The sequence below is a fragment of the Caloenas nicobarica genome, chromosome Z (genome assembly GCF_036013445.1).
Source record: "Caloenas nicobarica isolate bCalNic1 chromosome Z, bCalNic1.hap1, whole genome shotgun sequence".
Taxonomy (NCBI): domain Eukaryota; kingdom Metazoa; phylum Chordata; class Aves; order Columbiformes; family Columbidae; genus Caloenas; species Caloenas nicobarica.
The window spans coordinates 80937573-81225930 of NC_088284.1; the positions used below are offsets into that span (position 1 = coordinate 80937573).

Consider the following 288358-nt stretch of genomic DNA (forward strand, 5'->3'; position numbering starts at 1 on the left):
AGTGGCGGGTGCCCCACGGACCCCTGTGCGTATTTAAGGAGCCCATAGGCGAGCCCTCATCAGGTGATCAGGTTTGTAATCCAATAACTTCTGCTCGTGTAAATAAGATTTGTCACTGAAGGTAAGATAATTGGGCAGCGGGGGGTGAGAAGGGGGTGATGAGGAGAAAAGGAAGAGGGGAGAGGAATCCTCCTCAGCTCTTCCTGCCGCCGCCCGGGGATGCTGCACCCCCCGCCTCGCATGCCGCTCGTCCTGGACATCAACTTTCCCCCCGTGTTTTCAAGAAGCCGAGACGCGGAGGACGGCTGGGGGGAAAGGGGTTGCCCCTCCTCGCCCGCCGTCCCGGACGCGCTTTTCCCGCCGCGGGGTGAGACGGAGCGATCAGGTCGTATCGACCCCCGCTCCCTTCCCTCGCCCCTGCATCCGAGGGAGCCCCGGCCCGGTACTCACCGCGTTCCCTCCCCAGCTCCGCAGCCGCCCGTCCGGCACCCTCCCGCAGAAAGCCCGGGAGAGGCTTTTCCAGCCCGGGCCGCCTCGCCTAGAGGGTGGGACGGGGGGATAGAGAGAGATGGGGGTGGAAGAAGGGAGGGAGGGAGGAAGGGAGGGGGGTGGCCACGGGTGCTGCCCCACACCGGGCTGCGACGTGGCTTCCCCCTCCCCTTCGCCCCGACGTTTCCCACCCACTACCTCCCCACACACATCAAACAGCCACGAGGTGGGGGGAACACGTTATTTCGGGGCGGCCCCTCCTTCGGCAACCCCCCGCCCGGCAGGGCAGGAGGTCGGGGCCCTGCCTGTGGGAGAGGCTCTGATTTGGAACCAAAATAGGGAGGAATAGGGTCGGGGGCTTGCCCGCCAGGACGCGGACCCAACGCCACGAGTGGGGCTGCTCCCGGGACTTAGGTGGGCTGGCGACTGGGGCGACCATCGCCCTTCCCGTGCCTGGCATCGCCTACCCACGCTTCCTGTCGTTGTTATTATTAATATTGTTATTCGTAGTGATACCAGTAATTAATTAGAAAGGCATCTGCCAAGGAAGGCCGGCAGCCGGGGCTGGAACAGGCGATATGGGGGAAGGGTCTAGGTGTGGTCGGTGTGCTCTGCCGGCTGGAATCCCCTTCCCGGGGAGGGGCGATGGACCGGGGGAAATCCTGGTTGCTGCACCGCCGGTTGCCGTGGAAGTACAATACCGCAGGCTCTCGTGGTTAATTACACAGCAGGCTTGATGAGCTTGATGAGCAGCTCCCTCTCTCCTTACAGGGGCAGCACACCTCTGTCGGGGGGCTGGGGTCGCTGGGGGAGGAGGGTGTCTCCCCTCAAAACTTTCACTGCTGCAGAGATACTAAGTGTCCCCCCTGATTCCTTGGCTGAAGATTTATTTGCCGGTTTTCTCCGAAAGGTTAATCAAAAGCATTGATGCCCGCCAGGGACGATGCGGCACCAACATCCCCGGGATCAGCCCCCTCACATTTGTAATTGCTGCATCTACCGCGATTTGTCAGAGATTTGCACGCCAGAGGTTGCATAATCCTAAGCCTTCTTCCCTCTCTAACGCGGAATATGATTTGCCATATATTAATAGCTAATTGGAGCAGAGTACAGTACATCAGCAAGGCGGTGGTTTCTGTAAGGTAATGCAAGTTTTGTGTTTATATAGGATGAAAAGCAGCAAACACTAACACTTGCCAACGCGTTTTGGGATGTTTATACCTCATATATAAATGATGTAATGAGAGATTGTATTAATGATATCGAAATCAAATTAATAAGTAAGAATCACCTTATATTTAAAAAATCAGATTGCACTAGAATAGAAGTGCAATGCTTCAGCATAAACAAACAAACAAATGTATTGCAAGCATCTTATATTATGTTCAGAAATTGTCTTTAATTTCATATCGATTGTGGTGTTATAGAAAATGATTAATAAAATAAATACAAGCACCTATTTCAGATTAAATTGAAAATTGCTGTTATTTAGATTACCGAAACAAAATTCATCAAATAATGTTGTTCATTCTAAAGAGGACGGAAATGCTTTCCTTTTAGTTTACTTATTTTCGGAACAGAAACTAAAACGCGTTGGAGCAGACTTTCAAATCAGAAGGGTTGACATTAGAACAACTGTCTGCATATTCTTGTTGCAATGTTCCACTATCTGATCCACATGAAAATAATCAACCGAGCTCCTGATTTTTTTTTTCCCTCCTACCTTGTCTATAACCACTGCTATTGATTACACATTATCTCTCATATGGACCATCCATTCTCTGGTGTCTGCATGTTACCGAGTGCACTCACACTCAGATTTATTATTCTTCTTCAGAGCAGTTACTAGATGAACTGACAAAGCCAGGTTATTATTTATTATTATTAATTTTTAATAATAATTATTATAAATAGGGATACATTAAAATTATTTTTGACTTCAAGAAACAGCTAAAGTCTTTCTGGGCAGGTCAGCTCCGGTGATGTTGGGCATCAGTTGCTGTCGATCTCTAAGAATTCAAGTGGGGAGAAAAATAAAAAAACAAAACAAAGGGGATTATTAAGCATGGAATTATCACCAAATTATTTCTAACACCATTGAAATTGGTACAATCTACTTTAAAGGGGCTGAATTCCGCCCAGTTGTTCAAGTTACAAGGGTATGTAGCTATTTTTTTTTTTCATTGTAGCTCTCAAACCCATGTCTTATTAAACATATATATATGGCAGTAAAGGCAAAGTATTCAGCGTTTTCAAAGGAATTTAAGGGAGGAGGAAATCTGCTGAAGGTAAAATTATTTATTCACGAATTTATTAGATTGTTCCAGTAGTGCAGTTATATAGAAAACAATTATCAGAAGAAAAAGTCTTGCCAAGAGTTTGACGCCATACAAACGCGGATAAAACATTTTAAATCCTGCTTAATTATTCTGGCGAAGCGAAACACTTTAATTCTATTTCCGTCTTTTCTCTAATGATTTTCTCTCCCCAGAAATCTCCTCGCGAATAGTACACCCGCATTTCTGAGAAAAGGAAAAGTAAAAGTAGGCCAGTCTGAAAACCGTCTGCCCAGGCGGTGGGAGCGCAGGAGGCGGAATCGGGATGATGGTCGGTCCTTGGCACTCCCTGAAGAGAATTCGGCTTAAAACAGAACACGCTCGTCCTCCTCGACACCAGGTGAAATCTCTTCAAGTACACCATAAGTGTATATATATATATACATACGGATATTTTTCAAATAATTTACGGCAGACGCCAGTCCTGCAACTGGTACTCAAGCAAAACTTCCATTAGGCGAGGGGGCACTTTCGGAGAAGAACTGAGTGAGGTCTGAAAAACGAGGATACAAAGTTTGCTGTGTTCTTTGGAAGTCGATTTTTTTTTTTTCTTTAAGTCTGAGTGGAGCGTTGTCGCAAAAATGCGCTGAAGTAATAAACCGAGAACTTCTGAACACGCCTCGTACCTGCAAGTTTAATTCGAATTCTGCAAAACTGAATAAGATCCCGTTCTCAGTGCAGCCCAATATAGGATGCTGGTGGGTTCCGCCTCAGCAAGAAAGGTCCTCGAATTGTCCTTGTTCTCAGAGAGAAGCAATTCGCGTCTGTTCCGAGGAGCAGCAAACGGTTCTTCCCGAGCTGCACTCCCCTATTTCAGCGGAGATGATTATTCTCACCAGAGGAAAACGAGTCGTATCACATCCCTTAATTAACTTTTATTTATTTATTGTGTGTGTGTGTGTGTGCGCATATTGCTTTCGAGACAGGTATAAAGGGGATATTTTTCCCCAAGCTGTGTAGTAACGACGACAGGAGAAATTTTCAAGAGAATCCACTATTTTCCTGCCTTTTTTTTTTTTTTTTACCTTCCTCAAATGACCAACTAGACTTGCTAAACAACGAAACAGGGTGAAAAATAAAATTAAAAATAATATATATATGTCTCTATATATCTATCGTAAGGAGTGATTAACCCCTCAGGTGTAGTGATCGTGGACCTGGGGCGGGAAACCCACCTGTAGGGTGGGAATCAACACTGTGCAAGACCGCAGTCCCCAGTCAGGTGTTACACCTCACCCCAGGGATTTCCGTGTCCCTACAGACACTGTAAATGTTCGACACAGCACAGCTCCGCGCCTGCGTAGATACTAATAAGAACCGAGCGCCTGGGTGACGAAAGGCAAAGATGCGCGGAGGAAGGACTCAGGGCGCTTCCCAGCTGAAATTCCAGCCAGGTGAGGAAATGCCCCACAGTCCTGCACGGACAGATTCCCCCAGACACCAGGAGCACGTTGCTTCCTCCCTCCTGCCCCCTCTACTCCTTCTCAAAAAAAAACAAAAAAAAAAAGGAAAAAGCCATTTTCTCCTACTCGGGTTCTCCAAAACTGGGACGGGAAGAAGTGCAGGACTCCTTCCAGAGCAGGAGGGGAAATTCTCTTTGCTTTGCTGTGTTTTGGGTTGATTTGGCGGGAGGAGGCGCCATCCAGAGCAGACACCTATGCAGGAGGATGGAGACCCCCCACCCTGCCCCACACATCCCCGAGACCCCCTAAACTGCCCTGCCCGCCCCGCCGCCTCCACCGAACTTCAGCGGAGCAAAACCGCCAGCCTTCAGGAAAAACAAAAACAAAAAAAGCAACTTTTCCCGCACCGGCCGCGTTAATACGGGTTTTTCATCCCGACATTAACAGTGTTTCTGCCCTGAGCGGGTCGGTGCCCCGCCCCAGATACTATAATAAATGCATAACAGTAATAGCGACAACAATAATGGTATATTACATCATAATTATTATTACCGTTATCAATATTATTGTTAATACTCATAACCTTTAGCATTATTATTAAAATAAAGGATAAAGAAACCAACCTGCGGAGCGGAACCCTCTCTCCGGTACGGACGGATGGACGGACAGGCGGGGAGGAAGGGGTCTAGGGCGAGGGATGGGCTGGGACCTCCCCGCTGCGCCCCCGATCCGCTCGGTAGGATCTACCTGTGGGTACGTGGGGTGACACCCGGCACAACCGGGGCGGGCGACAACCCCGAGAGGGCGACGGGATGGGGGGGAACGAAGAAGAGAGGTGGGGGGGGACATGCGGCGACTCGCGGGGCGCTGCTGCCCCCTGGCGGCAGCACGTGGAGCCGCCCTGCTCCGCACCCGCGGAGTTTATGCGGAGCCGGAGCCAGGGGGTTAAGGCCGATCATTACTTAATTTAATAATTGGTTATTGATTATTGACTATTTAATATTTATTATTTAGAGATATTACAATATTCATTTCTTTATATTTATGTTTTTACATTTTTATATTTATTAATTATTATTAATGTGATAATTAAATTAAATCATTAAAATTTAATGCTTCCGCACCCGCCCCGCCCCCCGCCTGTCGCCCCGGTTGGTGGGAAGGGAGAAAGGAGGCAGAAAGAGCAGAAAAGGCAGAGACATGCGGAAGCAACGCAGGTAAAGCAGCGGAAGAACAAACGCGCCCATGTCCGCCCTCCGCGGCAAAAAATAATAATTAAAAAATCAGAATAAGCATAAAAATAAAGGAAATCTAATACTTTTTAAGAGTTGCCCGACCCTTCAGAAAACCACCGGGAAATGCAGCGGTGCCGCTGGGGCTGTGCGCCCCTTCCCGCGGGAGTTCCGCGGCTCTCCGCTGGGCTGCGGTGGCAGTGCACTTTTTGTTGAAAACTTTTTAGCGATTTAAAAAAAAAAAAAAAAAAAGTGGTTTTGAGGAATCGAGTGGCTCTCTTAACAGCGTCTGACACCATTTAAAATTGGCTCCCCGAACCAGGCAGCTCTGAAAAGACAATTAATAAAACCCAAGACTGGCAATTTATTCCAGGCTTTATTGTAACCATGATTTATAAGCTGCCACCCCCTGAATTCTTCTTCCATTATAGGCAGGGCAGAACAAGATTTGGGAAAACTGTACCAGGGTGGCTCATGATGAAAAATTGCTACGTGGCCCACCCTCTGCCCCCGGCCAAATCCTGCCCGCAGAAAGATGTGAGACTTTGTAGATTCATGTTTTGGTGTAATCTGTGCCCATTGTCCTTTGGGAAGTGAATTCCCTCAACTGTCCCTTTTGTCACCAGTCACCCACTCCTGCTTGCATCAGAAAGCACGAGGAAAACTAATCCTTGAGGGGAAATCTGTGTTTATTAATGGAAATTAGCTGTACCGGGTGTACCAGGCCAGAGTTTTGCTGCTACCAAAATTGGAATGCGAAGTTTGAGACGTTAGCAGAAAACAGGTATTTCAGATGCTGGCTGACCCTTTCAGAGCTGTTTTCATTGTGACTGTAATGAGGCTGCTGCTTCCCACACAGCCCTTCTCCTGCTTTACTTCTGATTACTCATCCCAAAAGATGGGAAACAATTAGTTTTTTTCTTCCTAAAATACAAGGGTTTTTTTATTTGTTTGGTTTTTTTTGTTTATCCAAATTTTCATGGAAAATATTTTATCCGGTATTCAGCAACTGACATTTGAAAGTCAAGTCCAATGAAAATAAAGCTTTAAGTACTTGAAAATCAAATCATCTTTCGTTTGCCTAAGGATTGTTGTAATCAAGATTATTTTCTGGGCTAAACTTTTCTTCCTCCACAGGTACAGGTACAGTAGTCTTCTTCTGTGACTTCATGTTTAACGGTTGTTAAACACAATGTTTAGATGTTCAGCTGCTTCACCTGAACTGTATCAAAGTGCCCATCATATATATTTGTCAAATGGAAAACAGACAATTAATAAAACAGAATTCAAAGTCCATTCTCTGCTACACACTTTTGAAAGAGTAAGATCAAATGGGTGGAAGTAACTTGCAGTACTTTTTTCCCTGCTGTGTCCAGAGTAGTAATAGACATAAATGTTAGATGCTGAATACTATAAAGCTACACTAAGGCCTGGAGCTGCCGTCCCTCCCCTCCATTCTTAGATCTAGTTTTGAGGATCCCCAGGCTTTCCATGTATCTGCAATTTCCTTATAAAACAAACTGTTAGACTGCAATATAGACATTTTTTTTCTCAGCCTGAGTCACTGCAACTCATAACAACACCACTACTGTTGTTTTTGTTGTGTATTAAATTGCTAATAAAATAAATGAATACGTTACAGTGGTAAAAATATTAAATATCAAAGTTAAGTTTATAATTCTATTTTTTTCCATTGATTTCACTGGACTTTTATGTTTTGGACTATTTGCCTTGTAGAAATGTAGAGCAGTACTGAGTTTATGTATTTTTTGTTTTAGGATTAAAAGGTAGAGCCGGAATGTATTCAGCTTTGCTGCCCTATACAGATATAATGCTATGACTCTTTTTTATGGCATATTGGCATCCCAAGATCTTCACTTTTTGACTAGAGGTGGTCCTGTAAGATCACTGTTTCTCTCAATGCAGTAATGCCTCTTGACTTGGGGCATAAGCAGTTACAAGACTTCCACAAAATTACCAAGAAGCAAGAGAGGATCTTCAGTCCTTGAAGTACAACCGACAGCACTCACTGGAGATGAGAAGTACAGACCAGACCGTAGTGACTTCAAAGTTAATACACGCGCTTTGCAAAGAGTTACGAGATTTAAAAATTTATTAAGCATACATTTCAAAGTTCAGGTCATGTATTTTGTGATTTTACAAAGCAGCAGTTTATCTCTGAGCCTGAAGCTTAATGGGAAACTGAGAGTCTCTCCAACAGACTGACTCATAACACCTTATTTCAGCTGTGAAGAGGTGAATACTTTGTTGATGGAATTAGCTTCAGTGGAAAAAGGGAGTATTTTGAAGAAAATTACAATTATGTTGTCTTTTCTACTCCGTGATACATGATACAGTTCACAGTCACAAATATTTTCTAGGCCAGAAGCTAGCAATTAGTCACTCTCTGGAGTATGAGCTGAGTATTCCTGTAAATACTACTTTTATGGCTGCCCCAGGTAAAATAATATCTATCAAATTTCCAGAATAGATTAACTGTAACAAGCACCTGCCCTTAGAAAACATATCTTACATATTTTAGAATAATTTTTAACAACAAAGTGACAACCCTTTCAATTTCCTAAAAGTGACCACTTGCCTCCCTTAGTGCCTCAAAACCAACTCAGACTTTAAAACTGGAGGAAAACAATGCAATGAAGTAAACAACAGCAACTAAAACATAATACTCTACTTGTATGTTTTGTTCACAAATGGAAAGGAGCCAGATAGTCAAATAGGAATCATGTTATTATTAGCAATTTTTACCTAGGAAGAAATTAATGTGCTATGGCAATAGATGGCAGTACTGGAAGACAGTGCTGAGGTAAACGGGTTATATTTTTATTTATATAGCAAAAGAAAAAAAAAAGACCATATTTACAGATAGGCATTTTTTTTCCCCACAATCACAGACATCTCCTGCTATACACATTTTTCTTACAGATTGACCTCAATATTTTAAAATGAGTCTAACATGAAGATCAGAGCTATTCAAGCACCCCTGGAGAATCCTTAATTTCTGCATTGAATGGTTTTATTCTTGGCAGTGGGGCAGCAGTCTTCCTTCACTAATGGAATTCAGTATAGTTACTTGATACAGCTGTATGTGATTTGGAGGGGCTAAGTAGGAGGATCTGATCACTGGACCCTGTCTGTTCTTGGCATCTGCAGGGACTTCCAGCAGTGATGGCAGCTATGAGGAGGTCTGATGAAGGAGTGAACTGTGAACGTTTATTCCCTTCAATGAAAATACATAATGTGAGTATTTATCAAACACTTCCCCCTAATACCTAGCAATTACTGATTAGTTTGTGGCAAGCAACCACTTGCCATGTGAGATCTTGGTTTGTTTGCGAATCCTCTCCACCATTCTGCCAGAAGAAGGACATGGTGAGCATCAATCTTTGTTTCCTCCCAACATCCTTTTATGTTCTCCATTCTTCTCAGATGGTGCTGGTGGTTGGGTTTTCAGATTAAGACGAACTGTTGACATTCCCCTGTAAAACCTTCCTTCTCTCAGCAAACTGCTCTTGTGACAAAGGCAGCTTTTCATGACTTCCCACCATACTGTAGCCATTCAACCACAACCTGCTCTGCTGAATCGTCCAAACATTGATTCCCACATTTGCTACTGCTGGATTGTTATAACAACTTAGTCTGGCGTTCAGCATGGGATTTCTTTCCGATTGCCCACAGCTTGTCTGGAAGGCAGAGGTGGCAGAGACTGTATCCCAAATAAATCACAACCATCTGTCCTCTGATCGCCCTTCTGCCCTCTTACGTGAAGTATAGCGTTTCTTGCTGGAGAGAGTCCAGCGCAGGGCCACAAAGATGATTAAGGGAGTGGAGCATCTCCCTTATGAGGAAAGGCTGAGGGAGCTGGGTCTCTTTAGCTTGGAGAAGAGGAGACTGAGGGGTGACCTCATTAATGTTTATAAATATATAAAGGGTGGGTGTCATGAGGATGGAGCCAGGTTCTTCTCGGTGACAACCAACAGTAAGACAAGGGGTAATGGGTTCAAGCTGGAACACAAGAGATTCCACTTAAATGTGAGAAGAAACTTCTTCTCAGTGAGGGTGACAGAACACTGGAACAGGCTGCCCAGGGCGGTTGTGGATTCTCCTTCTCTGGAGACATTCAAAACCCGCCTGGACGCCTTCCTGTGTAACCTCACCTAGGGGTTCCTGCTCTGGCAGGGGGATTGGACTAGATGATCTTTCGAGGTCCCTTCCAATCCCTAACATTCTGTGATTCTGTGATTCTGTGATTCTTCAGCCTCCCTCCTCACCTTCACCCCTCCTGACTACTTAAGTCTACATTCCTCTTGTCCACTCTAGTGAATCTACCTTCGGTCCCTGACAGGTTTCTCCTAAATAAAGTCTGTGACCTCCATTATACATCCCTGATCTACCTCTGCCTAATACTATGTTCTGCCCTCTTTCTAAATGCCATATCTCAGATCACTACACTTCCTGGCTTCTTCTACCTCAGAGGGTCTTTATTTAACATTTCTTTCCAGTGACACCCAACCTGATGAGCTCTTAGTGCTAAGGCGTTAAGAGAATCTTTAGCAGTATAAAGCGTATGATATCCTTAGCTCACACTGCTAGTAAACTTATTTTTCCCCAGCAAATTCACTAGGAAAAATCCCTGCTCACTATTGGTTGTATATACAATAAAAATGGAAAATTTCTCAATGGTATATCAGCAACATGATAAAACACACCAAGTTGTGTGGATTAGAGTAATAGAAACAGCATTGAGTCAGGTTTTGTTTTCCTGCTGTCTTTTATATTTAGGTAGTAAGTTTAATTCACTGTATGAAATGAAGATGAGCGACAAGATATTGTCTTTTGCTCATGAGATTGAAGATGGAAAGAGAAAATAAAACCCAATTCATACAATCTCACTCTGTGTAATGGTGCTTCTTTGTAAAAAAGAAGAATGGGAATTATATGTGCTAAGTGTTAGCATTGCCACTATCCAGTAAAGTCACTGAAGGCTCTCTGTAGTAATTTGCTTTTTTGAAGAATGTGTCAAATTCAATATGGCTGATGGTCACTAAAAACTAACAGCTGTGCCTTGAAGTCCACCGATACCATCTTTTTCTCAAGGAAAGTATGCTTGCAGAAGGTAAGCTGGGATGATGCACTCTGCATTTTTCATCATGAGGGGAAATGCTTGGCTTTGCTAATGCATCTTTGAGCTGACGGAAGGCAGAGGCAGAACCACGATTAACTCTTTCCAAGCGTCAGACAGTGCGAAGAGCTGTTTGCTTGTCCTGTCACCACAAGCTGTCTTAACATGGTGTTCCAGTTCTTCATCTTTTCAGTGATTTATTGATTAATATTGCAGTTTCACCACTTGGGAATTGCAGTAGTCGCAGATACAAAGTCTCTCAGTTTGTTTGCTAAACAACAAATCCAGACCATAATTAGCAGAAGGGAGTCCAAATGCAGTTAAATTAAGTGGATGCTGTATCTAAAGCTTTCCTTAGAAAAGCTTTCACTCTTCACGATCATTTCTTCAAAATCCAAACTTCTGTGGCTGGCAAAATCAATTCTGGAGATTTATACTTTGGTCAGTACATCATCCATTACCTACCTTTGTTTTATCACTGATTTCTCTAGTCTGAAGACAATCTTTTTTTGATGGTAGTAATACTGTGCAAGTGCTCTTAAGGGGAAAAAAAGTAATCTGTTCCTTCTTTTCCACTGTATGTTTTTTGTTCTTCAGCCTTGCACAAAATCTGAACTGTTGACAACATTCCATTAGTTATTTATTGAACAAAGCATACTCAGGCAATTTTGAATAGTTTTGCTTTTGGGACCATATTTATTGTCTATTGTGTCAACAAAGACACACAAAAAAAATCTTACTCATGATACATTTTGAAATGAGTAATTTTCTAGAACAGCATCATGCTCCCTGTGACCAAAAATTGACGCTTTGCAGCAAAACCTATCTGATTTTATACACAGGTATTCAGGAATGACACTGACTGCAAATAGCAGAGGAGTGGCTGTCGGAAATCTCAGCGCTCTTCCTGCCATAATTTTTTTTTTTGAAAGTGTATCAGGTGTGTGATTGAAGATATTAATGACTATTTTGCAGCAAGATCTCGAGTTGTTGTGAATGACAATTAATTTTCATTTCTCAAAATGTGTACATTACTGCTAATAACAACTCTTCTTATACTAAGCAAAGTACCAAGAAAAGTCTTGAATTACTCATGATAAAGTTTCTATCTTTCTGTAGAGTCTTAATTTTTTTAGAATGTCATGTTACTTGGGACAAATTAAATAAGGAATTTGACATCAATCTCAGATGGCAGAATACAGAAAATGATGTGTGATTAATCAAAAAGAAACTGAAGGGTGGCAGTGTAACTAGTGCAGATTCACAGTTTCATGGAAAATGGTTTTAATAAAACAAAAGCGACTTCAGTTTTTGTGAGATAACTGGTTTGATTGATAAAAGTAACTGCATAGTTCTGCACAGTGTTTGGTTTAGCAATGCATGATAGTTTGAGTGGGGACTATCAATAAATCACACATTATTATGAATTAAGAACTGGTCAACCAGTAGACCTCAAAAAATTGGTGTCGGTGGAAAAACTGTCAAATAAATGTCCTCCTGACATGATCCCTACAGATCAATTGATCACTCTGTTCTTTCTAATATTTTATTAACTACCTGAAACTAAGTGAAAAATCACAACCGGTAATATTTGCAGATGATATAAGCTTTGGACAAGAGAGAAATAATGTCAGTTATTGTGGAGTCATACAACATATTCTAAGTTTGTAGCTAGTTTGGGTCAGTCCAAGAAATTTTGTAGGACATGCAAGTCAAATGCAAAGTCTTGCATCATGGGCAAAAATTGCAACGACCTGCAGAGTGGTGATTATTTTGAAAAGCAATAACCACATAGAGGTTCAGAATCTAGAGGCAACTCAACAGTAATTCTCATCTTGAGACTGCTGAAAAAAAAGACTAATCTGTTTCCAAATGGTGATAAGGAATTAGTGTGTACAGAAGGATCATTTAACCTTTTTGTACAGCTCAGGAAAGGCAAGTCATAACCTGGATGCTCTGTTGTGTTCACATGGTCTCAAGTCTACTTTTAAAACTGGAAGGTGAGAAACTGGAGAGCATGCCTAAAAATTATTTGAATGCTGGGAAAAATAAAACTCTGGCACATAAATGTATATCTGCCTATCAAAAAGAAAAAAAAAAAACAACAGAGTTGCTTACATTACATAAGTAGCTTTTTAGGGAGAAAGGTTTTCCCTCCCTTGCAGGAGGGAAAAACAACACAGATGAAAAGCTATATTTGTCAAGAGTAGGCACATATCTTTAGTGGACGGAGTACATAAGCTGTGCAAAGGGAGAGAAGAAATCTCTAAGCCTTTCTGTCCTGCCTCAAAAGGTGTATTTTAGCACATTAGTAGGCTCAGTAGAGGGTGCCATGTGAAAATCTACAGCCCGCAAGACACGAGATGTCAGCTGAGATGACTTCAGGTTCGATCTGGTTTTCTGAACTGTGGGAATGCTTAAACGACCTAATTTTAAACAATTTACTCCTTGTATGTACTCAATAGTCACTGGAGGGAGACAGAGTCCTCTGTGAGAGCATTTAGGGACTGTTTTCAGGAGAAACGTTTTTTTTTTTTTTTTTTTTTTTTTTAAATTTTATTTTTACAGCTATATGGGGTGTCCAGAAAGAGAAAATTTCCTGGTGCTGGTGGTAGGGCAGGGATGGGGTGGTGCTGCTGTGTGTACGCTGTCCCTCTGTCTTGTGCTCCTCAGCAGCTGGAGACATCTGGAAAGCAGTTCACCCTGAGGATATACACACAGCCATATGCTCTCATGTTTTGCTTACAGAGATGGTAATTCAGATTGTTAGTTGATTGTTTTATTTCACGACATAAAGTAACACAAGCAAGTGAACAGCCTCATAGATTTTCCCTGTGGTCAGGTTTTTTTGACAGGGGTTGTCTAGTATGTTGCCTTAAAACCATATGTTCACCAACACTGTAACGGGAAGAGAAGAAACACTAATCATAAACTTTTACCTGCCACTGATTTTACATAAAGTTAATGCTTTTGTATTAAGCTCATAAAGTCTTCTAAACATTTATATTTAAGTTCCATTATTGTGTATCATGATTGATAAATTTAACTATAACTTAACTATATACTGAAGTATAACTGTATACCTAATTTGTCTTACTCAGGCTTTGTAAGTTATGAAAAATATTTGCCATATGTTGCTTAATTGGAAATCCAGACATAATTACGATCTTCAAAGTCTTTTCATATACACTATGGGCTTCTGTGAAGAGAGAAGATAATGTCAACTCATAAGAAAAAATAGTGTTTCCAGCTCTACATTCAGGCATTTAAGGTCAGAAAGGACCATTTATATCACATAGCCAGATGTCTCTGTTTCCAAGCCATGGAAAATTGTGCAGGAAGATAATGTGAGTGATATTTTTTACCAAAAGCTTGCCAGCTGAGAGCAGCAAAGCAGTGGCACTACCAGTTTCTGTAGCTGCTCTGCCTGATGGGAGCTTCCGTTGTGCATCTGAGGGCAGAGCTGGGCCCACAGAGACTATTAACAACTGAGGTTTTACGTGCAGATCTATCAAAACAGAGAGTTATTAACACAGCCACACACAGAGAGAAGAGTGCATGACTGCTTCCAGCATCGCTAAACTTAGGGACTGCAGATGACAAAACCAGTGGGGTAGTGTCACAACACCTATCTTCATCTCCACTTTGACAGGTAATTGCTCCTGAAGAAGAAAAGGAGATCCTGCTGCTTGCCCACGCATTGGGAATGGGAGTGCTAAGGACTGATACAGAGTTAAGCTCCCACCAGGGGCAAGAAGCTTGAAAATCACTTTTAAACTGCTTTGCCATTTTTTCCTTTGTGAAACTCTTGCGTCAGGAGTGGGGATTAGCAGATGAAGGGGCAGATCCTGCTTTTATGGCACGGCTTAGACTGATGAGATCTGCACAGCAAAACCTGCAAATGCCCAAGGGGGATGCCTGGTGCTGGTCTGCAGAGTGCATTGTCTGTCTGCTGCCCTGGTCTGGCAACTCCTGAGGCTCCTGCTGAGTGTCAGGGAGGTGCCTGTGGACAGACGGGTCCTGCTGTTCTAGAGAACAACTGTGATGGGGAGCAGCTAAGGGACTTGGGGGGTTCAGCCTGGAGGAGGCTGAGGGGAGACCTTCTCATTCTCTGCAACTGCCTGAAAGGAGGTTGGAGCATGGAGGGTGTTGGTCTCTTCTCCCAAGTAGCAAGTGATAGGATGAGAGGAAATGGCCTCAAGTTGTGCCAGGGGAGGTTTAGGTTGGATCTTGGGAACAATTTCTTCCCCAAAGGGCTGTCAGGCATTGGAACAGGCTGCCCAGGGCAGTGGTGGAGTCGCCATCCCTGGAGGAGTTTAAAAGACATGTAGATGTTGTGGTTAGGAATATGGGTTAGTGCCAGTATTGGGTTAAAGGATGGACTCAATGATCTTGAGGATCTCTTCCAACCAACCAAAATGATTCTGATTCTATGATTCTGTGCTCCAAAACCTGTTGAAGGCAACTGGAGCCCTACCAACACCATCTATGAGCTTCATCTTGAAGCATGCACTGTGGACTTGTCCAGCCAGTTCAAGCAAACTGGTTATATAGCTGTGCCGGGGTGTCTTGACAAAACACTTCGATCAGACTTTTATTTTGTATTTCTTTGTCTATGAAGCTGGACCAATAGTCACACAAGTGGTGCCAAGCCACCAAGTCTCTCTGCCCCTTTGTGGAGATGGAAGAACTGAACTTCACCATCAGAGACATTTCTCCATCCCAGTGTGCAAGCCAAAGTGAGTCTGACATCCTCCCTTGCCAAGAATACAGCCTGTGTGTTTACATTTGTCTTTTGCTTACATGAGGATCTGCAGTTGAATAGATCCTGAATGTATCAGGAGTCTTTTTGACACGGGAGAAAACTGAGACACAGATAGAATGACTTGCCTGAGAGGAATTGTGGAATACTTATTCCTTTAAATTTAAATGGTAATTCAGGTGAAAATATTGCCTAGACAAGTTGCTGGGCATCTAACACATAGTAAAAATATAAAATCTTAGCAACAAAAATAGTTATTTGAAATATCTTAGCCAGCCAGTTACAAAAGCCTTGTTGCAGTCCTACATCACTCCAGTAAGAATCACAGAATCACAGGCTGGTTGGGGTTGGAAGGGACGTCTGGAGATCATCCAGTCAAACCCACCTGCTAAAGTAGGTTCACCAGAGCAAATCGCACAGGATCATGTCCAGGTGGCTTTGAATGTCTCCAGAGAAGGAGACTCCACAACCTTTCTGGGCAGCCTGTTCCAGGGCTCTGGCACCCTCAAAGTAAAGAAGTTTCTCCTCATATTCAGATGGAACCTCCTGTGCTTCAGTCTGTGCCCGTTGCCCCTCATCCGATTGTTGGGCGCCACTGAAAGGAGCCTGGTCCATCCTCTTGACACCCACCCTTGAGATACTTATAAACATTGGTGAGATACCCTTTCAGTCTCTCTTCTCCAGGATGAACAGACTCTCTCTGTCTCTCCTCATCAGAAAGGTGCTCCGGGCTCCTTGTCATCTTCATAGCCCGCCACTGGACTCCCTCCAGTAATTCCTTGTCCTTCTTAAACTGGGGACCCCAGAACTGGACACTCCAGATGCAGCCTCACCAGTGAAGAGCAGAGGGGGAGGAACAACCTCCCTTGACCTGCTGGTCACACTTTTCCTAATGTACCCCAGGATACCATTGTCCTTCTTGGCCACCAGGGCACACTGTTGACTCATGGTCAATCTGTTGTCCACCAGAACTCCCAAGTCCTTCTCTGCAGAGCTGCTTTCCAGTAGGTCCGTCCCTAACTTGTACTGGTGCCTGGGGTTGTTCCTCCTCAGGTGCAGTACCCTATACTCGACCTTGTTGAACTTCATCAGGTTCTTTTCTGCCCAGTCATCCAGCCTGTCCTATTGGTCTCCAAAAACCTTGCTGAACAGATGTCATTTACAGCATGCCCAGAGGAGCGACAGCCCTAAATTATGCACATTACAGAACAAAGAGGATGTTAAGATTTTCTATGAAACCTTAACTTGAACAGAACACCCATATGCCCTGGCTTTACATGCCCTGGCAAACTCCCAGTCTTCTGACAAAGACTTTTAAAAATACTTCTGTCTTGCTGTCTGTCTATTTACTAACACCGTTATTTAAATCAGAATTTTAATCTCCTAGCATTCATAAAGAACTACTCTGAATTAAAGGGAGAGAAGGTATCCTAAATAAGTGGCAAAAAAAGAATTTATTTATTTATAAAAATGCAAAGATCTTTGGAGCCTAAACTTGAGTTTGGTAGACTTTTTTTTTCTCTTGTGTACCACACAGGCAGGTAGATGTTGGAAAACTGAGACCTGAAGCACTTTGTTAACTGTTGTTTGGACACTAACACTTTGGAGATGACACATCTACTGACAGACTGGTAAGGAGACCTGGACAGTAAGTCTCCATGTAAAATCTAAGTATCACAGCCCTTACACAGGGAATCTGCATGGGATCTGGATAACTAAAAAAATCTCCTCTGCTTGACCCATTCTCAGTCTCTTCTAAAGCCTCTGGTTTAGCAGAGGTGTCTGTGGATGCTTATCACATCATTGGCTGCCTGACCCTCTGTATCACTGCACAGCTCGTATTCCTATATAGAATCATAGACTCATAGAATAGTTTGGGTTGAAAGGGACCTTCCAAGCTCATCCAGTCCCAACCCTGTCATGAGCAGGGACACCTTCACCAGCTCAGGTTGCTCAGAGCCCCGTCCAGCCTGGCCTGGGATGTCTCCAGGGATGGGGCATCCACCACCTCTCTGGGCAACCTGGGACAGGCTCTCACCACCCTTGTTGTAAAAAATTTCTTCATATACAAAGATTGAGTCATGTGCTTTAATACCATCACCTCTTTATATACAAGCTGCTCTGCAGGAATGCTATGTGGTGAACACCACATGTGCCTCCATCACCAGAGCACCTGACAGAGGAGGGCAGGTTGCTTTTTTCTGCTTTGTGTAAGGTGAGGACAGGATGAGACTTTTCTGCATATTGTAGCCTCAGAGAAGAGTTTTACACTGTGGATAAAGTCCAGTCTGGATTAGTCTGTACTCTGGGATAATGGGGCATTAGCCTCAGGGAAATAAAGTCTCCCAGGAGTGAGGCTGAGACAAGGTGCTGCTGTGGCCTTTGTATCCCTCTCTGACTATTTGCATCTACCAGACAAAGGATTGCAGAACTTGGTGAGCAAACCATGGAAGTGGGATCACCTGCTGATGGACAGCATGGTTGCACCAGTTCTCTAAAAATCAGAAGGAATTAAGGGAGGCAGTGGTGAAGTGTGAGGTTCCTTTAAAGTAACTGGATCTAGTCCAATGATCAGAACTGGATTTCTTTTTTTTTTCCGGTAAGGAACAGGGGTAACTGCCTGGGGTCACTGGCTGCCAAAGAGATCAGAGGAAATCACCAAACGCTGGGGAGATGGAAAGCAAAGGTGCTCCTGAAGCCTCTCTAAGGCTAATACTCTGCGTTTCCAAAAAATAGGGCAGAAAACCTATACAGGGGAGACTGGTACTTCTCTCTACTTGCAAAATTATTTTCCTTATAATCTGGAAGGCTGGAGAAATCTGCTGGCATTCAGGAGATGGGAAGAGCAAAGATCTGGCTAATGCTCTCTCTTCAGCAGCTATTTGGAGACTGAAGGAGACTGATGTTAGCATTAGAAAACTATCCAAGCTCAGCTACATGGCCTGACCCCAGCTGGCAGCATAACTACAGAAGTTTCTCAGAAACAGCAGTTGGTCTGTTTAGCTTTGTCAGAGGAAATCAGTGCAAGTGGGCAGCTCACACTCTCACAGTTATAAAAAACTTTTATGATAAGAGACTATGTGGGATAAAAAAGATTGAGAGGGTTATACTGTCTACTGAAAAATTAGCACTAGCTTAAGGAAGTTCTACTGTCTTTTATATAACCTTAACTTTCCGTGCTTGGGAAACGGGCAAAATAATTATGAGGCAAACTGGTTGTCCCTAGGATAAAAATATATTATCGTGTTCTTCCTTCCAGCTTCTGATTAGGGAAAAGTAATTTTTCAGTTAGTTAGGAAACAGAGGGGGATTTCGCAACTCAATACTGAACAAAGCTTTTGGTACAGCCTACTTGATGCTTGTTTACGCAGCCACAGTGTCCTAGAAGCTTAGTCCTGGTACCCTCAAATAAGTGTGTGATGATAGTCTTGGCTGAGCTAAGCCTTGAGGTGACACTGTCTGACTTTTTCTTACTGTAGGCGTCCTCACTAGTGTTCTATCTCAAGCAAGGCTGTCTTAAAATGGTAATTGCTGAGCTCAAGAAAACTTTAAATATCAGGTCTGCAGGAGGAAATATCAAATGAGAGTAGGGAAATTAACTCTCTTCTCTCCCTGTTCCTTGTAGTCTTCATTACTGGTCTTGCATTCCACTCTGGCAGCATTTGATGACTTCTTGCACTGTATAATCTGCAGACAATCAGGACCCCACTCCTACTGTGGTTATATGTCATTCCAGAAACGCCTTGCTCAGTTTCTCCCAGGGAAGGCTCCACATCCCTGATTTTTCAGAAGGTTTTACATGTCTTAAATAGCAAGAGCCATGGTAAAGCAAACTGGCTGGCTTTCAAGACACAGCTTTTCAAACAAAACACACTGCATGCACACTGTAAACTGTGAACTGATAAAACACCCCCTTCACAAGGTGTATCACCTGTAGAATATACAATGCAGCAGCAGAAGAGAGAGCCCAATCAAAGAAAACATCTTATTGAAGAAAATGACCTCATTATACACAAAACTTGCAAAGTCTCAGAATTATAAGCATTGTTCAGTTTTGGGCCCCTCACACCAAGAAAGCCCTTGAGGTGCTGGAGTGAGTTGAGAGAAGGGAGCGGAGCTGGGGAAGGGGCTGGAGCACAAGTGTGATGGGAGCAGCTGAGGGACCTGGGGGGTTCAGCCTGGAGAACAGGAGCTGAGGGGAGACCTTCTGATTTCTGAACTGCCTGAAAGGAGCTTGGAGCCAGGGGGGTCGGGCTCTGCTCCCAAGGAACAAGTGCCAGGATGACAGGAAACAGCCTCAAGTTGCTCCAGGGGAATTGAGGTTGGATCTTGGGAACAATTTCTTCCTGGAAACAACTGTCAGGCATTGGAACAGGCTGCCCAGGGCAGTGGTGGAGTCACCATGCCTGGAGGGGTTGAAGAGATGCAGAGATGAGGTTCTCAGGGACATGGGTTAGTGACAACATCAGGTTAATTGTTGGACTAGATGACCTTAAAGGTCTTTTCCAACCCAAATGATTCTGATTCTATGATTGTAGTTTCCATGTCTCTTCCTTCAAGACCCTCATTCAGCTGTTACTCAGCCTGTGATTTTCAGTTTTTACACAGAGTGTAAGTAAAATCAGACAAATCGTTAGCCCTGAGGAGATGAACATCTACCTTGTTATCCTGTCTTGTAGCTGGAGCCTTGGTCTGATCTGAGGAATGGAGATTATGCTGGACTGATTGATACTCACCACCATGAACTAGTGTATGGGAGAGGGACAGAGGGTTTAGTGATTCTAATTATTATTAATCAGTCAGGAATGGACGTGCCAAAAGTCCTGAACTCAAAGCGTGATCCAAGTGCTGCTGAGCAGCTACACAGAGAAGCAACGAAACTCTCACTTATGCAAAGATGCCCTCCAACTAGTGCATGTTTTCAAAAAACATTTCTTCATGGTGAAGTCTCCTTGCAAGTGTAGACACACATTTAAACAGCACTCGGTAGATTGACCACTAATTCCCAGCTTAAACTTTATGATTAAAACGATTTATCTCACTGGAAACATACGACTAATTCTCTCTGATATGGTAGCATTCTGCCCCAAATTCTGCTAAGTTAGATAAAAATGTCAGAAGAAAACTTAACAAGGAACAGGTCAGCACTTTGTATACCTGGCATATTAAAAAAAAAAAAGAAGAAATCATGAGAAGTCAGGAGAAATTTGGGATATCACTTTGTGTTAGGAAATCTTCCGAAAAATAAATCCATACAGATATGCTATTACATTAAATCATCTCTCTTTTCTGTTCCCCATCTTAAAATGTGTCAGAATGAGATAAGCAACCCCTGAGTTCTAGCATAAAAAAAATGTGCTTCAGAGTCTTCCTTCCAGCCAGAGCACATCTAAGGCAGTACAGCAGAAGGAGGCTGAGGGAAGAAAAGAGATTTTTCTTCTTTTCCTGTTATCCATCAGCAAGAGGACAGAGGAACAGCTGAATATTTGTCATGGCATTGTCTTCACTGGCTACACAAGTTCTTGGAACACCTGTTTTTCTGTGGCTTTCTTGTGACTACCTTTCCCTAAAACAATAGTTCTCTTGGCACTGTGTTTCAAAGCTGCTGTTCATCAGACAGTTTTCTGAAGAAGAAAGAATTTTGCTTTCTCTGAACCATATCAATGCAATGGTGGGGTTCTGTGTGTGTCCTCACAGTATCCTGAAAGCATTTTAGTACAACAAGAACTAAAAAGAGGAAATGCTAGATACATAATGCATTGACTCAGGAATTTAATTGCAATATGTAGCTAGTGTTTAACAGGTGAGAGGCTCAGAAAGGCCAGCAGTGGAAAGAAATTTCCATGAAAACCTCAGTAGGTGATTGACGGGAATCGATTGCATATTGGAAGAAGACAAGACTCCCAAATTGTACCAAACCATGCTATGCCTCATGCATATCCACATTTCATCCTGCAGAAACAGAGAGAATCAGACATAAAACACTGGGTTGGAAAAATGTCTCTCTATGTTTCTAGGAGACAGAGTGTGCACCTCCTCTACTAAATTCAAAAGTTAAGAAAATGGTAGCCTAAGACTTCAAAAATTCTTTCCTGTATCACACTCCTGTGTGTGCTGATCAGCCACATTTGTTCTGAAAATCTGGACTAGAGACATGCTGTTCTTGCTGTTTTCAAGGTCTTTTACATTTAAAAGGGGATTACAAGTCATTGCACTGGCAACTTCCATTGCTTGATCTTCAGGCTGGTTCTAGCTCTGCAAACTCCCAAACAATTGCTATTTACACTTGTGAGCGACACTGACACAGTCATATGAAAAGCTGGATCAGGATTAGCTTTACAACTATTTAAATGTAACTTACTGTTGGTTTTTTTTTTTTTTACTATTCAAATGGAGAACAGCTGAGATTTCAAACAGATTCCAAAAAGATGGCACTGAATTGATGTTTGCAGACTCTTTAAGTTGTCTTCTTCGACGTATCTTTTATTTTGGGACAAAGTCTATTTTTCTGCAAGAATCAAATGACTTAATACATTGAATTGTTCAGCTGCTACTCAAAGGGTATAAATAGAGAAGAATTCATTGAAGGAGGCTGTGTTAGACAAGGGCTCTGCCTCTGCCTCTACATGCTAAGGTAGTACAAGATAGATTTTTAAAAATGATTATTATATTTGTGCTGCATCTGTCATGAGCATTTTTCATGAGTTGCTAAATTACTCTCACAAAATGTTTTAATGGTTAGACTATTAATAAACTCGACTATTTCATAGTCTTGTGGATACAAAGACATTTTTGGAAACTCCTAAAATACCTTGGTCTAAACTAAAAGATATTAGAGGCGGTAGAAACCATCAGCCCTTGAGTTTGATCTGGGTAGCACATTGGTGGAATTTTGCTCAGGAGTTTCTGCACTTAGCCCTGTAATTTTGATTTAACTACAGCATACTGTTTGTTGAGTTAGTCTAGATACAGAAAACAAAGCATGCCCAGGGATGTCTAATCCAGCATATCCATTTGTAAACTTGTCCAATGGGCTGCAGAAAAAGCAATCGTCAGCCCCTGCGCACATAGAATACATTTCCCAATAATGCTGTTCCGTGGAATTCCCTGTGTAGTAGGGTACTCTGACACTGAACAAAGATTTCATTATTTATCCTCCACATTTATGTGTTTCAGTAATTAAAGTTTGATGCCTAACACTACCATATTTATGCATGGGAAACATTTTTCTTGTGGTCCCAGTGCCTTACCTGGCACTTTGCAGACAAGTACAGATCCATCTTCTGAGCAAAGTTCTGGTGTTTGGTTGAACAACAGCTATGTGAAATTACAGGCCCAGGTCTGTATTTGTGTCACTTCTCTGTTTTCATTTTCCACTCCTACACTTACACATTGATATTGTCTCATTTCTGCACATGCACATTGATTCTATCCATCACGCATCCTTAACTGTACTCACATGTCTGTAAGTTATTCATTTTTCCTGCCTGTTGTGGAATAAATAACCAGGTGTGCGTTTATACTCTAGTCAACTGGGTGTGTCTCACAAAACTGAAAAAGCAAAGCCACACGAAATGGAGAGGTCTGACAGTACTAGCTCTTGTCTTATTATGCATGCTGACAGCTTCATTTGCACTGTATTAATTCTAACACTGTAAAATCAATACACACAATCTGAAAAAAAATGGTTTGCAGGGAAAAGAAGGACGGTTATATTATCTGGACACAAGAACTGCCATATGGGATCAGATCAGAATTCCGCTTATCTCATTATCTTCTCCCTTTAGTGGTCTGTAGGGGATTTTTGGGAGGGAGAACATTTAAAAAAATGGCATATATGAATTCTCCCCTGGAATATTTTTCCAGAAATAAGTTGTGGAAAATATTCCTTTACTCGTTCAGCTGGGAACCGTAAGTGTATCATCATGTGTAACTGGACAAACGGAGCTACGTCCTACTAACTTATCTAAACCCTTATGAACTTACATAGGTTTTTGGCTTCCATGATGTTTTACATCTGCAAATCCCACAACTTAATTACGTGTAATGTGGTCACCATACATCCTTGTGAATCTGCTGTCTGATGGTTTATTTGGACATTCCTCTCTTCCAACATTTTTGAGAGACAGCATGTAGTTGTTTCCTGCAGATCTGCAGATACTCTCACTCATTTGTTTTCCAGGTTGAAGACTCACATTCTATATAATTTCTCCTTTCAAGCAGATTTGCCCCCAGCTCAAGTTATTGTATTTCCTTTTTGAGATGGAGCTATGTGTATTAGACCAAGATTTTGCAAAGTAAGAACACATTTGCAAAGGATGTCAGAACAATATTTTCTAGTCTAGCTCTCAGTTCCTTTCAAAGAAAACCTAAGATGATATAAAAAGTTGCAAAAAAGTGACTTGGGCCACTGCCAAGAAGAGATAAATTTACTTCGGATGACTAAGTGCCACATGTATTTTATTTTCACAAGCTTGTCTTTGACGTGTTAGAGTGTTGCTGTGAGGTGACAACCGCAGTGTAATCTCCTCCAAGTTTATGTCTTAAACTCTGCTGAGTGAAAGTTCAGTATCCATAGTCTGAGAGTACTGATGTAAACCAGGCTACTTTTCCTTGGCTACTGACTGTGAACTAAGCACAAGTAGGTCTGGAACCTCTTTTCAGGTTTTCCAAGGTAAGTAACATGTAATACAGTAATTTATAATTAGAGAAAGTGATGCTTTTCCTGGTAAGTGTCAGAGGGAAACAAAAGGGTTGCATTTCAAGCACCGTTCGAGATATACTCAGATATGTAGGCACAGAAAGGCAGAAATGTGTTTTTATTTATGTATTTAAATACGAATTTCCTTCCTTTGTGATGATTTTCTCAGTAGTTCAACCTGGTAAACGCAACCGACTGCATTTCTACTGGCCATTTTGCTGGTCTGCGTGCTGTACCTTGGCTTGTCAAGTCTCTGTAGTCAGGTTCCAGATGCTCTTTCCTTCCTTGTTTCCTCCTTTTGAGTTTTGGTGACACAACAGACTTTTGTACGAACTTGTCACAGGATGCTGTGTTTTCACTGCGAGACTGCACGACCTATCCTGAGCAACTCTCCTAAATACAGAAAATAATTAGCTCTGTAACAGACTGTCATAACAAAATTGTATTTTACACCAATTATGTTTATCATGCAAATACACTACCTTTAAGCTTTTTCCACACAGTGAAGTGTTCTGTTACATCACGTGTTGTCTTCAGACAAAGAAGCGAAACCTTCACAGCTAATGGTGATCATCAACCAGCATGCCCCAGAACGTGGCAATGTGTTTTCTAGACTAGAACAACTTGTTAGTCCTTGTCCAGGCAAGTACAAACAGACACTCGAAACTGAAAACTCTGGACAGGCTACAAAGGAATCATGAACAGAAGAACAAAGACGGAACAGACAATTAGAACAGCACGCTTTGGAGCTTTCAGAGCAGTGTACCATTTCAAATTTGTCATTTGCACAAGCACCCTCACATTAGCTTTGAGCCATCTCTAGCCATTAAGGTGACGCCGAAGGGACCCAAAGCATGCTCTGGAATCTGCTGGAAAAGGAGGAAGAGATATCTTAAGCAGTAGAAATGGTACTGATGGCCATAAAGCCTGCTAATAACAGTTACGGTTATCTTGGACGTGTTTCCATGAACTGCAGAGAATGCAGTATAGATTCACCTAGTGCAGGTGCTCTGAATACTCAATGTAAAGTGTACATGAATACAAAATAAATATAGCCTGTTTGCTATGGCTAAGCAGCCCCAGCTTCCCAATATCCAGAAAACTGGAGTTCCATTTATATGTTGGTGGGAACAATCATGGAGAAGGTAATGCCTTGCTGCATTGGTAAATTTCCACTGAATTAATGAGGATTAGGCTATGTTTTGAACTAGGGGCATGAGCAATGTCCTCCTACTGTTTACAGACTAAATGGTCTGATTGTTTTAAGGTCATTCCTCTTTGCTGGACCCTCTCACTCCCCCAGTATTTTACCTGTGAAAATGTGGGCATTACATTTGAGGAAGTGTTAGGTGTGAGTGGGTCATGCTGACAATAAGTAAAGGTGTAAACAGAATCGACAGTTTGAGCTCTCTTTTGTGACACATACACAACAACTGCCTCAGCACAGTTTTCCAGTTCTAAAAAGATGCTACTTTTGATTTTTCCTGCAGAAAAAAAAAAGGAAAAATTTTGGAGGGAAAGCAAACACTTTGGATGGAGGAGGTACGTAGCTTAGTTATCTCAGACCACACACTTTGCAACTGCTCTTTCGGATGATATATGTGAGCCTGAAGTGAGAAAGCTTATTTAAAGAACTGATGACATTTTGACTTCTATTGCAACACACGATTAAAAAAAAATGTTTAAAAATATAGCTCATAGAATATAAAGCAAAGTAATCAGTATGTGTATAGTTACATTTCTGGAGTAATAAATAAGAAAACAGAGTACAGGGTGTTTCAAAAAGATGGACCTAACATATTACAATTACACAAAGATTTACAAATGGTTTAATGAGTTATAAGGTTTTAGTAACTTTTTCATAAATGCTCTATGTTCCCTCCACCTGCTGTACAGACAATATGTGTTTCATTCATGGGCTGTTTGTGGTTGCAGAGATACAGTGATTTCAAATTTGGTCCATCTTTTTGAAACACCTTGTATAAAACAGACTCTATTTGCTAAGCAATTCCTTTCCCAGTGCAGGTCTAGCATTATCAATATTAATCATAGAAATTACTAATTGCAGGAACAAGTACTCCCAGATATGAATTCTCTAAGATTTCAGAGACTAATTCACTTTGACTGCATTTCTAGAAATAGTTATCCTTGACAATAATGACAAGAAGTGATTTACTTGAGAAAAATATATTACGAAATAAAACAAATTACATTTAATCTCAGTTTTAGCATCTAGTTGTTATGCTGTGTCCAACACCGCAATATTAGAAATGATTCTCTTAAAAAAATGTCATTAAAAGCAACAGGTAAATAACAATGCAGCTGTTTTCTTTCATAAACATATTTAGAAACTAGGCCTTGTAATGTTATTTTTGAAATTGCCACATGCACCAAGCACCTTAAGCTATTAATAGCTTGACTGCCTGTGGCATGAAAAAACATCTTGTTGAATTAAAATGATCCTTGTATTCTTAGACTCCACAACTATGAATGTTAGCAGGAAAAAAAAATTAAACAACAACAAAAGTACACAAAAGGGAACAGATTAATTCTGACACAGTCGCTATGAAGTTATTGTGTTAAAGAATACATATAAAGCATAGACCCAACAGTATCGTATTTTGACACAGAACATGAGGTTTTTTGTATGGCTTTTGCATGGTTTTCTGCACGGGGAGAAATTTCAGGACATGTAAATATGGGAATCTGGATTTTCTGTCAGGGACTAAGTACCTAAAAGCCAACGATTGTCTTATGTAGCTCCTCTGCTCGCTCACAGACAGCCTCACTCAAAATGACACTAATTTCTAGAGCAATAATGGAATTTCTCTGACTTGTTGGGATGATGTGTGGTGTGGCATCAACATTTTGTGAAGCACCGATGCACTCAGGGTGCCGTAAAAAGGTGTTTTAACTTTCTAAGCAAGCACAGGTGTCAGGCAGAGGGACCCCGAGGTGACTGCTGGTTGTTCAAGTGCTGATTCTTTCATGTGTTACAATGCGAGACAGTGGAGATGGAACATCATTTAAATTAATAAAAAAAAATGCACCACAGACACCATATCACTAAGAAAGCCAGTAACTTTACTGATTTGTCTGCAAAATACAAATTATACCTTATTTCCAGCAGGAGAATCTTTTGAAATTTTCCCATTTTTGTTCACTACAGACAGCTGAATTAAGTCCCTTGAGATACACAGATGTGGTTTAACTTAGTTATAACATCTTGTCTTCTAGTGGCGACAAAGTCCAGCTTATGCCGCTGTGAGCCTCTACTTTAATATTTGTTGCAAATGCTTGTATGCTCCCATTTACAAGCTATTTTGTTATCACCATTGTTTTATGGAAGCAAATCCCCATGAAAGAGAAGAAAAAAAGAAAAAAAAAAGGATACAACAAACCATCTGAAGCAATCCAAGTGTAATGCCTGCGGTAACCCAGGTCTGATATTAGTTACTCCACAAAAGACTCTGGTACTGCATTTTTTTTTTTTTTAATGAGTTACTTAACTGACCTCTTTTTGAATCAAACTGAGGTATGGATCAGTCTGAGGTATGAGCAGGGAAGGTAGAAATGCAACACCTGATTGTGAAAATAATCAAACAGATACCTTTGATGCAGAAGGTCTGTGGCTCAAAGCTTGGATTGCTCCACATCTTTGGTTAAAATATATTAACAAAAGCCTTTTATTACATCTACAGTCTGAAGCATTCTAACAGACACCAATGTTCCATCAGTCCTTCAAGAGACCTGTAGTGGCAGGAAATTAATGCCATATAACTGACGACATCACAGCAGATGGCACAAACAGGAACAGATGAAGTATGCCATGTTTAGGCAACAGCCTTTATTGAGGTTTCAAGTGGCTTTTAAAAAATTACAAAGCATTTATCTTCAAGGCGAAGGAAGAAGGAAAACAAAACAGCTCTGTTAGGACTATAGATAAAAGAGGGTATATAGGATAACACGTACAATACAAAAGGGTTGACATCCTTGAAAACAGTCTATGAGTTCTTTTATTCTTACGCTAGCTTTACCTGAAAAAGATCTGAGGACAACAGATATTTTTATATTATTCATTAAAAACTGCTCAATTCCTCTTCCGGGAAAAATATAAGCCATTTTGTTATAAAACACAACTTTTGAAAAACACTGAAATGACAAAAGCTTTACTGCGAATGGCTCAATGCGTACAATATACAGGTTGTGCAGATAGGGTATATCATATAATTGTCACCAGCAATTAAACACTAACTGACAACACCTTTTAATAGAGGTTAGCTTAGCTATAACAATACTTGCAGATGTCTAGAATGCCACTTCAGGTGTTTGAACTTACAATTAAGAATGTTGCCTAAAACATTATATAGCATGGGTTAAGGTAAAGTAAATGTTAATACTCTTTCAGGGCTCTGCCCCAAACTCCTTAAATACAAAGGAATCACACAATAAACCCAAATTAGCTTTGCAAATACAATAAATGGTAAGGTACAGATAAAGGAACAAGAAAGGTAGACAGCTATAGTTTACAGAAAGTGACTTCACAATCAAAGTTGTGCTTCTTATCATTAGATCAGTTTGCAAATATGCATTATCCCCCACAATTTTGCCAGTAAAAGTTAGCTGCCCTCTGCAGCAGGAACAAGAGGGATGACTGGCATTTATTTTCACGTGATTCTGTTCTACTCGTGTTTATATAAAAATCACTGTCAGAGTTAATATAAATTGCCCAGGCAATACTTTTCACGCTACTTTCTGCTTAGTTACTTGCAGTAATATATTACACTGCATCTTCGTTAAATACGATATCTTTCCTTTTTCATGCGTTGCTGAGGCAAATCGCAAGGTAAACTATTAATATGGCTATTCTTCATATATCAATAGACCAAATCCCCTTCCCCACTGACAAGTTTCTACTACAATACTGATAAAGTTGTATTTTTTCTTGAAATGACAAGGTACATTTGTGATATATTTGCATATTTTTGACACACCAAAGTTTAAAATTCTCAGAAGAGAATACGAATATAGGTTCATTTGAAGGTGAAGAAAGTGGTTTCAAAAACAGGTTTTTTTTGTGTTTTAAAATTAATTATGGGCCCCATTTTGCCTTTTTTTTTGTTTTGTTTTTTGTTTTTTGTTTTTTTTTTTTTTTTTTTTAACATGCGTATCTTTTTCTTTACCCTGCAGATTGCTGCATGAGATAAGATGGATGCATTAGTAGCACAGTATTCTCCTTAAATTGTTTCCAGATTATGCACTAGCCCCTGCACGGCTGAGAGTGCCTGTAAGGCAGGCTTCTATAAAGTCACGACGAGTGGAAAGCGTATATCTTAATGCACACTATAGCCTGTTCACCATTCTTTACTACAGAGAGGAATACCCTATTATTGAGCAGTGCACAGCAACTGCTTGTAAGGGTGGGAAACAGTGTTGATTTCCCTTACCAAAATATTCTGTATTGATTTAGCTGTCGCAGCTGTATCCTTCATCATAGTGTCAATGTATGTAGGTGAGAGTTGGAAGGACTCTTGGAAAAAAGGAGTAATATTACAGTTTTACTATGGCACTAACATTTTGCTTAAACACTTTTCCCCTTCAACAGAAAGGTTAAACTGAAACACTTGAATATACCATTTTCTTCTGAAAAACAAAAGGGACAAAGAGGGACTTAAAGAAATGAAACATTCCCTCTGGTCAAGCTATTTTAGTCAAAGGAACAACACGAGGCAGGAGAAAATGTGGATGCCATATACTGATGCTGGGGTGCAAACACACGGGGGGACGTTGTTCAACAATGTGCCCGCCGTGAGATGACGTGACCGTGGAGGTCCAAGAGGACCAGAGACCCGATGGCTAACATTGGCTGAGCGCGACCAACTGACTTTTGAATGGTCCTTTAACTGATGCTATCTCTAAGAGTTTTAAATCTGTGAGAGAGTGGGGTTAATCTTCATAATGGGCATGTTTGCTCTGATCCCTCCCTTTAACTCTCCCTACTGCCTCTGCAAATATTCACCTGCACTCACATAACTGACAGCCGTTAGAGCTGTACATCCAATTCTGACAGGCAGAATACCAGCTTCATTAATGAGAAAGGGCCAAGTTATGCCACTTTGTCATTCAACCTATAGAAAACTACAAGATACGCAGGACATTAAGTAATAGAAGGGCCCTTAACTTGTTACAATGCACAAAACAGCATGAAAGAACTAATCAGTATATACAATGGATCGCAGTTCACCCAACTGATTGTAAAATGCTGTATTAAAATGGTTTAAGTTGTTACACTGTGGGTAAATTCTAACTTTTTACAGATCAGTCTTTCAACAGCTGACTTCGATCTGTAAAATGTATACCCAGTAAAAGAAAACCGAAAGAAAATAGTTAAATGTGCAACTGCACAAATATAATTCCCCACTATTAAGATAACAAAAACTTTTGCTATTACCATAATTATTATATATATTAGAAAGCTATACACAAGCATGTTAATTTCACAGATTTTTTTAAAAGATTCTTAATATTTTATATAATTAGAAATACACATTTCAAAAACAAAACTTCTGCAAAGAGAAAACAGTTATCTTGGTTAGCAAAGCATGGAGTTCTTCATGGCTTAGGGTAGTGCTTTCTATACAAAAAGTCCTTTTTGTTTGTTTCTTCAGGACTGTTTAAAAGATTAGCGAAGCTATCAAGGAAAAAAAGAACACATTTTGGCTTAAGGAAACTACAAAAGCCACAAATGCTTTGCAAACTCTGTCTTACTTTTTAATATGAAAATAAGCAAAATGTAATGTACATATTTTTATATTTTTTTTATTTAATAAATGATGCAGACCCAGAATTTTTAAAATTAAATATGTTAGCCCTCGAACTCAACACTTTTACAAGTATGGTCCTCTTTAAATGTTTTGATCCTTTTTAACTGAGTGCCATACTCTGATGATATGCTTGCATGTTTGTGAGCATTTTCGGTATGTTAGGTGACCCAGTCTCTTTCCAGCATCAATTCACGGCCACCCAACTGCTGGGTCTGTCAAAACATCTGTACATTTTCTATATGTTGCATAACAGCTGCTTTCTCTCTCAGTAAAGATCTGCCATTTCTGGCAAATGTTTTTTACCTTTTTGTCTATTTACATGTAAATAACGTTGAACCTGCAACATGACACTATCTATTGTAACATACATTTTGCAAGGGAGCACAACAGTGAAAAGAAGTTAGCCTTAAAATCTATTTTGTACAAGTGTTCTGTTGTACAACTCAAGTGCTAAGCTTATCTCAGCATTTCTGTTTATCCTTATACTGTATCACTGAGGCAATTTAAAAGTACTTTTACAAAACAGAGTACCTGACTTTTTTTTTTTTTTTTTTTCCACACACGGCACATATAATGCATATCGACCCCCCCTCCCCCATTAAGGTATAGCACACACACTGCAAGAAAAAAAAAAAAAAACAACAGAAAAAAACCTAATAGGTAATAATGTTATCATGTCGCCCATCCTTCAGAGAGCCGCATACGCTTGACAGAGGGGCTTTCCCTTTCGTCCGGCGAAGGTCTGGTGAGTCCAATGGGGGAGTGGAATTCGTTCCGGTGATCTTCTCGGTCACTTCCATCGTAGGAACTGCTACAGCTGCTCAAACTGTCGACAGGAGATCTCCCCGCCTCATGGCGCGTGTGCTGTGGGTATCTCGAGGGTGTGGTGGTACGGTCTCTAGGAGGAGAAACAGGTTCTGACTTGATGTTGAGGCTTTGAGTAGAAGGCAGGGAGAGATTTGTACTCTGAGATAAATGAGTGCTAGTGCAAGCTCTGTAGGAGGAAAGGAAACCCAGTTACAGACGGAGGAGGCATGGAGCCCCCAGATATGCACAAACACTCACACGAAACACCAGTGTAAAGGCTCGTGCCAGGACCAGGACATGCGGAGGGCAGGAGGACACTTTTCTGGGCAGAATTCACAAATCCAAAGAGACAAAAGCACCACAAATGTGGTTGGCTTGAGCAGGACATGCCCTCTGTTTGAAAGGAGGTCTCACTTTCAGTCTCTCTCTTTTCCTTTTTTTTTTTTGACTCAAGTGTCACAACAAATTTTGGAAGGCGAGCCTTTGCACTGTTGGAACCACCTGCAGGTTTCTTTATAACTAATGCTTGTGTGTGTGTATGCACCGGCTGAGCCAGGGGAGGCATGGAATTTCTGCTGGGATTAATCCAATTAGTTTGAATGCACCCAACAATTTTTTTGGCTGTTCATTTCAACCCATGACTTCAGATGCAAAACAGAAACAAAAAAATTGGGCCAGGCGTATTTTATATCTTTCAGAATAGAGTTGAAATTACTGCTTCTAGAACTGACAGTAATAAAACACCACAGGCAGGCAAGAATTTAGATACGATTTTATGGTTTGAATCTATGAATTCCTAACTCAGTCCAGAATGCTTTTGAATAAAGAACCAAAGAAGCTGAAGAGTAGTGGAAGATGTCAGAGGATTGTACTGTTTGCCTGTAGGAAAGCCCAGCTCAAAGGATGCTCCAAGCATCAAGAGAAACCTCTACACTAAAACTTTTTCAAAGGCGAACTATATAACTGTTCTAAGCGCACTTTTGTGGGCAGGTAGTGGCAGAGCAAAGCTGAAACAGGCAGGGAGGAGAGTGAATACTGAGAATGTGCTTTATGGGAGAAAATGAGATCACTTGCATTTGCAGGATGTTTTGTACAAAAGCACCACCTCCTGGCAAAACCCGGCTCTTCTCTTCGTTATTAAAATAAAAGTTCTCAACACGCAGATCACATTATGTTCCACTTCAGGGAACATTTACTAGGCTGAAGTTAGTGTCTAAACCCAGACACAGTTTCCAGGTTTCTAGTAGTGAGTATTTATATATAATTGAAGGCAGTAGGGGCAACAGGCCACTTGGCCTCAGAATATTTCAAACCCAAAGGAATGTGCAGGGATTTTTACTACAAACAAGAATTTTCAGGATTTGGAAGTCATTTTCAAACATGTAGAAGAAACAACTAAGTTTAGATGTGGTCTTTTAATTTATTGAAATATCCTGCTTTTCCTGATATCCCATTAACTGGGAATTAAGCTTTACTGAAGCAACATTTACTGTAACTTTGACGAAAGGTAAAATGTTTTCTTTTCTTCTGCTAAATTTAAAATGGAACTATATGGCTTCAATATCGAATGATATCAGCTGCTTTGACCAGGAATTGTTGCAGTATTTAATGATGAATGTATCTTGTTAGAAAACAGAGAAAACAGGATGTTCTACCTCTAATTGCTTTTATCTACCCTTCATTCCTGTACAGATGAGTGTATCAACATTTGCAGTGATCCCTTTCGTAAGTCACAGAGTTAGTGAGTAATAGACCTCAAAGTAGCAAATAGAAGCATTTTTTGGCAAAGAGGACATTTTCTTTGCTTTCATAACTATTAAATTAACATTAACTTCATCTTTCCAGTTTAGTGAAATATTCCACTCATTTCCTGAGAACTTGTTGGAAAGAATACAAGAATAATTATATATATATACACATACATATATATATGTTGTGGTTTTTTTTTTTTTTCTGCTTTTCATTTCCAGTGACTGTATTTTTCTGTTGCTTAGGAGGTGCTAAGGCTTCACCTGGGAAAACAGGCTGCCAGTTTAGCGTGTATGGTAAGATTATATATACTTTAGATGCCAAGCTTACAGCTAAACCTGAAAGTCCTCTAGTACAGCATGGTGGAACTTAGGGATTTGATTTAGAACTGTTTGATATAAGCAGGTGACATGTCACTTTGCAAAGCTGGGGACAGCTAAAACCCATGCTAGTTAAAAACAACCATATTCAGTCAAATTTGTTCACGTGGAATATACTCGCATCCTATTGTGAACAACAGAACAAATCTAGAGGGGTAAACTGCATTTTCTATGAAACAGAGCTAGTTTTGCTACACTGCAATGTTGCTTTTTTAACATTGTTTCAGAAGTAAGTGTGAGAATGCATGTCTATTGGCTTTTCTTCAGATTTCCTGTGATTCATCGGGGGGTTAAGTGAATACCTGGCATACAAATTTGTGGCAGTTTTAAAAATGCTGCAGATGGATCTGCATTTTGAACACTTCTTTGTAAACTGAAAAATGGTTAAGAATTCATTTTGGCAGGTCAGAACTAAATTTGTGACTTTTAAAACAATATAAATAAATTCAAGCAATTATTTCGTGTCCTTTTTTTTTAATATAGTATTTTTTCTGCTACAGCTATTTTTGAATTTTAACATCTGGTGTTTTTTTGTGACTATAATTTACACTATTTCATTAGAATTCTCTGAAACATTTTTATGAGAATGTCATGTAAGCTAAAATGGTCAACTACAAGAGAAAACTACTGTTACATTTAGATCTGAATGGTGGAACAGTACATAATTATGTGCAGCCTTTAGACCTGTAATCTAAACAGAGGATTGACTTCTATTTAGAATAGAAGCTGTATTACAAAATGATTTATTTTCGCATATGCTTGTGTGTGAGTGTAGAAACAGATGTACCTATATGTATCAATGTATATTTTACACTATTGCTTCATATAATTATGTAATTTTGATCCAGGCATGCCCTGTTTTCGTCATCTGAAACCTACACTGAGTTCACTGAAAAACAAACAGGTTTTGGATATGGAAAATCCACAGAGAAAATAAAACAAGTTACTTGAAAGGATTGTGTATAATTATAAGCACTCAATAAGTGCCATGCAGTCCACTCATGTTGACATAATCACCTTCTTCCACATATTGTATGAAAACATTTGATTTCATGTGGACAACGAAGAAAATTAATGTTTTAATTTTGCACAGCAGTTCCTATTGAGACCAGTATAGTGAAAAATGTGGCATTTACGCAGAACACAACAACCACACGGGAGAAATGCTGGTTTGTATCTGGGTTCAATGCCTCTGCCGTGCAAGGGGTGGGAAGCGAGTCAGGATGCAACAAGCTGTCAAGTGGGTTCAGTCGTTGTTGGTGCCAGGGAGATCAGTTCTGTGTTTGTCTCCGTCTGTTCGAATCTCCAACGGGGATGGAAGCTCAGCGTGCACAGGTAGAAGGGCAGGTGTGAGTAGGTGATGAGCAAGGACAGGAACATGCACCAGATAAATGGGATTTTTTCAGAGGGAGAGAGTGGTTTCTTAAATGAAGAAAGAGCCTCACATACCTTTTCTTTTATGCCCACAGTTGCCTTTCTAAATTAGTTTACTTCTTCACTTTGTATAATTTTCCCCAATAAATATATATAAGGAACCATTGGGAATACACTGCAAAATTTAGTTATGTAACTTTTGTTATGTGCTAGCCTGTAACTAGGGGAAGAGAGGATATTTTTTACTTGCTAGCAATACAGCCTTACACCCTACCTTCTGCTTCTCTTTCAGGTAAAAGCAAAGTTGTGTTTTCCTATTTTTTGATAAAAGTAAAAGCAGAATAAGAATTTCTGTGCCAAGGTATTTTGATTAGCACATTAAGGTCTACACTTCAAAAATAAATTTATAAACAAAGAATAATATGAAACTGAATCATTGGAACACCTTATAGAATCATACAATGTACTGCTTATTTACAATGGTAGTACAAGTAAAAAGGCTTAATCCTAAATAGATAAGGCTTTTATTCAAAACAAAGAATTTGCGCCAGAACTGGTACAAAGTCATAAACGTGATGTCACTGCATCTAAATTTTTCAGTAAAAATGGTTCAATTGAGAATAATTACCCACACCTAGCTATGGCTATTACCTATTCAAAATTAATTGTTGCTAAATAATAAGCTTGCTATGTAAAAGTCACAGAACAAGTCCACAGTGTGCATGGATTTGGGCAATTTTTTGTTCCGGTTGGTAAAAGTTTGGGGAAAATTCTTTTACGTAAATCATTATCTATACTAAAGATTCTTCAGATGAAATACTATGACTGCATTTCTATGTTTGCACTTATAATTTAGGAAAGACAAATTTTCACCTGCGGATGATACCTGAGGAAGAAAATATTCTTTCTTAGACTGAGAAATATGGACGAAAGAACATTTTCCATATAATGGACTTGTGCCTAAAAAAGTTGAGGTCATTTATTTCAAAGTTTGGAATGGAATTCTCTTTTGGTCAGCAGCAATTAACTTTTAGTAGAGTCTTTGCTTCATGTTAAATAAGAAGTAATCTGGTCTGTAAGAGACACTGCAGCAATATTCAGAAAAAATCCCAAAGTTTCGGGGGCATTGCTTGTCAATAGAATTTGTGTGTATTTTTTCCACATGAAGACCTAGTTAAAAGAGTGGAGGGTGTTGGTCTCTTCTCCCAGGTAACAAGCGATAGGACGAGAGGAAATGGCCTCAAATTGTGCCAGGGGAGGTTTAGATGGGATATTAGGAAAATATTCTTCTCAGAAGGGGTTGTCAGGCATTGGAACAGGCTGCCCAGGGAAGGGGTGGAATCATCATCCCTGAAGGGGTTTAAAAGGCACGTAGATGAGGTTCTTAGGGACATGGGTTAGTGCCAGTGTTGGGTTAATGGTTGGACTTGATGATCTTGAGGGTCTCTTCTAACCAAAATTATTCTATGTTTCTATGATTCTATGAAAAGCTGCTCAGACATGGGAAGCGAACCGCTCCCACATCCTCAGGTATTTGCCCTAAAGCCCACGGGCACTACTATGATTTCTTGTTGCAGGGCCAACATGAAGAGTTAGAATTAGGTTGTAGAGGTCTCCAGTTATCTTAAAAATGGTTCTGACAGTGCTGCTGAAATGGTTGGGGACTTATCTGGAGCAAGCCAATGCATTTAACCATATCCTATTCTATTACTGACCGTATTCTTCTGCCACTCTTTGAGGAAGAAGAGCTGGTTTTCACCCTTGGGCTCCAGCAAAAACCAAAACCTGCTGGAGAACTAGGATGTCTTTTCCAGTAACTCTGTTTTCTTACAGGTCTTTACAGCCCAATGTTATCTCACCTCACACTTCCCAAATCTTTCCAGTCTACAACCTCACTCAGTACAGGGATTTGGATTGTCAAACCCTTTCTAGATGTATTTTCTCAAATGCTTGGGGATGATCATAGTTTTGTGTGATTGTTTTTAATATTCTTGAAAATTCTAGCTCAGGTTGACATGGACTGAATATGTTCTGCATAACTTTGAGTTTCTCAAGTAATCCAAGCATCAACACAGGTTCTTTTGCATATAGAACTCAGTAACCAAAATAAAATAAAGAAATGCTTATTATTTTCTGCACAGATAGAAGACTTCTCCAGAACTGTCAGTGAAGCAGCTTTCATAGCTGAATTCATTTAAAAATCACTGAAAAAATAATGATAAAAGTAGCAACTCAGAATGTATTCTGCCAGCCAAAGCCATTACACTTAGACATTCTGTGATATGAATTAGAAACAGATGACGATGTGTGACATATCTGAAAAGGCATGTAGTTAGTTTAGGATTTAATTTTTTTTTTTTGGTTAACCAAATAGCCTTATTACATTCCTTGGTACACCACTGAAAACAATCAGCTTATTGTAAGGTTATACATTGATATCTAACATGTGAGTTTTCAATTTATTTGAGACTTTATGTCTTTAGTTGTATGGTTAGTCTGAATGTTGCCCCAAAACAGTGCAAAATCAAAAAGAAAATAGAAGAAGCGTAAGAAAAAGCTATTAAGACTATTTTTTCTAGCACAACAAATATTTCAGTTGTATGTTTTTATGTAGTTAGTATCTACATATGCTTATATATATTGAAGTGAGGTTCAAAAAAATTATATTTCATCTGAAACACTTGTATAGCTGTCTTTTAAAAAACCAAACTCTTTGTACGTGGTAAGGAAATTACATTAAGCTACAAAATGTGGTTGAATAAATTAGAAGGAGAACTTTGAAATTTAAACCACATTTATAGTATTGAGTAGTTTCACATGATGTCAATCATCTTGCAAAAATATAGTGCATATGTGCAAAACCTCTGTCTAAAAAAAAAAGTTTACTTTTCAAATGCATGTGAATTAAATTTCTCCTCATAAGTACACTCCAGTTGTTTTCAGCTTCTATTTTTATAATTAAAATTAAAAAAATTCAAACATGTCTAGCCATACCTTAGGCTACGCATGTGTGCTGGTGAAAGCCTACAATCTTACTCAACAGAAACCGCGGATATTGGGATTTTTGAAAATCGTACTCTTAAAATTCACGTCAACAAGCCAATAGGTTGCTTTTTCAAGAATGCATTAGGTGACTTGCCTGTGTGAATTTTCACACTTTTGAAAACCCTGAAATGATTTAGCAGTGAGCTTCACCAATTTTGAACAAATGTCTTGAAACTAGCCACTAGAGGGCACGAATACTTCTGTCCTCCTCAACACAGGCAAATCACAATGGGTTTTGTGGGTTTATGGTTCTTAGGCCTAATTTTATTATTTGCTTGTAGAAAACATTTCTAGGGAAATGAAACTTGAATGTCACAGGTGAGCAGAAGGGAGTATGTGATTATTATATAAGGCTAAGGCTTAATCTCAGGTCAAATCACTAGGTCACTACACTGGGTTAAAAATATTTAGGAAGTTTTCAAGTTTACTGTAAAAGTTTGTGCTATAGTAAGTGAAATAGAAGGCATAAATAGCATGATACAGCAACAGCACAATATAAGTATTTAGTCTGGTCTTCAGTAGTGAAATAAAATGCTATTTAAAGAAATAAAGAGTAATACATGATGAGCAGTCTTTACTACACTACTGAGAAAATGTCATGGACACAGAATATTTCATTTTAGCTACGTAGCAAACTTTTAATGAAATAAGCAGTTCCAGTTTTGGGAAACGGAGCTCTTACACACAGCAAATATATGCTGACATGTTATCTTGATATATTTCAGATTTGGGATTACTAGGGAGGCTGAAGTCACTATAGAACAATAAAATAAAGAAAACACTGCTTACCCCAATTGACTGAGGGCAGATGGTGGCATGTTATGTAGGTGTTGCTGTTGCCAGCCAGTCACAGAACCAAGATGGAGAGCACTGGCTGTATTAAACCCAGAGAGAGATGATATGTCTGCACTACTCAGAGAATATTCTAGATTTGAAAACAGAAAAGACAACAATTAAAAGAGAATTAAAGAGGAAGCAATTAAACAATAACTAGCATCGTAATTTTCGCATGTCACTTTATAAGCCTTTTAATTTTAATTATACCAATCACATTAAGTTGCAGCAGAAAAAACTAGGCCTTCCTCTTCATTCAACTCATTAACTTTGGAGCAAATAATGCACTAATAATTATGCTGTAATTTAGCAGGGCTTCTCTGGATCTATGAGATCCAAAGCACTCTTAGCCTCTGTATCCACTGTAACCTCAGATGCATCCTCACAGAGTGAAAAACTTGAAAAAACATCGTAATACTTCAGTTTCAGTCTTCCTTGCAGAACCTAGCAGTCAGCCTGTGTCTGACCAACGTGTGTCTTGTCTTAAGAGTGTTGGATCTGCACGTCTGCATATTGTATACAGCAAAAATGTTCAGTGGGAACTGGAAAGGATCTCTTGAGGCTCCATTTCTAGTCTGATAGCCCACAAAGTTATTGAGCTCTGTTGTGAAGCCAATGGAGCCGCTTGCTCCCACCACCCTTATGGCATTAGGAAAGTGCACTCAACCACATGAAATTACCTGTGGTGCTAGAAAGATTAAGAAATTTCTTTTAAGTTACATTTTTTATTAAAGCTAATGAAAGAAAGCTATCAAAGTGGTTTTCCGTTTGAACAAAATAGCTAACTTTTAAATAGATATGTCTCAAGTTACTGACAGATGCAGAATAAGTAAATGAAGTGTTAAAGCATATTGGCTACGAATTTTTCAGTTTCTCCCAACGAATATTAGCTACTTCATTAGTACTGAGATAGACATTTGTCAGCATCTTGCTCCCTCCCCCACCTTTTACATCTTGCACCGATACTTACCAGTACCATATGTTGTTGAGATGGCTGATGGGTATCCTCCCATCCCTTGCCCTGGTAGAGTAGGAGTTGCTACGGAAACCACTGGAGTAGCCAATGACTGAGCAGACTGGGAGTTATTTATCCTCTGATTCTTTTAAAGTAAGTAAAATAGACATATTATTGACTAGTTTTAAGTCAGTTGAGTGTGTTAGCTTTCTGGGTGTGTTTTGTGCACGAGAAATACAGGCTGGTACGAATTTCTAGAAATTAATCATTTAACATGTGGCTTTTATGAACTCTGCCAACCCTATCATTTACAAGCCTTCAAGAGACCAGTTGTCACCATAGTAACCCATTACATCAGTATCTCCTAGGTAACTGAACTAGTAACAAGTAAGATTGCCTTTATTGGAGTAAAAGAACAGATCGTGTGAAAAACTACTGAAATACGTAAACTCTATTCCCATTGTTTTTCTTTTCATTCAATTGGAAAAAAAAAAAAAGGAAAAGAAGTGAAAGAAAAAAACCCCAAACACTGTCCTACTGGATTTTATGCTTTGAAAGTGAGGGGCACCCCGAGATTGCTGAAGGCTGAACTCTTACCAGCAGATGGTGCTCTGACTACTTAATTTTTGTGCGATAAAGCAAACTTCAGGATCCTTAGGTAGCACAGCAGTTACACATTTATACTTAACTCCAGGGCACTAGATGTTGCAGTGTAAAAACTGCACCTGAGAACACTAATCCTGCGAGTAGTAGGATAAAATGACCTGAGAGCCACCAAAAAAATGTCATAAGGGTGCACCATCTTCAACAGCAGAAGTTTGCATGGTCTCAAAGCACCAGTAACAAGAAAGCTTTATTCTAGCATGCATAATTTGAATATGTGCAAAAACTGCACTTGGCCTTCCCATACTGCTGTATTTCAAAAATTATCATGACCTTTTTGTTCACAAAATAGTTACGGTAAAGTTTTTCATTTTATTTCAATCAACACTTCACCTACACATGTACCAATCATCAAAAGAACTGATTTTTTTTCCTCATTATTAAGATGAACATCACTACCACTTACCAGAAGCAGATCAACATCCTCAGACTGAGTGCATAGGAAAGGAGCATTAAAAATTAGTGAATATAAATATTTACCAGGATGCAGATTTCTAGCCTAGGGAATACCTTCATCTGATAGGGGGAGCAAATTAAACCCTTTCTGAGAGTAGTTCAGAAAAAACAACACTTCATAGATCTCTTCTTTGTCCTTCTAACAGGATGTTTGTCTCAATTGCGAGGACAATCTACCAAGTTTTCAGCACAGGGCTTTCTCTAATAATTCATTATTTCCTCCGCAGCCCCAGTGGCTGCTGGCTGTATTGCTGTATACCTGGTTTCGAGAGACCTGACCATTCACTGAATCCCTTGGAAAGTATCAGTTTTAAGGAGATTGGTATAAATCTTTTGATGCAGACAGCTTGTCACTGCCTTGCTCGACTTTGAGCATTGCCCCGTAGGAGACTATTTGTGACTTGTCCTCTCAGAAGGCACCATCACATTTATGGGGTTTTTAGTCTGATGTTCAAAGTTAATTTATTACGCATCAAGATCAACTAACCAAATTGGAAGTTGTTTTAATAGTGTCTGTTACATAACAGGAAAAAAAGTGTTTATAGTATCACTTAAATTTACCATCCTGATCCTTTTAAAATTAGGCTCACTTTTAAGGTTAAATCACTCACGAAAGATTTAATTGGAGCCACTGACCAACTTTCAGAAGGGAACTACAAGATACTCACATGACACCTTCAAGATTCAACCTTCTAGCATAATAGCCTGCCTAAATTTTGTTAATCCTGGCAGGAGATACAGCAGTTTCATGCTCCTTTTTATCCTGCTCTGTTTACTACCTCTTATCATAAAAAAATTTGGCCTTTGGAGCTGAGAGTGATAGAGTTCAAATTAATTTATTTGTAGTTAAACTGCCATCTGCTGAGAGTCTGCGTGGCTAAATATTTGGGAAAAACACAGTAGGTTAGGAATACGCAGGGTAAAATTCAGCCTTTATAACAAATCCAGGAAAGGCTCTTCCAGCCACTAGGAGAGAAACCACAAAAGTTTAGACTGTGCAGGACACAGTTCCTATTTTGCAACTCAACAGAGTAAAGGGAGGAAGTAAATATGACTTCATAAAAGCAATTGAACAGACTCTGCCTACATCCTCAGCTTGATGTCAAGCCTTAAGGTTAAAGAGAAAGACCAAAACAGCACTAATGTGTAATGTTATTCTGCTGATTTTTGTTTTCTGAGCAGGCCCTGGAATTACTAAATATCTCTTATCTGAAGGAGATAAAAAAAAGCTTTGAAAATGCATTACCACTGATGGCATTGCATTCTTGCTGCCAGGTGGAATAAGCACACGGAGATCTGGTTTACGGTTGTTCATTCCCAAATTCATTGGAGGCGGAGATTTTGCTTGCATATTCTTGTTCAAGTTGCCAGGTGAGACCAGCAGACCTGGTGAGTTGCGGGGGTTGCCATATCCATTTCCTGTTTAGGTAAAAATAAGAAAGAGAAAGAGAAAAAAAAAAAGATAAAAGAGAGAAGCATTATAAACCCCAATGTATTTTTTAAGATTGAATGCTAAAAATGTCAAATACAAACAGATCAAGGTAAATACCTGTGTTATGTAATGTGTCTTTATAGGAAAATAAAACAAATGCCATATTTGGAACAATTGGTTTTAAAATGTTTTCTCTCAGTGCAGCTGACATCTCAGTCGTGCTGAAATTAACTTGATTATATGACTGTGTTTACAGCACTATGGTGTATAGCACAATATATTGTGCACTCGAAGCAGCCGAGATCTAGATCTAGTATTTGCCTGACAGCAGAATCAGGAAAGTTGGACAGTCTTATGGCTTAAAAAAATGTCAAAGCTATGCTGTCTTTTCTTGACAGCTACAGAGGATTCTGCCTTGCATGACTCAGCCTTTTCTAGGTCATGATTTTGTTTTGTTTTTAAACAAAGGATGAGTATAGCAAGGCTATAATTTCCAGAAAAGGCAGGGGGAGGACTAGGAAGACTCTTAAATGCTTTTGGCTCTCTTTCGCCACACTTTTTGGACCTGATTCTGTCAACACTAAAGTCAATGGGAGCAACGGCATAACCTTATTTGGAAAACACCGCTGTTATCTTTCATCTGCATCTCTCTGCTGCTTTCTGCAGGCCCCAAGAACGATTCTTCATTTGCCTTTTTCAGAAGAGAGTTTCCTTTTCTCACTATGTAGTAATGACAACAGTATATCTGTAAGGTTACTGACCTACCATTCCACCAAAAACGAGACCTTCCTATCTCATGCACCTAATTTCACCTCTTGCCCATGCAAAATCTGGGCCAAGAGATGGCTTTTTAGTGTAGCTTTGAAGTTTGGTCTGCACAGGCTCAAGAGAGATACAGAAACTGCCTGGTCATGGAGAGGGAAGAGTACAGAATGAGAAAACTTTCATGCAAAAATACCAAGAAAACCAATGCTAGAGGAGACTTTCTGTGCTGTGCTTATCTTTTCTTCACTGCTCACAGGCTGTGACACACAACCTAGAAATGGTGTGAGAAGATGACCTAGTGAGAGTGGCAGAGTCCCATGAGCTAGATGCCCTGGACCTTCAAATTTCCTTTGTAGTCCGTCCCAAAGTCAGCGAAAATCTCAGTATCTCACTTCCTCCCGCTGTCTCCTCCTCCATGTGAAGTGGGGTTTACAGCCCTAAAGGGCATAAATGGATGGTGGAACTAAATTTGAAAAAGTCTATGAAGTGGGCATAAAAATGACAATACATGAGAGTGAATCTGTCTTCTAGTTAGAATAATGAAGTGTGTCCAAGCATGACTAACATTAAATCGTGTTTCTAATCTGCAAGCACGTCAGCAGATTGTTTTTATCAGATCAGCTAATGCATGGAAAAAAAATCTGTCAAAGGCAATACAAACCCACCATTTCAGGCTCTGGAAAACCCTGAACTGTGAACACTAGGCTTAAGACACAGGAAAAGTATCACAAAGTGCTTGACTTCCATATTTGTGAGATGTCTTAAGTTACTGGCCTGGCCTGGCTTGTTTATTCTCATGCTCTTTCTTATCACGATCTCCCAAGCTTTTGCAAAAAAGCAATTGAGGTGAAAACTTAGAAGCACTCAGATCACTTTAGAGATTTTGTATTAAAATAATTTCATACTTAATCTTGTTGTTTATTTCCTTAATAACATCTTCCAATTAGTGAGATAAAATGAGTGAATGAAAAAAAAGTATGTTTTACACTTAGCAAGCTAAAACAGAAGAACGCTGTCAAGAATTTTCCATTTTGTGTCAGTAGGCTTTTTTTTTTAAATTAACAATTGCTCTCAACATGGATTTGCTACATATTATGCTGTAATTAGTGCTGTGTGTTACTAGAGGTGGTGAAATGAGAAGTGGCATTTTGAATATACAAAAATGTTTTCTTCCAGAAACTACGGTGCCTTTTAAAAGTTGATCTTTTACAAACTGAATACTGAAAAACTAATGACGTGGAGAAATGATTGACAGAAGAAACTGAAGCGAAAGTAGAGTTTCTCTGGGGCTGGTGCCATACAGGAGCTATTTTACCAACAGGAAGTAAAACTGCCTTGTGAAATCTGCTGTACGACAAGGATTAGTTCAGAGAGTCAAAACGACGCTGTTCGAAGAATCAGTGTATTTTTATTTTGTTCTGCGATATACAATCTAATATATTGACAAAACAGCATGTACTGCAATCTATATGTTTGTTTCTGTAGTTGTGATTTTTGGAGAATAGGAACTCTTAAAAGAAAGAACTCCCATTTTCTACAGAAAACTCACTTAATCTAATTTTCTATTAAAAATGAAGAGAAATAATGTACCCATATCAAACTTCACTCTTCAGAAACGTTCATGTGACCTCTATATTATTTCCCTACTGATGTAAAATATTTTGAACAGTGATAACATTTCTTACATTTATATTTTTAGAACATCAAATTGTTTTTAAGAACTGCTGCAATCTTCTCTTTACCAGGAGATTTCTGCTGTTCACGGCATATTATGCCAGCTAGCATTTTGGAGCCATATAATAACCATTTCTCTTTCCAGCCACCAAATTGTTATTCCTTGGTATAATGTGGATTCAGGAATGTAAAACTGTGGACCTTAAACCAAAGACACAGAAACCCGTCATTTGAAAATCAATGCTGAATGCATGCATGCGGTTTGAAGTTAAGAAGAGTCTGCATTTAAACCAGCTCTTTAAACTGTATCCTCTTTACTAAGAAAGCCGTGGCCTTCTCAGAGGCAGCTGTCCCACCTTCAGATAAATCCACCAAAGAAAATGGCCTCATTTAAATTCAGAGGCAAAAAAAAAAAAGTATAAGACTTCTAATATACAAATTAAACCTTCCTTCATCCTATACTTTAAAATTACACTTTGCCTGGAGAATTATCAATTTAGATGTGACTGTATGCAGAATGTCGCATTCCACTATCCACTTGAAAGAGCAAAAATTATATGTCATGTATGAATGGATTTCCTGATTATAGATTATAAGAAAATGAAAAACAGATGGATTTTTGAGCAAGTTGGCTTTACGTTTTTATTTGGTTAAAAGCCATATTTTTGCTGGAATAGAACATTTTTAAACATTACAGATATAACTTGTAATGTATAATGAAAATAAAAACAGTAGATGCACAGGTTTTAAAGGGCATATGTCAGAATTTGTAAATTTGCAGCATTCTTAATTCAAGAAGTTTTCAAAGAAAATAATTTTTCCTCGTGTTGTTTGTGATACTGACTTGAAAGAGTAAAAATATTTTACACAGAAAATAGCTTGTTTCTAGACAGAATTAGTGGAGCAGCACGTGTCATGAAATGCAGTGCCAGACTTTGTATTTGGACTAATGGCAGAAAATAAAGACACGCTTTCTGAGCATAGAATTCTCTTCTTGGGCATGTTCCCACATTCTGCAATTAGGCACAAGTGCCATTGACTTTAGAAGGAATTCTGTCAAAGTACAGACTGCATGAGTAATTCCTGCAATATAACTTTTTAAAAACATCCAGTAAAGTTATTTCGTGCACCAGTAGCTAGTCAGTAAAGAATTAGTAAAAAAAGAAAAAAAAACCAAACTTGGAAAAGTATGATTCGAACTATATTATAAATTCATGTACTACTTTCTTAAATGGTCACTTTCATGTTTTAAGAATTTAAGAGTCCAAGTAGGGCATAAGTTTATTCAGGACAGGACAGACAGCAAAGTCTACTTCTCTCCTTTCATCTCCCATTAGTAACACCAGTACCTCACATGTAGTTTTGGTCATTGGTATTACCGTGATTGCAAAGTGGCTGGGATTCTTGATATTGTCAGAGTGAGGGCAGTAATTCTGTACTAAGCATGTAAGCCAGTAAACTTTCCATGTGTTAAGGTAGTACAAATGAAGAAATAATAACTTATTTCAATATTTCTCAACATTCCTGACAGCATTGTCATGATTCAAAGTCTTTAAGTCTTGAAAAATTGGATAACTTTTGTATTTTGATTTGTTGAAGTTTTGAACCAGTCGTATCCCTACTTGTTTCTTTATAATGTGTGATTTCAAAAATACACTGAGTGAAAAATCCTCTGTGGTAGTCCTAGAAGAATGAAGACCAAGATGCACAATTGCTTGTCCTTTCTTTAATCTCTCTTTCATTTACTCTAATGCTTTTCACTGGCCATATGGGTTGAGAATTTACAAGATTTTTATGAACCTGGGAAGCCTAGTTCCCATTAATTTTAATAAGAAAAGAGCTTTCAAATTTTTGAAGAAGTTTCAATAAATATTAATGGTCATTTCAAGTTTTCAACATGTGTATGCTCTTACTTGTGGAAATTACTGTAATTCTTTCCAGAAGAATATGGACATTCCATTTCATGGAGTATTCTCATTTCTTACTGGGCTATGTTAAATGCACATCCCATATGTATGACACTATGACTGACCACCAAGACTATCAAAAAGAATGTTAAATTCAGCATGAATCTATATAAATATGAGAGCCAACTATGCTACAATTTACCTGCACTTCAAAATGTATGTACATAAAAAAGAATTAATGCAGGAATAGAAATTTCACTAAACTGTCACCCAGTTTTGCACTCTTCACTCAGTTTACTTTCCCACTTTCTGAAGGAATGGTAATTGTTCCTAACAGTAATTAAAAGGCAATGAAAGGGTTCCTTTTCTCTCTTACATCTTATGTGTATTTTTTTAAATGCATGCACACTGTTACAACAGGCTATGCTTTACCACCCAAACAAAATAGATACCAACAATAAAGCACTAATGCCAGGAAGCTGTACTGGTGTTCACCTAAATGTAATTTTTTAAAGAGATAATTGAAGATTCTTACATGTTGCATGCTAGTCATTTCACAGTACATGACCTCTACTAACTTCAAGCAGTAGAAGAAAACCAATGTGCAGATATGCTCATCCAGAAAAAAGAAAACCTTTATGTTAAAGTAGCTGCCTATTCCCACAATATTACACTAATGGACCTTCTTTACTGAATTACTGGGAGCCAGCTCAGACATGTATAAAAAACCTACTGACTTTGTGTGAAAGAATTCTCAAGCATCTTGTGAAATATCAGCTGCGTTTTGGACTGAAATAGGATGAAAGTGCTGTGGACACACAGACATTTGGAAGAATGGGAAGAGAATGGGAAGAAAACTATCTCAACAACCCTGTTACTGTTTTAGAAATCAACCATTTAGAAAGAAGGTAAATAAAAAGGTAGAGATTCCTGCAACTGTATAAAACAAAGTTGATATCCAGGTCTCTCTCTAACTCACTTATTCTTGCCATGCAGGTTGTTAATGGGAAATTCTTATTCTTTAATTCTAAAGCTATGTAAAGGGCTCTAATGGCACTACAGATGTCCTGTGCTGTGAAAAAAAGTCAGTATTTGGGAATCACTGAAATACTGCTAATACTGTTGGCAGTTCAGGTGTACATGAGGGCCACCTGCACTGGGACCTCACAAAGTTAACGTTAAACCCTGTGTTCCATTTCATGATTCTGGGTGTTAGTGAGATGTCATTTTGGAAACCAGGTAAATCTCTGCTGCTTCCACTGCAGGAGAGGTAAATGGTATCATCAAATTTCCCAAGGAAAACTATGCCTATGATTTGCCTATATTTGTAGTATACCATGAGGGAAATGACTTCTTCTGTAGCTCACATTTTTCAGTTTTTCTGTGTCTCTGTGCTGATTCAAATCCCTAGGCTCAGATCCTATATACTTAGCACGGGTTTCATTGCTAAATCTCACGTTTAGTGTAATTAACAGTCTTTTAACCAGTTCTGTGGTCCCCCTCACCAGACCTGATCCAGATCCTCACCCATGGGGTGACATCTTGGCCTGTCCCCATCCCCACAGAGATGCCTGGTGCCCGGGGCTGGGTCTGTCCCTGGCTGTCCCCTCACCATCCCTGCTCCCTGGCTGGGGCAGTGGGATGGGTCCTGGCTGCAAAGCCCTGCCCTGACACCCCCAGGAACCTCCATTGTTCCTGACCCCCAGCTGTTCCCAGCCTCCAGGGTGTCCTGGTGGCACGTTCCTCATCATGAAAGAATCAAAACCCAATTCTTCCTGTTCAAATCTTCATGTTGAGTACTGCCAGCTACCTTAATGAGCTGTTTACATGGATTAAGTACTCAAAGTTATTTCCAACCCTTGAGCTAGTGCCACGTAACATTTGGAACATCTGTACAACCCACTCTGTGTGTAGTATTTGAAGGTGCGCACAACTATTGCTGAAAAAGGGCATGTGTATCCCACACTGCAGCAACTGGGCTCAGATTTCCTTCAAGACACAGACGATGCTTCTCAGGCAGAAGCTGAAAGTAAAGAAGTGGCTCTCCAGCCACTTGACAATGTGGAATATGTTGCAAAACACATTTCTGGAAATCTAAGGACATGCGAGAAATCTGAGATGCTTTTTCTGCCAAATGGAGCAATAGATGAGTTTATTTAGATGTAGAATGAAAGACTATGAGAACAGAAACCTGACCTGTGTATCACAGACCATTACACTTCATGCAAATATTTTACTGCTGAGTAAAGTGCATAACTAAGTACACGGCAAACTAACCTGATCACTGACACTGCGGTTATGTTTTGGTGCTATAATAAGATCCCTATTTAAATGTTTCTAAAGTAGCTCTTGCACTAAGTATTCTCCCACTTTAGTCTAGGAGTTCACACCTTAATAAGTGTAAAGGTGGCACCTGACTGTCTGCAGAATTAGCCTGCAGCTGCTCACATAAGGAACTGTGAGCGATGCTTCAAAACATTTGTTATTGCAATTCGGTTTCCCAAGCTGTAGGCAGATATTGCAGCCCATCTCTGGACTGCCTCCTTGCAATGTTTGTAATAGCGGTATATCATATCGGCAGTGATGGCCTGTCGCAAATTCTTTATATTCTGAGGCAAGAGGGAGTACTCCTCCTTCTCCAAGAATGATTATACTCATTCCTCCCTTTTTTGCCCAGCAAAGAAATAGAGCAATAGATGACACACATCCAGGTCCTGTTTGTATTTTTAAAATTTCGCAGTGCAGCTACTATTGTTAGTATGCTTCTATTCTCACATTGTCTGATCATAGCATCTTACTATTTGCTTTCATAATTCTTTAATGGCACCTCATTTCAGGAATCTCAGAGCATATAGTTTTAATGCAGAAACACTATATTTCCTATATACTTACTTCTGATTGTATCAATTAATTTATTTCCACTTCCACAACACTATTTTGTTCTAATGTGGTTATTTATCAATAGCTATGATCATCTCAAACCCCATATATTTCAAGTTATCTTTTCTTGAAGCTTCACCTAATCAGCAGAGTAACTAAGTTGTAATTATCAAGAAAAAACACTTAAGAAAATTACACAATGACCTTCAGTTTTGTGCTTTATAAATATTATATGCCTATAGTTCAAATACGTGGGCACCGCACAACGAGCATCAGAAATATATTCCTGTGTGTTTTAAGTTTTTAAGGTCCAAACAAAATGTCAGGGATCAGACAGTCACCTAGAAGTGGCTCATGGTGTAAAAACAGCTGGTGCTGCAGCTGCTACCACGAGGAGCAGGCACAGTGCAATGTCCCCTACCGCGAGTAGTGCTCCCTCCTCACTCACTGCTCACGGTTGCGAAGATCAGTCCACGCTCTGCACTAGGAATCAGTGATTTTTCCACACTAAGGTTTTGTCTGTTAGGAGAGGTCAACACCAAAAATCGAGGGTGGTTTTGGATGGTGTTCAGCTGAAATTCAATTTGTACAACTGTTTTCCAGAAAATCTCATAGTTAGTGGCACAGGCCTGGTCTCTTAACGTGCAAGATACAGAAGTCATATCCAGATCTCACTGACCTGAGACAACCCCTCTACAAAATACGTTTTGTGGACTTGGCTGATCTCTTCTGATTACAAGTTAATTCGTATTACAGTAAAGCAATTAAATAATGCATTTTAGTAACATATCTTCCTTCATCCTGAATATGTGCTGAAAAGATTCTCCATTCTAGTCCTGTTTATGTGATCAGTATTTATTATTTTTTTTAATATAAGCTGTTCTAGAGTCAGAAGAAAGGAGGAAATAAACGACAAACACTTAGGTGAGAGGGAAAACTAAATTACTGAAAAATATAATATTTTCTGAAGATACACAGGAGAAAGATACAAGTCTGGGAAGAGCAGAGGACTTTTATGTCCTCTTGACTGCCTGAGTGAGAGCCTTTAACAAATCATCTACTTTTAACAAATTATTCGTTGATGAGAAATCATTTCCTTTTTTGGGTGTTTAATATCACTTATCACTTTTCGGAAAAATGCTTTGTTAATGAAAAATATTTCAAGACAAAATAATTCTAGTTATAATCTGAACATATTATTTCAAAACGTACTTTCTTGTTTCACAAAAAAATTTTAGAAAAAAACCTGTTAACATTTTTTTTTAATAAACATAGCTAAAGTTAACTTGTTGATTTCTGTTAAATGCGCAACTATTAAAAAAATGAAGAATGCATAATTTAAAATTCAATGTCAGGAAAATTTCAGGACCACATATATTAAACACAGATGATACTTATATTTTTAACTTACCAATGTTGTCAGAACAGATACACACACAAAAGGAAAGTGTTTTGCACGTAGGTAATACTAGTTAGATTTGTTTTGAAATTTAAGCAGATGCAAATAAAAGATCAGTAACTAATCCATCCCTGTCTCCTCTTGCTTTTATTTCTGGGAGATGGTTCCAACTGTTAACCAAAGGAAAAATCAGCTTGCAAGAGATTTGGAAAACAAATGGATTCTGTGGATTGAATATCTTAATTTGGGAATCATGGTAAAAGTTAAAGAGAAGGCATCACATTAACTTAATATGCCAGAAGCTTCCATGTGTGGCTGCAGTCCCAGCCTCAAGAGGTTAAAAGCATTTCTCGCCTTTTTTTTTTTTTTTCCCTCAGAGCAAAGTCATTGCCGCATTCCAGATCCAGGAGACATCAACTGTCTCTTTCAGGACTCAGGACAGGCATGATATCCAGATGTTTGATAATTTGCAATGCCTTTTTGTATTTTCCGAATTTGAACAAGGATATGGATTGCAGCGTGCAACAGAAGACAGTGTGGTGTCTTAATGAGCAAGAATGCACAGACTAAAAAAACACTGAAATCCCTGTCTCACTGAGGCAAAGCATAAAATTCCCCCAGACTTCGGCAGGAAAAGGATTTCATCTGAAGAATCCAAGTTATTCTTGAGAAACATTTGAAAATACTTGTCATAAATGAAAAGAAGTCAATCATGCCTGTCTTTAAAATCCCACTTACAAAGAACCACAGTTTGTATGAGTCACTTAATTGTTCATTACCCGTGAACTTGGGGCTTTCTCCCTTTCAATCCTTTCAAGCTGTCTTATAAATACAAATATTGAGACACTGTTGATTAGAGAAATGATGATACAGAGAATAACTAAATAAATTACTAAGTCAACACTTAACACAACTGATGGAAACCTAATAAAGGCCAAATTTCCACAGATTTTCACTGAAGTTGACTCAGAATAAGCTTGCTTGGGTCTTTTCATTGGTAAGAGGTCAAGTTAGATGAAAACACACGCATCCAATCTTTGCATAGAGGTTGCAAGAATTTTTTTTTTTTTTAATTTTTACATGGACAGCAACATCCATCCTTTCAAACTTATTCTCAAAGTTTCACTAGTGTGATTTTTACCTGTATCAAAAGAGTCTGAGTAAGCTGAATAAAACAGATCTGTTGCTTAGGGCAGAAAGAGGACTCAATTTTGGAAAGGCCTGTGTTGGCTGCCTACGCAGAAATGAAACTCAGGCACTGTTAGATAGAGTATTTCCTTCATACTATCTTCTAGATTTGTCAAAGAAGTTCTAGTGTTCCTGCTTTATCACAAATCTCCTACTGTAGCTACTTCCCTTAAAACATCAAAAAAAAAAGTGTATATCCTCCATATATGGAGGAAAGCTTGTAAAAGGAACATTTAACAACATAACAGGAGTGGAAAAGAGAAAAGAAAAGGAGAGCTGTTATGTTTTTCATTTCTTATCCCCCTCCATGGTTTTAAGCCAACCTGCCAATTTATGATTTCTCATTGTTTGGATTTGGCACTGTTGCATCACAAACTCTGTTATGAATGACTGCAATTTCTTTTTTTTTTTTTTTGGACTGCAAACTTCCTTGGACAGGAGCTATTGTTTACTCTGCTTTTGTACCGCATCTTGCCCAATCTTTGGATCAGAGGTCTGTGAGTGACTGCACTCATCGAGTAACAAGGGAAGGACACGGCAAACCCAGTCCTAACAGGTTGCCCATAAACTGTCATTTGGGAGTCATTGTTCTAAGCTCACTTGTTTATTTTACATATTCCACCCTTGTAGCCTAAGAATTAGTTTCTCTTGACTATGCCAAGCATTTCAGGGCACAGTGAAGAATATTCATGTAAGCTTTCTTTTCCCATTAGTTTGCTTGCTTATGTATTTAGAGTTTCAAAAGACAATATAACCAGGTGACTTTGAGATGCTTGCTTATTTTTTGTACTGCTTGTAGGTTTATTTGGGCAGATTGCTTTTTTTTTTTTTTGTAGTAATCCACTCTTTTTTGAGAAGATTCAATCCAGATCGTCTCTACCCTGAGGGTTTACAAATTAAAAAAAAAAAAAAGAACCTATTTTATATATATTCCCATGTGGCTTGGAATACTGGGAGAATATATAACACATTCACCCACAGTCAGAACATAACCATGAAAAGAAAAAGGAGCAGGAAAGCACTGGTAAATTATGATATGGGCTGGCAGATCCAGGACCCGAGCCCTCAGAAGATGAGAAGGCAACTGTTAGCTTGTGGTTAATTTCTAGAAGGAAATGTCTAGCTGCTGGTTTATAGGTAAATACAGGATTCAGTTATTATAAAGACATGAGATGAATTTTTCAAAACGTACTACTGATCTTTTCGGCTTTTAATGATTTTAAAGAACAGGTTTAAAAGTAATTTGAGGATGTTTGATTTAAAGAGAAAAAGTGCTTAGCCCCTCTGACAGCACTTTTAGATTCCCAAGTACTTTTTAATAACTTGCTCCTTTAGTTTAGTATTAATGTCAAGATGGAGGCAGTACAAAAATCAAACAGTGAAATAAATTACAGGAAGTGAATAAACAATTAAAGTAAGTATATTTTTTATTATACCCAGCTTGGATTTAAAACTTGAGATTGAATTTTTCTTTCAATTTTATTATTTATAATGGTTTTAAATGTAAAGAAATTATGTTGATTGAGATTGGCTTATTTCATTCAAAAGAAAACTTAATTATAAAACACAAAATGCAATACCATATAAAAACGAAAAGTATAACTCGATCTAAAAATACAACTCAGTTCGAAAATCAAAAGTTTAAATTTCAGATGCAAAGAAAGACATTCCCTGATACTGTTTTATTTTGGTTTTAAAACTATTGAAGTATTTTTTAAGTTTTAATCTTTTATAGGGCATACAACTTACATATTGAGCCACCGAATAAATCTTGAGATCAGATAATTTACAGTACTAAAACTTTATAGTCTTTTTTTATTTCTGGTCAACTTACTGTTAAGTGGTTTTGTTATAGGCTACGGTCCCTAAAAATTAAAAGAACTCCTCATAGTCTGTTATGCATACAAGTAATATGTCACTTGCTCTGGGTAACCCAGAGTAAGTGACATTTGGGTGATTTGGGTCCAAAAAGTTCTTGTACTGTCTTTCAATCAAAAACCTCTGGTTTGAGAGAATAGTGTCAAAGACATAGCTCTATTTATAATTAGCAACTGTACTAAAAGTGAAGTTCACTTCAATTTTCTATGCAGTTGTTACTATCACATGATAGAAACTCTTCGATCAGTGTTTGGCTAAGAACGAATTTATTCTAACAAACCTGTGATAATTGTGGTTTAACTTAAAACCACCACTGATGTTATTTAATTGTGCAGGATAATAAAGAAATAGTCAGCTTTTTAAAGTTCTATTTATATCTTGGGTTGACTCCCAAGGTAAATTGTGGATGATTTCAGGGTTATTGCTTGAAATAAACCAAACCAACAAAATAACAGACTTCTCAAAACACAGGCTTAACTAATCTTTTTCCGTTTCTGATATTGCAGTTATAACGTAATTTGTTGTAACACAATTTGTTAAAGTAGTGTAGAAACTGAGGCCTGGTGTTGGCAATCAAAAGTAGTTTCATTTTATAATGGCAGAAATGAAACTCTTTAGACAACTCTTCTTGGACTATGGTATTTTGAATATATGCTATTTTTGGACACTGCAGAAAAATGCAAATTCATAATGTTCTAATTTGGTCAGAAATATGAATCCTAACAGATTAAACCACATGATCATGCTACCAGCTTCTAAGATGCCAAATAGAAAAAAACACAGGGGTCTCTGTTTCTTGTGAAGAATGATGAACAAAGAGAACTTTTGAAGTTTATTCTTCTGCACCCAAAAGAAAGAAGACTCTTCAAAATAGTGCCATTGTGGAATGATGCAACTAAGACAGAGGATTCAACCTTATAGTGACCTTTCCGTCTTCCTTCAGCCCTGTATCAAATTCTTCCTACTGCTCTGCATTTAAGAGGTTTAGGAAACACTTCTTTAATGGTGTTTAAAGCTCTTATTGCCAGATAAAGAACAAAGACTATTCATATGATTAAATATTTATGATGCATTCCTAGCAATGCCCCTAATACATAAACCCCTCAAATCAATTGCCTGCTCCCAAGTTATACTGCTTGATAGCTTAATGCATAACACTGCACCCAGGAAATACAAATTCTTAATTTGCGAGTAAATAATCAAGCTGTTCCTCATCTTATATATGCTTTTAATATTTTTCCAGGAAAAAAAAAATGTATTTAGAAAGTATAAATCTTCAACTGGCATAGTGATTTACAGGTTTCATTAGGAACAAGGATTATTTATCCCAGTGCATGTGTAGAGGAACCTTTATTTTAGGATGTGCGCCTTTTAAAAGAAAACATTGCCTTCTTTGCTAATTGCTTTCCGGCGCCTTTTTAAGGGAACAGGGAAACCAGTAAGGAGGCAATGCTATTTCTTAATAAGCCAGTAGAGGGAGCCCCTTAATAGGACAATCAATTTCCTATCCGAGCCCCTCCGCCGCCGTTCGTGAAGTTTCGACTACATAAGAGGTTAAAGTGAGATAAAATGCGAATATTGCCAGAATTAATCTTTCTTTAGCTGTGTTTCACAGGCTAACGAAAGATAATTAACGAAACTGTAATTTTCTATCATGCTTGCCTTTTTTTTTTGAGAACAAAGAAGACTAATAGCTGAGTTCCGTGGTCTGCTTTCCCTACTGCTAAATTAATACAAAATGACCCCTCAAAGCTTCAGCATGCGTTTAAAGTGCCTTTCTGGTACAATACTGTGCAGTTCCAATTTTACTACAAATGCATCACACAAACATCTGTGACTCATTTATGTGTGAATACAAAAGGGGGGCGGTCAAACGCAGGCTGAGAAGAGCCAAGAAAGAAAATATCACTATATCCAGAATTTCTTTATAAGCAATTTTATGAGACAACATCAGAATCGGCAAATATATCAGCTTTGGTTTATAGCGCACAAAATGGATCTGATCTTCCAGCTATTTTTCCCTACAGTTCTGATGGCAGTTAACCCAGTGAAATTGGACGTGCTCCATGTTTTACCACTCGGCTTATTTTCTTTGAACATATGTGTTTATTTCTCAAACTGAAACAGTAATCTTGCCATTGTCTTTTGTAATCCGTATTTGTAATAATGCAACACTGCTGACATTGCTAACAAAACGCCGGGTTCGTGGAGCAAAGGGGACAACTCTGACAACATCGCTTTGATAACACAGACCTCAGCAAGTACAGTCCTCATCAGTTATGTGGGAGCAGGTCTAAAGGAGCTAATCTTTTTCTCTGCATGGGTATTTTGAAAATCCTTTCCCTGTTGTGTACCAAAGCACTTAAGTAAATATATAAAACCAAGCTTAAGTTAATTACTGATTATTTAAGCAAATGCTAACAGATTTTGCTGACTGGCAAGGGTCTTAAAGCAAGGGCTTGAAATGAAGTTCATGCTCAGTAGATTGAAGCCTAACGAAAGACTCAATATTGAAATCTTTACTCAAGCTTGAATTCAGTAAATGAAACCGCAGTTCCACTAAAGTCAAGGGAAAAACTCCATGTGACTTAAAAAGGACCACGGTTTCTGACACTGACCTCAGCAGCAGTTTTGTATGAACAGGGCTATGCAATGGACCCAAAAAGTTTTTATGGAAAGGCTAATGTGAAGGAAAACAGACATTTATGTCCGTGGAATTTGTTGAAGTGCAAGATTTTCTACATTGCTGAAAACAAACCTCTTCCTACCAATAAAAGCACAAATATCAACTCCCCGCCCCCCAGCTGGGGGAAATAAACCGATGCCGATCACTTTCTAATATCCCACCTCCAGCATGGAGCTATTTTAGGACTCAGTCTTTGAAGGAAATCCTTTGTTCACTTACAAAAATAAATATAAATACTTTTCTCTTTACCTGCACTGGTGCCTGCACCCGTTGTGAGGTCCCCACCCATCAGGCCACCTAGGGGGTTGAAATGAAATACTGAAAATGAGCACAATAAATTAGAACAGGCAAACATTCAAAACTTTTTTCTCTGACTTCAAATAGCCTGCTCCAGTACCCACCACTCTTTTCCTCCAACTTCAACAGGCATCGGATCAGGCCCAGAATCATAAAATTCTAATGTTTAATGTTACCTGCATGACATATTTGCCTTTCAAGGACAAACAAAATAGGTAGTACACAACATTTCATTATTTTGTTTTCATGCTTCCACAGCACATGAAAAATATATTGTATTTGAAAGTTATGTAGTAGTCTTTCATTTGAAAACTATCTCTAGTTCAGTTTTAGTCAGAAATCAAAGGCTTCCACATAGGATTGGGAGGAAGAGATGGAAAGTTCCTGCGTTGGAGTGTAACTCAGAATCCGTAACATATATTTACATAGCTTTTCATTTTAATTTCCTCAGCTTTTCATAGACATCCCCTCTGAGGATTTTTAAAACTTCTCTTTCCACTTGGGAACCTCAAATGCTTCTTTGAACCCGGTACACTTAAGGATCTTGATGTTGCTTCAGCCAGACAGATTGAATGAACTTAATCCCCATTTATCCTATTCAGAGGTGAGCCTTCATCGTCACCCAGCAAAGCACAGCCTCTCACTACACAAGGCACTCAAGTGCAGAGCTCAACTAACATTTGCCCATCAAGGAACCTGTGAATGCATAAATAATAATAAATTCTGCATTTAGCATCTAGACTGATGACTTTCAGTAACGAGTGTCCTATTTTAATTGCTTCAACTTGTGTTTTTTTTCTCCCCTGCCCCCGTAAGGTTTACGGTATAGTGAGCTCTTGCATGAATTAAGTAGACAAGCTGCCTTTTTATGAAACAGCAAATTGTCTGCCCTTTTATCCTTGATTGATTTCCTTAGTCAATATTCAGCTTTTTCTAGAACCTTTTTTTTTTTTTTTTTTAAATTTTCTAAATTGGGAATAGAACCCCCTTTGACTCTTCTTTTGATTTTTTTTTTTCAACACAGCAATTTTGGACAAACTGTTATGACCGGTAAAAACAGAGTTCTTGTTTCTCAGAGTAAAATTTAAAGTGACCTAAGGCACGCAAGCAGCTGATAAAAGAGCATTTAAAGGGAGGGGATGGAACAGAGCCTACCTGTGTTACCTGCACTCGGAGGCCGATGTGTCACGCCAGGAGACATGCTATTTCTTTGCAAAGAAGGATGAGCCAGCGGCAAAAGGTTGGGGTTTCCCAGCGAGCTGACTGGGTTGCTGTACACCAAACTGTTGTGGTTGGACACTGGGATAGAAACTGGCATCTCAAAGTTTGGTGGTGGAACAGCCTGTACAAGCAAAAAAGGGAAACAAAGACGAGAATAGTACAGAAGCACAACAGCCTTCAAGTACAGTTGCTCTATATTTAGTTCAAATATTTTGTAGTTGGTGGTTAAAACATTTATACTCGACCCCCTCCCCCAAGAGTCAAGAGAAGAGTTTTCAAAAGTGTTACCAAGGCTTTTTCAAATCATGATTCCATCTTCCTTTAACGCAGCTTGCACTTCTACTTTGTAAGGTCTGGAAACATTATTTCACTTTTTTTTTTTTGTTTTGTTGGTTTGTTTTGTTTAAAACAAAACCCTGTTTTATGAGGCTTAATTTTCTTTTTCTTTCATTTGGTAGTCGTAATTGTTCACTTGCAATATCTTAATCTAGTCTCATGGATGACTGCAAGATCAAAGGTACATTGCTATGGTGACTTCATTGCATGGAGAAAAATTAGAAGGTGTGGAACGCAAAAGCAAAAGCTTTAATTTCAGCTTGTGTTGCTTTAGCAACCAAAATGATCCCAAATCACCTTAAAGGCACCAACACAGTAAATTACTTTTTAAAAAGTTTCTATCTTGCCTTGGAGGGGCTTAAAAGAAATGAAGTTCTACTCAGGGCCAGGCAGCAAATACAAGAACTTTAGATGTACAGTAGTCTTTGGGTTCTTTTTTTTTTTTTTTTCTCGTGGGGTGATATTGTTTGATGGCACCTTTTCAAAATACTGTTTCCATACTTTAAGGCAGGATCCTCTCCTGAGCCACTTTCCTTTGCAAAAATCCCATTCGAAAAAGAACCAAATTATGGACCATGCTGACAGAGGGTGTGAGGAGATGCAGCACCTGATTGTCATTAAGCTCTTAGAAAGCTGAACTCGAGATTTCTTTGTTAGTTGGTGGGTTTATTGTTTGGGGTTTTCTTGGGTAGCAGTTGCCTGAATTTCTCCAAAATTTATGGCTCTGGTGGCATTCAAACACATTAGAACTCGGTATTTATCTGTTTAAAAATAATTAATTTCTTATCTTTGTGAATGAAAAGAAAACTTTTTCAAAATGGCCTGACAGCATTTTAAATATTCAAATACCTGAATGCAAACAAAGTACCCCTTAATTTGCCATTTCAAAATCTCATGAGCTCCACGAGTCCAAACCCATCAAAAAATTCTTTAAACCAGCCTTGTAACATCTTTGGAGAGAGGAAATTGTGGATTTTAATTTTGTACTTGGCAGCTGATAGTACTGCTAAGTCTTCAAGGACCTAGGGGGAGAATGTTGAGAGCTGGGCACATAATCTGCTGTGTCAGGCAACAGAGATGCCCTGACCTTGTGCCACCCACGTGTCTCTTCTCTGGCTGTCCAGAGCTGTTGGCTGTGCCCTGCATACTACAGCGTTAGCCATCAAATTAGAGATATCCCTTAGGTTTTTTTTCCTCTCTTCTGTTTCTAGAGGCAGGCAGAATTTTGCCCTCAATACAGAGGAACCATTTTTGCCTAACCACTGAAACAAAACAGCAAGATTTTAATTCAGGGGATGATGTGACAGATACATTACACAAATGCCTTGTGGACTTATTTCAAGGTGTTGATTTAGCTCTGAAACCTATGACGTAGCCCGTGGCCTGGGTTTGTGAGAAGTGGCCACAGCAGAACATCTGAGATCAAGCTGGGCACTGGAGCAGAAGGACCTGCTGGCATCGCTCCCCAGCCAGGGCTGCACGCTGGGACCCGCTTCCCTCTGTCGAGGAGATGAAGTGCACCCCAAGGGTTTAGGTAGAGGTGGGAATGGGAGGAGAGTTGTCTGTGGAATCTACATGTTCAGTGAGCAAAACTACACATGCTGCCAGGTTTGTGGAGGGATCCTGAAACACAGTAATGTTTGTGTCTCGCAAATAGAAGAAAAGAGGATAAATGATTACATGATGAAAAATGTAATTGCTGAAGTGTCTTCTTTATTTCTTTCAGAAGCAACTTTTTTTTTTTCCTGCAGATGTCTTTACAGTTGATGTCCAGCTTGCTATCTGCATCTGTGACCTGTCATTCAAAGGAAAATTTACAAAGTACGTAGCACAAGGAGTGTATGTTATGAATGAGGTCTGGGTCTCCTTGGAAATAAGTTCACATAGCGTAGCCTGAAAGATTTTATCAGCCTGAAGGTATGTTTTGAAGCAAGACATTCTGTTCACTGGCCACAGAAGGACACAAGAGGTTCCCAAATCCCAGGTATGGCTGCTCCTGGAACTCAAAGCCAGCTGCTGCTGCTGGTTTCTGCCTTTTCAAAAGGTTTTAGCCAGTGAATTCACATGTGGATGGATGTCTTAGCTCCACCGCTGAGACACAAATGAATCAACATGGAGAGTCTCACTGTAGTGTTCAGGGCTGTGGTGGAGAGCCCTCTGCTTGGTGGCTTTGAGCACACGGTCCTGTCGGCTGCACTGCCAGCCCAATGTCAGGCTGAGTGTCACTCACTGGCAAGCACTTTGCACAGTGTCTTCTCCCACTCCATCACGAGATCTGTGAAATCTGCCCTCTGAGCCCGGGTAGACAGCTGAAGACACCGCTATTGTCCCTATTTTATCAATTTGTTTTCCTAATCTCAACCTCTGTTGAGCTATCTAAACTAAAACATGGGTATAAATGCAAATCTGAAGGTTTTGCCAATCCCTAACAGGCTCATCAGCTTTCGTTATTATGCCCTGTACTCATTCCATGTATAAACTAAACCCTTCAAGGGCTGAAATCTTATTTTTCTACATTAGCACAGCACAAAAGAGCTCCAGTCTTGGTTGCTTTTGTGGCTGCCAGTCTCACTAGTCATCACTGAAACATACAAACATTGCTGAAGCAGATACTTGACTTTCCTTTTGTAATTTTAAAAATATATTTTCAGCTAGTTAAGCAAATTATTTTCTTAATTCCTGTAGTAATGGCCTCATTTTCACCATTTTGCCTACTGTCTGCCTATAGTTACATCTCTTTACAGAGTACTTCATAGGCAATTTTATTAGGGCAAAGTCAGTTTATTTGCTGCTTTGCAGCACAGTACACACTCAGATCTGGGATATAGTAGTTTTTATTTCTTCTCCTCAGTAACAGAAGGTTAAAGAGAGAAGTTTGTGTGGATAAGCACCAGTATTAAACAGTAAGTCTCCAGCTACACTTTTCCTCTGATTGCCCAATTTCTTTTACAGTCTTATGTGTCCTTCACCAACAACGTACTGCAGATTCCCTAGTCCTTCTTGGTGGTAAGTCACGGGGTGTATCTATTCCAGCTAGGCCTGATGGACTTTAAAGCTCATGATGCACTTGTGTAATATCTATATTAGTAAATTAAACTTGCCTAGGAACTGAGGCCATCCGAGGCCACAGAGTAGTCCATGTCCATACTGTTAAGCTTTCTCAACGTCAAAACCATCACGACTACATATAAACTGACACTTGGGAATTGTTTCTGGCCTGGGCTAACTACCAAACAGAGCTAAGAAATGGTCTGGGAGAGCGTTATTTGGCCGGTGCCAAAAGCATACCAGGGACTGTTCAAATGATCCAGGGCAGAGATAATCACCTCCCGCTGCCTCGATGCGTTCTTTGCCATTTGCTAATTAGCTAACATAGATGTAGCCTTACTCTAACGTGTATGCATCTTGCCACATTTTGCCTTTTTTTTTTCCTCTCTCACTCTCTCTCTATTTTATTTTATTTTATTTTATTTTAATTTATTTTAATTTATTTTAATTTTTTTTTTCTTTCCCCCCTCTTTTCTCTGTCTTTTCTCCTTCGGACACAATTGCCAAAGAGGGCAGATGGCTCACCTGGGAGGAAAACGCCAGTGCCCAGCACACACTGTGTTAGACGTGTGCTCCACAAGCTGTGGTATGTTGTGCAAAGCAAAGTGCTGGGGACTCAAAACCCTTGGAAACTAATGGACCAAACATTCTATGTTAAATATTGTTTTTACCCTTCGCATGTTCAACCAGGCCTTCATTTATTTAGAGACAGAGATACTTATAGCTCCCTACTAGCGGACTATTTCTGTCTCCTCTGCTTTCATCACTCTTATGAAAACTACAAATAAATGTCTAATTATTATCAGATGTTTTAGAACAATATAAATACTTATCCCCAGAAAATTATCTGAGGAAACATTGTTGGCCTTAGCTGTTAGGAGCAAAAGCCAATTTTGTTTTCATTTGGCAGCAGCTTTATTCTGTCAGAAAACTAGGCACAGGCATTGCATTGTTTTATATATTTTTTTAAGTAGTGACCTTATGAGTTGACTTGGTGACTTTTTGTTCAATTTTACTTTCTTCCCCTCAACTTTCTTGGCTACCTTTAGTGATCACAAGTAAATGAATATAACTTCATTAACTAGGTTTGAGCTCCATCTTGCTCATTACATCCCGGCTTATTCCAAGAGAAGTATCTCCCTTTGCATTAGGGGAGAACACCTACTGATTCTTCCTTTTGTGGTCAGCAGCTTGATGGAGCCACAGACCTCGAACTCTGTGTGTGAGGTATTCAAAGGAGGGATAGAAATGCTAATATTTTGTGTTTCTGTATCTCTGAAGCGTCTCTGAAGTAATTTCACAAAAAGAGAATACATTGTACCTTGTAACATCCCTGAAAAGTAGGAAGTTGCATTATATCCAACATACAACACAGGAAACCAAGTTAATCACTGGTTTAATAGCTGAAACTATATTTGAGACTATATTTGATGTCAAAATGTTAAAATTAATAAAAGCAACCAAGGGGAAAGTCCGTTAATTTTTGGGAGGACAAAAGTGATGTACCCTGTTTAGATTAACTTTTCTTTCTAATTCTTAGAACTTTCATATTTTTATATAAAAGATGATTTTCCCAAATGCTTATGGAGGTAAAGAAAGTGACAGAACTCAGTACCATAGGAATGAGTTTTTTTCCTATTTTTTTTCCCATGTCTTAAGATTTCAAATGGTTATAACGTGTGCTGCTTTATTGAAACAAAAACAGGTAGCATGAGAGAAACAGAGGATCAGAAGGACCATTCCAAACACAGTTTTAAGGTGGAAGAGTAGCTTGTTTAAATACTATCTGATTGAAAATTCCATCCCTTTGATTTGGACAAGCCAAAGGTCATCCTTGAAAGAGGGAAGGAATGGCAGCTAGTGAGATTTCGACATGAAAAAGGGTTAAGCATTCCAACTTATAACAGTCACCCTAAACGTTGCAGTCACTGTTTGTCAAACTGAGTTCCATCCTGGGAAACCCAATTAATGGTGATAGCTTTAGAGCTTTTTTTTTTTTTTTTCCCTGAGAGAACCAGCTGTGCAAAAGAAGCAAAATAAAAGGGAGGTAAAAAAGGATGGAATATATATGTGTTCCTCCTTGATATTTTATATACATGTTGGACTTCCTTAACCAGCCTTTCCAAATAGTAATTTATAAAATTTGGTGCCATTCTGGCCTCTGGGGGGAAAAAAAAAAAAATATATGTATATATATATATATATTTTAATATGTTTGCCATGATGTGAGAACTTCTTCAAATTTTAATTAGCTGGAGTGAAAATCTTTCTGCTGAGAATTAATGGAAAGAACACTTACACTACCTCAAGAGTTATCCTCAGCTTAGGTATCAGATTTTGTACGGATGATTGACTAGCACTAAAGAAAAGATTTTGCTCATTCTGGGTGTACAGACATCCTTTTTGGCAGCTAACCATACAATCTACATGTGGGAATGAGGAACAAAGACATTCAAATGATGTTTTCTAGATGTAAGCCATTACCTGTGCAAATTCAGGTGCTTTAGACCTGGGGAAATCTCTGGTTTGCTACTTTCTTTTCCACGCACATTTGGAAGAAGGGCTAAATATAAACTTCAAACCCCCACATTACGTTTGTCAGCTTTATAAATGTAGTATTAAATAGAATGACAAAGTATCCTCCCCTCGTACATCTTGTGCAAACAAAATAGCACATGCAGAGTTATTTCTCTTAGATATCTGGCAAGGCATATGGACTGATGGTTAGAAATTTTGACTTGGTTAAAACAAAATTTAGCTCATGTTAAAGCATTAAAGAAATGCTGATGAGGTCAAAGCAAATTCTCTTGACAAAGCTGTAAAATCACCCCAACACACAAACATGTCTGAATCCTGCCATTAGGCTCTCATGCAGGCTGTTTCTCTGCAGCGAGCAAGTAGCTGTAACCCTTCAGTGCTGCAACTGAGTTTAGCAGAGACACTTGAGAACTGAAGTGACACGCACGGAACACACTAATTACTATATATAAAGGGATTTCAGTTCTATATAATTTTTTCTATATCACCACAGAAAGTATTCTGTGGGTTTGTTAGCCTGTCCACAAAGAAAAGATTTCCATCGTTATTTTTTAGATATAATTTGGGCGAGTGGTGTGGTAAAACAGTTCTGTAAATCAAGTGAATAGAATGTATATATGTCTATTTCACTTCCTTCTGTAGGTTTCCCCTATAGTAGGCTTTGTCTGTGTGTCAGAGGTAGAGACGCAGAAGAGAAATATGTCGTGTGAAATTTTCTGACCACAGCGTTTAATTATATATTGGGCTATGAAAGCCTGTTTCCGGCTGAAATGTTTTCCTTAAGAAGCCAGAACTGAAAGGGTTATGGTTTGTTACTGCAGCAGTTATCAGCAGACAGCCATCTAACCTTTGGTACTTACAGGTATTTTATGGCTCTTGATCATATTATCAAACTCTTCATTAATTTTTTTGTATTTTTCTTCAGTGCGTGGGGTGAGAGCGTAAGAGGAGTCAGGATCGGGGCTTTCACAACCTTTGTTTTCTTTCTTGTTCAATGCCTGCCAGGTTCAGAGAAATATCAAAGAGTAAAAAAAATGAAAGGGAGATCAGAGTACTTACACATAATCTTTGCCTGCTGATCATTAGATCAATATCTTCATTAATTTTTCTGTACTTGTCCTCAGACTCAGGGCTGTGACCTACTGAATCGTCTGCATCGGGGTCTGGACTGTCACAGCCATTAAGTCCTTTCTTTCTCAACGTCTGAAATACATAATTTGGGAAAGTTCAATCCTCGACACAGGCTGCAAGAAAGACTCAGCAGTGTTACGGTAACACAAACTGCCCAGCAGTGGAAGGCTTTACATTATCCTTTAGGGAGAGAAAGTGACCACGGTCCACCACGCTGATGCTACAGGTCTCCAATTACGAGTGGCAGGAGAGGACCGTACAGACCTCTTTCTTCTGAAACTGGAATCGGCCAATAAAGAGTGAAGCTCGCAATCTGGCAAGCTGTCTGTGCAAATACGAACCCCAGCCCACCCACCCCAGAGCATTAAGATGCCCACCCAGAATGCAATTGATTTTAACATATTTATCCATTTGAAATGAATGAGTGTTAAAAGCAAAGGAAGCATACTGTTTACAGTCGTATACACTGTGTTTTTCCTTTTATCTAAAGAAAGCTACAGGAGGAAGAAATGAAAAAAACCCACAACTGCAACAAATTTTGGAATTCATGTTCTTGACAGAAGAAGAAGGAGGAGCACCTAAATTGAATTCTTCCTTCGAATTGGATGTAAGGGATGACATTAGCAATGCCCTGCCATTCCTAAGTGTGTGCCTTTATAGGACATCGGGGAGGACAGAGTTGCTAATGTGGTTGTGAAATACCGATTAAGAGCTTCTAGACATGGTGTTTACTTTTTATTGACTCCAGTTACACGCTATAAATGCACAGTGCTGTGCCTTAATGTACAGGAGAAAGCACTGCTGAAACAGATGCTTAGTACAAAGTCAAAGCAGATGAATTTTGGGTTCCGCAGCTCAAATTAACGCTCACAACCACGATCATCATCACCAAGATAAATAACGGAGATGAAAAAGCTTAAAACCAGAATTAGATCACTAGCTAACAATTCAGAATGGTTGCCTGGTCTCAAATAGGTTTAACTAATCTGCCTCAACGGATTCCCTAAAAAACAGTCATTGTCTTCATTAAGGTAAAAGAATGTGAGAAGCAAGTCTCTGTGGAGTCCCCAACTACAAGCAATAGCCCACAAAGTCAATATTTCTAAGATTTCTCAAATTTAGCTTTAGGAATTTCTCAGTAAATATCTCTTCAAAGATTCCAATTGGCAATTACTATTTTATTAGACAGCTTGCAGTCAATTCTGAGTTGAAACCTGGCAAAGCAATTTCAGTTACAAGTAGATCACAAAGCACTTGTGTTACTAAGTAGCTATGCTTGCACTGTGTATCAGTGTGGGATACTCTATCTGGTTTCTTTTTGCCTTCTCAGAATGGCTGCCTCTCATTTGAGCTTCTTGCTCCATTTGGAAAAACACCTTTCCTAATTATTTATGGCAATGCCTGGTTTACTACTGTAAAATCCCTCAAGTATTATGATGTCATACCTTGTTTCTGTGCTATTGTATTTATTTATTAAAAATTAGACTTCATTTCCTGCATTTTGCCCGAGACTTAAGAGCAGAGCCCTCTTATTCCTGCAAAAGCTATAAAGTTGTTCCCCTTGTGCAGACATTTTCAGCAACTTAGCGAAGTGATGGCGACCTACCCTAAGAGATGTGAGCCTTCCAAACTCATGTTGTAGACCTTTGAAACAGACATAGACAACTGTGAAAGGCTGGATCAATGCAGACTTCTCTTTTCAAACTTCATATCTATACAGACTTCATGTGTAATCCCACAAGCTACAACTGACACACACAGACTTACAAATCTGTTTGAATTAAACCTTAGGAAGCTAAAACAACCTGAATGATTCTCTACATTTCTTCTCCACTCTCTTTTATCTCTCCTTTAACCATCTCTCTGTTAACCATCAGAACTGACATAGTCATGTACCATTTCTACTGCTACTAGCTTGAAACAAGCCAGTTACAAAGAAGGCTTTTGCAATCAGCTGTTGTTTGATAGATTTAAAAGATACAATATGATATATTAAAAGGAAAATTTATTTTTTACATCTGAATAATTAAACTCAACAAACATTCTTCTCTTCATATAAGTACAAATCAGTTGAATACATAAAATATTCTGTTTTCAAGATCCATTGGATCAAGCACTCCAGACATGAAATACACATGAGCACTCTTGGGATCTTTTCTTGAGCTCATCTGAGTCACTGATTGAATCCTGCTGACTCACATGGAGTCTTCCGGTGCATGAAGCTGATGTGAGCTAGATTGGATGGAATCCTCAAGCCCAAACTTCGAGATGCAATTCCAGCTACTCTATTGACAAATGGCAATGGCCTTGCTCTCCACAGCGGTCAACACAACAGGAACTGAATGGACACAGGTGAGAGAACGGAGCTGCACAAATCTTTTCCTTCCTGAAGAAGAGCAATATGAAAACAAAAGAGGGAGATTGCTTTGCAGCCTTTTTGAAATCTTTTTTCTCCCATCATTCCCAAATCCTTGTCTGCTGCATTCATGAGACCGTGTCTGGGTGAGAAAATATGCACCTTGTCCTCAGCACACTCACAATGCCCTAAAGCTCTGCAACTGTCTGCTTAACACCCATGTGAAACAGTCATTTCTGTGGTTTGTAGAGGTTCAGGAACGCACTGCCATCTTTTAGATGTTGAGGAAAGGCAATGTAACCCGGTGAATGTCTTGCAGCAGTTTCCAAAAGAGACCAGATTCCCTCCCAACATAATAATGTTTTTATTTTCAGAAATACATATATTTTTAAAATATCCTTAGAAAGCAGGTTGCTGCCACACCAGATGGAGAAGCAGCAATCTCTATTTTCACCAGAAAAGCCAAAGACCCAATTTAGAAAAATCATGCTCGTATTCTATCCAAAATTAACTTCAGCCCTAAAGAGTAGAGGCAAACCTTTCACTTGCAGAACTCATCAGTCCAATGTGTTTGGCTTCTACCCTGGCCAACATGGCTAGTCAAGCTCACTAATGCAGTGCACTTCCATCTTACCCCCATTACCTCCCCAAAAAAAGAAAGAAAGAAAAAAAAAGTTTCAATGAGTTAGGGTAAGCTTAGGCAACAGAAATTTCCACAAATGCTCCAGTCAGAGGCTCAGCTGTTAAGCTTTCTGAGTGTTACAACTAGTGCCCGGCTCCCTGTAAATTGCATTTTGGGGTAAAGTGCAATATCCACAGAAGCTTTCCTGTGGCTGGGTCTCTTGGGCCTTCTCTTGCCCCCTCCCCATCCTTCTGCTGATCATTTGTTGCTTCTGTGTACAAGAACTCATGCTGCCTTGCTACTCTTTCTGCGAGTAATTTCTGGTTCTCTTATTCTGCACAATAACATGGAATTTTCATGAAACTTGTTGGAACTTAATTCTCTGGCCTTTACACCAGGTTTACTCGGCGCTGAATAAGAAAATGAAAAAGTTGTAAGGGAAAAGACAGAAGAATGGACTGACAGTATGCAAAGACACATGAACACACTGTCGTCCTCTGGAGAGGAGAGCAGGCTGAAAGTGACACACTTGTCCTCTACACTGAGTGGTATTCAGGACAAATATAATGATCCTGAGCATCTTAGCATTATGTCTGGCTTCTCAACACGCAGGCTACAGTTTTGCCTCTTCGACTGCTCTGTTTTGTTATTTTACTCTTCTCTACACATTGTACCCCTCATGAAGGTCCTTTTCTGTTATTCTTCAACACATCTGATATCTGTTGAGACAACACAACTAAACGTGGCACTGGCTGACATCCTACTGATCCATCCTTACTCACAAGCTCTCCGGACTGCGTGGCAACTTTTCCTCTTCTCCTCTGCCCTGTGTCACCTTTAAAAGCAAAGGCCAATTCTGGACATTGCAGAAGACTGGAGTCATTAAGAAGACCAACTGGATTTCGGCAGGCTGGATACTTTGACTCAGTCTTGCAGTGATTTGGAAACCATTTTTCTTACCATGTTAAGCTCTCACAGCCTCTCACAAACCCTGGAAAACAGCCAGACCTATCGCATCCTCCTGGAGATTAGCTAGTTTCCAAAGATTTAATGACTATTCAGAAAAATTTTAAGAGGATAAAATTACACAATTGTATAGCGCATTGCATTCCAGAGAACCCCAAGCCAGATTTCAGTTATTTTTAAAGAAAATAAGCCATTTTTGAACTACGGAAGCTCTACTTCTTCCAAGCAATTAAGCAAGTAATTATATTGGAGTCCAATAACCTAAAATCAGGCAAGGCATTTGAAAAACAAAATGGTTAAAGGAAAACAACCTTTGGCTGAAATCTCATATACCAGCAATTTAGTCTAAATTCTGCTCTATAAATCTCAGAGGAGAAGTGCTGACTTAGTGACATACTGGCTGCTGTAAAATGAAGTATAAACAACTATTTACTTTCATTTCATGCAAAATTTATCATCACTACAAAAGCACAAAAAAAATATGGCACTACCAGCCAGGTCTGATTTTGTCAAGGCAATGGAAATCATCATAATTTGAAGGCTTTTGAGGACAAAAAGCCTTTCATTTTCCTAATCCAGTCTCTGTTTCTGCAGTGTTATCCTCTTCTTTTAGCATTACTTTAACAGGAAGAGTGGAGAAGGTTACAAATGATTTTTTTTTTCATCCTATCATTTAGTTTGCTCATCTTTGTAGAGGGGTATCTCCTTTTTTCTTAATAGGTTCATCTGCTCCCCACAGCACTCCAGGGCTTGAGAAGTCACAGATATTTGGGCTTGGACACACTCACAGTACAGCTGCCAAATTAAAATAAAACAGGCTGGTTGATAAGATTCCCAAAAGGTCCAGCCCAGCCCACTCTGCCTGTTCCATTTTGATTTCCTCTGCAACAAAGACCTAACTATTGCAAAGTTAATCACTGTTTTCATTTGTGTAACGAAAAGTGCAATCTCACTGGGTCTTCGTCTGTAATCAAAATTTACAGTATGGAAAAATTCAGAATTACAGGTCTACTTCTACAAACTCCCGTATCTGCTATGTTGTCTAGAAGCCACCACACCGATCTCTAACTGATAACCCCACCAGGGACCATGACAATCCACAGAGTTGCAATTTGGTAAATTATATTCCACTGTCAGAAGACAAAAACCACAAGTGCCCTCCATTTTCCACTATCACTTTCTTTCCTGTATCTGGATGGGATGAATCTTTTAGCCACAAATGAAAAATGGTTTTGTCTCTCTGTTGCTCACTGGAGCCACATATCTATGTGGCAAGGCAGACAATAGCCAATTACAAAAGAACGATATGCTATTGTGTTCAACTGCGTTATTATTTATAGCTGTTCCAAAGAACACTGCCAAATTTATGGAGGTCCCCCAAAAAAGCAGAAAACATTTAAATCATGGGCCTGATTCATTTAAGCATCAGTTTGCTCTCTGTGTAACAGAAATATTAAAGTTAGGAAGTGTTGAGTGAAGACAACCTTCACTTTCTTCTCTTGCACAGTTATATAATGATGAAATTTTATGATGAAATTGCATGATACAATGTATGGTGCAATCAAGTAATGAAAGGTTCTAGTGAAATGAAAAACACAAAGAGGAAGAGATAGGTTGCCATGGGAACCGTCCATCTGAATTCCCTGACTTCCGTGTAACTAAAATCTCAAATTTTATATTCCATTAATGTGAGGTTCTTAGATTTTTACATTTAATAATGAACATAAACTAGTACGCCGGTACTAATGTACTTTAATTGCATGTTTAGGACAATCAGATAAAACATTATTATACTTACTGTTATCTAACAAGCTCCAGACGAAAAAAAGATGTATACCAGTAACACAGAAAAATGGAACATTTCTTACCTCTTTTCTATAAATCATAAAATGCTTTTGTGGTTTGTACTCTTTTTGAAATAAGCTACAGGGCTTATATAATAGCTGAACTTCTATAACCACATGTTAACCTATTTGTTACTTTTTTATTATTACCGAAGTTTCAAAGAAAAAAAAATTCCATTGTCTCATCCTGCACGGCTGTTTTCCTCAAATGAATACACACAAGTGCATTTTTCACAACAATACAACAAATCCTCTGCTTGGATTTGCCTCTCATTTTTGCATGCCAAGTGATTATTCTCTCCTCCTTCAAGTACCTTCTCTAATCACACCTCTTGTGAAACCAAACAATTCCGACACCCTTTGCCAGTAACATCTGCTTCACTTTGCTCACGAACGATCGACCAGTGTGGTAGGAATGTTTATACATCTGTACTACAAGCTCATCGGGACATGAGGTTTCCACTTGCTTACAGAGTTCTGCCTATTATTTTCTGCTCACGCTCTTGACTTGTGCCAAGCCATATCTACCTATATTCATATATATGCACATATTTTTGTATATATGTATAAAACAAAATTAAGCTGTGTTTTTTTTAAAGGGCCCTGGGACTTTTTTTTTTTTTTTTTTTTGCTTTGTTCCCCATAGCCGAACTATGTAATTTAGGCATGCCTGGGTCACCCCTCTGGAGAACTGGTGAAGCTGGAGATAAGGAGATGGCAGAGGTTTGCTCACTAAGAGACACTAAGCACAATCTCTTTCTTTAGTGTTTGCTCTTACCCACTTTCCAGTCCTTTTCTACTTAGTATTGACTTAAATTATGCAGGGCAACTTTGGCTTTGTAAGTATAAATAGAAAAAGGATGTGTTGTATTCAGAGATCTCATAGCAGCTAATCTAAAACATGTATCTTTCTGGATTTTCTCAGAAAAAACCAAAAGCAACTCACACGAAGACTCCAGCAATAAAGATCTTTATTAAAATAGCTATTAACGCCTACAACTTAGCTTACGCCCTTCTATGCTCACTATTATTTTGTGTGACAAGCAAAAGACTTCTGCCCATCACTGCACTCGTAAACTATTTTTTTAAAAAAAGAATTTAGATCTAATTAATTCCCGACGTTCTAAGTAAGCACATTTCCTCATCCTTCAGGCTTTTCCCATCTGTCATCACGGCGCAAAAGGTCTGAAAACCCCACAAATCCCCCCCCGGGGCAGCTGACGTAGGATTTCTTACGCCAACCCTTCCACGGAGGGATCGTGTTTCCCTGGCCTTGACAGAGGAGACGGGGCGGCAGCACCACCCGCCCAGCCCGGGAATCCAAATGGGGGGAGTGGGAGCATCAAATGACCGGCGACCCTGGCCGGCGTGATGCGGCTGCATCCCGTCGAGGAGTGGGTCCCCATCCTGGTGCAGCAATGTCACACATCCCTCACATCTGCACCTGTCAGAGCCGCCACCTGCTGCCCCATGGCCATAGATGGTTGTCCCTGCAGCCGTGGCGCTGATTGGGGATGCTCTGCTCCCCGCCTCAACAATTTTTTTTTCTTTTCTTTTTTTTCATCATCTATGCTGCTGTCACACTTCTCGGCTCTCATGTGGTTGCAGCCTACAGGAACGCAGCATTTGCACTTTACAGATATATATACATAAATGCATGCGTGTGTATAAATATCTCTACATATATTTATACATACACGTAGACGCCCTCTACTAGATCACTTCTCAGCACCTTTTTTGTTCAAATCTAGAGGGACTTTTCAGAAGTCTTAATGCTTAGGCATGACCAGCCTGTGTTTGCTATGATGCAGTATAATATTGGCTTAATATTGCTGGTGTGCTAGATTAGTGGAGATAAAAAGAAGAATGCACTTTTCCAGACAAGATTGGCATTTCCTAAGTAATGAATTCACGTGTGAGATTAATTGGAAGTGATGAGATTTGTGACATAAATATAATGCTGACCTAGTTGTGATTACAGCTTCTGATAAATCACCTCTGTAGATATGTAAGATTTAAAAAGAAAAAAAACCTCAGTCTTGGACAAAAAAAATTTCCTTTTAAATGTTAGTAAAAATTTCCTTTTAAATGTTAGTAAAAATTTATTCTACTGTCAAATGCACCCTTTACCTCCAAAGAGTGTGTTAAAATGAAACTTCTGTGCAGCTGTTTTTTAAACCTGTACTTTGAAAAGGCAGTTAAATTCTGCTCTGTTGTGTTAAAAAAACCTGACAGCTTTCCAGAAACTGGCTGTCAGCGCTTCACGCACAAAATTAGCAGATTATTTATTTAGACCAGGTGCATTCTCAGGGTATTTGTGGTTTAGGGGTGGAAATGTTATCACCGGTCTTTGAGCACCCTGATGATGATAACCCCTTACTGAGGGTTCTGTCACAGGCACTGTTTTTGGGTGATGGAAACATAGAAGATGTAGGTAAAGGTGGAAAACTTCAACTTGCCCTCCTGTTCTTCCCACTGCTTTTCATGCGTTGCTGCCCTGTCCATAAATGTGTGCCTCCTCCTGTAGAACAAAGCCTGGCACCTGGTGGCAAATATCTCATTTTTCATCCTCTGTCTTAGCAGCTGGATTTACAGAAAATAGACTTCAACTGTTTCTCAAGGCTCAGTGTTTGTGGAATGACCCCATGAAGACAAAACCTCTATATTCTGGCCAGAATAGATGACTTGCCTTTTGTCTCTTGGCCATAGCATTATATCAGTCCATTATATCCTTTACTGATTTTTCAAAACTGTTAATGTGTATGAAGTGTTTAAATGGCCAAGTTTTCTCTAAGCTTTATTGAGCGTATTTAAAGTAGAGGAAGATATTGGTGAGATGTGGCGCATCTGATTTGTACTAAGTTTTGCTGCCAGACATAGAAAATGTATGAATGGAAAAATAAACTTTACAGTAGTTCCACAGAATCATCTCAGCTTCTTTAAGGAATATGAGGCCAGTTAAAAATAAACACTGTAATCATCAACAGGTTGTTATTTCCCTCCTTCTTTTTATGTTCGTCTATCTGTAATCCTTCTCCACCGACTCCAGCCCTTCCAGATGGAGTGAAGCGCTGCCCTCAACATTTTCATTTGTGACTAATTTAGTCAGACACATACACAAATACAAGGCTGAAGTCAGATCTCATTTACACTAGCGTAAATCTGTAGCTGGATTTGGAACAGCTGTAAAGACACTAGTTGAGTTATTTTAGATGTACAGTGGTGTTACCAAGTCTGTTACATTAGTGTTACTATCTCTTGAAACAGACAGTATTTGAAATATGCAGGGCTTAATATAAATGAATGCAGAAACAATTAACTATTTCAAAGGCAGCTGGTGTTTTTCCATGATATACATGGGAATCTTTAATACTAAGTGCCATATTCAAAATACCTGAGAAACGTGACATACAGAGTAACACATACATTTTACAGAATCTTTTGTCACAAGAACATATTACAGAAAGAATGTCAGCTGATCGGAATTATACTTAGCTTTTATTTTGAGCATTATCTATGTTCTAAAAGATCCCAAAGAGATTCTGAAATTATGTGTTTAAAGACTGCCTCACACATCAATGAAATGCAGCCATCCTTGATTGAGGCAATTTATGTAGCTACGCCAGACAATGATGCCTTCAGCAGAGGAAATGATGTGTACCTCAGACAAATAAAATTATAACACACGGTATAGGTTTCCTGGGACGGAATTTTTCCTAGGGAACCTTTGATGACCGCAACATTTTGCTTTTCCATTTCATCTGGAGTGGAGCACCTCCAGCAGTGCTGAACTGGTGCAACACTGACTCAGCAGTGGAAATGCCACCCACTGAGATGAGAACACCACTTCCTCCAGCACCGGGGTTTTCTTTGGAGGTCTCCCATGAAAATCTTTAATGTATCCATGTTCTGAACAATATTTTTTTCTTTTTAGAATTTGAACATTTATTTTACAGAGGATCAAATTGTAGGGTATTACAAAAAACAGTACCAATATGACAATGAGCAAATGTTGCTGAACAGCAGTTCCTTTCAAAGGAAAAAGAACATTCTCTTTTATTTTTATGGCACCATAATTGTTCTATCCATTGGTAAAAATGCCTAAATCGATATTTTTTTTTAAAAATGGTGAATTATAATAGAGGTTAGATCTCTGAAACTCTAGCCTCCTGTTTCTTTGCAGCACAGAGGCCTTAAATAGCAACAAAGCAATAACCATCAACTTGCTGTTCTGCTGATAGAGTCAAGTTTTCACCAAGGAGAAAGAAAAGGAAGTGTCTCCACAGTTTAGAGTGAGCACTATCTGAGAAAAAAAAATTGGCCCATGATTTTAACTATGAAAACAGATGACTCAGATGATGCAGACTTTCACACTTGATTTAAGATGGCTTTGTTTTTTCCTGTTAGACCAACAATTTATATAAGTTCTGTTATTTACCAGAAACATTTGTGCAAATTGTATCTATCTTTAAACAGCTGCTAAAATCTCTAGACTATGATATGCATTTGTCTGCTTACCAAAGTGTCATCTGCTAGAAACAAAGAGTTGGGTTTTGTTTTCCCATGGAAAATCCTCCAGCAGTGGCAAGATTCAGCCAGAAGCTTTGCACATTGAAACTTGCAGATAACTCAACTAAACACTAGCCAAAAAAAGGAGTGAGAGAGCACAGTCAGGAGTTGTACAGAGGAGCTGCGTGAAATTCCAGAACTGCATCATTACCCTAGAAAGCTGGTCCTTCAAGAAACTCTGTTTCCCTGGAGCTTAACTTCTTCAAAAGCCACGCTGCTCCTACCACTCTGCTCCTACCACTCTGCTCCCCCCTTGAGAGGAAAGGAAAGAATCAGACATGGCAGAATTAGCAAAAAGTGATTTTGAAAAGATTTTGGAGAATTTTGGAAGCTTCCCAGATAAGGGAATTCTAAATATCCATTACTGCAAATTTTGCCATCATGAAGCCAAAAGGTTAGTTGCTTTTATATGAGGTTATCCAGGGGTTAAGCTTCTACCATATAGCCCAAAAAGCTTCAGTTTAGCTCCCACTTCTGTTACTAACTTCCTGCATGGGCCTTGTTAATGCACTTTTCTATAGTTCTCCCTCTTTAAAAAGTTGAATGATAGAAATTACCAGTGTAATTGGGGTGCCATAAGAAGGAAACACCTGAACAACCTGTAATGTACTCAGTAAGGAGTCTAAAAAACAGACAGACCCTCATATGCACCTGCAAAAAACTGGTGCTCTGTACATGCTGCTCTCTGTATTTAAGTTAAATTAACAATAATGATCAGTTTCAGTGCTCTATTTGGGAAGGAAGAAAACTTGAGAAACAGAGCAGCTTCTGGTTCTTATCACTGCTTGAGAAAGTAGAAGTGGCAGACTCTAAGTCTAATCAGAAAAGCTTGATCAGAACTGAGGACAGAGTGTACATAGACAGTAGAAAATTCATGGTTGAAATGGGAAAAGAAAAAAAGAAGTGGGAAGGGGAAGGGGAAGGGGAAAGGGAAAGGAAAAAAGAAAAAGGAGAGGAGAGGAGAGGAGAGGAGAAAAAAGAGAAGGGAAGGGAAGGGAAAGGAAGGGAAGCGAAGTGAAGCGAAGCGAAGCGAAGCGAAGCGAAGAGAAGAGAAGAGAAGAGAAGAGAAGAGAAGAGAAGTTCATTCAGAAGCTAATGCTCTTTTTGTGATAATTTCAGCTTCCTCCAAAAGCAGCTAAAGCATACTTTAAAAGTTAGGGGTTTTCACTGTAAAACCATATTTCTTTTTTTGGACAAAATTATAGTTTTATAAAGAAGAATTGGTATATTCGCCTGCCAAAGCCCTCCTTGTCTGAAATCTTCAAACCTTTAATCACATGGCATTCCCACACAGAGAATTCTGTGGGCTGCAAAAGTTGTTTCTGCTTCAGTCCCCTAATTCTGCAGGAGTGCTGGACATATCGGGCAAGATTTCAGCCTATTTCATTTTTTTCGAGACTTAGTAGAGGTGAGAATGATGGACACTGAGAACATGTGCGTGACTGGTACTGTCTCTCTTGGTGAAGATGTAGCTATGAGCTCTGAGCCGGCTCTGCCATCTGATATTATTCACCCCATACAGAGCTGCGGAGGCGGAACAGCCAAGAGGTGGACGTGCATTCCCTTCTTCTGACTCGGCTGTGAAGGTGGTGACCTCCAATGGAGGAAAGGCAATAAGTAGCTTGGGGGTACACACATCTCCAGCTATCACAGCTGTTTCACCAGACAGCCCTGTTTCACAGAGCCACGTTATGTACAAGAAAGAGAACTTTTCTAATTGGGAAAAATCCCAAACCCAGAACTGTATTTGTTTTAAAGAACTGACCTCCTTTGTGATTTCTCACTTCACAGTGTTTTGCAACATAGACACTGGTAGTGTTTTGGGATTGTGTTCCTAAGAAAAAGGTAAATCTTTTGGAAAAATGTTCAGAAGTCAATAACATTTTGACTCTTTTTCTAGCATGCCCAGCTTGGGTACAAGGAGGAACCTCATTGGATCTCTCCCTAATGACGAGCTGAAATTCAAAGGTGCACAAGTGCTACTCTCAGTCCCAATATCCAGCTGTGTTGGAGGCCTGGACCTACTACAGGCTGGACCTGAAGTTGTTATGCTGAAAGATGTAAACGTAGTGTTTCCTATCAACATTATTGTGGCAAGAAAACTGAGCTCATTTACTTATTCCATTATCTTGGCCATCTTCTAAGCTGTTTGCAGCCATCAGCTTGCTGCCACAGTAACGAGAGCAGAACAGAACTTACAATGCAATAAGACAATCTAGAGGAAAAGTGAAGAGTATTACATGAAATGATAAAGGAATACTTCAGGTTCTCTAACATTTATTTTTATGTTTGAATATGAAAATTCATTTTGAAAATCAATCAGAAGCTGACTGTGGCAAAGAAATCAGAGACTGTGACAAGAATGAAGATGAGATTACCTTGAAATACATGTGGCTTTGCCTCCTACTATAGATATCATAAATTGAAGGTCTGGCAAAGAGGTCCTGACTGATTTCAATGGGTCCAAGATTTCACACAGCACTTACAGTAGCAAAAGGGATCAGCAATACTCTAAACAGCCAAAATTTCAGTGAAAATCAGTAATGCTACAAGCTCTTTTCCATAAGAGGCCAATGGGCATATAAGCAACGGGCATGTAACAACTCCTCCAGTTCAGAAGCGCACAATTTTGCTCCTAGTATCTGCAGAGATTCACAGTCCTGAGGTTTGTTTGGAGTTTCTCAACAACGTGAAACTTTCAAATAAACTGCAGCAAAACTTACTTACATTGATTCCAAAGTTTGGCAGGATTCCTGTTTCTGCCTGGGGTACGCTGGATCACAAGACCCCAGAATAAAATAGCAGCAGCAGGAGTGGATAAGCAGTCGTCTTATTCCTGCCACTGAATTGGTCATGGAGATCAGTAGGAAGCAGACTCAACTGCAGAAAGTTTAGTCAGCTCTTTTGCTCTGTCAGTCTCCATGAAGGAGGAGGTGGAATTAAGAACATTTCTCCCATGAAAAAGACTTTACAGAAGGAGTAGGAGGCTTTCTCAGACTCTTTAATGGGAAGGGAATGAAAAACTTAGTCTGTGGGAGAGACAAGAGAGGTTTCTAAAACCCTTGGGGATTTAGTGCTTCAGCTCAAGTGCTGGCCCAGAAGCATCTTTCTTCTGTTCAGGTTACAGCATAAAAAGTCCCTGTGGCCTTAGTTGTGAATCCCTCGTGGACATTACCATCAGGTGAGTATAGCCCTACTAAACAAACTCTTTACTATTGATGCAAGTCAAGTTGGAATTGTCAAATATAGTAGTCTATGGGGGTCCTAACAGTTCAAGGGTTCTGCCAATGAACTCCCTATACCTGCCAGGGTTTGAAAGCTATGAATGAAGACATCTCAGGACAGAGAAATGAGAGCACACCTTTCTAGGCATCCTTTGGAACAGAAGCATTTCTTAAAATGTCAGGGTAGGAAAATGATCAAGGACGAGTGTTCTGTTTTAGGCACATTGCTTTTAGCTTACACTGAAAACATGAAAAGCAGTCCACACCCTTGCTGTAAGGAAGGAAAAGGCTATGGAATAGGTCCAATAAAGGATTTAGGGATGCAGAAAACTTGATTTGGCAATACTTACTATTAATATTTAGGCACCTGACCTCCTGAGTGGAATTCACACTGTATTAGGATCTGAGGCTTCATATACGGGGCACCGGAAGAGTTTGGTGCTATATAACAGGATCCAAACCTGGCAGCATGTGATGAAGTTGTGAGTGACCCAGACCAAGCAAACAGGGTTTTGGAAACCCTATCCTTCATCAGAGGTTAAGCTGCTTACCCAGGGCTGCAGAGACACCTCCATCCACAAAGTCCTGCAGGGCATTCAGGCTTTGACTCGGGCATACTGTCCCCTCCTACAGCTCATCTTTCAAAGACCTGGGAAAGGGTCACTCTTCCTTTTTAAGAAAAGGCTGCTTTTGCAGATTTTCTGTATAACAACTAGTGGTTAGAAACCTACTATAAAGCTGGGAACACAGGTTCTGTTTTTTCTTTGATCGGAATGGGCTCAAATCTACTGTCCTCCATATCCCTATAAAGCATGGGATATACCCCTCTTCCCATGATCTAGGAAGTTCCAGATTGGTTAAATTGCCTGTAATGCAATTTCCAAATTGGTTAATTTCCCTGTAATGTTTTGCTTTTGTGCATTTGTGTTTCTCTGTGTTTCTCTGTGTGTCAGAGAAACAAAACTCAATAGAGGACAGAGCTCTGTGGCTTGTTACAGCATTTTTGTTTGAGGGAAGGTCTGTTGAAATCCTATTTCTGCTTCAGAGCTGGTGTTTGCATTTTACATTGAACAGACTGCCAATAAAAGGCAGAAATTATCCTTTAAGGAAGAAATTAAACTGAAGTCTCTGTCCATTCGATAGCACACAAACACCAACAATATTTTCTGATTCTGTTTTGTGAAAAGCTTGATCCTATGCTTGCTCATTGCGTTAGGAAGTGCTTGGCAGGATATTTTGTTCATGGAGGGCTGAGAGTTCCTAGATCTGGGGCTCAAACTGGGAAAAGACTCTTCTCAATTTTGACCCAGATCGGGATAATATTTGGTAACCACAGTACAGGCCCCTAGGAATCTTCAAGATCAAAAAATAATATCTCTCACAAAGTTCATGTGCCTCCAGATTAGGCTTCTGGATAAATGACCTTAGTTGCTGTATTTTAAAGTTTATGATTAGTCATTTCTGTGAAACAATTTCAGATATAGGATGGAAAGTTCTGAGCATAATTATGAATTTTTATTCATGAGTTAAACAATATATGTGGGTTGTGCAAAAATTTACATCTGAGAAGGCAAGCTTCTTTTTACATTGGTTAAAAAACCACAGATCAAATGCTAAGACATGTGCTGGTAACTGGGAAACATAAGTCTCATTTTTAAAAAGAGAGAAAAGGAAAACCTGGGGGACTACAGACCAGTCAGTCTCACCTCTGTGCCCAGCAAGATCGTGGAGCAGATCCTCCTGGAAGCTATGCTACAGCACATGGAAAATAATGACCTGATTGGTGACAGCCAACATGGCTTTACTAAGGGCAAATCGTGGCTGACAAATATGGTGGCCGTCTATGGTGTGGCTTGCAGCATGGGTGGGTAAGGGAAGAGCAACAGATGTCATCTACTTGGACTTGTGCAAAGCATTTGACACTGTCCCACACAAGATCCTTGTCTCTAAATTGGAGAGATGTGGATGGACCACTCAGTGGATAAGGGATTGGCTGGATGGTCACACTCAAAGAGCTGTGGTCAATGGCTCAATGTCCAAGTGGAGACCACTGGTGAGTGGTGTTCCTTAGGGGTTGGTATTGGGACCAGCTCTGTTTAACATCTTTGTCGGTGACATGGACAGCGGGAATGAGTGCACTATCAGTATATTTACTGACAACACCAAGCTGTGTGGTGCGACCAACATGCTGGAGGGAACGGATGCTATCCAAAGGGACCTTGACGAGCTTGAGAACCGGGCCTGTGCGAACTTCATGAAGTTCAGCAAGGCCAAGTGCAAGGTCCTGTGCATGGGTCAGGGTAATCCCAGCACAAATACAAGCTGGGCAGAGAATGTATTGAGAGCAGCCTGAAGAGAAGGACTTGGGGTGTTGGCTGATAAGAAGCACCACATGAGCCGGGCATGTGCGCTTGCAGCCCAGAAAGCCAACAGTAACCTGGGCTGCATCCCCAGCAGCATGGCCAGCAGGTCAAGGGAGGTGATCCTGCCCCTCTGCTGCACTCTGTGAGACCCCCCTGCAGTGCTGGTCCAGCTCTGGGTCCTCAGCACAGGACACACATGGACCTGCTGGAGAGGGGCCAGAGGAGCCACAGGAATGATCCGAGGCTGGAACAGCTCTGCTGGGAGGACAGGCTGAGAGAGTTGGGGTGTTCAGCTGGAGAAGAGAAGATTCTGGGAAGATTTTACAGCAGCCTTCCAGTACCTTAAGGGGACCTATAAGAAGGCTGGAGAGAGACTTTGAAGGCTGGAGAGAGACTTTTCGCAAGGGTGTGTAGTGATAGGACAGGGGGTGGTGGCCTTGAACGGAAGGAGGGGAGATTTAGATTAGATATAAGGAAGAAATTCTTCCCCTGGAGCATGGTGAGGCCCTGGCACAGGCTGCCCAGGGAAGTTGTGGATGCCCCATCCCTGGGAGTGATGAACACCAGGCTGGACGTGGCTTTGAGCAACCTGGTCTAGTGGAAGGTGGCCCTGCCCGTGGCAGGAGGGCTGGAAATAAATGATTTTTAAGGTCCCTTCCAACCCAAACTGTTCTATGAGTCTGTGATTCTGTGATCTTAACTACTGGAAACAAAATAGTAAAGCTTCTATTTTACTCATATATGTTTGAACACACTAGAAGTATGTAATAACCAAGCCCTGGATTATAACAATGACAGGAAAAAACTATGTGTTTTTATGTTTTTTGTATCATAGCCGTGATTCTATTGTAGTAAGCTAAATATACTTTAAACATCGTATACTCCATTAGGGACTGCTGCTTTGTCAAGATTTTGATCTCTTTTGCATCAATCTATTGCAGCTGTGTATTTTTTAAAGCACTCCTATTGACTCTTCTATAATTTGCTTTCTTTGAACAGCCTGTGTGCTGTAACATTTGATCAAAGAAATAAACATATACTTTAACAACCCAAAGTAAAGTGCATGCACATTTTTATAACTCTGCACTATAAAACATAATTATAGTTGTCTATAGATCACACAGGATGATATGAATAAATGGGTTTGAGATTTTTTTAGTGCAAGTCTATCCAATATATTATGAATTTTTCCCTCTAACACCACTGTCTATCATGTAAAAGCATTAATGAACTGTTTAGAACATAGATGGTGCAACTTCTTTTAATAGAAATTTTTACTCCTCCATTAACTCGTAACCATATATAAAAACACTCATAGTAAAATTAAGTAAGGAAAACACATCAACCTAAAGATGTAGATTTATAAATTACCACATAAAGAAAATGTTGATTGAAACTCTGTCGTAAAGGCTCTTTTTTAATTCAAAGAAAAATGCCTATTTAAGATTTTATTACCTTCAACAGTTCTGGACTATGGACATTAATTCACAGCTGACCGCTAGACTTGTGATTATTAAAAATGTAAAACAATAAAGCATATGTGTTTGAGGTTTCATAGCCCTGCAAATTTGGTGACTTGCATTAATTTCAGCCGCCTTTTATGTAAACAAACACACAGAGGCCTCCCTGAATTCAGGGCAAATGGAGTCTAATCAATATGAACTACATAATACATAAAGGATGGATGCAAATTTTATAGTACACAAATAAATAATTAATTTGTACCTTCTTACTGTAATAATGAAGAAAAGTCAGCATATTTTGAAGTTTAACAGAACCTTTGCCAGAATGATGAGAACTGTGGGAAAGGCATCTCAAGAACAGAAAGTGTTATCTGTATGCGGTCCAGGGAAGGAGAGGCATGGAGATATTTTGCTTCATGGAAAATAGGGGGTAAGGTGCTCTGACCTTAGCAGAGTATTTAAAATTCCAGCTCCCCAGAAGGTGGAGGGAAGAAGGCAGAAAGCCAGGACTAGACCAACGTTTCGTATCCCCATCCTCTCTGGTGATGAAGCTCCTCTTGCACAGTGCCTTTGTTACTCTGGGAAGGGGTTTCACTTCTTGCCACCTCTCTGTGGTGTGGAAGAGAAGCGTGTGTTTTTACTTCTTAGTATACATACATAAATGCTACTCATGGTATGAACTACTTACGTCCCAATTCTGCCACCCTTACTGACACTGGAACTGCTTCAGAAAGAAAGCCACAATTCTGAAGGCACTTGCAGGAGTGTTCAACTTCATCCTCGTGAATATTTTCACTGAAACAGGACTTCCATGAATCTTCATAGAAATAAGACCTATTCCAGTGCTGCTTACTACAAAAAGTGACAGAATCCATAGAAATTGGTGTCTGTGCTAGGAACAGCAACCAGAGACTTCTGAATTTAGTTAAAGGGCTCCCATTGATCACTCTGGGCTTTGAATCAGGGGTCTAATTAAACCTGAATGGTGGACTTCACATATCAGAGTTTTTTAGCCTTTGATAGGGCTCTTTTTACCTAATACAACTATGAGGAGTGGCTAAAGGCCCACATCTGGAAACACTTGTACGCTAAAAAAACTTTGCTCGTGTGTAAGCATATGAAGAACTGTGCCATCACTTGCTGATTTTGCTAGAAACTCAGTGCTGCATAATCTTCAACACTGGTTTGACAAAGAACAGTTGGCGGCTTGTGGGGGCCCAACAAAATGAAAAGTCTTGGGGGAAAAGAGGACAAGGTCAGTACTTTGCATTAAAGATGATTGTGAGGTAAAAGCAAATATGATATTTCTACACTTGTGATTATTTCTACTTTGTGAGAATTTAGGTAAATAACCACATTTTGTATTTACCTTACAAAACAGGGATGTCTCAATGGCGAAAATGAAAAATGGGTTTGCTCACAAAAGCCTTTGTGTCTGGAACATAGCTATAAGTAGCTCACTATCTAGGTTTAAAACGGTAATGCAGGGTAGTGTGTCCTATTTTTCCATGCTTGCAGTGAAGATACAATACGAGAATTCAGCCTTGGTAATTACTAATACACCACACAGACACAATTACACCCTGTGTACTGCATAAAGGAATCACTTGTGGTCTGCCTCCATTACAAAGAGCAGTAGGGGGCCAACAGGCAAGAAGACAAAATGCTTTACAAGGAGGAAGGAGACCAGAAGAGTCGACGTACCCAAATACAAGGACCTTGATTCTTTTTGGAGTGATTTAAGTCCCTTTCCATCAATTATCATCCTTTGTCTCCAGAGTCTTATCACAAGCAGCATTACAGGAACTGAACAAAACAATACTCAGGCTCAAATAACCCTGTGAACTGTGCTGGCATTTCCACACCCTGTTGCTGTGTTTGACCAGGTTACTCAGATTTAAAAAGAAGGAAGAATAAAAAAAAAAAAAAAAAAAAAAAAGGAAAAAGCCAAAAAACTCCATACAGAACAACAACAAACATTTCTGTTTTAAATAACATGCTCAATCCTTCCTGGTGTCTTTTCTGACGTCTAATATCACTGATGCCTCACACTGCAATACCACAATGGTGATGTGATATGAAAACCTCGGTGGCACAAAACAAGACTGATTTTCTCTGACACAACAGCTTTTCAAAATAAAAAGTTCCTGCTTTGCAAGGCTCTCAACAGGTTTATTTGTAAGTTAATTAGATCTTGCCCCTTCCCATTTCCATCTCCTTTACCCTCTTGGTGAAATCCGTGTTTGAGATAAACAAAGAATTACAAATAAAAACCCTCGCTTATATATTTGCAGAAGTGCTCTGCAGCTAAAGTTTGATTTCTCAGTGAAATAAATCAGTTGTCTACTCATCCACTTTTACTGCTCAGAATCAGAGTAATACATTTTTCTTCCTTATTGATATGTGAAGTTTTGAGGGCACAATTTTAAGTATGAACTCAATGAAAATCATCTATTTTTTCATTCATTCACACTAGATATGTGACATTTCATGGTAATTCTTGACAGAACATTGCAGTCTGAAAATAAATTAAAAAACGTGTGGAAACTAAAACAAAAAGGACCTTAGGAAAGTCAGCTATTTTTGACAGTAAGTTAGCTTCTGTGAAACAAAGCCTTGTCTTTCAGAAAGTGTTTACGATCTATGAGAAAAAAAAAAAAATATCCTTGGGCTAAAATGTTTATTGGCACCTAGGAGTCTGAAGAGAGCAAGTCAGGACTGTGGTTTTTTGAGGGCACTTTATCATCGCCTGCATTCTCAAAGGGATCTGTGAATGAATAGAGCCGGATTACTCAGCCTTCTATTCCACGCCTATTTCTCTCCATTTTCCTTGGCAAGACTGAGAGCCAAGCTATTTTTAGTTAGGCAGTTTTCTATTTTTAGACAAATATCAGTTAAGAGGCGTTCGTTAGGAAAAAATTAAAAAAAGAAAAACACAAAAGGGGGAGGGGATGAAGCTTCCCAACTCATATTGTGAAGCGAGCCCTTCAACCTGTAACTCCAGGCGTTTCAGCTGCTTCCAATCTTGGAAAAATAAAGAAAATTCAGAGTTCAGGGATTTAAAAATAAACCTACCCTCTGGCAAACAGATCAAAATACAACAAGCTGTTACTATGTGAAACAGTGACTACAAAAACAAAGAACATTCTCCAATGAGTAGATTGGGATAAAACTTTGGAGCTATTAAGTTATAAGAAAGTTACACAGACATGTAAGATTTTTCCAGCTTCTCAGCCAGATATATCATGTTTTGGAGAAAGAAACAGTGATCTGTGAAATAGACCTTGCTCTAAGAAATACAGATTTAAGTTCCCAGTTTGACAAAGAAAGGAACTATGAAGAGAGTTTGAAACACACATATATTCTGCACACATTTTTCACTTTCGTCATCATAGCATTTTTACAACATCTAAACCATTTCCTAAGTTATAAAAACATTTTTGAAATGATTACTAAAAACAAAAGATTAAATGAAAAATAATGTGGGGACATGACCAATTATAAGAACTAATCCTCAATAAGTAAAAATCGGGAAGTCCAGATCTCCCTCAAAATGTACCCAGAAGTAGCTTTTGCTTTACCATGTGCTTCAGAGTGACTAACTTTACATCCATTTGTTTTCTCTGTCCCTATTCTTCCAAGTATGGAAAAACAAGCTATCAGATGAGGTATTTCACTTCCATTTGAGATACATTAAGATTACAAAGTATGCTTCATGTGAACCAAATCATAGTGGAAAATATTTTTTTCTCTTTTTTTCTTTTTTTTTCTTTTCTTTTTTTTTTTTTTTTTTTTTTAGAAAGCAACCCAAAACTTATTATGCAACTTTCCCTTAGCTGCATTTTTCATGTGCTGGATTGATCTGAAATATATTAGAAAAAAACAGTGTCTTCACTTGACTTTTCTTCTTCAAGGCTACAAAGCATCCAAAGTCTATCACTTATTAGATGCACAGCAACAGAATGCTGCAGAGTTGTCAAGGAGAGCTTGAACAATAGCCTGTTGCTGCAAAATAGAGACAAAAATCTGATGTGGATAAGTGAGAGGAAGGGAATAAATTGCTACCTATTGGATGTAGCAGAGGACCTAATTTGCGCAGTCCCACTGACCGGAATAGCAGTCCAGTAGAGGGACGATTTTCAGCAGAATAGAATTGCCTTCCACAGTTTTCCAGCTTTGAAATTTTTATTGTGGTTTTGCATTAGTTAATATTTAGACAAAACCCAAACTGATGGATTAATGAGATTAGGTGAGACTATCATTTTTTGTTTAAAAAAGATATATTTCTAAATTAATTTATTGAAAAAAATTAAAATTAATAAAGTGGAGATTTTTTTAGTAGTTTTGAAAATGGCGTATTTTCCCCTCCAGGATCGTTTTTGTGCTAATTACAATTAGGAAAAACACAGGAAATCTCACATGGGGATATTAGGTTACAAACACATTTTCCAAAGGCTCAAAATTCAGAAGGCAAACAAAGAAACACCAAAGGAATATTACAAAAATGCCGAGGATATTGAAGCCAATCCCATGATTTTGTCATACATGAGGTTAGCAATAATGGTTTGGCTCATATTTACTAAAAATGAAACAAGAAGTAAGCATTTTAAAAGCCTAAATCATCATCCAAAGGAAATTCTTTGGCCAGTTGACCCTGTTAAATCATCTCCTGGCCTGTGGAAAAAGGTAGCGGTGGCTGTTTTTTTTTAACAAGCTGGTCTTCAACCAATTTACAAAGGAAATCAATAATGCTATCCCCTTTTTACAGATAGGGAAACAGAAGCATTCGGAGGAAATGTGACTTGTCCAAGGTCACGCAACAGTATTTGGCAAAGCTATTAATAAAATCCAAGTCTCATGAGTCCTAGTCCAGGGCAGTATCCAATAGACTGTACTGTCTCTAGATCACCCTGAATAACCTTTCTTACACACAGACTTACTTTCTATACTGTCCCAGATCTTCAGCCCATGGTAGGTGAAAAAATTCCCCTGATTTCAACAGCCAAAGAGCTGACTTGATGTGTATTTCACCGCTTGTTTATCCGAAGTATTATGTTATGATGACAAGAGAAGAAAATACACTTATTACATTAAACAAGCTACAACAGTTGCCTCACTTTTCCTAAAAAGAGCACATTTAGAGAGTTATATGGGCTTATTTACTACAAATAAACAGATAAGAGTCTTAATTGATATGAAGAGGCTTTCAGAATCTAATTAACCTCCCAGCTAGTCATTAACTCTGTGACCTTTAGAAATAATTGACAGAAGGAATATTTTTTTCCTCTTCGTCTCATTCAGAACTTCCACGCCAAGTGACTAATCCTACACGTGCTATAGGACCCAGAGCAAACCTGTAAGAATCCATGGGACAATGTGCAGGAGGTCCACCAGCAGAAGAGGACCATGGCATTCCTCTCAGGCTTGATGTGCTGCCCGTGTAGCATGTCACATGCACCCTTTGCTGACTAAGTGCCATCCTCATCATCTCCAACCTTCTGATGTGCTAAAGCTGTACAAAGTTTTAAGTCTCAAGTCTCTCAAGCATATAGGGGATTTAGTAGCATTTCATGCTTATTAGCACTCCGCTGCTGGTCATACTAAAAGCAGCTGGATTTTCAGATCAAGTTAGCTCTTCTACAAACCTGTGGAAGTATCGCTACCTATCATCAGTTGCATGTTTTCATTATACACAATATTTAGAGCAAAATGCTTTTTTACAAGCAGTAACACACACACACACAAAAGTAAAATTCTGAATTCTAGCACCTTATAGGGCTTAGTATCACTTTTTTCCCTACCATCTTAACATTAAGGTCTGTAAAGATGTCTCTGTGTGTTCTAAAACACAAAGGATGTGCAATCTGCAGGGAGAATTTCACATGTCCAAAAGCTCACTTCTTCCCCTTGTGAGAAAACGCCACTGCAAATGGCATTAATATCTCTTGGTATGTTTGGTTCATTCTCCGTCACCAAATACAGGAGTCCACTAGGGAAGGGAAAATACTCTGCAAAAGGTCAATTCATCAGCAGTGACTAGAGCAAAGATGATGTATGACCCTGTGCAAAACCAGTTAAAAAGACAATGCCAGATGATGATTATCTATGAAAAAGAATCTACATCTTCTAAATTATTTTAAAATGTTACATATTATTGTAAATTATAACTGCCTTTTTTTTCCTTTCTTTTTATTTTTTTTCCCCCATGGCCAACCAGTAACCCTATCACAATGGCCGTAGGATAATGAAAATCTCTCAGAGGAGCTCAGGCTAATTCTTGATGAAGCCTTCAAGTATCACTAAAAAAAGAGTCCAGATAATGTGGGCTTCTCCAAAATTACTCATTTTCAGTGAGAAAAGAGAGGGAAAAGAGGGTGGAGGGGCATCAGGTGTAATGGAAAGGCAGACTGAGGGAGCAGCTGGTGAGACAAGAGGCAAAGGAGAACACAACTTGACACTCTCAGGGACAGGAGGACAGAAGAAGAAGTATGTGCTGGAGTGCAATTGGTGAGAGATTGAGAAGGATGAAACTGAGGATGAGTTGAAGATGAGGAGACCTTCAGAAATGGTCAAAAGATGGTCTTTGGCATGAGAGGTGTCAACATGAAGAATTGTGTTACTGTATCATCACCACCTTATTTTGCTACCTGTTCTTACTGCATAATGTCTGAAGTAAGGCTGTAAATACTTTGAGGCAGGACCTGTTGATGTGCATGAGAATACAGCAAAATTGCAAGAGCGAGTGGAGAGGAGGGTGAAAAGGCATGGTATGCTCAATAAATATTCAGGTGAAAAAAACCCACAGAGCAAGATAATGTATAGCCAAGAAGCCAAATGAAGTTAAGATTTTATTGAAGCAGAAGGATATGACGGTGTATCATAGGAGCTGATATCTTCCTATATGTAAAGGTCTATCCTGAGGACCCTTGAGGGTCCTTCTAAGTGTAAAAGAAATGAGAAAAATAGGAGTGCCAGGTGCCAGTAAAAGACAGTGCCAAAGGCAGATAGCAAGAGAGATATTTCAGACAAGGAAAAGACACTGAGGTCATGGAAGAGTTTCTTGTGAGATTAAAATTAAAGACAGCTGCAAAGATCAGACAGATGTGTATACATGCATGAAAAGTAGCAGTTTTAAGAAGCGAGCTTTACAAAATTCAGAGAAGATTCGGTGAGTGACCAGCATTGATAACACAGGACCTCAGTTAGAAGAGAGAAAATTGGAGGAAGTTTGTGTTGTTCCCCTTTTTTCTCTACCAGTGATTAGTGGTATGGCAGAGAGGAACTGAGGAGGTGGACGTATGTTGGCCAGAAAATGGAAGGTATGTTTACTGGAATGAATTTGAAAGGGCTGATGTAGTAGGAGAACTTGAGTTAAAGGCAGTGACCACTGAATAAGCAGAGGAATAGAAGCTAGTTGGAGAACAAGGGATGATAAGAGCAGCAGGGTCAAAGAAGTTGATGGATTGGAGGCTTAAGAGGAGCTGAAAGATGAAGTGGTTAGTGATTTGTGGAGGAATGATTTATGTGCGCACAGAACAAGGATCAGTGTATTAGGCTCAGCATCTAAGAAACAGAATCAAAACCAGGACTTAGCAAAAACTCACTAGAGGTCGGCTAAAGCTGAAGCAGTAGCTGGTACTTTGACATGAGAGAAGTGACGAGAAAGAAGGGACAGCAAGAGAGAAAACAGGCAAGAAGTTTCACCTTAAATCAGCAAAGGCTTGATGGGTTGGCTGAAGAACTGCAGCAGATTTCTATAATACGGTTAGGGTTGTAATTACATTTGCAGCCAAGATGCAAAACATCTCCCTGTATTCCTACTCCAAAATATGTTCGTGCAGGGTTCTTATTACTCCCAGTAGCATGGCAGTGAAATATCACTGAAATAAGCTGTGTGACATCCACTTCTATTTTATAGAAGCAAGGAGAGGATCTGGGCTCATTTTAAATAAAGGCAAAAAAATCATAGTGCATGTATTTGTTGTAAAACTCTGACATTTCCTCTTCCTCATTTCCTCATTGCCATAAGAAAATTATTGCCTAGTCCTATAAAACTGTGCCGATGCTATTAAACAACAAACTCATAAGTTGTTGTTGTGTGGTGTTTTTTTATTTTTTTTATTTTTTATTTTTTTTTTTCTGATAGAGCAGACAGGAACTGGATGTATTGACAAACGTCTATGGACAGATTGGAACTCTAGTTGTAAAAACACTACTTCTGTACCAAAGTCTGTGTACCAAATGCCACAGGATTTTTTAATGAGAAAAAAATGTAATCCCATTTTAAAGTAAAGAATTAGAGCTCTTCTAGTAACTATATCACAGGATTTTAAATGACAGCTGCTGAATATATTGTTGTTGGTATTTACACACAGCATTTGGAAGTTAGTATAAAGACGATGAAAATCTTTTTTTTCCTCAGCGCTGAAAGGATCCTGCACAGAGTCTGCTGTTCCTTAAAATAAGTTACTATATCCAGCAACCAACATGCCGTTTTTAACTGAAACAAAATTGAATGAACAACTGTGGTGTGAGTGGTTTAGCGGGTGAGGACATAAAGGCTTCAGTTTTAAGAATCCAGTTAACTCTAAACAGAAGTCTCAGAATGAACATTTGTTTTGCAGAACTAATTCATATAATAAAACTTCCACGCAGATTTTGGTCAGGCTCACAATAATTGTCACTGTTGCTTGAAATGGATAAACTTGATTGCTGGATGCAAATATTTTATCCTTCACGAGTACACATTGACTTTTAGTTACCTGTGGATGTTGTAAATATATTTGCTGGGTAATAACTGAAACACATTCAGCTGGTAGATAATTTTTGTGATCTAAAGAGCTCAGATATACCAAATTGCATGTTAATCGACTCTATTTTGAATGAGGGAACCAGAAAAGACCATCTCAGTTATATTTTTACATGTAAATAAAATTACTACAAAAAAGTATATTTGTCTAAATTATTAAATCAAAAGAGCTCATGGAATAACAGCAACTGAATTATACAATTCTCTTAATATTAGCTACTACATTTTACATCATGACAGATATAATCAGATCATATACCTATAATTTAGGTGGGACCAAATTGCTTGATTTGCAGTAACACAAGTATTAAAATGAGTGTCAAATAATTCTTCCCTTGAAAAACAGTGTAATGTTTGTTAGATGTATGATACTTGATGTCCTCTGATCCTTCAAATAACAAATTATGGCCTGAATACTCATTGCTTTAGAAATGTTGAACATAATTAATCCCAGTAATTAGACCAAAGTAATTTGCTTAATAAAATTAACAGCTTCAGCCAGACCTATATGAAAATTCATGTAATTTTTCCATTTGAATAGCAGTAGTCTAACTTAAAAGCAATTAACTACATATTAGAGAACTACTCTTTTGATTTTCTTTGAATACAGATTGTTCAAAGAAGTAATACCACATTCTAATGACTGATAACAGAGTTCTACTGCAACCAAAAAGTAACTAAATAGTTAATATTATGCTGAATGTGAACAGAAATTGGATTCTAAATTAAAGACCTTTATACGGTTGACAGTTATGTTTAAAATTTTTATAAGTCTACCTAAAAAAGTTTTCTTTCTCTAATACTGTGTAGAAATCTCTGTGCACAGATATGCTCTTTTCTTCTACTGAAATATAGTTACTGAGCAGTCATTTAGTTGAAAATTATCAGATTTAATAACACTGTCTGATTCTCAGCTGCTGTTGATTGCTCTGGAAGGAAAAGATTAAAAACTTGTAAGTGTGAAATCTAGCTGTCTGTAAGCGAAAAAAAATGGACTCCTTACAATGAAAATATGTGTAACGTAGTCAGTTTAACTGATCAATTTAAATATTTAAATGTGTGGCAGATTTATATCCTGTACCTAAAAATAGATGCAAACTACAGTAAGAGTCAGGCAATTTCTCAGATTGCATACTTTCATGGGCTCTATTCCTCTATTGTACTCGTACTGTGATGTTAATTATCTAGTAAAGGCATGATAATATGAAACCCTTGTTCAGAACCTATACCCCGCACAAGTACTCTTTTGATCCTGAAACAGTACTGGCATTGGTGTGGCTCAAGTATTTTGCACTACAGGCAGAACACTGAAAAATGTAACAGCAAAACAGTCAAATGACTGAATTCAGAGCTGACAGAACACACAGAAAAACCATAAACTTTCACTTCATTGGGCTTTTTCTGCCTATTGTTAGATTACTCAATTTAAATAATGTTTATTTCAATTACCCACTTTTGTTTTTTTGGCTTTTTTTAGAGGAGTTAAAAAGGCTGACCCCTAAATTTTGGGTAAATTTGGGTATAGCGAGAAAATTACACATCTACATGCAAAATTGCCTATCCAAACTAGCCTACTATTTTTGCAGGAAACGGACTTTGCTGGTGCAGAGAGTGTTCTTTCTGAAAATCTCAAAGTTACAACAAAATAGACATTATTTTGAATTTTACATTTTCACTCTAGTTTCAGGAAAGACCATAGTCCTAATGATCAAAAGTATTCATTCATTGTGAAGCAGGTAATAAATCCCTAATTACTGGCTTACGCACCTACTCCCACAAGAAATCCTGCAGGAAGAAGCAAAGATGTCACAGGAAACTTTTCCTGCTAAGAATATTCTGGCTTTTTGCCACTGAAAGAGGACAGGGCATTATTTTGGGGACAGAACTTGAATTCTGCTGGACAGGACATGGGCTTACCAGAGCTAGGTGACAGGAAAGACTTCATGTCTATAAAGGAGATTCGAAGTAAAAAAGGAAAAGAGATGATGGAGAGGAGGAAGAAATTATGTACTTTCCTTCTGGTCTTAACTCACATAAATTTTTGTTCTCCTGTCAGAACCTCATCCTTTCCTAAGTAGGCAGAAAATCTGCTGGGAGATCATGAAGGAAAAAAACCAGTATCATCCTATACATTGACATAAGGATAGACAGAAAGGTGATATATATCCCAGGGTTGCAGTCTTTGTCCATCTGTGGTGGTGTGACTGTGGCATCTTGTAACAAGGGTAACAATGTCTATTATACAGTATTTTTTCTCCATCAAAAACATTTTATATGTAATTCACACATTTACTTTCTTCTACTGCTAGTCTCAAATACATGATTAACCCAGGTGAAGATTCCAAAAGAACCAAAGTTTCAATTTAGAAAAATTCCAGATTATTTAAAAATCTGAAACTAACGCCTTTAAAAAGATCTGAAGTGATCTAGGTATATGGGCTAAGTTATTCAGTAGCATTTATGAAAAAATTTTCACTGATCTTTAAGACAGGACTTCATCCTTCCACTACTTTTAAAAAGTGATATCTTTAGATGCCTAATCACTTATATGCTTTCAAAGCAGGTGTTGCATAAGTCACATAATCAATTTTTTACATATCACTCTTAGTGCTTTGCTATTACAACAAAATAATTGAGAGCTTCATTTATTTTGCATGACTTGAATCCTAATGTGATTACAAAGAAAATGGACTTTTCTGCAAGTATTAGAAGCTTAAAATTGCAAATATTGAATTTTAATTAATAATTAATTAATAATTTTCAGTAACTGTAAATACAATTTTCCCTATTACTTTTTAAATAATTACAAGGTTTCTCTAGCATTCTGATAGTGTTGTTTTGATACCGTTGTTATTATTATATTATGGTAACAGCATTCTGTGTGAGGTAGCTGAACCTTTTATTATTGTCCAGCATATAAGTGAACTTTCCTTGCATCTTAATAAACCTCCTTCCTCTGTAAATAATCAAAAAGCTCAGCAAGACAGTCAAATGCCTTAAAGCAGTGATTCTGAATTTTTTTTCCTCCATGTATTTTACAAGGCAATTTTCAGTTCTCCCTGGATGGGGGACATTAAAACTTTTGGAGCGAGGCACACAATATTTTCTGGAGAATGTGTCACCAGCTCTCCTGCCACTAATGTCAGTGCCAGGGTATGCTCTACAGTCCTCGAGAAAGGTGATCGGTCCCCTTGCTTTGAGTACTTCTGTCTCAGAGCAAAGTGAAAAAAAAGAATCTTCGCAGAACACAGAATCTTACCTCAACAATATCCGAATTCGTTCGACTCTCGTGCGGCTCGTTGTACTCAGTATACTTCAGCAACACCTTGTCCATGTCAGTGCTGGCGTACTGGAACAGTTTGTTGGTGCTGTTGAAGATGATCAGAGCAATCTCGCAGTCACACAGAACACTCAGCTCATAAGCCTTCTTCATTAACCCAAATTTCCTCTTCGTAAATGTCACCTGGAAAAAAAAAAAAAAGAAAAAAAAAGATCCGTCAAAAATCCCCAAGCTGTTCAACACATAAACGTAAATATAGTTCAAAACCAGAATATAAGCATGCGTGTGTTATGTAAATGGGGAAATATACCTTATTCTCACGGCAGAAAACTCGAGAGAGTAAAAAGAATGGGACATTTTCATCAAGTAGCGCTATGAAGTGTTGATACTGCATCTTTCTCTGTAATTTTTTAATTCTTATACTCTTTATACTGGCTATATTTTTCCCGTCAATATTTTAAAACTGAACCCCAGATTTGCATGCCTGAACATGTGGAACCAACTGTTATTTTGATAGTGATTGACTTTGATTCCATGCCCCCCAACTCCTCTTAGATTTTTAATGGAAGAATTTATTTCATACAGAATTTAAGTTGTGTGAAACAGATACATTGTTCATATAAACAAACACAATATTTTTTAAGAAATACGTAGTGTTAAAAATTCAAGCACTCATGTGAGAAATGAGAAATACAAAGCACAAATTAAGAGCAAGCAATATTTGACCGACAACAAATAGCATTCTTGAAACAAGATCTTTTCTAAATACAGATGTAGCATACTTTATTTCATTTCAAATTAGATGCTTAGGAATACAAACTGGCATCTTTTACCACAAAGGACTTTGGGCTGTATTATATAGGAAAAAACCAGGGATGTGCTTATAAGTTCTTGGTAGGCCAGCTAATGCCTTGGCACCACGCAAAACATGGGCTGTGTGAAAAGTATCATTACTCTGTACGAAACCAGAATTTTCCACAGGGACTGTTTTGACAACGAAAGGCCTGTGGATCAATTTTTTTTTTTTTTTTCTTCTCTGGACTAGCTTACAAGTTCCAGTAAGACATGTGACTCAGAATAAAAAACTGCTATGAACTGTTTAAGATAATTGTATGGTTGAATTTTTCTCCTGTTTCTTCACATACGAAATTTCCATTAAGTGTATACAATGACGGTGATTTTTTTTTTGGCATCTTTTCTTTTCTCTAACAATTTTCAGTGAGAAGAATTTTTACGAAGACAATACAGTTTTGCTAAGCCTATCATTAATCAAACTGAACGTATAGTCAAGGTGTTTGATATGTCAAGGACGGGCACGCAACCAACTTTATAGGTCTGCCTAAACCTGCACTTGTTGTGACCACCCCTTAATACCCATAAGCAGTAGCACCTCTGCACTTCGACGCTGAGGCAAGAAGATTTGTCTGTACACAGTTCATCTGGCTGCTGCTTTATCTTGTCACACTCCTTACGCAAGTTAATGCTAAATGTGACCCCAGACTACCTTAAAATCCCAGCACATCAGGCCATGGAAAACATGACCTTTAAGTATTGCTAATTCCTATTTGCCAGTCCATGTCAGAACGATGAGGCTCTGTGCCAATGCTATGCACATTTATTCTCCAAATGTGTACTGAATGTTATTCCTTTTATTGTCATTTCAATCTCTTTAGCCTCTGTCAATGTACTGTGAAGAAAAGGTGGATTGCCACCAAACACAATCATTCAGGAATTTTAAAAACACACTTTCCAAAGCACTGGTCTCACATATGCATAATTGACAGTAAGTCCTTTCTAAATTTGTCTGTCTCAATGGCTTTTGATATTTGGAATGAATAATGAGATTCTCTGATTACAGAAAATTTCAATGCATTTGTTGAAACATATATATACACATATAAAAAGTATGTTTTACAAAAAGCTAAACATACAGAAAATAAAATGTACTAACTCAACATATTTTTCTGCATCTAAAATGCCTTTCAATCAACTTTTTGACCACAGTGCTGTAGGTGGAGTGTCTCTGTACAGTATGGTTTCTGTTGCACAGAAACCTCAGAATTTAGCATGTTACAGCTTCTTCCCATCAAAGTACACTCCAGTACAGAAATACCTTTAAAGCCATGGTTTGTGTTTACTGTTAGGTGCTCCTGAACATTGAGAATAACCACACAGCTGTGCTGCATAGCACATATTTATTTCATAATACTTATCACTAGAATGATACTGGTTAAATTTCCTATTTATGGAAAGTGAAAAAGAAGAACAAATCAGCTAGATATTTTTTCTTTTTTTTCCTTTTTTTAAAAATGATTTCTTTAAAATGTAATCTTGATTGCTCTGAATTTGATTTGTTTTTAACTCCTTGGTCTTTCTAACATTTTCTAAATCTATCAGATAATGCTCTCTGTTACTGCTGATAAATGCATTAAAAAATTTTGTCTACTACTGTTTCTATGGTGATCTAGAATATTACTTTTCTTTTTAAATATTGCGTTCCTTGTGGCTTATCTTTACGTATATATATTATATATATATGCAAATTTGTCATGCTTTTGCAACAGTTTATAGTAGGGGTGAACTTGCATTTTCAAATGTATAGTGAGAGGTCAGCACCTTTGGGAAGGATTAAAAATACTCTTCAAACCATTTAAAAAAAATTGCCTTTTTCATACTTTCTTCTATATGGCAACATAAAGAAGAAGAATATACCTCTCTTCCTTATACTGAAATATTTTTGTGAGCCATGTGAGTAGACAGCATCTTTATTATTTAACTTTTTTGGGGGTCTCAACTTGTTAACCATTTGTTATGATGTTAACCATACTCACCCAAACAAAAAGTATCTGATAATCATTGTCTAAGGTAACAGATAACATTCTAGTATGGCAGAAATTTTGCTGAAGGGTAAAAATTAGCATAAATTATTTAAAACATTTGGTTTCTTTTGCCTAGGTGGAAGGCAGCCACCTACACCTAACAAGATTTGACTGCCCTTGAACTGACTCCATGCTGAGTGTGAACGAGACACAAACAATCTGCATGAACATAAACTTTTGGGTAGCTAAAGCTACAGTAGCCAAAAATCCAAGTTGTCATATAGTCTTATTTTCATATACTGCATTCAAAGTTCTCAGTCACAATAGTATTATTCAACAATAGACAATGTCATTTTGTCATTTGACATAAAGAACACTAGCAAGACTGAAAAAAAACACACACATAGTGAGACAATTCATCAACATGTTCCAAAAACGACATACAAGAAACTGCATGCATTTCAATATCTGCTTAATATTTAACTTTTTTTCAGCAGCAAGAATCAAATCACTATATTTTACTTCATGATGATATTGTTCAAGATATGATTATCTCTGCTATCTAAGCCACTGCTAATTTGTAGATGTTTTTCAGCTTACAATTTTTCTCCTTTTTAGGAGAATGATAGGAAATTTAGGAAGTCTTTCACTTTTGGGGATATAATATTTTATCGTGACAGTGTGAGGAGTGGGGAGAATGAAAGTGGAGTGGAGAGAGGAAGTGGGACAGATAAGAGGCCAGCATTCAACTGCCTTTAAATCCTTTTTAAGCATGTGTACATAAAACACAAGGTTTGAAACAGTGACACAGTTTCTAAACACTGTTACAAATGTGCTTTTATGGATAGTTTTATATGTATTGCAAAAAGAACCTCTGAAACATAAAAAAAATAACCTAATTCTATCCCTTCATATTAACCGAAAATCCACTAGTCTATTACTATTTGTCTTAGCACTATGGTTATTTTACTTACTTAAATGTTATTTTTAAAAATTTAAGAGCCAAACTGCCCTCATAATAGGAATAGCAGTACTGAGAATGCAGGTTACTAAAGTCTGCAGCATTTTTGTACGTGAAGAAGCATAAATGCTGATGACTTTATGGGCTGTGAGCAAATTAGATGCTGCTTTCAAGTATTGGGATAAGTAAAAAAACCCAACCAAACAAACAGTGAAGTAGTCAGCTTGCAACTTCCTCGATACAAATCAAGGCGAGCTTTTTATGCATTTTGGATGAAATTCTGACTAAAGCTGAAAACCACTGTATGTGCTAAAGGAAAGACATTGACAAAAGAGGATTGTTAAAAGGATGATTTTCTACTTCAACTCTGGCTTTTATTCAATGCCATGGAAACACCTCTCAACCAGCTCTTCGTACATAAAGCTACGAGAGTCTTCTGAGAGATGGTTTATGAACTAGTCATTGCAACATCTATAAGTGGGTCTGCAGACAGCCGGAATTCGAGTGTGCATATCACACACTGTGATTTTCTTCATTTAGAGGGTGATTTGTCCCAGAGCAGACTTTCTTGTTTAATTGCTAGTATGTAAAACTTAAACTAAATATACTAGAAATTAATGTTGCTTGATTGCAAGTATAAATTCTTTCATGTGCTGAAATTTAAATTTAAGTATGTGTGTGTGCATAAATGCTAATACTGTCCATTGTTAAAAGCCTTTATTTAGCTAAGTTTGTAACAGCGATTATGTGCTTCTTAATACATCAGTGGAGGAAGAGAAACAACCATAAATACTCCTGTTTAATGAATACAGCCTTCTGGATACACTATTTATCTTTGTGGCAAGTAGTCATTGTTTCTTTCTGTAATTTTGGTGGGAGTTGATTTGGGATTATTTCATCTTTGTTTTTAAATTCAGGTACTTCTAGTACTTTTTCTGAATCTCACTCTCTGAGAGCACAACAGCTCTCCGTGTTTGTCACTGAGAGTCACAGCATACGTGCTGAAATTTTGCATTTTGAAAGTAACAGTCCTGTGATCTTTCAAGCAATTCAGCCCAGCCAGTGACAACATATCAGTGTTCCCCCTACTTCTTCCCATCCTGGTTATAAAGATATATAGCTGCTGACATAGGAAAATGAGAGAAGCAGGGAATCTGCACATAATCCTTCCCATATATGTTTCCTGCCATTGAGCATGTGTGAGTGACTAGTGAAAATCAGGGACCGCTAATGCATAGAAGTATCTGATATCGACTCTGCCTGGTCAAGAAGAGACATTGTTCTGTTTGCCCTCATTTAACCTGGAATGTCTAAATTTTTGACACGGAGACCAGAGCAAACACAGTAGATATGACGTATGTGACAAACAGGAGATACTACATGAGGAATTGACATAACTTCAAACATAATAAAGTCAAGTTGACTGTGTGTAAACCAAGGGGCTCTCAACTAAAACATCACTGCCAGGCACCTAATCCTACCACATGCTGAAACCCCAAATAACTACTCGAGAGGTAACAGCTCTTGTCATATTCTGCTTTTCCCTTTCTCCTATTTGATTTTTGTTTAGATCCGCTTGTCATATGAAGAGGCCCGGCTGCAACAATCTTTACGGTCACCCTCAGTGGGATGGGGAAGCAGCACCAGTGCAGGATTCGCACTGGACAAACCTTCCTTTATGCAAGAGCTGGGCATGCCACTTTAAATGAAAGACTCTTTAAAGAGCAGTGAAGGACCTTCAGCAGCCTGCTTCCATGTTCTTGTAACCCTCGAGCATCACTCACAGGGACGAGACAGCAGGGATTTGATGCTGGTAAAAGAGCCATTGTCCCCGAAAGCCTCAAGCCTATTGAGCTACTGCTTGCTGAATAGCCCAGATAAAGAGGAGTTCTAAGCAGGATGCCCTGAAATTATAGCTACAACAAATAAATATTTCATGATTAATCCATATAAAAAGGAAGGTTTTGTACTTCTGTGCTACACCCCATTTTCAGTATATTAGTATATAAATAACAGATCAAATACTTAAAATAGTGATATTATTCTGTCTGCCCAAATCTGACATGTCATGGTGGACCTCTTATGAGTTTTTTCTTTGTGAGTAAAGAAAGGAGGGATAATTTGAAGATGTGTTATTTAACAGCATGACATGGCAACTCAGAAATTAGTGGGTTAGGCAGTATCAATATGATTCCCACTTTAACTTACAAATTACGATCTAAAATCTGATAGAGATGCAAGAAATCTCTGATGCTTCATTTACTTTTGTTGAATCAGAGAGATTAGATTAAGTCCATTATATATGGATGTACAGATACATATGTATTTTAGGCAAAAAATCATCTCTATCAAAAACACAGTAGCTAATATAACATATAAGAAAGTAGACTTATTTTTTTCGGTGTGCTGTCACCAGTTCTGGCAGGTACAAATAGATGTTTAGGGTAAAAAAAACATGTTTACTAGTTCTGTGCTGCTAAAATGTTCACAAGGTAAAGGTCAAAGAATATTTCACTCCCTGCTGAGCAAATGGTCAGGAAGCACATTTGTCTGCATTTCCTGTCATAACAGGAAGAGTGTAACTTCTTCCTCTCCACAATGGCTTCAGTTCTGCTTCCCACCTCCAGCTCTTTCTCCCTCAGGGCTTTCCAAACCATTCCTTGCAAGACAGCAAGGCTGTGCCTGTGTCTGTGCTGGTTCTCTTGGCAGATGCCTCATTCACTACTGCACTTTCTTAGGTTTCTTGCTCGCACTTCAAATTAAAAGTAATTTGACCTAAATATTTCCCTTATGCTAATTCATTCTAAATTATGCTTGGAACATACCAGCACACTTAACCTTAAATACAATACGTTCTGGAAATTCATGGTTCAGCTCAACAGCTCACTTGAAACTTTACTTCTCATGTGGTCTGGCATAACGTTGAAAGTGTACAGTTCACTACAATTTAGAAGTCACGTAAACTTGGGATGTATTCTTCATTTACTGAAACCCAACTTCACATCTGAAAAAACCAGGACCTAACTGTAATGCTATATTCCAAGTATATATCTTACCGTGTGCAACTTAATGCAAGTAAGAGAAGGAATTCAAACATGTAAAAGATAAAAAGCATATGATGTTTAAGACAAAGGTTCATTGAGCAGAATGATGCTTAGCTGCATAATTAACCAGTTATGTTTTCATATGAAAACATTTCCCTGGGGGAAAAAAAAAATTATAAAATCTCAGATCTTGGATAAAACGAAGAAAACACATGAAGGAAGACTGAAAATATCAGGAAAATGGTGGAAAAAAGAAATTTTCTGTCTAACTTGTGCTCATATTAGCACTAATATGCAAAGCTCTTCATTTTCTACTGGGGAGTTTCTGATTCAGCTGATAGTCTCTTACTGTTTCCTTTTAAACAGTGCTGAAACACAGATAAAAATAGATACATGAGGCTGAAATTAGTTTTCAAACTAGCAGCATTAGGTATGGAAGTCAGTAGAACAAATCTAGGTCTTCCTGCAAATGGTCATTTCCCTCCAGGATATTCTTACCCTGCCCCATAACCTCACTTTACTTATCTGCTTTAATTTGTTCTCTATTAAGCTGATAAGTGCAGTAAGCCTTGGTTTACAGCTTTCCAGATTTGTGGGAATCAAAGAATGATAAAAAAGACTGTGCATGAAAAAGTTAAAAAGCAAGTGTTTGTTACTGCTGTACCCCATAGAACTACACAGCCATGATACTTTTAAAAAGGTATCTTACTATTTAAGCCCCTTAATATTGAAGTGTGCACTTCCTATGGTATTTAATAACACTTAAGCTCCCAGCAGCTCATTACAAATTGAGAGAGATATTTTAAACAGTATGCTGAATCATTAGCTAAGCTCAACTCAGTTTTAACTGTGAATCTGACAACAGCATGCTGTACAAACAGGGAAAAAAAAGCAGAGGTAATGAGCAAGATGATAAGAGGGATAAAAACCGGTGGATTGCCATATAAGACCTGATATTAATATTTCTTAATACTAGCTGGAAACACCAGTGGATTAAAAGCAAGAAGGTGTTCCAGACCTGATACCAGAATGGCATTGGGTCAATATGCCCTCTTTCCTAGGTCAATGTACCTCTGGATTTAGCTCACAGACCATGGATTTAATGAGATATTCTGTAAGTGACCTTGTATAACAGTAATATAATACCATTTACCTCATTACACCTGTTTATTTCAGGCCTGGGCAGCCCAGCCTGGACTGTTGCAAAGAGAGTTTCAGATGATCCCAGTTTACAGCAGACCAGAAAGCCCCTTTTCAAACCAATGAAAAATGCGTAGGAAAAATACAAGGAATTTTCTAAGGCAGATGAATACAATTTTTACTTCACGTGTTGACCATAACATAGCTAGTTGAATTATTTTTTTCAATTAAAAAAAAGGAAAATAAAGTTCACCCATTTTTGCAAATGCTCTTCCTCTTTTTTTTTTTTTTAAAAAAATAACTAAAATTCATCACAGCAGCTTTCTCTGATGTGCCCGATTGCAATTTCTGCACAAAGAACTTGTAGCAGTCAGGATCTTCCAATATCAAATGTCAGTGCTAATATTTTTGGCTATCAGTTCTATTGGTAGCACAACTAATATCATGTGTGCTGTCTACCCGAATGGGCTGTTGACAAGGTAACCACAATCTCATGAGCCTGAGCAACACTACCAGAGACTCATTCCACATTTATGAAGACTATATTATCTAGTGTTGAAATAATAAAAAGAAAGTATCTGCTCACATTGGCTGCTTACAACAGGATTGTCTCAAGAGCTTTTATTTCCATTTAATATCATGATGGTAACTAAACTACACAAATAAATACACATTTACTCTAGCCCTGGCAGTTGTTCATGCTCCTTCTCCCCGTGTCTAAAAGCAGAGTGAAAGGGAATTTTCTGAGACAGGTTTTCCTGAAACTTTCACAACCGAAGGGAATTTGTGATCACTTGCAGTAGATTCTAACATCCTTGCCACATTTGTCACTGCATGACCACTGTGAGGCTCAGGAAAATATAGCCAACTGGCAGACCACATGAAACAACATTAAATTAATGGCTCCTCCTAGTTAAAATCCTGAATTCTGCACTCGCTGACATCAATGACAGAGCTCTTATGCAGTCCAGGGTAAAAGGACTGGGCCTCTAATGTCTATCTTGCAGAAATTTTCCTTTAACTTATCCCAAAATAGCAAAGTTTCAAATAGTTTTTGGAAAAGTGCAGATAATATCCCCATATTGCACATTTCTGTGACATATGCAGCCAGACATCTGACTCCGGACAGTTTCAACTTACATTTGTTACCAGTGTGGTCACTAGAGTACACGAACCCAACCAACTGGACTTGCTCAGAAGAAACCCTCTTTAAGGTAGGTCAGCACAATTTTTGTCCTTCCCAATCCACTCATGTGGGCACTTTTGAACAGTTGGAGAGTCTCATGCCATGGCAGACAGTAGTAAGGAAGAAAACAGCTGTTCTACTGATAGAACAAGTGCCCCATTCAGTGGTCAACGTCAATAGCTAGACAGGACACTGGGCAAATGAGTGAAAAAGCAGGGACAGAAGTCACCTTCCACAGGCCTTGTAGCAACTTAAACCATTTTGCAAAAACTCTGTTATCCAAACAGATTCACCTTTGCACGAGGAGAGGGCCGAAGAATTAAAGTATTGCTATTTCCTCTCATTCAACATGCGTTCCACCTGTTTTTCCCTGCATGTGCTGTCCTGCAGAGAATTTATGTGCTTGAAAATAGCTGAGGATGCACGAACCACGTATATCATATTCCCATCTAACATGCCTTGTACTGTGAAACCGCACTGAGCTTGAATATAAGAAGTCAACAGATTTGCTGCTGTTCTTGCAAACATCTTTTGGTGAGGTAGTAAGAAAGAAAAGAAAACACTCTCCATCCATATCACAGTAAATGGAGCTACAAATAACATTCGTGGAACAGTGTTTCAGCTGGTATCTTAATTTTATTAATCAAAAACTTTCAAACTTTTTTTTCCTTTTTTTTTCCCAGTGCAATCTCTTAATCGTTTTTGTGCATCCAAATATATTTATGTCATCAAATTAAAAGAATAATACAGGAATATAAACCAGTTACTATTTTAGATTACTGGAAGTAAGTTAAGAAACAAACTGATACGGCTTCATTGAAGCAGCAATAGCTCATGGAATACATTATATTCTAAGAAACAGTAAGGCTTGCGAAAGACAACATCTCATACAAATGGAAAGGTCAATCAGCTGTTAATGAAAATCCAGTTGTATTTAATCACATGTATATCACTACAACTAAAAGGCCTGATCCCACATTCCAAACGGATCAATGGAAATCTTTTCATTGGCTTTCCTGAGCTTTATATCAGGGCACTAAATGCAAAGAGGATAAAACCAGTAGAAACATCTTCTAAACTATGTTTCAATATATTAGTAAAATAGAAAAGCAGAATCAAGCCAATTATACTAAGTGCAGGGTAAAGTAATGTAAATCTATACCTTCGACTTCACAGTGACTAATCAACATTATGGATATTATCAAATGCTAGCAAGATAAACACTTTCTGCACTTACACTACAGTTGTTAGTATTCTGCTGTTATAGTTTTATTCATAATTATTAGTTCTGAAAGCTGGTGCTAGAAGTCTTTAAACTCTGCTGTGAATGGCTTGAAAGACTAGCTGTGTTCATTATTTAAAGTCAATTTAGCCTCTTGAAAGATATCTCTTTGACAAAACTGGGAATTAATTCTCCATAAATCCTGTATTTGAGTAAGCAAGTTGACACTGAAGCAATTGTATGAACTGATGTTACTAATAGCAAAATTTTGTAGTATCACTTACAAAATAATTCAGGTTCACTTCAAAAAGAAATAATAATAATACGGGAAAGTTACAAAGAACTAGTGTCATAATGTTCAGTGATAAATTCAGTTCAATATTTCAACTTCAATTTCAATTCTGAGCTATAAACCAATTTAAAATAAATATAGTGATGGCTTTATACTGATAGAATTATTGCTTTTTGGCTTGGTCCGCAACAATAGGCAATCCTTAGGGAAAACACAAAATATATCCATAATAAACATAATTTTGCTTTTATACATGACTTCCTGCCATGGAGGATATCAGTGACCACTAAAAATACAAAATATAAAAATTCTTGGAAAGCATATTTAAAGATTATAATTTGTTGTTAAGCCTAGGCTGAGTTTTTATGGCTTTATAAAAATCTTTGAGAACTAACAACATAACTTCTTCAAAAACAACCTGAATACTTGAAGAATTTTATAGATCAAATGAATAGAACTAATATATTAATAGTAACTTAGTATCAAGTTCTTAAAAAGCAGCTACTGAAGATCACTCCTAAATTGCAGCCACATTCATGAACACTAATCATAGTGTTAAATAATTTTACAGAGAGTTTCTCATGCTTGTGAACCTCCAGTTACGATAAAACATTCATCCATTTACATCAAATGTAAACAGCAGCAACTTTTAACCGATTTTATTTTAAGATGTCAATTGTTGGATGGGAAAGCAGATTCTGTTATGATCGTATTTTAACTGGCAGAAATAGTGTTGATAATGTGTGACAGCTTCTCAGCCATTTTATCTGAAGCAGTGGTAATAATAAATTAACGAGTCCTGCTGGACCTATTTAGCTATAGCATCAGTAGCTGAGACTTTGTTTTGTAACAACAACATGCCAACGTAATTGTATGTGGGCTTTAGAATGTTTTAGGCTACTCAAATTGTTTTTGAAATTCAGACATGAAAAGATGAGGGTTTTTTTAATGGTGGTGTCATTTTTATACGAAGGAGGTAAAAATAAGACCACTGCAAACACATAGAAACATAACTAGTTTGGATCTATTAATTTAATATTTAATATTTATTTTAATTTAATTTGCACATCCTCCTGCAAATAAACTCATATTATGATAGTTCACGAGATACAGTAGTAAAAACCTGTATCGTGTAGCAACTTGCAGATGCACTTAACTGTGTATGTTACACACTGAACTAAAAGCGAGTGCAGAGGGGGCCCAAAGTAGAGTACACACATCAATCTTTGTAAAATCAAGCCCTCAAGTAATAAATTTCTAAATTATGCATGTTACTAAACTTGAAAAAACTGTGTGTGGGGTTTCTGGTTGTTTCCAAAAGTACTTTTTCTTTGATGGTCTTCCACACATTGTGCATATGTACACATATATGTAGGTATATGTATATGTATACAAAGATAGCAACTTTTTGATCACTTATGAGAATAAGTCACCTTAGAGATATAATACGATGTTCAAATACAGTATTTTTGCTACTCACCTGTCTGTTACGTTCATCCATAATCCTTGTAATCTGAATCTTTTTTCTCCCCATAGTCCCCGTTTTTTTTTCTCTCCTTCTTCCTTAAAATTATGTATGTTTCCCTTCTCTTTTCTTCCTCTTTCCTGTTTCCTCAAAACAAACCTCCTTCTTCAGCACTTCCACTACTCAGTTCACAGTCCCCTGCATCCGTTCCTGCCAAGAAAAGAAAGCAAATCAAAAGTTATTACGAAATGGATAACTAGATGAAAGTTATTATATGGAGCGGACCAAGCATCCTCATTGTAATTTAGTGTACAACTTATAATTTAGTGTACAACTAAATTATCATAAAAATTACTGCATCTACAAAATAAGTAATGCATACAGAAACAATAATTTAATTCAAAGGTTTATTTTTATGAACAAACCTGCCAATTTATCAGCAAATGAAGAAAAGGACTGAAATACATATTGCCAAAACTTTAACAGAATTAGGTGTCTCTAGTTTTAAATATCAGTCACTGCTCTAATATGAAAAATTACCAAAATCAGAGAGTTAACGAACCTTTCTGTACCTATGTATGCTAAGTAGGCCAGCTAATTCATTTCTGAAGGGAAAACAATCTTGTGTTTTGACAGCAGAGGTGATAATGTCCCTCATTATGCAAATAGGATGGACCTTTATTAGAGTGTTACTTGATATATGAGACATGCCAGCTACTGTAAATCCAAAATTTTTAACCTTAGTCTTTAAGAATATAGATTAGTGCAAGTATTACTCAAGATACTTCAAGAAAACAGTAGTGCATTTTCCCTCATTTCATTTCAATGTAAATTCTAAAATATTCTGACAAACACGTATATCTTTCCTTGTAAAAATTCTTGCACCAAAAGACAAGATATATAGCATAGAATAATAAGGGCAGATGATAATTGGGAATATTTAAAAAAAGATTTTCACTATTTTAGTAATGCACTAATACTAGATCTGAACTTTACAATACTAGTTCTATTGTATAACTTAAGACAGATGTAATATATAAAAATACATAACACAGCACACATTCTATATTTCACAAAATGTCATAAATCACTAAATTAATTTATATCATATGCAAAGTATTTTTGGCAATAACAGACTTGATAGATGTAGAAGAAAATGCAGAAATAATGTTCAGTCTAGCACTAAAGTAAAAGATGCTATTTTTTTCCCTTTTAAATTTCATTTACGTCATTTTTATATTTATATATTTTGAACAGAACAGCACAGATGTCTTTTAAATACAGAAGAGGAAAAAAAAATGAAAAAAAATAATTTAAAATTATTTTTTCAAGTTTTTGTTAGATCCATAGTATATTAAAAATATTGCCTTAGAAATAAAAAATTAGCAATTTTAAAACAAGAGACTGGTGTTTCCTTATTTATTTTAAGCTAGTCATGTCACAGCCAACTTGATCAATTCTCACAATATGTTACGTAACACTAAGTCGGTGTCCTGGCCATTTAATCCATTATTTGGCTCTGATTCAAACCTACTGAGGTAGAAAAGCTAGACCTCACTTATTCTGATCTTCGGTTCTCTCTTGATTTCCTTTGCATACATTAAACTTTAAGCTGCTCAAGTATTTTGTTGCTCTAAGAAAAAAAAAGTTAACAAATAAGCAGTCAGTCTGAATTTTCTAACTAGTTACTATAATATAATTAATCTGCTGGGCTAAACAAATTTTCAAGTATAATACTTATAACTTTTCTGTACATTAATGCCTTTTTATATTATTTGTTAGGCATATTTATATATTTATTTATATATATTATATATTATATAGTATATATATAGTATATATTTATTATATTTATTTATTTATATATTTATATATGCCTAAATCATTACCATAATACAGAACATGGAACAATTCATGTTGCCGATATACTAAACTGTAAAGGCTGCAAAATGTTTTTGTTACTTTTTACTTGATTGAAAACAGTTTAACTTCTCACTGCTTAAAAAGACACAAAGGCTCTTCATCATATGAACAAAACAAACAAAAAAAAGTCCAAAAGTTTGAAAAAAATTGTTTAAATGTAGTTATAAAACTTTTTTTTCTTTTTTTTCCAAACAGGGCTAGGAGACAGTCTTATCTGATATTCAGTGTTGACAAACAGACCCAGCCTATTTTTAGAAACAGTTTTAAATTTCCTCGGAATGGGTTTCTTTCCTGTTTTTTTCCTATAGCCTTACCTCCGACACAAAGAGCAAGTGAGAAATGGTTTTTCCCATGCACATGCAGGACCCAAAGGATTCTAACAGGCTTTCTCTCTAGCAGTAAAGCCAACACGCTAATCCACAGCAAATGCATATGGAACAATTTCCTTCCCTTTCATTCAGCCGGAGCCAGGGGCACTATCGGCTCACAGCCCTATGCCCGCCTAAGCTCTCGTTCTCTGCAAGGTGGAAGGTCAGGGTGGACAGATTAGAGTGGTGGTGACACGTTAGCGAGGGTTAGATCTGCTCTGCACATCAAGATGTTGCTGAGTGAGTTCAGGAAAAAAAAAAAATCACTGAATACTGAGAAAATCCTCCAGGAAGGGCAAATATCTTGGTGGTGGAACAATATGTTGCGTCCCTCCCACACACTTATCAGTTCCACATTTAAGACCAGTCTTCAAACAGCAAAAGCTTTTATAGGCAGTTTAAGGTCAGAACACTTAAAATTCCTGCGATCTGCACAGAAGTATCATAAAGTAATTCATGCAACACCTGATGAGCAGAATTTTTTTCTTCATTACCTATAGCAATCCACTAAGTATGCTAGCTTTATTTTAAGAGGAAAAATGGATGTGCAAGAAAATAAAGTTGAAGGGGAGCAAGGATGATTTGGTTATTAAATATTATCAGAAAATCTGAGAGAACCTGAAGGAAGACAGAATGTGTTAGGTCACAGGTATACAACATACATTTCGCAAAGAAAAATAGTTTTGCTTCAATAGACATGGGGTTAAGTTTTCTTCCATTGATGAAAACATCCCTCTCCCATTTGCATTTTGCTTACTTGTCGAATTTCAAATAAAAGCTTTTCAGTTTTTCCAGCAAGTTTATTTCCTTTTTGAAAAATAATTTCTTCTGCTATTTTTACTGCTCCTAGACACAAACTGGGAATGCTGTGGTGTTTTCTATATCCATCTTACTCTTTTACACACTTTTTAAAGTATCAACACATACTTCTTCATGTGCTGTTTTTACTATGTGTTTGCCCAGAGTTCTATTAATTTCATTAGTGTACACATTTGCACATGTACACATACAAAGCAGATCACTGGATTGATTCCAAATCGATTAGATTCAGAGGAATAAATCAAGGCATCGGATTCAAGGGCTATAACCTTCGAAAGCTGGTGACTTCCCAGTCAAACAGAACATAAAGAACTCTGGAAACCAAAGACCTTATGGTTGCTTTAGGACATCAACAGTGTTCTCAAATATTTTTGAAAGTTCTTGCAGGATTAAGGATTACAGCATTGAATATTAACAGATAAATTGTATTTTTCTAACATTAATAAAGCACACTAGCTAGAAAAGTTGAAGGTACTACAAAACTCAAATACAGTAAATGCCTGTAAATGCAGGCTTTCATTATCCAAGAAAATATAAAAAGGAACTTAAAATAATTCCAGAAGCTTTGTTGGAGTAACTCTCCACATAAAAGAAACCTTCTAACTTAATGACATGGTTACATACAAACAAATTGCACTTAAAGAAACACATAGTTACATGATATGGTGTACACCCTTCAGCATTTTTTTTGCAAACCCAAACATAAAAGAAAAAAAAAAATCAGAGTGCTTACAAAAAGAGGAACTTCATTTTTGGCGGGCTTCTGTTCACTATGTGATTTGGCAGAGGCAGTGGTAGCTGACAGAAGACTGATCTGAGCCTTGAGCAGGGAAAAGAACTAATGGACAAACGCAGCAGATGACTTGACTGCTCCTGTCTCTCTTACACAGACACATGTGTGCACATGCACACGCACACACATGCACACCCACTATCCCTCCTCTGCAACACACAAGGATCTTGATAGAATGGGAGGAAACACGCACAGAGCAGTCGGGGAAGGATATGATGTCAGCAACCACGAACAATAAAAGGTGTAAAGGTGCTTCCTTCCCTAAACTGTTCCAGAAGTGCAAAATGGGAACCAAAACTCTCCACTTCCTTCTCTCAGCAGAACTGTCTGAATCTGCTCTGCTGCAACACCCCAGACAAAGAGTTCTTTGAACAGTCACACCAGGGGCAATAAGGAGTATCAAAACAGGAGAGTCAAAATATTTAATTTATAAACAAGAAGGCAGCCAGAGAAAAGCTGAGTTAAAATGTGCTAGGGTTGAGCATTTTCATGGTTGCTTTACAAAAGAAACAAACTTGCCATAAAGATGTCCCTATTCCATTAAGCAGCTTGCATTCTGAGTGGACTAATTAGGTTAAAACTAAAGAACCAAACCATTTTTTTTTATTATTCTGATATAAGGAAGTAAAGAAAAAAATGCTGTCCCCATTCTCTTACCATTTTTATCCTAATATATAAGAGTAACTTCAAAGATCTATGAAATCTTTTTGTGCAAGTATTTCTGTTTACTCAAAAGAGTTTTGCATCAGATTCTAAATAAAAATCTAAAAGTACTGAGTAAGAATATACCAGCTACTTTTCTGACAAAAAATCAGCTGTGAAAACTGCAACATAACCATGAAAATCCACAGCGGGGAACGCATATTCAAATAAAATGGTCACTGAAATGTTTCCTTAAAAGTCCTAGCCAACTACATTCCACATACAGACAAGCTACACAGTGAAGAAACAGCTGGACACACTGTGCCAAATAACAACACCGATCATTTTGGGTCTGTCACTTTGAGCTGGATAAAGTTGAAAGAAATACAGAAAAGGGTGAAGGTGGCGACTGTCTTTCATGTTATCTGACAGAGAGCAGCTGATATTAAAGATAGAATTGCTCCTCCACATTCAGCGTGGTTTGGTTGCATGGCCATTACAGAAGACACAGTTTGGGCCACTAGCAGAAAGGTTATGATAAAATTATACATGTCATCACCAGGGCGATACGTCAGTAAAGCAGAAATGGCACTATCGCCAGTATGGTTTTCCAGGCAGAAAACCATGCAACGAATGGAACTGAGTCATCTTAAGGTTTCAAACATCTGTCCACAACACCCTGATTTAGAAATTAAGCAAAACCTACATTTATGTGTTTTGATCTTATGGCCAGGCTGCCACATGAAAAGATTGGAAGGGAGCTCATTTCAGTTTGCTAAATTTAACTCTCAAGAGATCATGGATTTTGCTGCAGGAAGTACAAAACAAACATCCAAGCCATAATGAATGCAATGTAACAGATGAAATACTACGGACTACTAGACAGAGAGAATGTCAAACTGAAACAGTCTGTACATAAGTATAATATTTGTAATCTTTCACTACCAAAGCTTATTCATCTTTTCATTTATCTAACCAGATTCCTGATTTATGGCACAAGTTTAATTTATAAAGGAGAACTATTCAAGGACAGTAAAGCTTTGCATCAAGGCAGGAGTAAAAAGTTAATAAACTTGCAAACTGCAAAATATTTCCCTATATTTAAATTGTTAATTAAAAGAAAAAAATGAATAATTTGATCTGAATTCATATTTCACTAATTTTACTACTGATTTTGAAAGCATCCGCTGAATTGTAAGACTGTCTCTTCCAATTAATACTCCATCCTTTTGTCTCTCTGCCTCTCCATTTTTAAAGGATAGCAGAATCTGTTTATTTTTAAGTCTGAGCTTTGAAAGATATACCTTGTTAGCTTTTCACATTTATATTTGAACATATTCCTATTACACTGACAAAGTAGCAATGAATTGCAGAAAATCCCTCTCTTCCAGTCAAGTTACTGTCTTATGATCAGCACCATCATTCATATGCCTAGGAGGAAGAGGCATGAGAATATCTAGCATTGTGTATTTTTTGGAATTTGGAGTTAAAGACTTCAGAAAACCAGATGCAGGAATGTTTCATCTCCCTTGAATCAGACAACTGCAGTCACTGTGTCTTACAGCTCAAATACAGTACAACAAATCTTTTCCCAGAGCACGAAGTAATGCAAAGTGGATGGAAGAGGTTTTTTTCACCATTGTTCTGCAAAGTTTCCCTGAAGAGTTTTTTTGGGCAAACTAAACATCATGGTCGAAACAGTGGAGAAGATGGTACTTCTCAATAGTAGCCCTACTTTATTATGCCACAGACACTGCTTTTCAAAAGACTGAATTATCCAGATGCTCAACATCCAGTCCACAGCCACCTGTCAGTTTAATTGATCCATGCCTACATGAGGAGGAAAGGAATGACTTTGTCTTACCTTCCAGAGGACGTGCTGAGCCTCATCCATCAGGCACAGTGAAGGAGGGTTTTATGAACAGTATGTACACGTTACACCCAACCTGGACGTGCTGACAAAGATCCATGACAGGAGGCCAAAGGCCTTCCAAGTGATGGTGGAATTGGCCACAGATGGTGAGTCATTCCTTGCAACAGTGCACCAGAAGAGGAAGCAGCCACCGGCAATCTAGATGAAAACTGATTGTCTGCACCCCAGTAGGAAGAGATATGTGCCTGCTACGCTTGATGAAGAAAGGAAGACTTGGCTAATTTACAATATTTTTGAAGAATATTTGATTTGTAAAGCAAAGAATGCAGACACAAATGTATATTCTAAGGAAAGAAATTCAGTGAAATGCTAGTACGCTAAAAAACATACCTGTGAAAAGCTGATTTTAAATCTACAATGACTAGCAGGTGCTAGTTGTCTACCCAATTAAAAAAAAAAGGGGGTGGGGGGAAGTAAATAGTTTAAATAGTTTGAAGAAAAAGTTTACAGGTTTATGATCAGGCTCATGGTGTACATTTGGCAGCTAGACAGACATAAGGGGAGTCTGACCAATAAAAGTGTAATAGGATCCTTGAAGTGCTTGGGAGACAGGGTCAAGCATAACAGTTTATTGAATCAGACAAGCTAATAATACAAAGAAAAAAATAAAGGACTGAAAATTGAATCACCTAATTGGTCTGAAATGGAGACAGTGACTAGGAATGGGAAACTGTCTGAAAATGGAGTGGGGAAATTGGACCACTGCGATTTCAGCTAGGAGTCTTGAACTAAAAATTTGTCACATTATAGTTAATAGATGTGCAATAAATATCAAGAAAGGTGTTTTGCAAATTCGTTCTGTTGCTTAATGAGCTGGAGGAGAAGAGGAAGTATTTCAGTGGCCAACAGTGTATGATTTCAACCTTTTGTGTTGAAAAGGTGTCTTGGAACTACTCTGATCTTGAAATACCTATACTTAAAGATATTTTTCATACTGGGTAAGATACTAGTGCTTACAGTTCAGGAGTAGTGTTACGCAAAGGACTTTGGAGAGTGTTGGCTTATTATAGGAAAAGTCTAAGATCTCTAGAGTTAAGTCATTGCATCACTTGAAAGCAGTCTCTGGCTGTGCTTAGGTCTAGATTTACAGATTTGTTACTAGTGCTTGTATGCGAGGAAGTCTGTGGTGAGAAGCATAAATCCCCACAACGGCTTTTAAGAATCAGGGGAAAATTCCAGGTGTTATTGGAAAAAGCTGTGTACTGCAGTATCAAATCACAGTCTGAACATGGGCACAAGTGCTTGGTAATGCTAATACCAGTGGCAGACAATTTTAGATTGTCCTCTATTGAAGAAAGTAAGGATTGACTCTCAAAATAATTCTTTGTTACCAGAAAAAGATTTTTTTATTACTTTGTGCTTATAATTTGCTGAATTGCAGTGGTGCAAGTAAGCTGGGTACATACACTTTGACAAGAGCTGGAGACAGCAGTGCCTGAACTATGGTCAATGATCAGTATTGCAGCAATAGATGGAGTAGATGGAGAAAAGAATTAAATTTTGGGTAAAACAGGTGATCTTGTTCAGATCTCCACAGACCTGGTCTCCTTCATCTCCACCCAACCATCTCCAGAGGACTTTTATATATTCTGACCCAGGATTCTAATTTTTCTTGCTCAAGGGGGACCTGTAATGATGCCTATTTATGTTTAACGACACAAGCTGAGTTCTGCTATTCTAAGTTTGTGCTGCACCACCATCACTTCATCTCTGTGAGGAGGAACAAAGATTTGGAGGAACAAAGATTTGTAGAAAACTAATAATCACATTTTGAAAAGGGATATCTTACACATTTGCAAATGAAAATTTTAGGAAGTTTTTAGAGAAAAGAGGAAGCTCTTAGAAACAGGGATTTTTGTGGCACTAATAAACAGGACAAAACATGATAACCCAAAGTCTCTTTAAAGCACTGAGCAAATAAATGAGTGAGCACTGTATTTGATCGGAAGACTAAGCTGAAAATTAAGACAGATCATCTAAGAACATAGAACAGGGACAAAACTGAGGGTGAAAGTACCTTAAAACTGGGAACATAACTGTAGAAATTAAGACCATAAAAACTGAGATGTGAATAAGTTCCTCATTAAAAGAAAACGAGTGCTTCTACCAGACAACAGATTCTATAGAAATATTGTGAAGAGTTTCGTAAAAGGAATCCTTTCCAGCATGACCAAAATGAGTGACAACAATCATAAAGGTAAAGCTTGAATGAAAGTAAAACTGTTTTGGGTTAGTGATGGGAAATATCTTGACAGCAAAACTGTATAAATGTGGTAAGGTGGTATAACATTTTTTCTGGCTGGAGAGTGTTGCTTGTGATGTCGCCATTTTAAGAGTGACTCAAGTAACATCTGGAAGATGAAAGAAGGTAGAAGGAGTAGGATTACTGCTGGTAAGTGTAACTTCTGTGACCTTATGGACCCGGATACTTGAATGAAAAACAGCAAGGAACTTTGTTAGGTATTATTTTATGGAGGTTTGTGATTTGTGACCATGAAAAGAAGCTGAAAATTGAGATACACTGGGAGAGACCTCAGTTTTAGAATATACAGGGAGTGGAGACCTGAAGAAAAACCGACACAGAGAAATGGCTTTGGAGTTACCACCAATGGGAAAGGGAACTCAAACTTTAATGCTTGATAAAGGACATCAATTCTTGAGTCTTGCAATATTTAGAGATGCAAGAAATCTTTGTAAACTATCAAGGAAATACTTGAGTCATTTGTCGGTTTCTCTGCCCTAATGGAAAGGACCCATAATACCCTGAATTTGGCTAGCTAGTCAAGCCAAAAGGGGGCAATATCTCTTAAGCATATCCCTTAACATGGTTCAGCTTCCTACCAGCGAACCGAAGAAATCAAATTCAAGCGGGTCGCCCTGAGCCACAGAAATTCCTCAAAATCTGACCAAATCTGGGGAGATCCATGGAAGCTGTATGTGCCAGTCTCTCAAGCAAAATAGCTAGTAATTTGCTGTTATCCTATTCAGTCTTGAAGACTTTGATTCTGTATGGGCTGACTAATTCCTTAGCGATGTATATATGTATGCATTTATTTATTTATTTATCTCCAAGATGTCTTGCATGATGCAACCACTCACCTAAGGCAATCACTGACTTGTCAAAGATGGGTGGAGTATCAGGAAGATGTGACTCCAAATGCAGAGAATACTACTGATTTCTATGCAGTTCCTCCTTTGCACTAATGCAAACGTAAGAACAGATCCATCACTGATACTTAGAAGCAGACTTGGAAAAAATAAATTGCCTTTATGGTCTACAAGGCCTTCTTTGGATTCTCAATGTACCCCAAACTCATTCTCTTTTTCCAGCTACAGAAGCTGGTCTAATTAAATTACCCCTGCCTAGAAATCATCTCTCATTTGTGGTGTTAGGCCACTCCAGCTACAGCTATGCTATTAGATAAACAGAAAGTTGTTTTTTTCTACAACATAGACCTAAAGACATAACTTTCATATTTAAGTACCCTGATTAGTTTTCTCAAGCAACTTCAGATCAGTACATCCTTCATCTGGCAATTCATTTCTTAGAGAGGATACAGAGATGCTCTGCTCTCATTTGTATGCACAGTTCTAAAAACACAGCCTTTTCCCTTTCATTCCTGACCTTCCCAGAAATGTCAAGAATTAAATATAGTTCTTCTGAAATGAAAGGTAGACTTCATGAGATAGTGGAGAGCTCTTCAGCTGCTAACTGTTCATTCATTATGTGTAAATGCTAATATATAATAAATATGAGTATAAAACCTATGATACTCCCTAAACTCAACTGCTTGCCCAGAGACAGCTGCAGGTTTGAAATGAGGAGGAAGAAGAAATTTTTTTTTTTAAAAAGGCAAGGGAAATATATCAGTCTTCACAATGACGACGACAGCTGAAAAGTCTACATTAATGTTTCCAATCCCATTCAGACAACTTTTTCCCAAGGACAAAAGGATATAAAATGTATGTCTGGTACATAATAAGGCTAATAAAAAAAATGAAAACACCTGTGTTTCTCTGAATAAGGGTGAGGAACTGCCTCTGTCTGTAAAATAGATGTATTTTTCTAATGGCAAATCTCATAAATTAGAACAAGTTGCTGCTTTTAAATATACAAAATACACACCATTTAAGTAGAAACACATGAACTCAGAATACATCTGTTCTAAAAAAAGGAAAATAAGAAAAGTACAGTTGCAGTACAGCAAAGAAGCACTTATATTGTTCTTACAAAGATCTGATACCTTTTATAAGCCACATGATAGGAAATAAACCTTGCATGTATATTGTCTGGTGCCTCATGTCTGGAATTTTGCATGTTCAGAATGAGACATCTGCTAGAAAAATGAAAGGTTCTGACTACCAAGAAATAAAGTACATGGCCATAGCTGCTAGTTCTAGCACACAATCATTTGTTTGCTGAAGTTACTTGCTTTCTACCTCCTGGCTGTATCTTGACAAGAGGCAACTCCCTATGCTAGAAGATCCAAACTGGATTCCCACTGGTTTGGGACCAGAAAAAAATGCATAAACAGTCATGGCTATAAGAAAGGAAAGATAAGATGGAATTTGCTATGAGGGAGAAAACAGAAAAAGATGCCTTGTGGGAGAAGAAATGGGCAAGGTGCCTGAAACCACTGGCTGAGGTTTTCTGTTGAGGAAGGAATTTTCTGTTGTTTTGGCTTAGTGGGATATTCTACAGCTTTTTTTTTTTTTGGTCCTTTGTGGTGGAGACAGAGGCAAGCAATAGATATATTTGTGTTAACAGCACTCACATGAAAAGAGAGAAAGAGAGAGAAAAGAGAGAGAATGCAGTAAGATATAGAGCACATCAAGGAATTACGCCTTGATATGATAAAGAGCTAAAAGAGCTGCACTTTTGATGCTAAAGATCCATCTCGAGTCGGTTACAAAGACATAAATACCCCATCTAATTTAGCGTGCTGTTCAACCACATCATAGTTCACATTCAGTTTCTGACGATTGTGTTAGGTAACTAATTCATACTTTCCACGTGAGAATTTGTTCTGATTTTTTTCACAGAATCAGAGTCTAACAGCTCTCACCTCAAGACCTGTAAAAGCAAATTTTCTACTGGAATGGAAGGTGTTTACCACAGAGATAGACCTACCACTGTCTACAGCTACAAAAGCCACAAGTGAGCATCACACCCTGCCTGCTGAACCTCAGCTGTAACCACTCCATTAGCACATGCAGCTGCATTTATTTATTTGATTTCTTACACATACAAAACACATTGCATTTGGCAGCAGCCAATGCAAAAAGTCAACATCCTTGACAAATATCAGAAGAAAACAGACATATAAAATGTGCTTAATTTGCAGAGGGAAATACAGTGCAATTTGCTCGATAGCCTCCGTTCTATCTTGAATGGGCAGGGTTTTTTTCCCTAAACAGATCATTGCCAGCATCGCTCATTTTATTATTGTCCTAGAAGCATGCTGAAAAAACAAAACATAATCAATACAAAGATACATTAGCTAAATTTTTTGTGGCCTTGAATGTACATTATGTTTTCTCAGAAATGGTACTTTTCAAGTTCTATTGATATGCAAGGCGATTTCTGACAAAAAAAAATATTAGAAATAGCTGCAACAAAAGTAGCAGGCAGCATAACGTAAATAATTGAATCTAAAGTTGGGATGTGAACATGGCTGAGATCTACTCCTTTTTCTGCTGAAAAATATTTCATGCCATCTTCATTTTTTACTCAGTTTCTCTGCTGGAAACCTGGGGATTTTTTATGCAAATGTTCTGAGGAGTAAGTACAGTGAATATTTATTACACAATCGAGAAATTCTGACTGCTTTCAGTAAATATATTATAATTCTCATCTGGCATAGTCAGTGAATACGTAAACAAGTAGAGAAGATAATTTAGCAGATTTAAAAATGTATGAAAGTAATCTTAAAGGCAAGATTATGATCATAAAAATATTAATATATCTGCTTAAAATTACAGATTTCAGAAAGTTATAATTATTGTGTATATGTAAAGCACTTATATACACATGTTGTTCTTGCACTATAGCTCTTTATGCTAATGTATATCTTCTTGAAATAAAGATATTTGACAGTACTGTCATATAAGGTCCAACATAGTACACAGCAGATTCATCAATTTCCTGTTTCTTACCCTCTCTGTCTTACAGCATCCTAATCAACCTAATTAAAGCTTCGTTCATTTGAAACCTCAGATGACAATTTGTTTAACTCTATCCCACTGTGGTCTTTTTATAAAGAGAATTAAATTTGATCTTCTGACAGCAATTATTAAATGATCCCAACTGGCCCCAATTAAGACACATGGCTCACAGGCCTCAAAATCCAATAAAGCGCCAAGCCCTCTCTTTCACTTGTACATCTTCCTTTACCTTGCTTTATTTTCTTAAAGCCAATTAAGCTCGTCTCATCAAGTGGAACTGAATGCCATTGTGTAGGCTAATTCAAGATACAATGCATCAATTTACTTCTACAGACATACTGAAGTAGGGACAGCAGGCTCAAAAATCATCCTTTGGAAACCCCTCCCTGATTTGACTCACCTAGCTATAGTGCCTTTCACTGTGCTGCACATGACCTACATATGCTGACTTTTAAAACACTGCCTACAATGAGAGAAAATATATTAAAAATCTTTGTACGAGTTTTGAACTGCTTTCCATTCTCCTCATAGTAATACATCTCTTCTTTAAGCATTTCCACTTAGTTATCATCTCGTCATTTTGGAAATTCAAAGAAATATGTTGCTCGTGTAACTCCTCAAGTTGACCTTTTTTTTACCTTTAATTTCTGCTCTAATTTTTCCACACATGTTCGGTAGTATGCTGTGAAGAAACGTTCCCATGATTTCACGTAAAGGCAGGTAGCCCCAGGATTTGGAACTCATTGATTGTGTGGTACTCCAGGGAAATAGCTGAATTAAAACCAGCCTCATGAGACTGAAGTAGCTTCCATACACATCTGGCTCTTCTTATTCTAAACTCTAACACCTGCCTGAAAATTTAACCCCCGTCTTTTCTCTGAAGAACAAATGGGACAGATTTATCTACTGCCATTTGGTTTAGGTCAAAGCTGAGCTGTGTGGTGTTCTGCTGAATTAATTGCAATGTAATTGATATTGTTTGACACAGTTTTTGAAAAGATGATGCTCCATCTATTTTATGACCAGACTGTGCTCTCTGTATTAAAACATGTAAGATTTCATATTTCTGCAGTTTCACCTTAAGTACAGCTTTGAGTAATAACGTATTGAAATACAGCACGTATTTTCTATCTCAATATTTCCAATGAATTGTTGTACATGAAAAGATTATGTGCACAATTATAAGCAAGAGAGTAAGAAACAAGTAAAAAAACCTCAAAGCAATATTACTTCCATTGTGGTGAATGTTTTCTATATTTAATTTACATACTGAACCAATGTAAGCAGGATATTTCTTAAACATAAAAAAGACTGAATGACACTAAATTTCAGTGCAACATCTTCTTCACTAGCAGTAAGATGTGCAAGTTTATGTAAAACATAATTACACACATTTCTTCTCCAGATGGGAAACATACTTTTCTTTGTAAAAATTTTAAAAAATTAAAGTGATGCTAACCACTTCTCAAAAAGGAAAATGCATTTATCTTTAAAGACCTTGCAAATGTTATATTTAGGAATGTAAAAAATATTGACTTCAAAAGGCCATTTTCCTCCCAGAAATGCTATATGACTCCAGTGAATTTGAACTGTAACATGCAATAACAGTTGACAGAGAATTTCTAATAGTGCACTGAAATTTCTGAAGACTAAAAAAGATTTCAGTATACTGTTCTGCAAATTATTTCTCATTGTATTCTAATAATCCCATACAGGATGTTAATTTTAGATCATCCCTTTCCTAAAAACAGCAATCCCTGTAACAGATTTAGTGCAAAGAGCTGAAAATATCCCGTGGAAAAAAATCTGTATAGAAATCAGATCAGCCCAAATCCTGCCATTACTCAGCACTGCAGTGACGTGCAGATGTTTGTAGTGGTTTAAGGAGCCAGCGGGGGCTGGAAACTCTACATACCCAACTCCAACATGATTGCAATTGAACCTCATCAAAGTAAGAGCTCATAATTTGTCACAGAAAACAGCCAATTAACATATGTTAGAAAAAGGCTCCCATAAAGATAATATATGATTCAAGACCCAATGCAGATGTCACAAATCAAAATTCTGCATTTTAAAAAAGAGATATCGGTCTGTGTTTCTGAATGTGTACATCAATGATGGATACTATATTTAAAAAAACCCTAAAATCTACAGAAAAAAACACCCTATTTATAGTATTTCCTCCAGGTTTGGAGTTACAGCTTATGGAGATCCAGGTACTAAAGCACTATTTACTGTTCTGACTGTTGTGCTGTAAATAGTTGAGACCCTTGCCAAAACACAACAGTTATTTTGTTTTAGTGCTATTTTAAAAGACAGACCTTCATTGTGAGCGAGGTGGCCTTCATTGATGCACTTTGTTGTCAAGACATTCCTCTGAAAACACAGCATGCCCTTATTGCTACGAAAAAAAATACAGCACTGTAAAACTGCATGCTGTAGCCCCAGGGCCAGCAGTGTGATCCCAGCTATTCAAATGTGCTGCAGCCAGTCCCATTATTTCACATTTACGTCGGTGAAAATAAGATCTGAACATAGCCTGCAACCATCCTTTAAATAAATACATTGATTAAAAATAGTTTTCATGCATACGCGGAAGTAAAACGAAGCCTGTTGCTTTATTAACACAGAACCCTAAGATGCCTATTCTGAACAATAATATTTATTTACTGAATATATTTTAATTACTGAAATACTGCACAATCAAGCTGCTATTTTTTTACAAGCATTATGCATTTTTTTCCTGCTATTATTTAGGACCCTGTGTGTCTGTCAGTAATATCCATGACAATTTGAATAGTACCTTGTTTCTATGTGTGCGCATATGTGAGTGTGTGTGTCCTTGTCTTGACATCGTGTTGTAAAAGGAAGTGCTTCCTCTTTTCTGTTTGAAAAAGACCCAAGAAAAACAAAGTTTTGAAACTCGGTAGTCTGATGAGTCATTAGTCAATGTATTTTTAAAAATGTTTTAATTCCTGTTCAGTCAAATATAATTTTATATTGATGGATAAAAGCAGGGACACATTTTAATCAGTGTGAACAGAGAATAATATAATGGAGACAGTATTGTCCCAAATGCGATGATTTTTAAGGGTCTTTTCTCCTTTTTAAAATCCTTCAAAGATTCAGAAACGCTGTTTCCATTAATGCTACAAGCTACAGTTTGTGTCATCAGCACAAAGCTAATTCTCTTAGAAAAGCACTTACTATATCAGTACTGAAGTATTTGTTGACTTTAAAGCTATAGTTTCAAGAACCCTGAATAGGCACAGGCTTTTGAATATGCTAAAGTTTAATACGCTGAGAGGTCAAAAGGAAAACTCTTAAGTGTTCAAAGCTACTCGTGTGTAAAACTGCCTTAAAAAGATCAAAAGCACTGAACATTACTGACCCATTTACATGGAGCAAAAATTCCTAGTGTTCTTTAATATTCTTCACTATATTATATTAAGATCACTGTCCCTTTTAACGAAACACTGTGAATAATGTTAAGGTTATGCTGCCTTTTTTTTTTTTTTTCCTCAGGAGTGTGTTCATTGATTCCCAAGCAATCAGTAACATTTTTGATTAAGATCTCAGAAACAGCTGAAAATCCCAAGGCTTCTCTACTATTGAAACTTCACGTGTCTTTGACTGTCCCCAACTAATGACAGTAAACTATGCAGCCTCAAGCTAAAGAGCTTAATTTCCATTTTGCAATGAATAGGCAAAAAGACGGGACAAAATCCATTCCATATCAACTACGTTGTTGTGTCTATTACAGAAAACACGTTTTGGCTCTAGAGACAGTTTGAGAGGGGAGCAATAAAATTCAAGGTGCAAAACAAACAGTACTTAACAAATGATACAATAAACAAGAGTCAGGAACTATATTTTTTTTCTCATACTTCCTTTTTAGAATAAAAGTACATGTTTTGGATAAGCCAGTGTCAAATTTAGTATTTATTCCTGCTATAAATCTGATTTAAAAAACCGCTGCTGACAGTAACAGCAGAATAATTAAAAGCAAGTTCTTCATCATATGACATCATATCATGTCAGAGTGATTTCCTATTCTGTAAACCTAAATTTCCTCTCTTCATAGGTAAAATCAGATAATTTTACAATTAGGTCATGCATAAATGACAAGTAAATATCTGTCCACTGCTATTAAGCAAGATATTTTCCAAGCATAGTTATCAAACTGATCTGCTGTTTACTTATCTCAATACCTCTAGGTGAGAAATCTCCAGCATTTTTTTTTCCTTACTTCCAATTTAACAAATTATGCATGATGAAATACATTGAAAATATTAATCCTCCTATCTATCCATGTTGTGCTGCAGAAGTGAAAATCATCTGAGTCAGTAATGGCTTCTACTAAATGGAAGTGTTGACAACATGCCATAATCTAATTCAAGATGTTACAGGGTTTTTCAGAATTATTTAAAAAAATCTGGTCGTAGAGCTTGGAAACAGATTTCCTGAAAACAACGTTCCACTTTCTGATTGCTTCTGTATGTATGGAACTTAGTGGCAATTTTGCCATTTACTTTAACAACAGTAGCACTGAGACTTAGGAAAAAAAGTTGAGGATACAGCATTAAATATCCAAGATCACTCTCGTATCAAGGCTGCAGACTCTATATGGTCTTACCCACACATCTCTATAGCATTATTCTGTTTAAATAAAGGAAAATATGCTGATGCTTCTAAGTCTCTTTGATGAGTCCACTGGGTGGTTCTAGAGAGGAGAGACGAGTTACCATGATGTGGAAGGCTGGAAATCCTCAGGGGATACAGCAATGCTATTCGGTAACAAAACATCATAAAAATGAAACACAAAACTTTCAAAGTAGATAACAAAAGTAGTAGTAGTAGCAATAATAATGAGTCTGTACTGGCGATGTTAATACAAAGGTGTTAGTCCTGTATGATACCTAGAGATGAGCACTGAGGAACCAAAGGCTCCTCTTCGCAACTTTGCATGAAGCAACTGTAGAAGACACTGAGTATATTCAAGTATAAATTAAGAACTTTAACTACAACTACAGCTTTCGTTGTTAAAATTTCTAAGTAACTGAAAACTTAAAGGGACACTTTCAAGTTGTTTTAATCATCCAGCATTTTCCTATACCAGCTCATGGATTTGCTTTTCAACACTAGTAGCCTGAGACAAGAACAACTGATTTATAGCCCATGTTAGAGGAGCTTGCTGTTCAGTCATCATTTTTTTTCTTGGCTTCAGTAGATGGAAGCAACTCTCTTGCTGGATTTTAAGTTTAGTGTGGTTTTGGGGCCGTATTTTAGGCCAAAATCTTTATTTTTATATTTATTTTGTTGTCTGTTGATCCTTTGAAGTTAGTTTCCCAGATAATTTGTTCCAGTTCCCAGAGCAGTTTCTTCAGATGAGGACCATGCATTAGCAAGTCTGCAGCTCCTGCTGAAACCTCTTGCAGGGAAAAATAGAGCCTGTAGCAAATCTACATGAACTTTTTTTTTTCTGGAAATCCCACTGCTGCATGGTTGTGTAGAAACAACAACTGACAAGACACATATAAAAAATCGTCTGTCTAAGGAAAAACAGAGAAGGAGCAAGAGTAGAGAGCCTGATATTACCTGGAGCAGACTCTAAGAGTTCCTTCAAAATTAAGGAGGCTTTGCACCTGCCACGGACAAAGCATATTGCATATCAAGATAGATGTGCATGCAGGAGAGCAGTAATATTTGCCCCTGTTTCCTCAACCCATAAGTTAGTGCCACACTCTTGTGCCATATAAGAGGGTGAGATTAGATGTTCGTATTTTTAAAGACTTGTCACCCTCAATTAAAGAGATGTCGACTACTCTTAACCTGCATGGCATATGGTCACCCTGGTTAATGAAAGAGACACTTCCCCCAGTCGTTGCAGTCAAACCAGCACGTGCTGTGATCCTTTTGATTCTCACAAGCTAATCAGGGTCAAGCTGGGTCAGATTTATGTGCTGCAAATTCTTTAGGACAGGGACAGTCTCTTCTTATAAGCTTCTATGGTACGAAAAATAGCATGTAAAATAATGGGCCTTCAGTCCTCATACTAGAAAACCAGTATAGTACTGAACTCTTACACATATTCCACTGTAGTTAACAAAAGACCTCCAAACATGTGCAGGTGATATATGAAGCTAGACACATTTCAACCAACGGTGTTTTTAAGGCACTATGCTAACAGAAAAGAGTGTGTTACAAATGAATTGCAAAACCAAGAACCTGGTCACTGAGAACATTAAGGATTTCATGATGATATTTACAGAATGAATTACGTCTAACATCTTGGCCACATTCCATCTTGGATCATTATGCTGCCCATATAAATCGTAATGCTGTTGAAGAAGGCATTCTTTGCCTTTGGTTTAGACAGATTTGGTGATGTTTTGTCTTGTTAGAAGTGTTAACATTTCACCATGGCACTGCTTTCAGAGTCAGGTGAACCGATCATGTTCCTTGCTTATATTTTGCGTTCATTGAGTTGTATAGAGGCTTATTTCATACTATACAATTAGAAAGCATTTTTATTAACAGGAATTTCATCGTGACTGAAGAGAGTAAAGTCTAGCTCTCTTACCAGCTTTTCCAGAAAAGTAACACAGAAAGAAGGAAAATACTTATAGGAATCTCCTTTCAAATTAATGAAGATTAATGAAGGCACGAATATTTTGCATCCAAAACCCCTCAAAGCAATTAATATCTACACTTCTTCTTCTCAGATATAATTGACTGCAACATGGAATTTTTGAAATGCCATCTTATGGATGACTATAAAAATGCCATGAAAGAAAACAATGGACTAATCCTAAAGAAGTGATAATACTTAATTATTGAGCGCTGTCTGAATAAACCTAACACTCATACAGTTTATGTGAACACAACTAAGAGATCAGAGGAAGAACAGCTCTCAGGGCAGCACTTCCCATCATGACAGCAGAAATACACATTCATGTAAATAGCCTATACTTTTCCCTGTGTTAGTTTGCATATGGTGCGATACAGATCAAGCTGGTGGATATAATTCAGTCTTAAACAGGCCAAAGGGTAAATCGTGGCATAGTCCTTGGGGTGCAGAGATCCTTCATCATATATTTTCAAAAATACTGTGATAATTTTTTAAATAAGGTCAACTTTTCCTTTTTGGGAACTGGTTTTAGTACTCACTGTTTTCAATAACCCGTTTCTAACTGCTTTAAATTTTTCATAGAAAACAAGTACCTTAAGAATAACTATATTAGTGGTGGTATTTTCAAATAGATCTGTGGGAAATTTGAGAGATCTTTTGTGTAGTAGCCTGTTTTTTATCTATTTTTTAGTAGGGCTATGGCAGTGACTACATGTCATGGCAAACATACTGCTTATTTCTTAAAAATCGACACCCCAGTTTCATATTAACCTGAAGAGGTCAAAATCTCAGTATTTGGTAGAAAATGGTTATAATGGCCAACTTCCAGTGGCAGTAAGTTTGGGGCTAGATTGCGTGACTAATAAATTGGATCACCAAAATTTTCCAAGAAACAAAATTTTTGACCAGAAGGCCAAATCTACTGCTCAGAAATGGAGAGCGACATCCTCCATGAAAACAGATACTTAGTAACATAGGAATGCACTAACAAGAACCACACACAGAGGACGTGAACGTCCACTCGACAATGCTGACTTGGCACCTTGCAAAAGACAGAACGGAAAGTTCTCAACACAAAAAATACTAGGAAGAGAGGAACAAGACCCTTTCTCCTCAAACATGTTTACAGTTTAGCCCAGTCAAAGAGAGTTTTATGTGTCATACATAACTTTTTTATACTACCCAGTTATTAAGTTTTATAGGTGAAATCCAAATTATTTCTGCTCTCTTGAGATGGTGAGATCGAAAATGTCTGCTGAGTAAGAAACTATGTCAATTATCGATTCTTCCTACAAGATCTTCTTAGAACAGAAGTTTTCACATTGTGATAAATAAGAAATCAGTGATCCACAAAAATATTGCTAACTGCCAGGAGGTAGATATTCTATAATGTGCTATAATATGATAGTATTGGAGGCACTTTTATTATTGATACTAATAGATTGTGTTTCCTAACACTATTCTGTCACATGTCTTTGTGTAGAGATTTTATTCTCTTGCTGGTGATGGGGGATGCGGTGATTTAGGTATCGCCCATTTTATGAAATAGGTTGAGAAATTCCTATTGCTGAAAACACAATTGTCTAAAAATTTTACCATTTGAAAATGGTAGAATGAATTTTCTTCTATACACGCACAGCTCCTTGCTGAAGTTAGGCAAACTTATATGGGTATTAAAATTGCTTGCCTGCTCTCCTGGAATAATGCATGGAATAATGACTTTTAGCCTTGTTGATTTGAATACTAACATAAAAAGAAAAAAAATCCACGCAAAACAACTATTTTTTCCTTCTTATTGCATGTCAAATTAAGAAAACCTACATGAGGGAGCACATTGACACGGGAATGGACAGAAAACATCAGAAACTAAGTTTAAATAAGGGAGAATGAGAGCCATCAGCAAGTCTGAACACTTCCTTAAATTCTGGATAGGCAATGCTTCAGCCTAAAGTCAGGCTTTAGCAGGCAGTATCAAACAACTCTGAGCAAATCTGACAAGATGTCAGGCACTTACTTTGTGTTTAGATGTCTGCTACAAAAACAGACACCACCACCAGCTTTGGATGTGGTCAAATTCTTCTTGGAATTGGACTAAAAGGGTTGAAGGACCTCAAAAATGCCATGGGTTAGAATTGTAAATTGGCAGTTCTGAGACAGACACATCAGTCAGAAATAGCAGCTTTCAGTGGGTGCAGACACTGAGATTAGTTGAGACTAAACTGAAGAAAAACTATAGCATATGCACCAATTTAGTTTCTACTGAACCATATTAAAAAAAAAAAGAAAAAAAAAGAAACCCCTTCACATTTTAAAGCAGACTGTATTTTAGTGCATTACTTTGGTTGGTCAAATTCAACTGTCTTTCAAATGTATTTAAAAAAGAAAGTAGCTAAACCAAGATAAAGGTGGTGCTGCAGCACAAGCTTCAGTTTCTTAGCATTCTGTTTACAACAGTTCCAAGGGCAAATCATTCCAAGGCTGAGCCTCAGTCCAATTTAATGAAACACCAGCATCGACTTGGAATAGATTGTTTAATGTTTGCTACCAGCAATAAGATACTACCTAAACCTGAAATCATAGCTTATAATTAAACAGATTAATCTCACATTTTCACAGACTGAGAGAGTCACTCAAATAAAATAATTTATCATTAAATTTAGGAAGGACATTTTAGATCCCGTTTGCTGCTAAATCTGCTTGGAATAAGATAGTGTAATATTTACTTATATTTTATTTTTTTTTCTCAAAAATTTTGGCCATATTTCAATTGATATGCATAGTTTTCCACTTGACTGGGTAAAAATCATTGTGGAATATAGAAAGACCTAAAATTAGGTGTAAACAAGATATAATTTGGGCCTAGTCGCACTGGTAGATAAGCACTTTGTGAAAAACATGATACAAAATACTCAGTACATTATGGTCATTAGCAAGTAACCACATATGTTTTAATCAATATTTATTCTGAGACTGATTTTTATAAACTCAAACACTTTGAAATACAGAATGGGTATTAACACACACTGTCATATTGTTTTTTACTAACTGCACGACTTTTTACGTTTTACTGCAGAAAACGGGCCCATTGTCGTGGCTGTGGGGTTTGTATCTGCATAGTAGGATTACACGTCACGTGCATTATGAAACCAGTAACTGTGAACAGTAAATATGTGCATTGTGTAGAAATTGTGGCTCATCTCAGCAATGCTGTGCACCTGTTGCAGTGTGCTGTGACTCCCCTTAATTCTTTTCTGTTCACAAAATAATGATCAACAGCCATAAGTAATTTAATCCTACATTCCTGTTCTCTTTTGCCAGACAGATAATAATGAAAAAATATTTAGTTTGCATTTCAAGAATGACTGTGTGCTCCCTATAACTGAAAGTCTGGTGATGCTGTAGGATAACATTTTGTCCTTGCTGTCGTCACCAAATCTAAAACGATTTTTAAAGATTTGCTGTAGCAGAGCCCTGCAGAAAAGACATTCTACAACTTGAGTTCATTTTTAGTCTCTTGCTGCTTATCAATGATTCGATCTGAGATTATGAAGCAGGTTCCCTCGATTGTATTATAGCCTGAAGTCTCTCTTCTGACTTTTTGCATCTGTGCATATGTATCTTATTTCCCTTTTTCCGTCCAAAAAAGATAAATGCATTAGTTACATAAAATGGAACAGAAAAGGAAAACACTTTGAAAATGTGTAATAATGTTCCGACTTTTGCATGTATTTTTAAGGAAAACTGCAATGCGAATGAATGTTATATTTCAGCTGTAGGTGACTAAACAGCACCATCTGAAATTTTCAAAATTAATGATAGAAAAAGATTCCAGAAGTAACCTTCACTTATGCACTCCCTCAAGTCCTGGGGTACTACAAAAAGGACAGAGATCAAACAAGAAACAGAGAATAGAAGGTCCTGGGCAGCAGCTTGTTTAAATCCATTTGCTCAAGATAAGAACGAAAAAAAGAAAATATGCGTTCCTTTTTTTAAAGGGAAAGCTTTTTTTGTGTGTGTATGTGTCTAATATATTAGAGAAATTGTTCAAGAACAGTTCATCCTTATGCAAAGATTACTTTAACAACACTGCCAAGGTCAGGGCCAGCCCGGGTTATCAGCCGTGGACTGGTAAGGCTAATCTGCCTTGATTCTCCTTTCTGCGCTGCACAACAGCCACTTGCTAATTGCCTGCTGAAAAACAGGTAGATGAATTACAGTTTCTCTGAATTTAGAGATAAACGTTGCATTCTGAAGCACTTCTCTTTTAGTTGTATAAATTCAGACATATGTAGCGCATAAATCTCTGAAGAACAGTGCCCTAAGTATCCAATCAAGAGGTAAAACTCACATAAAATATTGTCATTCTTTAAGGATAATTTTGAGTCAGCTCACTGTGAGTGTTCTTCTAGTACATATTTGCAACCAGCATTGAAGTACATTATCTATGATTTAATGTAGCAATTTTATGCTTTCAGTTTACAACTGTGTTTTGGAAAAACAGTCTGAAACAGAAGGTTGTATTACTTAGCAATGATCTGTAAAATGTGCTGCATATCTATACCTGCAATTGATCAATATTCTTACTCTGAGAATCAGGTATAGCATGACTAAGACCGAGTACTACGTTCGCATTGGTTATTCAATCCTTGAACTGTAACAGAGCTATTTCTATACTTTGAATAAAAATAGATTAACACATCTCTTTTACAATTTTGTATCTAGGGAGAATAAATCATAAAGCAAAAGAATGCATAGTATTCCACGATGCCACAATAAAATTTGCTCATTGGAGCGGGTGCTATTAAAAACATCACATTCTGCTGGGATTGTGGTTCAAGGCCTAATGATTAAGAGTAAGTTACCCTGAAGACTATCTAGTAATGAGGATTTGTAAATTCCCATCTTAATAATATGAAATACTTTTGGATTGTTCCAAAAATTATTTGGCCTAAAAAGTTCCTTGGTATTGTCATTGACTGTAATCCATCAGAAGACTACTAAAAATAACAAAACAAAAAAAAAGTTTTAAAAAATAATTTATTTAACTGACCCAGCAGAACAAGGAGTTTGCACCGAAGGTAAATTTGCAAAGTTCTAAATATAACGAAGTTAGATTCAGGTATGCATGTCAACTTCCTCTATTTCCTTCTTTTTTTTTTCCAGAAATAATAAATTTGTAAAATTTGTTTTAAGGAAAAAACAAACAAACAAACAAACACCAACAGCTTTTTTTTTTTTTTTTCCTTAAGACTAGCTTTCACTTTGTAGTAATACATACAGGCTAGAAAATGTCCTGTATTCTAATAATTTTAATCAGAGTATTTAAGTAACTTGCATCCATGGAATACTTCAAAATTCAAAGGATGTAAAATAATTTATAAGCACATCACCAGACCAACCAGTCAAGTGAAGGCTTCAAGGTGGGGGAACATTTTACTTGATGAAAATAATTGCGACATCAGTACAACATCCAAAAATAGTAAACTTGAACAAATGTGTAAGTCTTTGTGTACTGCATCTTGTGGCCCCAAACCCACAGGCATGAATGTATATGCCTAATTTGAAACACACGAATAGTTCAGTGAAAGCTGCAGAGCTGTTCAGGTACCTAAAATTAAGTACATATGTAACGGTTAATATGAATGAAATCACAGAGGCTGTTACAGAGGCCCCAAGGAGTGGGGCGAGCCAAAGAGAACCTGAAATCAATGAATACATGGGAGGTGCAGAAGTTAATCCCTGGTGCCGTTCACAGCCTTTGGTGGATACAAGCTGCATCTAAATACGGGTACGGTATTCAGGTGAAAGGTAGTACTACCAGGGCACGGAACACTATTTAGAGCAATTTGGTAAAAAGTGTCACATCTGATCCCACCATGGAATTCAGGTGTTAAAAATGCAATTAATTTTTAGACTGAAAATGCAGACATGGCGCTGAAGAAAAAAGCCTTATGTATTGCACAAAGCACTTCGTGAATACACACAAGTGTAGGATCCACCCAACCTTATTGTAGCCACCAACATTTGGCATCTAATCTAACCTTCTTCAGACACAGGCTTCCTTTACCATCGATGGAGAAAATCAGGCACCATCTAAACTTAGCTGTGGACATCTCACCATAATTACAGGGACTATAAGAGAATAAGCAAGACAGACAGCAAGACAAGCAAACAAAGAGGATTTCTTTCTATCTGAAGTTTCGCACAGCTGAAGCCTAGTGACTTCAGCTAGTGATTGCAGATGGGAAAAAAGAAAGAAATAATTCCTTGTAAGGAAGAGGAAATAAGATTCAAACTTTTTAAAGCAACTATATTGGCATGCTGTGTATGCTAATGTGGAAAAGCTTGTAACCTTATCATGGAATATGAAACTCATCATTAAGAATTCACTATTGATAACTACACCACTAACATGCTGAGGTTACTGCACAAATGAATGAACAAGAAAATCTGAAATAACAATTCCAACAAGAATTGTTGAGAGCAACCATAATAAATATGGTCTTAATAGGAATGATGCTGAAAAATAACAGTGGAGAAAAAATAAATAGCCAAAAATTTAAATTTAATTTAAATGTTTTCTGATAAGGATATGTGGTTCAAGACAGATTTCCTGGGGGAGTTCCTTAACTGAAGGCCTATCACAGCAAGGACATAACTTGCCAACCTGAGATGTGATGCTGAGATTCCTAAAATGTGCTATGGGGGTGGTGATATCTGTCAAGATGATATTTGTGGAGGAGTGCTTGAGAATAGCCAGGATTTAAACCATTAAGGATTTCAAAACTGAAAGAGCAAACTTTAAAAATCAAACAGTTACTTCATAGCAGACAAAGTAAATGAGTTGAGGTACAAGAGGGATGACCATATTTGCTCAAGACGGGACGGGAGTGTGTCACTGCATTCTGAACAGGCGGCAAGTGACAGAGCTGAGCTGCTGGAAGCCTTTCTAGGAGGGAATTACAATAATCCTCTCCATCAAGAGGGCATGTGCTGCTGCTATGAGGTCATCACAGGATAAATAAGGGCAGTGTCTGCATCAAGCACAACACCAAAAAGACACTTTTTCAATCTTATCCACTGCAGAAATCTCCATAGAGGAGAAGGGAATGAACTGGACACCGGAATTTTCGCTACAATTTCCTGCAGCACTCAAATCCCCCAAATCAGTTTGTAGCGACTTGTAAAAAGAGAGAGCGGTCTCCTGAAAGATAAAAAATAACACAGCTGGTAAACTCTGTGCTTTTACAGAGGCAATCCTGCCCATGTGAAAACAGAGCTGCACTTGTGGAATTCCCAGAGGGAGAGACACACAGCTCCTTATCGTCCAAACTGGGACAAAGTCTTCGATATTTAGCATTCCTACAATACCCACCGCAAGCACGCACTTCATGACATGATTCTGGTGTCTGCCAAGCTAACCTTGAACTTCAACACTGCTTTGAAGAGACACAAAATATTTTTATTGTTAACCTGATATTTTGCACAACAAAATAGTTGGCTAATGTGGGCACGAGGCTTAGATTTGGAATATTAAGTATTTGATTTCCCCGTGCCTCTGCAAACTGAGATTTCCTTGCATTTGTGCATGTTGAATTGGCTTATAAACTGAAAGATAAGTTGTAAGTAATAGCACAGAAAACCTCCTTGTTTCTTAAATCACGAAAATTTTAAATATGTATACAATTAAAACGTCAAGGGTTTTTGATTCATCACATTGAATTATGGTAATAGAGCATCATTGCATACATTTGATAATACACTTATATAACAGTTACTTTTGAAAGCATATCAAATTATTCACATTGTCTGTGAATTAAAGTATTCAAAATAAAGCACTTTTCATCCCCCAATGAAGAATAGATAATTTTCTTAAAAGAGAACTCTTCTGTGATGTATACAGTATAGGAAACTTGTAGTGGCATGATTATTAAAAGTAACAGCTTGTACCCCTACAGCCTGACTGAGTTTGAAAGAAAGATCAGAATGGAGTTGGGGGAATTAGCTGATGAACTTCTGTCAAGTATAGCAGTAGCCTTCATGAATAATTCAATATATGCCCCATCCCCTCTATGTCTCAACAGACTAACAGCTGCAGCTCTCAAATGACAAGTGTTATTATTTCAGAAGCTTCTGAAAATAGTATACTGATAACGTATACAACAAAACAAAGTTTTCCCTCCTTGCTTTTAACTTCTAGCTTACAGTAACTAGTAAAGTTTTACAGCAAAAACAGGAATTTTCAAGTGGACTTTTTTGAGTTATATGGCAGGTCTACAGAAGCAGTTGGGAAAATAATTCAGGTCCTCTAGTAAAGATTTGTTCCTTCGCCTTAATACATCTGCACAATTCATCCAGATTACTGTGTCCCCAAAACCTCATTCAGAGCAGCTTTGTACATGAAAGCTAAAAAATTACACTTTTATAACATGGATCTTTATCTCAGCTTCATGGAAACAGGAAGAAGCTTTCCGGTCTGAGGTTTTTTTATCAAACATTTTCCTGTAATGTTCTCTACTTCATACTGAAAATTTGGCACTTCAGGATGTGAGGAAATTGACTGAACATATTTGGTGAATATTCTCATGTGGAGCCGAGTTGCTCCAGAGCTAACAAGACTTCAGTAAAAGGGGAGAGAAGTTTACAGCGATAGGAACACAAGTTTTGCTGATGACAACGCAACTCACTGTGCCATCAGTCCAGTTGAGGAGGAGAAATGGCTTTCACAGAAGGTCTTCTCACAATCCAAAAATTCAGAATAGAAAATGCACAGACCTGCTTATCTATTTTTTTTATTAAGCGAGGTAGGCAAAGAAACCAAAACTAGGCAAATTAATCACTGGGAAAAAAAGACTTTGCACTGCCACTAGGCCTTACTGTTTAAAGAAAGGGATCTCTCAGATGGTTTTGTTTAAATAATTTGAGTATTTTTCAGTTCTGTGAAAAGATTTTTCAGTGACATTATGTAACAGTGGGTATTTAGGGAAGGAAAACACTAGCTTAATGTAATGCTGAAATAGCTACACACGTAGCTGTTTCCTGATTTACTGAGCAGCTACTGTGTGCAGCACTTCTGACTGAAAGCAGTAGTGGACAAAATCTTTTTGATGATACAGACTGAAAGATCAGCTTGCTCCTTTGCATTTTTTTTTAACATAAATATACAATCCTTTTGTTCATGAGCCAGCTTCTGTTTATAGGAAGCGTGCACTGTGCACAAGAGAAGAAAAACTCTTTGCCTTTCATGCCCTATATGGATATACGGCATAAAAATTAAGAAAATATTGAAGATTTGAAGGTGATCTTGTTGCCAAGAGATAAGCTAGAGGTTTCTGAAACATCTGCTTTACCTTCTTATAATGAACTGTTTCTCTTCTCAGCTCCAGAAATGCCCTGGCTCTTCTTGGTGACTGTAACAGCAGATCCTTCAGTGCTTGAATTGCCCAGTGGGTCTGGTCTAGGCATGACTTTAATTGGGATGCAAATAATTTAACTCACCATTTGAGCTAGAGCTTTCTTGCACATAATTTTTTTTTTCAGAATTGGAGCCTATCTCATACCAACACCTTGTCATACAGACATGAAGAAAGTAGATTTATATTATGGGTTGCAATCGTATTGCCAATTATAATCCAAATAATGAAAGGAGAGGTTTGATTTTATCCCATCAAATGGACTTTTTCTATGCAGTAGTAAGATATAATATGCTATAAGGCATATTATATTTTCAGCTGCTTGCATTTCATATTTTAACAGTTAAGTTTTCAAACAACCTAAAACAGAACTATAAGACTTTGGAAACAACAAAGATATCTGTCTGTTCTTATTTTCACATTTTTTAGCTAACAGAAATTAAAAATTGGAACAGTTATTGAGCTGGTGTATTTGAAAGCTTAATAACTGCCAATTTTTAAAAAAATGTTAACATTATATTAGATAGCTTTGTCGGTTGAGCCGTCTTCAAAATAACTTAGGAGGGCTACTACCAAAGAGCTGCTTCATTCTTAGCCATCTTAACACAGTTAACACGGTTAATTTTTCTGAATGCTATGAAAAGTACACCCCAAAAATAATATATTATTCCTCAAAATAAAACATTTGTAATTAAAAAAGCATCAGTAGTTTTGCCAAGGACAAAATGCAACAGGAATGGAAAGCCATAATATAATCGACAAGAGAATTGATTACTGACATTTTTGTTTGTGGAATGTAGTGATTCAAAGTGAATAATTTGTGAGGTATCTCCTGCCTGTGTGTAATTATATATTTATAATGTAACTTCCATTTATGAGATTTATGCAGGTGGAGTGTGACTGCATGTCACAGGCAAATCTGTGTGCCATTTAAGAGCCAGTGGTCAGCCCTGACTCCAACCAGACAGTCCCCTTCTCTCTTAGATCGTGGATAAGTATAATTTCTTCTTGAGAAATCTGTAGATCCCACATGCTGGGGCAAACAGATGAAAAAAGGATAAGTGTATTTTTAAAAATAAAAAAATGCCCAAACAAACAGCGCTTTCACTAGGGGCAGTACTAGCCCAAGAAATCCAGGCTATCATTACTGGTGAAGAGCCTGGCTCCATGAATAATACATTTTTGGGGGCAGCTAACATCACAAAACCAGGTTGTCTCTGCTCATGAAAGGTCCACATCTAGGCTGATACAGTGAAAAATTCTGCTTCATACCATGACATAGGGTAGTTTGCCCATCGGAAACAGATGACTAGCAAGGCACTGGGAAGTAATTTCAAGCCAAAAAGCCCGTACTGTTCCACCTTGTGAACAGCAAGAAAATGTAATTTTTTTAGTATTGATCTTACCTTAATTTTCCAGTGTATAATCATATATCAAACTAATCCCTTTCATGACATTTTCCAGTTCTTTACATCACATGAAATGTAAATTGATACACGACTTACTGATCGATTCTATATATTTTTTTATCTGAAGATATAGAGGTATCTTCATCCTATCACATAAGTAAATGTCAATGTTTACTCCTGAAACACTATGGGAGACTGAAAATACTAGTCCCCGTTCAACAGAGATGAAAGTAAGTGGAACAAAAAGCTAAGTGCCGGACCTATGTAAACTAAAACTACAGAAAAGCAGCCACCAGACTATTGTTTCTCTGCTAATCGCTTGCTCAGCTTTCTATACGGATTTTATTTTTTAGATGGAAATTATCAGCTATGTATAAAATGAGAAAAAAAAATCCAACCAATCTTGACTTTACCTCTTCTCACTTGTGATATATCTACAGCCAAGATCAGCGCCGATATCTGAAACAGACTCTGAAACTGGCAAACCTACAAAATAGAGTTCTATATAATAATTATTCAGTTTTGGAATATGTAACCTGATTTTGAAAATCTGGATGTGTATAAATTTCATCTTTTTACCATATCAGGTTCCAAGTAGGACCATGAAGTACCAGGCAAACAGATTTGAGATTTTTGTGCTTAGCATTTGAATCTAAAAGGAATATAGTGCTCTGCTGAACTGCAGTTCAGTTTATAGGGGTGGTTTGTGGGGTTTTTTTGGTAAAGAAAGTATAATTACTATGCTTTAAAAGAAATTGCATTAAAAAAATCTAAATAATTACATGTTGACACAACGAGAAGGTGTTACATTTCATAGTCCTTTGTTTGGTCTTTGGCCTCTTTCTTGACACTTTGTAGAAGGATCAACTCTTGTAAAACATATTGGGTTATAAAATCTACTCCTTTAGAAACATATTAAACAATCCCAGTCACTTCTCTCTGTCTGATTTACTAATAAATATGCCAGTCTTTTTGTAATCTTGGTCTTAAAAGTGTAATAGCAAAGTGGCAACACTGTTTTTGGAGTTAGACTGAGCCTAGGAATCAAGGCAGGGAAGTAGCATAAGACGTAATTTGAGTATCCTAATTCCTCTTAGCTTTCCTTTTCACATTATGTGTAATAACTGACATATTGAAAATATTTGTCTTTTAGTGATATACATATTAATGTTTCCCATCCAAAATTAATTTTAGGACTAATTGAAAAAGTCAGTATTGTTTGCAGAAACCCTATAAAGATCTAGCTTGTAACAAAAAATAATATTAAAGATATAATAATAGAAAATATAAATGGTTATAGTCCTCTTCTAATCCAATCCATCTATAAAACCAATAAAAAGTTATGTTTGGGATGCTTATATATATCATTCCTGTACCTGTATACAAAAACAAATATAAAAGTACATACAAAAAACCCACTAAAAATACTGTATTTCTAACCCATAATATAGAAGGACTGTAAGTCTAGAACAACAACAGAGAGACTTTCGTTTTATGTAGTAACTATATATATGTGAAAAAAGAGCACCATGTGTTTATGGACTGATTATTTTTATGAGGTCTGTGAAGAGACATTTGATAGTTTTATTTACAGTGTAAGGCACACCCAGATGTATGCAAGCACAGTTCGAAAACCATATATATTTGTATATAAAGCACACAGATATATATATGTGTACATATGTATAAATATATGTACATGATCATGGGAAGCGATTTTACAGAAAAACCACAAGCGTAGCTAACATAGCAGTCTACTACTGTAGCATATTTCTAGATAACCTAACAATTTCTATATACCCTACAAACAACATAAAATCTGAACTTATGTGAGGTGCAAAAATAGGAATTCAGAGTTTTAAGTATATAAAGGTAGTACCAAAAATAAAATAATGTTTTAAAATATATCCTAAAAATTCATATTAAATTTATTTAAATATATTTATGTTAATGTATATATGCAGCTATTTCATATGCAGCCAAGTAACTAAGCTCATTAAATTAGATTTTGATTTTGGTATTTAATGGAGATTTCCACTGTTAAAGATTTTTTTTTAGCTGTAGATAAAAAAGAACTCAGAGACATCAATCCATCTGAACAAGTACAACTCAAAGATAGACGTTAGATCATTAAGAATGAAAATTACAGGCAACATCAGCTTGTAAAACAAATTCTGTTCCTTAATAAACATCTGGTGTGCCTATACATATTTAATGTTAACAGTTTTTTAACAGCTTAGGCTGTAACATTAGCAGCCCGGTATGGAATTTGCTATTGTCATCCTTGTCCTCGTTGGATAGAGGTAGATATCAACAAAGTGGTAACTCAGAGTATTTACCAAATTTGAGCTGTTGATTAATTTTCCTCTGGCAAAGACATTACAGGAACACCCCACTACCTCATAAACAGCACTATGCTGATTAGACACCTTCCATAAAGTTTAATTAACACACCAACTCTTCCCACTGAACGCAAAAAAACTGCAAGACTTTCTTAACAGTAAAACTATCTGCATTTCTTTTCCTTCTGCCTTCTTTGTTTATCCTGTTTGTTCAAACTGCTAATGCCTTGAGGTAGAGGCTGTACATTAATGTATATTTGCACAGCATCATGCTCTATAGGCCCTAATCTATGTTAGGACCTGTAGGTGTTACCACAACACAAAATAAGTGGTAACATTAATCGTGTTTAAAGCTTTTTTTTTTTTCCTGTAGGCGACAAAGTCCCAAATAGTCAAATTTCACTTTGCTATTTATATCTATGCAACCTCTGGCTGGATGAGCACTTTGCACTAGAAGGAACACACAATCCTTTATACAATATCCGTTGGCATGCTTCATATGCATGCAGGATGCTCAATACTCCATATTTTTGGATGATCAGCAATATTTATAAATTGGAATAGAAAATTTAAAAGAAATATCATAATGTTTTCTAAATAAGAGTTGCAAATATTACATTTATTCCAGAATGGCCAGGATAATGGACACTGCTTGAAACTGAGGTCTGTTGATATGTTGTTATGGTTTCTTATATACATTATTGGCAAATCTATATTTTACAAACTAGGAATTAGAAAGCTAAGACATTAAACAAATGCCCTGTTTGACCTGATGTAGAGTAGCCCAGATAAAACTCTATGACTGAACGATATATATTAAAAAAAAAAAAATCTGTTACTTTTTAGAAAAGAGAATCCTGTATAAGTGACTACAGCAGCATGTTCTGTCACATTCTTTCCATAAACTGAGCCCTGTCAGTGACAGCAAAACAGATTGTGTGCATCTGCTGGGAATGAGCCAGATGACAGTGGAAGAAACACACATGGATACCTTGGCACAACAACTAAAGAAGTAGAAGAAAAATGGACAGAAAGAAGCACAAAGTTCTAAACTTTAATTAAAATGGCTCTCTAACAAAAGTGAAGTTATCTAAGAGTCTGTTGCAGGCTGTATGCTTTGCTTTAGACTGTAACTTTCCAAAAGCAACTACATATTTATACTCTACATTGTCTTGTTTATTCCCTGTGGTACTCATATGGCCACCATTCCCACAGTGTCTGGGTCCCACAGAATTTGCCTCAGGGAAATACCATCCTTATTCTACAGACGGTGAATTGATGCACCAAAAAAAGCAAAATCTTCACAATCATCTAAAATAGGTTCTAGAAGAAAGAGTTAAATACACACTGTCCAAGTCCAGGCTGCCATCCTAGAAGCTAGAGCATCCTTCCCGTGCCTAGCTCTGCTTTCAGACAAAAACACTGTTATACCTAAAACTGACATTAAACAAATAACCTGCTAGTACTCTAGCATTACAGGACTGGTGAGCCTGACAAGTTAAATTAGCACAAATGGTGATTGAGTCAGCTTTGCTATTTCTGCTTGTATCTGCTCCAGTTTTACTGCTGAATATATGGACTGAGAGCCCAAGATGGCTCTAAAAATGATCAATGATTTACAGCTTTCAGTGCAGAACTGCTACTACAAATAGTGGAAGGTATATATTCTAATTTAAAAGGAGAACCTGATCTTCCCTAATAGTTAAAACGCACTCCCAGGTATTGACTCATCATGGCAGCAGAACTGCATGCTTGTGCTCAGGAATGAGTTCAGGAATTCTGCTGAGTCTCTAAAATAAATCTTTCATTTCAGATGTAATTTACATTGTTACCCTTTCAGTTAATCACTTGAAGACAGACCAAATAGACATGGGAGTGCATTTATTTAATTGATTTATTTTTTTAAGAAAATTCAAATTACAAGGACATACAAGCTCTTCTGAATTTTGCACTGATGTTTTACACTCTGTTTTGCCTAATATGTTAGGAATAAGATGTGACTGCCAGCTGAGTAAAGATTAGTATAGCACCTAGTGGTGCGAGCAGCACAAGTCATCTATTGAGAGAATCTGGAAGCCTCATCAGGCCAGTGGTCTCAGCCTGTTATGCATTCCATACGCAGTGATTATCTAATATTCTGATGGTACTTCAGAATCACACTAATAAAATGGAACAATTTGGTATTTATAAAACCAATATGTATCATTACATAATACAATAAGCAGACAGGAGCTGATGTATACTCGCCTAGTCTGTGAAAAGCTCTAGAACAGCATTTAACGCATCTTCATTTTCCACCTCATTTCAGGATCTGTAAATGGCAGCTGCACGTATACAGACCTTAATGCCCAAGTGGGACTTTGAAAACTGCTTAAGTCTGCTTGTAATGTTCTTGACCAAAGAAGTGGCAGATATCTACATATTCTTCCTAGTGTGGTCCAGAAGAGAAGATAAGGAGATCTTCTTTTGAAATGCTCTATTCAAATAGTATCTTTGTTTCTAATGAGTCTGGAAAAAGAGTCAGAGTGGAACTGAGAAAAAGAGGTGGATGTTAATTAACAGCATGAATTATAATTCTGTATATAAAGCAGTTTTTAGTAGGTCATCAAGTCAGTGGAGTTATGCTGGAATACATGAGCAAAGGGCACAGTTTCATATATTCAGTTACATCTGAAATACTGTTAAATAAACGTATTAATATCTGTGGATGTAAGCTCTCTTTGTGAAATTTGAATTTCCCAATTATAGCTGAAAGAAAAGAAAAAAGCAGCACATTTTTACAACTTACAAGCTGCTTCAAGTTCTTGGATAAATACTAGTCAAGATTGCATATCAGCACAACTTTTTAACCAGAGCTGTTATTCTTATTCATTAATTCAAGCATAATAATGTGGTCAGGAAGTCAGGTTTGGATTCACACCCACATATTCAACAGGCACATTAACTTTACAAGAAACTGGGCGAAGAGGCATGCTTGCTAAGCCACAAGGTCTTTCCTAAAGGACCACCCAAGCTCTGCTGAAGATGACTGAGAAAGTGCACATATAATGGCTATTTTTGAACTATTTGTTTTCATAAAGATTTATTAAACACTCTTAGGTAGCCTGTGTGATATATCGCACCCCGAAGCTGTACTTCCCGACTCAGTCAACCTATAATCAATCCATTAGTCACTTACAGCATGCTCATTGTCTTCGTATTCAAACACCTCCTCATGTTTCTAACTCCTATCCTAGATTTCAGAGCTTTGCTAGGCATGGTTACTTTCAGTTCAAGAAACAAGCTCACCTGAAAGAATGAGACCACTAAAAATTACGGAAGACTGACACAGAGGTATTTATAAAAGATCTAGTTCCACACATTCTGATGAATACATTCCTAAAGAAAAAACAAAAGGCTCTTTCTGCTTATACATTGTATTTTATAAAGTAAAATTAAACTTGTTATAAAATGCAATAGGAAAGATGGCATGGAACTGTCTGTTTAAACTAGTTTTAAGGTATAGTACAGACTAGAAACACAGAAAGGCTTTTATTTTTTGAGTAAGAGAGATAAAAGAGCAGAAGAGACCAACTCAATAGCTAAGGAACTATGGCAATCCAGTGAAACATGACTCAATTAGAGTCGTTCATTTGATAAATATTAATTATCTATAGAAATATGGGATGGCCTTACGTTTGGAAACTGAGACTAGCTTTCTCCCAGAATGTTCTAGAGCCAACCGATTAAGGCCTTTCCAGAAAGAGATTAATGCCTTTTCTGTGAACTGATCTGAATTAAGGGTAGGAAGTATTTCAAATCAGGTTTCTCAGACCCTGAATTTCTGCTGTAAAAGTCAAACCAGTGCTTACAAGGAATGCATAGGCTTAGTCTGGGGATGTGGATTCCAGCAGACAACAGGACACAGCAAAGTAAAACCTAAATTCTCCCTTTTTGTATTGCCCTAAGTCCTTTCTAATTACCTGGATACATCCTGGCAAGCTGAATAGATTTTTAGCTTTTACAGCACCTCAGTAGAGCTGGCAATTTTCATTCACATTTTGCCCTTGGAGAACTGAGACACTGCGCTTCATTTGCAGATTTTTTTACCTTGCATCTGTTGCCTTAAGTAAAGTTAAGGTATCTTTTTAGGAGTGATGATTAGTGAATTGTATGTTAAAGATGTACAGTGTATTTTTGAAATTCTCTCTTTAATGTTTCAGAGTTCATATTGAAGGATCCTGCTCCCTAGTTTTCTTGGAAATGGTCACTAATGGGTTGCATGTGGTGCTGGAGATAATAAAGTTCAAGAAACTTGTTTAAAATTTGAAACACAATTAGGAACTGATTGTGCTGTAGGTTCACCTTTTCAATAGAAAAACTGTATTTTAATCTTACATATCTAGTTTAGATTGTGATATATTCAAAATGTGCTCTGTAAACAGACATGACAGTGGGCATTTGTTTAACTGTTCTTCATTTAAGATTAGCATTTAGACCAACGTTTGAAAAAAAGAATGCTGATGATTCTTTCTTTTTGCAAGTATCAGCAGGGGAATCTCACAGTACTACACGTCTATAGATTTGTTGTGATTTTAAAGAGGCCTTTTTGCTATATCTACGTCGTATTTTGAGCTTGTATCTATCAAACATGGAAGCTGTATTTTTAGGATGATGTTTAATTCACCGAGCAATCTTCTGATCCATTAGTGGAACAGCTTCCTCTTTTCGATCCCATCAGGAAAATAGGAGAGTGAAAGAACAACTACTTTCTTTCTGACCATCCTTAAAATTACTTTTCATCAGAAATCTGTAGAAGTGCAATTCCATGTCCTGTTTGGGGTAGTCAAAATAGTGACGGTCTCACAACAGGTTTGCCTTTAATCTTACACAGAAAACTGTGGTAGAACATAGTGCTACTGCTTTACAGATGAAATTTAGCAACTTGTAACAGAAGGCAGCGCCAGAAAATCACCTCTTGTCCAAATACAAGACAAGTACTGCTCTTCAAAACAGACCAGAATATTTTTCTTTTGTGTCATGCCTCTTTGCTGCATCAGATAGTGCTTCATACTGTTATTAAGTGAGAAAAAAAGAAAAAAAAAAGTTCAATATAGAACACACTCTGCCTCCATTAAGAAATCCTTGTGCTCCCAAATAAGGATTTTCTACAGAAGCAGGGGGAAAAAAAATCCTAATATAATTAAAACACCATATAAAAATACCACTTATTCTATTGCTTTCTTTGTATCTGTCATGAAGATTTGCATTATGCCTCTTACCGCCATATCTTATCCCTGATACGTGTTTTAAAAACATGAAATTCCAGAAAAGACAGCACTCACTAAGGATGCCTTCAAGACGACTGTTCTGCTGATCACCACAGAATGTAATACTGAGCTTGTGACAATATCTGCTGGAACCATAACTGAACTAAATGGAATGTTCTGGAAGGTAATTTAAGTACTGGAACTTGTACCGAAGACAGATTCTCACTTTGCTTTGTCAACATCAAGTTTTGGAAAAAACACAAAAATATTAGTCCAGTTTTCAACTTGTATGCCAAGAATACTACAGGAAATGTAGAAGAATAATCTTCTGTTTCTGTGCTACGCATAATAGTTCTAATGCAGCATCAACATAAAACTGAAGCACCAGATCCCATTGTTATCCCAGTGAAGATATGCAGATTTCTACCTACCAAGGATATAGGTAGGCATTCTCCATTTTGTACATGTAATTATGGGCAGTTCTGGTTTAATTAGGTAGCTTGTCAATCGTTCCATCATGTTTCCTTTCAAGAAAAAGATGGAATATTATTTTACAATTAATACATATTTTTAAATGTAACTTTAAATTATTTCCAACTGCTAAGAACAGATCACACACCTAAGATCAATAGTAATCCAATAAGCATGGGTTATATGCTTTTTTTTTTGATGTACGCTCCCAAGAACATTAAAGAAATTTTTCTTCATCCTATTTGGTTTTAAATTACTGTACGACTCCATAGGCTTTTTCGAACATTTACGGTCATATTTCTGATCTCTAAATTTTATGTATGTGTGTTTTGGATGAAGCTGTACATTCTGTATGCCATTGCAAGGATGCATTCCCTGGCTCAGTATTCTGACATAAAAAATGTGTCACGCTGAAGTTTGGTAAGTGTGCAGTTTCACACTTATTTCATATATTGCAGGGGGGTAATAAGCTGGATTTTTTCACATTCTGCGGCTATATCAATTCTTTGACTGCATTTCACACATATAAGCAAGATAAAGGAAAACTGACCACTTCTCCAGGATTCTGTGTGCATAATAGATTCTCATCAAATACTGCTTAAAATACCAGTTCCTTGTGGGTATAGAACACATTTAAACAATCATTATTATTGATTTGTTAAGACCACTGCCCTCCATCTGTGACAATTAGGGATCATTCACAGCAAGATGAACTCTAAACACTTCAACAGGAATTTTCTTTGAAAAAACCTGCAAGATTAAAGTTTTGAGTTCAGCTACCATGTCTTGTCCCCTCTCCTCCATTTGCTTACCATCTCACCAAACAGTCTGCAGCCACATTCCTGCTAACTGTCCTAGAAGTCTTCCTCCTTTTTTTTTTTTTTTTTTCTGTTTCTCCCGCTTCTTACATTCGGTATAGACAGAAGCAACACTCAGGACACAGATGGACAGAGATAAAGCAGGCCTGAGGATAAGTGTAGAGAATATACTGTCTCCTGCTGGTTTCATGGAATATCCTCAAACTGTATTAATTTCCTTCACGAACTGTCCAGGCATTCCCGAGGGTTACAGCAACCACACAGGCAGCTCCAGGCAGCACGTGTCCAAAGCCAAAATGCATCTGAAGGGGATGGGACGGTGACAGAACCTCAGTGTCCTGTTGTTTCTCCACAACATCTCCCCGTTCTAGGGACAGCTTTCCCAGCCAACCTCGATGAAATGATTTAAAACAATCTGCACTGAGAAGTCTGTATGGAATTTTTAAGTGAAAAGTGCCATGTTCTGGTGGATACATTCTGGAACATTTTAATATCTGTAATGGTCTGACAATAATGAAATTATTTGGATTAAAACAATGCACCATTATGTGGAATACAATATCATATCACAATAAATTTGTCAGTAGGGGGACAAATTTCTTAGAAATCAAAGAAACAGCACATGCTACCGTGCTACTTTTTATTTATATTACTAGAAGTAGTGTTTCACGTGGACAATGTTCTGCATTATATTTACTTTTGTAGATATGTTTTATAAACAATTTCACCATCCTCCCTCCTTGTCCTTTGTACATACTTTGCTAACAGCTATTGATTGACTACTTGAAAGTAAATAGTGAAATTTAACTGAGCATGGGCTCCACAAATGGCATGTATCACGTATCTATAAATGCAAACATAAATAATGTTATTTCTAATTCAGTTTACCTAACTGTATATCTTGTGTTTACAAGTTGAGAGATAAAAGACAGTAATGTTTGAGGTGAATTCCTGCACTGGCATTTGGCTAATAATAATTTTTATGATGAACTTGTCTTAATCAATTAAACAGCTGGAGAAATAAGAGTCGGAGAAGACCGGTTAGGCTGGATTTTAAGTTTCATATCAGCAGTGGTTTATAACCTGGGAAAAGGAAGGCAGAGGAGCTTTATGCCATCTGTTCCGTCCTGTCCCTAATCTGCGGGCTGCCTTATGGCCAACTTAAATGAAGGCAGCAGATATCGGCTTCCCAGGACAGGCTGTATTGGCCGGGATCTCTGGACCGCTCTCCGCTCGAGCTCTTGGAGCGCTGCAATGTCGGGGAAGGTGGCACCAGGTGAAGATAAGAACATCAGCTCTGCCGAAGCAGGTGACTGTGAAGTCACCTGTTCAGGGGACGACAAAAGGGGCCCAGGCCACAGGCTTCACTGATGTGATTACTGAATCCATCTTGCACGAGGGCTCATTCCATACAATGTTAAAACAAATGATTCTCAAATAGTTTATCCGGACCTAAAAAAGTAAAATTATTTATCCAGACCTAAAAAGGTCAAATAAGTCAAATAATGTCCTTCTAGGATTTGCTATTTCTGCAATCTAAATGTATTTATATGTTAAAAAAAAGGAGAAAAAAAATGCTTAGTGCAGTTCTGCTTAGCTGTATTTCAAACTAATAGTCTCACACTTGAACTGCCTTAAAAATTCTTTTTCTCTATGCTTCCCTCTATTTCTCTTTCAAATTTACTTTCTCTTTGCAAAGGAAGAAGCAATGTAGCTATATGAGACAATTCTGTCACTTTTGCAAGTTAGCTTTGCTGGCTGAATAACAGGTGTCATTTACGTACTTTGAAACACTTTCACAATGCAAGGAAGTTTAAAGGCTAGGATACTATCTGATGTTTAGTGGCTGAAATAAATAGCAGATCTCAGAAAGGTCTCTTTGCAGTTTAAAACTAACGGGAGAAAAATGTCATACTAACAGGGCTGATGGAAGAACACAATCCTAAAAACTGCATTTTTTATATATGCTAAAACCAAATGCTACATTCCATGACTGAGATTTAACTCTCCGTATTCAGTGGGAAACAATCATTTTAACAGTAAGCAGGCACCTAAATTTACCATATGTGCATTGAGAAGAAGACACAAATTTTTGTCACCCATATTAACTGGTAAACTTAAGATTTTTAATTGCAAAATCCTTTTATTTCTCTTTAAAAAACTTCCTTATTAGAACAAGTATCTAGGAATTCCATTGCTTTTCTTGAAAGTCTTAGAATAATAGGCTATATTTCCAATGTCATCATTAAATTGATCTCATATTTTACATAAAACTCTCTGACATTAAAATGTGCAAAAGTGCACTCAGCCTTGGCTGCTTCTTTATCATTACAAGACTGTTCCTGACAGTTCAAATATACAGCTGGGACCCATAAGTTGTATTTTGTCACACTCATGCTAGGTAACTTTTTGAAAATTACAAATCCCTGTCAAAAAAACCCCAACAATCTACTGCTGTATGATATAATTCTAATATAAATGAATGTTTTTTCAGGTATTCAAGAGTTACATGGCCAGACTGATCTTGTAAGAAAAGGACACTATATTTCAGTCTTTACCACTCCAAGCCCTGTTTCAATATTTTACGTACGCAAATTCCTTTTCAAAAGTATTGATTGTCCACTTCTACAATCAAAAGGGTAAGGTGCACATTTTGCAGATTTGAAGACTGTCCTAATACAGTTTTCTTGCTTATTCGGCAGCAAAATAACCAGGAACAACTACAAAATGTGATAACTTAACTATTCTTTAAGGACTGTAATGAGTGAGCTTGTCTCAGACTAGTCTTTTTCATCTGACTTGGCTGTGAGGTACTTCAGGATATTTCCAGCCTTTCTCTAACTGCATTTATTGCCTGTTTCCAAGGGCTTACTTTCCAAAACATTATCCTACTGATTTTTTTTTTAAATTGCCATTAGAGCCTCATAAGATATTGTTGAGAACTTAGTATAATGCACCTAGGAAACAAGAGGAGAAAAAGCATAATGTACTTTACACGTAAATTAAACTTTTCAAAATATAGCTAGGCAAAGCCAGAATGAACGAAAATCAAAATGTGCTTTTAGTGTCCATTAAGATGAAACATCTGAGTTTACACGAGCTTCCTGTCTGATTATAATAACACACACAAAATTAAAGACATAAATATTAATTTTATGCATCACATAAGATGAAGACAATGAAAAAAACAATGTTTACATTTATGGTTGACTCATTAGTGTTTTATTATGTGAAACACTAGGAGGCATCAGTTGGGTAAAAAAAAGAGTTCTTTTGAAAAACGGTAAGAAATTAACATAGAAGTTATCAGCTTGGAAGTTTTATACTTCCAAATGCTAAAGGCTTTACATTATAACTAAATTATGCAAATAGCTGAAAGTTTCTATTCTCATTGATAAATGACATATTTAATAATATAGGGATAATATTTTATTTCCTAACTATTTTCAAACTAGACCACTTTGTTCACATATGTAACGTATAGTTTTATATCACATTACATTTTTAAAAATAATAGAATAAACTAAGATGACTGACTTGTTCATCTATATTGTCCTTTTTGATAAATCTGCAAAGCCCTGACATGTTTTATGTGCTCTCTTCTGCACATAAGCCCTTAATAGGGTAATTGCAGTGAATTTCGTATAGTCCTAGACACTTTTAAGAACTTTGAATTGCTATCACAGGATATCACCTAGACAAAAATGTGTTATAAAAAATCCCAGGAGAATCATCTACTACATTTTAAATAAATGTCCCAAAGGTGGTGAATTAAACAGTGTTTCTTAAATGTGTATAACAATGCTACAAGTGGCTCTACCTTCTACTATAAAGCCATATGAAACCAGTAATGTCAAAATTGAGTTTTCCTTCCTTCAAATTGTATTTAACAATGACTAAGCAACATAGTTATAGTTGTCCTATAAAATAATCAATTGAAATTGAAGTGTGCCTTGCCATGCTGCAGCAATCAGCTTTTATCTCTGCCCAATCAAAATGACATGTGAACTGCCTAATCCTTCTTTTGTAAGGCACATAAGACTTTGTTGTCACTGTTGGTTTTGTGAATTGCCTCTATAAGCTGTTCTGATTTCCTAAAGATGACAGATCCGAGTGAATAGACAAGCTCTACTGCACTGCAGTCAATGAGACAGTGAGATTAAAGTGGGAGACTGAAGACACCAGCTTTTAATCACCTATCCACATGTAGCGTTGACCATCGGTTCTGAGAAAATTACCTTAAAGTTGGTCAGAGGACCAAGTAATTCCTTTTAAAAACAGAAAATCAAAATAAAAAGAAATTTTTCAACTTTTCACTTGCACCATCAGGTGTGTTTGCTAACCAGAGTTCTTCTAAGACTATTTTGTTTCTGAAATAAGATCCAAAACTGTATTTTCATCCTTTTGCAATACCAGAATACTAACCCTACTCTTAAGCCTGAAGTTTTCTAGCTGTTCAGAATTACATGTATAATTTTTTTTTTTGTATTTTATACCTAAGTTGCTATAAAGCCTAAATGAGGATGTAGCAAAATCTCTCTGCTGATAGCATACAGCAAAATTTAAAAATCTAAAAATACATCGCAAATATAACTGCTTTGGTTATACTTCAAAATGCTGAAGCAGAGACTGGAAACTCCTTGAAATTATATAGCACCTTAATTATGTTCATCTTCATAATCAGTGTTTTCAAAAGACTACCACTACACCTTACTTGATTTTTGGATAAATTATCATCTAATTTAGAATAATGTTGTCCAACAGGTAAAAATGGACTGTACGTATCAAAAACCAAATGCTTATTCTTTCAAGCACCTAATAACAGTTAATGACTTCTTGCCCAATGAGTTGTACAAACATGCTTAGCTCTCTGAAGATGAAATGAACTATTCTGGTGAACAATAAATTAACCTGTTACAGAGAAAACAAAATGAAAAGAAACGAAGTTGGCAAAAGTATTCTGTTCGCAATTCCTGTTCAGTTTTTAAGTTTCTATGTAGCTATATTTGTCTACTAAATAGTGAGCTATCAAAATCTTTCAGGGGTAAACTTTTGGAGAAAGCTTCAGAATGCTTCATTTCTCTTTGTCTATAATATTTCAGATGTTTTAAAAAGCAGAAGTATTTCATAGAGGCGTTTCTCTGGTTTTGAATGTACATGCTGTAGGTATATAAATTAAGAGTGTTTATAAAAAAAAAAAACATACGAAAAACTTTCTTCTCCTGTATTGAAAGACAATTCACAGTAAGAAAGTATTTGTATGACTTTTCTTAATGACACTCCAAAACTATAATCTCAGAAACATAGATCTAAAAGACTTAATCTCAGACAATATTAATCATTTAGTACCAATTTCTATAAGGCTCTTAAGCCTAAGTATCCTTTTTTCTTGGACAAGTAATCTTAAGAGGATACAGACATATCTGATTCCTGGATTCATTTATAGGACATTTAAAGTGTCATTATTTATGTGTCTGTCCTAAGAGAGCTGTGGGACAGGCAGGAGGTTCAGGTCTGCTCGGGGCCTGATCCTGTGAATCGTTATTCCTGTGACTTGTGTGTTTTCATACAAGCACTCTCAGCATTCTCTGTGGGACCAGTTTTCTCATGTTCAGGTCCCAGAACTATTTTCTTACACTAACTATGTTGGGCGTATTAGTAAAAATACATATAAACAGCAAATTTTTAAAATAAACGGATGTGTACTACAAAGAACACAGACACTCTGGATTAAGGGCCATTCCCTTAAGTTCTTCATCAAATAATTTTTCCATTACTTCCAAAGAGACTTAAGTGTGAGGAGAGACTTCAGAATTAGACTTGATATGAATTACTTATTCATTAATAGAGAAAGAATAATATAATAGGTGTTTTAAAACTCATCAAGTAAAGTCTTGCAGGTTTTCTGACTTGACCTTAGGTGCCTAAAATCATGTAACGAAAACAGTTTACAAAATAACAAATCCCCAAAGTGGCCATTTGCCTGAGGGTTTGAACTGGAAATCAGTACGTATGTAACACAGAGGTTAGAACTGGTTCACAGGTGGTTTTATTTCCATGCTCTGCCAAGCCTTTAGGGATTAGAGTTATTATACTCCATATAAACATCTCTACTCCTCAACCACAATATCCGGGATAGTGCCAATAAATGAAATCTAGTCACATTTGTATCTAATATAATTGGTTTATCATCCATCTTGTAGTTCTTTTAAAGTAAAGATATGAAACTAGGACATTTGCCATTAAGCTGATCATCAGATATGTGCTAGGAAAATGCATTTTGTGTCAAGACAATTCTTTTCTTATCGCCAGTAAAATACTGGCAAAGTGCCGTTCTCTGCTTAGTTCTCTTAAATCTTTAGTCTTAAGTTGTATATTACAGTATTTAATCTCAGAATACAGGTATTTCCTAATAATAATTATTATATACGATAAAGAAAATAGAATTCTTCTATAAAAGACAATGCTTAGGTTCCCACAGTGATTCATTAAGCTTTGTTTTGCATTGTGCTGCTTTTTTGTTTGTTTGTTTCTTTGAGGAAAAGAATTATTAGTTTGTCTTTGTATTTGTTTTGTTTTTCAAGCTGACAGAAGGTCACAGTAAGTTTTATGGGAAACTCTAAGTATTACAGTTACATAATGCACCAATAGTCTTATAAGTCTCTCACTTACATTAAACTTTATCTCAGCCTATAAGTAATTGTACTGCAACTAAACCAGACAGTTTTGTAAGGCTGATTAGCTCTCCTTGCTTGTGTTAAAAATCATAAAGATTACTCAAAGTCCTATGTAAAGACCAAAGCATGGTATTCCAAAAGAGGTTTGCAGCCTATGACTTAAATTCCCACATCAATGACACGGGTCTTTCCATCTCAAATACAAGTATTCAAATGAAAGATGTACAAAGTTAAACACTTGGAAGCATGCATTACCTAAACTCCAGAACTGAAAAGCCTATGATACAGAGCAGTTTAAGAGCATTTCACTCAAAATGGATTGTTTCCTTAGTCTGATAAATCAGGGTGCAAGCACTACAAGGTCATAGCATTAGGTGAACTATTCAAATCAAATGAGCTTCGAACACTTCACAAGATCAAGCACACAAATGACGCAAACTAACTTCATCAAAGTTTAAACACTTATGACACTGATGGAGACAAGTCAGCAATAATTTACTAGACAGTGGTCTAACTCTGTTACTTGTCTAAAAAGTTACTTTTAAGCAATTGACAGTGCAATCATACGCTTAAAAAGTCTGCAAGCAATCTTAATCCCAGTCCACACACAATGACTGATACATTCTCCAAATGCAATAGCAAATGCACATAGGGCTTTTGTACCATGCCCACTCTAATATACTCCGATGCTGAATTTCACATGTACTTACATTATAAACATTTAGCTGTTTGGATGATCAGACTAGTCCTTGAGATATTTTCCTTTCATAGGAAAAAGCAAAAATCCCTTTACTTCTTCCAGCCTTAAATATTCACCACCTGGTTCAACATGCAGCCTCCTTGAATCACACACACAACCTTCAAAGTCAATCCAATAAGCAGCCAGAAGATGCCTGGGGTGTGTGTGTGTGTGTGTGTGCAGGCAGGAGGAGGAGGAGAAAGTGGCTGAGCTGCTGGTCGGATTAAAAGTAACCGGACTCGTCCTGAAAGCGTCCAGGAAGGAAGTGACAGCAGGCGAATGGGAAAAAGGCGAGCAGCTCACAGGCTTTGTAACATCGGAGAGGGGAAGGGGGAGGCGAGGAAGGGGTTCGGACTACGCGCCTGATGAGGTGTCCTTCTCTGCTTCGCTCCCCTCTTCCTCCCTTTTCTTCTCCTTCTCCGTGTCTCTATTTCTCTCTCTCTCTCTCTCCCACAATCCCAAACGAATGACTCTCTCCTCCCGAGCTGGAGAAATAATCAGTTTCACTCTTGCAAAAAGGGGGCGGGATCAGATCCCGAAAGCGTTTTAATAAAACAAACATAGAGCAGCAGCAGCGGCAGCAGCTCCCTTCCTTGCCCCTCTAGTCTAAACTAGATTGATAAATTACTCCACTACACTACTTTAATTATGTATATGGTATGCAGAATAAATCACTGAACATCAGCACCTCAATCAAGCACTTTTTAAATGATAATTGCATCTTGGGTGAATCAATCTTTCCATTCCTGACATTTTGCTAATTTTAGTTTTGCGGTGGGGGTAATGGCATCTGCCACACGCGAACCTAATGACAATCCTTTATTATCCCCGAGCGAAGACAACACGGCGAGCCGGTGCGTGGTGTTTTTTTTTTTTTTTTTTTTTTCCCCCCAGTTCCCGGTGAGGTTCAGCAGCCCGAGGAGGATCAGGATCGCTGCGAGGGGGCTGGCAGGAACGCGCAGCCCCGGCTCCGCGGCTCCTCGCCGCTCCTGCGGCCTCTCAGCCCGGGCACGGCCGCCCGCTCCCCCCGGCAGCGGAGGGACGGAGCCGGCGTGCGGGGAACTGCGGGGCTGGGGAAACGTCCCCAAAATATCGCAGCCCCGCCACACCCGCGCCCACCTTTGGGGCAGACACCGCTCCGTTCGCCCGCACCTCCCGGGGCGGCTTCGGGCCAGCACCGCGGGAGGGGAGGGCGGATTGGGGACAGCGGACCCGCGGCCATCGTGGCTGTCACCGATGGCCGGGGCACCCCGGCATTCCCACCCCGCCGGGGGACTCCCCCCGCACCTCTGCCGGGCTCCTTCTCCCGAGCCCTCCCGTCTGCCAAGCTGCCCAACTTCCCAAACTCCATCAGGGTTCGTACCCCACCGCGGCTGGCTCGGCGGGAGCCATCCCGACGGCGAAGTTTGGGGCAAAAAAACCCACTTTTCCTCAACGAGGGACACTGGGCAAATCGGCCGCGCTGGCCCCCTCGCATGGGTCCCGGTCACGCCGGCTGCTGGAGACGGTCTCTTGTCAGACTTACCCACAAAAACGCAGCATTACCAGCAGACTGTCTAAAAAGGACAGGATTTTTTTTTTTTTAATAGGTTCATTTGCTTTTAGAACCGGACTGAAAGGACTTTACTGTATGGGAGTTTGAATCCACACGCAATAATTTGTGAGTAGAACTGCGACTTTGCAGGTACTTAATTTCTATGTAGATAGCCAACTTTTACCATCCTTAGAGAGCAGCAGGGGAGTTTATACAGGCACAAACCATTATTTTTATGATAGATTAAGGCAGTGGAAATAGGAACTGCATGCCTGATAAAACCAAATGACTGAATTCAAACAACAGTGATAAATACATATTTGGTTTATTTTAGTACAAGTCCTTGGTCTTGCAGTCTTTTCCCCTATAAGCATCTCATTGGGCCACTGACCTACTTCTGAAGTTCCGTATTTGACAGTGAATAAATGCCTTTTTGCTTCAACAGTACTTCTTAAAACGTGGATACTCAAAGCACAGTCAGAGCAAAATGAAGCTCAGGCAGCTCTAACAAGCACCCTGTAATTGCTCTCAATGCAGATCCCTAGAGAACACCCCTTGTGACTTTGGCTCTCGTCGCTCCCTGCTCTGTCTGGGTGAAATTTAGATGCAGAGTGGACAAGTCCCAATGGACAGACAGTTACATGCTATAAATGCACCGGCAACAACAACAATAGTAATAATGATGCTCCTAAGGCCACCAGGCAACCACACACAAGCCAAGCATACTGTACACGGTGGTGAGAGGCACATAATGCTCAGCAGAGGAGCCCGAATAACATTGGGGAAGAAATACTCAGCCTCAGCTTTGGCATGAAGTGCAGCAGGAAAGAATATGGAACAGTGACATGGGTTGTACTCTTCCTATGCCTCTTCTGCAGACAATTTCAGTCTCCCAGCACGGCACCCCAACTATCCAGTAACAATTCTTAGTGGCAAAAATAGAAACCTGTGTTAAGACTTCACACTCTTGTGCTCTAATTGAAAATGACTATCGTCTGCTTGATTTTGTGCAGGATATGTAAGTTTTCAGGTTCTGGATAGTTGGTAACACAGCCCTTCAACTGGCGAGACAGAACATGAGCACTGTCATATCTTGAAAGCAATTATTAGAGTAGGCGAGTATTTCAGAAAATAGAAGTATACAGCAGCTTAGCACATCTACTACACCTCCGTGTGGGCACTTGTGGCCTAATCTTTAAATAGTTGTGACCTTCACTTACTGAGTACCTTAAAACCATGCCAAGTTTTTGTCATGAATACAATTCATCAAATCTGTGTAAAGGACACCTCGATTTTTAAAACAGTTCAGATGCTAGATGGACAAACAGATATAAGGGGAGGGATCAGGCTTTCCCACTCATCTCAGGGTTAGATAAGGCATGAATTTCTGCAGTGTCTTTTGAAGTGTTTAGGATTTTTTTTCCTCTCTTTTGCTGCATTTAATTTTAAAATCTGGAATAATTTCAAACAGTGAAAAACCTTTGTTCTGGTGTCTGTACTTGTACTGATGCTCCACAAATGCATCCTTTTCAAATTTCTGGCACAAGACTCAAATCAGCTCTTTTTTGCTGGTCACAGATCATGTGTAGGTCTGCTGACAATTTTTTTTTTTTTCTTAATCCACCACCTGGGGCTGGCAATGTTTTAAACAATCAAACACACTCAAAGTATAATAAATTATAAAATCAGATCTCCAAAGTTTTATCAAAGACTGAAGTGTGTATCCAAGTATCTCCCTTGCAAGTGTGATTATCTCAAGGTAACATTCCTTTGAAGATGATTATCAAAGTCCGTTTTTGTTCTTTTGTGGATGCAGAACATATCTTTCCCTTAGGAGAAACAAGATTGCCAGCTTACCTCTTTTAGTGGTGTTTAAGCTGAAAAGCAGTAAGGTTACTATGAAATGATCCACCTCCTTTGCATCTTAACCCTGGGGTGGCTTTGTTTCTATTTTCTGTTTAAAGTTCTGCTCAACCCCACTCTGCTCCACGCCTCGCTCTCTTCCACCACCTCCCTATCTTGTAAGAGCAACACAGTATAACACTTCTTCCCATGTCTGGCTGCTTTTAAACTTGGCCCACGCTGGGTACAGTGCTTGAAGTGAGCTTTACAAAATTATTTTAAAGTGAGCTGGGGCGGTTGCCACAGCAACCCACCCTGAGAGAAATCGAGGCTATAGATTAATCTACCCCACAAGATTATTCAACTGTACTGTATTTTGTTCTTCATTCATTCAGAATATTCCCTCAATCCATATGCTTTTATAAGGAACAAAAGATGTAAACTCAGATAATTTCAAAGATAATAGGATATATATTCTGGGAGCACAATTTAAATGCTTTGTATACCACTGCAAAGAGCTTAAATGTACATGATTCTTTGCAAAATCATTTAATTGCAAAAAATATTTGCAAGGTAGGCACAGCTGACACATGAACTTTAAATAAAATGGCATGCCATTACTAAAATGGTGTTATACACATCAAGCAACGATTACAGAAAGCCTTTGTCAAACGTGTACCTGTAAGCACACAATACAGCAGAGCTTGCTCTCCAGGCCTTGCTTTTAACATTAAATCTGAAAACAATAAATAGTACTTTGTAATATTAAATGCAATAAATATTAAACACTCACCACATACACCCTCTTTATTGTCAAAATCATCCGCCTCCAATGCTTTACTTAATCTTTCCCATAGTAGTTACTTCACAGTTTACAATTCTTGTTCGGCACCTTAGATGTTTAAAAGCACAAAAGTAGTGTATTATTAAAATGCAAACCCATAGTACTTACATATATTTAAAGAGATTTATGAAACAATTTCTATAAAAAGAATACGAGTCTTTACTGATGTGCACTTAGGCCTAAAATGAATATCACTTGTAAGTAACTTGACGTTTTCAGAAGCTGTAATAAACTCCATCTGAATCCTACCTTAGGGATGCTACACCACCAATAAAATTACAAAACTATTGATCTTGGGCTGTACTCATCCTCTAACCGGTGCTTAGAAAACTATTTGCATGCCTTTTGGAAAACACAGCCATCTCACTGTTTAACAAACGACAATTTAAAAGCAAAATGGTAAAATGTTAAAGCTTGACATGATTTCTTCTTTTAAGGACAGCTGTATCCTGTGCCACCACCCAGGGACGCATCTCCTCAGGTAACACAAAATAACTCCAGGAGACACTTTTTTAACCCAAAGTCCCATTTTTCTGCGCACCTGTGGTGAGGGGGTGACCCTGGCTCTGGAGGGGTGACTGCCCCACTCTCTGCACCCTGGACACATGTTACCCTGGGCTTTTATTCATTTATTCACTTATTTATGTCTAGGGGCTGGGTGTCCCGCTGGGTGTGGGGGACAGGGGTAGCACCATTTCCGAGGGAAGGTGCTGAGGGGCAGTTTGTGGGGAGGGGAGGCGTAAGCTAGAGTGGGTGGTCCTGGGGACAGGGGGAAGTGGTAGCTGTCCCGCTGTAGTTGGGGAGGAGCAGCGAAATCCCCCCTGTTTGAACCAGACAGGAATTGCAGTGGCGTGGGGAGAACCGGGCAAAGAATGAATGAGTCCTGGGCAGCCTGGCCCTGCATTTCACCGTGGTGCTGAATCTTCTGAAACCTTCCACAGCCTTTGCAGTAGAATGATGGAATCATAGAATGTCCTGAGTTGGAAGACACCCACAAGGATCATCGAGTCCGACTCCTGCCCCTGCACAGGACAACCCCACAGTTCACACCGTGTGTCTGAGGACATTGTCCAGTCTCTTCTTGAACACTGTCAGGCTTGGGGCCGGGACACCTCCCTGGGGAGCCTGTTCCAGTGTCCAGCACCCTCTGGGTGAAGAACCTTTTCCTAATGTCCAACCTAAACCTCTCCTGGCACATCTTCCTGCCAAATGACTGTTAGTGGCTTGGGAGGCTGAAGGACAGTCCATGAAGGCCTTGGGGTGAGGGTCATAGAATCACAGAATAGTTTGGGTTGGAAGGGACCCTCAAAGCTCCCCCAGTGCCACCCCTGCCATGAGCAGGGACATCTTCACCAGCTCACGTTGCTCAGAGCCCCGTCCAGCCTGGCCTGGGATGTCTCCAGGGATGGGGCATCCACCACCTCTCTGGGCAACCTGGGCCAGGGACTCACCACCCTCAGTGTAAAGAATTTCTCTCCAAGTCCAGCCTGACTCTCCCTCCTTTAGTTTAAAACCATCACTCCTTGACCTATCACAACAGGCCCTCCTGAAAAGTCTGTCCCAGTGTTTTTTTATCAGCCACTTTTTAAGTACAGAAAGGCCACAATAAGGTCTCCCCAGAGCCTTCTCCAGGGCCAGGCTGGGTCCTGGCACAGCAGGGGGGAGTGATGGGGGTGCAGAGGTCTGTGGGGAGGGCTGCGCTGTGGGGACATGTGACACCGGGCAGGGACAAGGTGGAGGTAAAACCATCAGGTGGCTGATGCTGGGATGGGGGTGGTGGAAGGATGTTAGGTGTCTGGCCGGCCACGCGTGAGCGTCCTGGTGGTCTTGGCGGGAGAGGGTGTAGTGCATCTGGGAAGACAGCATAAATTCTGTTCCTGGTTTCAGTGGAGAGCTTGGACAGAGGCTAATCTTGGGCATTATCTGTTACTTTCCAGGCTTTTGGAAATTTGTTTTCACAACGCCCCATTTTTTAAAAAAATCAATATATTTTTCATGCTCCCTTGATGATATTTTCAAGGGCCTTTGCAGGGAAGAGGCTGATTGTAGAGGGGAAAAAGGCTGCCAAATGCACTAAGTCAACATTGAAAAGGGGGTTTGTTTGTTTTGCTAAATTGATCCAGTTCTAGTAATCTAAATTGTTTCACTGTTGCAAAAGGCAGTTTCTGAAACTGTAGTTTGCAAGTTGATATTGTCCTTTAAATATCTCATAAACAGTTGTCCAAAGGTTATTTTTATCTAAGAATTTTCTTTACTGTATTGTTTGTTTTGTTTCTTTTTTTAACAGAGTTTTAAATCTAGAGATGGGGGTAACAACAATATGTTTTCTTTCAAAGATTATATATTACTAAAATTGTTCTAAAAATGTAAAAATAGTATTTATTACTTTGTGAATGACACTACGGAATAATATTAGAATCAGATCTGAACCTAGTGATAACCACTCCTTTTGTTAGCCACATGTGCTTTTTAGAAGCGGGCTAATACTAAAGGCCTGTCATTTGTTTGAAAATGAGGCTGAATTTGCATCTGAAGGAGTTAACAGCCATAGAAATGTTGACTCACGTGCTTGGCATGGAATAGGGATGTTGTGGAGCTCATGTGCTCCATCCAAAGTCCCCTGAAGTCTGTTGAAATCTGATGTGCTCTGACAGGTTTCAGATGAGACCCTAAAATGGAAGCTTGGCCCTACATCAGTGGCCACCCAGATCCTATTCCTGCCTCAGAATTCATCTTTGAATATGTCGTAACTCCAGTTCTTGTACCAGCCACTGTCTCTCTGTGAGACATTCAAATATCATCATCCTATGACAATGTTCCACCCAATGTATATAGTTTATATATACACATACATATTTTAGGGGCACAACACTTGTAGTCAATGATCTTATTGACGTGTAACTAAAGGAAGAATTTAACCTACTAACCTTTCTCCTGTTGGGATTTAGGGACTCCAAAAATGTGAGTCTAGACTTGCATGGAAGAAATGTATTGAGGGTTTTGAAGTTCTTCAGTACGGGTCGGAAATTGGCAAGCAAAGCTTTAGTCTCAAACAAACTCAAAAACTCAGTAACTAGTTTTAATTCTGCCCCCCCCCCATCTCTTCTGACATGAGATTAATTAGGTGAAATTTCAAGTGAAATGGGCATTTTTTCCTATGCAAAATATAAAAATAGATCAAATACGAGCTTAGAGTGGAAATTTGGAATCAATTCCCCATCTTAATAGGTTTTAAGTACAGGAATATATTTGAAGAAAATGCAATTTCTTGAACTGCTGTTCATCAGTCTGATTATTCTGGATCTTCACATTCCTCAGAAACATAAAGTTTTTTGTTTGTTTGTTTGTTTTAAAGCAAAGCATTTGGTGGAAGTGTAATTTATCTTGTGGTTTAATAAAACTGTGTTTAAAGTCTACCTAGATTATTAAACAGCTGTCAACCAAGAAATACAATATCTGTACTACTCAGCTTGGGTGCTAATACAGAAGATCACGCTGGAGGGAGACGTGCTGAGCTTTGGTGACTCTTTGTCAAGCAGAGACTAAATCAGAGCAGCTGTGGGGCCACTGAAATTTACAGAAGGGATCAGGTAGGTTCCTGTCAACTGCAAAGTACAGCACTGGGAGTCCCCGTCTTTAAAATAATTTTCTGTCTTCCAGTATCTCTCACAACCTCTAGAGTTGATGTACAGGAAGATAACTTTGTATTCCATTGTTAACTTATGTAGCTTTAGAAGGTTTAAACCTCCTCACTGTTAGCTGGTCATTTCAAAAGAAGTTTCTGCTCGGACAATCCCCTAATTCCCTCCAAGAAGAAAGACTCCTAGAAATTAAGTTTCAGAACTAGCATTTTGAGTAAGGACCAGCTTTCTCCTTCCTGCCACCACAATTATTTGTCCACACGATTTCTCCCAGTTAATTAAGACAACCTCCCTGCGATCCCCTTTCATTTTTTAAAAGTTTGGGGGGTGGTGGGAAGGATTTTTTTTTTAGGCTGTGCATTTTTTCTAGTTTCCTGAAATTGAATTGCCTGACTGAGGTATTGTGATATTTTCAGATGTTTTGCCAAAAAGCCCTCAACGTAAAACAAAAAAATATGATTGCACCCCCTTGCTAATTGTGTGGCACTCAAGCGTTTGTCTATCTTGCACTGCATGATGATGCGATACAGAAGCAGACAGCCATAGATGGCCAAAAAGGCTTAATTAAGTATTCTGCAGCTGCTACAAATTAGATCAGCATCTGCATCTGTGTAGACAATGAAACTCATGGTAATTTTGAGGGCCAAGCAAAGTCGAGATTTGTTTTGGATAGATCCCTAGCCACAATTCAAACAAAATTCAGATCAAACCTGTTCTAATGGTAAAAGAAACATTGGTCACCTTCGTCTCCAGTTGCTGATACAGATTCCAATGTACCACATGACTTTGAGATACATTTCAGATAAGCACCCAGCTTTTTGGCTATTTCTCTGACGATTTGCATCTATTTCAAATTGTATACCACTTTCTGAAACTAAAGTTGGACTAACTGATATGTAAATTTTAAAGGTCAGTGGTTCTGCCTGTTGTAACAGAGTATGCTGTATGATATTTGCAGCATAAATTGTGTATAGAATACAATAACAATAGATTAGTACATGGAATGAGGCGATAAAGGTATTATTGGCAACCTGTTTTATACAGATATGCTTGCATGCAGATATCATGAAGTAATAAGTTATTCTCTGGACGTTCAGAGAAAATGCACTGTTTTTAAGTGTTTGTAAACTCTTCACTACTAAATTCATGGTTTTTGGTTTGCATTTGAGCAGCTCTAAACACAAGCGTTGCTCCGTAAATGTTCTAAGTGCTGCTGAAATACTAATATTTCTGTTTTCAAAACAATAATTAACATCAAACTTTTATTAGATGTTTTAGAGAGACCTTTTGAAGGTTGACAGCTCTTGTTGATAAGTGAACAAGAACTTGTAACCTCTGTGGCCATAAAATGTAATTGTACAATAGCCGGGTCAGCTTTTAGATGTGCTTATGCTGCTTATGTTCATCTATATTAAAACTTCCATGAGCCACCAGCTGTGATGTCATTGGTTTTAAGTCTTCCCATGGAAGCACTTTAAAAAGTTGATATTACTGAGGTTAAAAGGAAACTAAGCCTCAGAGGTCATGTTTGGATATGTACTTTGGTTTAGATGTATTTCATACTGTCGTATGATCTAGTGTGAGCATCTTTGCACAGCTCCTGTGTGATACGGGCAGATTTAAGTTCCCATTTCTGGTCTGTTACGTTCTAGAAGCCTGCACCAATCTGAGCAGTGAGATCTGATTTCAGTGACGACTTTACAGACAGCTACACTGACATGGTTAAAGGAGAAGAAACCTGGCTAATAAATGGAAGGAGTTTCTGAAATTGAGGTTGTTATTTTTGTCAGGCAAGTAAGGACAGAGACAGAGACAACTTCAATTATTTTTTTAATTAACCAATTAATCTCCAATCAAATATGTATTGAAACTTCTTGAACTGATCTGCTAACTAAAATATGTCTCTAATCCTCTCATGCTAACAAGGATAGACAGATTAAGAATTTCTGGATTAAAGTAAGGTTCAGTGAGAGATTTCTGTGTCCTTTTTGCAGATTAAACTCAGGAGTTTTGAAACTATTTGAAGAATAGTTTCTCCCAGGAACAAAGAAACCAGTACTTCTTTGCCCTATGTGCGAGCCAGTTCCCTCATATTTCTGAGGAAGGATACAACCCAAAATCTCATTTCAGTGAGGTTGTATGTGTCTAGAATCTGAAGTGCTACCAAAAGCATAGTGGTCGAGGGCTGACTCATTAATCAAGTTGGTTAGTGCAAGGGCATATAATTAAATGGACAGCCATACCTTTTCCAAGGGTAGGAACTATCTCCTGATATATAAGTAGATTATTTCACAGTATTTTCCATTTTTCTCAATATTAGTAGACTCTTCATTAATTTTTCTAATTATTGCACACAATATTAATTTGTTATTACCAAGCATTCTTCTACAATAATTTCAACCTCAGGAGATGAACTGATACTGGGGAAGGGGCTATTTGCATATAGTTATATTGGGTAGAGAGGATGCTGCCACCACATAAGAAAGCAAAGAAAAAACAATGCTGCAGATATCTATAGCTAAATCTGTAGGAACCATCAATTTTGTATAGTTCTGTATATATATATATTTTTTTTCCTTAACCAGCCAACCAACCAAAAACCAATAACCAAACAATCCAGTTACAGAAAAGTTTGCTTTGCTGAATTATGCCTTATCAGCTTGGTATTGTACTATTCAGATTTTAGGTTTTTTGCCCTGACAGATGCTGTCATGTTTCAGGGCTATATTAACATCAGATTGAACTATGAAGTACATGCTGTTAGCACAACTTTCAAGTATATATGTAGAACTAGCATAACTATACATACATTTATGAATGAAGCAATAATTGCTGTTTCATTCATTCTGTGAAGTTATTTTACATGTTTCCACCAAACTAGTATACCTTAACTTAAATCTAGATAATTGTCCTTTGTAAGCTGTATTTATTGAACTTGATTTAGAATCCAATGCCTTTAGAGTTATGCATAAAATGCAGTGTTGCCTATATCTTTATTGAAAACTTCTTAAGCATTGCTTTCAGAGCTTGCCTCATAATGATAGTTGCTTTCAAAGGAGCAAACACCAATTTGACTATGTGACAACAAATGAAATTTTGAACAAAAAAATGAACTAATAAAAGTTCATGAAGGAAGTTATACATATGCTGTAGAATAAGATTTTGATTTTGGTTACTGCACGGAAAAATAATTATAAACTTAAAGCCTATATATGCATACTTATACATATGTAATTAAGGCAATTTGCCCTGCTTTTTACCCCTGATTTTTATCATGCTGTTCATTTTCTTATCTAACTTCTGAATGCAACTTCATTGTCTCCAGTGGAAAGTATCCAGTTTTCACCAGTATAAGTGAAAGGAGGAGGCGGCACAACATGCTTTGAAAATACCATGTAGCACTGTAGGAAAAGCCTTGAATTAACTTTTGAAGAGCACAGCGTCAAGTCACTAAATTGTGATTTTTGCCAAAGCTTTGTGGTTAGATCCCATTTTATATTTACACGCACTACAGAATAACTAATATAGATGTTTTCCTGACACTAAAGCTTGGATTTATTGGAAAAGACAAACATGTGGTTGAAAGCTGAGCTAGACTGTAGCTTTTCAAAATAAAATAGATAAAAAGATAGTTGTAGAATAATCTGCTCCAGTTTACAAAATAGACGACAGAGCTCTAGTCAGTGGGGAACAGTTGGTGCAGAAATAAATTAGTGTACCAGGCATTTTAGGGCTGATTCTGTTTCTGACTGAAACAGTAGTAAAGTTTCAGTGGATTAAATAAGTTTTTTCTATTTCTCAGTCTCTCAATATTTCATTAATAATAGAAATACTTTAGTATTTCACTTAATATGCTTAAGTCCAATGATGAGAAAAATAAGAAACAGAAAGACCAATAAAGGGCACTCATTCAAGCTTAATGGTATAAATTATCTAGCATTTAATCTGCAGCTTTTGCAACATTAAAAAGTATTTTTCTAGAAAAGTAAACCATTCTGTACTGAAGTTTTATTTTACAAAACACTCCCCCGAATGCAGTGAAATGTAGGAAACAGGAATTCCATGAAATTATCCAGGAGTTTGTCACATTAATTACTGTTTCTGAGCCTTTAAAATCAATACATTGAAATGCTGATTAACTTATAGTACACAGAATTAAAGGCTCTAAACCAAAGGGTATATGTTTTCTTGGTTACTGTAGCACGTACAATGTCTAGTTAACTCTAGGAACTGCTGTTACTATTTACTGTCTTTGGATTTAACAGTGCCTGGTTTTAACGACTGTTTAGGGGATTTGGTTTCCATACATTACAAATGTTACGCCTGAAACAGCGACGTTTTACAGGCGTTGTGCAGTTTAAAGGCAGCTCTAGTTTGGGGGTTTTTGTTTAGTGTTATGTTTCATACTTCATCCAAGAAAGTATCTTTAGTATTTAGAGGTTTACTTTGTACTTTGACCAGTAATGTTTTCTTCTACTGGTCTCTTATTCTCGCATACATAAGGATATTCTTGCAGCAAACAAAACTGTCATTATTTCCATATAGCACATTCCAGGAACAAAAATAATTTCTACTGTGCTTTTCTTGTCTCATAAAATGAAGAAAAAGGACAAGGATTAGGGCCTGACTCGCCTCTGTCGAGGTCGGAGTTCCCTGTCAACTGTACTGGTCCCATACTGAGCAGCATGGCTGGAAAAAATCACAGGTCAGGGATGTTTAAAAGGGCCTGAGATATTATTATTCAGCCTAATCTTAGGCTGTCCTTTGCTGATAAATCAGTTATTTTGACATGCAGAGAATATTGACTACAGAAGTAGTCTGACTGTATATTGATATACGATTGCTTTCTCCCATTAGTGTGTTCCATGGAGTGCATGTGAATTGTGAATATGGAATCTGTTTACTCAAAAGATTCATATGGTCAAGTTTTCTGTCTGTTTACTTGCTTAAATAAATGTTTTCAATTTGACACAACAATTTGTAATGAATACTGTGAAACAAAGTTAAAAGAATGACTTCTTGAAATAGAAATCATAATAAAAATGCTTTTCTTCCCTCCAAAATATTTATTTTAACATGTGGTCACATTTTCCTACATTTTCACATTAATTGAAATCTTATTGTTGTAGAAAAATAAATCTTTTTTTCCCTTTGTCTAGTTTCCCAGCTCTTAGGCAAATTAAAGAATACAGACACGGTCATAATTTGTGGTTTTGAAAAAAAAGAAAATCGTGTAAATTCGTGATATCTTTAAAAAGCTTCATGCCAAGCAGTACTCTCATGTGGCCTCTGTTTTGTAATTTACCTTTTCACTGCAGTGCAAGGCAATGGTTTGTATGATAATCCTTTGATTACTGAGTTTTGTAAAATGTTCTGAAGATCATTAATTTCACTCCCTTATTTATTACAAAGTAATTTTAAGTTGATCTTCAGAAGGAGTTTCTAAGGCTCTGGAATATCCATTGAAGTTCCAAATACTGGGAAGACTCTACAGACAACAGGTTCTTTTCTATTTATTTGTAAATTACCAGGACAATACATTTATTTTAAAGGAGTGCTGCCTGGCTTCTGGTGTTGCTGCGTGTAACCCCCAATGTTCTTTCCCTTCAGATTAATAGAAACAGTTTGAAAGAAACTGACTATAAATACCCAGTCACTTTCAAGAAACTTTTCTTGGCAACAGAAGTTAAAAAATCAAGCACCCTATCAAGTAAAACGCGAAGCACGCTACAAAGCTTATCTGCTTTCTCTTGAAGAAAGCATTGCGAGCGCAGCCACCAGCCCGGAGCCGAATCACCCAGCGCTGCAGCGAGCAGAACAACTCCAGAGGCTTAAGAATCGTATTTTAATAGTTGGGGTTTTTTTTCCTCAATTAAAACTCACCAGTGCCCTTCTTCTGCTTCTCCAGGAAGTCGTACCCGTCAGCACCTGCTGAGGGCTGCGTTGATCAAACCGGCAGGTAAAAAAAAAAAATTAAAAAAAAAAAAAATCCTGTAGAATAAAGCCAGACCAGCTGGCTTTGAAGAGAAACCCCCCAGTTTGGGTTGTCTTTGCCTCACTCACCCTCTGCTCTGCAGTGCGGGGCTTTTTCTCCTTTGGTTGCTGACCTGTGGGGCTGCGTGATGCGGGGGCACAAGTGTCTGGCAGGCCAAGGTACACCTGCCTCTGTCACTCCCGAGTAAATTTAGCTGTAAAAGGTATCACTGACAAGCAGACCTTTGTCAGCGCTGGCAAGCGAACACAGTGCTGCCGTCCCCCCTTTTCCAAGTATGCTGCGAGTTCAAATGGAAAATATCAAATCGGTCGTCTTATCCAGGAATCGCTTCTTCGAGGAGAGGGAAGGTGAAATTTCTTGCACGTGGCAAAAAAACTTTCCTCCTTTACATAGATGTTAAAATTACAGTGTTCCAAGAATAATCTCTGAACAAGACGGGGTTTTGTTCTGTTAATTGTGGCTGGAAGGAAACTTTTTTTTTTAATGGAAATACAGCACACACATATTTCAATTCAGGTTATTAAACTGTGTTAAGTATTAAAGTTGATTGCCTTTCTTTTCTCTAACTCATTGTGCTTTTTTATCCAAAGAAATATTAGAAGACTAAAACCTCTCAAATAGGAGGTATTAATCTCATTCCCAAAATTAGAAAGCATGCAGTGTTGAGAGACTGGATGTCAAAATTACATGTTCGTAGCACTTATGTGGTGGGAATCTAGGAACCAACCACTTTTAAAATGGGAGCTAAAGTAAATGGAGACTCCTCTGAGAGAAGCAATTAAAACGTGGTCTTCTTGTCCTTACTGGATTAAGGTAAGGGTATTTATCATTTATATCTGCCCCTTCCTTTTTTATTTTTTTTTTTTTCTTCCTGGAAGTGGCTTCTGGTGATTTAAATAGAAAGAGGAAATTTGCAACAGGGTGTCTTCTTGCAGAGTAAAAAGAGAGTCACCAACAGGATTGGTAGCAGTATACCTAGATACTCCATTTTCTACTAGAAAACTGTGTCATAAACTCAAACAAGTTTAAGGAAAAAATTCAGAAGTGTGTATTTTACTACAGTCTGCTGTTTAAAAGGAGCAAAATGTTCCCTCTAGAAAAGCAATGAGAAGAAGTGTGGCTCAGGAGCTCTTTGTAAAATAAACAAGGTTCCTATTTACTTACTTGTATAAACAAGCACTCACCAAGCTGTATGTCTCTGCAGGGGCACCCTTTCAGATAAAAACATGGACCTGATTGTCATCATCCTGTATCCATGGAAACATTTTAAGTACCTCTTTCTCAATATGTACTTCTCTTATTCAGAGTTTAAAAGCTGAGTACCAAATAAGTAAGTGTTTTTATTTAATAATTATACAGGAGGTACTTTGTGGAAGCTTGGTTCTTGGGGTTTGTATCTGTCATAATAGAGACCTTATGGTTTCAACATATTTGATAAAACAATGTGTTATCAAGCCTCGTATCTGCTCGCACTCTTAGATTAAAAACAACATTCAAAACGTCCTAATGAATGAGAATTCTGAATTTTTTGGTGATCCATTACTGTCTGAAAAACAATTATCCTAGTTCATGTAATCATCAGACTTAGGCAGTGCTCTAATTACATTAAAGTAGTCTGTTTTTCTGTTTCTTTGAAAAGAAACAGGAAAAAAATACAAAGAAGTCAGGTTATTTTGGAAACAGCGATACACACCTATGTCACTGTGTAGTGGGTCACAGAAGTGAAGAGATTAACAGTTGTCTTGAAACGGAACCAAAAGACTGAAAATAAAGGAACTGCTTTAGTAAAGAACTAAGTCAAATGGAAAATAATAATTTTCTTATGATGATGCATCTGCCCCACTGCTTAGTTAAAATATCAAAGCAAAGAACAAACAGAAATAAGGGATTTTCTGTGTCCATGTTTCCATGCAGAGAAAGAAGCATGGGCATGAACTACATTTATTTTCAAAAGTATCATTCTGAAGAAGATCCTTTGCAGATCAAATGTATTTATTTCAAGTTGCCTTGGCTCAAGTTCATAACCCTTTTGGAATTCCACCTATTGACTGGTACAACTGATACACACTTTTAATGTAGTTTGATTTGCAAAGTATGAACATGAGTGATTTCTATCCATTGTTAACATTCTGTATGTATTTTTTTAAAAAATCCCATCTTAATTTTGTTGATAGAAAACGTTTTCTCCACCTGGGCCAGTTTGTAACACTAAAATGCCTCTCTAATTATAGCTGCTATCAGCAAAACACTTTTCTGTCTAGAAAGACCTGGTAGTTCTCACTGAAATCCAACTGGTTTAGAGTCTTGGTTTGCTAAGTTTGTACCTCTACATATTATTTTCATTTACTGCTGTTTCTGTTTTTTATTTCCCACCTTGTCTCAACAGCCTAGTCCCTGCTGAGTGCAGATGGCATAAATGATCTCTCCACTGATCAGCCTGGAACAGCCTTTGTAGAAACTCCAGAAAACTTTTGCTGTCTAATGAAAGTTGTTACCTTTTTGCATGCCAGATTCTCCTCATCAGGCTTATACTTTTGTTTATGCATATGCATTTACAAATGTGTAAAGATTTTATTTCAGAAATTTGATGGTGGTGTGGGCCAGCTGAACCTTCCAGCTCATGGCACGGGGTTGGACTAGACCTTTGAAGGTCCCTTCCAACCCAAGCTGTTCTATGATTCTATGATTGTCTGACTTGATTCTATGATTCGATGATTCTCTGGCTTGCTGTGAAAGCTTTGGTGGGTGATCTTCCTGTGGGCTGGCCCGTTCCTCCTGCCCATTGCCACGTGAGACCTCGGATCATGATTGCTCCCAAGAACTTCGACTGCGAGCCAACTAAACATATCAGAGAGGTGAAACTTGCAGCCTCCGGGGAAGGATGCAGCACACATGACAGTTTTGTGCATTTCCCTTCCATCACGTGCCTGTCCTTGCTACAAGGTGAAGGTTGCTGGGTACTAAGTGGGGAAGTAGAAAGAAAGACCAGAGCTCAGCCCTTTGTGTGTTCAGCCTGACCTGGACAAGGAAGCTCTGATCTTGTTCACCATCCAGAGCAAATAAAATTTCAGTTACGTACTTGAATGGCAGGACCGCTGGGCTTGAAATCGAGGAAATGAGATTTGCCCTGTTGCTGCTACACAACAGGGAAAAATCTGATTCTCCCTAGCCACAGATCTCAGGGAAAGAAAGGGATAAGGAAAATTGGTAGTGGTATCACTTGGGCACATAAATCTTCATCTAAGTAATATGTTCTCAGCTTTATGGTTTTGAGCTTTTTTATCCAAGATGTCTTTTTTTTTTTTTTTCCTAGCATTTGTTAAAGAATCATTTCCAAAATGCTAGAAAGTCAGCCTGAGCATATTGCAGATAAAATCTGTCTCCCTTCCCTATCACGTAAAATAGAGATACAACAGTTGGCCTATATTCAGTTTTTCAGGTGCTAAAAAGCTATGACAAAACTGCACAGATCGTATGATAATGGGCATATTATACAACTCTAGATCATCATATGCCCAACTTATTATTACTATTTTAGTTTTCCACAGACCACTTTTATAGCACCATCAACTTACATGTACTTCACAAACACAAAGGCTCTTAGCATGCTTTTTGAATTTATAGATCAATACAAATAAGTGGAGAAAAAAAGGGAAAACATTTGAGAATACGGCAAAAGTGTAGCGAGTATTGCTGCAAAAAGAAAAGTGAGCTGAGTTGTCTGAAGGCTTTTAAAGATCATCAGCAGAGTAAAATGTAGACGAGCAATTCTCCAAGGAGAAACTCTTGTTATTTTGGAGCCATCAGGGCAAAAAAAGCCCTAAATCTGACCCTTTCATGCTGGAAACATATGCAGCTGAAAAGGACTGAGGATGAAACCTGACTGACTAAAAAGCAGCTGCTGTACACAGCAAAGATGGCTCAAACTTGGGCTTGAAAAGGGGTGGGAAATCTGAAAATACAGAATCTGCTCCCACTGGTAGGAGCAGACAGTTGCCAGGAGGGAAATACACAAGTTACAATAGCAATGTGATAGAGAATGAAACCACCGGTTTGTAAATGTACACAAATACGTGTATACAGCACTAAACATACGTACATGAGATTGCACATGGCCTTCCCTATATCGTTGTGCAGAGTCCGAATGCAGAAAGAATGTAAACATACATTTGGCAAGTGATGGGGGCGGGGAAACTTTATGTAGGTTTTCCTAACACAGGAGAGAAGCTGGGATTTTGTTTCTGAAGATAAAGTAAATGGTGAGTCATATAGACAGTAGAGCTGCAGTAGGAAAAAGGTGAATTTAGCCCCATGATTCTGAACAGTATTGAGGGAAGGGTGTAGAGTTGAGATATAATAGATAAGGTGAGATGTCTGTCCATTTAAGTGGCTGTTACTAGTGGTGAGGAGCCACGTTTCGAAGCAGAAGAACTTTATTTAGGAAACAAGTTGCATGACGAAAGTTCAGAAATGTGTAGGTCCATAAGTTACGAAAGAGAATTGAGTAAATCCAGAGTAAGACAGGAGGTAGAGAAGGAGTCAGAAGGAAGAGATGGTGTTTCAGTGGGAATAATCCTGTTTGTGGCACTGGCTGTTTGTAACCAGAGGGAGATGCAGGCTGTGTTGCAGAAACAGTCAAATTTGGCATAAATGCAGCTGAAGGCAGGGAAAAAGAAAATCATAGAATAGCAGATTGGAATGGACCTCAAGGATCATTCGGACCAACATTTCTTGGCAAAAGCATGTCTCTTGAGAATGGGGAAAAGAGAAAACTTTGGAATGTGCTTCTCTACTTTCCATTTTTGATATCCTAAAATAAAAGCAACTTTTCAAAAAAGAAAATTAAAACCAGTGAAGGGGAAGGGTGGAGAGGTGAATGAGAGAGAAGAATCTGACCTTGCAGTGAGTTACTGGTGAATAGATCTATAGTGTGAATGTATAGAACTATAGTGTGAGCAGCTGCAGTCTGTGGGAACTCAGGTACATATATTCCATTAATTTAAATGCGCTCCAGGATTCTGAGAGAGGAGAGCTTCCCCAGGAATGTTTACTGCAGAACAGTTACACTGATTATAAGTTACTTTAAAGTAATAAATTAATAGTGACCTTCTCTGCCAAAATATGATTTATTGCAGACTGATCTGCTTTTTTGTATAACTGTTTTACATACTAATTGCCAGTATAGTTGCCCAAGAATTGAAGTATAAATATGAAGGGGAGTGATTCATAGACAGTATCTGAAAGCAAAACTGAAAATCTCAAAATGTTACAAGCTTTCAGAACCAAAACATTTTAGTGCAAATCAGCAAATGGTGTATTGTCAAATTAATTATTTGAAAAGGAGTATTTATAATAAACATTGGAAAGGATCAGCGGAATAAAGGGTTTCACTAAACATTCCCAGTTTTATGTAAAAATGATTCAACTGCTCCTGCAGACCTTTTTTCATATTTTGCTATTGTCTCCCAAACTCCTGCAAGCTCCAGTTTCATGAATAAGTTTAATAGATAAGAGATTTATTTTGCATTTGTCCTGGTGTCTACAAAATATGCTTACTAACAAACAAGTAAATGGGCCTCTTTTTTAAAAGCCTTTCTTACTATATGAATAGTTGATTTTGAACCTATTATTTAAGGTGGATCTGGTACCTTGACCATACACAAAGTTGCCTAACATTTCTTGTTGAGATTTGTCATTGTTTGTGAGTTGCCAGATTTCAACCATTAAGATTTAAAGTTATCCTTTTTGAATACATGCTTTTTTCCTGGATTTTCTAGAATGATTCAGCAGTTACTCAAAATGAACAGGAAGAGAGGTATTCTAGATTACATATGTTAAAAAAAACAAACAAAAAAAACAATCGTGAAAAGTTGTTTCACTTGGAATCTCTAACACCTATGGATTTTGGAATAATGGAAGAGGTTAATGGACAGTCTTAGGAATATACCTGATGCCTGACCAGATGGTGTATCTGCCAAAGGGAAATTCACCAAGAAAATACCAGGTCGTGGGTGCTGGTCTGAGGCTTCAATTTGGAATCTGGCACCAAAGAGAGAGAGGAAGCGATTAAGAGATGTTGTCATGCCTGTATACATAGAGCCAACTAATTCTGGTATTTGTGGTATTTTAAGCACTAGACATTATATTATCTCAGAATCTGAGGGCTCGCTGGGGTGCACACTAAATTGTGCATGCTTTGCCTTGCATGGGGACAGATGTGTCAGCTCCTTATCTGCTCAGTATCGATTTCTAGTGCAAAAGGATGAATATCTAGGTTGTTATTTCTCTCTTCACTCCGTTTTCCTGCTCCTTGGAATGATACAGGGAACAAACCTCACCTTGACGTCCTCTCTTTGTCCCACCCTCCCAGCTCCTAGCATGGAAGCAAGCATCATCCAGCCTTCCAACTAGCAGGCAGAAAAAATTCTGGTAGAATTCATACATTCTGGAGAACTGAGTTTTGCAGTAGCCACTTGCATGTACAAAAATGTGATTCTAATCCTCTGTTCTTTTTTGGCATTAATGTACCATATTCATTGAGACTGAAATGAAACTGCTGCCTCTAAGAGCCACTGATTTGGACAATTATCCAAAATCAGATTATAATAAATAGCAGTCTTAGGAATTTTGATTAACCTCTAAATAAATGTTACTTTGGAAAAACCCCGTCAAAGGCATTAATGATAAGTTGTGAAGTAGTAGTAATTGCAGGCATGGCATTATAGATAACGTAGTTAATTGATACCACGCTCTCAAACATGTATAGCACATCAGCTGCCATGAAGCTGGAGTGATTATAATAGTATTTACAACAGTTGAAATACATCAGATAAGATGTGTAAAACGGAAACTTACGGTGCTTACTATGATCAACTCACTTACTGATTTAAGGACTTGACTTTTGGCAAATATTCCTTGGTCATTAATGTTTCCACCTTTCCAATGAGGTAAATATATACTAAGCTGCTCTAATTAGACTTTAAGGGGGTGTCTTGTGGTCCAGGATGAAGACTGTAATTAGTCCGCAGAGCCTGCACAGGATGAAGTGATCAGTCAGGTCCAAGGGTCACCTGAAGAGCACAGTGAGGAGCAGCAGGAGGTGAAGATGAGGCTACAGCATGGCTGCTTAGTCCATCCAGGGGACAGGGCAAAGACGGGACTGGTGATAAAGCAGGGACATGGCCAGGAGGCAGCTGCCCACAGCAAAAGTCTGGTGTTCATCCAGAGATTACTACGCTTCAAACATAGCTCCAGCTAGTTAAGGCCCTAGGCTGAGCTTAAATGGAGCTGGGAGTGTGGATGTGAGGGGGGCCCAGGTGGAGGCTTATCAGGGCCATCACAGCCTAGTAGGACAATCAGAGCCTTGGCAGCTTCTTCCTTTCTCTTTCCCTTATCAATCCTTGCAGTCATAGGTTCACCTGCCTAGGTCACCTTTCCTCATGATGGTCCTAAGGAACAGTGAGTTTTAGATGGACTCAAGTTGAGATTACAAACAAAAGTGGAAAACCTGTTCTCATCTTACAGGTGTGTTTGTAGAAATGGAGTACACACTATACATGCAGACTCTAGGGAAGAATGCCCTGGCTTTATTTTTTGGGGGGTCAAGGAATGACACAGATTTGATAAAAAGTCCGCAGTTCATCTTGTTTCAAGCATGGCTGCAACTCTCATCAACAAGATAGGAGAAAATAAGATGTGTGTTGATGATGTAGCTGCAGTGCTCCATTGAGCCAGAGGAAGGGTATTTTTTCAACGAAATGAAGGTGTTGACAGAATGAAAAGCAGGGAACCATGGAGGACGGCCAGCACCAGCCAATTGTCATCTCCCAGCAGGTGAGTCTGGGTGAAAGGTTTAATGTTTTGGTCATAGCATAGATCAAAAAACAGTTGCATGAAAAAAATAAAGGAAGAAGAAGAAAAACAGTGGATATGTGTGTTTCTAACTTCAGCAATGGTGGAAAGAGGGTGCCACCTCCCAGGACAGAGCATCAAAAAGTGACTCTTCACACGGGAAACTTCTGTAGCTGCAGCTGATCATCCTGTGTGTGGAGAGCGGTGTAACTCCGTTGTCACAAAAATCCAGGTATTTCATGACCTGAATAAAAGGTGTAATCTGCTGCTTGTCTGGCAGGTTTCTAGCCTTCAGTGACAAGAGTAGACAGCTATGCCTGAAGTGGATCTTCTGCTCCTGGTCATCTTACCCCTCAGCATCCTAGGTGACACAACAGTGACAATTTCTGTATCTCGGCCAGGCCAATCACTTGACGTAACTCCTCAAATAGAGCAATGACGGGCAGTGGTGTGAGAGGAAAAATATCAAGTACACGTTAGATCTGCTGAAGTATTGCTTGGACATAGTCCCTTCTGGCAGAAATGAATTAGGGAGGACAGAGTGATGGATTTGCCCCACTTGGTCCAGCAAATGCAAACCTAGAGCTTCCAAAGTCAGGTAAGCATAGTTACGAGATCTTCAGGCTCCATTCTCTAATCCTTAAATCTCAGGTTATGAAAAAAAATAGGACATACTTTTCAGGAAATAAATAACTTCAGCTTAGCTTCCTCCTGTAAACATTCTGGGCAAAAGCTGCTTAAGAAAGGTAGTCAGAATACTGTTTGGAAAATAGAGATGAGTCTGAAACCTCAGGCTAGAGAATATGCATTGTAAATGCTGTTTTATTGAGGAAGAATTTGCAGGTTAATCAATTATTTTGCTGGGTGATTCTGTCAAGGTAAGACAGCTTACTTATTCTGTAGGTCCATGAAATCAATTTATGACCCTCTAGGAAGGGATAGCTCTTGTCCATTTTTGAATGAAAACTAATAGTCTTGAAAATTCCACCATTCTGGAAAGGGGAAAATACCACTATTTAGCCCATGAGTATAGCCAAAATAGTGTGAAATGAGCCCAAGTCCTTTGCTTTCTACAGATGGCCTTGAATGAGTTTTAACTAACTGTATATAAAAGCAGTTAATAATTTCAACCATTTTTTTTTTTAAAGTAACGTGATGGATTTATTCAGGTAAAAATTATTTTGTTTATGACCCCCCCCGCCCCAAATAACAGAAAAGACAAAATCTCCATAAGGAAGCAGAATGGTTCTGTGAACAGTAATGTGTTCTTGCCACTTTTTTGTCAATTATATGAATTTATTTTCAGGTATTAAAGCCAGCATGAAGGACTACTTCACAGTGAATAAAGTATTCAGTCTTAAACGCTAAGAACAATTTTTTTAAGCTGAAGTTTTCCTTTTGAGAGTTGTCCAAGGTTTCATTCCATGACTTCTTCCTCAAGCTACGGCTGCATAAATCAGGCCAGCAGCATACCTGTTTACACAGCTGTGCCAGGAGAACGGTGCAGGAACTGCACCTTGCCAAGGGAAGGATTGCACCCTGGCAGGGATCTACTCCCTCTCTCATTCCTAACTTCTTCCTCAAGGTCAACGAGTCATAATTTGTGTCTTAAGAGCAAAAAATGGGGCAGCTGGTTGATCAGCTGCAATTTTTATAGTTGACTGAGAAGTAAACCTCAAGGGAAAGTGTTTTTATTTTTTTATTTTTTTCTTGTAATTTTTTGGTTTTGTGAGGACAAGGAGACAGCCTCTCATCTCTTTGGGAATGCTTGAACATAAGATTACTAATAGGAAACATTATGCAGAATTCCATCTATACTTTCCCAGTCATTTTCCATGCACCAGACCTCAGCCAACACAACTGGCATCACTCCCACTGAACAGACACTAATTTACACCAGCTGAGGTGCTGGATCTTTTGTTACTTTTATATTCATATACTATAGTCTGGGAAATGTCAATAAAGCACGCAAGTTTTGAAATGGGTAAGATACATGAGCACAACGTAACTATTTTACATGAGGACTTGAATCAGAACCATCACTTATGACTGGCATTCTATGATATGCTTTCTTTATGACCCTGTCTTATGCTGCAGCTCGCTTGACTTAAATTCCACTGCAGTTTTCTGTTGCAAAAGATTTAGATTTCAGGCACTGCTGCAAGTAAAAAAAAAAATGAAGTCTTTACCAAAATTATACGATGAATTCAGCATTGTATGCTATTTAATCTTCTATTGCATCCTATTGATCTTATGCCAGACTTAATTTTTCATTTTTAAGTGAGCTGCAGACTGCAATATTAGTACCAAGAGTTGTCAGCACAATAAACAGAAGGTTTGGGGAGTAGATATGGGGGAGTTGAAATTTATCAAATTTGGCAAGAATATAAAGATGGTCTGGGAAGCAGAGATTAGGATAACAAGCAGCTGAGAAATACTTAGCATCACTGACCGTTTAAATAATGGCTATCAAGTTTTCTGGTTTAATTAACAATTAAAATCAAGGGGGAGTTCATGCCTGTTAGAACCATTGTGTTAGGCTGCCCGCAAACTTAGGCATGTATCTCTGCATAACTATTTTCAGTTAACATCTGGAAGATTTTCTTCACTACTAAAGGCAAAAAACTCCCTATTTTAGTTTTAAAAATGACAGTCTGCATCCTGCAGTGTGCATCTGCAGCAGTGGGTGGATTCTCTGGCAAATTTAATTGCCACAGAATCACACAAGGCCCTGACTATTACCAAATGATGTGTGATAAATAAACACAGAAACTTATTTTACTAAGGTATTCTCTTCATTTAGTACCAAAATGCACTAGTAGTGTCCTTTCGAAAAGTGTAGGTCATGGAACAACAATTGCTATTGGAGTTTCTGTATTGCTCCATTGTTTGCTTGAAAGCAGGCTAACTAAAGATTCTCCATTTAGATCATTTATTTTTATGGTCAAAATGTTTGTACAGTAGCAAAACAATTTAGCAAATCTCTTCAATGGGGTAAAGCCGCATTCTGCAGCTGCTCTGGCTTTCTTGTAGAGTACAGTGCTTCAGGAACCTGGCGAACTGTCGAATCAGCAATGCTTTCCCTGTTGTGCCAACATACTGTATCTGCAACAAGGAAACCTCAGGAAACTCATTTTGGTATGATTTTTTGGTGTTTCACATAGCCCCAAGGAGAGAAAGAGATGTACGCTCTGATTTATCTTGAATAAAAGAGCATGCAGATATGAAGGTAGAATTCAAAAGCCTCCTGAAGCAACAAAAAGACAAAGCTATTAATGTGCTGGTGATATTCTTCTTTGTGTTACACAACAGTACATCAGCGAATGTGAGAAGTTAGCTGGTAATATGAACATTTCACATTCATGGAGATGTGGGGCTATGAGACTTTATCTCAATCTTTGGTAGCCATCTTCACCCTAAGGCTTATGAAGGCCTCACATATTTTTCATGTGAGTGTACAACATCTTTCTGAGATGAGTAAGTACAGAATCATAGAATCATAGGATCATTTTGGTTGGAAGAGACCTTCAAGATCGTCAGTTCCAACCGTTAACCCAACCCTGGAACTAAACCATGTCCCTGAGAACCTCATATACACGTCTTTTAAACCCCTCCAGGGATGGTGACTGCAAGACTGCCGTGGGCAGCCTGTTCCGATGCCTCACAACCCCTTCTGTGAAGAAATGTTTCATAATATCCAACCTGAACCTCCCCCAGTGCAACTTGAGGCAGTTTCCTCTGGTCCTGGCGCTTGTTCCTTGGGAGCAGAGCCCGACCCCCCCTGGCTCCAAGCTCCTTTCAGGCAGTTCAGAGGTCAGAAGGTCTCCCCTCAGCTCCTGTTCTCCAGGCTGAACCCCCCAGGTCCCTCAGCTGCTCCCATCACACTTGTGCTCCAGCCCCTCACCAGCTCCCTTCCCTTCTCTCAAACTGCTCCAGCACCTCAAGGGCTTTCTTGGTGTGAGGGGCCAAAAACGTAATAAATCAAAGGAAAAAATAAGGTCTCCCTCTCCTTCCTTTAGTGCACTTTCACCTGACGTGCTAGGAGAGTATGGGAAGAAGAACAGGCAGAAGGATGAACAGAAAGTTATTTGCAGATACCATATTAGAAGGCACCTCATCTTCTTTCTATAGCACAAGATTCCGTGTCCTAAGGGAAAGACTTGAACTCCTCTCGAGAGCTTTTGCTAAGGAGCCAAGAGTTTGAGCAACAGTAGACATGTTGAACACAGAAGGACCCTTGTGGACAGAGGACCCTTACTTCTGCCAGCTTCTCTGAAGGGAGCACAGGTCTTTTGGTATCTCTGGGTATAATTTCTGTCTTCAGCGGCAAGAGGACATATCAGCTGAAGTAGCAGCAAATACTCACTCAGATCACTAGGGCTGTCTACAGACACAGTGCACCACACGTCCCACTGGCAAAGAGTGAGTCGTCGTGCAGTTCTCAAGAAGAAGGTGAGGTCTTGGTTCCATGGATCCAGATACCAGGTGTGAGTTTTAGCCACAGGTAAATTTTCCCTTGTTGTAAATTCACTATTCGTTCAGGCTGTGCATGCATGCAAAAAACACCGGTCTGATTTTTTTTTTTTTTTCAGCTAACACTGGATTTTTTTATCCTCTAAGAGCTCCATAAGACTGGCATTATCCTGTAGTAGTGTCACAGCCTGCAGTCGTTTAATGCCTCTTCTTGTGGGGCCAGGATTCCACGCCCAAGTGCATTTAGTAGGTCAGTACAGTAATTTTAAATGTCTTTCTTTCAGTCTTTTGCCATCTTCAATTATACCTTTCCACCCTACTATTTGTGTAATTTTCTTCTGTCTGAAGTCTCTTTACTGTTGTTCTCTATTGCACAGCATGACAAATTACCCATCAAGCCATATCTTTTCAGCCCAGAAACGCGCAGTAACACAGAGTCATGGCATTATCACATGTTGTGCACTTTATTTCCTCACAGTTCATTCAAGTGTGTCACTTTATTTTCCGGCTTCCTTTTGTCATCAGGAAGATTAACTGTTTTAGTCTTCCTAAACTTCAGGAACAATTAGAAATGCATTACATTGTAAGCTCAAAGCAACACCTATACAATGCTGTATAACTCAAAGCTTCCCCTGCATGGCAAAACCATGTCCATGACACAGAGTCTTTGCAGAAGCCAGGGCTTTCATCCATATTATACAGCTGAGTAACCTTGGCTGCGGGCAAGAGAAATATTGTAGCCCCTGGCCACCAACCAAATCAACTCTGAGACACCATTCACTTCGACAGTGTGCACTAGATGCTCTTGGGAGTTATGAAACTCTCTGGGCCTAATTTGTACTGTGCCCACAGTCCCTCCTCTCCCTCCTTTGCTCTCCCCCCACCTCCTCTTTAATTCAAGATAAATACCAGTAATTGTACAGCCTGTTGTGAGATATCTCCCAGGCATCGCAAGTATGTGTTGGAAAAGTCGACTGGAACAGCTCAGAGAATCAACAGGCCTATGGCTGAATACGCATATAAAATTCGTCTTTAGAAATTGTGATTAAGGTGATACAAAGTTAGTTGTTAATGGCATGGTTTTGACCACTGGTGTCTCGTTAGCATTCCACGGGGACACTGCAGGAGTTCAAGGACTGGTAGATCTTGCAGCATTAATGCACAGTCTGGAGAGAACCACAGGAATATATTCAAAGCTGTCCTCAATAACATACCTGAGATGTGAGACAGGATCTGTCTGGGCAAACATTCTTGGTTCTTCTTTACAAACTATTTTATGGTTCAATAGGAAGAATAGTTGATTGAAAAGGACAAAAAAAACCCCACTTCTGTAAGGCAAACTAGGGGCATTAGGACTTCAAGTGATCAGAAACAGCACTAAACCTGAAATTTAGTTGCAGAAAACTTCATATACTTTCAAATTGTTATTAATGAAATGCTGACTGTTAGATTTTACGACTTTTAAAAATACTTATACCTAGGAAAGGATAAGAGTTGAAAGTATCGTGGTGCCAAGGTTGCCAAAAGCCGTTTACAGATTTGTGTTAGTGGTCCAGTAACTTGAAGATTGACAGATGCAAAGAGACTGGTCTTGAGATGTGCTGGAAGAGCTGACCCCTGCCAATACCTGGCATAGGCACAGGTTAGGTGGCAGTACTGCGTCTAAATAAATCTAATCCTAAATAGGGTTTCTGTCCCATCGTCTGCAGCATTTTACCATGTACTTTGGAGTTTTTAACTGGTTTGTACCTATTCTGAGCCTTTTGTGTTGGCTTAAAAAATCTCAGGTAGCAGTTGGCACCACACGTAAGTTAATTATGATTCCTTTTTCAAGCATATCTTTACAGGTTCAGTGGCAAAACTAGTATAGAAAGAAAGATCATAGAATCATAGAACAGTTTGGGTTTGATGGGACCTTAAAGATCACCTGGTTCCAACTCTCTGCCATGAGCAGGGCCACCTTCCACTAGACCAGGTTGCTCAGAGCCCCGTCCAGCCTGGCCTTGGACACTCCCAGGGATGGGGCATCCACAGCTCTGGGCAGCCTATGCCAGGGCCTCACCACCCACATGAGGGAGAATTTCTTTATATCTAATCTAAATCTCCTCTGAGTTTAAAGCCAATACTCCTTGTCCTATCACTACACACCCTTGTAAAAAGTCTCTCTCCAGCTTTCTTGTAGGTCCCTTTTAGGTACTGAAAGGCTGCAATTAGGTCTCCCCAGAGCCTTCTCTTCTCCAGGCTGAACAAATGCATGACAAATTTAGAAAAAGACTGACTTTTAAATTAAAGACAACATTTTTTTACTTCAGCTCTTGCAACCTTTTGTGAAAACACTAAAAATTCATTTAAATGGGAACTGGAAGCTCTGGTTATTGCAGTTGATTTGTCTCGTGATGTTTTCTAATCCTTTTACTTTAGAGTGTCAGGTATGTCCAGTGTGTTTCTCCTTATATCCCCCTTACGGAATTTTGTTCCTGCAGCTGATAAACAGAATTATACAAGCTTTGTCACACAAATCACATTATAAAAGGTTCCAAAAAACTTGACAATGTTGACAGTTGTTTTCAGCAAATGGCTGCTTTACTGTAGCACTGTCAATGTTGATGTCCTTGTGCACATGTAAAAGAGCAATGTGATTAAGGCAAGCTTGTCCATGCTAGATATGAGCCAAGTTTTCAATCTCCTCATGGCACTGAAAGATTGCTCAGCTGTTGCAGATAAGGCAAGAATAGCTAGCAGATTTCTGCCATTAAAAAAAAAAAAAATCCTTCTCTTTGGGCATGCGTCTGTAGGAATTCGTAACATCTGCTACTGACCTCAAGTTCTAGATACGAACAGCTCTTATTTGTAACTCAAATTGAAATTACTTCATTTAGATGATGTACTTCCAGGAGATTACTGAAGTGTCTTTGTAAGAAGAGATTTGTCTAGACGGCAGTCTGAAGCATGATACACTTTTGTAAAGTGGTGCAGTAGTGAATTATCACCATTCCTCTAGTGCCACTTACCACTGCAATTTATGTCCACCTTATGTTGAATTTAGTTTGGACAAATAATCTATATTGTCTTTTGTTCTAAGAATATTTCATATTTATATATGAAAATAAAGCCACTTGCCCTACCTAGGACATCAGTCATCTTTTCCATTTTTTTTTTTCTCTCACTATCAAGTAGATGAAAGGAGTGGAAAACTCAGTTCTTTAGCCAAAACTTTGTCAAGGGAAAAGAGCCTGAGTTAACACAGTCATATCTTCCATACTATTGACCCTGAATTCTTTATGTAAGATGTCAAAGCCATGGACTCGGGAGATTTGTTGTCATGTCTGGGTGTGGAAATAGTGGGAAGAAGCCAATTTCAACAACATAATCTTATAAAAAAGCCACAGGGATTTTCTCATATAAATTAGTGTAGACTTTGTTAGTCTAAACATACTCAGATTTCCACTTTGTATCTACTAAAAACTCTTTTGAAAAGCCTGGGTTTCTGACAATGGCCCAAGGGGGAGGAGGGTGTGGATTTCAGGCTGGCTCAGGGTGACCAGCTGCACGTTTCCCCAAACATTCAGTGCGATGTTTTGCATGTCTTGTAATATCACAGGTGGGTCTATGCCTCTATGAGATGATATTGAAAAATTTGTGAACTTAAGCTATTTATTAATGGCTTTTCTGGCAAGCTTGTACTGTGACAGAGTGTGGTACTAAAGTGCAACATTCGACAGTCTTTAATTACGCAACCATCCTTTCTCTTCTTGCAACCCAGTGACATGTTGCCCGTTCTCCAAAAAAATTCTGAAACAAATGCCTCAGACAAAAGTCTTTTTCACTAAACAAGCCAAATTCAAGCCCAGAAAATGATCCGCTGTCTGCATTGAATGAGGCAGGTGTCAGATAAAAAAAAAAAAAAAGGTTTATGATAAGGTATTCAAAGAACATGACATAGTAAATGCAACCAAGAGAGGAAAGAGATAATTTAAAGATGCACTTCTGACACTAATTCTGGTATTTCCATGTATTTTAAGACTGATGCTGTAATGTAAACATCTTTATAAAAAAGAAGCTTATTATGGGAAATCATGGGCAGCCTTAGCCATGGGTAGCCTTAGCCATGGGCAGCACCACCTGTGCCTCCTATTATTACTAAGTTTAAAATAAAAGTTATAGCAAGTGTAAAGCTTTACTCTTAACAGAAACCAATATTAGTTTTGCATTTTGCGTCATTAGGGTATAATTAGGTGCTGTAATAAAAGCTACATTGCAGGAAGATGTGTTCATTTTTGTGTCACCTTGTGAAATTCAAGGTGACAATACATTTCTTCCCTCCTGCAGTCTCAGATGAAGATTTGTGTCCTGATACTCTGGACTTGGAGAGTAGTGGCTTAACTCATTTTTTGTTCTTTCAAAGTCCTTTTTTTCTTTTGTTTCTTAAATATAGGGTAATGATCGATTTTTCTTTTTAAATGCTATCCTCTGTGCTTGTAAAATTTGAGAATCTTGAATAAGACATTAATGAGAAAAGGGGTATTAATCTTTATTTTGGTTTATCCAAACTCTTTGGTGCTGCCAGGTGTCACAATAGCTGTAGCTCCAAGCACTCTGAACACATATTTCTGTATTCTTTATCTAATCATGTTTTGTTTTGGAAGCATCCTGAATGGTTAAGGTACTATGGATGTATTTGATTTGAAAAATGCTCTTAATTTCTCAAGAAACCGTTCTGTCTCAGCAGAACTACAGAAGCAGTTCTGGCATCTAAATTGATGGTAATTTTCTTGAGATGTTCCTTTTCATATTTCTGTGCATTTTTATGTCCATTTTTTTTTTCTTGATACCCACTATCTGAGTCATCTCAAGAATAGTTTTCATAACTTTGGATAAAAAGTGTTTTGTTCTGGTTGAAAACCTATATCTCATAAACTAGGGGCTGTAATTATCAGCTGGTAAATCTCTTGGTTGTTATTCTTTAAGGTTAATTAGAGTGAAGAACATTTCAATCTGGATGTATCAGGAAGGAAAATGTTTAACATAGAATAGATGAAACGGGAGCGCTTTTCCCCATACCCATCTGCTCTCTCCTTTTGTGTGTCCCTCCTCTACAGCTGTGTGCATTAGCAGCCTGACTCCACTTTGAAAACCTTAAGCCACATTCTTCAGAACAGTTGCTTCTTAGTGTTGGTCAGATTTCTCTGCTGCCCTTTTTATTTATTTTTTTTTTTTCCATTTGGAGCCACCGAGGCTGACACATAGTTTCCAAGAACTTCAGCATGTCTTCTGTCTCCTGAGTTGTCTCCTGAATCCCAAATATTTCTCAACTGGCTAGCGAAAGAATATCCAGATAATCTCCAGCCTGGTGATACAAGCTCTGAGAATAAAGCCAGATGGCTCCAAAAATGAATTGTTAAGTAATTATTTTGTTGTATGTTAACTTGGTGTATTTAATGTGTGTGTACTTTCATTGTTAGAGCATTTGTGAGATATGAAGTGGCTATGAAATCACACTAATTCTAGCACTAATAACAGCTTTTGTTGGTCAGACTGTGAATGATATTGCATGTGATTAATTTGAAAAAGCAATAATGCAGCTTGAAAAAATACAAGATGAGCAATAAACTAAAACAAAAGAGCTTGTTGGATTTTCCAAAACAACACTTTTTCATTTCTGACCCAGGTTTACTTTCTACCCTTCTTTAAGCATTCTTTACATTATGCGTTAAAAATAATTGCATTCAAGGTTCAGACTTTAAGTCCAAAATTACTGTCTTTCAAATCCTTTATTATCCTTTCAGGCATCTGAAAAAATAGGTCAAAGCAACACTGCATAATTTGGAAAGTTAACAAAATGTTTAAGGAACAAAAATATAAGTAGATATAATTACAATAACCTTTAAATGCATTGTTTCCCTTCAATTGCCAATTAAAGAATTAAACATTTTAAAGAACTGAAGTTCTCCACTTATTTTTTTTTTTCCCTTCTCTCAAAATGATGAAGGGAAAAAAATATCTTTGAGTAACATGACATGAAGTCCACCCGGGTCACTGTCCCCTTTTCAGCAACATGAATGAGCTTTGGCTCACAACCTCATTTTGTTCTCACTCAAAACATTGTGCTGTGATACCATTGGGAAGATGGGGACTGAAGATTGACACACAGCAACTGTAAATACAAATGTATGTTACGATAAATAAGGCCCTGATTCCACACACAGCTCCCCTACAGATCTCAGCTCTGTCACAGTCAACCTACTTTTTCTTTTTTTTCTTTCAATTTCAGTATTATCATGGGCTTTAACTTTCTGAATATTCAAGGCCAAGCAGCTAGCAGACATAACATTGATAGCACTCAATAATGGAGAAACAGTGTGCACAGAAAAAAAAAAAAAGGAAATACTTTATTTTCTGGCCATACGTGAAAATAGTAAAAGACAAAACAGTCAAGAATTTCTGTTCAGAACTGATAAGTGAAAGAGCCAAACTTCCCTTTGATTTTGTGATTCCCGTGCCTGCATAAACTAGGTTTCCCAAGCTTTGGGACAAATCTAATGTATTTTGGAGGAACCCATACCCTGCAATACAGAGCAAAGGAAAGAAGTCCCCAGAGATGTCTGCACAAGGCTTTCTTAGATGTTCCGCATCTACAGTTAGTTTCCACAGGGACAGTGGAAAAGGAGCCAGGTCACTGTTGGCATTTGATGCACGACTCTGCTCATCAGAGAAAGTTGTGAGCGTAAGCTTGTCATTTAAGTTCCTTTCATAGCTGGTGGCAAGAGACAGACATCTCGTCACGATTCCTGCTTAGAAACAATGAACCCTGCAGGTGCCCACCAGTCCCATGACTTAGGACAAGTCTAGGTATCTTGCTTTATGACTTGAAGCCTACAACATACTACCAGGCAACGAACCAGATGAGAAGGATCCAAGCACCAGCCAGAATTATTTCTTGCTGCTGTCAATTCGTGGAATCACAGAATGGTCTAGGTTGGAAGGCACCTCTGAAAATGATCTAGTCCAACCCCTCTGCCATGGGCAGGGACAACTTTCATTAGACCAGGCTGCTCAGAGCCTTGTCCAACCTCACCTTGAATACTTCCAGGGATGGGGCATTGTTAGCAGCCTCAAGTTGTTCTCCCACCTCGGCCTTCAGGATCTGAGGAGCAATAGCTCCTGAAATTTAGGATTAAGATGCTCCTGCTGAGTGCGTCTGCCTGAGCATGTCATGTAGATGCTCCCCGTGACCCCCTTTCCTATGCCAGACTTCATTAGGACTTGTAATTAAGCCTATTGTGCATTGCTACAGCCAATACACTTTTCCATTGGTGCTGCTTTTACTTAAAGGCTTAATCATAATTATGGAAAATGCATGGCATATTTTGAACTACATTTTAGGATTTTCTTCACACAGACTTTACTAATGTGCTCACAGTAAAAAATGAAATTAGTCAGCTAATTGTGTGCCCGTTCCCTTCACGCAAGCAAATGCACACAGGAACACAACTAATGCAGAGTGAAGAACAACCTAAATTTCTACAGCATGACTGTCTTACCAATTACAAATGTACAGGACAACCAACCTCTGATCTTTTATCAGATATGGACTGTCCATCAGCTATTCAGCAAGATTTAATCAAGACATGTGTAAACCTATTTCCAGAAAACATTGTTTCCACTTAGTGGTATCCACCCAAGAAAAATGAGGCCAGAATAAGCATCTCCTATGGACTAGAACCCCCTATACTTATATATTTGAATAATAAAGACTTAATGATTATTTTAAAAATGGTTGGGAAAAGTGGAACTTTTCAGACTTAGAAGCTGTTAACTGGATTGTCCAATGTGGAAAAAAAGGAGGATCTGAGGATATTTATTTGCACACTGAAGAAAAGTTTTGCAGACATTCAAGGAATATTTAAAACACTGATAAACTAGATTCATAATTCAATGAATTATGTGACCACTAAATCGATGTCTTGCGGACATGTCATGTATTGATCTACTACTGTATGGATTTTGAGAGGCCTAGACTCATCTTTCCCAAAGTGATCAGGGAAAATGCAGTAGTCTTGCAGGATGAGGGAGCAGATTATTTGGTAGGGTGTAAGAAAATGGTCTTTGCAGAACAGTAGCATGATTTTGTGTTTGTGTGGTGGTAGTGAAAATAACAAGGTAATTGCTAAAAAAATTCTTTATATTTTTAAGAGGAAGCTGGATGTGAGGTTTGTTTTCCCAAATTCTTTAGAAGATTGCAAGTGTCAAGTTTTAGGCAAAGTTTCAAGATTTTCATTCTCATGCTTGATTCATTTAAATCTTGAAGTAACACAGTTGTGATCCAAATCTGAAAATTATTTACTATGGAAAGCAGTGTCTCAGTCCTTGAAGTATACACCTGCCTTCCACCTGAAGAACAGTGGCTGTGATCAAGCAAAAATGTATAAATTAGAAACCAAATATCAAAAAAGAAAAAAGAGAAAACGTGAGTTCTGTGTATGTGTGTGTATGTTTGGTATATTTGTTTTATCTGTATTTATAGAGTTGCGTAATTAATTTGCTCTCTGGTGCCTCAGCAATCTAATTGTACTTGAAATAGGAGCTTATTCACAAGAACGTCTTCGGAAGCTTTCTTCCTCAAGTATCCTCATTTTCACATGCTGCTCTCCAGATTTATAAAGTGATTCCAGACCTATTACAAAGCCTCGTACAGTGAGTAGGCTTTGCTGGTGCCAGGTCCTCTAAATATCTTGACGATAGTCAGAAAAAAAGATGACAGCCCTTGGCTGCGATCAGAGATGAAGCTGGCTGTGCTTTAATCTATGACGCATCTCCAGGGAGGTGCTAAAAACACATCAGTGCTTTGGACTGTGAGGGAAGGCCCATGTTTGTGGGGCATGGGCTGTTTCCAGCCCTGCAGGGATGCTCGGAGGAGGGTTTTTGGGGACAGACCTGCGGACCACAGGGTGCTCTGCAGAATTATGTCAGGGAGGGGAATAATTCTGGCTGGTTTTAACAGTGTTCATTTTTGTGTCACTTGGTGAGCTTATTGTAAAACATCTATTAAATTTGTCTAGATGAAGGAGTGGACTCTACATGGCATCCCTTAGTCAAATTAGGTCACTAAGAATGATTAAATGAAATATATACAAAGAGCTCTGGAGCCCTCAGTACAGGATGGACTCGGACATGTTGGAGTGGGTTCAGAGAAGTGTCATGAGAATGCTCAGAGGGCTGGAACAGCTCTGCTGTGAGGACAGGCTGAGAGAGTTGGGGTATTCAGCTGGAGAAGAGAAGCTGCGGGGAGACATTATTGTGGCCTTTCAGTACTTAAAAGGGGCTCATAAGTAAGATGGGGACAGACTTTTTAGCAGAGTCTGTTGTGACAGGACAAGGGGTGATGGTTTTAAACTAAAAGTAGATTCAGACTAGATATAAGGAAGATATTTTTTAATACCGAGGGTGGCGAGAGCCTGGCCCAGGTTGCCCAGAGAGGTGGTGGATGCCCCATCCCTGGAGACATCCCAGGCCAGGCTGGACGGGGCTCTGAGCAACCTGAGCTGGTGAAGATGTCCCTGCTCATGGCAGGGGTGGCACTGGGGGAGTTTCGAAGGTCCCTTCCAACCCAAACCATTCTGTGATTCTATGCCCCAGGATGCTGCTGTTCACCAGGGCCGTGGAAACTCCCAGCTCCATACCAAGACATCCGAGTCCATCTGTTTAATGGCTAGGAGTGAGATGTGTGGCATGTGACTTTTTGTGAAAAAAGCGTGCATGTACCTCAGTTTTGCTGGCTATTGTAAAGGAGGAGAGGTATCTGCTTTCCTCCTGCCCAGCCATCCCTCTTTTGTACCACTGATGACATGGATGCTGCGACTCCCCTCTGACTCGGGGCTCACAGTATTAGAAAAGCTGCTGTGTGCCTCAAAGGCCCAGCCACCACCCCATCACCTAGAGCTGTTTTTCAGACAATCTATTCACATATGCCCTGCTCTATCAGCTTTGTTAGGAAAAAATGCTTCAGCCCCAGGAATGGTACTAATAATGGTGGTGTAAAGGATAATTTCAATGACACCGTCTTGGCTCCGGTTCACAGTTTCAGGGAAATATATGCAAGCCAGAATTCAGACCATTTTAGGACTAGAGACAAGTCATTTAGCTGACTTCCAGCTGACGGAAGATTAAGGAAAACACAGTACTGAGTTTCTTGACCTTCGCCAAATCTCTTGACTCATTGCTACATCTGACACTGGCCCCCTCTGTGGGCAATAGGGCTGGAGGGGGTCAATATCACAGAGCATATGTTTTGCCTTTTATCCAAAGTTATTTGGTATTTTCCTGATCTACGTAAGTTGTTCTTTAGTAGCAAGTGCCCTACAGATGTCTGAAGTAACAGCAACAACTCAGAGTGTTTTTATGAGTTAATAGATGAGTGGGTAATAAGTACCATAAAGGTTATGGTGGAAAACTAATCATCTGCCTATGACCTCAGAAAGGGGTATCACATATATTTTTAAGTCCCTTGTTTTCCCCAAGTGTGGCAAGTTGGAACAGACATTTTCTGAGGCTTCGAGCCCTATCTACCCTTTTACACTGTTGTATTCATCTTGTTCCCTTAATTTTCATTTTGTTCATTTTACGCTGTTGTATTAATTTTATTTTCATTCTGGGGATCAGACTGTACACTGGTGATGTGCTTTGTCCTGCATGCTGCTGTTACAAAGTTCCATCATCGTTACTCCTATGCAGAGCTTGACGTGGAGTGGTGGGTCCCAGTGCACCCAGTGTTGGTAGGGAAACTTAGCATTATCTGCCTTTGAAGACTTGCCTTACAAAGAAGGGAAATACTAACTGAAATTGATTTTTTAAATTATTATTATTATTTCAATTGTCTGAAAGTTTTGATAATGCCTTTTTTCTTTGCTAAAAATGGCATGTTACAGATTTGTGTTTGTTGGCAATTCAGGACCTTGTGCCCTCACCTAAGATTTCAAATCTTCAGGAGACTTCAAAAAAACTATTGACAATCAGACTTAACGCTGCTGATTTGGGTAAGATAAAGAATTATGTGTCATGCTGAAACTACTCTCCACTCACTGATTTTTTAGCATAGGTAAATATCCTTTCAGAACCTCTCCATTTATAATAAATCTGCTTTTTTCCTCCCGTGTGGATCTCCATGAAGATGATGTAATGCACACACTGTCTTAGTGCCTGATGTAAAACTGACTAAAGCAAATGGAAGTATATCCATGCATTTCACTAGACTGTGATTTGAAAGAATCCTGTGAAAAGAGCATATTCTATGGCTTTGCAACAAAAATATCCTTTAGTTTTAATGGAAGCTTTTCTGACCCAAAGTAAGGTGATTTTATTAGGCTGTAGCCCAATGCAGTTTTTTATGAGAATGAAGTTTAGCCTGGCTGTTAAATCAAAAAAGTATATCTTGGTAGGTAGCACTCAACAGGGAAAAAAGGATTCGGTAGCATCAGCAAAACCTGACTTTTTGCATGGCAATTATATTTATTTTCATTTAAGAAAATCAGCTGTTTGATAGAAAACTGGGGTGACATCCACCATTTGAAAGTACTTTGTTAAAGCTTTGGGTTTTTAAAATTTTTTTTCCTGAAAGGCTCAGACACAGTTTGGGAAGCCAAGAACTAAAACCTAATGGCCCAGTTCTTCAAAAACATGTGTCAGCAAAAGTAGTTCCAGTGGATTAGGAGTGCTGCTTCCTTCAATTACTTTACTGAAGAAAATAAGCATGTTCAGGACCAACTCTTGGCATTTAGTTCTTGCGATCCCCAGTATAAAAAACAATTTAATGTGCTTTTTTGATTTTATTATGGAAATGAGATTGGACAGTCTTCATCTGGCACAAAAAGAGTGGCAAGATTCCTTGTTTCTCCTGATCTCTGCTCATGTAAGTATAGAAATTTGAAATCAAGCCATGCACACTATTGAAGGTTGTTTTAAGGCTACCCCATTTATGCCTTTAAATGGAAACCTTTAAAAGAGTCATTATAATTATAGACAGCAGCCTTGTTATTTAATTACATCCCAGTGTAGCCTCTGCAACTCAAAAAGTTTACAGGCAGTCTAAGAACTGAGAAGTTAAATGTATTTTAAAATGTGTACACTGTGGTGCTTCTGAATAATTCTTTGCTACGAGTCAGTGCCAGCTCAGAATTTCACACCCTTGAACAGATTGACTGGTTTGGCTTGTGTAATAGGTACCCTGCTATCCTGGACTACTTGGTGGGTGGGTGGAGATGGGTGCTTTTGGAAATGCCAATTGATAGTTAACCATAACAACTCAGAGTTATGTGTGAATTGAGAAGGTAGAAACATCTATCTAAAGTAAAATGGATCTGCTGAAATGCCTAGGGAGGAATGATGAAACTAGAAAGGATGCTTTGCAAATCAGCCAAGACTTGGTTTTGAGGCCATTGACAAGGTTTCTGGTGGGGCTTTTGGGGAGCAGTGGTAGGGGTGCATGAGCCAGTTGGCTAAATCTATAGGTCAACCAGCCCAGCAGTGATGCAGTGATTAGGGGTCCATTCATAAGTAATCGCTCTCCATGACAGTGTTGATCTTCCTGTCACCTTTTTGCTTTATAAACAGGAAAGAAAGGCACATGGGAAGTATAGCAAAGGGGGAATTTTAATTCAAAAACTCCATATAATGTCCCCCTCAAAATGCTCTTTCCCATGGCATAAGCTACTGAGAAAACAACAGTCAACATGCTAGAGGGAAGGGGTACCATCCAGAGGGACCTTAACAGGCTGGAGAGGTGGGCCCACGTGAACCTCATGAAGTTCAGCAAGGCCAAGTGCAAGGTCCTGCACATGAGTCAGGGCAATTCCAAACACAAATACAGGGTGGGCATAGAATGTATTGAAAGCAGCCCAAGTAGAAGGACTTGGGGGTGTTGGCTGATGAGAGGCTCAACTTGACCTGATCATGTGTGCTTGCAACCCAGAAAGGCAACTGTAACCTGGGCTGCATCCCAAGCCCCGTGACCAGCAGGTCAAGGGAGGTGTTTCTGCCCCTCTGCTCCATTCTGGTGAGACCCTCCAGCAGTGCTGGTCCAGCTCTGGGTCCTCAGCACAGGACACACATGGACCTGCTGGAGAGGGGCCAGAGGAGCCACAGGAATGATCCGAGGCTGGAACAGCTCTGCTGGGAGGACAGGCCGAGAGAGTTGGGTTGTTCAGCTGGAGAAGAGAAGGGTCTGGGGAGACCTTATTGTGGCCTTCCAGTAGCTAAAGGGAACCAACAAGAAAGCTGGAGAGAGACTTTTTACAAGGGCACGTAGTGATAGAACAAGGCATGGTGGCTTTAAACTGAAACAGGAGAGGTTTAGATTACATAGAAGGCAGAGATTGTTTCCCATGAGAGTGGTGAGATCCTCACACAGGCTGCCAGAGAGGTGGTGGGTGCCCCATCCCTGGAAGCATTTCAGGCCAGGCTGGATGGGGCTCTGAGCAACCTGGTCTAGTGGTAACCCTGCTCATGGCAGGGGTTTGGAACTAGATGAACTTTAAGGTCCCATCCAATCCAAACCGTTCAATGATTCTATGATTCTATGAAAAGACTACCTTTGAATCAGTTATGCATACTATAACTCATTTAGTATAAAAATCATAGAATCATAGAATGTCCTCAGTTGGAAGGGACCCACAAGGATCATCGAGTCCAACTCCTGTTCCTGCATATGTCTTTGTTGATATTGGTCTTTCCATTTGGAGAGGAAGCACGGACTGGTATCTTGTGTTATTTAAGGATCAAGTTTAGTTGAGGTTTGGGCATTCTTTTACTTGCCAAAAATGACATCAAAACAAAAATGCATTAATTTTTAACATTGGAAACACCGTTAGTGGTGCTTTCTGTTGTGAGCAACATCTCTGTGTTGGAGTTACTGCAATTTTTAACAGTTGAAAGACCTGAAGACAAGCTTCACTGTAGCTCAATGAGCTGACTTCTGTCAACGTCACCTTAGGCCAACAGGTCTAGTCATAAACGTCTGCAATCCTCCCAGGACTAGGGAAGAGAGGCTGTTGAGATCCTATAGGGCACTGCTGGCAGCACACGGCACATTCCTGGGTTTGCAGGGCCCTACATGGTATTTCAGGCAGCTCTTGTTTCTGTGGCTATGACCTGTTGCTGAGACCCAAGCCACTATGTAAATATGAAGGATTTTAAACTCGCAGCCTGCTGCTTTCCAGAGCAAGTGGTCATTTGTTCCAGTTTCCCATGACCGCATTACTGCTTGGGTTTGCTGTTAAGAAAAAATACATCAATTTGCAGCATTAATGCTAGGCAGGGAAGAAGGGTTGGAAATTGGGGCTGCATTAGTACACATTATTAAATGTGCCAAGAGGATAATGTTACCTTATGCCAGGTTTCAGCACTTTAAAATGCTCTCCTTATTAAAATAAAAAATGTTCAAACATTCAAACTTGTGTAGCCAAAATACAACCTAGGAAACACGTTACTTAGCTATTTGCAAGATGATCTGACTTTTAAACACCATTGTGACACCAATTTCTCCACTGATGCCATTCAAAATAATTTATTTTTCATTGCCTTTATAACTCTATCCAGAAAGAGAAAGGAAAAGCAGTATCAGAGAGTGATTTACATTACACTGGATTTTACTGCAGCTTGGCATTGTTGTGAATGAATCTTTGGAATACTTGAAAAGTACATAAGGAAAAAGTTAGTTTCTAATTTACTGAAGAAAATATTCTGACATGGTGATAAGTGAGGTAACCAAAAAATCACGTCTTAAAAACATTCTGAGCAATTGCTGTTTCAGCTGTCCCAATCCACAAGCTGGTATTAAAACAGGCTGCTAGTGAAAAACACTCACAGCCTTTTTCTACCTGAGAATATTAACTTCCACTTGGCGGCTGTTACACAGAATTAATGTGGACATTTCCAGCTAAACACATTAGTACAGTTTCGTTTGCAGAATTAGAGATTTGCATTTAGTTGTGTGCAGCAATAAAACAGGGACTGATACGACACCTTTAATTCACAAGTAAATACAAGGCAACTACTCTGAAGTTAGTGAGGTTTCCTCAGTTTTATATCACCAGTGCTGAAAATAGAATCTGAGAGCCTATTTTTAGATAACCCAGAGCTGTTATATCTTGAAACCTTGCAACTGTGTTACCTACCCTGCTGTCTCAATGAAAAAGCTCAAGCATGTTTGAAAATAACACGATTAATTTTAATACAGTTTGGAAACCTTCTTTACATGCAAATATGCCACAGCCTTCACAAGTATGTCTACCACTGTATCTAATTGCTGATGGATGAAGGTCCTTTCTCTCTGCAGAACTTTTAAGACAAGCCTTGTTTATGCCACAGAAATTATTTTTTCTGGCAACACTTGAAGAGTACCTAAATATTTTATATAGCTCATTTTTTAACCAACGGGAAATGTGTTGATATTGCTGATTCTCTTTTGCCCCAGCTGCCTGAAAAGTCAGCAAAATCATTCCTCGCCCAGAACTAGGAATCACAGAATCACAGAATGTCAGGGACTGGAAGGGACCTCGAAAGATCATCCAGTCCAATCCCCCCACCGGAGCAGGAACACCTAGGTGAGGTTACACAGGAAGGCGTCCAGGCGGGTTTGAATGTCTGCAGAGAAGAAGACTCCACAACCTCCCTGGGCAGCCTGTTCCAGTGTTCCGTCACCCTCACCGTGAAGAAGTTTCTTCTCAAATTTAAGTGAAACCTCTTGTGTTCCAGCTTGAACCCATTACCCCTTGTCTTACTGTTGGTTGTCACCGAGAAGAGCCTGGCTCCATCCTCGTGACACCCACCCTTTATATATTTATAAACATTGATGAGGTCACCCCTCAGTCTCTTCTTCTTCAAGCTAAAGAGACCCAGCTCCCTCAGCCTTTCTGGAAAACCAGAAGTGTTAGCAACAAAGCTGACGGAAATATTTTTCTCTTTCAATAGTCTGCCTCATACAGCAAGAAGAAAGAAGCAAGTGATGCTGGGGGAAGGGAACGCCCTTATTCAAGGGGGATCCCACCAGTGTGAATCCATTTGACTGTACTCAGACAGAGCCAGTGATCTGGCCAAGATCCCCAGGCCTAGCAATTAAGTATAAAAAGCCTGTCTTTAAACAAACAGGCTGTCTATATTTTGGAAATTTCCACCACACTTCCTTCTGTAGTCCTACTTTTTCTTAAAGTGCACAGCAGCACGATCAGCAACGGTTGTGCTGGGGTAGCAGCGGCTATAAAGTCATCCATGCTGAAGAACTAGGGCAATCTATTAAGTCAACATGAGTGATCCATGTCACTATCAATTTGTTTGCTCTTTTTAACAGTGGGAAGGGTTTTTTGGTTTTTTTTTGGGGGGGGGGGGGGGGTGCTTTTTTGTTTTTTCCCTTAAATTGCCCAAATTTTCCATTGCTTGTCGGAGATCAGCTGTTGTCAGTGAAAGTTTGACATGGATGACAGTGGCCGTGGGTGGCACAGGCAGCATTTGGTGTTACCCTGGTGTTCCTTGTAATCCGAGAAGACTTGAGCTTTTAAGACGTTGATGCCTTTCATTGGGGCTTTGGTCAGACATTCCAGGAATAGCAGGGAAGCTCCAGTGCTGGTCCTGGATATGGGGTGGGTGGTGGGGAGAGAAGGAAAAAAAGGGAAAATAAAAGAAGAAAAAGAAAAGGAGCTTAGAACAAAGTGTAATGTTACTAAATCAGCAGCACTGCAATCCCTAATTTTTCAGAAATTGTGAACCAGATCCTCAAAAGTGAGATTGTCTTCAGAATAAAATAACAAAAACAAGAACAAAATGAAAAACAGCCACCACAAAATACAAAAGAGAGAAACCCTATCACATGCAAGTCAGAGCCAGAAATGTCAGTGTTCCATTCCACTCATTCAATATATTTTTTTTCATTTGTCTTCTGGTTTTTCACTTGTTAGGACTCATGCTTTTTTCAATAGTTATAAAAGACCGAGACTTAAAAATACTGGACCTAATTGCCTGAGAAAAAGAGTGAAGATTTTATGGAAACGACCAAATATCCTGTGACTGGTGATAAAATTGCAAGTGCTGGCAGTAATGATTAGGATAGGCTTATTATTATATTAACTCAGTTAAAAGAATTCAATAAATTAAGTATTTTGTTTTCTTCGATTAGTGTTGTATATGAGTGGAAGGAAATTTTTTTAACCTCAATGTGGATCTCAACCAAAGCTGTGATTAGCAACTTTTCGTATCATTGAAGTATTGAAGAAAGGGGAATATTGAATGCTAAAATGTATCCTACCTTCTACAGATGAAATGAAGCAGGCAGAAAAAAAAAAGTTTTGTACTACCTACAGCAGGATAAAATTAAGCTACTCAGTGTGTGTGGTAACTCTTATGTGTTATCTATTAAAAATTGTAGTTTTGAAATGTTTTATGCAGATGCTTGTCTTTTTATCTTAGGCTAATTCCATTAAAATGACATAAACTTTAATATGTTGAGGGACATCTTCAAAACCTGAGAGGTTCAAGACCTCAAAGCTGGTCATCAAGCACGTGAGGCAAGGGAGGTTTCACAACATGCAAGTCTGGGGTAAAAGGTACTTTAGAAGTCATAACCTTACAATGTGGGATTTTAAAACAATATCTTCAGACACATATTTTTGTACTTCCTACATCTTGATAACGCAAGTGAACTAGGAGGAAAGGAAACAAAGCGAAGTCAAATGTACACTTTCAGAAATTAATATAAATAAAATTATATCCCAGCTGAACACTCTTCAGGCAGTAGGTTTCCCTGTTGAAGTAGGTTTCCCTGCTTACAATGCATACTTAGCTAAGAGACCTCCTAGCAAACATGTGGGAAAAATAGAAATTGAAAGAACTCCTCCTGTTAGTAACATGATAATGAACACTGTAAGACTCCATCATACTTGTGCATCTTAATCAGTAACATGGACAAATTAATTAGTAAGCATGAGATGACAAGTTATCCCCTCTCACAGCAGCAAGGGGAGGTGAAATAGGGTGCAGGGAGCTCTGCTCACAGTCCACCGCTTTGACTTATGGTGTGTTTGTGGCCACATCGCTGTGCAGAAAAAGCCAGAAAAAGCTACAAAAAGAGAATCCTGCTCACATGGCACCTGTCTGTTAATTATTAGAAAGCAAGTCAGCCTGCTGCCATGACTCAGTTAATCCTCTGAGGCAATCCCTATGTGCCCCAATAAACTGGACCCTACCAGGGGGCCAGGTTATGTACACCCACCTTCTCTATTCCCTTTCCACTCCATCACTCCATGCTCAGAGATACCCATTACCTGAAAATCAAACCTTCCTAGTGTGGTTGAGAAAGAGGCAAAACACAGGGACTGTTCAAATACAGTCTCCATACTCCATTATGTTAGGGGGGGACCAACATATTGGTCTGAATATTGTCTTAATACAGCTTCCAAGAAGTGTGAAAGATGAAAAATCAGTTACTTCTAGCTAATCTCTTCCTCCACATGGCAGTCATTCTTCTGGCAGTTCAGGGCAGCTGTGCTCATCACTCTGGCAGATGGATCCCAGCGTAATCTTGGTTTTACCTTTGTGTGTGCACTGTTGACCCTTGTTGGGTTGAACCTGAACCTCCCACCACAGCTTGTTTCTGAAAGAAACACTGGCAGAAGAAGTAGCTATTAACAAGACAGAGATGTGAAATAGCAAATGGGGAAAGCAGATCAAATAGTGAATAAAGAAATTGATTTTTGTTTGCTTGGATAGAAATGTACCCTGAAGTGAGTTTGTTTGCTAGATCGCTTTCATGGGTGATACCCTCAACTCTTGGGTAGGAAGAAGGTAGAAGCGAGGGACAGCAGTTGTGGCACATCTGGACTAAGGGCCAAACATCTCCCGGGGCCAAAAACTCCCAATATCTCCTGGAGGTGTGAGACATGGTCTGCATCCCTTCATCTTGGTCCTGGCACCTCTGCTGGGACAGGAATGGAGCTGGCTAGTTCAGACCCAGACCCTGGAACCAAAAAAACCTTGTTGTCCTGCCAGAGTGGCTAAAAGCAGCGAGCAGCAAATATATCAAAGGTTGTGGAAGACAATTCAGGCTTCCAGTGGTTACTGTACTCATCTCAATAATTTTACTGCATGTAGTTTGCACAGCTTTGCCCTAAAGAAATGTAGCAGTTCTCGCATTTTTTTACAGTCAGGTCTCCCAAGCTCTGCTAGGTTTCTAGACCCGCATCACAACTCCAGCTAGCTACTGTGAAAAACAACACCTTCTTTTCCTCTTTTCCAGTGGTTTGGGATATGACAAAAAAACCCAAAAGCCCAACAAAAACATATTGCTAGTAACTGTGACCTGCAACTGGAGCTGGTGCCAGAGGCTTAAACCATGATTTCTTTAAGTTATGAAATGCTTCACATAGCCTAATACCACAGCAGTGACCCTACTGGGTCTTTTCTGGACAAGTTAAAAAATTGAGGGGGGGTGGGGGGAAGAAGGAAAGAAAACCAATGCTTTAAGCATCACATTACTAAATAATAGCAATGGTGTTTTCTGACTTAGATATTTAAGAAAGGTTCATAAAAGAGATGAATATTAAGCCGAACATTTGTTTGGCTTTGCTGCAGCCAGCTGCAGGAATGTAAACTTTTTTTCAATGACTTCAGTTCCTAATTTAAAAGCTAGGATTTTTAGTAGTGAGCAAGAGACTATATTTGGCCAAAAAATTCTGCTGGCTTTACTTAGCTACCCGGCACATTCAAAACAATACTCCTTTATCAAAAAACAATAGTCTGTTTTATTCACAGCACATGTAGAAGTTGGACCATCCACCAAATTCCACTTTCTTCTACTGCAATATATCTGTTTCTGGCTAATGAGCTGCGACAGTGCCTGTGCTTCATTTTCAGCAAATTAAATTTATGCCTCGCAGGAATTGTGGTCTGGTCATGGCACTGCTCCTAGGTATGGGTGGGGTTTGTTTCTTCAACCAGCTCTGGGTTAGCCACATGGGTACGTGCTGTCGCACCACACAACAAAATCTTCTCTATAATAACGGGTTTAAGTAGCCATCCATCCCGCAAAAGAGGATCCCATTTAATTTACTTTGTGTTTACAGCACTCTCTTGCAAACTGTACTATTGGCACAGATGGGTATTTATACATCTTTTATTTTAAACTATTTATTTAGAGTTAGGACTTCAGTAACACTCACTGTCAGATTTATAGTGTGTGTTTAAAACTGAGGTTCTAAAAATGTAATATTTCAAAGAGGAGGAAGCAGAAAATGAACTTACACACTCGGGAGTCTATTCTCTCTCTGGGCGTGATGGGAGTTGTGCACGTTGCTGATGAAGGAGTCGACCCCTTGAAGCAGAGTGTTTACATCTGTGTTTATACAATTGCGCTTGATCAAAAACCACCGGGGTCATGTGCAGTCTTCAGACAACGTAAAACCGACAGGCTGCAGCGGGAAAGTAGATTTTGAACATCACATCACTGTGGTCCCTTGGCTAAGGCAGGTCTGGTGGGATATTCTGATGCCCATGGATAGCCTCAAATCTGGCGTTGACCTCAGAGGGAAATGAAGTGAAGAAAAGGAGGTTCACAAAAAAAGAGAGAAAATCATTCTTTCTCATCCACTGAAAACAGGGTTAATCAAAAAATGGCTAAAAAAAAAATATTGAAAACCTGCAGGGGAAAACCGCCTTCTACATTCTAGTAAGAGCTTTCAGGCTTCTTTTAGGGCAGGGGGAAGCATTATTTGGTCAATAAATTAAAAAAATATTCATAAAAATGTATATTATTAACTGAACATTTGCTCTTGGTGTCCCAGTTCTCCATGGCTAGCAGAAGAATGAATGGCAATGTGTACAGGGCACACAGAATACTTTGTGACTACAGGAACAAAAGTCACATTTAATGAAGGCAAAACTTGGCCTAAAAGACTTGGTCCACCTATTTTGTAAACCTGTGCGATTTCTCTTGTCTTCCCCCCTGCAAAAACACTATCTCAAAGGTTTAATTTAGAAAGCCACTGATGTATCCATCTCAGCACTCACTGCAATAATTACACAATGTTAAAAAATAATGGAGGAAAAATCCATGTTAAGGATTTGATTTTTCAGGCTTCTTGCAAGTCACAATAACAACCATGAAATCACTTGGCAGACTTATACCCCTCCTTTTGTCCTGAGGTTCCAAAATTAAAACTTCAATTTTTACAACATCCCTGTGAAATAGCAAGGAAACAGGTAAAATTACTTAACCACTCTTTACACAGGAATTAAATAAGGAAATCAACAGTAGATTTCAGCACTCTTGACTCTCCATCCTGTGCTGTAACTTCTAGGGGTCTAGTTTTAAAGAGCTTACACTCTGAATTATGCTTACCACAAGCAGTTCAGCACAAGTTGGATTATTTGTAGTGTGAGAACAGTTAAAAGCTTGAGCAAAAGTTGGAAAGATCTGTGTCAACCTCATCTCTCTGTTCTCTGGTACTAAATGCAAAGAAATATTTAAATAAAATAATAAAAAGTGATAGAAAATAAATATGTACCTACCAACATGTGCGGATATAAATGGATATAATTGTGGATTTAAATGTATAAAAGTGTTAGCCTTGAAATTTCACAATAACCATAGAATTACAGAATAGTTTGGGTTGGAAGGGACCTTTAAAGATCAACTAACCCAACCCCCTGCAATGAGAAGGCACTTCTTCAACCAGATCAGGTTGAGCAACTACATTCACCGTATTCAAATAACTATCCTGGAGGACTTCTCTTTATGCAAAGCAATAGAAACTGGGCACAAAAAACATAATGAGTCAAAGCTGCCCTTTCAAAGAGCCCAATATTTTAGTAGAAATGCGGTGTGAGCTAGGAAAATGAAGTACAATCTTTATAGCAGAGGCTACAGAGTGCGGTGGCCGCACAGACAGTATCAGAGTTTCTGAGTGGTGCAAAACACCCTGTAGCACAATAATTTTGTGTTACCCACACTGAGAGTTGTTACCCACACCGAGATTTTTTACCCACACCGATCAATTATCAACTGATAATTGATCTATACACGTCTTTCATTGTTTGTTTTCTAGGTCTCTGCAGAGGAGTCAAGTAATATTATACAACCACACAATCAGATGCCTTTCAGGAGTTATTTACAGGACATTCCTGTCTCAGTTCTTACCTCATTTGGATGTTACAGAGCCATATAGTTAATTTTCATTTCCGTGGGACTTTGGGAACACAAAGCCTTTGCAGAAGTGCCAAACCTGATAGTTATAATTTCATCACCATTTACAATGACCCCTCTTCTTTCTGTGAAACTACCGGAGGTAAAATTGTTGCCAGACATATTGCAAAGGTAGGAGAATGCAAAAAGGCAAAGATGACACAAAGATGATGCAAAAATGGAAAGATGACATGAAGGTGATGCAAAAGTGCAAAGAGTGTAATTTGGACGGCAGCATTTTTTTTTTTTTTCAGATTACCTTTGTCTGTCTAATTATCAAAAGTAGCTCAATTCCTACTTTTTTCCTCATGCTGCTTAGAGGCCGTGCCTGTGGTGCTGTGTGAGCCATTTATGAAACAGCAGTGGGGTGGAATCCGATTGCCAGAGCTGTGAGTGGAGTTTCAAGTGGTTGCAGACAAGTGCAGGTGGTCAACACTGAAAAAGTGTCATTGTCAAGCATTTTACCTCATTTATAAGTGGTACAGGAAAGCCATTAAGGCCACAAAGGAGGCTGCGGGCAGGAGCGGGGCTGTGACGGAGAGGGCACCGCCGAGCAAGTTTGCAGGAAATTAATTGTGCGCTGGCAGGCAATTAATTATAAACAGTGTGGAGAGGACTGTTTTTTCCCCTTTTTTTTTTTTTTTTTCAGATAGGAACGATTCAAACGAAAGTGTTAGTATAAACTGATTTGTAATAACAGTACAGAGATTTCTGCTTTCTGTGTGCTTTGGTGTTATTTTGAATTATTTTGCACTCAGTGTTATTCAGGTGGTATAAACTGCATATGTGAAATACAGTTGTGCCTGTAATAATCCCATATTCTTCATAATGATTTCAGTGGTGACTACAGAGGACTGTAAGCTGGGCTGTCCTACAGAAATGTGCCAATGTTGGCTCGTGCTCAAAAATAATAGGAAGCTGAATTTGCCATTTTTGCTTGCATTGCCCTCTGTGATATAGTACACAATTTAGGACGCTGGCATCTAAAAATAGACCTGGGCTTTTTCCAAGAGAGTCGGAAAGTAGTACCCCTGTTAAAATGCCTTCCTAGTATAAAGTAAAGGTAAACATTCAAGTAGAGCTCTTTGTACATAAATATTTTCTAGTAGAGTCTAAGGGATTTGGTTCTCAGAATGACAAAAAGAAAAATCAGCAAAACCAAAACAAAACGAAACCCAGAGAAATGAACAGTATAATTCCTGCTTCCAATTTTATTTTTGGAGAATTTTGTAAGTAAGCTTTTTTTTACTAAATTCAGGGTTTATTTAAAAGTCAACAAAACCGTGTTTTAAAAAATACCATGCTGCAATAAAAAATAAACAATTTCTATGTAGACTTTCAATTGTTAAATCATTTTATGTCAAAAGCTAGAAAATGAAATACTTCTAAATATAGTGCATTGGAATTTTCTTATCAGTTAATTTTTTAGAAGCTCCACACTTAAGAGCACCATAGTAACAACTCTGCAAGCTGATTCTTCATTACAGTCATCCACCGAGAGCTTCACTGAAGACATTTCCTCTGGGATCAGAGAGACTAAAAATCAATTCTGATAATATTAGAACAAATTTAAAGAGCAAAAAGCCCTAGAAAGTGTGTGATGAATAAATAGGGAGATCTTTATTCCCCATGTAATCTTTTTCACCTCTTTTCTTCTTTGTTGTGCCGTAAACAAATACTTTCAGGTTGGAAATGTTAACATATTTTCATTTCTTCAAAAGGATTTGTAAAATTAGGGCTGAAATAATTCACTCTGAATTATGCAAGTGTTTAAGGTACACAAGTATTTAAATTACTGAGCTACTAGTATTTACAAAATAGACTGTGATAAGGTCCAAGTAAAGAAGATACTGATGACATCTTTGCCAATCACTTATGGTTTGAACATGACCATCCGGTGTACATTTATTTCCCTTTTAGACTTAAATCTCTGTTGAGGGGTGAATCAGAATGCCATTTACCTCCTCTCCAAAAAGCCTGGAGGTTGTGATGATGAAGGCAGCACTCTAAGCAGAAGTCCAGCCACCACTCCAGCCCTGTGGTCTTCTGCAGGAGGACCTCAACTCTGCAGCCTTCTGCTCCAAAACCAGCAAAGTCTACCCAGGCATTTCAGTTTAACTTATTGCATTCATTAAACAAGACTTAGGTTGTCGTAAATATACACTATTGACAATTAAGGAAGAAATATATTTTGTGCAACAGACTGGTTTCGTGCTCCTGGAGGGGGCCGAGCCGAGGTGTCATGCTCCATACTACCTTGTCATCAGCTGCAGCTCTCGTTTTGCAGTGCAAGCAGCAGCTGTGCTAGACAAAATAATCTGAATTCTCACACATTTTTGCTTTAGGGAACAGCTCACACTGAATAGCATTTCTGGTACTGGGCGCCGCTACACCTGAGTGCAGTCATGCTGGGAAAAAAAAAAAAATGAAAATAAAACTTTGTCTTGCCGTCTTTTGTAACATTAAGATGTGAACTTCCATCATGCCACATACACTTAGTCCAGAACACTGACCAGCAAAGACCTGCCAGCCTTGAAGTTGTCCAGGGCATGCTCAGTGACCTGTCTCAGCACATCCTGTGTCCAGGACACAACATCAGTGGTGGCGCGAGCACTTCTGATGGCACATCTGCAGAAACAGGAAAAAGGTTGGTCGTCGCTTATCTCACTTTCTCCAAATTTTTCTTTGCTTTGATTTTTAACACTGATTTGGCTGAAGGGAGAGCAAGATATCGTCTCCTTGACGAACTCTGTTTAATAAGAGCTTGCTGAAACCCTGGTGCAATTTTTTCCAAAGTATGATTGACTTCAGAGGAAGAACAACTGAGTCCTTTGTATTCCTGCATGTAAAATCCATGTGCCCGCTCTGTCCGTGGGCCGTGGCTTGGTGGGACAGCTGGGGACCTGCGAGGCCTGGCTTTGAGGCATTACAGAGTGCAAACTCTCTCACTTTTGTCTGAAAATTGTTTACAGGTTAATTTTGCAAGCCTACGTATCTCTTGCCAAAGAACTCTACTTTTCTGCCAAAGCAGATATTATCTTTCCTGAAGCTTACTTAAATCTGGCAAAAAGAAATAAGATTTCCAGTGTATCGTGTGGCCTAAAAACACAATCCCAGGGAGGTGAAGCATGGGGTATGGGGGTGTGGGACATGAGTTCTGAGGCTGGCTTTATTGCTAGAGAAAATGGCGCTGTGCCTGACTATGCCTTCTGCCATACCTGCTTGTACAAAATACTCCACTAACTCACATAAGCTCTGTGATATAGATATTTGTGCAAGTGAAGTAACGATGCCAAAGACAACCTGGTACTCAGTGTTATGGAGAAGCCATGCGTGGTGGCTGCAGACTGAGAGAGGTTTGGGTTGTCTGTTGCAGATAAATTAGCTGGTTTTAGCAGTGTGGTGCCTAAACCCGAGGGTGCTGTGCTGGGAGGATGCTCGGCCCCCTGCAAAGTCAACGGTCCTTGCTATACTGGGTTTGTGGCCAAGTGAAAGACTGAGAAACAAAGAAATGCAACATGAATATAAAATCAGCTGGAAGTGTATTTTACCTATTTTTTTGTTTTATGAATTGAAGTATAATGTTGAGATGATTATTCCTGTAAGGACTGCAGGGAATGTTGACTTTCATGGAGGGATTTGAGAAAAGGTGAAGGTGTGTGGGTAGTGTGCCCGGGGAGGATGGAAAAGGCAGGAAGGAGCAGCAGAAAGGTGGTTTTGGAGGCCAGAAGTAAGAAAAAGTCTTCACTTTCTAGAAGGATTTAGAAAAGGCAGGTTACTCAGTCCCCTTCAAGGGGTGGAGAGAGTTTCTGAAAGGCGGCAAAACATCTAAAATGACTGCAAAGGTTTTAAAATGAGTATATGAAATTCAGAATCTGGGAAAATAGCTTAAAGGGAAGTTATGCATCCCACACACAATTTCATTTTAACATTTATGTTAGTTGGAGCAGTGAGGAGTAAGATCTGAATTTCAAACCTTGTGGTAACTTAACCTCCGTATAACCTCCTATAATGAAAGAACTATCATTGTTTAACATTTTTGTACTGCATTTGAAGATATAAGCTATATCTGGGTGAGATACTGCCATAATTAGGCAAATATTCCAGTGCATAACAACAGTTATACCAGCAGTTCAAGACCAGAATGGCTTCTAAATGACACAACAATGATACTTTCCAATTATTAAATACTACTTTTGTGGATATAATTTTGCAGTCACTCTCAGATGATGATCTCAAAATGCTTAAGTTGTGTTAATAAGGAATGAATGAGGATTCAGAACTTTACCATGATAAAGTGTGGTAAATACTGTGAAACAGATATATGGAAATGAGGAAAAAAAATAATAGCAAGAAGAGTCACGGTTCTTTGCTCTTAATGCCATTTTTAGTCATTGACACAATCAAAGGTGTTGTAATACCTCACGTGAGCTTAGAGAGATGGTTAGTTAATGTTATTTTGAGATACATCTTCAGTACATACAGCTAAGAACTCTGTGCAATTTTCCAGAATCATACACAGGGAATTAGTAATTTCTGGGCAGGAAAAACTACCAGGGGCAGGACAATGTCAGCACTTCCACCACAAAATCATCATTGTTTAGCAGACAGAGAACATGTTTGAGTCATTTGACTCTGAGGGAGTGGCAACCATACAAGATGGAAAAAAAGGAAAATTTCCAGCCATTTTCTTGGTTAGAAACATGAATAACATTAGTGCCAAAGAAAAGCAAAATTTCCCACTTTGACAACTCATCCCACACTTTTAAAAGTCTTGAAATGAAGCCCCAGTATTGGCTATCTTTGTGCTCCAAGAATACAGAATAGAAAACTGAGCTTGGCTCCATCATTATGTGAAAATGAGGCAATACTGGCTTATGGCCCAACACAAAAAGCTTTTGGGGCAGGCGACAGTACAAGCAGGACAGGATTGAGTGAGGGTGGCATGTCTCACCTGGGGCCAAGCCACCTCTACCCAGGTGCTGGCTTTTGGTATCTACATTCAGAAGAATTCTTCTGAAACTCGACAGTGCTGGCTGGAGCAGCTCAAAACTATGAAATGGCTTTGGGGCTCTTTTGACCACTGTGGATTGGTTATGTTCTCATCTTCAGGCAGGTGTTCGGGTGAGATGTCTCCTCTGAAGCCAGTTGTGAGCTGGATCTCACCTCCCTGAGCAGTGGAAAATGTGTATTTGCTGCTTCTTGGTGATTGTTGTAGGCTTGGCAGAAGACGAATCGCTAGTCACATAGAAGGATACACCAACACATGGTTGTGTAAGGTCAACTGTGTCTTGTTGGAAGAAGCAGGGGACTTCAGTTATATGTGGTGAGCCAGTATGACTGAGCAGCACACGTCTCCTCACAGAACAAGGCTGGTATAAATAGCTAGAGGATAAAATCTACCAAATTCCTTCTAAATAAAGGTGTTGAGCTGTAGCAATACTAAACATCACATTGTAAAAGAAATCTCTCTAAACATGTATGTCCAGAAGACAAAGAATAAGCCTGCCATGGGCCGCAAGAGAAGATTCAGGTGCTGTATTTCTGTTTTTGTTGTTGTTGTTGGGTTCCCCATGAACCGAGTTATACAGTGTCACAACGATTAGCTTACTGTCCCCATTTAGCTCTCCAAGGAGGTGTGAATAGTTTAGCACTGATGCACAGTCCGTTTTCACTGCCGTTTCATCTACGTTTCATCATGCTGGGAGAAATGAGTCTTTGGGCATTTCTGAGGATGGCTGTGAAGAGGATAGGTATGCTTCCTCATTGTTTTGTCATGAGGCATGATGGGGTTCCTCTTTCAAGCAGTGCCAACCCAATTTTGAGGGAGTCTTGGGGCAAGTGTGAAGAAGTATGCTGTGTTTTTGTTTGTTAGGGCTTGCTTTGTGACTCTGGCACTGGCAGGGGTATGTGAGCCTGAGCAGACGCTGTTAATGGGTGCACAGAAGCAGCCAGCTAATTTAGGGAAGAAAAACCCTCTTACGATTTTCCTTTTTACACATTTCGAAAGGGAAGGGTCCAGGTTTATCTCTCACACTAGTTTTACATTGTTCATTACAGTGAACTCCAGAGAGGAATACTGAAGGTAACAGTCATTAGCAGATATCATAAACTTGACAGGACAAACATAACCTGCAGACCTTCTTATGGTTTAAAAATAAAATAATTCAGCACCACTGGCCCTGAATATGTGGCATTAGGTGTCCTGGGGAAGAATTTTATAAATCTAGCACATTGTGATCAGGCTTGGGATGTAATACCCTGTCTTGGTTAAGCATTTCTTCTGTAGCCCATGAGCTGCCCTTGTGCCTTTAGACCTTTGAGAAAGAGTGACTGGTGTTATTACATGACAGTAGGTCTCTGTAAAGCAAGTATCTTAAACTCAGTTTTTATCTAAAGTTGGCTATAGCTTAATTTAGAGAAAAAATAAAAGGGTCAGCTGGCATTTTTAAAATAAGCCAATGTGCTCCTGGAGTGTTACCTCCTATGTTCTCCTTTCAGGGCATCTCCTAGTCTCTGCCTGTCTCTCAGGGAAGCTCCTTGTTCATTAATCCCTCTCCTTTCTGGGGAGATACAGCTCAAGCATGTCTGAACACTAAAGCTTTCATCTCAGGCCATACCCGTACAACCAGGCTAAACTACCATAGGTGATATGGTTCGGAAAAGCTGTGCTGTCATAATAGGATCCCTAAAGGAATTTAGCTTTGCCTGCAGCACGGCTGGAAGAGTAACGGCTTTGTTTATCATTCCTGGAAGTGCCTTATTTCCCAGCACATTGCTGGTTGCTGCATACAGCTGTGGCAGTGCTCCCGCAGATTTGGGATCTGAGCCTCCCTCCTTTCCTCAGAGGTTGAGATCCAGAGCTTGGCTTGTTCCCTGCTAACCGGACAGGCCAACAGTGAGAATACTCCTTTTTTTTCACAGTTAGACCTGTTCAGTCTTCACGGCTTTCAGTCACAGGCTGAAACTCTGTTCAGCTTTGGGCCCGTCATGCCAAGAAAGCCCTTGAGGTGCTGGAGTGAGTTCAGAGAAGGGAACTGAGCTGGTGAGGAGCTGGAGCACAAGTGTGATGGGAGCGGCTGAGGGACCTGGGGGGTTCAGCCTGGAGAGCAGGAGCTGAGGGGAGACCTTCTGATCTCTGAACTGCCTGAAAGGAGCTTGGAGCATGGAGGGGGTTGGTCTCTTCTCCCAGGTAACAAGCCATAGGACGAGGAGAAATGGCCTCAAGTTGTGCCAGGGGAAGTTTAGATTGGATATTAGGAATTTTTTTTTCCCCAGAAACTGTTGTCTGGCATTGAAACAGGCTGCCCAGGTCAGTGGTGGAGTCACCATCCCTGGAGGGGTTTAAAAGATGTATACATGAGATTCTTAGGGACACAGTTTAGTGACAGTGTTGGGTTAATGGTTGGACTTGATGATTTTGAAGGTCTCTTCCAACCAAAATGATTCTATGATTCTATGTGCCAAAACTGACAGTCTTTTTCTCCCAGAAACCCTGTCCCTCCCTGGTATGTGAGCTCCCAAAACTGCCTTCAGTGGGTGAGGCATTCACTCACCGATGAGGGCATTAAATTAAGATATTGCAATCCTTTAGTATACTTCAAGTCCTTTGGATTTTGCAAGTTGGTGCAGTAAGTCTACTCTGACAGAGCAGTACACATCATTACGTACCTCTTCACGGATTACCATTGTTTTTTATAGGAAAAACATTCGGTGTTGCATGGGCTGTAAACACGCATTAATAAAAAATCTCATAGTCCTTAATTAATACAGTTAGAGCAATTTGGGTGCTGCATGTATCTGCTGGCACCCAACAGACCTCCTGGCAGGTCATCTGACTCTGCTTTCCCATAAGAATTCCAGAGAAACACGAGCTGTGTAATGTAATACTGTACTGTTGCCTTTCCAAGTCTACACTTGGCTGTTGTGAGGAAAAAACTAGTTGCTTTTACGTAGCTTATTACTACTTAATTTATTAGTTAGTAGTTAATACATTTAATTTATTAACTGCGTTAAAAGGGGAGATGTATTATGCCAGTGAAAATCAGTCCTCCTCTGGTAAATGAATGCACTCATCCATCCTCACCTTGCACAGAAATCTTGTATACCCCTCCTTTAAAATTACAGGGATTTCAGGAGTACTGGGATGTATTCGAAGCCACCGAGACAAGAAAGGCTAGCCTTAGGGGGAGACTTGAATCAGGCAGGAATGGAAACCTTTAACCATTGCTTAGGTCATGGAAAAAGGCTGAGCTCACGGCTCTCAGATATCTGTCCCTGCGCACACAACAACTGCATACCTTCCGAGCCTCCTTCCCTTCCCCCCTGCCCCAAAGCCACAGCCGTGCAGGCAGTTCCCAGCCCTCGATTGCTCATACGCCAACATGTGCCAGCAGAGCCTCACTTTGCACAGATCTAAATTTCTCTTGGGAGCAGGTTTCACTGGTCTGGGAGAGTAACAGACTATTCTCTACTTCCCTCTTCTACAACTGAGTATAGTATATACCCCTCCTGTGTCCTGTACATTAGGTCTGACATACATATCGTATCTGTAGCCATGAGATGCAGCCAAATCTCAGAGCTGCCCTTTGTACAAATCCCCGTACAATCATAGAGTCACGTCTGCCTTTAAGTTTTGGAGTGGGAATGATAAAAAACTAAAAATAGGAGAGGTTTTAAGGTGGATATTTGTCTCTGAGACTTCAGGAAATCCAGCAGCATGTTTGGCCTTTGCATTTCCAGGTCTATAAAATACTGTTGCTCTCCATGTACACTTACATGAAGCAACAGGTTGTGCGTATGTACAATAACTATATGCACAGTGCGAGATATGGTACTTTTTACTGTTCCTGGTAAGACTTCACTTCCAGCTGATCCTGTCCTTACCCAAGACCAGCTCTTCCACTATACAAGGAAAAGTATGCAAAGGTTAAGTGCCAGCTTTTATTCAGGAATGCCCTTCTTCTCTCAGCTGTCCGTGTTCTGTCATGGTCAATCTCCTTTGGCCTTCCATCTCTTTAAAGTATATTAGGGAAGTATTTCATTAAAATGCAGCAATTTATTTGTGGCAATTTGCTCACAAAAGCAGTTTCAGAATAGTTGGATTTGCTTTTACTTTTTCTGGAGACTGCCCAAAGGCGGTGCATCCCTTAAGTGTATTTCCAAATACTTTGGCATCACTTTATTCAAGCTCAGTGAGTAGCAGTGTAATGATATAGTTTAATAGGTAGCTGGAAAAAGATAGCTGGATTAGAGTACAGTTCTGCACTGTGGCAATGATGCAAAGCTAAAATTCACATCCATGTTGCATAGTCATAGGAAAAGAGAGGGCTACAATAAGGGAAAAAGCCAGTATCACTTGCTTTTGGAAAATCTACAGCTACCTCAAATGAAGGGTTTGGTTATGCTGATGGAGTTAGTTTCTGATAAGTGTAGATTAAGTGGGTTCACAAATTTAGGTAGTCAAAACAAAGGCATAAGCAAAAGCATTGTGCCAGTTTCGAAGGTCTCGTGGCCAGTCAAATATCAGTTGATGCTGAAAAAGCAAACGAGGGCAGAAAGGGAAGAGAAAGAAACCGCTTTGAAAACTTCAGCAGAGCTCCAAGCCCTGACAAGCAGCCCCAGTACTCTGCCAACATTTTGCTTAGGCTGTAAGAGAATTATTTGGTGCAGTGCCTCCTGCTTCCCCTTGCTCTTTGAGGACGTGAAGGAAGGTGTGGGTAAGGGAAAACATTGTCAGATAAAATCTCACAGAAGGGTTGAAGCTGAGAGGGGAGCTGTACTCTGTGTGTCGCTTGGCCTAAATTCTGCACAGCCATCAGCTGAACTTGCCAGTGTCTGTGTGTGCTCAAAGCTCAGATCACCTACAGCCAGTGTCTGTACAGGAGCAGTGTGCAAATTGTGGATGTGGGTTTTCTGGGTTTTCTGGGTTTTCTTTTTTATTTATTTTTTTTTTAATTATAGAGGTAAATTAATTTCTCCAGTATTTTGTCAAAGCTGGCAGATCTGCAACCAGAAGCTTGCTTAGATCCTGACGAGCAACCAGCAACCAAATGTTTTCTTTCCTCAAAATGGGATATCCATTTTCCTTGCTTTACCTTTTTTGTGAGGGTCTGTAAAAAGTCTACATTTGCAAAGTTAGTTTAAGACGATTATTAAAAAAGCAAGAGCTATATTATCAATCTCACAGCCCCTCTTGGGACCACACTCTGATTTCCTGATTCAGATTGGTTATTGAGAATGGTTTCATTGATTGCAATGGGACTGAGCCTGACACAGGCTATTCAGCCTTCACAATCATATTGGAATCTGGTCCATGGTGTGATCTCTGCAGATCAGCCTTGCAGAGAGACCTTGTACACTTCTAGCTTTACCAAACACTTCCAGCATCCCTGGATACACTGTGAAAAACCGTTCAGGCATTTTTGTTGCAGCATCCTTTTTTCCCCAAGAGAAATTGGCTGTATTGCAATACATTTTTTCCCCCCTAAGTAAATAGATATAGTTTATATCTTCTGGCAGGAATAAGAAAGCAAAAATAAAACAAACCCTCACAAATCTTGGCTAGATGAATCTTCCAGGGTTTGATCCCTTGGCAGAGCTCTGTGGTTTGGCTTTCTCTCTTCTCTTCGTATTGTGTGTGTATGCCTCATTTTCTCTGATTTCATAGCACTATTTATGTTTATCTGCTAGCTTTTGTCTCAGTTGCCAGTTCCTTTTACCTTTCAAGATACTTCCTCTATTTTACTGTTAACTGGCCCCTTTTCTGCACAGTCTGGCTACCTGGTTTCCTCAGTGTTCATTCCTCAGGACAAGGCTTTGTACAAACCATCTTGGCTGCTTTGTCCCTCTTTTCCGTCTCTTTTTCCTGTAACTCTGTCACTCTCTGCTCCTAACTCCACCTTTTGGGAAGCTGTCCTCCACCAAGTGAAGCTCTTACATATTTTCTCCTGATTTTTTTTTTTTTACCTTTTGCTATTATTAACAATTTTCTTCTTGGTACAATTATTGCTATTTACTTTTTCGTGTGTTTCGTAACAAATTCCAACATTTGATTTCATTAGACGTTTTGGAATCCATGCCGAAATCAAAATTGACTTCTCATCTTGCTCCTGGTTTAGAGGACACCTCCTGAATTTTTAATGAAACTGGAAATGGCAACAATATCTCTCAGTTTATTTTCTTCAGCAAAACAAAACATGTATTTTCAGTAAAAAGTTTTTGTCACTAAAAAAGGAATTTAGGACCAAGACAGAGAACTTGCTATTTTGGCAGTAGTTACGACACAACTTCTTAGTGTTGCGTTGAGGACATCTGTAGAAATAGTCCTTGTGGGCTCACGACTGTTTCCTCTGAATTCAGCTATTGATTGAATGAGAGAGTGTTGGGTCCATGGCACAGGACCTGGAAAACAGTTTTCAATACCTGGACTTATAAGCCCTTTATAACTGCAAGAGTTCACACCTGCAAGAACCTGTGCTGTTGGCTTGTGATTTGAGGCTGCTTTGTGAAGTTTGGAGCTACTGGATTCCCAGCCCAGCTGACTGTGGAGTGGGGATACGACAGACAGTCAGGGATGCTAATCTTATCTGCCCTCATGATTCAGGTGGTTCCTGGTCATTGTTAGTTAGCTCCTAGGGGAAAAAGGTAAATCTCATGTAGTAAAAACAACGTCTCTCCATGGATACACAAGTAATTTAGTGGTGAGCTGCTTTTCAGAATCAAACCTGGGTTTTGGGGACTAATTAATTTTATTTGCTCCAAAGCACATTACAAATGTTATTCAGTTTGGTAGTCATTGTTCTAAAAGATATTTTGTCAAATATATTGGATTTAATAGAGTCTAATGGAAATGGTTAAACATATATTTATTTTAATTACTGAAAATTAAAAGGAACATCTTAACTTAAAGTCTAATTTGGTGTCTTGCCAATTCAAGCAAACATGAATGAGGCATATTAAAAACGAACACGGTTCTTATTTTTATTGGTTATGTAGCCACCTTTCTCACTACATACATCAGTTAGCACAGACTGCTTTCAGCAGTGGAAATTTCATTATCACTTCTAATTCTGGTTTTGTAGCACATTAAAGTTTCCAACAGTTAATGACTCTGGTTTCTTTCTGTGCAGGTTTACGTTTCATGAAAGAACATAGAAGAGGAAAGAAATGACAGTAAGACTGAATTATGAACTCTCAGAAGCTGAGAACAAGAACTGATTGTATTGTGGAAGCTGAATTCACTGCTCTTGATTAACACCAGGCAATGGTGATCATGTGCATGAGATTGCCGAAGCAAATGTAGCTTGTGTATTACTCATGCAGAAGAGACAAAAGATAATATTTTTTCCAGTTTTCAATTAAGCGTTTTAAGAGTATCACAAACACCACTTTAAAAGTCTGTCATTTGCTTGAAAACTGATGCCATGAGTCCTTCACCTTAACTGAAAGCTCCTTTCCACCCTTGGACAGAGGTCACGGTCCTCCAGACTTCTTTACCAATATCGAACGTTCTTTTTCTCAGCTCTGACTTGTGCACTTGTGACCCAGAGATGGGATCTCAGACCCTTTCCATCAGCAGTGCTGTCACCATGCTCCTACGTTGTCCATGCCATTGTCACCTTTACATCTGGTGGTTGCCAAAACCAGAACACCTCGGTTGCTTCTCAGGTATTCACCTGAGCGACTTAGCAGCTCTCTGAGGGTCACCCCATTACAGGACGCCTGCAGTCAAGTCTCACAGAGGTGCCACAGATCTTAATTATATCTTCTGCAAAGTACTTGGAGGTTCCCTGACAAAAGTGATTTCAGTATGCAAAATACTGCAGCAAAATAAACGAATCTAGATAGCAGAGGTCAGTCCTGTCTGTCTACATTAACCTAACAGCCTGTGCTTTTCCTCTTCCCTTCACCATTTGCCAAAACAGATACAGTTTGTTTTTACTTTGATGCTGTGGAGTTGACAGTGACAGATTACTTTCAGTTTGTCATCTTGAACCTTCCCACTTTCCCGGTGATGTGACCCATGACATGAGGGAGATCTGTAATCGCGGACAGCTGCCTCTCTGAGCAACATCCTGATGCCACAGGAGAGGTGGGATGGGACCACACAGAAGTCATTGTCTTCCCAGCGCAGCTGCTGGGTCCCAGGGATGGGTGGTGAGAAATAAATGTGTAAGGAGCAAGGGTTTTCCAAAAGACATGTGTCTGCTAAGATTTTCATAAGGCAGATCACCACTCTAAAGAGCCTAATTTTCTCAACAGGGTGTTTCAGGACATTTTGAATGTAGAAAAAAGAGACTGTCTCCAATGGCGGGGTCCCTGTGTAACATCAAGTCAATTTTTGTGATGTTTTCACATCAGTCTGTGCCACTGGGAGTAGTACTACTTTCGTGTTCAATCATCAAAAACTGAAAAACTGTTGAAAAGGGGTTTTGTCAGTGAAGAACAGGACTCACTCAGGATCCAGTGTTGTGCTGTATGTATATCAGAGGTAACAAGCACATAACCAGGACTCAGGGTAATGACAGGTTCAACAGCTGCCAAGATCAGTCAGCCCAGTGTTTTTCCACATCCCAAAGCTCTTAGTCTCATTCGCAGTAGAATAAAATCAAATTATATCTCATAAAGCCATATGAAATGCAACATCAAAATAAATTACCAGCAGAAGATCTGTCAGAATTGCCTGGGAGTTCTAAAATACTGAGTATACAGCCACAGTGTTTTTATTCCATGTTAGAGGGGACATCAGGAGGTCTCCTGTCCCACCTCCCCCTCAAAGGAGAGCCAGCTCAGTGAGCAGAGGGGGTTGTTCGGGGCTTTTTCCAGCTCCGTCTTGAAACCCTTTGTGGCTGGATACCTACTCCACTGCCTGATGTCCTTGTGGAGAGCAAATCTGTATCCAGCCCAAACCTCTCCTGTCTCGTGTCCTCCCACCGTGCACTGTTGTGAAGGACCTGTCTCCATCTCCCTGATGGGCCCTAGGGCCCAGTGGTGACCCGTATTTGGTGTCATCTGCAATCTTAGTGTGAGAGTATTCTACCAACTCCTATGGGATACTGATAAAGATGATAAATGGCACAGGTCCCACAAATATTTGGACAAGCAGTCACCATTGATACTAGTTCTGTGATGTCAGTACACCATGCCATTTGCTTTGAAGAACAAAAGCAGACTCTAGGACCCAAAAGAGACTGGCAGACTGGAGATCTCATGGAAAACATAGTGATATGTATGAGACGTGAAGTAATTCTATACTGGAGACATCTTATCCACTGAGGTTCACTGCCTAACTCAAGGACTCCTTAACTTTTGCAGCTCTTGAAATCTGTCAGTTTCAATAAGATCTTGGTCATAGCCTAACATATCTGATTAAAAGCGAAGGGACTGAATTTTGCCTTTTTTAGCAGTTTCCCCTGAGAAATAATAACTAATTAATGGTATCATATTTCTTAAAAGAGTTCTCCAAACTCCTTTAGCAAATGTCCGACTAGAGAGATTTGGGATTTTAGAAGCTAATCTTCAGACCCGCTGTAAAGCCTCCTTTGACAATGTTATTGACTTGTTAAGGACAATTGACAGGAGTGTTCTGTAGGTCAGACTTCTCCTGCAACATTCAGCCGTAAGGAGTACAAAGCATTGGAGCTCATCGATGCTCGTGTTTGAAGGCCTTCAGGGCAAGACACAAGGAACAGTATTTAACTCTGTTTTTGTTATGTCTTCACTTGTTTTGCTTTGGTAAACTCAACTCTCATAACCAAGTTGTTTACACAACTTTGGCAGACACATTGTTCGATTTGTGTAGTACGTTGGTTGGCTGAGCAAGGCTAATTTTTTGTTGTTCTTGATTAAACTTTGTAAATCAGCTAAAGGCTGTGGTTCTTACATAAATCACAAGATGGTGTTAGCAAGTTCTAGGGTAATGCTTTACTTATGCAAAGTAACATATTCCGTTGTCAAATACTTTTACATGCACAGCGAGTATTAATATCTTACAATATACAGGAAACCATTTAGATGTAGGAACTGCCTGATTGTTCTGCAATGGAAAACCTGCTAATATGCAACAAGAACTTGTCCTCTTGAAGAAATATCCTCTCATTATACAATATACAAAGTAACCTATATTTTGACCAGGATGTAATAGGCATAGAGGCATAACAATTTCTGTTCAAAATTTTGTACATTGTTACACCTATTTTGGAAGAACATTTTGGAAACTTTCCTATGCAGCTCCTAAAGGTCACTCCTAAAACAAGCTACTCATATACGCCCGTAGGAATAGCATCATCTGTGTCATCTGACAACTGTGTAGCCCCAATTTAATTCTATCATATGTCTGTGCAGGTGTAGTAAATCCACTCCCAGAAGGATTGTGTTCACTCATAGGAACAGCATAAGCTGTGAGGCTCTGCACTTTGGCCATTTGCTTGCAATTTCAGCCTGTCCATGTCCAGTAGTCCTGCTGAAGCTATTGCAATAGCTCTGCTCCAGTCAGGCTGCCAGACATCCAGAAATCTCAGCATCTAGAAACTCTCAAAAAACACACATATTTCTCAGCCTTTGGGATGGTGAATGAAATTAGAGGCAAGGAAACTTGGATGGTGTAATACAGCAACCATAGACTGACTTTTACTTCTGTTGGCAGGCATCAACAGGTGTCCACCTTTTAAATATGTTGAGACACATCTGAGGTAAGTCAGCAACTTCTAGCAGCTAGAGTTAAGTTCCTTAACTGCTTTCAAATACACAGCCTTCAGATTTGGTCTTTGGGCTTTTTCAGTATAGCTAGAAAACAAGACAGAACATGGCCTTGCAAGAGGAATAATAACAAAACCATAAATACGTGTCTAAATTTTTCCATTAAATAGAAACTACTACTTACCCTCTATCAGTGTTACAGAGATGTAATTAATGCCATCATAATCTATATTATTATTAAAATTATATATCAAATAAGTGACTGACTCTACTTAAGGAATACAGCTTTGAGATGATTCCACAGAATAAAGCAACTAAAGCCTCTTCATTCTGTGGAGGCTCTCTACAGGAAAACACGCCAGACCTATCCTTGTGGAAGAAATACTTGAGTGAATTTTCCAAAACCAAACACTTAAATGCACCTTCTTAGAAGGCCAAGTATTGCTGAGTGTGACTGCCTACCTTGGAGATTTTGTGTTTTCTCTGTCCTAGCAAGGCTTCTCTGTGTAATTCCTTTTTTTAAATTTTTTATTTTTTTTTTCTTTTTCTGGTAGACCAGTTCATGCTGACACCTCAAAGGCTAAACCCTTTCCCCTTCCCTCCCACTACTTGATTTGCTTTTCTATCACCGCACGCTGCACATGTGAGGCGGAGCTGCCTTTTAACTTCAGAGATCAGCACAATGGGAGGGCAGTGGAAATCAAACAAACTTTCAAAAACACAAGGGCAGGAAGGCACCCACAAAACTAGCACTCGGATCCAAAACTAGATGGGTGGCCAGCTTTATCCCAGACAGTTCATCAACAGCCTAACCACAGGTCAGACCAACTGCAATGTTGCTCATGCTGTCCTCTGGCATTCACCAAGAGGCCAGATATTTCTGCCCAAGGAATTTCCTCCATAGAGATTGCCTTTAAAGAGGGAGGGAGAAGTCAGTCTCCTAGAGAAAATGCACACGTATGCCACCTAATGAAAGACTGAAAAAAAACCAATAGGCAAATCACACTTCCACTGTTGATTGTGTGATCATGGGGAAACAGGAACCGGGATTTCACCTAATTTCTTGTCAGCCTGAAAATTGCTAGGCTTGACGAGGAAAAAAACATGTTCCTAATAGTTAGTTTTCTTACGTAAATAAGTTCAGGTGGGGTTCTGCTAACTCAGTCACTGTGGATTCTGTTGCCAGCATAAGTATCCAAAACATTACTTTTTGAGGCTTGATTACTTCAACTGCACAATTTTTGTTCTTCATTTCATATCATCTGGTGTAATCCAGGTACTTTTGGCAGGTGCTGAGATATATTATGTTTGTTATTAATGCAAATATTCATAAGCTAGAGACTCACCTGAACCAAAATGACTGTTAAACAGAATCAGAACAGCCCCAGCCCCAAAGGTCCTGCAGTCTGAGACAAGAGATAAATGAACCCATGTTCACTTAATACAAGCCGTAGCATCAATTATTTGAGTCGATCAATTTAGACTCTGAAGACTGTGTTAAAAAGCAACCAAACGGCAGCTGGTGGGTCTCAGTGGGCAGAAAAATCCATCCACATGTAGTCATGCATGGAGCGTTTGGGTTCAACACCTGCTTTAGCTTTTCGGCTATTGTCCAACTTTAGTCCATGTTTTAAAGTGAATTCCAGTAAAAAGATCTCAAAGTCCAGCTTAATGCACTCCGTCTCTTTCCCTTCACTTTCAGCTTTCCTACCTACTTGTGCTTCTGTCTGTTAAAGAGAAATGACTGTTTTTGTAATAAGAAAAAGTGTGATTTCCAGCTCTTGATCCAATTTCTTGTTAACAGAGTTTAGACTATAAGACACATGCAGGAACTTGGACAAGGTGTGGTTTTGAGGAACCAGAACAGAAAGTGTGCTAATAACCAAGATACTAAACCGTGTGTTTTTGAGGTGTGCATGTAGGTTTCCTTGGATGAGCTATCTGAAGGGACACTGAGTAGAAAGAAGTTGGCAAAATTACGAGGAATTGTGCTGGTAATTCTGCCCTAAATTCTGTGGGGCAGATGGGGCAGGAGTACCTCACTTTTCTGTAATTAGCTTTTACTAAACTGTTCAGGAAAATCTTTGGTTTACATATGCCTGCAGTTTCCAATCAGCTAAACTGTGTGTTATGCCATTGTAAAGTATCTTTGCTACTTACCAACTAGAACAAGGCAGGCATTAACTTTTTGCCACAGAACAAAGTAAAATTCTGTATAATCCCCATGTTATGGCTCCTCTTCTCTCTAGTTTAATCTACAACACTGGGAATTTGTTACACAACAAGAAACACATTTTAAGAATTGTCACATTTTGTAATTCCTTTTTGTGTTTGGAGCATCACAAGCATTGTGGCTCTGGTTCAAGCCAACTGCAGCCTGGAAAATGAAATATAATCTAAAAATACCATAAACATGGAAATTTTTAGCGTTAATCTCATGTAAGGCTTTTGCATTCTGCAGTGGAGCTATCTGAACCTGAAAGAGACTCTCACTGAAAATCAAGGATCTTTGCAGTTGTTTGAAGCTCCTCTCATCCATCCAGACTGTACCCGTGGGTCCCATTCATGAAAAGGGTTTTTGTGAGGAGACCTTGCTCCATCTAAGGACCTATCTAAAAGCCTGCAGAAGCTTTCATGACAGGATGGTTCTGTATCAAAAGAAAGGATGGAGGGTTAGTGGCACCAAGGAGGATGAGGGCAGGAATGGTTCAATAGATAAAGGCGACGGTTTAAAATTTGGGCAATATGGGTTGTAGTTCCTCTCCTCCTGCTAGTTTCTGGTGAAGCCCTGGGCGTATCTCTTATTCTGTGTTGCAGGTTGTTGACCACGTAGTGGGAAGAACAACCTCAAAGAGAAGGACAGAAGAATATTTACAAAAAAAGGAAGGAAGAAGTTGTGGGATAAATGTATCCCGTGCAAGATAATAGGGTTCCCAGGGAGGGTAGATATGGTCACCCCTCCAGTCCTGTGCAGATCCGGCAGAAAAACCAGGCATCTCCTGGATGTTCCTCTTCAGGACCTCCAGCAGCTTCAGAGGAGCCAAGACCTGGCAGGATAAGCTTTGCTATTAGTGACTGGAGCTTGGGTGCCAGTGTCATGTAGGTGAAGTGCAAGAACCAATGGGACCTTTTTCCCCCACCCCTCCTCTTTTAATTATGCAACATGCTGTAATTTACACAGGTTGTATGTCAGGGCTGAATAGGAGCATATAAAGTCTGCAAATATGCATTAACAAATTATTATGCTGCCAAAATAATTTGTATTTGTAACACATCTAATGCTGTTAAACAGTGCTGTGGGTGAACCTGAAAGGCAGAAGTAGTATTTTTATGCTAATATGCTGTAAAATATCTTAGCAAAATAAGCAAGTCCCTCCACAGTGGGTGTTTATTTTGCTTGATATGATTTAGAAGATTCTCGTGTGACAATCTTTTGTGTTGCATTTGTAAAATGATCTCTATGAGAATAGCACACTATTATAATACATTACAATCTAAAGTTGCTTGAGCAGCAGAAAGCCCCTAATACAGTGCTTCACAATGGAGCACTTAAACAGTTTAGTGCAGCTTTCATGTACAGTATTTTAAAGAACTGCTACAAGCCCAGTTTGCAACGCTTTCGGGAAAGCAGGGTAATATTGAGGAGAAAGGTCCTTACCAGTGAGCTTCCTGTCACCGAACGATCATGTTGCTGTTCTAGCAAATCCAGGTGGGAACATTTTCAAGGAAATGTCGAATACTTCTCCTTTTGCCCAGAAACAGCATAGCTATTTTTAGGGATATTTTCCATTGGCCTGCAGCACATTTCAGTTGCTGTAGCATAATGGAGAGTGGCATATTGTATGTTACGTTGAATTGAGAAAATGACTATGTTGCATCATGTCTGTATTTGGCACTGAAGGATGCTGAGATATTCATATTTCCTCATACTTGTGCCAATTTGTATGCAACGCAGATATATCATAAATAGAATGTAGGGTATGGGATCCATCCTGTGCTCATTTAACCCTGTAAAACCTCGATAGTATATGACTTTTTTGAGGGAGACTGGAATCACTCCCAGTATGTCCTGGTCATAGTCTGTTTATGGTACTTAAATATAAGGCACTGTTGGTACTGTGGAAGGAACTGTTATTTTAATGTGTACTTTATGGGTTCTAGCTATATAGATTTCTGAGTCTCAAAAATATCAATATAAAAAAAATTACTCATTCTTTCCAGGGCATTTTAAAATTAATGAGACAGAAATTAATGCCCTGTATGTGAAACCCCTTGAACAGAAAATGTCAGGTATGTGCCCCAGATTAATCAGCTTTGGATCCTCAGGGGCAGCAGGATGTCCATGGGTAGATATGTCTCCATGGTCAGAAGGTGTCTCTGTCCCTGAAAGCCACCCATTTCCCTTCATCCTCATTCACTCTGTGACACCCTGTCCTGCTGGAGTGCCTGTTGGGGGAGGATCAGATTCTGCTGCCTCTGTTGCACTTGAGAGTAGATGGGTAGATGAGCTCCATGGCCAGGCCAAAATGGGGGTCAGATAATCTCCTGCAAAATTACTTGATGCTGATTTCCTCCTCAAATTTTGTATCACATTTAAGGAGGGAAAAAAAAAAATCTTGGGCATTCTGTTTTCATCTATATAACTTCTGCTTGTACAACTAGTGTAATACTAAGGCAACTTTGTATCACTGGCCAAAATGTGCACAATTAAACAACCGTCTTTGGAGATACAGAAATTGCAGTGATTTTCCATATCTGATTTGTGAGTGAGAGGACTCTGCACTCAGCAGTAAGCTGTCTCACCCCACTGCAAGCCACCAGGCTGAGTTTGCACAGGCATTGCATCACTGTTAACCCCAAAGATTGACAATGACTGAATAACAGGGACATGACAAACTAATGTCGTAAGTCTCTGCCAGTAGAAACAGGGAACTTTAGTTTTCAAGTCTGCCACTATTTCAACGTTTATTCTCTCAGAAAATGACACAACTTTTATGTGCATATCTCAGCAATAACCAAGAAAATAGTTTCTGATTTAAATTGGAAAGATCAGCTGCACTCTGTTTGGCAAGCTGAACTGCGTATTGAAGTCAGTTTGGATTTAGTTATTTTAAAGAGATCTGTCCCTATCATAGTTGTTTTCTTCAGCCCTTTATACTAAGCCGAAGATGCACTTCATTTTTTTATCTTATTTAGCTAAAATATCAAACAAAAACACTTCCAAAAGTTCTTCTAAACTATTTTTCAAGTGGTTGGAAAATAGTAAGTGAATGAGTTCATTTAGGCAGACCAACTTGCTGCATTGAAAGAGAATATTATAAACAGCTCTAAGAAACAGCTGTTTTGGGACAAATTAGGGAGGAGGCCCCTTGTCCACAGCAAGCTCTGTGAACACCAGTGAGGACTTTGCCACTGACTCTGGGTTAGTATTCGAATCAGGATGAAATACCAGTATATCGATATTTAACCCTGTATTCTCAGCTGGTGATGAGTTAAGTAGCAGCTCATTAGGAGCAGCAACATTTACTCTGTGGACTGAAGCAGCAATCAGGGTTTCGTGCCCTTCCTTGGTTCCTGTTGCTGTCTGGTATGTAATCTGATGTTGTACATATCTTTAAAAAATGAAGACAAGAGCCACATTTTTCTTTTTATTTCCTATCTGTTCAAATGCAGACTGTAACATGCAGCACTATCACTGCTCATAACTATCCCAATTAATTACACTTCATGTGCTGAATTTGGGATCTGAATGCCACTCAAGTGGTTCTTGCACACTTTATAATGGATATTTAATAAAAAAACCCCCTGAACCTAAAGAAAACAGATCATTTAATTTCCTAATCAGTTTACCAGATACAGACTGTGAGGCATGGAAATATTTTGAGCATTTTCCATGTTTTTTAATGAAGTGTTACTACAATGAGAGGCGGATGTTGCAGCCCAGCTGTTGCTGTACACAGCGGCGGCTGCTGTGCTCTGCGCATCACACGCCGGCTCGCGGCGAAGCTCCAGGCCTCCAGCCAAGGACGGCCGACAGCAAGCCGGAGACTGTGCCAACTTTCATTTTTTTGGTATTATTTTTACATAACCTCCCCCTACCCATTTGATAAGCACCTCAAAAAATTGCAGAATTAAAGTTTGAATATTGCTAGAACAGAAAAAAGGGAGGATGGATACTACGAACGAGGAAGAAATTTTTGACACTGAGGGTGGTGAGACCTTGGCTCAGGTTGGCCAGAGAGGTGGTGGATGCCCCATCCCTGGAGACATCCCAGGCCAGGCTGGACGGGGCTCTGAGCAACCTGAGCTGGTGAAGATGTCCCTGCTCATGGCGGGGGTGGCACTGGATGAGCTTGGAAGGTCCCTTCCAACCCAAAATATTCTGTGATTCTATGATTCAACGATGCTTTTCCCTTCTGTCTTTGCAGAGGTGTAGGCTGTAGGTATGTGTCTCCCAGGAGCTCCACAAGCGAAGGGGGCCTGCCGGAGTCTGACTCCATCACGGTATGTTTGCTTCTACCCCCATACTACCCCTTCTGCTGTTTCCTCCTCCCTTCAAGTTAATCTTCTCAACTGATGATGTTCTGCGGATACACAAGATTTATGTGTTCCCTGAAATATGTAGACCAAGTTTTTCTTTTCAGTGTGGAGTGTCTAAAATAACGGGGAACACGCCAGCAGCTCTAAAAAAAATGTGCACCAGATCCCCAGGGTACTCGGATGCCATGCGCGCAGGGTTTCCTCCAAACATCTGAGAACCAGCATCATTGTTCTTCCAGTGTGTTTCTGAAACAGAGGAAACAATAGGATGTGTCCATAAATCCTCATAAAGGGTCCATGTGAAGCTGTAGGAGTCAGGCTTGATGTCTGAATGGTACATGACATGGGTAGATGTAACTGATTCGTCAGGGTCCTCAATTCCCAGGTATTCCTTGTAAATGGATAAACACACACATTTTTCCCACTGAAGGAAATATGAACGTGTTATGTTTAGTGTTTTGTTTGTTTGGTTTTTTTTTTAATAATTAAATTGTCATTAGAAGAATTCTGTGTAGCTATAGAAACGAGTAAAATGAATACTCTACCCATCAGGGCCGCATACATAACTTTACGCAGTGCTTTTAGAGAGCTGTTACTATCTGAAGGGAAAACAGGGAAGTGTCAAAAGAGAAGTGTCTGTAGGATGTCAGCATCCCAAAACTTCTTAGGCCTGGAGCCAGCTAGCAGGCAGCTGCAGAGATTAGAAATCGATTTTGTTTGAAAGGAATTATTTTGAAGTGATTGGATAAAGCAGAGAGGTGTGTTGTGAAATAGCTGACGTAAATAGTTCTTACCCTGGGAGAGAAGATACACCTTTTGTTTGAACGGCCATGGCTCAATACTTCATGCCTTGCCCCTATTATCATCATATACATTTAAAGTCAGATAATAGTTGTACAAGGGTAAAACATAACATAAGTGGAAAGAAGGAAGCCTGCATTCCACAGGACATTGATTCATTTACATGATTAGGAGAACTCGTAGATATTTGTACTTTGAATCAATGCACAGTAAAACAACCTACAATGGACTTGAAAAGATGGAATTTGTGGTGTGAGGCTTTCTGGGAGCTGCTGAGCACTTTTGGCTTCTAGCAACATGTCTAGGAACTGAGTGTGCCTCGTGGCTAATTGACATTGAGCCCTACAGAGACAGGGATATATCCCATCCTTTCGTTAATTTAACTCTGCTTTCCTTGTGGTTTTGCACATCCACCACAGGTTCCCAGAAGGAGGAAATAAACTCATTTTTGTTCAGTTGTCCCAGGAGGTTGCTATTGAATGTCATGAAACACTTTCTAACCTCCAGGTCCTGAGCAGATGCTGTCACACCGTTCCAGTCCCTTATGATGCCAGAATAAGGGTGTAAAGAAGGAAAATAAACTTCTCCAGCACTTGGAATTAAACTCTGAGCTTTTAACTGACCCAATGTTCCATCCCCTTTGCTTTGCACCTTGCAGTACCTCTGAAATAGCTGTCTGTTTGACCCTGCTTTATAAAATTACTGAGTGTCTGAGAGTAGTGGGTGACTTCTTAAAGGATGATATATCAACCAGAACAAAATTATTACGGTAATTGTTGGGAGCTCTTATTGTCTTTTTGTAGAATATTTCTTTAATTTATTTTTAATGGAATGGATATTGGGAATCATTATAATTAATTATTCTGAAGATTAAACTCTGCTCTTGGAAGCTCATAGATCAGTCAGTATTTGGCCTTTTGAAATAGTGTCAAATAGATTAATTAATAATTACTCAATTTATTTATTAAAACTGTCATTTTTTCAGACTGTACCTTCCCTATGTGGTCTAGATAGTGATACAGAAGTCCTTCTAGGTGGCACAGGTATTTGTTATCCATGACGAAAAATGCTGTTGCTTATGTTAATATGGCAAACCTAAAAATAAGTAGTTGAATACTTTTATACAGTGCTGAAATTGAGTCCAGTCACACACAATGTCAAGTGTTTTCTAACTTAATATTTGGGAATTCAGCCAAGAAACTGTGTTTTTCTGCCAGAAGTAGAATAACACACCAAGGATATTTCAGTACTCAACAGCATTCTTATTAAAAGAACAGAGCTCTTAACAAGGTTTGCATTATTTTATCTCTCTAGGTAATTCAGGTGTTATCTTGAGATCTGCATATATTTTGCATGCATTTCATGCAAACAGAGACTAATTGCATCGCCAATTATTTTTAATCATTAACCAGCTTACATCGTAGTAGTTATTTGTTTTTAGGACATTACAGATATTCTATTCGCCAAATTCAGCCTGGTACAGTCAGGCTGTTGCAAAGTGGCAGCAGTGAGCTGGACTCCATAGTTACCCATAAATATGGATGTAAAATACCTCGAATATGGCCAATGTGCAGTACGGTATGTTGGCAAATCTCTTCTTGCAGTGGAATTCCACAAGATACTGTGAACTGTAATAACTGATCCTTATGTGACATGGCTGCACAACCGCACAGTTATTATTTTCCCCTTATAAGGATTTCAATTAGTTTCTATTTTTCGAAGCTGAATACTCAAAAATCCTCAGCAATATGTTCACATTGGAATCAGTCATCGGCTTTACTGGAAGCAGAGTGAGACTTGAAACTTTAAACATTTGTGGTCTAGTGCTTCTAGAAAGATCCTGTGTATGTACAGAAAATATTTTTCTCAGCTGAAACAGTAGGGAATTTTTTTCCTCTTTTTCTTTATTCTGTCAGAATTTCCAGCAATGTCTACTAATGTTTCCTGAGGAAAATCTATTTAGCTATATCTGCAAAATACTTAAATAGTCTTAAATTAGTCTTCCAAAGCATCATACATACAATAAAGAATCCACAGAGCATTCTTGCAAGTTTAGTAAAAAGTAATAACTTCATTTTGCACAGCAGGAACCTGAGGCATAAATTATGAAGTCACTTAAACGAACATTGCAAAATTGAAAGTTTCATGCTTGCTAGTCCTAAGAATTTTATACTGTAGGTTGTATCTCTAAAACTGGTTTCCTAGTTTTTGGCTGTCACAGTGAAATATGCAGAAATAAATTTTTGAGTCCTTTGTATAGGGTATTTGCTTTACAGGTTATGCACATGGTTAGGTAATTCACTGGTTACTTTATATGGCACCCTAAGAACACTCAAAACAGGTGACAGCAGCTTATGAATAGTATTTAATGCATTTCTATTTGTGCTCTCTTTATGTTATAAGAAATCAGTTCACAGTTATATATAGATCCCTGCAAAAATTCCTGATAAAAACTGTAAAATAAATAATCCAAAACAAGGCAATGAACAGAAGCAGATTGTCCTCAAGAGGAACGTGGATTCATGAGAAACAGATAAAAGAATAGGCACAGATGTGCTTCTGATGTTACAAAAAATGGCCATGTCCACATCTGCTTACCTGGGGAAGACAGTAAAAGAGATTTTGAGTGTTTATATTGCATGGGAAAATGATAAACAATCGTCCGGAAAAGGAAGAAAAAAGGATGAAGTGAATACTTCTGTCTCTGTAACATTAAGTTCTTTAAAAAAGCAATGTGGTTACAGTGATGTGAGTATACATTAGTAGTAAACTCATGGAGCACATTCAGCACAGGCGTGCTCCTCAAAAGCTCAGATGAAGAAATGGACATCTGGTTTCATGCCCCTTTTCTAAATAAACAGTAAAATTAAACCCGAACTATTTTAAGGAGCTAGTGTATTTTCAGTCTCAAACAATTGTTTAAGAGCATTTCTGTTACATCCATGCATTGTAAGAAGTTTTAAGATCACCGCTACTAATTACAAGGACTTTATTTCTGAATTGTGCGTCTGAACCACCACCAGCAGTTGAAGATAGGAACAGTACTTGGGGAAGCCTTGACCACATGCTCATCTCTATAGTCTGTCTGCAGACACCAATTTCCCATCACAGGTGGACAGCAGGTAAAGGGAAGGTAATGCAGAACCAGGGTGGACACTCATGTCGTTTGAAGTTCTTATGTCTATATAATAAAATATATTAACCCCATGTTATTTGACTTCATTCTTCACTATGCTTTCAGCTTCTCCCCAAAGCACTGACACACAGGACTAATTTATAGTCTCCACACTTCAGTATTTCTCAAACATGGACAGGAGCTTCTTGACTGTCTAGTGTCCTTTCCTGGTCTTCAGTTTTCAATCTAACAATTCAATGTATGCTGTAATCTCAGCACGACTGGCATGTTGCCCTGTCTTACTGCTTAAGTAGCCCTCCTGCTAAAATTGCTGCACCACCACTAGGGTTGGACAGATACAAGATAAGAACTGCAGTTTGACAGTTTCAAAGGAAATGGCATAGGGATTTAATTAGACCCTCTGTGTGCACCTCATTGACTTCTAGAGAGGTTTTCATTCTAGTTGAAGGAGATGTGGATGGTACTGTCAGAGTTAGGATTACTTTGCATGTTTGTATAGACAACTTCAGAAAGGGTAAAAGAGCCAGGTAATAGAGGCCCAAGCAGCAAATCAAGAGAATGCATAGTTTGGGCATTAGCTGCATATTTTTTTTTCCATCTTTCTGGTGCACATTTTGTATTAATGCTGAGAAGCAGAATGCAGCTGCAAGGCTCTTGGGCTGCATTGAAGAGTCATGGCTATGTTGTATGTTTGGTTTCTGCTGGATGGGTTACTGAGTCATACTGAAAAAGCTGTACAATCTCATCCAGTCACGACTTGAACATCTTGAGCAACTGCAGGACCCCGAAGCAAGACATTGCATCTTCATTATCTACAATTTGAATGAATATGAGGTGAAAAAAACCCCAAGATCTACAGAAAACTGGTGAAAGTTTTCAGCAGTGTCAATAATCCAGGATCAGCATCTAGAAAGCACAGCAAGGTAGTTTTTGTAACCATTGCAGTTGAATCTGGTGGAGACCTGAAAGAAGTTGAAATGCAGATCATTGGTACTCCCAAGAAGGCACATAGAAAAACCTAGCTGCTAGTCGCACCTCATGAAAGTAGATTCCTTATGCATCAGTTTCCACCAGCTGGAGCAACAGATAGATGATCAGGCAATAAACAAAGCTAATATAATTAATTACATTGTTTTCCTTAAGTTTTTGAGATGGAGAATGACAGTTTAGACCTGCACCTCCATGGTAGCTGAGACATTTCTGCTGGTGACAAGTACAGGTTTCCCAACAGGAGCTCTAGCCAGTGTTACCTGTGGAACCCCTGGAAGACAGCGGAGTCAGGAACCACAGTCTCCTGGTTCCATCCATAGCACAAACACTGGCATCATTACTAGCAGAGACTTCCAGTGCCTGATTTGGACATTAAAATAGCATGTCAGAATAGAACGTCTTTCATGAAGAAAGTGATTACTAGTGGCCTGCAAGAGAAGCGGTTTCTTGAAGCTTCCATGTGCCACTTATTTTGAGCTGTTCTTTGAGAAGAAGACTGAAGAAGTTTTCACCGATGTTGTTTGCGATATTCACGTTCATTTTCTTCACAGACTGGAGTGTGGGACTGGGGTCATTCTGCTGACTTATCATCTCTGCAGAGTAAGACTTAGTGATTCTTTTACATTCAACCTTTCATGCCACTGACCATGAGTTGCTGCTGAAAATTCTGAGAATAAAACTGAGTGGCACAAGGAATCGTCCTTGGTAAATACCCCAATTACTGTGTGACAACCACAGTTGCTCACTTTTCCCTTTATTATGACCCCACACAGGCACAGATAGCTGTTTCATCCCTGGCTATTTATTGTGCAAGACGCTGTCCGAAAGGCATTAGTTAAAAGCATTAATTCACAGTTAACAGGGATTACACAACTCCCTGCAGATCTACTCACTGAAATCTGGGTGAATTCAGCAGTAGGTGCTTGCCAAACATGAGCTTTGCAGATCCTCGATGCACGTGTATAATGGAATATAATTACTTTTTTTTTTTTTTTTTTTTCAGCAGATGGCCACTGTGTACAAGTCTCAGAGAAATGATTCACATCAAAAGCTTTCCCTGGAACCCGTGCTATGCAGCAGGCCAGTTCATGACAGCGAAGTACAGTGAAAGTTTACATAACGAGACTTCATCTGTGTGATACGTGTCTTGTATTTCCATCCTGTTCCTAACAGGTCACCCTTTGATCTGCTCATTATTCTCCTTCATGCTGAAAAGTTTCAGCTTTCCTATACAGAAGCTGATAGAATGAGGGGTTTTATTGTCTCAGCATGTTTGATTTCCAGACTCTCACAAAAAGGATGGAGGAAGTGGACCAGATGCTCGTTCGGATATGACGGTTTCGGTATCTCCCTGTTTCCAATATATCTCTCTTCTGGGGGCGAATATTCAAACTCCATGCGCAACTATCTACTTCATAGCTTTTCCCATTGTGCGGTCTGATTTTCTCTGCCATCATGGAGTGCTGCAAAATATATTCTCTCCAGGGCCACCATGTCACATTTGTGTCACATATCTAATGATAATACTAGAGAAGAAAATGTGACTAGCAATTAATAGTGTCCAGACCCCAGCTCTCCCAGCTTTCGGTTACTCTGCTCTGTGGCAAAGAACATTTTTCTATTACAGCTTTTTTTTTTTTTTTTTTTAATAGACTGAATGTACTCTCTTGCTTCCAAATGATTACACTTCTTCCCTATCTCATGAGTAGTCCTTAGCATGAAGATATTACAGCAGTTACAATTGGTCAGAAGGTTATTTTTTCTCCTTTGGAAAGCAGGAAAAGATAGAAAATTTTCCAACAGAATCTGGCAAAATATATTTTCTGTTTCTCTCTATAATTTACCAGTAATTCTGCTAGAAATGCAATCACTGACTTCTTCACTCTCTCCTTGACTTCACATATGTTTAGATGATCTAAGAATTTTTGACCAAGGCTTTGAAATCTGAACAGCTTTAGAAGGCAGTTGACATATTTAATGGAAATGTATCTGTTAACTCTATTTACACTCCTAGGCTTGGTATTTAAAATTACAGTTAGCTAATATTTACTGATTTTCTAGACAAGAACGCCATTATTTTCTCCTTTCCCAAGAAGATACGGCTTCATTTCTGTAAGAATTATCTGAAAATAATGACATTCTGAAATTACATCATCAAACTGTTCATCAAAAGCAGATAAATTTTCTCACTTTGATAGAGTAAGACTGGAAGTTTGTATCACATCTTCATTCCATCAACCTTCTGAACCAAAAGTATCAGCAAAGCAGTTTTGTGAATGTTTCTTTTTTTGGTATTCACTAACCTAATATATCAAGTTGGAAATCAGTTAGTGAAAGACACTGATCTTATGAAGAATTGATCTGCCAAATCTCTGTAGAGTAGAAGAAATATCAGGAAAATTTAGACAGTTGAAAGCAATTTACTTGACTAAAAGGATTTGAAAATTGTGAATGAAAAGGATCAATACTAATATACAGGAAAACAAAACAAAAAAACCTTTTGTTTATATGAGCACCATCTATCCAAAGGTAGATTTTCTTAGGTGAAATGAAATCGCGTGAGTCCAAGCAAACTGTGAAAGGATTAAAATGTTTCTCAATATGTGAGTGCACTACTTTTCAGGCAGACTGACTTTTCCTGAACAGCTCAGGCTCTTATTTTCTCTCTCACGTGTAGGGCCTGATTCAAAACATCTCCCTGCCAGTGGAAAACCTTTTAGTTTCAGACCCACAGCATATGCTAGGAGACAGAGCACTATTGTTTAAAAAATTTGCATTAATTTTGAGATTTGGTCCATGCATTTTCACTGGATAGAGGGTATCTCATGCTTAACTAAAATCTCCTTAAAAGCACTTTAAAGCAATCCAAATTCAGGCTGTAGGCAAATTATTCTCCTCCTTGACATGCCAGATCAGGAAACATCCTGGGATGTCATATCTACTGGCCAGGTGAAGTGTCTGTCTCACTCTTGGTAGGGCCATATCTTGCTCTACACTTCATGTGGGTTCCACTCACACTGGGTTTCACCATAGCACCCTTTTCTTTGTGCTGCGGAGCTTAGTATTATCAAAGCAACTGTGCTGCTCCATTAACTATTAAACTGGGCAAATAATTATTTTCTGGCTGGTAAGAGAACTAGGGAAAAACTCAAGAATTGAAAAAAAAAAAATCAGGGGTTTCTTTGTGCTTTCTTTTGTTTTTTTTGCCCAGTGAAAATTTTGAAAAAATTGAAATTTTTATTTATAGGCTACTCTAAGGACTTTCCTGTTCTAACATTAAGTAGTTTAATGTGCAGTGATTCTCCTTAACCTTTTTTGAGTTCATATTTAAACATATTCCAAGTTAAAAATGTCAGAACAAAACATGCCCTACTTTTCCAAGGCAATAGCTCTAGATTGAGAAAATGTTGAAATGACATTTTTGAAACCCTGACCTCTCATTTTTGACAGGGAATCCTGAATTTTGGGGCATTTAAAAATTGTCAATTACTATTGTTAATATTATGATTTTTTTACTCATCCTATTACTATGGGAAGCAACGTTAAGCTGGACCAAAGGAAAGCATTAACACAGGCTTGTGATATGTTAACAAATCATATTTCCTCCCTCCCTTCCTATAAATGGCTGAAACCCACAGTTAAATGTAAAGCTTTTGTGAAATAAAAGTTAATTTTAGTTGCTGATGAGGCAAAAAGTTCATCAGGATGGCAGGACGAATATGATGTCAGCAGCAGTTCTTGACAGAGTTGCAGAACAGCATTGCTATTTCTGGGTTTTCATTCAGAAGTATGAATGATTGATTGCATTCTACATCACTTTCCATTTTCATAAATTATTGTAAAATTATATATTAAAAGAGTGAGATCTTTAAATGCAGAGGAAAGGGGAAAATGCAGTCTGTTTGGAAATTTAGATTCACATAGTCTTTCAAGATCTGAATTTTCACGGGTCACTGCTGCCAGTGCCTGTTTTTATGGCTGACCCGTGTTCACCTCATTTTGTTGCACCAGTCATCTCTGCACAGATTGATGCATCTGTTTGTCTCATTATTACCTTGATGAGATTAATTATCTCAGATTATGTTAGACCTCTAAAATACGTATTCTCCCTGAATTGTGTAACAGATGAAGTTAGAATTTTTATCCTTTGAAAACAACCTTGCAGCCTGTTGACAGGTACTCATTTTTAAAGAAAAGACTTAAATGAAGAAAGATGGTATTCTTTAATCTGAAGAACAATTTTTTTTTCTCTCAATTAAATATTATGATGACGTTTAAAATATAATTTAATCTTGCAAAACTCCTTATAAATGCCAAACAGCTGATAGAAATGTGACATTTCGGTTGCTTAGGAGTCTGAACACCTAAGCTCTCCTCCCAGAAGTCTATTTTTTGTACTGCAGCTGAGACAGGGGGTTCTGAGCCAGAAAAGCTCTGGAGCTGGACCACAAAAGCAGCCCGAAGGACCCCATTTTGTACTGTATGTTAGGCTCATGTCAACCATGCTCTACCACATTAGCTAGCAAACAGTAAATCAAGTTAATCTATTGTGTCTAAAAGGGGGCTTTTGTAAAAGTAACAGCAGTGGTTCGCATCTCTTACCATACTCAGAGAGTCCACACAGGACTGCAGGTCAAAGATATGTCACATAAAAGTGGCTGTGTCACCTCGATCTTTGACAGTTGAATAGTTTCATCATGGAGATGCTAACCTGACTGCATACAGATTGTGAAGAATCTGGCACTTGGTGAGGTGCTCTGTGCACTCAGATGGCCCAAAGAGCTTCTGCTCTTCTTGTCCTAATCTTGTACTCTGAAAAAAAAGGGTGGCAGTGAAGATGACCTGAACCTGGAGATCTGCAGAAAGGACCTCATTGCATCCATGCCTCTTCATTCATATTGGAAACCAAAACCCAGCACTGGGCAGGTGTGTTTCACTCTTCCCGTTAGATGGGCTTAAAAAGCCCTCTGTGGATGATTGTTGCTCTCTGCAGATGGCCGTTTCTGTCTGTGTGAGACTTTCTACCTACCTCATGTCAGCCTGCTTCATGTAGTTCTGCAAAGGTTCCCATTGTCCTATAATGTTACCAGGTTACCTTTGCTAAACTTGCTGGATCACAGTCTTTTCTAGGCAAGCAAGAAAACAGCTAGCAGCAGGAGAGATTTTAAATGAAGTTATGAACTTTTTCTTTTGGTTTTGGACCTCTCCTCTTAAAAATGGCTTGGGTCATTCACTGTTTTGGGCTGATCCCGGGTTTTATATTCTTTCTGCCACTGGGTAATAGTGCTAAACAGTGGCATTGCACATTCACACTCATGAAACTCGAAGATCTGCTTGAAAGAAAACAGGAGGAGAAAGAGAATCGTAGAGTCATAAAATTGTTTGGGTTAGAAAAGACCTTTAGGATCACAAAGTCCAACCATTAACTTCTCACTGCCAAGTCCACCACTAAACCATGTCCCTAAGAACCTCATGTCCACATCTTTTAAGACCCTCCAGAGGTGGTGACTCCACCACTGCCCTGGGCAGCCCGTTCCAATGTCTGACAGCCTTTTGGGGAAAGAATTTTCCCTAATATCCAATCTAAACCTTCCCTCATGCAACCTGAGGCCATTTCCTCTTGCCTTATCACCTATTACTTGGAAGAAGAGGCTGACACCCTCCTTGTTAGCAGAGAAACAGTCAGAGAACAAGTCTCACACGTCCTGAGTGCCAAGGCCCTCCAGCTGAATGGCCTCCAAAGTCTCTCAAATCTCCTTCAAGAAATGATGGAGTAATGTCCATAAGGAGGTAACGTGTGTTTATCATCAGATGCAGTTTTCTCCAAGGTAGCCCATCTTGTCTCATTCTCTGAGAGTGGAAGAGGCAACCTCTACTCATGAAGCTCAGGGGTTAGGCTGCTGTCCTCTGGATTGCCTCCCAAAGTACAAGTAAGACAAAGCTGCTGCTTTCTGCATTTGTTTACATAGATTACCTTATTGTAGTGTGAAATGGCATTCTTTCTCAAATGGAGCGGGACAGTGCCTGGAGAAAGCATGCTGGAGCTCCAAGTTTCCATAAAGAGGTACATCTTTGTCTCAACAAATCTCCAAAGTTTTGTCTGTTTCCCAGCTAGGAAAATCAGGAATTACTCCAGTTTTCTCCTACTCATCTGAGAAAGGGCCAAGAGAGTGATTCTTCATCTTTTCTTTCCCCAGAGAAACCACCCTGTTTATGTTTTCATTTTCCATTCATGAGGACAGTAAGTGAGGTAATGCTTTGGCTTTCCAGTTTCAACAGTCTTCACCTGATGAAAATAAATCCACATGTCACAGCCAGTAGATCCAGTTCTGCTTTCTTGGATGTCAGGAGGGTGTCAGTTTTGCAGGAGCAGATATTTCATGTCCCTCGTGCCCTCGTGTACATAATTGCTTTGATACTGAAAGATCCAAAGATGTGTTGTGAAGCTCATCCAAAGCTTTTGTCCACTGAGATGTAGCCACATCTGGGATGGAAGAAAATCACAGGAAAAGCTAGGCTGTGGATATATGAACATGAATGCAATTGTTCAAACTGGAATTAAAGTCAAAACACCGTGCTGGGGCATTAGCTGAGTACAGATCACTGGGAAAAGTGCCATCTGATGAATTGCCACAAAAGTCTTTGCGATTCTGTCCTCTGTCGTGGTTGGAAATCATGTTCTCAGCTCCTGCTTGCCAAAAAGGGTGGCTCAGGTTCTGGGTCTACACGGTTGACAGCAGGCAGCCCCACAGGTTTGGTCTCAGTGACATCGACACCTCTTCAAATTGACAACCAAGGTGCAGAGCACAAGTTTCTCTGCTTCTGACTCAGAAAGCCAAAACAAGAAGCCAAATTAATCCGTGTCACAGGCCACCCTGAATCACTCAAGCACAGTTCACTTTTGCTTGCTGGAGGTTGCCACTTTTATCACAGGAGCAGCAGTTTGCCTCTTGTGCAAGAGCAGGATGCTGAAACAACTGGGGCATACTTGGCTGTTCACAGGGTGCTTTCTGACCATGTACTTTATTGACTGCATCAACCAGAAACATTTTAAGGAGCTTTCCAGGTGGATAAAGAAGTTACTGGAGGCTGAACCATGAAGCCTTGACAATGAAGGTCATGATTGCACAGAAGCGTTGACTGAAAAGGAGTACATAAATTGCTCGGCAAAGAACTTGAATCCTGATATTTAAATATTCACAGCACCTACAAGTTTTGCTCCTGCTCTGTGAAATACAGCTTCATTTGCCAGTGAATCAGGCTTATAAAAATGGTAATTGTGAAGTGCAGTTGCTAACTGTATCAAGAGAAAAGGGATTTTACGTGTAATGGAGATTCTTTTTAATGATAAATTGTCTAGCTCCTGGCTACCATGTATGAGCTCTATTAACTGCCAATAAATTGTTCATTGTTAAATCTAGTTCACTCTTCTTAATTAGGCCAAGGGTGTTTTTTTTTTTTTCCCTTTAAATCTTTTCCTTACTTTAATATGGAAAGATATTTGAAATCCCAATGATCGTAACAGCTGCACCAGACACTACTGTAGAGTCACTTAAGGACCGATGTTACACAACTGAAATCTGGAAAGATCTGAAAACCTAAAATCAGGGTTTGGAACACACAGTCAATAGAGGTACCTGGTTACAGCTGCAGCAGAATTCTGAGCACATTCCTATTATTCAGTTTAAAAAAACCCCATCAACACAACATGAGCTGGTTTGTTCTAGAAAAGATGCATATGGTTACCTGGTTACTTGAAAAGAATTAAAAGACATCCTGTACAAAAAAATAAGTAAGGAAAATATTAAGCTTATGAACTGCTGATTAGGGAGCTCTGGGTGACTACTGCATTGGAAAAAAATATGGAGTACTTTTGAGAAATATAGAGAAATTTGTAGAAAGGCAGAGATTACCTTTCTGAAACCTACTTCATGGACCATTCTTAGGGGTGAAATAGGTTTCACCCAAGTACAACACTACCTTTTCTTTTACTTTTCATTGCTAACTTTTGTTTGTCATTGCATCACTACATGAGTAACAACCTTTAGTCTTAGCTTAGTCCAACAGATCTTCATGGTGTTTCACCCTCACAAGTTTATTATTAGTGATTCTAAACAAGAACGTAAATAAAATGCTGTCTAGGAAAGGTAATTAAGATTTTGAGGAGCTGTGTCTCCACTATTGGAATGCTGTGTTTCCATTCTACCTCTAGTTGTCCATCTCAAATAATAGGGGAAATGCATGTGTATTTGATGTATGCATTATCACTCACTTTGCATTCCTAACCGGCATTCTGGGTACCATTTAAGTGTTTGGACTTAATCAGTCAGCAATTTTCGTACTTCTCCTGCAAGATCTTTTCTTCAGGGCAGACAGAGCGCTGGACTTGAGTGACAGCAATTGTGGCTGCCGGGAATCCCAGTTGTCAGAGATGGAGTTGAGTCAAACTCATGTGACTTTTCCCATGGGATATAGTTAGCAAATCTCCCTGACAGAGGCTGGAGGCAAGAAAAGATCAGATGGGATGCAGCTAAAATGTGTTTGTGTGCACTGAAAAAAAGGCTCAGCTCTGTCTGCTGAGCAATTAGGAGCAGTTTAGACAATTGTACTCCTGTGCCGTGCCTCTCCTGTGAGTGTCCTTTTCTGCAATTTAGCCTACTCTGGCACACTTCACATCAGTGGGAATTTCAGGGCATTGAACACGCACAGTCCAGAGAGAGCACTGGAAAGGAAAAAAAAAATAATGACTGTAGATTTTAAATATTATTAAAAACATCAGCTCCATGGTAACAAACTTCTGGGGTAGAACGGATACTTATTTTGATATGAATAGGTTTTGAAAATTTCTAAAAGCTACATCAAAAGACTAAATTTTAACTATTTGCTTTGGTATCAGAATTTTATGTCAGTTCATGCAAACATACATATTTCCAGAACAAAATATGTTGCACATAAAAAATAATTCCTCCTCTTTCCCAGTTTTAGAGGGCATAAGGAAGGATGTGTGAATTTAGGTTGATCAAAACAAGAAGGGTTTTATACAGTAAGCTTCTCACCCTTAAGTTTTATTTGGAGTGCGGTATTTTAGTGTAGTTTTATCTGGTCCAGTAGATATTTATAGGAGCTCATTCTTCAAATATAATGAAATTCTTTCTAATTATTTATATTTACTGTACCAGTTACAGCACATTTATTCTCTTTGAGCATTAGAGACATTTATTTTTGCTCTCCACCTTCCCTACTCTCCCTAGAGCTCTTTCACACTTCCTTCCCAAAAAGCACATCCAAAACATTGCTTTTAAGTGGTCAATTTAAATCAGATAGCAGCAGAAGGCGTGCTTCTCCTCCTCTCCCTGCACAAGCCAGGTGCCCTCCAGCTCTTATTGTTTCCCAGCAATGTTTTGTCTCAGCGGGTTACAGCATTACAGCAGACTTAATAATCAATAGCTAGACTTCTCACTTCAAATATATCCTCAGCTATGTTAGACTGGATATGTTTTATGGAATATTAAGCATATTGGAAAAGTGCCTACAAATCAGAAAGCAACTGGCTTGGAGGACAAAGGTAGATTCATTCCTTTCTCTGACCTAATTTGTACGATATTTATGTCCCAAGTTTCGTACTATTCACAATGTATTTCACTTTAATAATAAATATATCACTAGTAGATTGTCAGTGATCATTTAATTGACATTTAAGTTCAGAATTAAATATCAGCACTTAGACCACATGCAAATCAATGTCAGCCACTAAACAGGGCAAAACTAACTGAGAATCAAAAGGAATATGTATTTCCTAAATCTAATGAATAGATTTATTGCTTCTCTCACCTCTGTCCACGGTTTCGATAAGGCATCACCACTTGCATGTTGCAAATTAAGACCATGATAAAGGGCCTATTTTTCTATGCATCTTTAACAGCCAAGAACACAATAAAGCATGGTCTTAAAATCAGAATTTTGAGTCACCTTTGAACTTCCCATTTCAGGCAGTTGTACGTGAAGCTGAATATTTGATTAAACTATTGTAGGTTCAATCTAAACATTTGCCAATTTAGGTTAAAAAAAAAAAGGTTTACTCTATATTTGGAGTCTGATCTTTCAGTGTGGTAAACAACTTAAAGTCCTGTTCAATCCAATAAATCCTTAGGACATTCAGTTTTACTGAGAATGTACTCAGTGTCTTCCAGATTATTTCCCTGAATTTTAACATAATTGTGTTTATTCTGCTTCTGTTTCCTTTCTTGCTGCAGTGATGGTTTGCTCTTCCAAAATATTTGTTATAGAGCTTATAAATAATTGAACCTCTACTTTTCAAGGATAAAATCATGAGAGACGGCTAAAGTTTTAAATTTCCTGTCCATGTGTTCTCAGGCTTTCATCTTTTAATTTAAATGTATCCAAGTGATGTCTCAGGTCCTTTATGAATAATTAGTGCACAATATTAACTGACAAAGAAATCATACTGAAGGTACTCTTTACTGTAATTAAATATTACTGCATTAAATAGGTTCTGACGATTGTTTTTAGTTTTGTTTGTTTGTTTGTTTGTTTGTTGTTTTTTTTTTCCCACTACAAAAAGATATTTTAAATAGAAACAAAAATCAAGAAGGCTGAGGGACAGCCCAGCCTTTCTCCCTTTCTGCTCTCTGGTCTGGAGAGCGGACCACATGCAGGACGACAACATCTCTAGCCCAACTAGTCATCTGCCTTTCAATTTTGCTAATTCCCTATCTCTGCTTAACCTCTTCTTCTGAACAGCAAAGCTGTCTTAGCGTGTGGAAATGGGAGAAATAAGAGAAAGAGAGTTTTGAGCCCAGAAACTGATCTGCATCTATCGGGGTCTGTGGATTGATCTGCGAAAGTGGAGACAAAAATCTGAGATATCCTCCCCTCCGTGTCTGCCCTGAGCAGGATGCTGGTGGTGCTTGACTCTTGGCTTTGCAGCAGAGCCTGGAAGCCCACATTTGGCTGTTTTAACCACCGTATTCAAAGGGTTTTTTCCCTCACTGACATTTCTTGTCTGATTGCAGTGACAGGATTCAGTGTCACTGAAGCCCCAGATTCACCCAGTATTGACGAATTTCAATGCTGGAAGAGAGATGAAAAACCTGCTGAGTATTTACATGGACACCTTGCAAGTCTACTCCACCATCTCTGCCTGTAGGGTGATACTTAATATTAAAACAGAGACCTACTGAACAAAAAACATTCTCATGCAACAAAGCAGGAGAAACTGACTGTCATTTGGCAGAACCTGGGTCTCAAATGAAAGTGCTGGAAACATGCAGTTAGTCCTCTGTGGAGTCAAGTTGTTGGAAGACGCAGGCCTAAAATTATAAAAAGTTTTGTTTCAGGTCTTATGAAAAAATAAGGCAAGCAATCATAGTAGAGGGGGTGTGTGTGTGGAAAAAAAGGCACATAAAAGTTATTTTTCACACTAGTTCTGTCTAGCCCTGTATAATGCCTTACCCATAAAATAATATCAACAAGTGAGGAAATTATTGATGGGTCTGCACTACAGAGCTGTGAATGCAGGGGAGCAGCTGTCTGTTACCTCCTGTCAATCTGGGGGGAAAGAGAAGAAAGGAAATACAACAGAAAAGTAAAATTATGATTGGCCTGCAGAGTACCTGGGGCCACTGCCTCCCCTCACCAAACTCTTCCTCTCCTCTCCTCTCCTGAATGAACTATGAAAAGACCTGGAGCTACTGTAGAGCTACAAAGAAGTAAGGAACTGCTACCAGATGGGACCTCTTGTCTCCATCTCTCTCCAGCCCAAACAATCTGCTGCAGAATTTAGAAGAGAAGGGTGGAGAATCTAATAGTGTCTCAGAGTCGGAAAGATGGCTCTGGCTCGAGCACTGCCAGCCTGTTCTGGAGGAGGATTATTATTATTCTGTGTGCCAAAGGATATGGCTATTTTTCTCTCTCACTCGCTCTTTGCAACAAACATTTGGCTACTATTAGCCAGCTGGCAAATGTAAATGAAACATCATGTACCACTTAGTACTGAGAGTGCCATCCGCATTTTTGCCAGTCGTGCACATCGCGACATGTGCCGCGTGTCTCCTCCTTCATCCGAGAGCACGTATGAGAGCGGCAGGGAAATCTGTTCGGGAAAGAGAAAGTCCGTGGCACCGTTACAAGACATCTTACGGGAGAATCAGGCCAAGATCTGTCTAGTGAAAGATGGTGGACTGAAACTAAAAATTCATTCCACATTGCTTGTTTATAGCAAGCTCCCTCCTCTACGGTTAATCAAAAGAAAAATACAGAAATGCTGAAATTGCATGCAGAGGGAATGATGTTTCTACCTGACGTGAAAATAGATCCTTGGGAGTTGGTACAAACAAGGAGCAGACCAGGGAGCATGTTTTGCCATCAGCTACACTGGTGTAGATTCAGCCTGCAATGCTGCCAGTGCGTAACCGAGAGCAGGATCTGGCCTCACGCCATTGCTCTCCTCCTGCTTTCCAGCTATGCCTCTCTTTTAATATATTTTAAAATATTTTCAATACATTTTTAATATATTTCTGCCTCTCCTTTAGTAGTATTTTTTTCCCTGATTTTTATAAATGTTCATTTTGTCTTTTTCAGTGGTCATGCCGAAGACCAATCCAACATTACTTTTCTTTTACATCTAACCATTCCTCCTCTCTTCCCAAATCATTTTCAGGCGTAGAGTAGGAGACACATTTATTTCATTGGCAGGCAATATCCCAATGACCTATATTTAGATGTACAGTAGCCTGGCAAGCCAAGTGTTTCAATACTACTAATACTTCTAATTGTCTCTTATCAGAGTTAACATTCAAGACTTGAATATTTGCTCTTGGAACAAACAATGCCGTGTGATATCATAAAATTGTTCCCAAAGATTTCACAGCAAAACTAAGTAGCTATTTACTTTAAATATGCCAATTAAGCGTTACTAATGTACAGTACATTTCCAGGCTAAGGATGATTGATAGTAGCATGCAGTGAAATGTTCTAAAACTGCAGTTGGAAAATGTAAATGTATAAAATGAAAAAAGAAAAATTCTTATGAACTGACAGCACTATTTACATGTTTCAAAACAACGCTTACGAATTGTTCTTTTATTGTTCTTTTAAGCTTTTTCTGCTCTGTTCTTCAACAAGGCAGTAGCCAATACAATCTTATCAAAAGCTCTTTAAGGCTGGAATATTATTTATTAGTAGTAGTCTAAAAGACCTCGTTCCAGTTTCCTTCACTTAATGGCAATATGGAGAAAAGGGTCTTAATAGAAAACAAGAATTACATTGTGCAAAAATATAAAGGTTTCCAGGTGTGGTTTATGTTATCGTTATTATTATTATTATTGTTATTATTATTATTATTAATTATTATTATTAATTTCTATTTCTATTTCTATTTCTATTTCTATTTCTATTTCTATTTCTATTTCTATTTCTATTTCTATTTCTATTTCTACTTAATGAAAACAAAGCAAATTATTTCAATGAAAGAGAAGGAGAATCATTGAAGACACTTCACATCTTGAGAATGGCACAACAGACCAAAGAAGCCTCTGTAAGGACACTTTTTGGCCAGAGCCAATACATTTTTTTTAATTTCAAAACTGACAGATCTGTGGTGTAATGATTTAATTATCTAACCTGGTGTGGAAAATGGTCTACATTTGTTGATCCTCAGCATAGAGACTACTGAAACAATAAATCATACCAAAAAGATATTCTGTGTCCTGATTATAGTAGTATTGTACATTCCAGGTGAAGAGGAAGCTTTTGAGCTATCTCCTGCCTTAAGACGGAGTTTATGCTTTTGACAAAAGTCCTTCTCTGTTGTTTCTCTTCCTTTAATCTAGGAGGAATCCAGCATGTGCATTGTTTGTAAAGAAGCACAGTTATTCTTCTCCAAACTGGAACAATCTGCAAGTCACCAGATATTTGACTAATTGCAGTTGTGAAAAGGTATAGCTGTTTGTTTTTTTTTTTTTTTTTTTTTTTTTTCTTTTAACTCAGAAAAGGATTAGTCAAAAAGATGCTGACCATTTGCACTGGAGATTTATCTTAAAAGCAAATAGTAATCAATCACCTGCCTCTTGCCATATTAGGCAGGTGATTGAAAAGATTAATTACTATAATTTGCGTTACTGCTGCCGGGACCTGATCCTATATTTGTACTTGATGCTTTTCTTTTTTATTGGCTCTTGAGGTTGGATGGAAATCTAGGGGTGCATTTCTGCTGATTTTAATGAGCTTTGGATCATGTTGCAAAAAAATACAGAAATAACAGGCAGTGAAACTCCTATCAGCAAAGAATTCACTTAGCTGGATGCCCATTTTACCTGATGTATTTATACTGACTAATTTGACAGCAGTGGAGTATGTGCAGTTGAGCCATACACTGTCATTTCTTACTAACAACACGCACTGGCTTTGTGAGACAGTGTTAATAAGCACGTTTCAGTTTCAAAGGCATCAGCTGCATTATTCTCTCGGATTCCAACAGGTAGAGCAAATAGACACTTGTTTGTGATCGAAAGGTCTTGACTTAATAAATCATGAATGCAAAAGTAACTTATTTGTAGAAAGACACTTTGGGACTTCTTTTGAGTATCAAAGTCCAGTAACCACATTTCTAGAAAAAAGTTTCGAGCTCAGTGGAAAACTTTCAAGATACGTATTTATCATTTTCACACTTAAGATTTTGTTCGTTATTTTTAAAGAACATATTTAAACCTTTCTTATGCTCTTTTATACTGGAATCTATAGTACACGCCAACTTTCATTGCAGTTAACAAAGCAAAGTTCCTCCAATGTCTTCTCTGCACTTTATTTTCCAACAGTATTTAAACTCCTGGGCAGGGAAGAGATTTTTCTAGCTGAAAGCATCACAGTCAAGAAATCTGATGTTTATGAAAAGCAATCTTTACACCAGTACTATCCATTAGCAGTCGCCTGTAGTAGCAGCAGCCAAAAATTGTCGAGCCATCTACCAGCCAGGATTATTTCCAGTGACAAAGAATAACAAGCAACATTTAACTTTCAAAGAATGTTGGGTCTTTTGTTTGTTAAACAGCTTGTAATTTCAGGAATAGCACATAAGCCATTGCAGTGGGGAGTGCAAACAACCTGAGACCTGAACTTTCTGGTCTGAAATACTTGTGATCCATTGCTGCTAGCAGCCTGGTGCACCTGGGATGCACTGGTCCCTCTCTCCTCCATAATTTCCTTCCTCTCTACCATGTCAGTTTATGCGTTACTTTATTAAAAAGAAAGTGTTATTACAAACCTCGGAGTTAAAAATCCCTCCTGACCCTAGAGCACAGAAGCAGCAACTTGGGTAGTAAGTTGATGCTGAAGTGGACATGTGCTGGAGGATGAGGACTCCCTAATGAACCCACCACTCCCCATAGCAGCTCTCTACCCACCCCTCCTAGAAGAGTTTGTGCTGATTTGGCTCTTTCAGTGCCTGCGCTTCAAATCAGGTCTATGCAATGATCTGATTTAAAAAACCACTTTTTTTTCTTTTTTTTTTTTTTGTCATGTGTTCTTAGAGAACCTTTTAGAGCATGGCAAGACCAATAACTGGATCTTCTCTACTGAATTACACTAGAATAACATTTTACTAAAGGCAGGAGAAGGGAATGGAGGAAATACCCAGTCTCTGAGACTAGACTTGCTGACAAAAGGAATCATGTTGTAGAAAAAAGGCCTATGGTGTGTCTATTTATTTATTTATTTATTTTTGTTTGTTTGTTCATTTTTGCTGACCGTTACACCATCTTATAGCCTTTTGAAGCCAGTATTTGGCTTAAGAAAATTTTTGCTTTCTCTGATATTTTTATACCTCCACAGAATTTTTGTCTTTCTTCTCTCTCCGTTGTGCTACAGCTGTCATTGTTAAAGGACAGTTACAAAGTTCGTTAAATAACAAACTAGAATGGATCAGCCCCAATGTTACATTTTATTTTGGTTTTAAATACATGTCTGATTGCCAAAATAATGTTTTTATTTGGATGCTTACAATAAAAACTAAATATTTCCTGTATACCCTTTCTTCTGTGGTGCTTCTGTGTAAGTTTGTGGGGAGTGGAAGACACACCAAACCTCAGCAGATGGTAAGGGGTGATAAAGATGCAGAAGAGCTCTGTTAAACATGCTTTTGAAGAACCTCACCTCCCTTCATAGCCTGGGTAGAGACAAAAGGTCTCTTGGCTTCCCATGATAGATGGGGGACATGCAGCTTGTGGAAGCATTTCCTCAGCATTAGAGAAACAAGGAGGGTGAGTAGTGACATCAAAGGAAATGGATCCATGTTCCAACTTTTGTTTCTTAAACAGAGAGGGATGTTATTTCCATCTTTGCCACTTTGTCTCTCTGTAGAAGAGTCCCACAAACTCCACACCAGGTACCACCAAAGGCTCAATAATTGCAAGGAACTAAGATGACATTAGAGGTCTCATTTTTTTGAGAGCTGTACTCAAGATACTTGCTTATTCAGTCAAGGAACTTCTCACCTTTAATTGTCTCAAGTTGGGCATCTGAAAACTGGAGCCCTCATGATGATTAGTAAGTGTAGAAAAATTTAGCTCAGATACATACATATGCTTGCAGAGAGCAAACATCAGGCAGAGGTGCTGCACCAAAGAGCATGTGTTTTCAGACATTCACCCATATGGGATGCCTTTCAGCCTATCTGAGAGGGTTTTAATTGCTGTCAATGAATTGGTTGAATACTGGAGTGTGTATGGAAGGTAACTTAAAAGAAAATAAGAATGAGGTAGGAACTTGACATCACATGCTAAGATTGTATTCCTTATTAATGTTTCTACAAGGAGAGGAATTTGTCCTGCTGGCCAAAAGGTGGTAGGTGCTAAACAAAATAATTCTATATTTGGAAATTTCTGGTGAGCAGAATGATTGACAATTAGGAGAGAAGGAAAAAAAATGTCGTGGCTCTGTATTTCAGATCTTTTACTTGGGTCATACAGTTCAGAGTTCAAAACGTTGGCTTTTGGGAACTGTGTTCAATTTTCAGCCTTGGAAAATGAAAAGGAACATTTCAATGATAAACAGTTAATGCACAGTAGTAGTGGGAATCCTGGAAATGTGACTCAGTAGTGCAAAGGCCTAAATGTTGGTCTACTTTTATTAATTCTATGGGAAGTCTCTGATTGTCTAAATACCAGAATTCTCGAACAGCTGTTTTATTGTTATTCAAACATATTCATAAAAATATGTAGTAGTTGTAAGACCTATAAAATAATGGCTAGTGAAGTATGTGTTTTTGCAGTGATATCTAATTTTTTAATGCTATTCTCACAGTTTCAGTGCGGTAGTCACAAGTTCTGATATGAAAGTACTAGGCATTTGGTGGACTGAGATAGCTTCTCTTGGCAAACAGCAGCAGTTAAACAAAGGTGACCATGTTATCTTTACCTCCATTTGAAAAACAAGGAGAAAAAAATAAAAAAAAATTCCTAAATGACCCTATGAACGAAAAATCACTAGGAATGCATTGTCTGTGCGACTACCTGTATTATAGACAGGTACGAGTTTAATGACAAGGCAAGAGTTGGCTCCTAAATTGCCCATGTGTTTTTGCTGTTTACCTCCAACCTTCTTAGAGAGACACTGGCTATTTTATAAACATAGAATAATTTGGGTTGGCAGGGACGTTCAAAGCTCATCTAGTCTGACCTCTGCCATGAGCAGGGACATCTTCAACCCCATCCAGCCTAGCCTGGGATGTCTCCAGGTATGAGAGACATTTCACTTTTTGAACTGTGGCACTCAAAATGTTTGCTGACAAAATCCTTGAAGACCAGGATTTTTGTACAGAGAGCTGCATTAGCTCTCTGCTAAAACTGAGAGGGGGAAATTATCACCAAAATTCTTAGCATGCTCACTAGGAATGCAGGAAAAATGTTATTGTTGTAATGTTTTGGTTATCACCTATTAGGTGTCTGTCATCTATATGTCACTCTAAGTGAAAATACCTGCTCCTCTCTTACTTCGGAGAAGACAACTTGTTCTCTGGTAGCTGGAGAACTGTCTCTCCTCATACATTCTGTGATTAGTATGTTTGGAGGTACATATCTATCTACTTATGGCAGTGATGAAGCTTTTTGCTTTGGGATTGTTTAGATTTTCCTGGGCTGAGATGTGATGAGCTGTGACCAAAAAGACCTCATGAGTTCTGAGTGCAGATACTACCCCATCGTCTCACCAAGTGTTGTAGATGCAGAAGTGTACATCTTTTATCCGAAATGCCTTAAACTTTTGTGGAAGTTAAGGTGAGGAGAATGAAATTTAGGGTCTCTGCTGCATTGGAGAGATTAAATTCATGAATGAAATGAAGCAGCTATGGATCTGAAGTGAGAACAGCTTTGAAACAACAGGAATAAATTCAGAGGGGCCAGGCATGATTTAACTCAAAAGCAGCTGTTTGTCATACGGCAGAGCTCCATCTTGCTACAGGTGAATGATATCATCATCTGTTTTAACATAACAAACGTGCAAACATATGTGTAAAATGTGAGTGAACCTTTTCCACGTGATGAAGCAGTTTAGTGTTATATACATTTTCTTCAGTGAACTTTGTGAACTCTTGCTTAGAAACACAGTTGTTCTTTATCCCTCCTAAATATCAATTATTGCAGACATCATAGTCATAATATTTGTTACCTTCACCGTCAGCCTGTTGGTGGTTTACATATGTGTGGTCATGGTTTAGACTCTCAAAGATGAGCTCAAATGGTCACAGCAAATGATTTTTACTTCAAAGTGTGTAATTGTGGTCCCAATTATAAGGCAGAAGGTATCTTGGTACTTTAATAGGGGAAAATGGCACTCCAGAGATTTTTTTTGTATTTTGTGTTTGTTTTGTTTTGTTTCGTTTTGTTTTTTGTGGAGAAGTTAGATTTCCTTATTCGCACACTGCCTTATTCCTGTGTATCAGTGAAAAAAGGATAAACATTTTATCAGTGCTCCTTGGCATGTTTGTCAGGGGGCTCAAAATCAGAGGAGTTATTCAGAAAAAATTCTTTCAAATACTGCTGCTTTCAATAAAATACTACTTAAAAAAACCAGAAGTATCTTATAACTAGTATACCAGCCATCATATAAAAACCAGTTTATAGAAAGCAGTTATAAGGTTTGCATGATGGAGCTGGGCATGCTGCAAACTCTGAATGGACAGCAGTAAGGGCTAATGGACAAGGCACGTGGTGGCTGTTTCTAGCAAGGAGATCACAAGATGGGATGCTTTGGCAAAAGTGTGACATCTCATCTCTAATAAGCAGTGCTGATGGGTACGAGTAATTTTCTAAGGATTGGATCTGTCTGGAATAGGAATGAGGAATGAGGTGCCTAACAAATACTCACAACAATAATATCAGTGATCACAGTTTCCCATATTCAGTCATTTCTGAAAATGATTTTTATTCTTTGGTGTTTGCATAGACAGAAAGCTACAGGTAAAAACAATTTTGTTATATTCTTCAGGGAGGGAGAGTGTGCAGTTTAAACAAAAATATTCAAAAGGCAAAAGTGTTTTACTGAATTTTGGATTCTTATTTCTTTTGAATACAAGATATGCTGACCATATGTGCTTTAGGTCCTACCTGAATCTCTTCTCATCCGTATATCATCAGTTTTAACACAGGATATAGCATGACTGGCAGACAATCTGGAATCAATCTGTTTATCTTTAAAACGTTCCTGAAAAGTTTTAGAAGTTGCAAGGTCCTGAACTAGAAAGAAAATCTTGGAAGTAACAACAAAGAAGTAACAATAACTTCAGAGTCTTCTATCTGGATCCTGTTGTGAAAGAACATATATGCCATCTCTCAGAAAACCATTTCAGTGGAATAAAGTCTTCCTCATTTATTAATACAACCAGGAATCAACCAGGCAGTTTTTAATTAGCATTGTAATTTTCAAGAAGTGAAAGATGCTTGCTTTATAGACTTCATATGCAGCTCAGAAGGGGCTCCAAACACAGCTGCATTTGTTTATAATATACTGCTATTTTTTGAGAGGATGCATCTGAGATACTGTATGTGCTTGAAGACCTTATGCTGCATAGCTAGAAAAATTTTATCAAAAGCCATGAATTCAATGTATTGCAATTTTGCTCTCTGATGCTTTTCTAAGCATTAGAAATCATAGGCTGTATATGGTTTGCAAATAACCACTCTCAAAGAAAGCTTCCACATGTATATTAATAAGAATAATATAAATATTCCACAAATAGATGACTGCTTATTGAGGGGCAAGTATAGGGCAAATCTTCTGTATCTTGTTTGTTCTGCATTTCAGCAGTGTCTGACGTTTAACTGCAATATTTTGCATTTCTTCATCTCCGGTACTCAAGGATCACACGAATGCTTTACAAATATCAGTGGGCTAAGTCTCAAAACATTTCTGAAAACAGGATTCCTACATGCTTATGTTTATTTCTACAGTTCATAACTTTCTTACCATTCACATCATCCTGGCATTTTCTGAATTAAATATGACCACCTTATCAGGGTTCCTAGTGGACCTTTCTGCTGTTCTGTAGTAGGGTCTGCTTGGAACTGTATGTGTTTTTCATAATTTACATATCTCATTGATGACAATAAAAAAATCTTGCTGCCTTCCTCAACAATAGCAAGATTATGAATTAGCTTTACAAAAATTATAATAATAATAATTATTATTATTCTTCATAAGGGATACGCTCTGATTTCAGGATCTGCAGAGTTCATTTTGAATTCTAGAAAAGAGCATAAGTGAGAGACAAATTTAGCCATAGGTTCCTGAATTCATGAACTTCTCCTTTACTACTCATAGATACTACACCTTGTAGATGCTGAGTACAAAAAAAACAAGCTCAGTTTTTATGCTTGCTTCAAGGCCTCTACAAATAATGTCTTTCAAAATCTTGTTTTTTCCCCTAAGGTCAGTTTTTAGGGACATTTAATCCTTTTCTGCTACAACTTGCTAAGTTTGATGGGCTCAAGATTATTAAAAAATCCATTGCCAAGGGGTACTAACAAACAAGGCTGTTGTAAGATGCAGATTCCTCCCTGTTGTTTTCCATCTGAGCCATGTAGAGCATTTTATTGATGAAAGGAATAAGCAAAGGCTTCAGATTTGGCTCGTATCCCTTAATTGTTCACAATTATTCAAAGTGTCTTAATGGACTTGCATAATCTGAGTTGGTAGGGCTTGAAGGTGAACTCAGAGAAGGTTTCCAGGCTGATTTCCATAAATATGGTAACTTCGCCACGCTCACAACAAACTCGGAACTCAAGGTGTAACATCCAGGCTCTTGCTGTGGATAACAAGATGCAGCCAGCGTTTCTGGCTGGAGCTCCTGGCTGGCTCTTGTGCGCTTGCTGTGAACATGTGGCTTGGTCCTGTGAAGTTCCGACTGTTTTCTTTTCCCCTAGAAGTCAATGGAAACTGTTTAAATTGCCCAGCGGTTCTGAGGATCGAGCCCACCAAAAAAAAAAAAAAAAAAAAAGCTATTGTTCGGAGGCTGAATTGTGGTAAGCCCCGCTTTTGTACTGTGAGTTTGTTACTATATATATTCACATTTCCCCACAATTCACGCTTAAACATATTTTGAACAGCAAGTCCTCATGTTTTATTTGCTCAATCTGGTGCTAGTTTAGAGACATTTTGTTTTGCTTAGGTTTTGTTCTTCCCCACAGGGTACAGCCTTACTTTCACTAGACAGGAAAGTAAGGATGGCTTCAGGATGCCATGTATCAAAAATCAATAAAATCAGCTAAGGCTCTGTATCCAAAGCACAAGGGGACCAAAATCTTAAATAAAGGCACCCTTTCTTCACGTTCCTAGACATCCATTCGGCACACCCTTTCACACATTCCTAATTTTTAATTTTCTTCCATTGTTAGTAATATAAGGCTCAAGTTATTTGCTGTCCTCTAGCAAAAGAGATCACTGCAGCTCCTGCTTCAGCAAGGAGCTTAAATACAAGCCTTCCTCTGAGCACATGGTAATTCCTTGTGCAGTCAGTGGGGTCAGTTTTTTAAAGTTTAAGTCCCTTGATGAATCCTGATCCAAAACCATCTGGACACTGGGAATAGCTTTTCATTTATTTATCCAGTTTCTCTTGAAGGACAAGGAGGAAAATTATATCTATGAAAGAAAAAAAAAAAAAAGGAAATTAACAAAGTAAGAAGCCAAAGTGAGCTTTTTCTCCAAAAAGTAAATTTACAGAAGCTTCCATGGAAGGTTATAAAACCTACACTGTTTGCCCGAGAGACTTTTCTAATCACTTAGGTAAACACGAGAGGCAGGCTGGCTAAATACACACCTAGGATAGGCTAAATATTGAGGTATTTTAAAGGAATATTTATTGAGTTAAATATATTTATGTATACACGCACATATATATTGGTACCTGAAGAATATATATTTTGGTATGCTACCTCAGAGCCATAACTACTCTTAAGTGTACAAATTTGGCAGTTGGAGGAATCCAATTAAAAAATCAGTGTTGAGCAAATAATAAAAAAATCTCTATAAAATTACAGAGTTTCAGTACATGGATGGTAATATTTTCTCAGTTCAGTGATATAAGACCTCATAAATTTGATAGAATCTCAAAATAACATTAGAGACTGTTGCTCATTTGGATTATACCTATAGAAATAAATTGGTGTAATTCATTTAGCTGTTTTGTTTGTAATGAGAGTATTATATACTCACTGCCTTAAAATTCAGAGGACAGATGAATGACAGGCAAAATTTTGCTTGCCGTATACTTTCTTGGATGATAAAGTTTAAGAAAGGAAACTTGAAATAAAGGCACTTGTAAGTGAAACTTCCATTTAGAAGAAAACTGACATAGCTTAAAAAAGTGGAATCATATCCTGCAGATGATCTTTAAAAATCTCTATTAGGGACACTGGAAAGTTACTATATGATATTATTCATCCTGTTTAAAATACTTCTGCTGGCAGACACACCTCGGGGAACTTTGCAGGAAGATATTTTGTTGTATGAACTGTAAAACAGAATTATTAAAGGAATAAACACTAAATAAGCGTCCTGACAATTGCCATTGATGAGAAAGCTTCTAGAAGAGCATTAAAAATCACATTCATATAAAGATGTAGAAAAAAGGTAAATACAGAACAGGAAGACAGATATTAAGCCATCACTGGTCACAGGCAAAATGCCTTTACATTTTGAGTTTCCACACTCTCCCTCTGGTCAGCAGTCCTCTTAAACGAAGTTGTTACTGAAAGAAGTTTTTACTTAAAATGAGTGAATTAAAATGTAGAGAAAATGATCCAGTTGCCACTTAAGACAGCTGTATATACCACAAGTGCAACTGGTGAGAGAAGTGAGAAAGCAGATACCAAATCTTCTCGGCTGCTCAGAAGCAGACAGCCGTTAATACTTTTTAATTACGATTTGTTGTTGCTTTTATCCCAGCCATATTTCACTTTGTGGCTAAGCTCCCTGTTTCCACGTAAGCTTCCCCTGGGAGCACAAACTGCTGACTTCACATCTACAGACAAGAAACGCCACAACATAAATTAAATTTAAAAAAAAAAAAAAAAAAAAAGAAGAAAAAAAAAGTTGCGTTTTGGCTGTGGGGTGCCATGGCAGATAAAAAGCCACTGTGCAGCTGCCTCGTGTGAAACCATCCAGCTTGAGCACTGATAAAATTTATCACAGGGGCACACATATGAATAAGCAGCTTTGCGAAGCCGCCTGCGGTAAAACTTGTAACAGCTGAATATTTAAAGGGATGCTGCAGCTTGACAATGGAACGGTGGCGAAAAAAGAGCTAATAATGGGGGTTTGTACGGTAGGTGACCTTCTCCTGCGGGCTGTTGAGTCTATTCACTGAACTCTGCACCGCTGCTTTGTCACCAAACCTGGAGCTAAGGACAGGGTGTCGTGTACTGGAACCCCCCAAATATCTCTTCCTGCTGTGCCTATGTCACATTGTGAGCAGGAGTGGGGAATGCAAAAGCGAGATGGTGCCAGCACTCGAAGCAATCCAATGTGGGGTTTCCATCACTTAACAGGTCACCTCCTGCTTCCTGCATTTTTTTTTAATTGATTTCTGAACTTAGCCTTATTAAAAAAAAAAAAAAAAAGAGGGAGACTTCTCAGAGTACATCTGACCCGAAAGTAGTCAGAATTTCACCAAAACCCCTGATCCTGTGAGGTTATCAGGTGTTTTGATTAATTCAGAAATGCTCTAGAATAAGTAAAATGCAGTGCAGCTTCTTTCATTAAACAGAAATATAAATGTAAGGTTTCTCTTTCCATCTCCATTCACTCTCACACTGTGAGAGAGGGGTAAACACGACACGTGGATACCTGACTCCATGTGTATATTCTTAGCTCAGTTCTCCCGGGGTCTGTAAGCTGTAAAAAAAAAAAAAAGAAAAGAAAAGAAAAAAGAATTCCCCAAAATCAAAGTGCAACATCCTCTTATTTAAAGAAAAGTTTGGATTAAAGGAGCCCTTGGGAACAATGGAGAGCTTGAGGGTTAAGCAATAGCATGAGATGGTTTGTGAGAGATCAGGCATGGATTAGGAATGATCGGTGATTCACACAGGTTTTGCTCACATGTATCTGACACTCCTGAAACTCTGCTGATTCACTCTGGGAAGGGCAGGTTCTCCTTTCTCTTCTGCTGACATTTACAAGCAGCATAAATGAAAATGGTAGTATTTTACACCTGTGTCACACATGTGTAAATGGCTGTAGGAAGAACGCAGCAGCTGCAAATCAGGTCCAGAGAGTTGAAATGAGAAGAAGCAGAAGGTTCATAAAAGAGCATGAGCTAAAGACTATTGCCAACGTGGACAAAAAAGAGAGAGAGAAACAGAGAGGAAAAGGTCAAAGGAAGCGAGGGAGAGATAGGCAGAAACTGGAAACAGGTTCACAACAAAGAAGAGGACAGGAAAAAGGCTTTCAATTTTTAAATTTTATTTATGTTTTTTTTTAAATGAAACCATCCACAAGAAAAAAAGCAGGGACTGTTAGCAAGGAAAAGGAACAAGAACATGGAAAGTGGACAGGAATGTTGTCCTTCCATGCCCAGATGAACAAAAGGTAACCCCCCCACCAACCACGCTACTGCAAAGGCTACAAGGAGTTTAAAAAAATAAAGTCAGCTGAAAATGCACTTTTCAGGTACGTATTGCAGGGAAGTTGGATGAAAGGATGAGACAACGTGATCCCCCCAGGAAAAAATCACACTGAGACCCTCTGTCAGATTTTGCTTGGTGTCCTTTCCCTCCAGGATGGGTCCCGTCTCACTTTTGATGTGAGAAAAGAGAGATTATTCACCAAGATGGTAGACACATTTCTGTTCTCAGGAACACCACAATATAATTAATCTTCTGTCAAGTCTGCAAGGGTAGGTTATGTGGATGCAAGTATTTTGCAAGGCTGTAAATAAAATTGAAAGAGAGAAAGAGACAGAAAGAAGAGATGCTTTCCTGGGTTTCCCATTGCTACAAGACAAATGATGTTAACACTGCAATAGCTTACTGGTAATAACACTTAAAAAATCTCCTTTTTATGGTTTTTCAACATCTGTCCAGAAAAGCGGGACATAAAATGGGCTCCTAAGATGGTAATATAAATTTTCTAATCCTGTCTATAAAACAGGTAGTTGATCAGATGAAGTGCCAAACATAACTCGTGTATCTGTAATTGTTATACCGTGCTATTCACTGGGCTACTCTTGCAGGCATAAATATCTGAAAGGAAGGGGAAGAAAATGACAGGGGGTAGAACATGAAGATTTTTCAGAAAGGAAGTATGATAGATAGCTACATTAGTCATACGTAGCAAAGATATAATTGACCTATGCAGGTCATCTTTACACATTCATACTATGCATTCTACTCAGGCCTCATATGTTTTATGTCCTCCCTCCTGTCTCAGCTGAGAGCCAGGAACACAGAAGAAAACAGGAATGCTCCTCTTCGCTCTTCTTCGAAGCAGCACTCTGATGTCTTCGCTGCTCTAAGAAACTCTAATAAAATGGTTCAAACAGAACAGAAAATATAACTTTAAGGTCTTGTGCCTGGGTCTGATTCATCCGAGGACACCACATTTCCCTTCCCAACTGATGTAAAATACCTCTTTTTAACTATGCAAAGTTGAGACAAAACAGATTTTAAAACAGGTAGGTTTTCAGTACAAGTTAATAATTATTGCCAGCTTTGGAGAAGAAAAATGGACATTTGAAAGTAAGAAAAAGCTGTTTATGACTTCTACATACAGTCAAAAATGCTTTTTGTCTGAAGTTGCTCTGTGGTCAGGAATGGTAGAAATAATTCCAACAAAGCTAGGAGGTCAAGTTGAATCATAGACTCATAAAACGTTTTGGGTTGGAACAAACACTAAAGGTCACCTAGTTCCAATCCCCTGCCATGAGCAGGGACATCTTACACTGGATCAGGTTGTTCAAAGCCCTGTCCAGCCTGGCCTGGGATCTCTCCTGGGATGGGCCATCTGCAGCTTATCTGGGCCTCTTCCAGTGCCTCACCACCCTAATAGAGAAGAATTTCTTCCTTATATGTAATCTAAAACTACTCTCTTTCCATTTAAAGCCACCACCCCTTGTCCTATCCCTACATGCCCTTGTAAAAAGCCTCTCTCCAGCTTTCTTGTTGGTCCCCTTTAGGTGCTGGAAGGCTGCTGTAAGGTCTTCCTGGAGCCTTCTCTTCTCCAGGCTGAACACCCCCACTCTCTCAGACTGTCTCCATAGGGCAGGTGCTCAAACCCCGATCATCTCTGTGGCCTCCTCTGGCCCCTCTCCAACAGGTCTAAGTCTGTCCTGTGTTGAGGACCCCAGAAGTGAACACGGCACTGCAGGTGAGGTCTCACCAGAGTGTAGCAGAGGAGCAGAAACACCTCCCTTGACCTGCTGGTCATGCTCCTTTTGATGCAGCCCAGGTTACTGTTGCCTTTATGGGCTGCAAGCACACATGGCCGCGTCAAGTTTAGCTTCTCATCAACCAACACCCCCAAGTCCTTCTACTCAGGCTGCTCTCAATCCATTCTCTGCCCAGCCCGTATTTATGCTTGGGATTACCCTAACTCATGTGCAGGACCTTGCACTTGGCCTTGCTGAACTTCATGAGGTTCGCATGGGCCCACCTCTCCAGCCTGTTAAGGTCCCTCTGGATGGTACCCCTTCCCTCCAGCATGCTAGCCGCACTACACAGCTTGATGTCATCACCAAATGTGTTGAGGGTGCACTCAATCCTCCTGTCCACGACACTGACAAAGATGTTAAACAGCGCTGGTCCCAATACCAACCTCTCAGTGGTCTCCACTTGGACATTGAGCATTGACCACAACTCTTTGAGTGTGACCATCCACCCAATTCCTTACCCACTGAGTGGTCCATCCATCAAATCCATGTCTCTCTAATTTAGAGACAAGTATGACATGTGGGACAGTGTCAAATGCTTTGCACAATTGGTGTAGTAAGCCCTAAAATTATGTGATGCATTTTTTAAAAATCACACCGTTCTGCCATATATCAGAGAGATATTGCCGCAGCTCGCATAAGCATTAGTACTGATTTTGAGAGTTAGAGCACAGCTACTGTTTACTTCGTTTGTTTCAGCAAAGGTTGGTTGCTTTTACACAATCTGCTTATATTACCACATTATCCAGACAAGGTAGAATTTTATTCTGCATGGTATTGATCGTATTTCAGTGCTGTAGATTTTTATTAAATTAATTCAACAAGGCACTTTCCCCTCCCTTCTTTTGCCAGGGTCACATTTTTGTCCTGTCTTGAGTAGGTGTAGAAAAGAAGGCAAAGACTTGAATCTTGCTGTCACTTTTGAAGCACCATGGAAATCTTAAATAAAGCACCCCTAAGTGAATCGAGGCAGTAATGTAGTAAGAGGGACTGGGGGAAAAAGAAAAATATCATCTCACAGGAGGTTTTTTTGACTATGTTAAAGCTGAATTGAACTGAGACCTTAGCTGTAATTCCAAACTATTGAGAAGTTCAGTACACTTAGAACAGGGGGAATATGGTTGAAAAGTGGGAAGAGATTTTTCTGGAGAAAGGAAACCAATATGTTGCCTTTATTTTCCATACCAGCTCAACTTGCAGGATTCCTGGAGGGCAGGTTCAGCCTTGGCTGTCCTGTCAAATGTAGCTGGGTGCATCTATATTCTCCCAGCATGTGACTTGGCAAAGGTGTGAACCTCAGGTTTGTGATTGCAGGAAGGGTGAGGGTTCAGTCCCCTGCTCACTGGGTTACTGGATTTACTTCTGGAAAAGTACTTTCTGGATCTTCATGTCTAGAACCTGCTGTCCTAGACCTAATTATATGTTTAGGTCATGCAGGCACTTAAGGAAATGTGTAAAAATGTCTGTCTGGAGAGCAGTTCAGTTTGCAGAATTCTCTGCTGCTACTGAAAGAGTTGCAGAATCCTCTAATGCCTGGGAACAGTCCTCAATGATTACAAGCATAGACTTACTCATGCAGTTTATACACATTTGTTCTCATGCCAGCACTGTCCTTCACCAGCAGTTGTTCTTTACTACAAATGTATTTATAGACTGCAGTCACATCCCTCCTCAGCCCTGGTTTTGCAAATTAAAAGAAGCCAGACCCTTTTCACTCCCGATCATGAGACAGTCTCCTGGTTTCCCTGTCTGTCTCAGCAGGATGTCCCTGTTCCTGTGCCAGTCCTGGTGAACCTCTTTTCTGCCTGGTTGTATCTGTGCACAATAGTCTGAATGTAATTTCACCAGTGCTTGGCACAACACACTGAATGCTTCTGCATTTCTATAGGAATACATCATCTCAGCACTTCTTATGGCCACAGTACTACTAACTCACAATCATACAGTGTATAATTAGTATAACAAAGTCTTTCTCCTGCTGTATTACCTCCAACTGAAGAACTCCGTCTGATAGCAAGAATTCCTGCTATTAGCCCCCAAGTTCCTGCTGTTGCACTTTGTACTATTAAATTTCACCACATTTCTCTGTCTTCCTTCTTCAAGGTCATCCAGCCCTTTCTCTGCAACGGTGCATTGCAAAAGTGCTGGCTGACTGCACTACCTACTGTTAAGATGGGCAGGGCTGTGGTGGTGGTGTGGTTTTTATTTATTTACTTCATTTTTTAAATTTATTATTATTTTTCTCACAACAGGTTACAAGCTAGAGCCTCCTGCCCAAATCAGCTGCTTACCTCATAGCTCTCTGCAGGCCGGTAATATTCTGCCTCAGTCCATGCTCCATGAGCAGAATACTTCTGGGAACTGTACTACATTGTTTTCCCCAAGGAAATCCTTTTCATTTGCAGCTTTTAGTGGTTTGAGAACAAAAGGCATCAGAGCAAGGGAGTGACTAGTAAATGGAGGACAATCGTTTTCAGGTGTGAAGCCATCCTAGGGATTTTTTTTAAAGCCTCCTACCTTCCTACATGGATGCCAGTATCATGCAGTCCAGATGTTGTTGGCTTCTGTTCAACACAGCTCTCGTCTGAAATGGAACGTGTTAAATTGAAGTCAGGTGGAAAGAGAGGTGAACAGGACTCTGGCAACCGAAACCAGGAGAATCAGAGGCAGATCCAGCAGCAGCACAAAATTCCCATATTAACAGGGGCCATGGTTTCTTCATCAACGTTAACCCCTTCCCGCCTCCCTTACAGGGGTGCTGAGGGACACGTCCTCACTTGAGCAAAGTCATGGACGTGGTGGTGTTGACTGAGCTGAGGTGACTTGTTTCAGCCCAGGACCTGAAAAACAGGATGACTTTTCCAGCTGCTTCTCCAGATTGTGTTAGCTCTGGAGTAAGCTTAAAGAAAAAAGTCATGTGTGAAGGTAGACCAGGTTTTGGGGTTTTTCTCATGGTCTTACAAAGGCAGGGAGTTAAGGTCATTTGACTATCTTAGGTCTGTGTTTATCATATCTTAAAGTACTAAACATTCTTTTCAGAATAAACACGAGACTGAATTTACTGTATCTGTAATTTCTGGCTTGTGGATAAGTATCATAATAGCTGACATGTGCTTTACCTCTCAATCCACTTTAACGGTGTTTCTTGGGCCTATCTGAAACACTACTCCTCATTGTGTATGGATTAATGTGTAATGGATTAATATTTTTTTTTAGCAAGGAGAGAGTGGGAAAGAGGAGAGCTTGAACAAATTTCAATAAGTGATTGTTGTGAAAACATATGTTCTAAACGTAAATAAAATGAACTCTGATTAAAGTTTGTTCAATCAGAGCTGAATTTGTTCCAAATTCCTAACTTTGTTATTTGTACATTTGATTTCATATTTTCCTGTTACAAACTCAACATTTCTAAATGTCATTCCATAGAAACCATTTGGAAAATGCCATATGATCCCAGACAAGCATCTTGTAGTCTTTTAATACTCTTTATATTATTGTACTTGCATCCGCTGTAATATTATTTCCAGTGCAGGAGCTGTGTCTTGGCTTCTACAATAGTTTGCCATTAACGAAGCAGTGTATGCCGTAAATAACCCTCCAATATGTGCAATAATTAACTTTTAAGACTACCGTTAAATCCCTTTAAAGTGGATTGATTAGGTTTCAGTTTTGTATGTTGCTTCAGATTTTTGTCTAAACTGAAGTGTTTCTTTAGGCTATTCTGCAGCTGTGCTTGCTTTCTAGCACTGAGAGTCATTCAAATCCATCTTGTGCGATTGTAACCTGCTGTTAGCCCGTTAGTTGCAATCTGTGGGAGGAGAAGGAGACAAATTGTGTCACTATTCCTTATCAAGGGACCACACAGTTGTTTGCCACTTTGACTCCTTGATGGATAGTTATCTTGAGATGTGACAGGTGTGAGACTGGAAATTTAGAAGGAAATAATGCAGGAGCCTAGTAGCATTTTGTTATTGACACTTGCTAGATAACAATACAGGTTTAATCAATCTCTTATGTTGTTCTTAACTCCCTATTATTTTTGTCTTCAAGACGCAGTTTTTCTCATCAGACTGACACGGCAGGAAAAAGGTTCAAGTAGATAGCAGGCATTTTCCCTTTGCCATGTACTGGACTTACAATGTCAAATTCCACAAAAAAACACGTATTTGTTTCCTTTGACAATTTTTAAAAATTCTTTGAAAGTGGGTCAAGGACTGGAGAAAGTGCAGTTTAAATATCTGAAGGCATCCACAAGTAGACATGATTTCTTTGAAACAGTCTTTTTTTACAACTTGATTTTTGTTGTCAACAGGTTTTTTATCATGATGTTTCCACAACTTAACTTGCTGTAGCCCATCACTTATTATTTCCTTCCCAGATATGAGCTAAAGTAGCTGTGAGGAAAAATCTAATACCCTGAACATTAAATGGTCACATTTATTTAGCTGTATTCAAAACATACAGATCCACGGCAATTTATGTTGATATTTTTGACCAAGTTTGATTCTTTTATGACCTTCAGAAAATTGAATACTGGTACTAAAATTCGTAGAATCTTAAAAATATTAAAGATGGTGTTCAATATATTTAAGAAGCACTGAAATAATGACATTTATGTATGAGCTAAGGTTCACGTTGAATAAGGATCTATGGTAAAAGCTACAAATTTATAAAGGTATAGAAGTTCAAAGAAACATTAATTAACATTGGAGTTCTACTCTATTAGCATTAAATAAGCAGCATTTGGTCCAAAGAGTTCACAGTTGAAATAGCCAAGACAAAAGACAAGGAAGACGTTTTTGTCATTTCACTTAAAGGGAGAATGCAGATAAAAAATTGAGACTTTCTTGAGATCTACAGGAAGCTTGAACATCCAAGACCATAGGCTGTTTTTTAATCAACAAGGCTCTGGTAATTAATCTTAGGTTTTGATGTCTCTGTTTGCTCCATTTCTTTGTCCTGTGTAATTCTCTCGTATAAACCAAGTTGTTCAGGTAAAGGTTCGTTCTGATGGTAAGGCGAACATTTCAAGCACACTAACAATGCTCTAGAGTGTTTACACAGTAAAGGACCAGCCTGCTTACACTCTGCATATGTTAAAAAATTTTCATATGTTTGGTTAGAGAACTAAAAAGCATGTTGCGTGCCACAAAACAAGACAGAAAAGAGGCAATTGTTTGCTTAACAGTCTGAGTGAACTTGCAGTAGCCTCCAGCAGAGCCCGTATGTGCAGATGCCCAAGCACCCGTCCTGAGAGGTTTTCAGGCCTCTTGATGAGGCTGACGGAGCTGTGTGGCAGCCAAGATGCTCTACGCTGCTCTTCAGCTCCTCTTCCACTGTGATGCAACAGGTTGATGAGTCAGTGTAAAGGCACATTTTGTCTCCTGATTCCCGTTTCCAAGGTCTAGCTGCAAGGAACAGGCTTTGGACACATTTTGCTTCTGCCTGTTCATTCCTCTTCAAAAACTTACATCTGTTTGGTCGTGTACCTTCTGCATGGCCATGCTTTGCAGGGCAGAGTTATGATGTACAGCGTATCAACTTCTCCTGTCTGACAGACGTTTGCACAAGCTCCTTTCATCTCCACTGTGGGAAATGTTAAGGATGGAGAGTGATACATCACTACAGTTCTGAAATGTCTCTATCAAGTTTCCAGGTTAGCCTGCTTTCACCACTTCTTTTCTCATGCCTTCTGAGTTTAAGTAGCTGCCAATGAAATCTCAGAAAGGTCTCATTACATTTGAAGCTCCTGTCAGACAGAGCTGGAGGAAAATTTATCATGTGAGCTTCATACTTGAGATTTGAGAAACTTGTTTCTGTCCATCCAAATCACATTCAGGTTCTGCAAACTGCACAGTAATTAATTAAAGGCAGTGCTATAGGAAATAAAAAATCCTGATTCACAAGCATAACCAGTGACTCCTCACCCAACACTTGCCCTTTAGCTGTTGACCACACTGTTCAGCATGATATGTATAAGCGACATCTGTTCCCATGTCGCTGTGGCTCTACTGAGCAGAAAGGTACTTTGTGTGCTTTATAGCTGGCACATGGCTGACATTGTTTTTCCATAACCTTACACCCTTCTTCTTGTGCCCTGTGCCCCTAAACCTTGGCTCTTGCATGCTTCTCCATCCTCCACCCTCACTCCGTAACAGCTGAACGGCACAAATGCCCAGCAGCAACTGAGATTCCTAAGCTAAGGCAGTAATTAAGCAATACACCACCAAGACGAAGGAGACATGCAGGTTTCTGAATGCTTGAGTGACAGTTTTTAGTCATCCACAACAGACAGAATTTGATCTTCTATAAATAATTACCATAAGCCACTTAAATAGGCAAGGTTTACAGGGGAAATATTTAAGAAGATAGTCCTGTCACCAGGACTGATGATCTAGGTTCATGTCCAGTCTAGCTGCAGACTTTCTGTGTAGCACTGAAACATTGCAGCCCAGCTTTGTATATGAATTCAAAAACTACTGAAATCCAGCTGCTTTTCAGATAGAATAGGAAAAGAGCTTTTGCTGAGTGTGTCATTGTTCAAAACAGGGCAAAGGATTGCATTAAATCAGAAATTACCGGGCTGCAGTATCCGTGTTAACCATTTTCTCTGAAATTCTTCCAAGTGGTTCCCAGCAACAATTCTGGGCTGTCTCTGTGCCATGTATTCACAACCTGTGGCACACAAATGAGAACCTGTGGACCCCAGCATTAAATATGGCTTCTTTGTGCAAAGAGAATTAAATACCTAAATATCATTAAAGACCTACACTTCACTATCTGACTTTTAAAATAGGCATTATTTTATAACATTTCTGCTGGTTACTATAACATAAAATTCTAGAAAAAATAGTGTTTGATATTGTGCTGTGTTCAGTGCATATCATGGTGGGTCTTGATTGTGACTGAGGCTTGACGGCTACTGTAATACAAACAAATAATAATAATAGCTTAAGGATATCAAACAGAGAAGGAGGGCAGGATGCCTTTTGTACTTACAAAAAGATGATGTCAATTCATCTAGATTTCAGAAAGCAGTAGAAGAGAAGACAAATGTGACTTGTTATTGTTAAAAGATAGAAATGTGCTAGCCTTTGATTTATTCGTAACACTGTTTAGCACACTGTTAAGTACAAAAAGAGTCAGAAGAACATAATATACCAGTGTCATTGCTAATATTCTTTAGAAAGAGCTAGTAAGGAACAAAAAGAAAAGGCATGAGAGGATTTTATCTTACATCTTTGCTCAGTCTCAAGCAATGTTCTATCTAATCCAACGCTTTTCTCCCTGGTTAATCAGAACAAGGTTCAGATGAAATAAAATAATTTGTAGAAGAATTGCTAATATGTCCTGTCACGCACACCCTTCTAACAGCATGCCTTTCTAGCCTGTTGAAATACTTACATTATATGGAGAGACCTGAAAAGTTTGAACATTTTGGTTCGCTGCCAAGAAAAATTATTTATCAATGGCACATACTGTGCTGATATATACCACAAGAACAGATTTGTAACTAAGAACGAACATTAGGACAAGACCCCTTCCCTTCTTCTAACACATTAAGGCAGATTTGGATGCTGAGCTTTCTTCTCCAGAACCTCTAGGAAGAAGCCTCAAATCTATCTTAGCTACTAATGCAGCTCTATTAAACACAGTATCAGTGTTCTTATAGGATTCGAGTTCGTCAGTCTCACAAGCCTCCTGAGAAGCAGTGCTGTGCCGTTCTCACATTTTATGGATATAGAATTGAGGTGCGGGAAGTTTATGTGGGCGGTGTGCAGGTGTGCCTGTATGCCTGGAAGGGCAGGTGACAAATTATTTGCCATGTGTTGTCATAGCCTTTCTCCACAAAATGCAGTCCCCTGTATTTAACAAAAAGTCCCAGTTTTGCTGCAGGACAGCCACTGACTCTAAACCAGCCCTTAACGGTCTCAGCACATTTGCAGTAGACATCTATTCCTCAAAGTAATTTCTGGAGTAAATACTTGCTCATCAAATTAGAGACGAGTTTCATGAATGACTTCTTTTTTTTCTCCATTTCTCCTGCAGGGAATGGTGTGTCATAAAAAAGCTTTGTTCCCTTTGGCAGTCAGGCTAACGCCATCAAAGAAGCTCAGGGAGAGGGAGCTCAAAGTTGTCATTAGAATTTCAGGCGAATCTTGCTTGGGCGGTGGAGGGTTGCTATCATTACATGTCGGTATGCTCCAAAGGTCAGCCAGATCAAAAGCTCTGCTCAACATCCAATTAATACATTGTTTAATATGGGGAAAATAGGAAAAAAAAGAAATACAATTAAAATTTCAATAAAGAAAATGCAAGTGACTGCAATATAGCCTACAAGTGCCACCCAGGAGGGCTGGGATAATTTTCTATGATAGGATTAATTTACAGTTCTCTTGCTTTTGGGGGGTTTAAGTCTTCAACTTTAATATTTCTTTGGTGCATTATCTGCATTTGCATTTATCATTGGCTTGTACAATGGAATTTTCACAGGACTTGACATTTTGAAGTCCTAACTTAGGGCTTGGTCCAACTGCCTTTGAAGTCAACAAGAAGATTGCCACTAAGTTCAATGAGAAGTTGGATCAGGCTCTATAATCACTGTGGACTCATTATAATCTCACAGCTGGTAACAACGATTTAGAAGTGTAGTATAGAAACTGTGATACTGGCAGGATGACTTTGGTGCAAAGCAGAATCCCTTCAAGTCTAATGTAAGTTTAACAGTTTAAACAAATTTTAGAATTAGCTCATCTCTTTGCACGCTAACATAGGACAACTCTTTCAGAAATTTACTGAAAAGCAAAGAGCCTCTATATTTGTACTATGAGCTGCCTGAATCCTTTGATATTCTTTTTGTTGCTTTAACTCCAAAGCAAGAATAAAATTTTCCTCTCTATCTCCATTACCAGAGGAAACAGTTTTCTGCAAAATGGTTGCTTTTCAAGTGCTTTGCTAAAATGGCTGCTGCCAGGACTAGGTCTAGGAACATGGCAATTGCAAAAGATAACCCTTTTCCCATTACATTTCACAGTTTGTATACAAGCAGCATTGCCATGTTCTCTCTGTGTGAATGCTCAGATTGCTGTGATGAACAAATTGAGGGCAGATCCCCCTGAAATGAATTGAGGCTTTTGCAATGGTTTTGCAAAACAGACTGTTGGAGCCATGGTATGATTATAAACTAGAAAGTGAATGTTTCTGCTCGTACTGAGGGGTCGCCAGGATGCAGGTGATGCTGGTGTTTAGATTAATCTAAATAGGATATAGGTTGCTCTTGTGCAATCACTTTGCTTTGTGTCCTTCAAGTCCACTGGCAAGTACCTGTGCAAAGAGATCTTAAAGAGGAATGAGGAGAAAAGCTGAAGGTGGAAGAAGGTGGGCATGGAATTGTCCAGGTGACTCACAGGCTGCACATTTACACACCAAATTTGTGCACGAGAAAATGACGCGTGCTTGAAACTATGTTTGCTTTTGTGCGAGATATTCAGTATTTGTTGTTTCAAAAGAGTGTTTGAAAATCCCTACAGAAACCCAAACTGCTTCCAGAACTGCTGCTTCTTCATAATGCGGGAGACTTGCCAGAAGAACGTGACTCCTTCTTTGGACCAAATGGAAGTGATGCTACTTTAAATATCGGTGTGGTTACTCTTCATGGGTGAAGAAAAAGGCTGCAATTTTCCTTCCAAAAAATGTGCCCAACAGAAGGGTATGTTAGACATCAGTTATTCAGAGAAGACCTGCAGGTAGCAGGTGCTGTAATGACAAACACTTTGCATTGCCATTATCATTTGCCAGTTCTGCTTCTAACGAAGTCCTCAGATGTTGATGGCCTCAGAGATACAAGAAAAATGTCAAAGGATGGTTTTCACTGATTTTTGGAGCTTCTTCATAGAACAGTAGGAGTTCAGGGCACAACCCTCTAGTTCCCTCACATTATTGTAATGATCCTTAACCTCTTTTTTTTTTTTCCTGTCCCGTATACCAGATTATCTCTCATGCAAATGGTAAATAATGGCTGTATAGGCTAGATCTTTGTTTCCTATGTTGACTTCTCTTCAGGACTGAAATACATAAAGCTTCAGAACCCATACACACTCACATACAAATCCACATAAAGAAAGACAATAATCCTCCATATCATGCTACAGTACCACATAAAGAAAGACAATAATCCTCCATATCATGCTACAGTAGTAATCTAGCTTAATGCAGTCTTGGAGGGCAAGCTAAGACAGGAACCATTTCTGCTTTACTGATGTGGTTTATGTGAGGCACAGAGCCTGAGGAGAGAATGATTGCCTTGTAACGTAGCAGTCCATCCATTGTACTATATATTGAACCAATCAATTGGTTTGTTTATGACATACTTATTGTTTGGGCAGTTTGAACTTCTGATTCACTACAAGTCCTTTTAATTACGATACATTCCTTGAACACAGATGCTTTTAATACTCAACTTGAGTGTTTTATAAGAGTTGCAAATATTTTATTTGTGGTATTTTTCTGGTGGTCACAGCCAGAACATGCTAGTCAATTTTTCAGAAGACTATTTTATCTGACTGAAACCTAGGGAAATTCATCTTCTCAAAAGTTACTTTTTTATTTGCAGACTATACATTGTACTTTACCTTAAATTTTATCCTGTATGATCTCTTCTTGAGTTTTCTCATTTAAAGAAATGAGGATGTACTACCTGTCTCTGATATTTAAAAACAGGTAAATAAATTTTTGTTTCTTTTGGCTAAATGAAGGAGTGAGATCATTTGGCAGTATTTTATACTGAAGATTTTTTTTTGTCATTGTGCAGCTAAGTTACCTGTGGAAAGGCTGTATATCATAACATAAAGCTCTTCTACTCCTGTGCTACATTTTGAAGATGTGAATCCACTGTAATTAGCAGGGAGATGCCAGCTTAAGGGAATCAGTTAAAGAAACAAAACTGAGCAACTCTGAATTGCAAGTATGGGTGCACTGCTAGATATTTGAATTTTGACCATGAATGTCTTTTCTTTAGTACGTTCCCATAGATAAAATCTAGAAGTCAAACTAAGCATAACAATAATCATGCCAGAGTAGCAGGGATTGGCAAAAAAAGGTCACTCAGAGGCTGGTAGATGAAAGGTCATTTCTAAGCATCAGCCGTGCAGAAGAAATCTGTCTCCAACCCACACAAAACCAAACTCTCAGATCCATAGACGTTAGAGACACCAAAACTTATTAACACATTCAGTCACCACCATTGCAGTCTCAGCTCTACCTGCATGCTCCCCATTGCTCCCAGCTCCTTTCTGATGCTTCAGAGTGAATGCATGGTTTCTGTCAAAATAGAAAACAAAAAAATATGCTCTGAGGCAACTGCTTGTGCCAAAAGCAGTGCGGAATGCAATAAAAATATAATGGGGAAAAAAAAATTAAAAGTTTTGCCTCTACATAAAAAATAGGGTGAAAATACTCTCGAGTATCAATTTTTAATGTGCCCATCCTGAAAAGCTTGGAGCCTTTTTGTTGATGCTGTTTTCCTGAGCCCTGGTTGTGTCTCCCTGATTCTCAAGGCCAGGCTGACCTTAGTTGTGCTTATTCATCTGAAAACATCTCAGGTATACCTCAGCAGCCCATGGCAGCCCTTGCCTTGTTCACCCCACATCACCCCCTTCCATTGCTCTTCCTCCTGTCTCCCCAACTTGTGCAGCAGGTCTCTCAAGATATTTTCGTATTTTTTACTTTGCAAGATGACTGTGAGTTATTCTCTGTCCCCATCACCTAATCACCTAATTATTTTTCTCACCTCGTAGGCGTCCGTGTCCTTTGTGCTGCATCCTGAACCTGTGCAAAGCTGCAAGTGACCCTTTCAAAGAGTGGGAGCTGTGCTAAACCTCACTGCCCTGATGTGATCTACAGTCAATCACAAAGCTCTTCATAATCCCCTTTTCAGTAAAAAATTTACCCCCAAAGCCACGAGCAATTCTTCTGTTCCTTGAACATTAGTGAATTCAGTGACATTTTCTAGTGATGGGTTTTGCAGCACCGAATGCTGTTTCTCTTTCTGCAGAGATTTCTTACTGTGTTGAATGCAGAGCAGAATTACTTTATTTTACTTTAGTATCTCACATTCAGCCAAAAATTAAGCTTCCTTTTCTGATTTAAATTTTATTGCAAAAATGACGCCTGATTTGGTATTCTTTTCATCTCCTGGTCTTTTAAGTATCACTGTTTTCCACGTTTTACTTTCTAGGTGAATAATGCACACATACATACACTAACTGGTGTTTACAAGTTGTATCTGCTTTTCCTGGATGGTCTAATTCTTTCAGTTTAGGCATTAGCACTTAGGTACGTGCTGAAATGCTTTCCTGAATCAGAACCTGAGTGTTTAACAATGTGAAGTAAAATGGATGGACATTTTAATGTTTCCTCTTGTGTGCGAAATACTCTTTCATCTCTGTATATTAGGAACATATTTTTGTGATCGTTCTGGAATAATGCTCTTTTGTTTAAGCCCCAAAAGCAGAAACACACATCTTGAATCAACCAGTGTGCTTTTCACTTGGAGATGGAGGAGTGGGCACTGACTACGCTTTTGAAGCGGTTTTGTATGGTTGTGGATGCTGGACATGCACAATTGCACCCACAGCTCAGCGTGAGCACAGTCAGCAGCAAGGACACGTTTCAGAAGAGCATGAGTGAGGTTTCGCTCTGTCCTCCTCAGCAACTTCTTCCTGCTTGATGGAGAAGAATGTCATTTCTCAGAAGAAACTATGAAGAAGGTCGTCGAGCTCAAATTTGTCTGACTGATGATTTTTCTTCTCCTTCTTTATAGCTCTACAGGAACAACCTCACACGCTGTTACTGGAGAGTTGCCAGTGGGGTTTTTTTAAAGTTTGTTTTTATGATTTGGCTAAATTTCCACAAAACGAAACAAAAACAACAAAAAAAGGAACCTGCTAAGTCATTGCTCAGTGCTCCATGAGTCTACAACATGCAGTAAAAATAGATTGCACCCATTCCTACTGTTAAACACCATGAAAGAAACAAGAGCATTTACAGTATGCTGAAAGGAAAATGCCTTCTCCCACCCATAATAAAATGTGTGAGTTCAGGGTCACTTCCTAATAGGTGTTACTTCCTCTAGTTTAATAAAGGTATTTTAACACCTGTATTCCATGCCAGACAGTATTGTCATTTTTTCCACCGGTTGGCTCAACGAAATGCTGGAGTAGGGGCACAAGAGCTACTCAAACATCGCTGCCTTGCGCCAAACATAACTAATGTGCAAGAGGAGGAAGCCAGAGAAAGCAGCAACCACCCCTAATTACAGCCAGACAACTTCCAGTCCAGAGAGGAACAGGGAAGATTTTTGGGATGGAAAAAAGGTCAGAAAGCCCATCTAGGTCAGCCAGTCTCTGGCTTTGAATTGGCACTTGTACTACCCTCACCCACCCCCACAGCATCGCACACAGACTATTTCTGTTCTCCAAATAGTTGCCCAATGTGTGCTGAAAACTATTTATACTTGTTGGGACCGCCTCTGTCCTTAGTGCTTTTCTCCATACAGAGTGGTGACCTTTGCTAAGTTAAAGACCAAACCTCCTGTGTACAGGGAACGCGGTGACTCCTCTAGAAGTCAGCAAGGGGCTTTGAAAAAAATAAAAAATAAAAAAAATGAAGCTCTTATTGCAGGAGGATTTTGTATTTCCATGTATCAACTTTTCTGTTTTTTGAAGTATTTTCTTCATAAAATATTATTGCACCCTCCTTTCACTGGATGAGGAGCATAACAGGAAAGTTCATGTAAAACAGAGATACCACACTCGTGCCACCCAGTTTCTTGGGCAGATCTCACCAGCTGGAGTGTCCTGGATTGTGTGTGAACAATTTCCGCAACGACAGCCCATTTTGCATCTGTATTGATTTCCACACTGAATCCTGGATCCAGCTGGGCTGGTTACCCGAAACCAACCAAATGGAGGCATGAATTTCTTACGGATTTGTCAAAAGACAACCAGCAGACCTGCGGTCACATGAAGCAGAGCAGAGGCTCTCTTGAATAGTTTATAAAGCCTTAGCGGTTCTTGCAGCTTCACTCTTGGTTGCTGTAACAGAAGATGAAACTACATATGTTTCCTGTGATTTGGGGTTTGGCAGCAAATACATTACACAGAACAGTGAATGTATGTAGCCTTTGTATATATTTCTAAGCATGTGCTTGGAACTGGAAGGTCATTTTGCTCAGGCAAATTACAAATCCTTTAGAAGAAAAAACATCAGAATATTTGTGAGCTCTGTCAGATGTCTTAGCAAACTGCACTGTAAATGCACTTTTTTTTTTTTTTTTTTTCATATTTCCTGTGTTTGACAACCAAAATGCAAAACTCCATTGTGGCAGCATGAATGAAGGCCAGAAGATCAAACAATAATTATCCATAATGCTACAAAAACATACAAAAATGCTCTCTGACCTTTGCAATAGGCCACACTGCACAGACGAATTTGCTAAACTTACTTAAGCACTCAACTTTAATATTCTTCTGTGCAGATGTGACTCACATGAGCTTTTGTTCTGCATGACCATGGGTTAGAGGATGGTGGCCAACAAGTGTCATTAGTGCAACCACAGTTTATTAGTCATATATGACTGGGCTCGTTGCAGAAATTACTGGGAGAACTCCACAACCTGCATCATGCCAAAGGTCAGACCAGTTGACCATAATGGTCTATCTTGGTTTTGAAATACATTAATCAGTGTTCTTGCAGTACTTAGGCAATAAGGATAACAATAGCCAAACTGCTGAAGGCTAGCATTACATTCACAGCAGCACCAGAACTAGTTTTACCACAAAACTATGCACAAGTCAATTACATATATATAATAATAAATACAGGAGGTGGAGGGGCCAGAAGGCTTGTGGCGAGTTTGATACTAGGACTTCTCTTTCCATTTATAAAGAGCTCTGTAAGGAAGGCAAAAATATTTTAAGCATCAGAGACTGATGAATAGGAATGCCAGGATATTCAAATACACTTAGAGATAGTATTGTCAGGCGTTGTTTTCCGAGCTATGATACTAAAGATAGTAGGAACCAGCAAAGAAAAGAACACTGTAAAAATGCAAATCTGCTAAATGTTGAATCTATTAATCCATAGCACACTTTCTTCTGAATCATACTTACTCAGATGTACAGGCAACAAAAAGTATTTATAATATTTGCATAATTTCAAACACCCAGTTCATAAATTATTTATTGGTTGTGGTCAAATGAATGTTAGCGCTTTCATAATTATCTTTTGTGTGAAAGGTTGCACAGTTTACAGAGACATTTCAATGGCAACTAAAGATCTGTGAGTTCCTTTAATACTATAGAGAAGAAATGGCAGCTAATTGTAGAGTTGCTACACTTTTGCTCTTGAAAAGTGGCAAAGCTAAAAGGATTACATTTAATTTGAATTTATTTTTAAAAGAATACTTACTTTCATGTAGAGTCCTAGTAACTCACACAGGGCTTCTGTGCTGGTCATTCAGGAAGAGTCAAAAAAAAGAGAATAAGCTTGCAAGAGTAATTTTTCTAACATTACAGACCTGATGGAAGTTTTTCAGAAAAAAGAGGTCATATGTTTGTCATGTGCTGCAATATTATCAATTATTTAGGCTGAATTCTAAATGAGTGAAATATTTTCTACAGGAGGACTATGAATGTATAGTCTTTCAGCATCGTCAGTAATGGCAGGACCCCTTTTCCTTGCAAGGTGGATAGACTGGGCATGGGAGAATGAACAGAGAAGGACAGTATAAATCCAGCAGTCAGGGCATATTTGAGTAGAAAAACAAGTAATTGCTAATGGGCATTGAGCAGAGGGCACGAAGCTTGTGGATACCTCCAAAGATGCTGTTGAGATCTACTGTCTCGCAGACATACACGGATTGCTCACATTCCTCTGCTACTGCTAATTGTTAATTTAGGTGTAATTTTAACATGCATGTACTAAACCAGCTGTCATTTTTAAACTCTTATTTCTATTTATGAACATATAATAAAGGTGTACATTTTAGAGACTTACTTTCTTGTTTTAATTTGTGTGAACGCTGAGACTTTGATATAATCTAATGTGCCAAATGTCAGAATCTTTGTTATACACCTTAATCTCCCTCTTATTCCAAAAGGAGGAAAGATTTAAAATAGAGATAATTTTCTGAAATTTGTTAGAAGCATGGAATTAATGTACCTAATTTATTACTCTAAAGAATAACAATCATACTAAGAAAGATTATTTCTATTGTGTAATGGGAGAAGATCCCATACCATGCAAAGAAACTATAACTGAGGCAGCAGAAATGAGCCTTACTTTCACAGTACAGTAAATGGAAATATAAAGCTGAAATTACCATGCGTGGTTAATGAATGGGTAACAGTAAATTCCAAGTACAACGTTTTCATTGAAAAAAAGTGCTCAAATCCTCCATAACACATCACACCACTGCAGACCAAAGAAGATGGACAGAATCTGATGACTGCTTGTGGAGCCTTCCAGTCTGAAGCTCAGACCACCTCTGATTTTGGCCAGTTCACAGAAGTCAATGGGAATAAGAATATAGTTCTGCTGCCTTTTGGAATAATACATCCAGATGCCAGTGAGTCTTCACAGAAAATGGCCTGGGAGCCAACAATATAAACATATAAAGTAGAACAGAAATCTGAATTAGGTCTATGAATTCCTGGATGTGGACAGGGAATACGCTTTTCCACTTCAGTTTTTTATGGAGAATTTCCTAACTGCATCAGATTTGTAGAGCTGACTTATAATGTCATGTGCCGTGGTAAGCTAGACACAGTTAACTCATGCAATAAAAGAGCTCACTTACTACCAGCATATGATATGTTGAGTTTGTCCTAAGATGCAAACTCTGCTTGTAGTTAGATGGTATAATTTTTGAAAAATGTATTTAACAAGATTATATGACGTTCTTGGTTAAAGAGCTAGCTTGGCTTCTTTAAAAAAGTTCTAAATCCACATACAATTTCTTGGAAACAATTCAAAATACTTTGAAAATACATTTAGTGTCAGAATACACATGCTTTGTATCTTTTTAGATGCAATAGATTTTATGCACTTTACACCAAATTGTACAATTAATTTGGACACATTTGGCAGGAAATAAGTTTTTGTATATATGGGAATTGATTAAGTAATGCAATGAATGTGGCAGTTGAGTCAGACCTTTGTAAATGAATTAGGAAAGTTCCCTCTACTTTCCTGCAGGAGAAAGCAAAGTTATTTAATATTTTATGAATGTAAGTGTTTTAAACAGTTTGGAATTGTAAAACCACTCAACAGAGTCTGTGTGAACATTGTGGTGCATCACAGCAATGGATTTACTGTCAAAAGGGAATTGAACAGAAGTTTTTCTTTGCCACCACTTGCTCTTAAGAGCGTGATGACTCATGCAACTGGCTTAACCAGATTTGTAAATCCTCATGGATGGAGAGATTCTGGAACATTTATTTCAACTCATAGCATCAATATGTGCTTCTCTTATATTTGAGACTTGCTAAATAGGAGATTCTAAAAGGCTGGGAACAAGTCTTTTTCTTCTCTTTTCCCCAGACGAACAAGTCAGGGATAGATTGATTAAGAAGTCAACAGCTTTCCATTCCTGAAAGCCTCATTCTAAAAGGAAATCCACTGGCATCTGGGAAAAAGGTATCCTGGCGAGGACAAGGAGCAAGAACAGCTGGAAAAATGTTATGGTATCAGCTGAATTCTGCTTAAGATTTCATCTTTACCAGTGATTGAACAGGATGTTCTGATTAATTGAACAAAATAAAATGAGTCACCTAGGCCCAGGAGATGGAGAATAATTTCCTATTAAAAAAAATTATATTGTTCAAAATTTCCTTTTATTAGGTCATTTTACTCAACCGGTGGAAATAAAACTCCCTAATAAGGAGGAACAATGGGAGATATTAAGTACCATAGAAACAATGTGGAGGGGATTCGGATATGCGGAAGTCAAGGAAGGAAATACTGCAGTCCTAAATAGGCACCAAATACTCTGTCTTCTGGATTGTTTGAGAAAACAATCAGAATGACCATCTTCCTATTTCTCTGACAACATTCTTTTAAAGCCACCGGAATGTTAAAAATTGAAGCAGAAAAATGGTTATTTTAGAGTTTTCCAGAATTTTTTTTTCAGGAGGAAAGAGGTGTCCTGTCTTTTAGAACGGAATTAAAATTTCCTAAGAATGAGCAAAACTTTAACATGGAAAAAAAAAAAATCTCTGCCCATAAGTACTTTCAAACTGTTTTTCGTGTTTGTCCAAATATCTTGGAATGAAACCTAGAAATGTTGCTCAGCTTCATTCTCCACTGCCGTGCAAATGCTACCACCCGTCTTTACTTGGCATTTTCCCAACAAAAGACACATACTCCTCTGAACACATTTGACTGAAAATGAAGAGGAAGCTGTAGTTCAAAGCTAATTACATCTCGCTAGATCTTCTTTTCTCAGTCATTCATTTCTGCTCACACATGCTTCTGCTTAGCAGTCCACACTGTTCTCGGCCTTCAGCAGAACCATCCTCATCTCTTCCTGCCGTTAGCTCACACCATAAAAATACACACAAGCAGAAAACAGCAATTAACAACTTTAAGCTTTCTTTACTGCACAAATCAATCAATAATGGCTGGCATGACTGGCAGCATAAAGAATGTTCTTCATCCCAGCCTTTGAAAAGAAAACTATTTTCTTCAGGAGCTCTTATCTTTAGTGGAATAGATTAGAGAGGCCAAACAGATTAAAGAGTGCAAAAGCCTAGTTCAGATCCAATATATAACAACGTATTATACTACCTCCAGACTGGTCCACATTGGTTTAGGTGGTTGATTTGGCAGTCAGAAATACCGTAGCCCTGGAAGAAAACCATATGTTTGTGGGTGATTGGTTGCATTTTTCTGTTTTTGTTTGAAAGCTATATTGACTTACATTTCCAGCAGACCACACCATCTTATGAGTCTTGAAAATCGCAGTACCATTATATGTCATTCAGTGACTACCCACATCACAACCTCTATTAACCTTGGTCGGTAACCCCTACAGTTCCCATCTACAGTTTGAGGTTAAGACATCAGCTGTATTCAAAAGCCACCGACAACAGTGTGTGCAGTGTAGGCACGTATGAGTATATGTGCACATTTCACTTGTGCACATTTCACGTGTGCACATTTCACATGTGCACATTTCATGTATGCTTTCAGCTTGCTTTGGTACACCTGGCTGCTGGTTACTGAGCAAACACCATACTACTCACACCATGGTTAATCACTTGATCTGAATGTGCGAATATTTCTGGTATGCCTTTCCTCCAAAATTAATTAAGTTTCAGACTCTAGGTTACTGTATAGCAGATCTCCAAAACCTTCTGTAACACTGCTTGCTGTGTTGCCATGGCTTTGAGCCTTGTGTAATCAGGGATAACAATGCCATAGCAGTGTGGATGCTATACTTATAAACGCACAGATTTTTTTTCATTTCTTTCTCTTTTTTTTTTTTTTTTTCCCCCCAGTTTCTGCACTTGTTTGTGAGACCTAAATGTTGATGGGGTCAGGTTAAACAGCATGCTCCTGAAACACAATGTTGTAATACAAGTGGGAAAAGAATATCTGATATTTGATCAGCACTTCAAAGATGCACACTTTGGTGCATTACTGTTATTCGCCAAAAGAAGTATTGGTTGAAGATAATAAAATGAGGAAGTCTGACTGTGGAATTAAAAGGTTGTGGATTATTATGGATATACCTACACTTGTCTTTCCCCTATATTAATGGGGTTGGGATCAAGTCCTTGGTTAAATAAGAGAGGAGAGAGATGAATTTGAGTAAAAGTGCACTCATCTGCATATCAGATCAATTGCAGGAAAATTGTTTTCATTCTTGCAATGAATTTTTTTCCATAAATCTCCATTTTCTTCTAATTCTTTAAGTCCACTGAGATACTGCTTTAATTATTCTGCCCTTGGCCATTACTGATCCATTAAACAGTGCCTAACCAGTTATAAAGATGATATAAGCTTGTGGCTTTTTAAGTAGGATATATGACAGATTGATCCAAAAGTCAATGAAGCTGAAGAGAAGGATTCCCATTACCTTCTGTGGAGACTGAATGGGGCACTTGACAGGACATAAAAGCTGAACTGGAAACTGTAGGTGTGATCCTCACACTGTGCTGTGGTTTCTAGGTTCTAACTAGGCAACCAAATTACAGATTGTAGATCCCTCTGAGATCAAGAAACTCTTTACAGTAGCAAGCCCTTAACCTTCACCTTCTGCTTTGTTAGGAAAAGGTGCGTTATGAGACCCTTTGAGCCCACTGCATCAGATGTGAGCAGCAAAATGGGCTTGGAGAACCAATGCCTTTCAACTAACTCCCTTAAAATGGCCATGGTCATGTCAAACTTTTGCCACATTCTTCAATGAACCTGTTTTATGAGGACTTGTGTTTTTACAGCGAAATATTTTGAGCCAACAATTCCGTGCACTGAACAGCAACCCACCTGCTGGCCATGCATATTTATTCTGGGTGGACCAAACTTGTCTTCCCATCACAGCCTGTTATATCACTTCTTCTGTGTATATCTACCTGAAAATAGTGTGGCCTAAAATACTGATGGTCCACCAACTTCAGAAGACTGTTAAGTGTTAAACAGGTTATTTTCTTAAGCCACACAAAATAAACATTTGCTCATATTTGTGGACTTGCCACTTTAATCTGGACTCTGACTTGAACTTCCCTGTTCTCCGGGCTTCTTTGCTGATACATGTACTATCCTGTGGTTCAGGCAAAGTTCCTGAGCATTTGAAACAAGATAATAGGCTTTTATGTTATATTTCTAACTTTTGTATGAGTTACAATTCTTGCTCATTTTCAGAGCCCCATTAATGACTTTCGAAGTGTTGATCTGGCAAAAACATACTGAAAGTGCTGACCATTCAAGATGCAACTATCTTAAATTAATAAATGTAACTCTTACTAGTTTAGATGATTCTATTTTTCTTCCTGTGTCCTAAAGGCAGTTGGACTCCCAGTTTGCTCCGTGCTAGGTAAGAACTGCATTTTTGACTCTAGAAAAATAAGAAGACAGAAAGCTGTAAGGAGTGAATACAGGGAAATGAACATGTTGTTTCTTTTTGTGAATGCACATAGCTGAAGTTTTTAACTGAGCTAACTCTCAAAAATAAAAGGATAAAAAACTGCTTTTATCAAAGCTGAATAGCTCAGTCCTTCAAAAACTAATGTCCAGACAGGCTCCAGTATAATTTATATCACTGCTGCATTAATGTGAGGATGCAGATACTAGTGTGCCTTTGGGTATCTGTGTAAGCTTCTGCTATTCACTTCTCCACCAGCACCTACCCAGCTCGAGTCTGAGTCATCTTCTGACCAGAGATGTTCTGGTGTCCTTTGGCACGGGAAGGGATACAAAGGTACATCCACAAGAAGAAAGAAAACCACCGCCATTCATGCTGACATCCCCAAGCTTGTCTGCTTGAGTTTGTGTAGCCATGGAAACATGGATCTCTCCTTAAACTTGCCATCTGAGGATTTACCCAGCATCTCAGGCAAGCTTTGAAGCTGAGCTTCGTGTTGCCACCCAGTACACCATGGTCAGAATCTGAGAAGCTATCTGGAAGGCAGTTAGACATATTCGCACATGCTGCTGATGTGGTCGGGAGTGCAACGTTAAGATTCTCTACTTCTTAGAACACAGAAACAGAGGAGGCAGAATGTGATCCCTTCCCGAGTGAAGCACACACGTGTATTTTGTTGCTGGTTTTATCTTGTGAGAATTGTAAATCTGGAATTCATTTAGTATTCCACAGAAATCTTTCCAATGACAAGTTGAAAGTACAGTGTTGTCATAGCCCACTATTCGTGTTCTCCCTATAAACAATTATAGCTGACATTCGGAAAATGATGGGATTCATATTTCTCACCAAAGAGAGCAGAGTTTTGTGAGTGCTGAAAACATAACCTGGGTCTCTGCTCTGCACACTGTCGACTCCAACTCAAGCAAGAAATTCCCAAGCCTTGTTGCTGTGTGGAAGAAGACATCTCTGCATCAGGAAGACCTCAAACTATGATAGCAAATGGCATTCCTTTGTTATGCTGGCTGCTCTCCATCTCATGTGTATGAGAAATGAAGCCTCTTTTGAAGTGACACCACTTGGAAAGGTCGGGGAGTTAGATCATCACCTAGGCAATGATAATCTCAAACCACACTGTAACTAGTCTGACTTGCTATTTTATTTCTCTGAATTACACTGCCATCCAACCCAGGGGCACCTGGGGCTTCAGACCATGTTCTGGTTTCAGGGCTTTTCCAGTGGTTAAAAATTACTCAGTTTTTTGCACAGAAATTTCTTGGCACTAAAAATCCTGCTGCATGGAAATCAAAATCCTAGTGCCAGAGGTTTACTTTACTGTAAATGCCTGATGAATAAACCTAAAACATATAGGGATTTCAATTAATTACTTGGGGTCTATGCAGGAATTACTAGATAAGGTATTCTAATGTCTGTTACAGTCAAACAAGATAATCATAATGGTCCTTTCCTGGCTTTAAAGGTAAAGACCTCAAAGATTTCCATGGGGCAGTATCAGGTAGATAGACAAGTATAAATTCAAAGTACATGTCTGTTATTATCCAGGTTGAGGCCATATTGTTATAGGTCTCCAGATCCAGTCTTTCTCATCCTGCAGCTAGTGATGAAGAACGTATCAAGGCATGAAAGGTCAAGAAAGGGGATCACCATTCAAGTGAATGATGTTGTCACGTTTCCTGTAAAATACATGCAGTTAGAATAAGATTTGGGATGGATTTTTTTCTGTTTTAGTAGCTTGAAGTGTTTAGAACCCTTGAAGTGTTCAGAGGACGTATTTTAGAATTCACAGTTCTGAAAATGATGGGCTGCTTCTGAACTATATCTAAGAGATCTTCAGTCTAACAGTTATGTTATCCATAGTGCCTGATTTCTTTGTTTTGAGCTCAGAATTCATTTCCCGATTTCTTAGACACTTTTGCATTCAGACACAGAGTGGGCTGAGCATTGTTTCTAGGGGTTATGAAAAAAAGTTGATTTTTTTTTTTTTTTAATCTCTAAAATGAACTTATGGAAAGTATGACACTCATCAATGTACTTGTTTTAGTTTTTTATTAAACTGTAACAAGGATACATATTTCTCCTATAACTGAGTTGATCCCCCAGTCCTTACCTATGTAAACCGACAGAGAAATCAAAGCTATAGTTTTCATCACTCTGTCATCTTTTATGAAGCTGCTTGTGGTTGCCGGCAGTCTCATGCCACCCTGCAAAGTTAGAAGCATTACCTCCTGAAGTGACACACCATGCTTGAAAAACAAAACAAAACAAAACAAAACAAACCCACAACAAAAAAACACAACGAAGAACTGCATGGAGTAACTGATAAGGAGGTGTCAGCAGCAAAGATGGATTTCAAGGGCTCGGATTTGGTGTGCAGCTTTGGTCTCATCTCTAGTCAGAAGCAAATAATTCAATATCAGAAATGCTTGCATACTCAGAAAGCATTATGAGATACAATTCAGTGCTTAATGATTTAAGCAGAAATTGTCTGAGGATTTTTTTTTCTAGTGCATTACTAGAAGCAGTAGTAGCAGCTTTAATAGTAGTACAATATACTGTGTTTTGCATTGAAAATTCTAAAATCATTCTTAGATACCAACCAGGCAGGTTTTAACCAAACTGTTTTAGTTCTCAAAGTCCACTTCATTGATTGTCTTCTGCACATCAGATAATATGAATTATGTTATGTGTACAGAGGACTGAACTCAAAATGACATCTATTCTTAAAAGACACAAACCTTACTAAAATGTCTGATGTTTCCAGCTTACTAATGAACTAGTGAAATTAAGAAGTTAAATGTATTTTTATTATTGCATTTCACCTTGTAGCCAGTTCTGGAGAAGGTGAGCATGGCACGAAGTAGGAAGCTATGTAAAGGTTCTTATGATACTTTTATCTGTAATTACCTTGAAATATAAAGAATGAGCCAAGGAACATATAATTTAAAACCAATGATGGCTTCTCTTACTGAAGCAACAAATAATGTATTGCCTTCCCAGATATGTCGGAATGCCGTTTTGATCATCAGGAGGAGAAAGAGAAGGGACAGCCAAATAAAAGAAAGAATAGAAATCCTAGAACTAATCTCAGAATAAATTTCTAGAAAAAAACCGGAAAGCAATACAAAACAAACCCAAATTTGGACCAATCTGAGGGCTGTTCTGACTGATGTTGTCTGGGTCAGGTCCCCTGACTTGAGGTGCTGAAGTATGGTACCAATTCGTTTCTGTCCCAACCCATCCAGAATGAGCCTGAGGTCAATGGGAGTGCAGGCTGTGCTGCTGGTCTCCCTGCAGCCCCCAAATTAGCATCATTTCTTCAGTCCTGGACTTCACACAGTGATTACTCTTGATAACAAAATGGGTATAATGGATTGACACTCTAATTTTTGCTCTCATACGTCTCTCTATTAACTGTGATAAACAGCAGGGAGATTTTAAAAATTAAGCACTCTTTAGTAACTAGAATATTAAATGATTCTAATCATACTCTTTATATATGATTATTTTCCCTAATTCCTCTTTTTTTTTCCTAAGACTACTAATTTCCAGATTTAAAATGGTTCTGGACCAGACCCAAATTATTGAGAGTATTTACTACAACATTCGTGTTGTATTTTTTTACTTACAAGTTACAGTTGATATTTCCATGTATTCTTATTTAAAAAAAATGTTACCTTTTAAATGTTTTGTATCTCATGGCTATATTTTAGTCCTGGGTAATAGTAGAACAATGACTGCCCCAAACAGTGAGGTCAGCTTCAGATCAACAGAAGTATAGTGGCTTAAGCTGGTCTCAGAAAAACTCTACGGCTTCTGCTCCTACTCCTGTTCTAGAAAAAGTATAAACAGAAAAATATTTCTGTCGTCACTTACTCGTTGAGTTCTTTGTTGAGGCTGGCAAAGATAATACTAACTCTGTAGTATTGTGAAGCGATTTATTGTTTTAAAGCAATAACCCTCCCTGCACAATAAAAAGACTGTTACTCTTTTTTTTTCTTTTTTTTTTTTAATGACAAATATCTTGTTCTTATGGCCTTTCATTGAACTCTTTTGTATACCCTAGACCTCCCATTGCCTTTTCCAGGAGGTGTGGGTATTATTTTACAGTGGTAAGGAACGGTACCCGACTCGTAGCTACAGATTTGTGTTGATGAAGACATATTTCAGTGCTACTTGGAGTGTAGAGACATTTTTTTGGGACACCAGAAATACATCAGCTCCTCAGTCATTGCTTCCTAGAACCTGACCTAAGAAGTCTGCTAAGTTTTCGTAACTGCCAAACCAACCAACCAGCCAACTAACCAACCAACCAGCCAACCAGCAAGCACATGTGCAAGTGCATAAACAGCAAATCTTAATAGCAGATGGCAAGACTGAAAAGGCCTATTTCCCTCTATAGTGGTTAACACTCACAACAGTCTGATTTAAACAGCTTAATTTCTTATTGCTGCCTGCGTAGTGGTGGCATTTTGGAGAACTACAGTAAACTTAGTCTGTCCCTTTTCTATTTTTTATCAATAAAAATGGTGATAATTCCACAAGAATCTCCATTTCTACATGGTTCTCAGTGTCCACTAGACAGCAAAATTTCATATATAAACTTTGTGGTTTATTAAAGAATTCACAATAGAGAAAATATTTCACAAACACCAAATCACCTTCTACTAATGGTTTCATGTGGTATCCTTTACTAATTATCTCTTTAATGTGACAGATGAATGGCAAATGAGTGTTTATCCATATTCCTTGAATTATATTCGTTTGTTATAATTGGCAGATAAGTCTTATGGCATCGTTTCTGCCCCTCACTGGCTAAAGGCATTTGCTATTAAATATTTTTGCAAACACCTTCGCTACTCAGATGCAACAGTGACACTCGCATGACCTTAAATATCTTTCTCTGGTATAAGTTTGACTGTCATTTAGCATCCAAAGCATTCAAAGGATGAAAACCTCATGTTTAAAGGACATCATTATCATTTATTTGTGCTTACGCAAAACATGCTTGTGGACGGTCTTATCCAGAGCTCATCAAAATCATTAGAATTCATCTAGTTAACTGCAGATTCACTGTTCAGACCATCATTTCTCTATGCTAGTTGCAAGACCAAGATACAGTCATACTCATTTGGGTGATTTTTTTAATATCACTTTTACCACACCAATGGCAAGCCTATTTAGTCTCAGTTTAGAAAACGAGGGTAAAGTTACCTTTTAGGACAGATATTATATTTTAGCTGAGGGCGACATGATGATCCCATTCCAGTCTTGTAAGACCATGCACAACTGTTTGTTTTACTAGTGTAGTTAATTCACAATTAATTGGTAAACATTCAAGTTGCCTATCACACAGATAACAATAGTGCTTACCAAAGTCTCCTTCATCGCTTTCCAGCTGAATTAAAATTCTTATTTTAAAGTTTCATGCTACTTGATCCATAGTAACTGATGTATAGTAAGGTTTCTATTAGAGAAAAATTTAAACATGATGTTTAGTTTAATGTAAAGTTAAATTATGTTTTTACTACATTGCTATATATGGAAGAAGCATACATTACATCTGGTTGTAACAACTTCTGCCAGCTTTTTTTTCTTTACATTTCCTGTCAGTACTGTGTCTAATATAAATATGAAAAAAATAGATACATAGAAGGATGGGTAGATAGACAGAGGGATTTTGATCAATTATATTTGGGCTCTAGCTCTCTAGAGGAAAAGATGATTTCTGAAAATTTAAAATTAATATTCCTGCCATATATCCAGGACTATAGTCTTTGGCAGGATTTTCTGGGGAGATGGTGGTGTACATATTTTTATGTAATATAAATAAAAGACTTTCTGTACAATGCAAGAGATGCAGAAAGGGCAAAAGCCAATGAAATATCAATCTGCTGGAGAACAATGATGGGGAAAAAAAAGGAAATAAAAAAGGAAAAAAGAGAAGAATTTTGCAGGACTTAGAAGATTCCTGAGGAGTTTCATGAACTGTTCAGAGTTTTAGATAAGAAGCTGTTTCAGAGGTGTGGCTGACTGGGAGTGGGATAGGCTGAGGTTACTTTCGACCATGATAAACTAGGAGTGAAGTGACTGCAGTGGGAATTATTCAAAGACAGCCGCTTAGTTACTAAACTGGAATTGATTTTGCATTATTTATTCAGGTTCAGACAGTCCTTTAAAAATATATTGTGTGAAACCAAAATATTGATAAAGAGCTATTTTCCATTGAAGTGATTTAAATTTTTGATGCAAAAAGAGTCATGGCTGAAAATTAAAAATCCCTTTAGGAAAAATTTTTAGCAGCCTTATTTTCAGGTTTTCTTTTGGTTCGGTTTAATTTTGTTTTTAAACAAGATCATGGAGTAGTCTTTGCTAAGAATTAAAGGTGTATCTAAATTCCCTAAAGTAAAATGTTGATTAAATCTTCCTGATGATTAGTGGCATTATTGTCCCCTGTCATCTGTGCTGTAAATTCAGCAAGCCTTTGGGATAGTAAATAATAGGCTTTCTTTAGCATCCCCTGCAAAACAACAGGACAAAAAGGCAATTAAATCCCTGGTTCCAGATTTTGCTTAGGCTACTAGATCAAATCTGAACTTTTTAGTGTGTGATAGAAAGAATTAGTCTTTCTTGGGTGTACAAGCAAAGAGATAAAAAACCTTAGAAATATATACTGTTACTACATTCTTGCATGTCATTTGACCACAAAACATAAGCTAAAATGAAAACCAGTGTACAGCTACTAAAACACATCAAGGAAAAAAACCTTAAATTCTATATTACCCTGCATTAGATGTTCATCAAAATATAGCAATATGTTGGGTAAGAGAAGATGCCATTGTTCGTTTGTTTCTTTCGTTCTTTCTTTCCTGCTGTTATTGAAGTGGAAGGCTAGATTAAAAAGAACAGTCTGCTTTTAAGGGGAAAAAAAAAAAAAATCAAGGTTTTTCCTTTAAAAGGCCACCAAACTCAGCAGCTCCGTGTGTCCTTTGGAAGGCAGAGGAGAAAGTCTTCGTGTCGTAGCTGTTTAAACTCAAGGGTCAGATGACTGATAGAACACATTGTCTGGAGACTTTCACAGTTCAGGTTAATGTTATCAAACCCTTTAATTACACCAATATACAGCTGATAAGAGGCCCTAATGGCCCTTTCATATCTTTGTGGTAACTAGGACATACACCATATATGGGTGTAAGATTGATACCTATATGGCTTCATTCTGATAACTTGACTTCCTGTCAAATGATGCATTGCAGAAGCTTCTCCCAGCTTCTCATCTCTTTTCCTTTGGTGTTTCACACTGCTGAGAAAAGTTACAGATACTTAGGAGTGTGTATAAGCATGAAAAATATAAGAAAGACCTACAGGGAATTAAGGGAAATATGTGGTTCACTGAAGCGTGCTTTTCAGCAGCATATTAATCCTTAATCCTTTGTCAACATACCTACCAGACTGCCTAGTCTTTTGTTTCACTTTTTGCAGTTAGTTATGAACTATGGTAGAGAAAATAATATTTCTGAGAATTTTAGCAGAAACCAGTGGTGGCTGCAGTACTGTACCATTAACTGTACTGTTGACTGTGCTCGTGCAATTCCTTAGTGCAGGATACTGGCCCTATACACATTTTATGTCAGTTATCTTGTTTTATTTCCAGACGAACTTGCAAAAGCAGGTTCAATGTGTTATTTAGATTTGTGCTGGACTAAAATATTCCTTATGAACATAAAGAGAACAGTATCATCACATTCAAGGCCAGGCTAAATGGGCAACCTGATCTGGTTCAAGATGTCCCTGCTCATTGCAAGGGGGTTGGACTAGATAAGCTTCAAAGGTCTGTTCCAACCCAAACTATTTTATGATTCTATGATTCTGTGATCTCGTACTCAGCATTTATGGGATGTGTAACTGGTAGGCAGGAATGTTGCACCCCACTGAGTATATTCAGATTGGGTCAGAGGAATTGTGCCTTCCACTGGAACAGGGAATTTCACTTGCAAACAGAAAAAAAATGTTGTACTTTGAAAAGTCAAGATGCTTCTCTGCATATTGAAGATGCCACTTGTAAGTATGTGTTGTGGGGTTTTAATGCTTCTGAAAGAGAAGAAAACCAGTTCTATAGGAAACACTACTGACCTTTCTTATTGCATCTCACTCACAAAACCATTATGGAAATGGCTTCTCCTGCACCTTCAGACTCCAGTCTAAAAAAGCACATTGAGCTTCTGGGTTCAGCTGAGCTCCTTTTGTTACTTCAGTGAGCAATACTGGTGTCTTTGGAATTAAATGTCTGCTGAAGTGCTCCTCTGGTTGGGTTCTTACAGAAGCATAAGAACATACCTGGCGCATTGGGTTGTTGCCATCGTGCCAATGCAACCATTCAGTGGAAGTATCACTGTAAAGATATGTGAGATGGAAGATCTCATCCCCTGCTGAACGATTGTAAGACTTCTTGCTGGTTGGGGAAGTAGCATGCAAAGCTGCTGGCATGCACATGTAAAGTGAATTATTATTGTATTAAAAACTACTTTCCCCCAAACATTTGTTTCTCATCTGGCATCAAATAGAGTTTAATTGCAAGTTGTTTTATGTCATTTTCAAAAAGATGCACAGGAGGTTCCTAAACTTCCCATGTATACACATCTCATTATATCTCAGTAGGGTTCGTGTTTGTACCACCTGCTCACAATTGGGAACACTTACCCTAACGTCTCTGTAACAAATTTTAGCACTGGGCTCCTTTTGACAATGCAGTTGTAATCTTCATTATACGGTTACGTAAGGCATTTCCAGAGGGTTATGTTAAGAGGAGAAATATGCGAATTTCAATATTTTCTTTTATTTAAGAAAATACAACCCAACAATTTTGCTATTTTTATCTAATGAGCAAGAGTGGTAAAGTTATCAGGTTCAAATCTGAATTACAGTTGGTTACCAGCTGTTTACAAAACTGAACAGCAGAAGCATAAAAACCCAGATTATATATACGGATCAAATATCAGCTTTCATAGGCTGGCTGCCTCTTTCATGAATATTTTCTAGTGCTAATATGAGAGGGGTATAAGCTTTGTATTTTTAGGACAGTTTTGGATACTATGCATGTTAATAATTCCAGCATTTATGTCTGTTTAGTCCATTTACAGTGTATTGCCAGGATTACTTGTTTGCCTTTGGGCCAGAGTAGTGAGTTAAATCCCACATCAGGATTTGGGCTCAGATCCAACGCTAACATTGCAGTGTAATACTAGGAGAGCTGTGCTGTTAGAGAAGCTGTGCCTTGGCTGAGATGTTGAACGAAGGTATCTCCTGCTTGGCTCTGATGGTCAACCAATTGGCTGTTAAGGACTTCCGGGCCCTTTGCAGAAGGGCAATGAGATGTCTTTCCAGATCTGTGGACACTCAACAGCACCACATTGATGGGACCCCCTGCAACATTAATTCTGTTTCATACACACCAAACGCAGAGCCTGTTTGATAGAAAAATATAGTATTATGGTGCGGCCAAAGCTTATGTTATAACACACATGCATATGCTGATGATGAACATGACACTTCACTTTCTCTCTCTTCCAGTTTCTCACCATAAGGAACCTACCCTTGGGTGTTTGCCTTCTTTCCCTTTTCCAAAGCCAGAGATGTAGCAGCAGCACAGCGAGGTGACAGCTTTAATCCAGACCAATTTCTGGGGCATGTTTGTACAGACCTCACAAGCTCTGCCTACTCTGCAACCTAGTGTTCCAGCACAGCATCCACTAAAAGGTACTTATTTGTCCAGAGCATTGTCTGAGCAGCTCTGGACCCATTTGCTTTTGTTTTTCCACCCCAGCTAGAGCATCCAGGCCATCTCGATGCTTTTCCATTGCAGCACGAAGTGCTGCTGCTACTGCTCTGGCAGTGGTAGAGGTCTGGACTTTGATGAGCGTATTCATGTGCAGTTATTCTTTTGACAGGCTGCCCAAATTTTCTTGAGGAAGACAAACCACAGCAGATATTAATATCTCAGATATTTATATCTGGGACAAAGGTTCTTCTCCAGCCCAGAGGCTTTATCCTTGCCAAACTCCAAATGCTTGCTTCCAAAAGAGGTGTTAAAACTTCTCAGACTTCTCAGGAAAGCTTGCAAGTGTCTTTCATAGTGGGAAGCATTAAACAACTAAAGTGCAGGAAGTGGGACTGGCTGCCCCAATAGCAAGCCCATTAGTCACCAGCTTGTCCCAGAGAGAGCATTCTTCCATCTCCGAACGAAAGACTCCTGTGGAAAGCCTTGAAAATTCCTGCAGAAGGAAAATGCGTCACCCATGTTCATGCAGCTTCCAGAAAACAAAATAAAAATATAAGGCAACACTAAATTTTATTTATTTTGTAGGTGATGCAATACTTTGAGTTTCTTTGTAGATGCCTTATTTTGTTTTTGTGTTGTTTTTGTTTTTGTTTTTTGTAAGAAACTCGTTTTTGAGAGAGGCTTTCATCCTGGAGCAGCTCCCTTGCAGACCACTCCTATGCCTGTTGCAGTCCATTGGGATTGCCCTGGAGTTGCTTGCGAATCAAAATGAGTTTCCAATCCAGCTTTCTCCACACAGCCATCAACTGCTTCCTGAGCTGATTTACAAACTGCTGCTGTTCTGTGTCCAGAAAGCACCACGAAATCCTCCCTAACAAGGTCTAGTGCTGATCCAGGCTTTTCTTCAACTTCGCTGGACAACGCTATCTTTAACATAAAAATGTGCTGTCCCAATAAGAGAGAACATACTGGACCATCAGTATTAGAAAAAAAAAGCACCAAGGTTTTTCTGAAATTAGTTTATACTTCTCTGTGTCATGTTATCAGCCCTCATTATTACTGTCACCAGAATTATCTGCATGGCCCATGCATTTGTTTTTTTTTTTTTATTTCGTCTCCCTCCCACCCACTTGATACAGGAGCTGTTACATATCACCCTTCCTCAAGTGAGGAGTAAGTGGCTGCTGCTCTGCAAACAGCTGGCAGGGATCAGAAGAGAAATGCAATAGTCCTCCGGGTGGAAACTATTTGGGTCATCCCACCTCAGAGGTGCTGTTTGAATTTAAGCTGTATGTTCACTGTCATGTGTAAAAAATTCTTGGTGACATAAGAGAAACATATTGTTAATTAATTGCAGTCTGAAACACATGCCAATCAAATCC

General features: G+C 38.7%; 1 protein-coding gene and 1 long non-coding RNA gene across 16 annotated transcripts; one reads left to right on the top strand and one right to left on the bottom strand.

Annotated features, from left to right (window-relative positions):
- Positions 1-27126: 27126 nt before the first annotated feature.
- Positions 27127-167524, bottom strand: MEF2C (myocyte enhancer factor 2C). 14 transcript variants are annotated; one of them, XM_065656252.1, is made up of 13 exons: positions 167472-167524; positions 167292-167346; positions 157603-157659; positions 107171-107365; positions 95006-95209; positions 65543-65602; positions 65260-65397; positions 58412-58598; positions 57209-57256; positions 42397-42569; positions 40047-40176; positions 39032-39167; positions 27127-31881 (listed from the first exon to the last, which is right to left on the bottom strand). In XM_065656252.1, exons 4-13 carry the CDS (start codon positions 107222-107224, stop codon positions 31560-31562), a joined length of 1452 nt encoding a protein of 483 aa, XP_065512324.1. In that variant the 5' UTR covers positions 107225-107365; positions 157603-157659; positions 167292-167346; positions 167472-167524; the 3' UTR covers positions 27127-31559. The 14 variants fall into 14 exon arrangements, with proteins under 14 accessions (XP_065512324.1, XP_065512322.1, XP_065512328.1 ...); XM_065656250.1 differs by lacking the exon at positions 157603-157659 and adding an exon at positions 157717-157815; XM_065656256.1 differs by lacking the exons at positions 157603-157659; positions 167472-167524 and adding an exon at positions 157717-157815 and having other exon boundaries at positions 58421-58598; positions 167292-167465.
- Positions 167525-168016: 492 nt separating this feature from the next.
- On the top strand, positions 168017-236532 carry LOC136001550 (uncharacterized). Of its 2 annotated transcripts, none has more exons than XR_010607811.1 (4): positions 168017-168216; positions 214078-214120; positions 224074-224149; positions 230116-236532. It is a non-coding gene; the product is annotated as an uncharacterized LOC136001550 (long non-coding RNA). The 2 variants fall into 2 exon arrangements; XR_010607810.1 differs by lacking the exons at positions 214078-214120; positions 224074-224149; positions 230116-236532 and adding exons at positions 179274-179758; positions 179847-179977; positions 184955-185196.
- Positions 236533-288358: the final 51826 nt, after the last annotated feature.

Bases quoted from the DNA above. Each gene is read 5' to 3' on its own strand.
- MEF2C (XM_065656252.1), bottom strand. From the start codon at position 107,224: ATGGGGAGAAAAAAGATTCAGATTACAAGGATTATGGATGAACGTAAC. The intron at 42,570-57,208 runs GTAAAGAGAAAA...TTACCTAAACAG, and splicing joins GGGTGCAGGCACCAGTGCAG to GAAATGGATATGGCAACCCC. The intron at 40,177-42,396 runs GTAATGCATTTT...TTACTTTAAAAG, and splicing joins AGAATGCAATGCCATCAGTG to AATCAGAGGATAAATAACTC.